The following is a 288358-nucleotide window of genomic DNA, read 5'->3' as shown; positions in this document are numbered from 1 at the left end:
TAGCTCAAATACACTTTACAGTAATTATTATGACCTTTAGACATTATTAGTGGTTTAACCTTCTCTTCAGTTTGACCTGCTGTAGTGCACTGACATTTTATCGGGGGCATATTTCTGAGTTACTGTTAGTGCTTCGTAATTTGTTACATGAATGTTTTCCTACGTGTTACATCACTGGTTCACATATCCACCTTCAAGTTGCTATTTTTTTATAAATCCTAGTGTAATTCATTGTACTTGATATTGTTATTACTAGACTGACATTTAATAGTTTCCTGTTTCCTCTTTCCCACTACTGTGTCAAACTGCCAACTTAGTTCTGGCAGACACTTAAGAGCAAGTGTCAAAATTTGCACTGGCAACCAAAGACGACTCTCTGACTGCACGAGTGTCCTACAATTTAAAGTTTGTTAATTAATAAGAAACAGACATTGTGCTCACTGTGTTGATGAGCTAATCAGCAGAGGACAACATTAGCTTTCATTGACATTTGGCTGTAAATGAAAGCGGACGTTATTGACCAGGACTTTGTTTTTGCACAGAGCCTGTTGTCTGAATCCTGCTGTTGTACATGTTTTTCATTTCATCTCCTCTCTAAGTGGAGACTATTTCATCACTTATTTAGCTTGTTTCGGGTGCAGCATCTGTCCATCTCATCATGTCTCTTTATCGCTCTCCCTGGATGTTCTGTACTTGCATGTTTTTGTGTGTGCACTGGAGCAGCCTTTAATCACTAAACTTTATCTTTCAGTTAGACTTCTATGTATTAATGTAATGGCTGTCTTCTTCTGGAGAAGGTATTGTTGCTCAGTGGCTGGTTTCTTTTTTGACTTTAAAGTTAAAACAAGACTTCACATCTGAATTTGGAAAGCGGAGTGAACTTGTGTGAAAACGAAAAAATCTTTAGCTCTTTCATGTAAAGCCTGTTGGAATCCTTTTTCTGCATAATTCTAGTATTTATCCTAGCAACAACAGAGTGGGTCAGGGGCACACAAAGAACTGAAAGGGCTAGTACAAACAGAAAACTTAATACTTCTTAATCAAGAAAAAGAATGCTGTCATTGCATTCAATGCTTCATCAGCCATAGCCAAAGGGTCGGTACCAACAACAGAATCGAAAATCTAGGTCAGTAACTGGATCTTGTGCATTAAATAAAGGCTCATACTCTTGAGGTTAAACATGCTAAAAAATTTTGGTCTCATTAAGGAGTATTGTTGGTTGAATGGGAAGCTGTAAGTAATGGTAAAAGAAGAGGCTGGTTTACCCAGTGTTACTGAAAAGTACTAAGAGTGCACTGCTGATGTTTCTGAGCCATGTACTGTAAAATGTACACTGTCCTTCATGAAATAATAATTGGAATCAGAAGCTTGCACAGACTCATTCAAAAGACTTCAAGGAAGTTCAGTTTGTGTTCTTTCTAAACGGGATCACATACTTATTACGTTCTAGGATATTTAGTATGTTTATAAATAGTGTGGTTATATTTTACAATACAGCTTCAAATGTTATGTCAATGTATATACACTGTACATACATACTGTACCTTGAATTACCGCAATGTTCAAAGGAATTATTGCTATTTTCTAATGACACAGCACCAACAATACAGATGTAATGCTCAAATAAACTAAATAAAATAATTCCCATTTTCAGCCATGTGGTTTAAAGTAGAAATCAAGGTGAACAATGCATTTATTACCCTAGACTTTGTTGAACCATGCCATTTTCAACATTTCAAGTGTATTAATGCTATATTGTATAATTCAAGCTTCCATCACTGTAAGTTGTAATTATACTGTACATATTTTCTACATAATTATGGAGATGCTGACATCTTATCAGACCCATTACAGTTTAAATTCTGAAAGCATTGTGGTTGTTTGCTTTTTTATATTAGAAAATGTGTTTTTTGTGTTTGCAAAATATATATATATATATATTTTAAGCAATCCATCAGTAAAAAAATGTGTTCTTAAGTGCACTTGACAAAACTCAAGGGTTATGTTCCTAAGGGTTATGTACAGTCAAGTGTGTTAATGCAATTTTTAAACTGAACTATTTATTAATAGTTAATACATCAAGTTGTGAAAAATAGCACACCCACTTACATGGATGTGAAAGTAAATGCCTCTTATTGGACGTCAATTACTGCTCTGCAACACTCTGCCTCTGCCCATTGCTTCAGGTCGAAATTATTCCCAAATTACAATAAATGAGAATTCTTTGTCACGGCGAGTGGGGTTCAGGATGTAGCGCAGTCATCCACCAATCCCGCAGTTGTTGGTTCGGCCCTCGGCTCCTCTGGTCACGTGTCAAGTGTCCTTGAGCAAGACACTGAACCCCAATTTAGTTGCTTCCGATGGGTGCTGGGCAGCTGTATAGCAGCTCCCCATGAGTGTGTGTGAGAGTGTGAATGGGTGAATGAGAAGAAATGTAAAGCGCTTAAACAAAAGTGGTTTCTGATTCTGCTGATCTCAGATAGTTAATTCCAGAGCTGTGGCTCTAACTGCAAATTTTAGATCACCTGTAGTTTTCAGTCACACCTTAGGAACAGATAAAAGACTTCTGCTAGAGAATCTTATATTAGGTGTAGTGTGAGACTAAAAGGTCAGAAACGCATTTAGCACAGGGACAGTCAACAGTAAGATCTTAAATTAAATTTTTAAAACATAGTGAAAGTGAGTGCAAAGAGCCCGGCACAGGTGTGTTGTGGTCACGTATCCTTCTCTCTAAATCTCTAAATGTTTTACATTCTGGAGCAGATTATTTGTGTTGTTGAAAGTTGAAACAATAGTCAAGGTGTGAGAAAATAAAACCATTTTCAGTTTAGAAAATTTTAGTTTAGTTTGTCTTTAATAGAAATACTAAAATGTTAGTATTTGTAAAGTTGCAAATTTAGATCACATTTAAAACGCACACTAAATGGAGATAGCAAAAAGCCATTTAAGATGTCCTGACTTCTTTCACCTTATCATTTTTTTTCTTTTTCACATATCACAACACCTGTATTATTGCTTACCTGATTCAGTTTTCTCTGCTGCATATAGATTTGTCAATGTGTCCACTAATTCGGAGGTTAAAATGCTCCTTTGACCTCTGTTCCCTGTTTGTACTTTCTTATTATGTGAGGGTCATAACTGCAATAGTTTTATGTCAGTTTTCTATAATTACTCTTTAGTGAATTTCTTACTTCCAGGAAATTAATTTCCTAAAGTCGGCTATTTTGACTGCACAAGCAGGGACACACAGACACGCACACACACACGCACATGCACACACCCAGACAAGCGCACACACACCATGCACACACAAAGACAGACACAGCCACCCAGGAAAATAAGCCTCTGGACTGCGCCGCAGAAGGAATTCCACTGTGTTTCTCTCCTCTCATCGGGCACAAGCGTTCCTTCCACCTGTCTCCTGTCACAACACTTATTTACCAGGGGAGAAATTGCACCTGAAAGATCTCCCAAAACAAATCCACAGAACAGTTAATAGGAAGCCGGGGCCAACAACAATGGTAGGGAAAAAATGAAATCCATCCAGAAAGAGAGGAATGAAGGTTTTATGAGAAGGAGAAAGCAGGAACAGATATGGCATAGTGAAACACAAAAACAGCTTAGGAAGCAGTGCAGCGGAGATGCTCCTGGACCCCTAGGGACAGGCAGACTCAGCACCATTCTAATTTTCATTTCGCGGTGTGCAACCCCAGATGATTAGGCCGTAATGATGGTTAGTCTAATTGGCCCTTTGTTTCTCCAGTTCCACATGATCACATGGGCTCCTTGGAACATTACCATACACACATAAAAGGACACTTTGCATGGAAACTCCTCATGCAATCGGTACTAGGCTCTTCCACCCCTGAGGTCAAGCAGTCATATTTATTGTGTGCATTTCTCTAGGGAAAACTCTAATTAAACAAAATGTCTATCTCTGATTGGAAAGCATGAAACTCTGCAGCTTTTGGGATCCACTGTTACAGCCACTGAGATGAGGCCAGGGTCATAAACCTTTTTTAAAAACTTTTAATGAGCAACAAATTACTTTGATGTGGTTATGATAATTGTAAGTGTTATTAGTAGGGTTTTTGTCAGTGAACCCTTTTAGGTTAGTTAAATAATGTCAAGGTTGCCTCTGTACTCACTCAAGCTAACATCTCCCTCCCCTTGACTGGTAAAATGTGTTTGATACATTTTAGCCCAGACTAATTTATGATGATAATTTAAGTTGTCAGAAGCATCCAACCAATTAATACTTGATTTTTTTAACCTTTAGTCTTATGAAATAATTGATTATTAAATCTCCAGGGCGCGCATGTTCACGTGTACCACTTTACTGTCTTCCTGGCAAATACTGAGAAGATGTGTTTTCAAACTTTGTCAGTGATGGTCAGTCGTTCAACCACTGGTCACGGCTACGTGTCGAAGTGTGCAAGACACTGACCCCAAGTTGCTCAGTTGGACACTTTGCATGGCAGCCACCGCCATTGGTGTGCAAATGGGAGAAAGTTAATTAACATTGTAAAATGCTTTGAATAAAAGCGCTATATAAGTGTCCATTTACCATTTATATACTGTATAAAATGTTCTCTTGCTGATGTTTGTGGGTCTCTTTCTTATTAAATACAATCTCTTTTTAGACTGATACTGTGGTGAACCAGTGCAGCACTCTCAACCAAACGCTAAAAGTCGTGGATAGATGTGCAGCTGCAAGCAAGCAGGAGGACTGGTTAAAGAGCTGTTCGCTGAGCAGAGTTAATCCCACACCTACAATCAGAAGGCCATGGTGTCATATGAAAGTATGCACTAAACTTTATGGATACTAGTTTCACCATGTGCACTCATGCAGTTGACGGACTCTTGGGAGCTTGTTATACCAACTGCTCTATAGAGAGTCATGCGCATATGTAGTGGCTGGCTGTGTGAGATATGAAGTAGATTTTTATGCAGCCCTCTGTTTTACTGCATTTGTTTTCCACCGGAAGAGGATACTGCATTGTGTTCAGGAGCAGCTGGTTTTTTTTTGTTTGTTTGTTTTGTTTTGTTTTTAAGGTTCACTGCTTTCCAGTGATGTACCCCAAAACACATCACCCATGAAAATGGCAGCTAGAGCTGGCATTACTAAAGGGTGCTGTGTGGGCTCTGGTGCCCACAGTCATCTCATGTTTTTGGAGGCCTTTATCATGCACAGGGGACAAAACCCAGCAGACTGATGGGAAACGAAGGGTATCATCAGAGGATGCATTTAATTTCCATAAAGATGACTTTGTTTTCTAATTAATCTCCTGGCTCCGTCTTCCCGCTTTGCTCCTGTCACTTCCTCAGAATGAAACATGGCCAGCAATTTGTTAAATCAATTATTCCGGGCAGGAAGCGAGGCTTTCGGCAAGCCCGTTGACACAAACACACATTTAGGCGCTCACACACAGAGGCACGCACACCACACAGATGAGGCAGCAAAGGACGGTGATTGCAGAGGTGCAGCCTGGCCTTCAGGTAAAAAGGTGGACAGTGATTTCAGAATTTGAAATGTGGGGAGTAGGCGAGAGAAACGGTTTGTCCTTGTTGACATGGCAGAAAGCTTTGTAAACTCTTGGCTGACGTGCATTCTCCTTGGCCTAATGCCCCGGACTCCTGCAGAAAAACAGGACCACCAAGCCCAGAGGGAAAAGATGCACAGAGACAAAGAGAGGCAGGAAGAGTGAGGGTGAAGTGACAGAGAGGGACACAAGCAGGGAAGGACAGCAGGCAACAGGAAAAAGATGGATGTCACAGGGGAGCAAAAATCAGAGCTAATAATAACACTAAAGGAAAGTCTTTTATTTCTCTTTTTCTATTTTTACCTTTACACTTATAAAATAAGTAACATCTTGTTGGGTATTTTATTTAAATGGGGATTTTGAATACACTTTCAAACCCGACACACACTGGAGCAAAAGATGAGGCTCCGGCTTGAAGCAAAAGCAACAAAGCACATTTTAGATTGAGTTTGATTGTCAGTGATCTACAGGTGCACAGAATAGACGCATATTTCATTTTGGAGCGAGGCGAGAGACAGCGGATTGGTTCCAAATGAAAAAGCTGACTTTCAAATAGTAAGACAAACAGAGCGAGGCCCCTGATGGTGGCGTCGGCTCTTTCTGGCCGCATTAGGGAAAAGAGGAATAGCATGGCAGGATGTGTTTAAATCAGAGCGCTTTATCTTGTAGTGGGACACATTTCATTAAGCCTAGCAGCTGGGGCCGTGGCTCCATGCGTCCACACATCTATCATACAAATCCATCAGGCCTGTCTCCTTCCTGCACTGACAGGATGTGTGTGATAGGAGCCTGTCCTCCTAATCAGAAGACTCACTGCCCGCACTTATTCATTTCCACTTCCATCTTCCCCTTTCTGTGTTAAGATTTCTTATTTGTGCTCGTCCTCTCTGTCTCTGTCTTTCTATGGTGGTCTCCATTTCTCTTTCATCCACCTTTATCTTCCATTTCTCTCTGCTTTTTTTTAGGTGGGGGCAGATGGTGCCCAGCACTGCTGTTTCCTCTCAATTTCATTTCATTCCCTTATGTGTTGCCTATCACTCTCTATCTGTGCTGAACTGTATAAGAGGTATTCAGATCTTTTACCGAAGGAGAAATAGACATCCCCCAATATACAGCCATACAATAAATAAAAGTAATACTTAGTTTGAATATAAAACCGAAAAATGTTAATCGCTGTAACTACTGGCCTCGAACGATCATGCAGTCACAGGCTGCTGGCCAGGGGCAAAAAAAATGAAGGGGCACCTGATATATTCAATAAACCCTGACCAGGGCAGAACCACCATGCATCCTTGGTGAAAAGCCAATAGGTAGGTTTCGGAAAAAGAAAAAAAAAAACCTCAATGATTCCAGTGGTTTTATAAGAACCGTCCACTCTGAAGGTATGTAGGTAAGCTCAGACAATGTGTTTAAGGTATAGTTATGTTTTGAGAATATGGGGCAGCTGACAAATGAGCAGTTTGATGACTTCAGACGGAAACTTATTATTTCCCAGGAAAACGTTTAACAGGCATACTTTATGTGTGAGACTGCATGTAACCATAGTAATGGTACACGACAAAGTTAGCTACAAATTGGCTTCAAAAAGCTTCAGAGATACAGTATAGCTGTGTGAGGGTTCATTAGAATGCACTCCCTCACCTTTGCTATACTTTGAGGGCACCTTAAAGGGCACTTCCTTATCTTTACTCTAATGTAAACGCACCTTAGTGGACACATTATTTCATTTGCTCTGCAGTAAGGGTACCTTAGAGAGCACTTTAATATGTTTGCTCTACTGTAAGGGCACCTATTAGGGCATTTTATCATGTTTGCACTAGTGTGAGGGAAACGTAGAGCCCACTTTTGCGGGTATGTTTGTCTATGTGGGGAGCTAGGTTTTTTTCGCATATCTTTGTTTTTCTTCAGTTGATATTTGATCTGAATATGTGTTGGTTAGAATGGATTGTCTGTACTGCAGTACCATGGAATTAATGAATTGGTTTTTTTTTTACGAATGTTTGCCACCCAGGGCATCATGCAAATCACAGGAAGGAAAACTATTAACACACCAATACAATAATGTAACATATTCTTTTTTAAAAGATGTGAATACCTCTCAAAGCTTAAAGCCAAAAAGGCATTGAAAGTGGACGGTTGATACCCAAACAGAGTCCAACAGGGCCTGTTGGTACCCTACGGTACGGGTCGATTTTGGATAGAAATTTCAAACCCATGATATTGGTGAGGTTTGTTCACATAGGTCATTGTGCTACAGTATTACAGCACAAATTGAACTGTGTAGTGCTCAGGACAGGTTAAACAGAAATGTGCAGCCAGATACTCTAATTCAAAGTGATGGAGTAATCTGCTGGCAAGCTAACATTAAAGTCTGTAGAGCATGACTCTGTGTTTGATTACATTGTTTAATGCGCTTTATTAGCAAGACATTCTCAACAGAGTTGGTAGAAGGCTTGTGCTGGGCAATAGACCCAAATAACTTTAAACTTTAAATTCTCTAGTTCCTCTCTGATCAACTTATTCAAGGCTGAAACAAGACTAGCAGCCTAGTTAGATTTGTGGTTTTGATAGTTAAGGTACTAAAAAACTAGCTGTTACAGTTAATGTTCGAAAAAATGGAGAGCTACATTTATAAACAAGAGACTCAAAAAAATGAATATGACAAGTGTACAGTGCACAACAGATCTGAGTTTGAGTCTAGAGTCACATGAGTAGTTTAGGCAACAAAAACACTTTGGTTAAGGTTAGAGCAAGATTGTAGTTTTTATTAAAGTAAATAAAAAGGTTATTACGCTTCAGTCACAAAAACTGGATGTAGTACTACAAGATCGGGTATTTTGGAAGAAAAAAAACTCATTTTTTCAATGTCATTGTATTTATAACTTCAACAATTATCAGCATGTTCATTAGGTTTCAATTACTTTTTCTACAAAAATGTATTTGATGCTGTAGTTGTAAAGAAATACACTTAGCAGACAAGGTCTGTTCTTAGAGGGAGCTCTTAAAGAGCATGAACGCAACAAGGGTTCTGCTGAGAGAACTAATCCCCCTTAATTAACATGTACATGAACATAAGTCCCAGTAAAATGAGTAGGCTTACGCACAAGGAGGATGTGTCAGGTTACAGTACATAGTCAGATAGTATTTTTACAGGCAATTACTGGTCAGCTGGTGGCTAAGCACCTGGTAATGCATGATGTGAGTAGCTGATGCTAATCAGGTAACGATTGTAAAATCACGTAATCAGGATAAGTTAAAGTTTTGTTCCATTGAAGTTGGAACAAAATCTACCTACTTTATACATTTTGTGTCGTATAATTTCTAAAGCATTTCCTTTTTTTAAGTAGAAGTGGCATAAAGAAAGATTGTTGTGCGGGGTAAAGTACATATATGTATGTATGCAATACATTTGTTGCCCATCCAGCCCAGCCTTCTCCCTGTGAATGCACTCTCCCTTTGCTTTCTCTCTCTGTCTCTCTCTCTGTTTCTCTCTCTCTGTGTCTCTCTCTCACTCTTTAAGTCTTTGCACCATCTGACCCCTCACTCCCTCCATTTCTGCCTAATCTGTCTGCAGCTCTCTAGTGTGCTCAGCAGCATGCAAACACAGGGCTGTAATTGGAATGGATAAAGCAGTCTAAAGGAGAAAAGCAGCCAATTAGGGGGCTCTGGTCAGGGAGCTCTGGGGTGAGGGGTCACAGCGCAGCTCGTTGTCCTGAACTTGCTCTTGTGGCAGTGTGCCAATCCATATGAGCATAAAAGCCTGGGACTTTGTGACTGTGACTCGGCAAATCAAAGGTTCATTCTTAGAAGATGAAACGTATCAAGCCCTTGACCTAAACTACTTATTAATGCCACTGTTAATTAACCACCAGGATCTCTCAAATCCAGTAATGAGACTGTTTGTCCAAAGGCTAAGATTTGTGGATAGGGTGCTTCAAGGTGTTTGTAACTGGCCACACTGGCTGCTAGTTCTACTTGTTTCTTATTATTGTCTTTTCAAACACTGGTGTGATAAACAGAGGTGACCTTCACTTAATATGTATCAGTCCTGAGAGAGAACTCCCTTAAGACCCTGATCTGTTTAACAGCTTAATAAAGCAGAGATCTAAGAGATATGGGATCAACTTTTTTTGGTAATTCCACATATGTAGAGGGGGGAAAAAAGATTTAGCTACACTGAAATGAGTTGAATCGATGCTTTTTTCAATTACAGAAAATTGCATTACAGAGAAAATAGATCTACGTTCAAAAGGTTAAGAACATACACTTCAAAAACCAAACAAAACAAAAAAACTGTACTAGTCTGGATAATGATGGAAGCCTCTCACTCGAACATTTTCTTCTGCTTTCTGAAAGGGACTTTTGATGGAGGCTCAAATCTGCTGTTTTTGTTCATAGGGTTTGATACATTTTCATGCAAGAAATTCTCCATTTAGATTAAGAAGATGTGATCAGTTTATCAAAAGGTATAAAATTGATCCGGATCCCATGGTGTAGATATTAACACCATGTGATCCACTGTGCAAGGCAGCAATGATCTCAGCAGCCTACAGCCCGGCTCCTGGAATGAAGAATGAACTTCATTTTTAGGGAGGTGAACATCCTTATTTCAGCAAACCTTGAGTTACTGCTGGCCTGCTGTTTTAAAATGTTATAATTAATTATGGAAATATAATATAGTGTAACATTTAACTGTCATGTTTCTAAAAATGTAACATGTTTTATTGGATATTACATGTTTATGGTTTAGCTTCAAAAACGAGAAAGTTAGGTTAAAGTACAGAAGCAACACTGACTAGTGTTCACCTGCTCTCAGCAACCGTTGACCAGATCTGCAGGGTGGCATTCTGTTCATTTTTCAAACAATTACTTCTGCTGCATCTTTGATGGCTTCTGTTGCTTACCATAAATAGTTTGCAGGAAAAGCTCTGCATGTGGGGCGATTTTCAATTCCAAGTGAAATGAGTTAATAGTTTTCAAATTCAAAGTTAAATTACTTGCATTTTGCTGAACACCAGGATAGTGTCCCTTTCACACAGGCACAGAGAAATGTTTTCTCCCAAATATATATACACCCTGACACACACATGTCAAGCATTTCATGTATTTCAAGCATTTCCTGTTGAAACCTTGTTATTTGTTAAACCTTGTAAAACTTGAAAATATTTATATAAATGAAAGTTTTTTTTGTATTAATAGCGGTCAATTTATTTCATGTGTACTTTTAATAAAAGAATATAGGAAGCACCATTTTGTGAAGTGAATATCTGCCACTGTAGCAAAATATCAGAAAGCAATGATACAAATATCACCTAAAAGATATGCAGTGTGATCATTTAATCTTATCTATGTCGAAAACAATTCAGGAAACATCAAACTCCCCCTCAGGGCATTTACATTCAAGAGCCAAGCTGTGTGCTGCCTAAACATAGTAAACTACTTTAGTTTTACAATTCTTAAGGAATCATGTAAAGCATTTTAATTTTCAGATTTGTAATTTCAAATGTAGATTTACTATCCATGCTAACATCTGACCTGAAGATCTATTCATCAACACAGTGTATCATCATTAACTCTAATTAAAATAGCTGCAGAACTCATCTCACATGTCCTGTCTCCAGCATCACTGTTATGCTTATGAGCAAACTCTAAACAATGTGCACAATATGTGCTCGCTTGCCTGCCTTTTAATACCCCACACTTTCCAATTAATCAAGCGTAGTGTGTTAATTAAATTTAATTACGGTAGATGTGTTAGAAATATGTGTCATTTACTATGTTTGAATGGGTGTTGTATTAATTTCATTAACTAAATACACACTTGTGAGAAATAACTGCAGGGTCTATACACAGCTGGGTTGGCCAACACAAATCTCACCTTGCTTGCATGGTTGCATTCATTCATTTTAGAGCCTGACTCTTTTTTGACTTTTCTGCCCTGCTACTCAGTTCACTTCTACCTCTGGGTCAGGGAGGTTAAAGTTGAACTTAGATTCTTACTGACTCCTTTTTTTCTCCAACGTGTAATCCCCCACCGTCTGTGGCCCGATTCCTTGTGAGTGGCAGATGTGAGGCTCATCTCAGACAGTCCCGACACGCTCTCTGACTCCATCTGCCTCCAAACATGTCAGCTTGGTGAGCCGCTGTATTGCTGTGGTTTTAGTGATCTTGAGCCAATCAGAGGATGAAACACAGTATCAGCATCACAAGGCTGAGGGGTAGCTGTGTGCCCCCTGCTGAGGACACAGAAATGATCAGTGTCAAAAAAGAATTGGTATTGATCTTGTGTGTATCGAAGGTGAACACTCATTTATAGAAAGAGGCATGAACGCTTTCACATTACTTTTATGTAGAAAAAAAATGCGCTATAAATTTGAAACAAATGCAAGTTAAAGTAAATATTTTGTGCACATGAGAAGTATTAACATGAATTACACAAACAGATCCAATAACAAATCACTATCCTGTTAGAAAAACTGGTATATTTATAAAACATCTAGCATACAGTCGGTTGCTTACGATATGATAACAATATCGCACATTCACCCAAAATTCTATAATACACAAATTATAGACCAAGAACAATGTGGGGACCTTAATGAAAAACATTGGTCATGTTTTGTTGCTTGTCAACCTGCATCCTGGTTTAGCTTGTTGGTCTGTGCCATAGACCCCCAATGTAGACTTTCCAAGTAAGACTGCACAGGAAACACATGTCACACATATCACAATGTCAAAGAAAGATTTCTACATTTGTTAGGTCAGTGTGAGACAATGTGTGACAGCAATATAACTGTGATCCTTAATGAGGAGTGGGGTAACAATCTGGGTCTCCAGAGCTCCAATTTAACCCTTATGGCTTCAGGTTTGACAGACCTGTTTTTAATGTTTACTAAAAAAAAGGGGCTAACTTTTTTTTGGGGGGGGGGGGGTGGGGGGGCTGAGACTCATGGTGCTTAGGTCATTTACTATTAAGAAGATGGTAAAAGAAATATCTTTATGCCATGCCAGTATTGGCATGTTGTTTCATGGATGGCCACAGTGCTATTTGGCACATCCTTTAACTATACTGCTGCCACGCTGCATCAGTCTATGGTGGTGCTGACTGTGGTGTCCACAGGTTATTGCCTTTAATTAGAAATAACAACCAAGTCAATATGTTTGACTGAGCACGTTTAAAAACAAGAGTCATAGGTGAACTGACAATTGTTATGTTTTTGTATTCAAATGAATTGATGGACTACATTTTCAATTTAGTCCATCAAATCTGTTTTTAATTATACTGTAAATACTCTTCACTTCAACTTAAAAATTACAGTTATTGGAATATACAGATTTGAATCTTATAACATTTGAGTGATTTTGCAAAGGAGTTTAGTTGTTTGTTGTAAGCTGTGTGTCTGTATAGTCATTTACCAAGATTGATTGTTTTAGGTCATACAATAATTCAGACAATAATTAAAAATGAAATGAAGGTGAAAGAAAAACTGTGGAGTGTGATCAAGTGTGATCAATTAAAATTGTAAAAGTACTCACATTACAATGTCCATCCATTATCAGTAGCTGCTAATCATAGGGTGAGAGGCGGGGTTTACCCCAGACAGGTGACACAGAGAGACACACATTCACATTAACACCTACAGGTAATTTTAGATTCACAGATTAACTTGCAGATTACATGCAGATTAAACATGCATGTTTTTGGACTGTGGAAGGAAAGTGGAGTACCCTGAGGAAACCCACGCAAGCACGGGGAGAACATGCAAGAAAGGACGCGGTCGGTCGGGTGGGGACGCCAACCCTCAACAATAAAGGTATCAGTGCAACATTACTTCAGAAGCAGCATGTGGGTGGTTTAATCTAGAATACCCAGGTAGAGAATAAGTGCTTCAAAATTGTCAATGTTGTGGTTGATAAGTGTACTTAATACTTTGAGTTGAAAAAAAAAAAACACCCACGTGAGGACTATTTTAATATTTCTTTTTTTCTGGCTCTCTCAAAGTTCATGTCTCACTCTCAGTGAATCATTATCTGCCTCCCTCCCTCTCACCCCAGTGTTATAAGACTACTGTGCCCCCAGAGATGCTTGAGTAAATGACCGTGGGAAATGGTTGTACTTCAGAACATAGTGATACTTATTGCACGTGGAGGGGGAAGCCTTTGCTGGCTAAATCCTCTCGTCCCCTGCCTGGTGTTTACCCCTGGCACTATATCGCTCCAGATCTGAAATCCTGACTATTCTCAAAACCCTATTACAGCAGCTAATCCCCAGCCGTGCACACTCTGCACTCCCCACTCTGGGAGGCATTATGGTTAGCCTGAGTATTTTTATTTCCACTGAAGCAATACAAATATTCCTTATGTTAAATTTTGTGAGCATAAATCTTTATTCTTCAGTCTTGATCTTACACATGGTTATAAACAATTGGTCTCAGTACAGACAAGCTAATTTGACTTGTTTACTGGCCTTTATCAAACAGTGTGACACTAGATTGGCCACCACCTGCTATAAGCCAGTGTGACAGTACAAGGAAAGTACAGAAAACAAACATTTTTAATGAAACATGGCCTTCTTGAGATATTAAATTCTATGCTGGTATTCTACAAAAAGGGAGGACCACAGTAAGGGAATAGGAGTGAGTGATGGTTGAAAGTACCCTTGGGACCAGCCCAACTCATTTGTGCCAGATGTAATTGGATCTCGCCTTGGTAAAAAAAAAAAAAAAAAAAAGGCTAATGAAAAATAAGAAATAAAGCATGCAAGGCAAGAAAGTGCCCATAAACTCAAAAAGCTGGACTGACTGAGGCTGAAAACAACTCTACAGATAAAAGGATGGATAGTGTATTTTCTTAAAATGCTACAGTGTTGTCAGAAACAATGCCAAAGCTGGAAAACAAATTTTCATTGTGGACAAGACAGGCCAAAAAAAAAAAAAAAGAAAAAGATCTGCTCTCAGTTTTAGTCTGTGGACTCTTTTATATGGCACAACAGGACAGTGTTTTGGGATTTAATAAAGCAAAATTGAAATAATGAAAGTGAACCAGAAATAGAGAAAAATGCTTTCAGAAAGCATTCAGAAATAGGCTGAAGGATACGAGGGAGTTTTGAGTTCAGACAGCAAAGTCAGACATAATTTCTACAATTAGAATATGCTCTATACTGGGTTTTATTCAGACATAAGAGGAAATCAAGATAAGTGGCCCACAAAAAAATTACTCATAAGGAGAGATTCTTGTTACATGCAGGAGCAGTTATATGGTCACAGGCATATGAATGTGTATGTGGGAAAGTAAATGTGCCTCCTGACATAGATATCTTTAGCCCAGTCTGACTAAGAGCTGGATTTTAGGCTTTCTCTGTGTGGTTGACCCCCAGGGAGAATGCTTGTGCATGGAGAAATAAAAGGAGAAATACAAACTTTTCAAAACATTCAACGACACTGTAGGATTCTTAAGGAGTCATTATTATTAATTTTTCTAAAATGAAATTACAAGAATTACAACTCTATTTTATACTTTTATATTTTTCTTAAACACTTCTTAAACACTCAAAACACAAAAATAGTATAAATATACTATATCTTGCTCTAAGGGACTCTGAGATAAATTTGCATTTTGCTTTATCTTCAAACCATGAAATTATTTTTTTTTAATTTAGTTTTAAAATATTAACTCAGTTTCAGTAAATTGGACTGAAACATTAAAGAAACTATTAGATTGATTGCACAGTTATCTGTGGTTCACAGAGGATGAACTTTAACAACTTTAGTCTAGCACAGCCCTGAGGTCTGTATTTTGGTGTTTTAGTAAAATGTTTAGAAAAGTATGTGAGCTAATACCAACAAATTTGCGGTTGATATTTACTGTGTGTAGTGCCAAAAGAGGACTGTTGCTTCTAAGATATACTGTTCTCTGCTCAGATTACGTCAAGTGTTTGCATTGCAATGCTAAAGAATGCACGGGCAAATCTGCACAATGTCTAAAATTATTTTCCCAAAAATCCAGCAATAACATGCGTTAAATAGTTTGCCTTTTCAAAGATTAATTGAGGAGAGTGTGCAGATTTTAGACAAATCCTGCCAAAAACATTCTACTTTGGAGCCTAGTTTAACTTAATAAAACACAGATCAAAACGTTAATAAACAAATACATATACTAAACATAAGATAATAACTGATGAACCAAACAAATACAATACCATATTGGTTTTTATTTGAGTTATGTTATTTAAATTTTTCATTTGCAGTGAATGCAGATCCTAAACTTAAAAAAAATAAAAAAGTAAACCAAAAAGTAAAATGTAGAAGTGCTTATACTGTGTACCACTAAACCATGTCAAGCCCTCGTGCAGACGCATATTGTTTTTGTTTTTTTTACCTTTTAGCTTCATATGGTGACCATCTTACAAAAAAAATAAAAAATCCAGTGAAGGAAATAGATTAGCAATTATTTGAGCTTTGTTTTTTGACTATTTCAGGAATGTAAGTCCAGTAGTTTCTCAGAACATGAAGGAAATAAAAGAAATACATAAAATACAAAATTATTATATAGAAAGTCACTTGAAATACAGTCAGACATGTATTAGGTATCATTATAAAAACAAAACACAACATGCTAGAAGTCTCCTAGAGCTAAACGGTTCATCAGCATCAGTTGGCTGATGATTATCTCATTACAACTACTGTACCTGAGCCACATTATTCCAGTTTTGTTTTGTTTTTTTTTAATTTACCATAGCAATATCATATATAGTTATGGATGTAGTGAGGGAGGACATGAAGTTAGTTGGTGTGAGTGAAGAGGATGCAGAGGATAGAGTTAGATGGAGGCACATGATTCGCTGTGGCGACCCCTGAAAGGGAGCAGCCGAAAGGAAAAGAAGAAGAATATCATATATAGTGGCTTGAAATGTGTAACATTTCTCTCATAGGGCAAAGGAACATAAAACTAAACACTGCCATTCAGGTCACATTCTGCAGCATAGCTCTCATCTGAGCAATGCAAAGCTCTCCAATTTTCTTGTGGAAGTTTGCACTTACAGAGGCTCAATAGTTCTATACATGCAAGCAAGCATCTACCTCTGATCTAATGCGCCAGACACAAATCTCTCACAAATTTGTCCTCCCTCTTTTTTCTACCACATTCCATTACTTTTGCCTGCTTACTTATTCAAGTACAGTACTATGATGAGTAAAAGAGTGGAGTGGTTAATGTTTTCACAGCAGCTCTTAAAAGAAATCGAATTTCATTGCAGCCAAATGAATGAAGGCACTAATATAGATTTCAGCTTTAATTACACATGTATTTGTGCACCTGCAAAATGGTCATGGTCACACAAACCAAATGAGGGATTTTGTCAACATACAAAGAATCAGTAGCAGATGCAGTAAGGCCTGCTGGCACACTGCTGATAGTGGATCATCTTGGACCCCCTCTAAAGCCTCCTTAGAGGGCCTTTAATGGAAGAACAGCTGTGCCGATGCTATTTCTCATTTAACTCACTTAGAGGCTCCCTTCTTATCACAGCCTCAGAACAAAAACACCAGGTCACCCTTCCAGCACATCCCCCTTTCTCTACAGCTCCCTAACGTGATTGTAAACTTTTAAAATTTAATTGTGGTTCTGGAGAATTGCTCTGTGAATTTGATCGAAGCCCCCGCTAGAAAGCAAATCTGCCAGTTTCCTTGGAGCAAAGCTCCCCCCGGCCAGCCCCTATCCCAGTACACAGGCAGGGAAGGACCACAGAAATCTCTGCACACATAATCGTGCACACACCCAAGAGGGCACTCTAATATAATTAGGTACAAACCAATTATTCAAGCAATCAGTCTCAGTTTGATGATGTGTCAACACTCCTTGTCAGTCCTATTTCCCAAACTGTTCTTGAGCTGCATCACTAATTTTGTATTCATACTCAGCATCCATAAAATCCAGCACTCTCTCCTCAATTTTAATCATTGTAGTCTCTGCAATCAAGAGCAAGGAAACTGTTGACAAGGGGTCAGAAGTCGAGTTATGAAATATTACAAAAGTGTGAATTTAAATGAGCCACTCTGCTAGTTATCCTCCCACACTAAATGCCTAAAATGGACTACTTAAATGCATACTGCTGCCTTATCACGGCGGGTGAGGAGGCAGAGCAATTTAAAAAGCAGGTTAGGAATTTTGGAGGCAGAAATAGACGATGGATAAGACCAGTAAAGGACAAAATAAACCTCATATACATTATTGCACCTGCTACAAAGCAAAATAAATTTCAAATTAGAAAAGGGAAAGTGGAACTACAAACTGAAATAGAAGAGAAGGCACACACTGAGCACACACACTATAATTTCATCATTTATTAACCTTAGTGTAGGATTATTTACCTATATTTCTTTTTTTAGCTGGTATCATTACTGTTAAGTTCTATATGATATAATTTTTTATTTGCAAAGGGCTTTCCTTAGTGTTTTAGCGCCTTTAGAATAAGCACTTATTAATAGAAACAAAAATCATTATAAAAATATGTTGCTGTCTTAATGACTTCTTAATCCATGGAGGGTTTAATACATAAACTTTAGCATAAACTTTAGTCATAGTTCCTTGTGTGACTTTATTGTTAATTTACTAAAATGTATAAGTTGCATTTATAAAGTTTTGAGAGCAAATTAATTGAAAACGTACACACAAACTATAATATTCAGGGTCCTCGAGATAAAGTTTAGACCTTCAAAAGTCTTTTGAAAAGTTTGCATCTTCAGAGAATTTTTCAGAGAAAAGCATTATGTATTATGTCAGTATGAGGTTTTTGAAATCTTATTGAATTGGAAAGTAATACTTTTTTTTCGTTGCTTTTTCTACAAGGATGTCAGAGGTCAGCTATAGAGCAGCAAAGCTGTCAGCAGATAAGGATTCAGTGTCTTGCTCAAGGACCCATCAGCAGGGATTTGAGCCATGGAAAGGAAGTGAGATGGGAAAATACATTTTGAGCGCAGACAGCATCCTAATGTTATTCTTCTGTTTGTTTTTTTACCTCCCAGCAAAGTTTGTCAGTTGGTTGTTTGGACCACCACTGTGGTTCAGACTGTATTATGAAAACACCTATTGGATGGATTGGACACATCAGTTTTTCCCAAAGGATGAATTAGATACAGCTCATGAGCATGTTTGTGTTTAAGCCATCAGTTTAATGAACTACAGGGTTACCAATGCATTTGGGGCAGACATTAACTGTGACTTACTAGTGAAGATGACCAAGGGCCAGCAGCAGGTCAAAAGTTTCACAAATTGAACACAAAACGTGGTCCAAATATTCATAGAATCCCACATAATGATTTTGAAGTACTTGTTGACTCTAGCATCACCAGATGGTCGAATATTTTTACCATTTGGTTCATGGTCAAAAGAACAAGTGAACTACTGAGATTCCCATCATCCCCAGCCACATGACTGTTCTGCGTATGGCTAATTGTGTTAGCATGTACCACAAAACAGTGGCACGGTAAAATTTCATTGTGAGTGTGTTAGCATGATGATGTTAGCAGGCTGACATGTAGCTCAAAGCACCTCTGTGTCTGTGCGGCCAACTTCAGGAACAGCACTGGGCTGTGAAGCAATTTTGGCATAGTGACCGAACTGAATGCAGCATCCACGGTAATCATGTGATGGTCACTGGCCAAAGTAATTTTCTATCAAAAACCAAACAGGTCATCAGAAAATAAACAGCTGTCAGCAGTGCCATCCAAGCTGCCCCTGTGCTGTTTGCAGTGGTGTTTATAACAAACAAACCAACAATGAATCCAGACCTTTTTGGCTTCTCATCTTCTTCCCCATAGAGAAGTAGGACTGTCTTCAAAACAAAAAAATAACTTTTATTATGAGAATGTGATTCATTTGATTCATTCATTTGAGTCCGGGACACTACTGCACATGAAGCATGAGCAACAGACAGGAAGACCGAGGACATTTTAATCTGCTATTTACAGTAGTTGGCTCTGTTTATACTTGGGCTGCGTATTTGCATTGTTTTAAATGTGAATCAAATGGTAAAATATTCCTGTGAATGTATAATCAGACTATTTGGCAGACTGCCATTCTTTGTCCATCAGTGGTGGGCTTGTGGTCTGCTCTGTCCATCATTAAAGCCACTTCTGATACCTCCTGAGGACTCATGAAGACACTTTACAAAGATTGCTGTTATTTGCATCTATTCGTCACTGCAATATGACCAAAACGTGTTACTGTGATCTGCTTTCTGTCAACAACCTCGTCTAATCTACTATAACTTAAACACCCGAGGATTACTTTTGCTTCCTACATTTCAAGTGAAACCCACTAATGATGATGTTTCCAAAATATTCCAGCAGACTATGTCAGCATCTCTTGACATGCTATCAAGCTAGGGTGTGATTAGCCCCAAAATAGGATGCTGTGGGACATTCTTTCAAAGCACCCTCCTTTTCCCAACATCACAGTAATTTGCAAGTTTTCCGAAACAAGACTCAGAAGGTAAACTCCTAAAATAAAGATGAGGAAAGGATCAGTAGACTGTAAAGATGAGTGACAAACAGGAGCTAAAGTTAGCCTGCTAGAGTTAGCTTACCAACTTTTTTTCAAATAAAAGACACAGCGATTTGACAAGCTCTACAGGAGCTAAGGCTGCTGGCTCCAGTTCGGTAGCAGCCATCTTAACTTTGACAACACAGCCACCTCCTGAATTCAACAACTGTCAGGTCGGGCTGCATGCAGTCGGTGCAGCTCCATTTATTTGTGCCTGCTTTGTTTGTGAACTGACGAGAGCAGACGATGACATATCTGTGCATGTCACTGTGGGACTGCTCTGGAGATCCAGTGCAACTACATGACATCAAAAAGTCTTTCTGAATCTTTACAGTTACTATTAGGAGCTCATTTGGGAGATGAACAAAAAGTGCCCTTTTACTAGGAAGAACCTCTTCAGTCCCCGAAGAAACTACGTGCTTTCCTTCTTCCTCTGCAGTATGTCTTGCATCTTTGTCTTCCTTATTAGAGTTTTAACTTGGGGCTAATCACCAGTTGAGATTCATCAAGGGGAGTAAAAAGTGACGAGTGACTGGTTGACACAACATGAAAGAATTTCTAAATCATGGCATAAATTGAACAGAAAATCCTCCCTCTTCATTTTGGACATGATCTATTAAATCCCCAGAAGAAGGAGTGTAGTATTTCCACTGCAGTCAGTGCTCATCAACAAATTACTGACAGAGACACCTTATTGACATGCCAAATCTGCAGAACAGGTGAAATGACAGGAGATGTCCAGCCATTTTCCAAATATGTTTCACAGCCCTGCTTTCATTTTGAATGGCATGAACCACACACACACGCACACACACACACACACACACACACACACACACACCCTTCAGACCATCTCATAACCCATGCCCCTCTTGCCATTTCTCATTCCATTAAACCCTGAATTATTCAAAGCAGATGAAATTGATTTCTTGATAGTTTAATCGCAAATCAAAACCGAACCTTGGGCCCAGTTCATTCCCCTGGGGCAATTTTTGACAATCAAATATTCATGGAGAAATGAAATGTTAGCAGATCATTTCTGCTTCTGGCTGATTAGGCAGACACAATGAAATTCAGATGGAGAAGAGAAGGAGGCATGGAATTAACTTGCACCAATATGCCACGGAAAAAATTGAAAGCAAGATAAGATTTTCAGATTTATTTCTATGATCCAGGAAAAGATCCTGTACTGAAAGCTTGTCTTTTCTTTTACATCAAGCCAATTTGCTGCATAAGGAACACAGGATTAAATGTTCTATATGTGCACCAAACATGCACTTTGACTGATAAAGACTCCTTAATCTTTTCTCCAGTGGTAGTTTGTGTAGTATGAAGGGGTATAAAGTATTTCCTGATAAACAGTCAATTTTCAGCATCCCTTGACAGTAACTAACCCTTACCCTTGATCAGGTTAACCTCAACCTGACCCTATCTCTAACCGCAGCTCCAAGATTTAACCACATGAAGGCAGGGCTTTATAGATTATTCAGTATAGTCTGTTGGGGATCTGGTTATGCTGTCCAAATGAAGATGAGATTCATCAGAAATAGGAAAATACTGCCTACGCTTTCAGTGGCCTAGGTGATATTACACTTTTTTGGGGGGGGGGTGTTCAAGACACACTAGCAGAACATACTTGAAACAATTATAGTTCTAATCAGTTTTTATATAAAAATATATTTACAAGTCCGGGAAATAGAAGCTTTTTTGTGAGTTAGGTACAAACATGGGGACCTCTATCCTGTTTTGTACATGAGCTGTTGGATTAAGTGGCGCCAAACTGGCTGTTAATCTCTGTTTTATGTGCTAAACTAAGATAATTTTCTAGCTCTGGCTTTATATTTACAATAGAAACACGAGTGTGGTGTCTGTTATCTAATTCTTAGCATGGAAGTGAGTATTCACAATTCTTCAAATGTCAAGGTACTTGTTTAAATGCTTTCTGAGTTTGTAAGATGTTGGTGTCAGATAACAACTCCATGGCAACTGAGTTAACTCCATGCCGTGATGAAGGCCATGAGATGTGGTTGAAATGTGTGACAGGGTCAGAAAGTTGGACCAAAAACTTGAGCATCACTTTGTTGAAAATTGAATCCTTTTCACTTACACAGATTTTAGAAGTTACAGAAATCTTATAAATCTTTGATTTCACTTCCTTGTCAAATGTGTGTCGTCGAAAGTCTGACACGGAGGTGGTTTCACTTTTACTTATCCTTTGATGGCAGTACGGGCAGACGTTCACAGTTAATTTGTTTGAACTGAGCGGATGTATTGGTTTGCACAACAAAGGTTTTTGCGGGGACGATAACAGTGTTATCTAATAAAAACAGTATAGCTTCAGGTCAGAAACCCTGTCCGCACTTCATAATTTTAAATGTGATTTATAGTATAGAGATTTCATGTGAATCAAAGACAGTGTGTTGTTCTTCTCCCTTTCTATAATAGCTACTATCAATGTTTCACACCGTAATAAAAACTATATTTTCTATGCTTCTGTGATATAGATTTATAGATGATTCATTGATTCAGATTTTTCTTTAAAATCTACAGCTGGAGCTGAATACAAACAGCAGCAACAATATATTTTCTGTTCTGACATAGTATCATTAAAGCATGTAAAAGCTATACTGTGGTGTCCCAGAACACAGTATCAACATTAGCACCGCTTTCTTTTTAAAAAAGGAAAAAAAAGCAATTCCATTTCATCTGCTTCACAAAATGACTTACCTGTTCAATACCAAACAAAGCGAGCCTGGATATGACTAGGATTCACTCCCTGAGATGTGATCCTGGATGATTAAAGTTCATCTGAGATCCCTGGGACTCCACACTAATTCTATGGTTTTGACGATTTTCTTTTGAGATGTAATGAGAAAATGAGAGAAAGTGATAGAGGTGATGAACGAAGGTACAAGAATGAAAGGGCGAACTGGAACTGCATCACAGAGAATGAGGAAGTGAGGAAGAATTTTTATTAAAGCTCTGCCTGCCTGCTTGCCTGCTTTCGTGGCTAATTCACTCACCATCTCTTTCAGCCTGAGTCTGACTGTATCTTTTCAAGTCTAAAGATGACTTACTCACAGTGACGTGGAGACTACTAACATCAGATATATTAGTTCAACAGATTGCATTACTGCTCAGAACATACTCAAACCCAGCTGCTTACATCTCTCTGCAGCAACCTTTTTAGTGTAACGTTACAAGACTCACAGTCTTGAGTTGGATATGGGAATATGTATTTTTACACACACACATACACAAACACGACGAATGATAAAACTAACCTCTTCAGAAATATTACAGTGTTTAATTAATGGCTTTCTCTTTCCTGTGGACTGAGACTTTGGTGATGTAAGGCCTTTCAATAATGCAGAACTCCACTGGATCGCTGCAAGACTCTGCCACGCAGTGCCTATGGGATCATGACATGCATTATGGGAAATAAGCTCCGAATTTGCCCTCTCCAAGGTCACCCCACTGCATAATGCAATTGCAAAATAGGTTGAAATGAGCAATAGCACTTGAGACTTATGAGTTCCTCCTGGTGCTCCTCAGGATGAGAATCCATTATGTACCTGCATCCATCGTTTATACTACGTGGGAACTTTCTTTCATATAATAAATACTGTATGTGCGTTTTCGCTTCTGCACTTGTGCACTGTGTAGCAGCAATTGAGTATGATACAAATGCACCTAGGACTGTGTGTTCTATAATGCCAAAGGCTATGTCTAATTCAGTAGCATGTGTGTAATGTGAGTACGGTAATTTTCTGTATGCATGATGTATTCATCTTTTAATTGTGCCTAATTAATATTTTCGATTACATATCCAGCACATAACCATGTTTCAATCAGAAAAAAAGAAAAGAAAAGCAGAGACTGTTTTTATATCTAACCTTGTTGCTAGTAATACAATCTAGTTTCTGAGAATGTAACTGTGTGTGTGTGTGTGTGTGTGTGTGTGTGTGTGTGTGTGTGTGTGTGTGTGTGTGCAGCCTATGAGCCAGAGAACTGCACAAAGCACAGTAAATGCCTGGCAGAGCCCATACTCCATGTGTTTAGGTTCTCAACAACATACATCATTTGCTGATATTCTGTCCAAGGTTACAGAAGTGCTTGCGTTAGTGCAAAGTATTTCATGAGGTTCTATCAGGCAGATTGAGCCAAAGCCAAAGCCACAAACACACCTGTGGGCTACAGGCCAGCGTGGTTGTGCTATCTATAATGGAAAAGACACTATGCAGCTTTTATTATGCTTATGTTTTGTGTAGAAACTTAATGAGACAGAATGAAAAGGAGACTTGTGTTATTGCAATGAATAATACTCTACTGCCATCAAGAGGTGCTGCGGTAGACTGCAAGCGGATGTTCAATGACCAGTTGTATTTCATCTACTATAACCATTATTAAAGATATTGTTTATTAAAATGATAGTTAAAATGATTTTCAGCTAATTGGATCTAACATAAAACATTTGATCAGTGAAGTTGCAATTAAATTAATGTATTAATGTAAAAATTGTATCTTTGGCAAAATGAAAAAAACAAAACATATGTACAAATCTACATACATCAAATCAGGACTTGTTGTGGACACTTTGATGTATTTTTTGTAAAAACTGGTTTGTCCTACCATATTCTTTAAATATCCTCCATCAGGATTCATTAGGATTTAAAAGTTAAAATCCATAAAGGTTAGTAACTTTCATGTGGATTCACCTGACTGGTCCATTTCCTCGCCAGCTGTGAAAGTACTTCTCACAGCTGTTAAACAAAATGCTCTTGCAGTCTTTAAATTAGAACACATCTGGTTTTGGAATATCACTGGCCTCTAAAGATGCACTCAGGTTCCCAAGATGAACAATTCTTTCAAGCTTTCAAGTTCAACTGATTGGTCTGTCTCCATTAGCTTTCAAGTTTTTAACCAATTGTGTTGAATTATTAAGGAAATAAAACTGATTTATGTTATTAGACAACTTTTTGAATCAGATCAACAAGTACCAAAACTATATGGATACAGAAACAGAATTTACAAAAAATTATTTTATATAATTTACAACATCAGCAGAATAAATCCACATATTATGGGTCTTAAAAATGTTGGAGTAGAGTTTCAATTTCAGCATCAATTCAAGGCCGAAGCAGAACTCATTTTTAATGATTACGTGCTGTATGACCAATAGGATTTTGCACCGTGGTCTCATAATCTAAAAAATTATAAAGGTGTTAGCTTTCTCAAGTATTAGTATTATTAATACTGTAGTTATTTTTCTATTACACATTATACGGACCGGTTGTGTATATATTTGGAGACAGACAAGTTTTAAAGGGATGACTGTCAGATGCTCATTGTCCATCTGCACAGTTTTATAGCATGCTTTAACTCCTCCATGCTTGAAAGATGAGATTCTAGCCTCAGATCATGAGCAGGTTTTACCCTTCTTTTATTTTTGTTCCTTCCAATGTTTTGGTACCAAGTTCATCTTGTTCTTACTTGTTGGTCAAGAATTCCTCTGACTTTTTACAGGTTTTGTATTGTTTTGTTTGGTTTTGTTTAATTCCCCAATGGTTTCCATTTTTGGATAAATCTCCCGTATTTACTCTGGTTCTCGTTTGTTTTTTTACCCTAATGATGGCTGGCGTTGAGAATTCTTTATATTTATTAAGAAGGTTCCAAAAGCAAATCCAGCACTTAAATAAATTCTAGACTTTTAATCTGTTTACTTGTAAAATGTATGAACTAAGCTGAGCTGCCAACTATCCAAATACATGCATGTGCCCTTTATTAATATGGAAAATGCATAGATGATAACAATGTATAAAATAATGTAATTTACCAATGCACCAAGGTTTTATTCTATATAAATATATTGAAGACCATATGAAAGGTTGTTTCCAAGGTACAACAGAGTTCAATGACATGTACATTGACATTGATGTTGCAAGTATCTTACATGTTAACATTGTAATTCTAACTGCAGTTTCTGTTTCTTCATAAGGCTCATATAAGATTTACATCATAGAAGTGTTTCTTATAATTTTTTAAATTGCTTTTTTAAAAGAATCCTCATAACCTTGGATGGAGACTATGTATCTGCTGTTTACGCACATCAATTATTTTAGCTCTTTCAAAAGTGACCGCATTCTGACTTGGGTTAAAAATGTTGAAATGAAAAACTCTGTACCACATAGGTGCTTGACACCTATTAATACATTAGTTATAGGCTACTGTTGCAGCAGGATCTGACTATGATTGTGCGCAGAGCATGAAAATAATACGAAAGCTAGATTATGGAAGACTAATGGCTTGACTCTCTACTTCTAGCTCCATCCCCAAATTCTAAAACAGCAAGTGTCCCAGTTGCTGCCTCACTCCACATTTACTGTTGTCACACCATTCAATCAGATGTTATCAGTTCTAATCAGCCCATAATAATGGGTTGGTAGATAACCTTTTACATTCTGGTGGTCTTAAATTAAAAAGAGGACATTTAGTGGCCTATTGTATTAGATAAGCAGAAGTTGGCATTGGCATATAAAAAAATATAGACAATCTGCTTAGGAAGGAGGACAGGGTGGATGTATGGGCGTCAAATCTTTTCTGACAGCAACTTGTTTCCAACACTTTTAACCTGACAATAAAAGCATGTTCTTCAGTACAAAAACACAATATTTCACTTAACCTATCCCAGATGTGTTGTGCTTAAACCTAACCAAGTACATTTTGTGTATGAAGCTAAGAATACTGTTCAATTCAATTCAACTTTATTTATATAGCGCCAATTCACAATAAAGTCATCTCAAGGCACTTTACAGAATAAAGTCAAGACTATAAAGATTTATAGAGAAAACCCAACAATTCCCCCTTGAGAAAGCCCTAGGCCACAGTGGAGAGGAAAAACTCCCTTTAACTGAAGAAATCTCCAGCAGAACCAGGCTCAGGGTGGACGGCCATCTGCCTTGACCGGTTGGGGTCAGTGGAAAGTGAAAAGAGAAAATAAAAAGAGCAACAAAAGCAACAACAAAACAGCAGGTTGGTAGGACCAGTAGCTGCACACTGGAAGACACACAGCTCCAAAGCCGGGGACACCTTCAGAAAGGGACAGAGAGAGGGGGACAGAGAAGGAGATAGACAACTATGGAAGAAAACACAGAGAGTTAATGTCATACAATGATGACAATTGGGGGATAAGAGGAGAGGAGAGAGGGACAAGAGGAGTAAAGGAGCTCAGTGCATTGGGGTGGGGTCCCTCAGCAGTCTAAGCCTATGGCAGCATAACTTTAACTAACTATAAGCTTTATCAAAGAGGAAGGTTTTGAGCCTAGACTTAAAAGTAGAGAGGGTGTCTGCATCCCGAATCTGAACTGGGATCTGGTTCCACAGGAGAGGAGCTTCATAGCTAAAGGCTCTACCTCCCATTCTACCTTTGGAAATTCTGGGAATCACAAGTAGGCCTGCATTCTGAGAGCGAAGTGGTCTGCTGGGATGATATGGTACTATGAGGTCTTCTATATATGATGAGTCCTGACCGTTCAGAGCTTTATATGTAAGAAGCAGGGTTTTAAATTTTATTCTAGATTTAATGGGAGCCAATGGAGAAAAGCTAGTGAAGGTGAAATATGATCTCTCTTACTAATTTCAGTCAGCACTCCTGCTGCAGCATTTTGGATTAATTGCAGGCTCGGTGTGAGTTACTGGGGCATCCTGAAAGTAGGGAATTACAGAAGTCCAACCTAGAAGTAACAAATGCATAGACTAGTTTTTCGGCATCACTTTGAGGCAGGATGCTTCTAATTTTGGCTATGCTAAATGGGTGAGGTCCCCCCTTAGTCTGCTCTGGCCCTTCCTAAGCTTTGCACTGCAACCTGTAAGAATAAATATGATTTTGTGCCCCACCATCCTTATAACGCTGGCTGCAAAAAATATATTTGATTACCAAATCTTGATTTTATGCATAAAAAAACGACTTAGCTATTAAGTGCAAATCTCACCAGTTAATCTAATCTTGGTTTTCCTGACCTAATTTAGCTACATATGATGTGCTGCCATTCACTGTTTCATGCTATCTAGCAGATATTTATGAACACCAATGTGTTTTACATTTTTATGACACAGAATCATATCATAAGATCTCAGATGTTAGATATACTAACCTCCAGGATTTCATTTCATGTCAGTATGATGTGATAATAAGCTTCCAAAGTTTAAGATTAAATATATTGCTTTTGCAAAACCTGCCTATTCGATTTTTTATTGGAACAAAATCAAAATTTAAAACTGTAAAAAAAAACTTGATGCGTTGTCAAAAAAAGCTGAAAAAAAGATGCTTCGGTCAAAACAAAACACAGAAACAAGAAAGGACATTTTATTGGACCAAATTCAAAAGTAATAACCTATAAAAATAATAACCAACAACTTATATAGATATATTATTATATCTCAAAAATATATAATACTACAATACACATGAAAGGTGTCATGCAGCCATCTGTATACATGTAAGTGTTATACATTTTCACACTTATTTATGATTAGGACGTGTGTGCATGCAGAAATACGCGATTTAGCTTGGTCTTGCTGACATTATTCAAGCAATATTCAAATGCCAGAACTCATCTAAAAGATTGAGTAGAGTGTTGTTTTTTTATTTTAATAGAACATTTAGCTTGCATTTTTATTATTTACTATAATAATAGAGAGAGAATAACAACCAGATAAATGCTTACAAATTTTAACATTTGTGTACTGTAGACATAAGAAACTAACATTTGCATGTATTTGTAGATTAGATATTTTTTCTTGGTATCCATGTATTAAACATATCAGTCATATTGATGATCAATTAAATGTCTTCACATCCTTGTATTACTCATTATTACACATTATTAGATGTCCCTGGAGTATGAACCATTTTGTTAAAAAAAATAGCAACCCAAAGGATCAGCTCAGATTGTTATGCAGAAGAAAAAGAGAGACAAAAATCAAAAAGAAAATTAAAGTATTCATTTAAATATAATACCTTTGCTGTTTGGGTAACACATAAATATGCTCTGACTTTAAACTTGTCATATTAAAAAGTCAAGGACTATTAAAAAGAAACTGAAGCTAAGAAACTGCGCCATATAGTGAAGAGGAGTCTTCCCTTCCTTTCACACAGGAGGGCGCTCCTCCCTTCTCCCTCCAGGCTGTACAGGGACTCAGCACAAATGATGATGGAGGTCCTGCAGGGAGCTACATGTAACTTCACTCAGCCGACAGTGGTAATGTGGTTACAGTGTGCAATATAGTGCTCTACCCCTGCAAGCTTACATCAGCCTCACTCATCATTCTTCTTAAGAGTGGAATCCTAATGATCCTGCCAGCAGAAAAACAGTTTTAGCTTTGAAGATGTTTTTTTTTCCCTTAAAGAAATGATGTGTTGGCTTTCAATCTTAAACGTAAGGCTTTAAAATCGGTTTAAGCACTTAACCGACAATGTTGTGTAGAATACTTTATTGCTTAGTACTGGGAACATATTATAAACTGCATAAGCGAGAAGTTAACAATGGCAATACACAACTGTATTGAGTAAAAAGCTAAAACAGATTTAACATATATTAAAACTTTTTTTTCCAGATTAAGCTTCCCATTACAAAATATAATTTACAGTAGCTTATGTTGTAGTACTAAGTAGTTCTAAGTAGTCAGCTTCACCTTTATGAACTGCTGTATTTGTTCCACACCAAGTCTCTGTAGTAGTAATAATCTTTGACTTTATTTTTAAAATAACTACTAGAAATGTTTCTTATTCCCATTTTTCACCTTAGAAACTTTGTGTACAGTACAAATGATTCACTGGTGTGTAGTTCTGAACATTTGCCTTTTGTCATTGCTACTAAATAAAGTTTACATTTCTGAAGAGAGGAAACGAAAGGAATGTTGTGAATGAATGCCAGCATGGTTAAAGTATGAAATTAAATTCTCCAAAATGAGATGTTTGAAGTTGTTCTGTCCTTTAATCAGCACACAAATAAAACTTAAACATTTTAGATTTCTGCAGATGGTCTTTAAGACAGATGTCGAACAAACCTGTACTAGGCTTTTCTTTATACAGTGAAATGTTTAACCTACTTTATATTTTAGTGGAGTACTTGAAATACTGTAAGTTTTAGAGTACTTGTTACTTAAAGTAAGTCCTTTTCATTACTTATGGTACTTTCATAATAGCTGCATAACACAAATCAGTTTGTGAACTGTTTCCATTCTTTCCTTGCTGCCCTTAAGTTGTCTTTCACACACCCATATCATTGAGGATGTTTTGACAACTTCAGGCATTATAATTATTCTGTTGCATAAGCAATTTTGTACATTCGTGTCAAGTCATGAAGAGAAAAGTGGGGCAATCCTTTGTCCTCAAACATTAGTTCCTCATACACTAATTAAGACAGAACTGATAAGCAGAAACAAATACCAGATGAAGAATGAAGACAGTAGAGTTGTGGGTGGTCACATGTACATTGTGTCACTACATGTACTGTCCTGTACGCATACTATGAAATTCTCTGAAGTCATATGCATGATGTGCGTAGTGAAGAAGACTGGGTGTTAAACTACCTATAACGTTTTATAATGTCGAATGTACTGATAACATAGTACTTGTGCATTAAAAATCCCCTGTCCTCTAATTACCAGTTTCTTCATCACCTACTTTCAAATGGACCCATGCAGGGACTTGTCTGTATTACCCCAGTTGTATCACTGTTGACTTCACAAACAGAGATTTTTGCATAATGTAATTTTTAAACATTATTTAGAGCATGCTAATAGGAGTCTAATTTGTTTTGTCACAGCCAACCTCAGGCAGCTCTCTGTTGTAATAGAACAAACAGCTCAGTTTAACATGTACTCCTAATGTGTTACAGAGGCATTAGTGCCAATTAGTGACAGGAGGCTTCTTTATGAGGGAGAGACATGTGCTGCTGCGAAATTACAAAGGTAAAGTTGATCCCACTTGTCAACAACACAACATGAATACATTTTCTCTCCAAATCCATGTGAGCTCATTGTAATGACTCTCGACGCAAGAAGAAACGGGAACACCGAGACAGGGTTGGAGAGACAGACAGATGCAGTAAACACTGAGAATAATGATGTATGCTTCATGACTCTGTGTGAGATCATTGAACATCTGCATGCAGCAGACACTAGGCAATTGATGTACATCGTGATGTTTGGCTAGGGGAAGTCATCATGGTTCAATTCATTTTCACATATGACATTATATAGCAGGAATCAGACAGTCAGACAAAGAAGCTGTAAACAACCACCTGTGGCTTGTAGCTCATGTAGTACTGATGAATCCTAAACAAATGACCGAAACTGCAAATTGTCATTTGCGAGCGACTGTATGTAGGAGATGGAGAAGAAAAACGAGAAGTCATTTATGATAGATTATGATTGATCTGATAGGTGGTTAGTGTTCCTAAATGAGAAATGCAAGAGTAAAGCAATAAAGTTTTTTTCAGGACATGCTACAGCCCATATTGATAAAATGCATTCATGTGCTTAAGTACTTCAGCAGTTCATCAAGGCTTGTACCTTAGAAACATAAGTCTCTCTCTGTTGATTTTTATTTTTATTTTTTATTTTTTTTATAAACTGAAAACCAAAACTATCTGTGTAATTTAGGGGTCTTTTTTCTGAATATGTCGTAAATCAATAATCAATATATATCTCCAGACAGCAACTAGACAGACAGTGGTAAAAAAGAACACTCAAAATTAGAGTTGAGGCACTTTCACACACAGCCACAACATTCCAACATGCTTAGGCAGTTGCATTGTTACTCACCTCGACATCATTAGGAGCTGGTTTAGCTTTATGATAGGGTTTGGCATGGTCTATCCTCAGAGATGCCAGACAGACTGAGACTATAAAGACTTATATTTACAGGTGTAGAAAGGATGTGTAAAGTCTTACTCATGGCTCAAATACATGACCTCAGTTCAGTGGTGAAAGTCTGCAAGAAGGAAAAGAGGAACAGTAAACTGGTGATGTGTAGAGATCATGAGTATGCAGCCTTTACTACTGTTATTACTGTGATTCCTGAGCTAATAAGCTATAAAAAGAGGCCGTTGTAGAGAACTGGCTCATAGATTATTCCAGTATCTGCCTGCAACTCCAACCTTCTTTATAGACATGTTATTTGATTTGTTCAAGTTTGATGTGAATTAACATGTTTGTGTTTCAAGTCCAATTCAGCCTTCAGCTGCCTTGGGCAGCATCATGGTAACTCCCACACTGGGCCCAGCCTGAACCTGTTTCCAGCAGGTTTGATTTTTCACGTGTGTTGCACGACCTGTCTATATTACAGCACGTTCACTATGCGAGTACAAGCAATAACTGTTAGCACTATTATAAGATGTTCATAACCTTAAAGATAAAATATATGTATATTAAGCTTCTAGAAAGTGATGTATAATTTTCTTAGATATTTACAAGATAATTACAAAGCAGTTGAGACTGTTCAACAGTCTCAACTGCTTAAAGTATTTTAGGAAATAAGCATATTGCATTTAGATTTCTTTCCAGAGGCTCAATAAAAAGACTGATATGACTTTTGTATATTTTTGTTAAATATCCCACTAACACCATTATTTCAGCTAAGCACATAGGAAACAGAAGAAATAAACTGTGGTTAAGCAGTAATAAAAACTCTAAAGCTATTTTGTATCTTGTTCTAGCCCAGTGTTGTGTTTTTAGGCCACACATTTTAGTCTGAATTACACTACATGTGATGCTTTAATTAGTGAGCTTTGTACTATAATTGAACGTAGCATTGCCAGCTGCTTCACCCAGTTTCAAGTCTGCAATGCTAAGCTAACTGGATTCTGTGGCAGATTTTTTTAATTTAGTGAACAAAGCTTGAAAAAAAAATATGGGACTGAATATATGTCAGTTATTTAAAGTAACACATAAAAAAAACATTAGAAAATTATAAACCAAATGTTTAACATATTTGAAGGTAAATATATTGTTTCAACTTAACTGTAAAAACATAATTACATAGATCAATTTCACACTGGTTTTAAGTTTTACTGTAAACGCAAGTCAGTGATAGAAAATTAGAAAGTCATGTCAATACTATGCCAAAACATACCACATGTAATATGGTGAATGACAGCATAAATGTAAAAATTTAAAAAGAAAATATTTACAACTTTTCCATTTGGATTTTTATTGGATATTGTGCTGACAGCCTCCCTTTGGTCAGCACTGAGAAAAGAGGAGGTTGATATTTTTTATTTTCCTAAATCTGTTAAAACATATATCCAGTTGTGTGCATATGCATCTGTATGTCTCACTTTTCTTTCTTTGCTCTTCTTACATAAACTTTAGGCCACACGCGATCAGTCTAAAGTGCAATAAACAACACATCCGGCATGTAAATTTCCATTATCTATAGTTGAGGAAAAGAAAATCACTTCCACAATACTTTTGAAAGTATTACCATTCACGAACAATCCTTTGGGGGCAGGACATAAACAAAGGAGCTTCACCTTATTGGCTAAACCCACTCCACATGCAAATACAGTGTAACAGAAGTGTCAGCCGCATTCCCAAACTCCACACATTAGCCCTGAAGTGAGCAAAGGTAGACTGGAATCACGACCATCTCTTTGTTTTTGCCTGATGTGATGAAACACATTGTATTTTACAATATGTAAGTATATTTAGCATTTTGTCATTGTACTGATGACATTGTTGTTTACAGTTTAAAGTCATGTAAACATTATAATTAACATTTATTATTATTGCTGTTGTTGAATATTGTTTAATTCACAGAGAACTTACAACTATATATATATATATATATATATATATATATATATATATATATATATATATATATATATATAATTATTATTATTATTTTTAATGTATTTACCCGTTTTGTTTGTTTTTGTTTGTTCAAAGATTATTTTGATTTGCTGCAAAATTCTGGGAAAGAAAAGAGATTTACAGAATAAAATCAACAACAACTGCAAGCTGAATAATGAGTTGTACAAGGTATGTCAACCTGTTCTCATGTTGGGTGGGCTAATGTGCTTCCCTTCAGTTGTGTCTGTGATGACCCTGCAGTCAGCAATGAATGTCAGGAATCACAAGAAACTTTGAATGAAGAAATATAAATGTCCAAGGTTTATCTTTTCTTACAGCAGTTGATCTTACTAACTTTATCATGTGTTGATCCTCAGAGTACTCCATGCCTTTGGTAGTCGCCCTCAGCCTGCTGTGATGCCAGTTGACCTCGCCATGTGTCTGAGTCTCAGCCAGCAGCAGCCTCTTTATCAACTGCTGTCTATGTCTCCGCTGAAACACACACCGTGTGACGGTCTGCTGGCTGACTGTCCCCCAAGGCTTAGCCCTCACTCTTCACGTCACTCCTCTTCTTCCTCTTCATCTTCATCGCTGCCTGCTTCCCCTTTGACCTCAGAGCCTCGAAGCTGCTTCCGCAGAGATAGTGTCGGTGTGAACAAGAAGCATGTGGTCTTTGCAGATGCCAAAGGACTGGCACTGACGGCTGTACGTTTTCTCATCCCTGAACACTCTTCCCCCTCTTATACGCGGGTTGCAGCGAAACTGCAACGCCAACAGTCGATGTCAAACAGACCGCACCGCTACAAGATGCGTCTGGGTTTCCCTCAGCCAACAATGGACATTAAAGCTTTCCTTGCACGGCTGCGAGAAACACATGTACAGCTTGAAAGCTGCAACATTACAGAACGCACCTTAAGTGGAAGAGTGTGTGTTTCCCACGTCAGCAGTGAAAAGACTGTGCATATAAAAGTGACATTTGACTCTTGGCGAAGCCATTATGACATTCCTTGCATGTTTCTGCTGCAGCAGCGCTGTGCAGGTTCTGATATGGAGGTTTTTTCCTTTGACATAAGCATGCCCCAGAATGTAAGTCCAAAGGAGCGAATTGCGTTTTGTGTGGTCGTCAGGCCAGGACTTGGCGCAACACCCCACTGGGACAACAACAGAGGACAGAATTATAGCGTTTGCATGGAAACGGATGGATCAAATGCCAGCCAAGCTGACATTAACCATTACCGTTACCCCACATTTTCCAAATATCAATCAGCATTTTGGCCTTCGCATGTGTCCCTCAGCATGCAGAACTCTGCTGATCTACAGTATCTTCAGAGGAGTTTATCCAGCAGAGTCAGGACAGAGTGGAAAAGTCTGTGTTCATCTAAGTAGTGAAATTAGCCCATACGTTCTTGGCATGGCTATGATGATAATGTGAACATATTAATTAACTACTATTTATGAGATACTTAGAACAAATGATAATGTATGAACCTTCTGAAATCTCAGTGTTAACAGCTCACAGCCCACTTGAGTGAAAGTACCCCGTGAAATGTGAAAAATGCACATTACTTTTGTCTTCTGATTAAATTATTTTTGTAAACAGAAGGAAAGCTTTTCTTTTTTGTTTCTTCCCTATGCAGAAATTGAACATTCAACACACTTACTTGGCATATTTATGCATTGTAGCATTACACGTAAACTCTGATTATCATATGGAGTCCTTAAAAAAAAGTGAACTTTTGTACTTGCAGTTACTTATTTTCAATAAGCAAAATGAAGGAGCAAATGAATGACCCTATGCTCGCGGCGAACGTTCACATGCACATCAATTCACGTGGCTCAGGTTCAGATTTCCTGTTTGTCTTTTCACATAGTCTATGTCACACATACCAGACATAATAAGTCAACAAACAAAAGATCTGAGCAAAGTAGAACACATAGTTTGTACAGGACAACCTGTTCTAGATACTCCACTGCCTTCTGTGAAAAGTTGAATGACACTCTGGGAATTGTTGCTTCTTGTACTTTACATGATTGGCATGATAAATATAAAGTAACCATGGCAGCAGCAGGGCCAGCAAGTACTTCACATAATGCGTGGGCTTGTGTTTACATGCAAGGGTGGAGTCATCATTAGACACTGTGGCAGCTACAAAGAGATAGTCTCTCTCTCTTCTCTTGTTCCACTCCTTCATTTAGTCATACTTTCAGTTAGACCTGTTCCTTTGTCCTCCTCAGTCTAGTTCACTCCCAGGTCCACCACCTTTGGGAATGGTGACAGCTGAGCGATATCAACTGAAATGTCACATGGGCAGTTGGCACATTACGCAAGCCTTTGTCAGCCCATAATCTAAAGAGTAATTAATACAGATCACAAGTTAAAGGGCCAGTTAAGTCAGTCTTGTTTAGTTGAGCCTTGTTTTCTAATGTTTAACTTATATACTGAACGATTAATTGAATGGCACCAAACAAGGTTTAAGGGTAGCAGCAGCAACATGAGACTATTTCCAATATTTTCATTATCACCACTGTATGCTTTTTCTTTTTTTTCCTCTTTTTTAAGGGATAGTGCTGCTGTGTCACAGAGCATTTATGTCATTCACAAATCAAAAACAGAAAGAAAAATTAGTGAGAGAATAGGGAGACATTATACAACTATAGAATGTTGAGTCTGGTGTAACAGAAAAATACAAAAATAAAGTCTGATTACTATAAATCAATCAGTGAACTTCATGCATTACATTCTGGTTCTACTGCAAAACAGATTTTTTGTATTTTGTCTCTGTCTTTGAAACAGCACTGACAAGTGATCATCTACAGAGGTGACTAATCAGATAAGGCTTATATTGTATGAGTTATTTTGAACCCCCAACTCTTTTGTCATTTAATGCAGAACTATAGGACTACTTCCATTCTGTAATGGGTTACTTTATGTTATTATTATATTGTATTATTATTTAACTCATCTTGCAGTGACAACACTGTTCCCCAGGTTGTGGCAACAGTGAGGACACATAGTTACATAGATGTGCACACATTTACACTAGGTGTTAAGTTAGAGAAAGGCTTTTATTAATATCTATACTTACTCATCACATTTGTGATATTCGCATTTTGTCTTCAGTTCAGAGTCAGTAGCAACAGCAAGTCGATGGCAAACAGCTACCTACAAGCTGCTGGTGTTTAATTTTGTTTTTTTTCTGGCAATATTCTTAAAAGCAACCAGCTCAAAGCACCACATCTGCAGCTGGCGATCAGGGAGTGTGTAACAACTGAAAAGAAGAAGAATTTATGTGCCAAACAACTAGATTTTACCAACTACAGTAGTTTTCCAACACTGTGTTTATAATTTTCTAATAGCAAAAAGTGGCTACTTGTAGCTGTTGGTAGTATCAATTTATAGTGACCCATCCCACGGCTGAATATATTGCATATTTGTTAGGCAAGAAGAACAAATCCAAAAAGTGTCAGATGCTAATAAATCTATGACAAACAATTGCCTCAAATTCATTTTCAGATCACAATAGTGAAGATAAAATATACTTGACCATGAACTGATGGCAAATAAATTGGAAGACACGAGGTAATGTGCACTACCTCTATATATATGTGCATTATATACCCAGTATTTCTGATCGTTCAGAAGTTGTAAACTAATGTAAAAAGATCGAAATATTAATAGTGTACATTGACTTGCACGCTAAAAGCATTGGGATGACACTAAGTTTGGTTCACATCTAAAAAGTGCCTTTCACAATTACTTACTGACAAATTCAATAAATTAAAAAGACAGTAAAACATTGGAAAATACATTTTAACTAATAAATAAAACAAGGAGCCTTTGACTGACTTTTATTTCTGAGCAAGTGCATTTATTATTTGATCAATGGCAAATATTGGATACTGTATATGAAACATTTACAGCAGATGACAGCAATGAAACATCAGATGGCATAATGTGTACAATTCTTCCTCCTACAAGCTAGAAAAAGAAAAAAGTTGGGGCACAATGCCCTCTACTGGTAATTTTGATTTAAGATCATCTTAAGATCATCTTGTATAACTGAATGAAAGGTATAGAAAATGTAGAATGGACAATGTTGAATGTCATTTTGCTGACTTATTATTTTTAAATGCACAAATCTCGATATTTTCTGTTAATTTAATATTCTATACAATTCTTTTTTTCAGTTTAATTATTATTTTGGGCCATTTTTGCCTTTCAATATTAAATAGATACAGTGAAGAGAGCAAACAGAAAACTTGAGCGGAGAAATGGGGCTTGAGCACAGAAGATGCCCCTAATCATCCCGATGTTTCAGGTTTATTTCTAATAATGGAAGGATCTTCAATAAACTAATAAAAACAGCATGCTGCTTTTGAAAACTACATGATCATGTGGCTTCTTAAACTCTGCATTTGATAAAGCTGGTTGCAGAGGTCTTTATTTGCAGCGGTCGCTTGGCAGGTGCTCATGATCAGGGTTCCAAGGTGATATGGCAAAACACTCAGCAGCCTTCCTGTCACACTCACAAATGAACATTTCACATTCGTTGTTTTTGTCTAAGGACAAGAAAGAGCAAATACATAATGAGTCAGCAAATACAGTTTCTAAGATGAATTTCACCCCTGCTTAATTTTCTTGTCATAATAATTAAAATGTACACTGGGAAAAGAGGCAAATGCATATCACTTTTATTTTTACTATGATTTTTTAAAGCAAATTAGCTAATTTATAGTATGAAATTAGGATGAAAATCCATCTGTTTTGTTGTACTCACTGCCACAAGTGATCTTTTTGTTTTCTTTGTCACAGCTGTAGTCATAGAACTCGGTGTAAGGGTTGTCAATGATGGGCCAGCACTTAGGATGCTGCATTGCATCATTGTAACACTGGTCATGCACTTGGCAGCACCTACAGGTTTAACAAGATATATTTTAAAACAGAATAAAGATTCCTCGTTTATGTATGTTACAATAAAGCACACTCTTAATCTATATTAGTTAGCTTTGCCAAAAACAAATGCATGGAAACCCATTGCCTTTAAATGATTTACACACCTGTCCAGATCATCCACGGGCGTGCCGGAGCCTCCCTTACCGCAGTAGCAGCCGTAGTCGGAATAGTCCAGAGTGGGCCAGCTATTAGGCAGCACGCACAGGATCATCTTTCTAAACTGTGTGAGTGCCCTGATGTTAAAGCCCTGTGCTGAAGAAACAAAAAGCAATCAAAATCAAAATGTGATGTGTGTGTCTGTTCATAACCACCACGAGTGCAGTTGTCTAATTGGACTCACCAACACAGAGGCCTGCAGCCAAGAGAAGCACAGCCTGCAAGGTATTCATCCTGTAAATTGGGGTATCAACCACCAAGTAGCCTCTACACCAAGACCAGGCTCTCTTTATACATCAGGCATGGAGGCTCTGGACCTGCCCTGCCAGCATATGTTTGTACACCCCATGATGCGCAAGCTCTGAGACTCAAACACAAACCAGCATGTGTAAAAGCAGATAAAAACTCTCACACTCTGTTTGATGTTACCGAGGCGTGTGTGTGTACATATGTGTGCGGAATATAGCTAGAGTCAAAAAAAGATGCGTAAGGCTCATACTGTAAGTTTGAAATATATCAAACCCAGCTATTTAAATTCTTTTCAATCCCATTGTTTAACTACATCATACACACTGTAAATGTCACTTGGTGTTTTATTTAGCACTTTGATCTTATTTGGGATGTTTAGCAAGTGAGAAGTGGCTCATCTGTCAGAGATCCTGTAATATGTTTTCATACCTATTTTAGTGTTGACATTTCAAAACAAGCACAGTTTGCATTTTTCCTTTGGCGTTTTTTTTCTCAAATCAGATGTCTGTTTTTTCTTTCAGTCACTCAAGAAAATTATCTTTTTTAATCTTATTTTCAGACTTTCAGGCTGGATCTATTTTAAGAAATGTTATCAAGTGAAAATCCTTCACAGCACTGGCAGCCAAATGTGCTTGATCCAAGCAAAAGAATATCTAAGAATGTGTTTACATTTCTTTCATGGACTGGTGGGTAAAGCCTTGAGCGAGATATGTGCTTCTATAATCTGTTTGGGCTCCTGTTCCTGTCCTTGAAAATAGATTTGTACACAATGCTAAAACTCACATTTTCTCACAAATCTATTGTCACCTTGACCACATCAGATAGGAAAGTTAGAAAAGATTACATACACGCATGCTTAGGTCATATGTTCTATACTAGTTCTATATAAGCTTAGGTTCAAAGATAGCAAAATAAACATAAACCTTCTGCCATATGTATAAGCACATGGAAAATCCCAGACTTGTAGATTGATGACAAGCACACAGATGTTGGGAGCAAAGTGCTCATACACACGTGAACAGTGTGTGGATCAGAGTATTTACTATTCTTCTGCATGTATCTGAATTCAACAGCAATTTTTGCTTTTATTTGGGTAAGGATTCCATTTTCTTAGAGATAAAAAATACAATATTGTAGCCAAAAACTCTTCCCAGCAAAATTGAAATACTTGATAGGTATTTAAAGCATTTTATAAACGTAATGCTTGCTTAGTGCGCTTGTGTATTATTTTTACATATTATGATTGTCACATTGATCACTTCATTAAAGCTTAATAAAAAAAATGTTTTCTTCCTATTCAAGCACTTGTATTAGCTTTTGATAATACAAGTATAAATAGATTGCTTGGAAATATGTTCCAGTGGTTTCTTAGGTCACATCGAGCCAGAACAAGCTACTGACTTTGACGAATTGACTCAGAACTGTCTGGCTGACAAAAATATTAAAACCTGCGCACATCCACACACACACACACACTCAGAAACACACGGCCACATTTGTACTACAAAATAAAATGTTAATAAAATACCAGTCAACATTTTTAATGACACTGCAATTAATTTAAACGTATACCATGTTCACAGCAATAAATCATTACTGAGTTCTTACTCAGACAACTGCAGAAGTAACAAAAACAAATGAGACAGTTGGAGGAAACTTTCACTATCTACTGGCCTATGATTACCATCGTGCTCTCGTATGTTTATTGTAATTACATTTACATAAAAATCTGACAAAGATACATTAATATAAAAAAAGGTGATTCAAGTCATAGTCATTCAACTTAACAAACATTCCAGTCCTTTGGACTTCATGAAATAGACTCAGACCATCGACAGTACAAACATCACTTATGGTACCAGTCTGACCCCACTCTGGTACCATCATCTTCAGGCCAGTTTTAGTTGCATGAATGAAAGTTTCTGTGCTAAACCCCCTGACTAGTCCAGTGGTGAACAACTATTTTGGAATGCATTTACATTGTGCGAAGAAAGAGAAATGATCACACATGTGCAATGTTGTCATTGTGACCACTAAACCTGCATAGATATTTAAATTGGTTAGCCTTGTATGTACATTTAATGTACACCTTCTACATAAAAATAAAATTTTCTAATATATTATCATCTTAAACTAATAATAATGTTAATTTTGGTATCAACTTATGTATGTTGTTGATAAAAAAAAGCCTGGCTAGAATTGTCTTGACCACAACACTGCACATGAACTTTTGATGAAAACACACATAACCCAAAATAGAAAACAATATATTACTAAATACTTCACAAATAATGCAGTCAAACTAAATAAATCGGTTTCAAGACAGACAAGGCAAAAGAAAACAGTGGAGAACTACAGCAGTGCATCTTTTTTTTTTAGAACTTCTTAGAATTCACATTCTTGTCTTTAACCAAGACCTAAACCTCATGTATCATCATGTATGTATGAGGGCTTTCTGTTAACTTTTCCCAGTGCTCCTTGTTACACTTTGGTCTGTCCTGATTAAAGACCTATCATAGTGTCCTATTGTACTATATGATAGTAGTATCTTATTATTACTCTATTCATACAAAGCCAAGACATTGTTGATGAAAACTACATAGGGCAGTCAGTGAGCATATAAAGGCAGATTATGTAGGATTGAGGTGAATGAGTGACACTTCTCATCTTAAAGACATGTACAATAACTGAATTAACAATGAGTGTACAAGACATTATCTCCTTTTTATGTCTTCTTTTCAGTGTATGTTTATAGTTATTTTTTGCCACTTCTACATGTACATCTTTCACAGCCATTATGTTAGGTACTAGATTATGCATATCAGGTATACTTTTGGATTTGGGGGCTCTACTCAATTATTTTTGGATGATTACTGTTACATATTTTCATAATAATGGCCTTTATGCTGTACAGGCCCTCCAGGAATTCTATTAAACCAAACTCAACCGGTCTTTGTGAATTCAATCACAATTTTGTTCAATCACTGCAACTTTTATGAGGATTTGACTCTATACAGTCCCTGTACTGTATGTTTGAACAGAACTGCAGATGAGGGCTAATAAAAAAAAGCTCTACAAAGGCAATAACAGGTCCATTTAGGACAAGATGAGAACTTTCAGATTTCTGGGATGTTGTGTATAATTTATAAGCAGCCTACATGCAAATGTTTGTGGCAGACGGCAGACAGTGGTTTATTTTGCGTTGTGTTTAAACCCCTGAAGATTAAATAAATGTTCTGATTGAATAAAAACCAATCTTTTTTAACTTCAATTCTATGCATGTGGTGGTATGTTCTTTACACTATGAGATTCCATATATTTTTTAATTACTATATATTAACTTGGTTACTGTAGTGTAACGTACTACAATATATGAATCATAATCATGTATCCTGTATCATTATATTGTCTTCCATTGCCAGACTCCTATCATAACAAAATCCTATTTTGCACTACATACAATATTGTGGAAAACAGTGAAAGTCAGTGACTGACAAGCTTGCAAAGCCTTCAAGTGACCCTAGGAAAAAAATGGCTTATTCAAACCACGAGTGTAATATGGAAATGGGTGGGTGCAACTGTATGATTTATGGGTGTGTATTAGTTTATGGAATGACAACATTTGCACATAGAACTGTCAGGAACCTTTTGAGAGGCTCAAGAGAAGTCTTAGGGATGCCTGGGAAAGATTTGGGAAAGTCTCGGGAGTCTATAGAACAATTTAATATAAACACCTAACAACGCAAGTTATATTACAACATCCTGACTTGAAGGAGTCATGTTATTGTTGATTACCTGGTAAAAATCCAAATTAACGGGTGGAGCTAATATTTTGTAAACTCATTGTACAAGACAAAATCCAGAAATTCATAAGACAGTCTTCAGTCAGATGGGCTTATATAGTAAAGTGGTGACATACTTCTTCTTATATCGATGAGTCGCACTGAGCACCATCACCCCATCCTGAGAGAAAAAGAAAAAAGATCTGGAAAAACATTACTGGAAAGAAAGAAAAATGCACTTCCAAAACAATAAAATTCATGCCTTCATTTTAGACACATGTAGGCCTTGTGTGCAGTGTTACCATATGCGGTAGTAAATCATAGAGGTTAGTAAGTGGGCCACCCACTAATCTGAGCAACCCACTCCGCTCACTAATCCCATCTGCAATCATGCAATATAATGTCTATCATCACTATATTCCTGCTCTTACTTTCATAGAGAGATACAGAGCTATCAAAGCTGAAAATCTACAATTACGGGAGATGTAGCCTTGGTGGATGGAGATGAGAAGCTCATGAACCTCTTAGCAAAAATTATTTTAATTCAAAGATTTTACAACATTTTCAACATACTATCTATATTCAGCCTTGCAAAAGTATTCATACCCCTTGAAATTTTCCACATTTTGCCCTGTATTTGGCTCCATCCATCTTCACATCAGCTGCTTCCATTGCTGAAGAAAAGCATCCCCACAACATGATGCTGCCACCACCATGTTTCACGGTGGGGATGTTGTGTTCAGGGTGATGTGCAATGTTAGGTTTCCTCCACATATAGCATTTTGCATTTAGGACAAAAGGTTCAATTTATGTCTCATCTGAAGCGTTTGCTGCTTCCCCATTTGCTGCATACCGCACATGGCTTGTTGGGACTTCTTATGGCTTTCTTTTTGCCACTTTTCCATAAGGTCCAGATTTGTGGAGTGCACAATTAATATTTGTCCTGTGGACAGATTCTCCCATCTGAGCTGTGTATCTCTGCAGCTCCTCCAGAGTTACCATGGGCCTCTTGGCTGCTTCTCTGATTAATGCTTTACTTGTGCGGCCTGTCAGTTTAGGTGGACGGCCAGGTCTTGGTAGGTTTGCAGTTGGGCCACACTCTTTCCATTCTGGATAATAGATTGTACAGTGCTCCGTGAGATGTTCAAAAATTTGATTTTGTATTATAACCTAATCCTGCTTTAAACATCCCCACAACTTTATCCCTGACCTGTCTGGTGTGTTCCTTGGACTTCATGATGCTGTTTGTTCACTAATGTTCTCTAACAAACCTCTGAGAGCTTCACAGAACAGCTGTATTTATACTGAGATTAAATTACACACTGGTGGACTCTATTACTCTATTTACTAATTAGGTGACTTCTGAAGAACATTGGTTCCACCGGGTTTTTCTTAGGGGTATCAGAGGAAAAGGGGCTGAATACAAATGCATGTCTCACTTTTCAGATATTTATTTGTAGAAAGCTTTGAAAACAATTTAGGATTTTCCTTTCACTTCACAATTACGTACCATTTTTTGTTGGTCTATCACATAAAATCCCAATAAAATACATTTGCATTTGTGGTTGTAACAACACAAAATGTGGAAAGGTTCTAGGGTTACGAATACTTTTGTAAGTCACTGTACATTTTACATTTTTTTATATTCATCTTTAAATCTCCAAGTATGCTATTAAGTTACATAGTTCTGCATATTTTCTTGTAGCATGAAAAAAAAAAACATTCATGAGCTCTGCTTATTAATGCGCACAGTGCCAACCAATTCCATCCCACAAAACAAAGGCTCATACACTCCTCCATGTCCAATAAGTGAACTTTTGTGGGTTTTGAACTTTCTAAAAAGCCTACACAACTATCGCATTTGTACTTCTCAAAAATGAACCCATCCAATAAACGTAATTTTTTATCCATAAAAAGTTGGATGACAGCGATTTGTTTAGTGAGCTTTCAGAGCACATGAAACAGCTAACAGTGTTCCAGCATGTCTTCAAAAGCTGATCCTGTCTATGAAAATTCAGCTATTTTTATGCATTTTACTTCTTTAGGTACGTTTGTTCTTTTTCACACGTACTGTAGCATTTAATCCACCTCCTGTTAACTCGTTCGATCACCGTTGCTATCAAAGGAGCAACACACACTAAAAGCAAAAATTACCCCTACAGTTGAAGCCAACTGGAAACAAGTCAACAGGCTGTCTGACAAGCTGCCAACTGATATGAAAAATGCTATGCTTGGTTCAAATGGGAATTCATGAGCAGGGCACACGTTTGCATTTATTTTTCCTCTGTTCTCCCCATTTAGTCTGACACTTGTGTCTGTATTTATATTTTGAAGTGAAAATCTTGTTTATCTTTTCTGTCACAGTGTTAAAAAAAGATCAATTATCTGCCATTCAACTTCTCTATTTAACAGCTTGCTATCATCTTTGGCATTTCAAAGATACAGTTTGGTGCAAACTCCGTCCATGTTTGCCTTCAGTAGTATTTCACATATTTCATTAAATATGCTAACAAACGACAAAGTTTTATCTTTTATATATTTCAGCAGTCAATATTAATTTACTTAGAACCTTACCTTAATGGAAAGAGCATAGAGGTGATTAAGCATCACATGATTGGGTTCTGGAAGTAATGCAGGGTCACACTGGATATAAAATGGGGGAATAAAACACATTGAGGCATGATTCACCATATAATTTTTTGGGCCTTTCGGCTTATAATATTAAGAGTATATCGTCTGTGAAGTAATTTTCATTCACATTTCCTGGTTCGGCTGTATTCTTGACTTCATTGGTTATGATTATAATTAGCTGCTTTTTCATTAAACCCTTGACATTAGTACACACCATTTCCAGAAAAGTTGGAATATTTTGTAAAATGTCAATGACGAGAATGCAATGGTTTGCAAAGCATTTAAAACCTACTTCTGATTGTATACGGTACAAAAAAAAAATATGCTGAAGCTGGGAAATCTGATTTTTGAGAAGTTATTGCTCACTTTAAACTTAATACAAGTACTAAACTTTAGCTACTTACAGAAATTCCAGTGTCTTTGTTGAGGATAACTTGTAGCAAGTGTGGTGGGAGTATGGGTGGAGATTTAAACTTCTCTTCCTGTTTTGGAACATATGCATCCTGATGATATGGTCCGGGAGGAGAGCTGGAGAGATCTAATGAAGCAAGAAGAGGCGAGTTCGTATGACTCAGACGGAACATACATTTCATACATTTCCACAGCCGTTTCGCATGTATACATCCTGGCCTCAGTTCACATAATAAAAGAAATCTTCCACTAAATATGAAGGTTTTCTTTTTTTATCCATTGGTTGATAGTAAGTGGGCAATGTGAGAATGAACATTAAAAAATAATAAATTAAGATTATACTATTTGCATTGTTTTTGCACTTTTCTATACCTGCGTCCTCAACTTATTATCAACATTAGTAATTCTTAACTGAGCAAACATGACGGGATTGTCAGCACTCACCTGACATGTCCGAGCATTTCGAATCCACCATTAGAGCATCAAATACCTCAAAGTCAGTTTTTTTCACCTGAATGACATTGTTGACTGTCCCAAGCTGGCTGGTTACCACCGGCTGTAAGGAAAAACAAAAGACAGCCAAAGTCACAACTGCAGCATTAATGAGCTAGAGGAAAAAGGTTAATAATAAATAAAACATGAAGGACATTCAACCCTGTCTGTCCAGTGTTTCCTTCACTGGACAATATTGCAAAGTCTACAGATTACTGATACTCACTTTCTGTTACGTTGCACACTACTGTTATACATGTTACATAGATCCAGTCACCATAGAGAAAATTGCCTGCTAGAATATGCCCAGATGTAGAAGGCCTCTACTTGTAATGTAGCAAAAAATCTGACCTTCAACTATTCCTCTCATTAGATGATGACTGTTGAAATCCTGTTTGACAAAAGTTCATATTAGAGTATGAGGATAATAACTGACCTCAGCTGGATCATGAGTCCACTGGCCATCTACATAAAACTTATATTGATGTTCCCCTTCAGGCAGATCGACAATGGCCACAAAGGTGTTCTGACTGGAAAAATGACGAGAATGCATTTGCCACATGAGTGAGTTGACACAGTAACTTCTCTTTTAATCTTTAAACTCATCAATGACATATAAATATATATAACATCAAATACCCTTTAAATGAAGCAGAGGAATTTTAAAATAATCTTTCAAGATACAGCCCTACCTTCTAATAAGGGGAATCTTGTTTGCCCAGTTGTTGAAGGATCCTGACAGGTAGACCTCCTTGCCATCTCCAGTCCAGCGAAAGACGGTCGGTCGTTCTAAAGTTGGGCGTTTGTCGTCTGCTTCTATGTCTTGCTGCCAAGCAAGGAATTCCTCTTTCTCTAAAGGAGCCTTAAAACCACACATTCATTAGCCATTTGTTCATTAAAATAACACTAAAAGTGGGATTTGAAAAAATCTATATTGAAGTGATCAAGTGATCATATTGGAAATAGATATTCTGTCTAAGAATGACTTACTTTCATATCTTCACCATGAAAAATATCTGCGTCCTCAGGGCTGTCCATCAAGATTTTTGGCCTCTCTCCCTCCTTTGTACCCCGGCTGTCCCTCCGCTGAGCCTTCTCCCCATGGCCCATTGCAGCCCTCTCACTGGTTGTATTCCCCATGGCCTTGTCTTCTTGTTGGAAATTGCAAAATCAATTTCAGTAGAGTATCAAAGCCAATCAGCAACTAAAAAACAATGGCACAAAATCTGACATTTTTCAAATAAGGCAATTTATTAACAGCTGCTACTGGGGTCCAGGCAATAAAACAAAAGTTTGTAGGATCTCACCACTCACCTAAGGCACTAAGTGTCATATATAATATGATTTTTAGAAAGCAGTGGCAAATAACAAGCAGCTGAGAGTCTGAATCATATGGACAGACTTAAAAATTACCCCATTTTGGGGGAAATAATGGATGTGTTACTACATTGTAGTCATTTGACTCCGAAGCTATCTGTTCTTAAAACAATCTGGCCGTACAAACAAAACTGTATGATCAATAGAGAATCCCTGCAGCTGGGAACAGAACATTACTGTTGAGTACAGACAGTACCAGGGTGTCTGTACTGTCTTGGTTTACCTACACTCATTTCTTTCATTGTATTATATGATACCTTACTCTCTCTCTTTAAGGGGCCAGTGTTTACATTGATGTTCCTCCACTATAAACATGTACTTAAAGTAACTAACATAACTTACGTTTCCCTAGCATGATCGTAACATAGAGCAGTTTAAGAAATCTCTTTCCAATACCAGCTTCATAAGTAAGCAATGGCAACATGACCTTGACAAAATAAAGGCAGACATGACATTTACAGTAATGGATTACCTATTTCAAACTGGTTCTCAGGGCACACTGACCTGTGTCCAATGAAGCAAAAGTCGACCTAATCTGAAAAACTACCAGTAGCAACATTTGAATATTCAGTCAAAGCTGAACCTATCACTGCTGACACCTGTCATTCATGGCGATCATTAATTCATACACTTTTCCATGCTGATCGCTGATCACAAAAACATTCAAGCCAGCAGGTTTTAAACCATCAATTTACACTCGGTTTCCGGTGTTTCAAAAGAGATGACAGATAGGGTTTGAATCGGGCAAGAATCTGACAATATAAATCATATTAATTGTTTACTCAAGATCGTACTTTAGAATAATGGGGTTATTTAGAATCGTTTTTTCCTGGGGTTTTCCAGATCACTGTTCCACTCTATGACAGTCTGTTTTATGTAGCTTAAATGCAGGTTACATTTATTGTAACGGTATTCATACATTTGTGAGAGAATAATACAAACCGTATAAGTTACAATATACATCAAATCTAGCATAACGGTGACATTACTGCCAATGCAGCCACGACTTATTGTCAACTTTAAAAAGCGCACAGTGTCGTTAACCACTAAAAATTGTGACCTCCGAAAAACGCAAACATTTACCTTATCATCTAATATAAAAGAAAATACACTCCAATAGACGGTAACGTTGGGGTCTATTAGCTAATGCTGCATGGTTTACTAAGGCTAACGGTCGCGTTTGATAGCAGCTAGCGCCAGTGTGCGGTGCAAGTTAGCCAGATAATGCTAGAGGTCGTTTTAGACCCCTACAATACTAGTTACCTGCTGCTACAAAAAAAAAAAAAAAAACTTGCCCTTTAAAGACGTCCACACTCCCAATGCATACAAACAGTGACTTAGCTTTTACCTGAGTAACGTTTCTTGTCCTAATTGGTGATGTTAGCTCTTCAAACTCATTTCTTCGCAGCAAAAACACAAATCATTTGATCACAACAAACAAACCCACCTCCTCTCTCGCGCATGCGCAGTACACCAAACAGAAAAAGCCCACAATACTTATCTCTTCCCCCCCGAATGAAATTGTTATTATATAAGCCGTTTATATCATCGGTAATTTTGTAGGGATTTATGACCATGGTTTGTTCTCTGTCTGTACATCGCTGATGAGATGCAATTTTATGTATTTAACACTAGATGGAAGCGTGTGTCAAGGAGGCCTACAGAGACAATGTGTTAGCAGCTTCCTTTGTAGGCTGCCTGCAGCAATGAGCCTACTGTTACAGTGTTAAGTCTGCTTTCATTCGGGAAAATAGTCAATGCCAATAATAGTCTGACTTTAGAGAAGTCAGGACATTACTGGACATAGTTTACTATTTGGATCTGTCATTCTTAGTGCCATTGATTGGTAATTTCTTCCATCTGCCTAAAAGTGCCTTCAGCTTAATTTAGGCTGCCTAACAGCTTTGTGCTGATTCCTGACATTTACCATGAGCTTTATCATCAATACATCACATGCAGTAACTGTGTGCCATTCATCCCAAAGGCCTTTCGGTGCCCTTTAAACTAAAGCGATCCAGCTGTACAATGCCTAATAAGGTCACCTTCAGTAGGTTAGCACTCAGTTTTTGGTGAGTTCTCTATCTGTAAAGGTGAGGTCATGCAGGAAACACAAAGGTGTGATTAATAACTTTAGTGATGTCCATACACGTGACCCACTCAGGTTCAGGAACATAGCCATTATGCAGTTACTCTGCTGCTGTCGTTTGGATTATTATAAAGCTGTACTTGTGCAATAAAGTTTGAACGTTAAACCAGCTAATATTGTATTTCTTTTTGGCTGTCAGAATCCCCTCCCCTGCTGCTCTGATGATCCCACCGTGGTGGGGCTAATGTTTCTTCTGTTCTTTCAACTCATGGGGAACTATGTGTTACAGCTCCTATTAGCTGTGTCATGTAGAGCTGCAGCTGAAGCAAAAACAAAAAAAAGCGTCTTTTTATCTGCATTGAGTCACCTCACCACCTCTCCCTAACTACACCAATTCTCTTTTCCTCAAACTAAGACACACATTTAATAGAACTAATGACGTTCACCCCCACACAGCACTCCAACATCCTCCAGACACAGGGGGCAATGAATGCTGGAGGCTTTGTCACATAATGAGAAGCTAAATAAAAAAGTGTCCAGCAGTGATGTGTGAACCTAAGGGAGGTTAGAATTTACTGGACCATTTTAAAACAAGTGAATTTATATTTCACCGGGCCCGATAATCTAGAATTTCACAGCAGACACAGCCCCAAATTATGGGCACGGCCACAGTTGATTGCAGTACGTAGATGTCAGCCCACACCGGGTGTTCTATTACAGAGATTACATTTTTCCCTTCACAGCCTTTATGACTTGTTATAACCAGCTTATATTGTTGATTCCTTTTTATCTGCGAAAATGTATTATCGGAAAATGTGGAAACAATGGGACTGTTGTTCCTGCTATTCACCAATTTATAAGCATGTCTTCGTAGAGATAGGGTAGTACTTGGATTTCATCAAATGAGCTTAAAAATACAGACACAAGGATGTTAGACAATTCCCCTGGAACCAGACAGCTGTAACTGGCTCATGTCAGCTCAGGAGACTGAGTGGGCTCAAAAGGAGAAGTTGGCCTGGCTGGTGAAGGTGGGATGTGATGTTTTTGTATACATGCGGAGGTGGGGCTAAAAATGGATTGGAGCAATGGAGTTGGATGGATGGCATGTTGCTAGTTTTGATGCATTGAAATAATGTGCTAAGTCTTTTTTTTTTTTTGCAATAACAGAACATAGCAAGAACAGATAAAACAAGATAATTTTATGACTTCAAGAATTGTCCTCAAGACGTTTTACAATACTTTCCATTATGACTGATTAAGGCTCTTACTTTCTTTCACCATCATGTTAAACTTATGTGATACTATCCCCCCTGCATGGACAGGTCACCAGTCTATCAGTGGGGTGACACAGACACAGACACAGACAACCATTTATGCTTCTTACTATTTTATTATTACTACATATTGTAACAAAAATTTATTCTTTACACAATTTACAGCCTGAGTGACCACATTAATGGAATACCAACATAAAACTAACTAAAGCCCAAACTCAACACCACAGAATGGCTCACAAACCTGCTGATGAGCTCCATGATGTGACTGACATTTTACTGGGGCTCGGTTCTGGCACCATCTCCCCCGGGCGATGACCATGCTGCCACTCCTGTTTACCGTTACTCTTCCCAGCAGCAAGCCAATCCATAGAAACATCAGCCAGCAGCTGTGCCTGAGACACTCTCTGTAGGATGAGCCAGATAACCTTTATTCTGAACTCCTCTGGATTACACATTTGGGAGGGTGATGACAAACTCACACTTGTTGTCTTAGTACTCTTACAGGCTCACATCTGTGCATGCAAAACCTGTATTGATGACATTTGTTTTCTTTGTCAAACATTGAATAAAAACAGGTTTTATTAATATACAAATTACAAAATAATAATAACACATTAGCCAATTTATCATTGGAAATTGCTCAGTGAACATTTAAATCATCTAGGCACTATAGCTTTTAACAATTATTACTTTAACTGGAGTCAGTATTTGTTGGGGACTGTTTCAGAGGTGGATTAATCCACATTTAGTGAAATTAGCCCTGCCCATGTTCACAAAAAGGAAGAAACCTCTGCTCATGTATGTGGTTAATGTCTCTGGCATAAAAATAAGCTTCGGCCGTATTTGTAAGGATCAAATGATTGCAGGTTTTGCTCTTTTAATGGTATATGTTGACCATACATAGACTATTGTCATACTTTAAAAGCTAGGACTTTATATAAATATGGCAAATACTGTACAGCAGGAATTACAACACTTGACAGCTTTTTTTCTGAAAGTTTACTTGCGGAACGTGTTATTGGTCAAGAGGCCTTACAAGGTTTGTTACGGTCTAGAAGAAGAGCAAATTACTTGGAACAACTTTGTTGAATGGACACTGTCCAGCTCAACACTTTGACTCATCTTCCTCTCTGCAGTTTAACGACATGTCTGGGCAAATGTCTGTTGCACAAAGTCAAATAATGGTCAGTTCCGGTGATATCACCTCATGCAATTCAGGCCAAGACCATTGGATTGGTGATGACTATGGTTAAATTTCAACCTTGTCACAACATAGTAAAGGTGGTTTATTTCTTGGAAGCGTTGGTTTCATGACAAAATTTATTTATGTGAAAAAATTATTTGTTCAGATGGAAACGTTTCCAGTGGAATTTTCTATCACACTCTTTGGGGTTTATATGAACATTACATATTATGCCATTAGAGTCTATATTCAAATATATTAATATGTTTTTCTACTTTTGCTATTAATTAAATTATGCCTAAACATTGTATTAAAAATAGAGGCAAACTGAATAAAATGTGCAAAGAAATTAATCCAAACGTTGCTGTTTCTATATCTAAAGACAGAGATGTGTTTACAATACAGATTAGTTTTATTTTCAACCTTATAACATTTGGGTGTAGCATTAATTTGGAAAAAAATTTAAAGCTGAAACACTTGGCTTGAAACAATCTTTACTACCCCAGTAATTTATGAGGCAGTTTGGGTGGGAAACCCTGGTCTAATTCAACTTTAACATTTGGCTCAGAATTAAATGTAGCAATTAGCCTGGTCAAGCACATCATCATTGAATCTGTTATGAAACAATTATGTAACATCCTCATCTAAATGATTTTGCTCCCACACATGCTCTCTCAGTCTTTCTGTCATTGTATCTCTTTTTCCTGTTTTGATTCTCTCAATTTTTTTCCTTCTTTTCACTGTTTTTCTCTCTTTCCCATTCTCACTGTTTGACCTTCAGTTTATTATTGGGAAAGATGCCACTGCTGAACCCCATTCTGTGCTGTCTTTTACTTACAAATAAAAAAAGCAACAAAGCTATAAACCCTGTGCTTTAGGGCAGCAGAGGCTTTATAGCTAGACTCTCTGACAACTACAAGTATGTTTTCCTTCTCCATTTTCATCAATTGTGCTTTTTAAAGCTTGACAGCCAAAGCAAATTGTTTCTGGCAAATCCTATATTGAGAAGGTAACCTATTGATGGTATGAGAGACAGTCCTTTTCATTCTAATTGTAGGTAGGTGAACAGTTCTTTGAGCGCCAGGGTTCTGTCCTCTCTCAATGTAAGGTTGAGCAGGCTCTCAGCAGCTCCCATCTGCAGTGCAGTTGCTACTTCTGAATGACAGCAGATTATGTGAGGTTTTCACGGGAAGGTAGTTTAATTTGTGCAGTTGATAAAGCAATATATCGTGTTGTTTGCTAGTGTGCAGAATTGTCCACTGCATCTGAAATTTACTCAATGGTAATCCTGATCTCCCAAAAAAATTATTTTAATTATAATTCATCTTGACAAGTTGGGGCAAATGCATTAAGCAAACTGGTTTGTTGGACATGCTAACTTAATCACTACAGCTGGCAAAAAGTTGGCTTATGACTAGTTAGCAAAATATTACACAATAACCAGTGATATCTTAACAGACAGAAACAGTTTTGGTTTTTTGCATAGCCTAGGTAAACTACAAAACTACGTTGATGTAATTATTTAAGTTTAGTTTTACATGCATTTGGCGTAATTAAAATGCATTTTTAATGGGCAACTATTATTATTATTCAAAAATAATGTGGTAGTATTTTAATAGTAAAAATAGTAAAAGAGGGGAAAGACACAAACTAAAGATTTTCAAAAAGGAGAGTAAATGCCATGCATTTATTTCACTGTGACATATTCCTCATATTTCCAACATTTATATCATAGTCATTCTTTATTCAATAAAGGGATCTGGCAAAGAACCTTTATTACATGGCATAAACACTACTTGAAGTTCTACTTGTTACAGTATGTTTCCAGTGGTTCGAGGGCCAGTTTGATGTGCATTTACATTCTTTTATAACTCGTAACGTTATAGAAGTCCCAACATCTTTTCCATAACAATTTTAAACTGTGATTCTGTATATTAACAAAAAATAAAGGTTTGCACCCAATCTACCATCGTCAATCAGTACTCATAACAGTGACGTTCTGAGTAATCCACCTCAATCTCATTCCCACAATACAAATGACACTAACACTAGAACAGGAGGGCCCACGTTTCCATCTTCCATCTACTGGTGCAACTCTGAGAGTACAACAGGAACAAAAAGTACTATATGACAGTATTTACATGTCACTTATTGGGTTAGCTTTCATTAACATTCACTTCACAGCCTTTTTCACCATTAGTACTTTAGAAACACATTGACTCTTGGATGAAAATGGGGGGAAAGGATATATCAGAGAATATAGGAATAAATACGGCATTTCTAATGCATAATAATAATTTATAGTGGTATGTGTAGCAGTTCTGATATACGTATGCAGATAGGCTTCATGGTTTATAGGTTCTGGTAATGGTAGCTGCAGAGTTCATTTCCTTTCAGGAATCTATCCATTTTTCAAACAGTAACAATAACAAATTTGCATGTAGTGTGATTAACAGTTTCAATGGCGATTAACACAATCCTGTTACAGTAGCATGGACTTAATACTAAGGCATGATAAAGCCCAAAGGAATGAATATTTAAATGAGTAGGCATAGAGTGTAATATTTGTCATTCAAACAGAGTGTGAGTCTCTCAGGTGCTTGTCTGACTGTGTGCATGATCTGTACACTCAAAAGTTTCAGAAATATCACTGACTGGCACACTAGTGGTGAGTGGGTGGTTATCTTCCTTGTCCTATGTCTCACACTTTTAGAAAGCGATCAGGTTTTGGGGTTTAGGCCATGTGACAGCTCCTGGAACTTGTGGTATTGTTGTGTCAATCAGCGTGTGTGTAGTCGGTGTTGTGGGGTTGAGGTGTTGCAGAGGAGGAGTGATGCGGTCGTTGCCTTGATCTTCTATCCTTCGGTGCTTCATCCACTTCGCTCAGTTGCTTTCTTCATGTCACTGTGTCATTACGTCTATCTCCTTTCATCTGTAGACTACAGGGTCCAGCTTCTACCTTTCTCTCCCCCTCTCTGCTAGGTGCAATGCAGTGTCCTGGACTATACAGGCAGCCGGATGTGCATGGCAGAACTATTAGGTCTTGCAGCCAAAATATTGATGGCACTCTCCCTTAAAAAGTCTGCCCAGGTTACTGGCCTGTTCAATAAAAACAACAATCATTGATTAGTCAGAAATTATTAAACAAGCACTGTCAAGTTCAAGCAGTTGTATACACCCTTCTGGGGCTATAAATCCTCACTAAAGTAAACCAGATGTATATTTATTTGGAGCAGGATGCACAGCATTTAAAATACACTGACACTATCCATTTTCTTGACACATAAAAAATAATTGTAATGTTATTTTTTTCTTTAGTGTCTTGCCCATGATAACCATAGTAAATATGTAAATGTGAAGGCCTGATCACATAGAGCGTGCACCACAAAACAGTACAATACACTAATCAAGTAGTTAAAAAATAATTTGACAGTATAATTATATTAAGTATCTGGCTTCTGTTGTAATTTCCCTCATGCTGCTTTGGAAAAAACTGTGTTTTTTTAGAGCTCTTTCTTGGCATGTTCTGCTAATTAGTATGCAGTGTGATACAACTATCCTGTCTAGCTTTCATCGTGATTCCTTATAGTTGCTGCCTGAAGTGCGTAGTGCCAGTTATTGCAAAAATCTTGTAATGTGTCCTGACAAAAAGTCTCAAAAGTCATGATATACCATGGAGAATTTGTCTTCATTATCTGCGAACAGTTAGAGAATAGGTTTAAAGTAATTTGGAGAGGCAGTGAAGTCTGAAGCAAGAAATGTTGTTGGGTTCTACATGCCATATGTGGGCTGGTCCAGGGGAAAAAGTCTGAGCTTATTCTAACAAAGTGAGCAAGTTTATGTAAATGTAATCACATAAGAGAGTCTGTGGACCTGTAATGCTTGTTAAAAGTAAAATCCTTCACTGAATTGGTATTATTCTGCAGTATTATATTTGTTTTTTTATTCCACGGTATCTGTCACACACCCCAACATCAGCTAAAAACATGAGAGGACAAACCTGCTGTCATCAGTCTTGCTTCTTTCACTGCCAGAACTAGCTGGACTGCTCTCACATATGGGGCCAACATGACTAATACTGTAGAAAAGGACAAATAATAGACCAGAGAGGAGAGTATGGGTTAGATAATAGAATAATTATTAGACATACTGACTAAAAAGGGAAAAGGAATATATATAATGTTATATTAATTCCATCCATTGGAACAATACAGCATCCACAATTAACCCAAACCAAATATATAGTATATTCTCCATCAAATATTCATTAATTTCTTTATTTTATGAATAATAAATGTGTAAAGTTTGACAAATATTCATAACAATTTATCAGAATTCTACAAATTCTTTGTTGCACCAACAGCGTAAAAGGGAAAGATAATCATCTCCCAGTCTCAAAACATAAAGATTAGATTATGTGATTAATCCGTTATCAAGATCAGCAAATGAAAATACAAAATCACAGAGTTACAGCAATGCAAATCATACTACACTCATTGCTTTTTCCACAGCTTTAAACTAAATATCATGATAGCATTTGCTCACTTTAAGTGAGCTCTGCTCTGCACGCTCAGCAGACTCTCTCCCAATATTCAAAAAACTGCTGAAAACGGAACTCTCCGCATCTTCCTATGCACTTAAATCTATATTAAAAAAACAAATTCTGCTCTTTCTCGCACTTGCATCTCGTGAACTGTGAACACTTTTCTGATGGGACTTTGCTTTGATGTTTTCTCCTTGACTTAGATCTTTGCTTGCCTTGTACCTCACTTGTAAGTCACTTTGGATAAAAGTGTCTGCTAAATGACTAAATGTAAATGTAAATGTAAGAAAATAGAGAGCGCGTAGGGAGGCCACAAAATAAGTCAAGAATGAACTCAACCCTTTTTCCAGTTCTAATGATAGTTTTGTTTAGTATGTTTTTCACGCCAAATCAAAAATATCATATAAGAATAGAGGTTTTTCACTAGAATCCAAACGGCTGTCTTCCACTCCAATGAGTGACAGACTTCTAATATCTGAGTGCCAGATAAAAACTGCTCAGTTTAACTTCCCTGAGTGATGGCTCCTGGAGAAACTCCTTTTTATTTTCTAGATTCTGAATGTCTAACATTTTTCTCACTCATTTGATATGCATTTGCTCCTTGATGAGCATGAATGAGGTTTTAGTACTGTGTGTGGACCTTGCTTTGTGTGTGCACTTACACCTCTTTGTCTGATAAATGAGGCTTTTAAAGAGAGCTGCCCTAAAGAGAACAACAGGCTTTATTTTAAGCACTACAATTAAGGGCCATCCTGAATCTTATCCATGCTTCGTTACAATATGAAGAGCTCACATTCAGCTCATTAAACTTCATTCAGTGACACGTGTCTTTGATTGCTAACTGTTCAGTTTAGATTTGGGAGGTTTCTCATTCTCTCCCTCTGTTTTCCTTTAGTGCAGGGCTTACATTATGAATTACATCTAAATCGAGGGGTTGTCTGAGAACACTTGGATTGCAAAGAGCTTGAGGGTTTTGAAGTGAGGTAGAGGAGACAAGCCATGCAGTGCTGAGTCACACTCACCCACAATTCATAGGAGAGCAGAGTCCCATGAGTCTGTGGGGGACGCTGCATGTTGAATAGGTGAGATGGATGGGATGATACAGCATAGGAAATTTGACAGCACAAGAGGTTATAAGCAGTAACAAGCACATGCACAAACAAGCATACATATACGTCAATCAGCCAGAGCATTAAATCCACCTGGTGATCGATGTACAGTTCACATATAGTAGCACAGTGGTGGAAAGACATTGAAATTCTCTTTCATTCTATTGTCTATTCTATTTTGTATGTAGTTCTATCTTACATTAAGAAATAATATGTTATAATAATATTTTTAGCCTCAGCATTTATTTGTGAGGTTGAACTTTGTCACATTGCAGGGGCTTGCATTATAATGTATAATATATCTAATATTAATTTGTCTCCCTTTGATTTAGTCTCAACAGAAACCTCAACATAGGTAGTATTTATTGTAGCAATTCATACTTCTTTGTGAGCAGTGGTAACACAGTAGATTTACTTAAGTTTAATACTATGCTTTTTACTCTACTGTGTTATTTGTTACTTTGCTGACAGATTTTCAAATAGTTAATATTTATAAAATATAATCTACAAATAAATTATGATGTATTTTTATGAATTTACATTTAGCAGCACATAACAATGTAAAAATTGCTCTAACTTTGTACTGATGTTTAGATATGAATTAATCAATTGTTAAAGTCTCAATATACTACATTATTCTAATTATTTATTATTCTTCTGGATGTTTTTACTTCTGGTACTATACTTTGTAACTTTTACCAGATGCAACATTTGTACATGTATTCTAGTATTTCTACAGAAGAGGCGCAGTACAAAACACATTATTAAACATATTACTTAGGAAGGAAGTGACAGGCTGGATTTGCATTTCAATTTTCTTTTGTTTTGTACTGATTCTTACAATGATGATTTGTTTATATTTAACTTAATAAAAGTAGAACACTTTATTTGAGTCTCCGCTATTTTGCCCTATCAGCTTTGCACTGGTGTCAGCATTCATTGTATTTGGCACAGAGAAACCAACGCTGTTATCTTAAATGAGGGCACACTGGCAAGTTCTCCATTTGGAAATTCTGTGTAAAAGACCAAATTAAACAAAAGTCACTGTGGAGATGGCAAGCAGATTCCCATAATGCTCCTAACTTTATGATGTTGCTTGACCTTAGTGAACTTTTTGTCAAGGCAGATCCCTGAAGGGCTGTAGTTGCGGTTTCCTGATTTGGCACACAGGCCAGAGATCTTGGTAAATAATAAATGCTCACACTAGTGCAAACATTATAAAGTAGAGTTGTCAAGATCTTGTTTTACTTTGTGAGCTTATGCCTGATATAATTTCTGTTGAAACTACAGTATACTACAGTTTTTATAACTTTTTTAGTATATATATTTTTTATAATGTCTACATTTCTAACATCTTTAGCAACGCACAATGCTATGCAAATGATCCTATCTGCATATAGTGCGAGAATGCTTACAATAACTTCAATTTTACTCCTCCATAGCTAAGGCTAACATACTCTGTTCTGCTTTGCATACAAAAATTAGAAGCAAAAAAACAAGAACATTTTGTGACAGTAACTGACAGCTGTAACAAGTGAGCCCTGCAACCCTGTGGGAATTTGAGTTCTTTTGTTTTTCAGCCAGATGTAGATATTTCACTTTTGTATGTTTTTGTATTGAATGTATGTTAACAAACATTGTATGGTTTATGTATATTTTGATGATGCACAGAACACATAATTCGGTTTATTAGAGACCAGGGACCACTGTTCATACAATATAGTCATATTGCTTTAGTAGAAGTCAGTTATGTATTATAGTTTAATAACATAAAATGCATCAGGTTGTACTTGCCCCACTCAGGAGCCACGAGTAATGAAATGAGGAGTTTGGTCTCTGTCATTGTTCAAAATGGAAAGCTTTGCAGAAATCGAATTGGTAGAGAAGCAGCTCTAAGAAATCATTTTTTACAATGTAATTCGAATTCATAAGCCTTGTGAGTGATGTGTTAGTGGAGTGCTGAAGTCTATGGGCTTTAGTAGCAAATAAATGATTAGTGTTTAATTATGAAATTATTATGAGCTCTAGCTTTAATTTCCTAAATCATCAATGCACACATCAACACAGAAATCACATGCAATAAGAGGCAGTAGGCTCTTAAGTCTTAAGGGAACACTTATTCACTGGAAGCTGGAGTTTAATGAATTGCAACTGTTGCCACATTGTAATGTCGCTTCATTGAGGTTGAAAGACTAGTGCTGCAGTATGTTAAACAAAGGCAGAAACACAGAACAATTAGTGTTAAAAAGACACATAAGTTACTCTTAACTTGGATTTTTTGCAGGTTGGACATAGAAGGAAAGTCTATTTAATGTTCCGTTGCAAAACACTGATGCTACAAACATTGTTAAGAAAAATGTCTCAACAGTTTTTACAATTTAGCATAAAAAGCATCCAAGTAAATCCTCGGCAAAGCAACGGCTATCAACATTCCTGCTATGGTTTACATCAACCAGAATAAGCATATCTAATAAGAAATGTAGATAGTCTTTATCTTACTCCCAGGCTTGTTTATCATTAGCCATGCAGGAAAAGTTTTGTTCTCATTATCCAGGTACAGATAACATACAGACTTGTACCTAAATGTGTCTAAAGTTCTGGCATAGGACTGACTTGATTTATCTGTTTTCCTTATGTGTGCTCACCTCACATTGCAGGACTGTGAGTCTTTGTTGAGCTTGTGGAACCAGGACTGCTGAGCCTGGCGGCATTCTGCTCTTGTGATCATGCCATCTTTATCCACGTTCAGACTGAGAAATACCAACCGTGCTTTGTCTCTTTCTTTGGCAGTCAACAGACGGACCAGTGAGTTCTAGAAAAAAAAAGCAAACCAGTGAATGAGATTGGGTGGCCTGGGTCTGCGACTTTAAATCACTTGTATTAATTCGTTTCCAATATTATGCCTTCAATTGCTGTAATTTTGGGGCCTGGCATTTGTTTGGCCTTAATCATTCTCAATCACATTATGACTCTCCAATATAATCTGAAAGCACTGCTTTGCCCCATACTTTCCCAGATTCTGCAAATTGCAAATTTTAATCTCCCAGACCAAAAACAAAACCCAGTATTTAAACTTCTGTGTGGTGATCAAGTATAAATTCAGCAAATGAAGGCAGGCCAAATATTTACTAGCTTTTGCACTTAAGTGATTCTATTAGAAAAAACTCAGCATAATGTATTATTTGACCTACATCCTCTACATGCTGATTAGAGAGTATTTTGGCAGGAGGACGTAGAGGAAGGCATGCCAGAGACTTGAACGGCCAAAAACATTTTTTATGTTACTGGCAGTGATTGTTGATAGTGAAGGTGTCATTAAGTAAGTTCAAGTAATTCTCAGACATAGTCTCCTGCCACAGTAGTTTGTCTAGAAATTACTACAAGAAAATATTCTCCTTAAATCTCCTGAATGATGAGACAAGATGAACCTTCCACATAACCAGCCTGTTCTCATTTCCAAGGCATTAAAGTGCCTCTTTGTCAAGACCTTCTCCATTATATGCCTGCGCTGAAGGTGCCTATTTGCGTCTGTAATTGACCCTCGGAGCTTTCAGTGTAGTTAATTAGGAACCCCAGCGTTTCAATATTTAAAGCCAAAATCGATGAGGTAAAATAAGAAGAGATAAAGTCTGATAGGGAGGAAGGAGGAGGTGGTGGATGGTACAACAAGACCCAGGACTTTTCCACAGTAGACCAGGGTTTGACTCCAAATTTTGTCCGCTTTATTGATAATTGTTTTACAACGTGGCACAATCCTGTGTGTGCCATTGTGACTGACTTGCCCTGACATTTTTGTGCCTAACACTAACCGTAGTTGTGTCTTAACATAACTTTACCAGGAAGTTGTTTCCCCTAAGATGAAAGAAGTTTTTCTGTGCATTTAAAGTCAATCCTGTTGCGTCAAAAGGTGACGCTCCTGGAGCATCCAAAACCAACGCCAAAGTGCCCGTGCAGCATCAATACTGGATGCAGTTGTTCCCACAGCGTCAAACAGTGGCGCTTCTGGAGTTTCCAATAGTGATGGTAGAAGGGTACCTTTGTACACCAAGGGACATACAAAGCAGTATAATTTGAGTCCTTAGAAAGTGTCGGTATCAGACGCTGTGGGAAGAGAACATGTTGCAATAACCCCATACCATGGCTCTTTAAAATTTAACCAAGTTTAACTTTTGTTTAACTTTTTTTATTTTTTATTTTTACCTCTATAACTACAGCATTGTTTGCATAATGCTTTAGGATGTAAATAGAAAGTAATCATTAGTGTAACTGAGTTCAGTCATGAGCTTCAAGCCAAGCTAATAAACTTGGAAGTGCATTGGCTGCTTTACGGTTAATTCATTTATTTATTTTTGCTTTTCTGGTACTTTACCTCAGTGCGAAACTTTCTCAATACTGCCAGAGACTCAAAGTAGAGGAAGTCTGACCATTCAATATGACCCTTCTTCTCAGGATCCAGTGCTGCAAACTGGGCCAGAACTTCTTCCTCTTGCTCATCACTTAGGTCCTTATCAAACTGCTGCTTAGATACAAAGTGGCGGTACTGCAGCAGCTCGTCTGACACCAAGCATGACTCTACGGCAACAAGAAAGAATTTATCACATGAGACTAATCAGTTGCCAAGCAGTATTCCAGATGTAATTAATTTACAGTGACTACAAAGGCAAGGCCACCTCTCCCTGACTTACCTTCCTCCAAGCAGCAAAATAATACCACATGTTTGCAAGTAGATAATAATAATAATATAATAAATTTGACTGCGCAATCAAATATTAAAGATAAATATTTCATTGGGTAACAAGTGTCCCACTGCAAAAAGTGGTTTAGAAATGACTGAGGCATGTTCAAGGCAACAACTCCCTCGATCTGCACCATGTCTACTGTCCAAGACACAGTGGTGCTATGACAATGCTAAAACATTAATGTTAACCCAGTATTAAAATTTACTGTGCTTACAACCTTTAAGGTATTTGGCCACAAACGAAATTACTGGACAAATTAAAGCATTAGAGAAAGGGGTTGTGAGATGATTTCAATCTGGCTCAGAGTGCTAGAAAGGCCAATTGTGTCACATTGTCAACAACCCCTAATGCCCATAATGTTTGTCACAACCACCTACCTCTCTTTAATAAAATGTAGTGCCTAAACTTGAGTCACCTGGGATGATCTTGCATTGCTTGAAGGTCTCCATAAGGCTGTACATCTCTTCCTCTGTAAGGAGTAGATTTAAATTGTCCTGCAGGAAAGGACGAGATAAGACAAGGCCACAGAGTTACACCTAATTAAAAAAGGAAAAGTCTGCACAGTTTCTTGTATGGTCAAGTGGTGCATTGCTTAATGGTTATATGTGAGTGTTCTAATTATTCTGACTTAGTCTTCAATGACCCTCCTGCAAATATCTTCAAGCATATTGTGCACTTATTGTATAAGCAAGTATTTTGAACAACTGTGATTCAAGTTTGAATGCAATACAAATGACATGTGGCTACTAAAAATATAAAAAAATATTGGGCACATAATCAGAAGTATTTAAAAAGAAACCCACATTGAAAATGAAGATGTGTTTAACACAAATACCCTCCCAGTTTGTTGTAGACATTAGTAAATCAACAAGCAGTGGGAGAACATTGTTGAGAAAATTGTATGAAAATATTAGTATATTATTTATAAGAAAAGTGCCAGAAAACTGTAAATGTCCCTTTGTTTATTTAATCGACACTTAAAAAAAAAATCAACATTAGTTTGTTTCCATAGTCCTTAATCATAGTTACTCTCTTTCAGGGTTTTATAAAAGAAATGCACATCCACCACCTTCAAAAACAAAGATAAAATTCCGATATGTCAAAGCCAACCAACAATTATTAGAATCACTATGAATTATAGAACAAAGAAGGTGTTTGTTTGGTGCTAAAATTCTTTCTTTAAAATTTCATTTTTAAAAGTTGCCCTTGCATGTTCATGTTAGTCTTACAGCTGTACATTCCTTAAATATTAATAGGAGGTAAGTGGAAAGTTATATTATCATTATAATATATAAAAAAATTATGCAATAGAAAAACTTAATTTCCTCTATGGTATAGCTATAATTTTAAGAAGCTAACTAAAACACTGCTCTCCACCTATTCTCATATTTTTTTTATGCAGCACAAACGAGTGGCTTTATTATGTTCCTGTCATCACCTGTCATCAAGATCACAGCATCTGCCAAAACCTGGCTGCCCCACCGTCTGCAGCATTTACTGATAAAGAATGTACAGTGTATGTGCAGTTAATGATTCCTCTACTTATTTGCTCTGCCAAGGATGCTGCACCTGCAGCCTGAGTCAGCTGCATGCATGTATTTATAAGCAACTAATCAGTTTAGGAATTTCGTTCATATGAAAACCCTTATTCTTTATTATTCTCAATTTAATGATCTTATACACTCATTTATTCAGGATTAACCTAAAAGTCTAGGATATCCTAAATTACACCCTAAACCAAAATAACACACTCATGTCCTCTGTGCGACACTCCTAAAATGTGTGTGGACTAAGTGGACACTGTGTCCTACTTAAAATGTCGATGTGTAACATTTAAAAGGAGTGGAAATAAAATCCAAACTGTCTAAGCTAGTTGAGAGCTATCATTATAAAGAGGGCCACCAGTGTCAATGAAACCCATTTCTGTCTAAAGGAAAAAAAAAACATTTTGAACCTTTTTATCTTCCACATGGATAAATAATTGTTCTTAAGGGCTATACTTCAGCTGCTACAGTTTTCTTTAACAATCACAAAACCTATTCAGACACCCAGGATGGATGTGTTTCCGTTCATTACATTCAGAATAACATATGTGACACAGAGCCATAGTAAGTAATTGTGTCGTGACATCTTTCTCTTATAATAAACTAGAGAACTACATGAGTAGTTCATCATTTGTCCGATTACTTACTATAAGCATGTTGCCTTCAATGACATATACAGTATTTTGTGGGAGGTATTGAAAATAATAAAATAATTAAAATAACTGTATCCATCCTTTTTTTGTTGTTGTTATACAGGTCACCGATGTATCTCAGAGACAGAGATGAAAATTGACAAAAACAAAAAACAAAACAAGAAAACAATAATAATCTTGTCATCGGGAAAAAAGTTACACTTACTAAAACCAACTGTCTGCAAAAAAACAAAATTGCCCATCTGCTGTGGGTGATACAGTTACATCAGTTTGGTGACATTTAATAACTAACTTTCTGTTCATTGTCGTTTAAAAGTTATTTAAGGCTTTATGCAAAACCCACTGACAGCATCTAGAGAATGTGACACAAATGGCCCCTAGGGAAGAAAGTATAATAATAACACGTTCTAATTTTACACTCGCAGCTCGCATAAATAGCCATTTCACACTGTCCTATTCAGGAAAAAAAAAACAGCTTTAAATATCTTGTGCTTAGGCTCAGTGCTGGTGCATGAATATAAAAACATCTTCTTACTGTTTTCAAAGCTGCACGAATCAGTAATTCTGTATTAACAATGAATCGTAACGCAACAGTTTTTTCTCTCACTTGTTTCTATATGTAGCAGAAATAGATTATATTGATGAAAATAAGCTCACTGTAAGTATGCTATAGCTTCCCCGTATTGCTTGCAGTTAAAAGAGACAGTACAAGTAAAATGTACTGTGTATGCTGGACTTATGTCTGTCGCTGCAGAAGCAGGTCTCACACTTATTCTAGATCTGTTACATCCACTCTGTAATGGTGACTCCTAAACTTTGATTTATGAGTGACTGGAATGATCAAGCCTTTAGATCAGAGCAAACATAAAAAAAAGTCAGGACTAGGGTCACTTGTGTTGATGAACCCTTCCTCTATCTGATTGGCTGCCATTGAGCCATACATACAGCAGTCTGTTTAAAGGCTGACTGTAAATCCACTTTTCAAGGAAACTCAGTCCATCTGCCAGCAGCAGCCCCCAGTGCTTGTGTGAAATTAAATGTCAGATGGAACAGAAGGGGAGGATTTGTAGCAGCTGACTGACATGTGCTAACAAAATAGCTGCTTCCTTTAGTTAAAAAGACACGAATTCACAAGTGAACTGTCTTCCTCTAGCTCCCCTTGCAGAACTTTCTCCTTCCATTTTCATTCATCACACAGTGAAGGAGCCAGCCAAAGAAAGAGGATCTTTTAGTCTCTTTGTCCCAATTGTGCGAAAACATCCCCCTGTAGGTGTAACTTTGGCACATAATAATGGTTCTCAGGGATGCTGAAAGACAGAGAAGCCCATACTTCACTCTGAAGGGTTCTCCAGCAAAAACACGCTTCATCTATTTACGTTAGAATTAAATTCGTTTGCATTATGCATCTCAAAGGGCGGTGATCACCAAAGAGTTATCAGATTGGGCAGAGGCCTGGAAAAGCTGGAAATTTATTTTATTGATTTAAAAACGACAAAAATACTCCCAGAATGCCTTGCTTTATATTTGACAATAAAAGCGTGAAGCATCACAGTTGTGTAGAACAATGGCTGCTGTCATACATCGAACATGCTTGATAACTAAACACTGAAGGCTGCCCTGTCAGTCTACTCATTGTCATTATCTCAGTTACATAATTATCCTACATTTATGGTCTTTAGAATATTGATGCTTTCAGCCTATGCTTGATACAGGACTGTCCAAAAAAGCCAGATAGTACACTATCTCAGTAAAGCCTTTCATCAAGACTTTCTTGATGAGAGTTTCTCTATATCTTGTAGTGTCCACTGACCTTTGTGAATATACTTACTTATATACGTATGTAACCTGTAAGATGACTCATTTGCTGTTTTTTTTTTTCAGAGAGTGTATGGTAGGTCAGTCGTGGTTGAGTTTTAGGTCATACTCACACTAGGGACGGCTGCCTTGTGCCATGCCCAAACACAACTCCCCCCACTTTCTGGTTCACCGAACAGTGCCCTTGCACAGAGGAGAGTGATCACACTAGTCAAAGTAATTGGACTTCAGGGCTCAACACGCTCAAGCACAGCATGGATAGTCTACTTTTAGTAACCAGACTTAATTCAATTTCAGTCAAAATCTCTGTGTTAAACCTCCAAGTAGAATGAAAAAACATTTCAACACTTAACACCTTCAAAGCTCTGATTTAGACCCTTTAGTATTGTGAGCAGTGATGCCGCTCATAAAGCAGGAGCTTTGAAGCTAACATTAACTCAAACAGCAACACTATAGCAAGTGACTTTTAGTACCAGCTGGCCAACAAGCTTTAAGAGTAATTATAACCCCACTTTGGTTTAACACAAACACCATTTTATATGTAAATTTATTTAGAAGTTGACTTTGATAATGGGCTGCTTCAACTACATGCAAATTTCTATGTGATTTAAATCTTACTCTTTTCATACAGAGAGATGATAAGCTTGTGGTAAAAGCATATTGTCATTAATACCATGAAGAGAACAAATACAGCCTTCTACTTTAATTTATAAAAAAAAGAGAGAATTTTAATTTAAAATGCAATACAATCAGACCCCATGTCAGTGTGGTTAATGTATGTGCAATTTATACTTCATTCATAAGTTCACCTTTTGAACCAGAACTGGCTATTGGAAGATGGACATTGCACTTAATATCTACTGACAGAGTCTTGTTCCTTTTCTCTGTTGTTTTTCTTGAAGAATATTAATTTTTCACATGACTGAATGTGTCTCTAACAGGATTTTATAGTGTGGCTGGGCTGTTAGCTCCCATGTGGGCAGCTCCCATCAGGCAGACAAGATTTTTTTAAGGCAACAAAAGATTTTAGAAAATGTCAATGGAGACATGACTATTTTGTTACTAGAGGAACAATTTGATCAAATGTTTCATAATTGTGTATTGTTTTTACAATTCAGATGGATGTACCAAAACATGAAACGATTGATGATTCAGTAATCCTCATTCTCTGTAGCACTGGAAAGTCCCAATATGCCACGATGCCAAATATTGTCATGGAAATACTTAGAAAGACAAATATCAAGATACATAAAAGCTCACTCTGGAAACAAAAGTGAGAAACAGCATAAAAAAAAGACAAAAACAGTCCAAAGTTTCATGATAAACCTCAGCCTAATGTTATAATTCTAATGCCGAAATCTACCTAGTGTATTTCCTGGTACCCATCTGTGTATTTGTATCTATGAAAACTGCATGTTTGTGGTCCATGCAGACTTACACAGTAGTAGCAGCTCCAGCCAGTAACAGTGTGGGCTGTATCTCGCATCTCTTGCAAGGCCTCAGCACGCAGATAACCCAGCTCCCTCAGACAACCATCGTGGAACACCCGAGTGCAGATCCTGCAGGGGTACAGGTCGTCGGCTGTCCACACCTCACACACATCACACATCTCATCATTTGGAGGCTGAGGCAAAAAGAAAACATGGAAGTCAGATAGCAGCAGTAACACACAGATTTTGATGCAAACTTGATAATGCACCTGGGTTAGGAAAAAGGTTACAAACACCCCTAAAAAAGTACCGTTCAATCTTATGTCCATCATTGTTTTAAATAACAGTCCAGAAGGAGAGATTATGCATCAGTTCATCAGTGGAAGCAGTGTGGTTTGATTGTGGGAGGTCCGTGTATTGTTTTGTAATAAATGTAAAACATTGTATGTTGATTGTTTGCTTATGTTCTCAGTTAGATAATTAAGACAGCACTACCTTGTGTAAACTGTCAGTCTTTGCCGAACTTCCGTGTAGAATATATATTTACAGCCAGGATGAACTCCCATCTCAAGCCAGAGAAAAGGATGCAGAATGCTTAAGTCAACCACACAGACCACACAGTTTGGATTCCTGCTATTTTAATCTTATATCTCTAGGTTATCGTATAGTTAGACACACCTTGTGACCTGATGATGCCATGTACAGCACTTCAGCAAGCTTCCTGAATAGATCTTTATCAAAGACCTGCTCAAAAATCATGACCTTCTCAAGATGCAACCAATTCTCTTTAAAATATAGCTGGCTGTAAGAAACAGCGTACTGATTTTAGCTACACTAGAGCAAAGAGAAAATTGTCCTAAAGATTGGTATAATGGAAAGGTTATATATTCAATTAAATCCAGGTAAAAATCTGGAAGCACATTTAATGTCTGAAGTCTTAGAAGTGTTGAAGAGTGAGCAACCTCATTTGTGCAGTCAACATTTTGGCCTGTAGCCATTTGGAAGCATAAATACTCACAAAGATTTGCCAATCTTGGATTCTGATACACCTGAAAAGGTTTTTATAGCAAACGAAAAGGTAAACAAATAAATGTTGCACACTGTTTATATATTTGTAAAATATGTTACAAAACCCATCTTCACATGGTGCCTCCAATGAAGTCAGACTTTCAGATATTTACACCTGGCTCACCCTTCAAACCATCCCAAGAGCTTGTTGACTAGTGAGCGTTTGAAGCATTCAAATTTATTGTAATTTGATAATGAGAATGCAAAGCATGATGGAGCATAAATGGAGAGCTGCATGGAGTGGACTGGACTGATTTCAAATCTCATGTGAGCACTAGCTTGAAGTGCATGTTGCTGCACTACAGAAAGAAGCAGGAAAGTGTAAGAATTTCAGCATCTTTTTTTTTTTTACAATGTGGCAGGAGTTTCACTTTCATTAGAGACACCTAAAGAGCTGACAGTAAACCACAATATCCACCATTAACACAGTGTTATCTAGATATAATTCCATACTACATTATTATTTCTCACATATTTCACTGATATATTACCCTGGCTGCATGTACGAATGAACAAAAAAAAAAAAAGTCCTAAAAGTGACACGAAATACATCATTGTGTATAATGACATAAATACAGTAGTTAAAGGAGGAAGTATAAAGATGGAAAACCAAAAAAATGTTCTCCTACACCAATTAAACCACTACACCCGGCATAAATCTACCAAACATCCCATAATTTTGCCGTTATTAAGACAATGGATTAATTAGTTTTAGACGGATATTCTTTTACTTTTATCTTCAGTCATTCCCTAACCGATAGCTATTATTGTTGGAAATCTGAAACTTTTATTTCTGTACCACTTGTTAGGACAGCACTGGTAGAACAGCAATGCAGTGTTTACTCTTACAAAATACAAAAACTGATGGTGTCAGTGCACCTGTGAACTTCATCGCCTGTTAGTCAGCTTCACCCTGGATATGGTCACCTTTCGGAGCCAGCCAAAGCAGCCCGCCCACAAGATGCTCGCTGTGAAGAGCCCTCGCTCACAAAGGCACCCAAAAGCTCACAGCTAAAGTGAAAATAAAAGGCCTTGCAGAAAACAGCTACAAACTCATGTTTTCTCACCTTCTAAAAGGTGTTTAGATAAAGCTTAAGAGTCCCTTTACAGCCTGGCCGAACATTACACTTCTTTATCGCAATGCCTAAATTGAGGGAGAAATAGAGACGATAATGCTGCTGTTGCCATGGAGATACTCTGACATCTTGCAGATATCTATTTAATCCTCAGACTTAGGGATTCATGGTGTGTTTTGTAAAACCAGAATGTGTTTCATATAATTCTTAATCAAATAGCACTGCTGTATTTAGAGCTGCCTATAATACCTGCTCTTTCTTTTCCAGCTCCACCTCTACATGTTGGTCATCATTGGCTTCCCTTTTGGGTCGTACAAATGCAGGTGGTGTAAGCTGATGGCTCTTGTCAAGGTCTTCAGGCTCCACTCCTTTCCCATCCCTTAACCTTGACCAGGCTTCCTTGTTGACATTGCACTCATCCCTAGTTGGAGCTACAGTCTGCTGTGAGGTCGACGGGCCTGCGCTGTCATCTGTTTCATCTTTGTGTGGCTCGTCTGTGTTCTTCTCATCAGGGACCACTGAAGTTTTGGCAGGCCCTTCGCCATCCTCCACTTCTGCCTCTGCCTTGTTGGCTGGAACAGGACGGTCCTTGATGCCTGCCTGGAAGGCAGAAACGACAGCGGTGCATTTTTGCACCTTCTCCACCTGCTGTTTCTTTGACATGAGCACTCCCATGGCTGCAGATAGATGTAGAGAGAAAGAACAAGATAATAGTTACCCAAGCAATGTTGTGTACAATTTACCTTAAATACGCGTAATATCCAATATTTAGACAAAGAAAAGATTATATTCCTAAGTACTGTATCATTTAGGTTGGTAGCCTTTATTTATTATTATTTATTTATTTATTATTATTTATTCTATTTTTTTTAATGCCAGGAAAAAAGAAAAAAAATGTATGCAAAATGGTTTTTGTTTTTTTTACTGTATTGGTGCAAAAGTTTGCATCCCCCTTAAAAAAATATTTAAAAATGAACTTAATTTTCGATTAAGAAATCTAAATGTGCATTATATGTTATGTTGATGAGAAATTCTGTTGTAAAAGAGAAGAATACACCAGTAAAACACAGAGATGAGATCATTGACCTGTGGATATTTACTTTTTTTCACATCCAATCTCACTGTTACTGAATGTTTTTACACTTCCTGCAGTCCCTGAACAGCTTGGTCTCTCCATGTCCCCTACATCTCTTTCTCTCAGCAGCAAAGTCCCTGGCCCCCACTCCTCGTTACTAATAAACCCTGCCCATCTGCTCCTGATCCCACATGTCTGCAGCTCATTGCTAGTGTTTCATAAAGCACCTCAGTCCACATGAAGATATAGATATTTACTCAGCGTAGTGACAAATATAAAAGTGTAAACTAAGAAAGTGTTGGTCCCACAACTCACAACAAACTTAAAAGAACTACAATGCATATAGTACTATAGTAGGTGAATGGATTTTCGGTCTTTGTGCTCACAGCAAGACGTTTATAAAGTGTTTCTTTCCATAATCAATACTTATTGTTGAACATTGCATAGAATTGCAAGAGATAGTTAGAAATATCAGGGAAAGTCAGTTTTGTCCATCATCATATTTTTCTGAAATGTCTTAAATTAGTCAACAATTCATGCTGGTGTACTTTTCAAGGGCCACTCTAATCAAACTTTGAGTCTTCCAAAACTAGCACCTGTTTCCTAATTAGTAATTTAGTTTTCATGATTATGCTAGGAGGCAACATTTTAGCGGAGGTTCACAAAATTCCCAAGGTAGTACAGTACCCTTCTGAGGCTATGTCCTTCTTGCTGAGTTCAGTCGGCCATGGCAATCTGACTTTTGGCTTTTCTTCAATTCCAACTGTTCCAACACCAAATAATAGGACTTGAGATAATATAAGATACCTAAAACCTGGGTTAATAATCCCACAAAAGAAAATTAACATTACTAAGTATTCATCTGAAAATATTGATTGGTAATAAAAGAAAGACTCAAAATTAGCATTTAGATGCAATGTGCCAAATTTATTTTGAGCCTTTTATGATGAATTTAATGCACATGAAAACTGTGCTGCTTAAATGTTCCAACATACGTGAGTTGTTTCTGTCCTGCTGGTATGTGTGATAACAACTCCAACTACTCCATTTGTAAGGAAAGAGATTGTATAATGCCTAAACACATTAAGTGAAACCTCACACTGTAAGATGTAATATACTTTGAAGAAAAGGTTTGGAAAAAATGTATGGAAACAGAATTAGTTTTCATTTATACTTAAATGAGATGCAACTTCGAATTCCATTATTGAAAAAAAAGGCACCGTTGTGGATCCAAGTTGATTATAAGGTACTTATGGGACATGTGTCTGTGCTCTGAAATGCAATCTCATCCATCCACACTCCAAATAAGTGCCAGTGTGAAATTCTATCACATTTATCTGAAGTGAAATGGGAGTCATTCCTTCTCTCTTCCCCTCAGACTCTAATAGCCTGGTGGGCCTTAGTTTCTTAGGTGGACTTGTGCTTTACAGATTGTAGATGAAATAACACTTATTTGTATTGCAGACATCAACACAGGTTGCCCTCACTTTACATTTAAATGATGCAAAATCAGATACAAATAGCATGCGATCAGAGTTGAAGCAAATGAAAATCAAAAGCTTCTTGAATATTTCTTCTAGTTTGGTTTAATATTGTGCTGACAAAAGAGAGGCAATATAATACGTTATTGATTGATTTGGTATATATGTCTCACTACAAAGAGGTCAAAGGTCAATGTAGTTTAACGCACAGACTAGTGGATTTATTGACTGTGCTATTGTTATAGCCATCTTTTGAGCACGTTGTATGTCCACACTGGAAAATTAACAAAATGAGGAATACTCCAAAATGTCAACAAGCATAGTAGAATCCATCAAGTGTGTCATCGAAGGGTTGTTTCGCACCACAATGTAAAACAGGAGTGGAAGAGTCAGACAAAATTAGCAGGTGATGGTGAAATGCCTTCACTTAAAGCTTCAATATTCAACTTTTAGTTATAAGCTACCACAGCATGAGACTAAAAATGAAGTTATGTAACACATCTCTACTTAAAAAACTGCAAAAACTTCCAATGCTGTTTAATGGTGGAAAAAAAATCAGAAACTTAAAAAAAACATCAAATGCTTGAAAAATCCACATTACAAGATCCAGTTACGCTAACTGCCAAGACTTGTGGAAACATTTGCACACGCAACTGTCTGCTTCAAGCATTTTATTTAAAAGGTCAGACTTCCAAGTAACAATGATCTCCTGCTGTTGTATGATGAATGCTGAGACATGCTGAAAAATGATTACAATACACATTATGTACTGTAGGTCTGTGGATTACTTGATAGATTGTTATCCTAACTGCGGGAAAGACAATCTCCTCAGTGGGTTGTGTTTTGATAAGCTTACAATGAGAGGTTGTGTTTTGCTATTTTCATGTCAGAGTGTTTTGGATGGTTGTCAGGTTAGAGAAAGAATAGAAAGGTGTTTTAACACAGGTGCTGCTTGAATATGTATCATATCAATATATCAGAATTAGGAGAGAAAGGTGTTGACATACAACAAAAGTCCCAGACTATATTGAATCCATGGACGTTGTGGTAATTGCACCATGTATCTGCTTTTCCGAATTTCCCACCCAGATTACATCATTTGAACTCCTAATGATAAAAAAAACTCCATCTGGAGGAGTTTTTCAGCTAGAAGCAGAGAAATATTTTAATATAGTGTAGTCAGAGGAAAGTTTAAAAGCATTATTGTACATTTAGTACTAAAGCCATACGAACCAAGTTAAAAATTGGTTAAGTCTCACTTTGACAAACAAACAAAGACACCAATAAAAGATTTAAAATAGCAGTAGTTTGCCACTTAGAACAAGGCTGCTGGCAAACAGCAAATATCGGATCACAATACATGACTGACATTATGACGGCATTAAGCTGGGGACTTAATTATCCACCAAAGTGACCTCTGCAATTCAGCTCAGAGCAGCACTGGCACTGACTTTGACAGCCTTTAGTTTCCTGAGATGCCTGCAACGACCAGCTTGTAAACCGGCACCTCTTTCACATCAAGCCAAGGGAAGAAAATCAAGCTTGAAAGCTGTTGCTTGCTTAATGGGAAGACTTGAAAAAACGGTATGTTAGGTTTGATATATTAGTTAAACACTGCCACCACAGCTGGATCCCCAGTTACTGTGCAGTGCAGATAACAGATCATGCAATTTCAACTAGATAATCAACAACAAACAAATTGTTCCTTAATGGCCAGCAAATGTAATTGTGGGGGGGCGAAAAGAAACAATAACAATAAACTAATTGCTGTTACAAGCTCCAAGGCCTTTGTGCTCTTCTTCAAATGAATACCACCAGTCAATAGCTCAAATATCAGTCCAACACTCTCAGTGGGGATCTCATTACGGCACTACAGGACAGTACACATATAATATACAGTGTTACACAAATGAGAACAAAGGTGCCTGAATTATTGATACATTCCACACCCCAAATCATATTTCACAATTATTCATAAGTAGATTCTAATGGAAATGTACACATATATATGTAATGAGAAATTACGTGCTGCCAAATGGGAAATGAAGACAGAATTTTAGAAAAGCTTTTACCTTTCAGCATTTGCATTCTTTCAACTATGCAGACACTACTGATGAGGAGAATATTTGAGCACACAGAAGACCTTGTCATTTCCAGGTTAACGTCTGAATTTTAAATTAGGGCCTTATGTTTTTTTTTCTGTTTCTCTCACCGTACAAGTTGATTCTGACACAAATGGGTCATTGCTGTGCTTTGATACCTCAGTTTATTACATAGCGCTGAGTAACCTGCCACTTGGGTTCCTCGCAAGTCTGAGATGCTGAACCTTTTGACAAGGAGCCCGTCAAACTGCTTTTTCTTTCCCGTCTGACAGCAATGGTTGTGTGGTTGAACACCTGTGTGCACTTTATGCTCACAAAAGAGATAAATGATAGGTGTGTTTTTCATCCGTGACAGCTTTCTATGCAATACCTACCAATGTAAGGACACACACCTTACATACCTATTTTGGCTCTATTATTCTCTCTGTTATAATAACATTGAACTCATCAATTTAATTGCCTAGATTCTGGAAAGCGGTGATAACACAGAAAATAAAAGAAAAATGAACCCAGAGGTTGGTCAAAGTTAATTTGCCGATTAAAAGCAAACGATAACTCTATAATCCAAACTATCTGTTGTGCACTTCTACCTAAAATTACAGACAGATAGTACTACTTTGTTTAGGCTTTCGTACTTTCTGTTTTTGTTGGATATGGACACACACATATGCTTGTATTGATACCACAATTGGCAACATGTACACTACACTGACATGTTCAGCACACATGCACTACAAAACATAATGGCTACTATGGACTGTAGCAACAGCAAGAAGAAGCTCCTTAGTTACATTTTACTAAAAGGTAGAAAATACCATCCTGGACACAAGAGCAGTGCCAGAGATGATGAAATAAACATTACGTTCATAAAAATAGTTTACTTATCTGGCACATGTCCCTCTGATGCACTGGTACTGGGAACAAGCCTTGCAAACACAGGTTTTTGGGCTGCATGGGGATGTCTATAGGGAGTAGAACTTACGTCACGAATACCATAGCAGACACATGGACACAGAAAGTATGAATTGGCCTTAAGGCTTTCAGAGGTGAGGATTATCTACTATGTAAATTTCAGTTACTTATAGTTGACAAACTGGTCCAGTAATGACATTAGTTCATCAGAGGGACACCATAACATCTCCTACTAAATTTGAATTTGTTGAAATGTTTGTTCTTAGTAAACTTATAAACGTTAGCCACAACAGTCAGAAATCAGCAGGATTTTCTCGAAGTTTGTCAGGTGTATGCAGCATGCTGCTACTGTGAGGACTTGGGACTTTTCAGTGCTGATAAATTTGGGCTAATATGAAACTATCATTTTTTATTGTAGCAAATGCCTCCAATCCAACAATTTCTGGCTTTTATTTTTCTTCCTACAAGTATGACCTAGTGTAAATATTTATTTTTATTTTAACTGTAAAGAATTGCAATTACTTTTTCAAACAATATAACATTTTTCAAATGCATTAAGCAGAACTGGCTAACAGAGTCAAAGATGATGCCCAGGCACTGAAAATTACGAAAATTACTCACCTGCTTCCTTTTTTCGCTGCTGGTAGTAGAAAAACTAAGGCAATGGAACTCGGCTTAGTAATTGTGCCACATTCCCATATCTCAGCAATGTTATCATAGGTGACAAAAACGGTGGCTAAAGCTCCATAAATAAAATGCTATTTGGAATTAATACGTTTTTTGTTAAAAAAAGTAGTACTGCTGAAACATAGCGGTCATCTAAATTTACCCTTCGTATTACATTTGACGGCAATGCAAACTAAGAACGACAGGATAAAACCCCCTCAGGCTCACCGTTCACTAGGCTCCTGAAGGAGCAGCTGCCTCTGCTGCTCTGCTCTCATTCCCAGACCCCTCTGAATGATTTAAATGCCCCTGGATAAAAAAAAAAAATATGGAGAAACAGAAGGAAAACAGGGCCACTCCTTGGGGCAGAACTGACTTTTGACTGAAGAAATGTTTTTTCTGTCAAGCTGCAATGCGATAGATCATTTCACAATTCACAGATTTTTATATTTTAGGTTATCAACCATGATTTAGGTTTTCCCATTTGATCCATATTCCACAGTAGAACGTGTATTTAGATGAGTATGCAAGAAGTAGAACTGTAAATGATGGACTTTGTTACAGCATTTTCAACCCTACTTTATATACATTTTTAAACAATTGTTTTAGCTTCAATATCCTGCGGTCTGCATTAAGACTCTTGATTCATGTCAGAAATTGTGTGTGACAAGCTATCACACGTTAAAGCTCTCAGGAGCATCTCGAAAAAATTAAATATTGATAACTTCAGAGGGACGTGGCACTGAAGTGCTCTTCAAATCCTTGTGATTTCTCCCTGCTCCTCTGAGTAATGCTTTTGTTGTTCATCCACATTTCACTCATCAGTTTTTTCTTACCAGAAGTCACGACAGGCAAAACACACTAACTTCATGACAATCATGGCTTCCAACACAGTGGATTGGCACTCCATCATCGCTATATTTAATAAAATCTAGAAGGCATTTATGGGACGGGGACAGATAGGTTGGTGGCACTTTTTTGTCACTTTGGATACGAGCTGAGCACATTATGCTTGAACAGGAAATTAATACTTACAGTATTAATACTTACTTTACAGTACTTTGAATTGTAATCCATCTTCTCCTACAAGCAGCAGTATACCTATTGTAGAGGCCAACAGAGACATCTTATAGGTCTGAATTAGTATTCAGTCCTGTGCTCTCCGTGTCGCCACAGGGAAGTTATTGAAAACTGCAGGAGCCCTTATGACAGCCATTTATCAGTCTAAGGAAATGGTCCACCACCTTTAAGACATATCAACTACAGTCCATTCTGGTGTGATTATTGGTACTTTTCTCTTTCTAGGTGCCACACTGAAGAGGATATTGCTTGAAAGTCACCATGAAAGACAAACATTTTTTGCTAAACCAACCTTTAGAGAGGGATCTCAGAATTTCAAATGGTCCCCAAAGACAACTTAATTCACTGCTTCATCACATAAAACAAAGAACATAAGGGGGAAAAAGGCCATTTAACTTAAAAAAATATTATTCTTATGACACAAAAAGCTTATTAAAATTATTTCTACCTGTGGTTTGTGACTTGTTTAAAGTTCAAGCAAATAATTTACTTCTTTTTCTGCATGAATTAAACATGTGACACCTCATATTTATCTTGGTCCAATTTCCTATTCTATTCGATTTTAAACTCTATTTTCAAGAGAAACTTTACACAGCATTGTCTTCAATAATCTAAACTGTATGTGGCTTTACTGCTGTGTTATGTGGGTTTGTGTTCCTCCGACTGTATGATTCCCTTTGGAAAAGCTGTGGGATGTCACTGGTATGTGCTGATTAGAATCCCAACCAGCCCTCTTTTTCATTCCTTCTTTCAAAGGAGGAGGAGGGAGGTTTTTGAATGGAATCACCACAAAGCATGCCTTTTCATGGGAATGAATCCCCCTTTAGCTGGAGAGTGCACCCACGAACCAGGGAAGCAAAGACCTGGAACAAATTACACTAACGAGTTCACCCAGATCGAGTGAGTGAAAGCATTAACAACCGTTTAAAAACGTACAGATGTACGTGCACTTGAGCACAGAGAGCTAAATAAATCAAATCTTAAAGCTTCAGAATGATTCTCTTGCTGCCTCTGGCGTGTGCTGATCAGATTCATCATTGTTTCTGGAACAAACACACTGTTATATGTGCTTGAAAAATCCTGGGAGACTTGATGTTTCATGAATTGCTCCCAGCCTGGAGCTTGTACCTGAGCACAACAACAACATTTGCCACAGACAGCATATTATGCTCAAGGCCCAACACATGCATATGGGGGATTTGAAATTCAGCTTGTGAACAGACCAAAAAAGTGTCTGAATGGAGGAGGAATTTAAATCTCAATACATCGTTGGACTGGAAACATCACGTTGGCATTCTGAAGCTGCCAGGCAGAGAGCCTGTGCCAGCTAAATGCTGTGAGAGTGTCTGGCAATAAGCACAGAGCAGGCAGCAGCGAAGCAGCTCAGGCTGCAGGGATCTGTTACAGGCAAAGGAGCGGAACTTACTCCAAGGTTAACACTGAAACTGGCTTGTATAGAGTAACATGGGCTAGAAGTCAACAACAACAAGGGTTGTAAACAAAGACTAATGGAGAGCCTAATGGACAGCAGCACTACCCTGCGGGACAGTGCTGGGAAAAGTGAGCAGCTGGAGACAGACTACAGTGTGTCTGCTGCAGAGACGAGCATCAATTCAGAATGATCCATCTGTGCTTTCAGTTGCAGCATCTCTCATTGACACATCTTATAGTGTCACAGAAAAACGGTTACCCTCCCAGTGACGTACATGCGCTATAGTGCAAGAAATCCCCGATTTTTGTCTTTTCGCTCCTTTTCCTGCTGTTTTCTCCTAAGGTATACAGTTAAAAAACAAGAGGGACACAAAACAGCCAAAGTGTTCAGGGACGGCAATGGGAACTCCTGTAGTTTGGACTACAGAGCCTATCCACACCCATGTGGATGGTGACCTAAATATGCTTCCCATCAAGCATTTCTAATTAAGCTTTCCAGCCAATCCACCTGGGCTTATACGAGGTCTGTCACTGCCCATGGTTTGCAACATCTACTGTACAAAATACTGAATGTAGACCTGCATATTGTCCCGCATGGCAGTTTCCAGTTTGTTATGTAACGCTGAAAAGAACAGAATAGGAGAGACAAGCAGCATAGAGCCTACATCCACTCACCTTAAAGGGTAAAAGCTGTTTAACACGACTTATTGTGCACTTTATCCTTTCTGTCTCAAACCCGGCCGTCCAGCATGGCAAGACTTTGCTCGAAATGAAGTGTGTGCGCCTTTACTCGCCCGTCGGAAGCACCGCAGAGAGATGAATGGCACAGTGGTTTGTTATCCCTTCCCCTCACAGTCCCAAGGAGAAAATTTACAATCGGAAGCAGCTTCTCTTTTTTTCAGCACGGACAGACTTCTCCGAGAGGCGCGGACAGCTCCAGTGCTGAAATCTTTTCTTTTTTTCTTTTTTTTTCTCTCTTGTCCTTCCACCCTCCTTTCTTCCTGAGCTACTCCCTCAGCATGTGAGGAGGCACGCAGCTCGCTGACATCTAAAGCAGGAGGAGACCTGGGTGCATACCCGCAGACACACGGCCACTAAAGTTAAATCGGGGATTTATGACCATCCTATTTGCATCCTCCTCCCCGTCCAGACAACCCCGTGAGTTAGTGCTTCGTGATCATTCAGGTTAATAACTTGCGAGCTTCTTAATCGTAAACCTGGAGCGTCTTGATTGGACCACCAGGACCCTGCGGCTCCCAAAATAATGACGTTAGAAATGCTGCTTCCTCAGCAGCCTGTTATCTCACATAGACATTTTAAACGTAATAGGGGCTCATTTGGAGAATGGGTGTGCAACTTGAAGCTCTGAATCACATTTTTTTTGTAGCTGGAGAGGAAGGGAGAGTTGGTGTATGTTTCACAGCTTGGGGCCAGAATTCAGCATATGTGTGATATGGGAGCATTTTGTGAATGCAGAGCTGCATCTGCACAGTACAGATTAAATACGGTCAAGGGCGGAAGAGCTGAGGGGAGACCAGCACAAATATAAGAATCTCTTCTAAAACATCCTAAATTTCCGTTTTGTGAACGTCTTTTTTTTCATTTGTGGGCTGATCCTCAATCACCAACAAAGCAACAGGAAATACCTTGTACCGTATAATAGCATCGCAAATTACCAATGAAGTTGTTTTTTGCTCAGGTCCTGCTGTCAATATTTATGCAAACGGTGGTTATTTCATTCCCAACAGACCAAATTTAGCTTTGAAACTGCCATCACTTCCACTCTACCGTGATAAACTACTGAATATCAGTGGGACATAATAAATAATGGGCCTCCCTAGATTTGGGCAGTTTATCCTATTATTCCTTGAAGATTCTTTCAAGCTCCATCAAACGTGATGGGAAGCATCCAGTGTCATCTTCCAGTCTCATATTTTGCAACTCACCTGATTATTACTATTATTACTATTATTATTATTTATTATAATTTGTGTAATGAAGTGTATTCTGTTAGTTTTTCCACTAACTGGTGACATGTTATGTCATTTAGTTTTGCATGATAAACTAGATTCAAAAGCTAATCAACTATCAAAAACTGCTGTTGTTGTGACCAAATTATATGATGATGATATTTTAGCATTATATAAGCTTTACACTTCCACAGTATATGCAAAACTGTCTATGCTCTGGTCTGTACAATACTCAATGTATAATACTTCTTCCCAGTAAACCTTTACAGTCAAATCATTATATGTCTTGCTATAAATATCTAAATTCTTAGTTTAGTTAAACAAAATGATAATAAATATTGCTTAAAATTAAACTTTTTTCAAAAAGTGATTTTCTACTCTATTAATCAAAACAAAATAGATTAAGCATATCCCAGTGATAAAATGTATCAGTAAATTAAATTAACATATGCTTAAAAAAACATGTATATGTCAGTTGGCTGTGCGAAAAGGCTGAGTCGGTATCATTACAGTAGTGTAAAAGGTCAGTTCTCCAGGCAGGATATATTCCTAATGTATGTACCATGTCAGACTATGTTGTCAGAGGGCCATCAATTATTAATAGACATGTACGTGCACAATAGCCCCTGGGTGTTGAGGTGCATGGCCCCTCTTCTCAGCGGGAGAGAAGCAGATGAAATGGTCATCTATGGCATGTCACTCTGGGTTACACGTTTATGGTTGCATTTGCACTAGAATCAAAAGTGCTGTGTAAACTGTAATTTTCTATATGAAGCGAGATGGCACAGGAAACCCTACGCTGGAGCATTTTAAAGCAATGACTACTGTAGCCTGGGAAAGCAAATATCAGTGGCATCAGTTCCTCTTTCATAGAGTGGACGGACCATATTAACAGTCCACTCACAGTCCAGTTGCATTCTTAAAAGCATTCCCATGTGTTTGGAGTTGGACTTTAGAGAACTGCAATCACTGCCTTTTCAGCTCTGAATTTCTTTTCCTGCGGTATGAGAACAATGAGCCTGATGGCACGTGATTGGCCAGTTCCAGTGAGCCGTAATTGTAGCTTTCTCTTTATGTTCCATCAGTTGCTCTGTTTCTAAGGTGAACGGGTTTGAGTGCAAGAGCCCCAATTAGAGAAATGCAGACTTGCTCAGTAGCTGTCATGTTATTATCTCCACACTAATTACACCATAGACCAATATGGTGGAAGCATTGGTGGAGATGGTGCCGGAAATAATTTAAAACATGGATGTAGCTTCAGTGAACTCCACATGGCATCTAAAAGTAATACTGCATGAAGTACCAAGGCCTTGATACATTATCAGAGCATTTAGAAAAGAGGGGGAAATGTTGCTAAAGAAAATAGATTTACTTGCACACTTCTAACAAATAATCACTGTCACAAAAAGAATAAATAATTCTGTGCATTAGAGCTCCATTGTCGACTGGAAACACTAGTCAATTACCATGGTGCTGTAGCATACAGCAGATATCTGCTGCAGACAGCTGTTTAAGCCAACATTTCAATTATTTTCCAACAAATGCATATGCGTGTCGTTAACAGCTGCAAAACTGCCATTGTTGTTTAAAAATGTACTTGTTTGCTTCCATTTGCAGGATTAAAAAAGTATATCTTGAGCTTAATCCCTCCAGCAAAAAAAAAAAAAATAGAATCAGATTCTTTTCAACCATAAAGAGAAGTTAGATTGCAGCAAAAAGAGAAGCAGCAGCTTTGGAGGCGCTCAGTGCCAGCAGGCAACTGCTTGGGGCCCCAATCAAGGAGGGGGCCCCCAAGGGCTGACAAAAGTTAAACCATGTCCAGCACTGACTGTGTGCAAAGTTTGCATCGACACTACTAGTCGCAGACCTCCCTAAGAGGACCCCGACTCTCACTCACATGTAGCAGGATTCAGTGTAAACAAACAGGTCTAATGAAACAAGGAAAAGCAGCTGGTGAAAATGAAGACGAGTTATCATTCTGACTTGGTTAAGAACAGGAGAAAACAGCAAGATAGTGGTAAGTGGAGCAGTGAGATATTAACAATTAAATATATTAAACTAAATGGCGTCAGCTGAATGCTGCTAGTGTAGCTGTATTTGTGGTGAGGAACTTCCTCTGGTATCACATTGTTTCTTTAGTTTACTTTGACATTTACCATGAGTTAACTTAGCTAACTAAGTTAGCAGAGCAGGCTAATGCATGACCAGAAGTCAACTTGTTAGCTTAGATAGCAGGCTGCAAATAATCAGCTAACTCACACAATACTGTTTCTGTACTAAGTGTTATAAATCACTACGGTGTGTTACTGTATGTTATTGTGCTTTGTGTAAAGTGGTGTGTATTTTGTTGTATTTTCCATATCTTAAGCATAGCGGCTTTATGATCCATACATTTTTGCCTAGGGGCCCAACTGACTCTAGGGTCACCACTGAATATATCAGTCAGTTTCTTTTCATATTCTGGTGAACAGCTGCGGTACCAACATTACTTTTTGATGCCACTGCTCATGTGTTAAATTAAATCTTGTAGGTGCGTACAACAGTCAACAATCCTAAGAAACACACAATAAGGTAAGGGAAAGGTAAAGAGCTTTATTTGTCATTATACATACAAGGTGTGCAACGGAATTGCGTCAAATGGTCAGATGAAGGGTCTGTTTTGAACCGCTGCGACTGAGCGCACCGCCGCTATGGACCATGTCGATCGGTGTCCTGTTAAACATGACTGGGAATGTGGTTTGCTGGGAATGTTGCAAAACAGCAACATTTTAACAAAACCTAACCTAATAGGTATATGCTACAACGTTATATTATAACTTTAGGGTAAATGTGACTCCTTAATTTTAACGAAGAACCTCAAAACAGTAAAGTGAGTTGTGTTGTTTTCTTCTAGTTTGTGATGTATATGTAAGATATGGTTGTGTTTTCAGAAATCTAATTTGCCAGAATTGATTAATTGACTTTAATGCAGCAGGAAGCTGAGGAGATTCTATCACTTTGATTGACATTCTTACTCGGAAATGAAATAGGTTGTAAATACAAATCCACAACGTCAAGGTTTTACCATTTGAATCATAAATGACTCTGCTGTAAAAATGTACTATACTGTACACATATGAGCATACTTCTTTTCCAGTTTTACTCACTGATTCAAACACAGGTTTCTCTCGCTATTTCCTCCAGTAGGTTTGCATAACCTGTTCTCACATTTCACTCCAAAGTCTCCTGTTTCATTCTCTTTTCTCATGAGAAATTCATGGGCTTTAACATACCTTACACACCATGCAGCTGTACAGTATTTCTCCACTGCATTATCAGTATGTGGCTGGATTCAGGAGGCTACCTTTGTTGTTCAGACTAATGGAAAACCTTCAGTTCTGCGTGACACTTGCTGATCCCGTCACCCCAATTATTATACAAGGTGATGTTTTTTTACAGTGTGTTGCTCAGAGCTAACATGTTGGATGATGTGCTTTGACATGAAATGGGTTTAATATGTTGTTCAAAGCTGAAGGAACAAACACTTTTTTTATTCCTTTTGGAAAGCCACCTAAAGAGAATAACGCAAGTACTCCACATCCTTTCCATGTGAGTCTGGGCACGTCCTCAAAGATTAAAAAAAGGACAAGAAATTGCATTATATTCCACTGCATGTGTTTGGAGAAATATATTGACACCATTAAGCTTATATAAGTGTTCTATTAGTCTTGCAAGTTATAGTGTTTTATCATATGAAACAGCTTTGAGAAGTCAATATACACTTGTACAAACCTATAACTTAATTGTCCATTGTTTATTAATGTTAAAAAAAGGAAAAAGGAATCACCTTGATTTAACTAAGCAAATAGGTAGGAGCCTTCCACTGGATAATTGCTGCAGTGATTCATATGTCTCAGCTGGCTACAAGTTATTGCAATAGCTTTTCATTTCGTAATCAACCATGTCAGCTGTAGAAAAGATGGAACTCTGTATCAGTTGTTTGCCTGCATCAAGCAAAGAAAACAACCAAGGTGATTGCTGAAGTACCTAAAAGGAACAATATACAATACCCGGAAGGATAGTGGTGAGCCATCATCTTTGAGGAAAAAATGTAGTCTGACTCTTCCATATTCAATACGAGATCTTGGTGAAAAACTATTGCAATTCTGAAAGAAAATAAATGTTGTGGCACTGCATAAGCTAATCCAAATGTCTGTCACAATCTAAGCTAAAAGTGGTCCTTTGAAATGGAGGAGTATATATTCAGGTCATTCAAATAGATGCATGTTTTAACTATTTGCTTTGTTTTGAAAATTTGCTTAAAAACTTCCAATCATACTTTAACACAAAGCAACAAGCCTGTTAAGTCTCAGCATGCTAAATTTACTATGTACCATGATGATGAAGATGATGATGTTGGTGTCTTTTTTCTTTTTTTCTTTTTACTAGTTATAGAAATATATATATATAGTAATATAGTAATAAAGTATATAGTATATAGTAATATAGTTTACTAGTGTATAGAAAACACAAAATAAAATGTATAGTGGATATTCTGCCATATTCCAGTATCCAAGGCCACTTAGTCTGTCAAGTATGTTAATTTCTACTTGTGTTCAACTGAATTGACAGTTTATGAATACCGATAACTTTTTTCACAAGCCCAGGTTGAATAAGGGTTTCATTGAAGATAGATTACAACATCATGCAGCAGATGATTCCCATTTATCCCTAACACCTTGAAAAGGAAAATTCGCCCTAGATTATGCAATAATGGAAAACATTAACAAAACCTTTGCATGGGCCACCTATAATAGACAATTCAAAGTATCTGAATACGTTAAACTCTGGGCTTATCTGCTCTAACATAAGCTGCAGTCTGTATTACGTCCATGGGGGAACATTATAAGACTGTAAAGTACCACTCGATATGTCCTTTGTACCAGCAGAAAACAAATTCATTACATTCGGGCACCTGTTTATGACTATATCCTATTTCTACATTGTGTTGTGTGTTGTCCTAGATACTGTCAGAGCGTTGCTTTATGTTAGCCATGTATTGCTTTTTATTGGATTTGGCAGCAGCTCTCTCCAAACTTACAAAATGAGATATTCCTCATGCAAAATGCCAGTTCCTTTGTACTTTGCAAATAATACCAATAAAGTATTGATCTTGCTTGTTTCTGCAGGACATGAATCATGAAAACTAAGTGTGAAAGTCTTTTTATCCAGTACTTTCTTGCCTTTCTCAACACACTAACAAACTCTGTACTGCAACGCAAGAACAACGCTGTGTCTTTAAGGGAGATTGGCCTTAGCAAACGGTCATTAATGTCATCCTTTCTACTTTCATTTTGTTTGATACAGCATTAGGTCATGACGTTTATTCATCCCTGAGTCTTGGAAAAAGTATTTTCAGCTCACATTACTAAACAAAAGGCAACAAACACACAAAATAAAAGAAGCAAAGGTCAAAAATGCCCCAAAATGTCCAAAAGCAGTAATAGCTGTGAATGCAAAACAGTTAAGGTTAAGTTGCTTTGCTTTGAGGAATGATAATCTTTTAATTCACAATGTCTACACATTTATGTAACATTTTATAAAAAGCTGCAGGGGTTTAGGATCAGCCAATGTGAAAGCGGCAGATGAACCTTTGTTTTGATGTTTGATTGTCCATTGTGATCAGAGTAACGTGAAGATGACTCAGCTTTGCATTGGAACACAATATAGATTAGAAAAGAGAGGTGTGACAGTTGGGGACTTCACCATCGATCGGAAATAATTGAACACTATTTTACTCTGTGTGTATAACTTTTATTATTAAATGTATAACAACGTCATGGATAATTTCTTTTTCATTGAGAAATTCAGGCTGTATACATATTGCTGTGGTCTCATTAAACTTTAAACAGTAACTATGTCCAAATTTCTTTTCTCTACCGTACATATACATATAGAGTTATTTTTCTGTCTAATGTCCACACAGATGAGTTTTTCAACAGAATTCATTCTGTGCTTTTCTTAGGGTCACAATTTACATTTTGCATTTGGAAATAATTTCTCCAGATCACTTTGTTAAATTGAAGAGAATCAACAACTGCTTTCTATCCTTTCAGTGTGCCTCTGTCTGAAGGACCCGTAACCTCACCACCACCACCTCTGTCGCCTCACACAGGACCATTGCTCTGCTTCCTGCATTACATTTTATTAAATACTTTGGTATGAATGGACAAGACAGAAACCTAGTGTCTTTATACCCTTTACAGGCTTGGTTGGGAAAATGTGTTCGTGCCAAACGTTGATGCCAGTACCAACACTGTTGCCAGGCAACTGATCAATCTCACAGCTGATTTAGATTCCCTCCAGCTCAGCCAATTTTCTGTACCAAAGTTTAGAGTGTAACTTTAGGATTTTGTAGAAACTGTACTATCAGACAACAACTAATTGCTTACAGCTATTAGAAGAATGCTACAATCATAGTGGCCAGTTAAAGTCAGACATTCACCTTGTATGGGTCAAATCTAAATGTTTAAAGATTGTTGTTTTCTAATTCTTTATGTTTAATTTACTAACTTCAGAATGTAACTGGAGTCTAATCAGGTCAGGCCAGGACACTACGTTATGAACACTATATCTCTTCTAGACTATTGCACCAGTAAATGCATTGAAGAAGCTGATGGCAAAACCCAGAAAGTTTATAATTATTCAAAGAAAACACTTTGCTTCAATCACTGTGGTAAAGTAGGGCTAAATGAATGCAATCTTTCTTTAGCTAAATGGCAAGTAAATAAAGCAGAAACACATGGAGCATTTATTTTAGCAGCTAAAGAGCCAAATATTTATAGCAGGAGTTGGTAGAAACAAAAAACAGAGCTACAAACACCGAAACAGTTTTCTCCCACATTAACAAGATACCACATTTATATCCTGCATTCAATTTACATCACCAGTCACAGCAGGGAAGTGACTTTGTTGACTGCGTTACAGTCTAAGATGAATAACGAAGATGTGGGGAAAGCGAAGTTAACTCTAACATGGTTTGTCATCCGCCAATGTTAGAAATGTTAGTATGTAATAATGAAGTAATCTGAATATTGCACATGCAAACCCCGGAGCAACATGTCCACATCTAAGCTACTGTGCCTATGACAGGCATGCTATCACAGCTTTCACTACTGTTGAAGCATGGAGCGACCATCTTGGATTTTAATGTCCTGGTAGATGGGGTTGGTGAGACATCCGAGTTCAGGTAGTATTCAGTTGAAGTTTTCAACTGCAAATGTTAAAATGTCAGTGTTATTGTGACTCCAATGCCATGCATTTAAATTAGATTAATAAGCAACCCATCCTGAACTGTTCCCTCATCACAAACTGAAAACATCTTTGAAAAACCAAGATCAGCCTAATGGGGATCTTACAACTTGTCCAGACAATGTATTGTGTTTGTTCGTTCTAATTTAAATATGAAAATTATGAGGCTTAACAAGTAATTGTAAATAAAAATTGAGTTTGTCCCCTTTAAGACTGTTCCTGCTGCCTGAAATGATAGGAAGAAGTGGTAATTGGATTTCCACCCTTGTGCTGAAATCCGATAGACCGCTGCCAAATGCTAATCTCTTATCTACCTGTCCATCACAACAGAACAGTATGACAAAGCAGAGATGAAAAATACTCACTAATCTGGGAACAGTGCTACTTCTGGCACACGGCTGCTCTTTGTCACAATGTGCAGCTCGTTCAGCGACTTACCTCCTGACTAAGCACAGTTGGTGTGATTTTATCCAGATGCTACCTGCCAACTGATGCTGCTGTAGCCTTCCCATTAAATCAAGACTTTATTAAAGGACTGTCCTTTCTCTTCCCGTCAAAAACGATCATAGGATTTGCTCTGACAGGCTGAGCATTGTTTACTTCATAGTTACCTACCTGCCACGTTACACAAGCTTAGCATTTACTAAATGGAATTTAAAATGTGCATACATGGTCCTTTTGTCAATCTCTGCAGCTGATTGATGATTTGGAGATGTTTCTTTTCCCCAGACATCTTAGTCTGGCTGTAGATTTAGTAACAAATCTGACAAAGCTCAATTATTCAGCATCACTCCACAGAGCTGTGGAGCTGAACGGTGGATTTGGTATAGAGGCATTATAGAGCACAAGCATCCATTAGGACCAAAAAATGGGAGGGCCAAACCCAATCTCTGACAGCTTGAGCTTCAAATTTAATTAAATGTGTCACAGGTTTCTGCCTATTTATGGCCTGGATGGAGTAATAGGGACAGGCTATAACTCCTATAAGACAATTTGCATCATTTATCTTCCACTGTGAAGTCAGAGCTGCATTTTTATAAAATGTGAGCACTCACAGTGGCTTTAACAAGAAACAAAGAATCAAAAACAAATTCAGGACAAATATTGATTGTCAGCAATTCCCAGTCATAATTTAGTTCTGTAAAAAAATACCACCTAATTTTGAAATTCAAATGAAGTCATATTACTTCAAACTATAAATCGAGTATTGAAGTATGTGAATTAAAACAACTAGAATCTACAAAGTCAAGTTGATAATCTCTGTGACGTCTTCAAATATACCGGAAAGCTGCTCAGACAGTAATAAATCTTTATGGATCCATATTAGATTTGTCTGAGCATTTGCACTGAAATGAACTTCATTTTCTGCCAACAAAAATCCATCAGTGTTGAAAAAGTACACATTAACCAGGCAGATTCAGGAGCAGAGGAAGCTTTTTTCTCTGAAAAATTGATCCATCGTAGGCTGAATAAATGATTGTAAATCATTCTTGTCTTATTTTTTTATTATGCAATGCAATAAGTAGAGTGATTTGATATAGAGTTTTTGATGAAATATGATGTGCTTTAGCTATTTTTGCTGCTTGCTGATTCACATCAAAGTTAAGTAGATGAAGGTTTCTTTCAGGTCTTCAAGTGTCACAAACACTGCATGTCTGCACAGAAGGCGTTCTCAGTCACCCATCTCACGTGTGCTTGAAGGAACAGAAAAGCTTCTATTTTAATCAGTCCAGCTGTCTGCACAGAACACACAATGGGTTGTGTTCTCTTGAATTATATGGCCACAACCTCACAGCATATTTTTAGCATTCGGGTTTGATATCTGGCATTTTAGGAGCATATCTACAGTAGTTACAATCGGCTTAGAGGCTTCTAAACTTTGGATGAAACACAACTTATTCTGTGCCTGACTGCATCCTGTGTTGTCACAGACAAAACATGTGCAAGCCACTCTGTACCTTCTGTGTCTACACGGTGTAACACCAAGTGATGAAAATCTGAGGCAGAATCTATGGACCTATTCATGACTAGATTCAAGAACACTATGTGCAATATCTATGCAGAGTCTGTGTTTGGTGGATAACCAGTTGCACATTAAGTATTCATCTCCCAGTTCATGTGCTTTACATATGTATCAAAGTTTCTTTGGTCAAGACACTAAACCCTAATTTGTCCCTGGTGTGTGCTCCTTTACGTAGTGTTGAAATAGGAAAAGGTCCTTCTCTACATATCCATCAGAAATAAATACTGTGGATATATGAAAAAAGGGCCAAGTGGCTCAGTGGTGGAGCATTGGGTTGGGATGCAGAAGGCTGCGCGTTTGAATCCCCAGCCACCAAGGGGACCACCTGGGTGCCTGTCCCGAGCCCGGATAAAATGATCAAACCCATGCCAAATCAACGTGCGGAACACATTCTGCTGTGGTGACCCCTGAAGGGAAAACATTGCGATGCAAAATTATAACAGTGGCTGAGAAACACTTACAACTGTGTTGGATAATTAGTCCATGGAAAATAAATTAATAAATAAATAAATACAGCAAAAGGTACATTATATCATGAACAGTAGTTCAGAGCAGAGCAATTAGCCACAACTTGAGTCTCTATGCTCCCCAGTTAGTCAAAGAGTGTATTTTCATTTTATCTTGCAATCTCAAAACTGCAGACACTAATTTGTTGTTACCTCTCTAGCATGACCAGCCTAAAAGGAAAGCTATTCAGAGCCTCACAGAAACAATCTTATTAACTGACACGGATGAAAATCCCTTTGCAATTAGCCACATTGGCATTTCAGGCAATTACCGGATACCTGTGTGATACACTTAGTGTCAGTCTCAGAAGCCAATATATGAAACAATTTGTGTTCAATATTCTCTGCTTTGCACAGGTCCTTATTTCCCCATATATTAGCATCAAAAAAGCTCCTGCGAAAAATGTGAATAGAAAAATTTGGCCAAAACATTGCTATAACTATTGTTATAACACAAACAGGCTCAGGCCCAAAAATCCACAAGTAGCCCAGTACACCCACAGTAATGTCTGAAAAATAATATAACAATTAAATAATACACTATATGGAAGTTATTTCTCCCCTCCTGTGGAGATACACATTATAGGCAGAAGTTTATCTACTCTACTGTCACACTGGACTTATGCGGTCAGTGGCTAACAAGGTAACCTGCTTCTGCTGCTGAGGGCTCTGAAAAGACCTGGCTGGGAGACATGAGACATGAAGTGACATAAAGGGAAACAACATCTGAGACCACCAGAGACAGGCAGAGTCCGGTCCTGCCTCCTATAGTCATTTCAACTAACAGAGCCTCCGGAAGTTTTCAGAGATGTTTCTTTCTTTGTCTTTATTTAGACAAACAATCAGCTCACTTCCCCACATGACATCCTCATCTTTTAATATATGGGGGTTAATTTCTGTGCACTCTGCTCTGAGGAAGACAATAATGATAGGAAAACCCATTAGCTGTGGATATAAGAACCATCTCCCTGCCTCCTTTGCAAACAGACAATCATCCAGAAATCTGCAGTAGATGTTTAGAGTAGAAATGACAGTCCATATTTCTATGGCAGCAGCCCAACAGAGCATTTTAGCACAATTAAGTATTTGATAGGACCCCTTCCTGTAATGGAAACCGTGTGTTTCAGATGCACCTGATGGGAGGAGAGCACAACAAAGACAGGATGTAGGCAACAGAAAACAAACAAATTAGCCACAAGCCATCCTGAGTCAACATACATTTCTGGAAGGTGCAGGTGGGTGGAGATTCAGCTCTCTGGTGGGTTCAAAGTAGTCGTTTTTTGCTGTTGTTGTTTTTAAAATCCCAAAAGGCAAAGACAGATATTCCATTGCAGGAAATGATCTCCACTTTTTAGGTGTGGAATCCATTGCCATTTATACGTATGTTAAATAGGCAGCTATCGATGCTAAAAAACAAAACAAAGACTACATGTAATTGGCGTGTGTATGGATGAAGGAGGGATCTGACAAACTGTTGAGAAAAAAATGATGAAAAACAGACAGCTGCAGGCAGCATCACAGTGATCTAATTACTTTCTTCCGCACATCCTCCACAATTACAGTACAGATGCTTTCCCAAATCACTGGGCATGTTAATAAATGAACAATAAATACAATCTAGTGCAACAACTCTATTACAGAGAAAACAAACAGAGTTGGCTGAGCAGACAGGGTAATTGAAACGTCACGTTAAGTTTTTCAGTTTGTATCACAATTTGTCAGGTATGTAGTTGTGAAGTTGCGGTGGCAGTGTTTCATGTTCCAACTAGGCAATGCTAGATGTTTGCAATTAATTTCCTACATAACAATACATAAAGAAAGAAAAAAGAAAAATAACAAGAAAGGAAAAAGAGCAAACTTATTTATCACAATATATGTAATTAAAAAAAGCCCACGATTTCATGGTGAAAGCCTAAGGAAAACATTGATGCTACAGATTTTTGACAAGGTGTGCATTTAACTTGGTTAATAAAGAAAGGGTTTCCCAGGAACATGGAGCATGTAATTGCAACATGATGAAATTGCTGAAATTCCATCAATTCATCAATTCATCAAACTGGGGGTTTGGTGGCCATGTGTTTGCCTAGTGTAAAACAACTGACTAAGGAGTCTGTTGTATGTAAAAGGTCAGTATACTGACTATATGATAGCATTTTGATTTTTGGTTACGTTTAGTAATTTGAGACACACTTTTAGTCAAAGTGACCTAAAAGTAAAGGACAAAGCAAGCACAAAAAATTAATTAACGTGAAGTACATCTGCACCAGAGTTCTAGAACTGCCCCTGCATAAAACGTGTTGGAAAAATCTAACATTTGACTTGGTGATGGCACTACAGTGCAAACGTTGGGTTGAAAGTTACTGGTGTACTCTATCAGGACTGTGTATCTGGCTTGATCAAATTTGATTGGACGGTGATCTGGTAAATTAAACAAACTTAATCAGAATCAGAATCAGATTTATTGGCCAAGTATGCTAACAAGGAATTTGCTTTAGTTGTTGGTTGTTCTCAATGACATGTTCAAGGAGTAACAATACAGACAATATGAAAATGACAGACAGCGTATGAATGGCCTACAGAAGGCAGACCCTGGTGCAGTGTGTGTGGCAGATCTCTGTTTGGATTGGTCAGAGTCAAAGATCAACGGCTTTTGGCCTGTCCCTTTAGGGGTCACTACAGTGGAACCTGTTCCGCACGTTGTTTTGGAATCAGTTTTTTCGCCAGATGCCCTTCCTGCCTCAACCAAAATGGAAGGGTGGGGCCGATTCACATTAGCAACAAGTGGTAGGAGGAAAGCAGTGAAGTGGTAGGGCTATGTAGCTCTTCACACCACCTTCATGCATTTTAGAAAACATAATGGGACAGTGTTACAAAAGTATCTTCATGTTTATACACTCAGCAGTTTTACCTCAGACTCCTCATTTGTCTCTGACCATATATGAAGCATTGGTCTATTTCATAGGGAGATATTTTAACCATAACCCTCTATAACTCTGTTTTAAGTGAAAGCTTGAAAATGAAAGACCACTGAAAAACAAAAGGAATATAAAATATGATCAGGCCTTGTAAGAGGTCTGGTCTCAAGTAGGAGAGTCCAACCATGAAGATGGCAACCTGTCAGTATGAACAAACACTTTGGCGCCACACTTTATCAACCATGATGCTCTTATGTACTTGAGCAAGAAAGGCCTACTTAGCTTGCATGTATAATTGATTGGGTCACTGTGTTAGATGAAAGACGGATGTGCTGTTGTGCACAATGGGAGGCGGGGGAAAAAAAAAAAACCTTTCCCTTTGGCCAGGCTCTAATGTGGGAGGAAATGGACTGCCACTTATCGCAGATGCACTGTTATGGATGTCTTGTTTCTTATGTGAGGCCGACCTGGCTGTTGCCAAGATGGATTCGTGATGATCAAAAAGGTTAAGAGAGGGGATTTATAAATAGGACTGCATATCAAGTCATATGCAGAAGATTTGAGCACTTATTTGATTAAGAAGCATGCCCACTGGCTAGGACATGCTCACTTTTTCTACAATGAATTTTTTTTTGATTACATGTTTTTCCCCCATTCTGAACCAGTCTGTCCTCAATCACTTTATTTTAAAACCTCAAATAAAGGCAAAAAAGGGGTTTAGAAGTTCTACATACTGTGTGTGAAATTTGTTGTTTCTGTGTAGTTTTCTTTATACTTTGGTAGAGAAATTGTTTTTATGACACATATCTACAATATAAATCAAGATACCATAATGAATAAATTAAAGAAATTTACTATAAGACTTCGTAGCAACATCACTTTTGTACCAAAATAAAAGCTAAAAGTTATTTTCTTTGCAGAGATATTTCCATCACTCACACTCATAATTGCCACAGTGCGTAGATTGATAATGACTATGGTGCTTACGACCTTGTTTCCATCTAAGTTCTGATCTCTTGGTCATATGAGAGCATTTTTGAGTTCAAAGCTTCTCCACCTTTTCTACTTTGTTCCTCAATGTTTTCAATAAAATGTTATTGAATTACCTTTATTGCTATTATATGTAATCTGTTATCATCTGTACCCACAATCCCAATCCAATTTGTCTATATATTTCTGCAAAATCAATTGTGGAGACTAGAGGTACAGCTTGTGTGCATCTATACATTTTTGATAAAAGTAGAAACATCAGTTACATATTTAACGCTCGAATCTATGAATATAAATGCAGCCCTTTAAGGCATCCCATCTACACTCATGAGCATCCAAGACCCTACCCCTTCAATCAAGTGGGCAAGGAGTCAGCAGGACAGAGAGAAAACACAGGTATAGGTGGAGCATGACCATTGTGCAAATGTACCAATTCAGTGCTTAGTGTGTGCAACTAGAGCCTGTGTCAGACATGAACTCTAGATAATGTCACGAGGATCAGGTCCTGACATTGTCAGGACTTTCCCTTTCAGACATATAACCAACATTGGGAGATAGTCGTTGCGAGACGCGTTCTCACTTGTGAAGAAATATTCCGTGTAATTGTTCAAGGGGTGGTGCTTGGGCACATCGAGCAGGGGGCAGGACATGACGCAAAAACAAACTTGCGGAAGTGACAGTGTTTTGCTTTGTAATCTGGTCGTATACCACAGAATCTCATGCTGTTCCTTGTATTTGTTTGACAATTTGCCCTTAACGACAGAAGTTCACAAATTTTGTTTTCCTTCCAGCTCGACATTGTTGTTCGGTTGAATGAATGAGGTGTTCCCCTTCGAGTGTTTCTACTTGCGGCAGTCGCAGGAAATGGATGTCAATAACACGCCCACTCACTTATGGTGAATTCTCTGGAGTATCACGTCCTCTATTCACAAATGAGCTCAGTTGGAGATAATCCAGACTTTTCAGTAGGGAGTTGGCTGGGTACAATCTGAGTAATGTCATGGCCAACAGGCTTCCAACAGACTATGCTATTGGGCAGATTGTCATGACATGTGGCAGACATAATTGAATTGATGAAATGTTGCAATTTATTTATTACCATTTATTTATTAACCAGGTTAAATGGACACCTTTTAAAAAAGCTGTAGCTTCAAGGTTTTCCTTAGGTTTGACCATGCAATCTTGGAATTTTCTAATTATATACTGTATATTGATTCTGATTCTGATTCTGATTCCAAATTCTACATTGCAAACCAGCCTGGTTTTGGTCAAAATGCTCAGAGCTTGGTTCATGAACAAGAACCGAACAGGTTCTCCTTTCAGAGAACCACTCACAGGGCAAGAAACCCCAACTGCTAGGGCCTTCCAGTCCCCCCCAGTGAGCCAATCCAGGTCTACTGATGAGCAGAGGACAGCATGTGTCTCCAGTGTGTTGAGGCACAATTAACACTCAACCTCCTTATTTGCAGTAGGCTGAGAGGAACCATATGGGTGACAACACACCACAGGAGAGAAATGACAGAAAAACAGGGACTAGGCTGTTTATGAATCTACTGTGGGGGGTGTTTGTGTGAGCAGCTACAGGCGGACTGGCAGATGCAGGTTGGAAAAAAACCTGAACACCAACTTAGCTGCTCCCGGTGAGTGCAGGCCAGCTGCATAGCAGTGTGTGAGTGTGTGCCTAATTGTGAATGAGAAACAGTTTAAAGCACTTTGGGTACCAATAAAGTAGAAAAGCACTATATAAGATTTTTTTTTATTAGGTATTTCTTTTATTTAAGTGTTTCAAACAGTTATTGTTATAATATACACAAAATGCAATATTACATCTCACAGACACACTCCACTTCACATGCACATTGAAACAAGATGTCGGCCAGTAAACAAGATTGTGTCAGCTGGTCTCTTCTCTTCACTGCACTGTGGCAAAACTTGCACCATTGGGGCAATTTTGTTTACAGTAATGATCTTCGGTTATTATTCACTGATTCTGACTGATAATCTTCAGGTAGCAAAGTTATGGCAAAATATTTGCAGAATGATATATTGAGACTGCAGTGTTCCAGTACTCTGACAGTAGATCCAGAACCAGCAGTTACGTTACCCTGGGGCAGACCATAGCCACCAAAATCCTATGAACCCCCGAAATCCTCCAAGGTTCTCCTCAATGTTATTTTCAAATAGTGATCAGACAGAGTGATATAGAGTAATATAATCATATTGTGTGTGTGTGTGTGTGTGTGTGTGTGTGTGTGTGTGTGTGTGTGTGTGTGTGTGTGTGTGTGTGTGTGTGTGTGTGTGTGTGTGTGTGTGTGTGTGTGTGTGGTTTGATGTTCATTTAACAATATAGGCAGTGTAACTGCAAAACCAGCTGAAGTTATAAAAAAGTATTTTGACCACAATCTTGTAATATTTCCAAGCATTGTTGGACTATTTCACTGAGCTCTCTGGGCTTTAGCTTTGCTGGCACTCAAGTGAACATAAGTCCTGAGAGTATTACTACACTTTTCTCAGTGTGACTACTGTACTGAAGAGAGCATCCAAACAAACAGATAGACAGACGTCTCCAAGGGAGTCTAGCTGCTTTTCGTGCCCATTCACAGTGTGGGAATTCTCAAAGCAAAACCCTGGGGCCCCCAATCAATGGGGATTCTGATTTGGTTCTTGTTTGTTGTCACCCACTTTTCTTCATACACAACATATAATTTTTTTTTTCTACTATCATTGGTGAAATACATACACAAATAAATCTTTTACATTGCTTTGTCTTTTGCACAAAAGCAGCAGAACGCTGACTGGAAAACATTCTGAAATGTTATGGCTTTATATCAGCTATTAACTGTCAAGTCCCAGAAAATGAACACAATAATATTCAGCTGGTGGATGGATACTGTCACTCTGAGTAAATGGAAACAAGACAGTTCACTAAAAATATAGTTAAAAAGAAAATTACTACTACATTCCTAAGTAGTGCTTGGGTGCATTTTGTGACCCCATTTACCTAATAATATCTGCCTTCGGTGACTTGATGGTAACAAGAAAGCGTTTAACTACAAAGTGTAAATGCACCCAAGACACATTCAGAATGAAGACTAGTCCAATCACCATATGTGGTCGGGCACATATTGGATTTTGTTAACAATAAAATTTGAAGTGGTTCTATAGCCCTGGTAGTGGAGGAACAGAGAGTTCAGAAAGTGAAAAGGAAAGTGTCTGTTTGGATATTTATTATAAAACAATATGAGAGGCTGTTTTAGCCAGTTACCCAGTTAGCCAGTTGATAAGTGTATGAACAAAGTGCCATGTATAAAATACATATTGCAGATGAGGTGTGATCCAAATTTAAGATCATGTTAGTTAAATAAATGTTATGAAAGTGTTGTGGCAGACAAATAAACTTAGCAATGATTCAATTACAAAACAATGCAGGAAATATTGTAAAAGATGTATAATTCTATAAGTTTACTAATTATATACAAATAGTTTAATGCAAAGTACTGTTTATTTGTGCATTAACAGTTCTGGTCCACCACATGCCCCCAGAAAAGCTTCAGTGCAGCTTGGCAACAATTCTACAAGTCTCTAAAACTCTAGTGAAGGGATTAATATATAATTCTTCTAATAGATATTTTACTTTAATATGGATTTTATTACACAGTTTAGTACACATTTAATTACACCTAAGCATATACATTGCTTTCAACAATATATTGTCTGATTATTGCTATAGTCCTAATCATTACTACTTTAATTTATATCAACATAGTAGCCCTTCCTGCCGCAACCCCTTCCATTTTTTGTCCGGGCTCGGAACCAAGGTTCCCACCAAGGTTTCCCTTCGGGGGATGGGAATCCCTTGGGGGTGGGATTCGAACCCTCTGCCTTCTGCACCCCAACCCAATGCTCTACCACTGAGAAACCAGGCCCCCCATTACTACAGCATTATTGTAGGCTGTCAGAAAAATCTGAAACATCTTTTTGATATCCATATTATAGGTATGTGTATAATTCCAGTATCTAAAATGTAACTTCAGAATGATCCCAGTGCACTAGAGTATTAAGCCTGCAATCTCATAAGTGCTAATACATCTCTTTATAGGTTTTTTCTGCTTTTATCTCAGTTTTTATTTGAAGTGTCTCATTCTTATTTCATGTTATTAGACCCTGTTCTATTTAGACCTCTTTCATGTATTTCGGTTAGTCTTTCTTGATAGAAATACATTTACTCATTAATCTCCTAATCATTAATTACATTCACTGTTCTGTAAGAGTTATTTTTGAAATACCACTGATGGAAAAAAGCAATAAAACAGCTTCTCAGGCTCAGGTTATTTTAACAGCTTGCAATTTTGTTGACATTTTCAACAGCACAGAAAAGTGACTGGAAAGTTCAACACTAAAAACACTGTCCTGTTCTGGGTGTGAATCATCTTCAGTCAGTCTCACAAACTGTATGATTCCTTCTCCCGAGTGAAAATAAGTGGCTGAGGTGAGAGCGTCTCGGTACCATGCTGTTTTTCTCACATGTCCTTCTGTGTTGTGTGTTGTCTGCCTACAGGTGTAGTGATAATAAGAATGTGATAGTCCCTGGTCATGTTGACCCCATTCACCAATGTATCTGTTTTTTTTTTTAACTAGAAATTTAATTACGAGGAATTAGATAAAAATAGGATTCTGATATTCAACTAGCACTTCAACCTTAAAAAGTGTGATGGATTCAGTAGTAGTTCTTAGAGATTAGCATTACTCTAAAAAAACACATGCTTCACTGATAGCAACATCTCAGCAGGACGAGGACAGTACACTTGGAAGATTGACAAAAGACAAATCAGCCTCTGGCAACAAAAGACATTTTTTCTTATAATTCAGTCCAATTGTGGTTTTGCTAATTATTCACATCAAAACATGGGACATACATTATATGCAGCGCTGCTCTCATCCCTGACGAGCATTATCATCGATTCAGAATCCTGCTTCAGTATGTCAGTGTTGATGTTATCCTCCCTGCATCTGCTGCCCAAACTAGTTAGCCACTAGAAGCCAAATCAGGGGATGTTACAGGAAGTGCTTCTAAACTCACATCAAAGTCTGGCTGCGAAGGTTGTCTGCTTTCCATGAAGCCTTCACTTTCATGGTTCAACAGCTTTTGAGAGAATACACTACAGCAGAAAAGCTGCTGTCAGCCCACATTGAATAAAGGCAAAAAAAACAAAAACACCTTCTGACATATCAATAGTTCTGCTCTGTTTACAGAATACCATAAAAATTGCTGTCAGCTCCAAAATAACATGATGTCTCATGATGCCATCTTTGTCCTTGTCTATGATGCGAAGGAGATTTCTCTGTCCCCGTGGTCAACCTTCAATTGTTTAATAAGATACTGCTTAACAAATCTAAAACAAATCTAAATTTCACTAGCATCTACCTTTTAACCTTTTAAAGGAAATGCTCCTCAGTCATTACAAATGATTCCAACAGTGACCCAAATGCAAGACGCACAAGTAACAAAACCTTGCAGTATACTACTCAAACCACTCCAGCACCATAAGAGACCTCCATGGTCTTATAATTGTTTTAGCACAAAATTGTTTGGAGCACACTAAACCTTTTTATTACCACTGCAAATGAATCACAGAAGTAAGCATTTTTGTGAATGATCCATCCATCATCAAAACTGCATATTCTGTAACCGGTCTTGGGGGTTCTGAAGAAAATGCCAGCATTGCTTTGCGTTTCTTACAGTCAGGACAAATGATATACAGTAGATCAACAGTGTTGGGGCTAATAAGTTATATAGTGCCATGTTACTGGAATCACATTACATTTGCCTGTATTTTACCTTTCAGTAACCACATTACAGTTACTAATTAGATAACTTGCTTTACTGGCAGTGCTGTGGCTGAGAGTATAAAAGCCCTGAGGACACAGCGCCGTGCTTTTCTCCGCCACACTTGAGCAACAGACCCCTGCCTGCGGCACTAGCGAGAATTACATCTTTACTTTAGATGAGGAAGATACAGCTTCCTTTAGATCTGAGATTGAAGTGATTGCGTATTTAAAGTCCTGATTAGGGAGAGTTTTAAAACCGTTTCCTCTCAATATAAACAATATCCATTTAGTTCAACACGTCCACTCAGTCTAGTTCACCAGTGGAGAGGCTCTTCCACCTGGACAGACCTGTGATGACTTTGAGGATTGGCAGGTTGTCAAAAGTCAAGCATTTCCCTATGTACTCTCTTGTGTTAGGAAGGCCTATAGCTCCTGTATATAGTTTTATGCATTATTTGCAACTGAATTTTTCAAGATCACCCTGTATATGTTTTTTTTAAATCTAATATAGAGCTTTGTGATTTCAATATAATCCGAATACATGATAGATTTTAGTGAAATTGTCTTTTAAAAGCCCACTAAAACTCATGAAGCCAGTCTAGTACAGCATTGACACAACTTAAAAGATTGTTGTCAAAGTGCCTGGTACTTAAAAACATAAAGACTTTTTTCCATGCATGACTTTGTGATATCTGATAACATCATTATGTGCCTGGCCATTTGAGAAGTTTTTTTATTCAACTAAAGTCCATTTCAGTCGATTGCTGATATGAACCTTTCTTAAATTTCAAACTCAAGCTCCTTCAGGAGAACATTCTCTACCAAAACACACCCATAAAAAGCATCCCCTCTCTTACGGTGGAGAGCAATTGTCCAGCACGCCTTGGATGGATGATACATTAGTGCACAGAGGTTGTAGATGGAGTTGGCTTCATCCATTAGCTTAATGTGCTCTTTTCCACTCAACAGCCAATCCCCTCTCTACCCATATAACTTCATTGTCATGTGCTCTTCTCTTTTCACATCTCTCTTGTGTTTGGGGAAATAAAAAGAAAACATCAAACTGTAGTGCAGTTACCTAAACACATTCCCTCATCCCCTTTCTCAATGCCTTGAGGTGATCAGAATATGACTGCATGACAGACTGAGACCATAAAGCCAGCAATTTGATTCCACCTTTAATCCATAAATAATGATTATCGTATAGAAGTATGCACGCCTATGTTCTCCTAGCTGCACAACACATTTACCTTTCCACACCAACTCTACTGTCCAGACATTTTGGTGCCAAGAAGAATATTATAGAAAAAAGCAAAGTTTGGTAATGGTTACTGCATATTTAATCCGATAGCAACACTGAATTTTATCAGGATGAAAGCAACAAATCCCAACATAAGTCAACAGCTTGTATTCAGTAATACACAGAAATCAGCCGGAATATAAATGTGCTGTAAGACTTTGCCAAACAGCAAAATAAATGTGAAAAAGCAAATGCAAAACATATTAAATGAGTTGAGAGCTGTTTTTCTTATTATAGTATGCCCGCATGGCACAGACTATGCTTGCCGGCATCTGCCATAGCTACAGCAGCACACGTCTTACAGCTGTCAGTGCAACTGCTCTGGGTTGTACAAATGTTAAGGTGATGATGAGCCTGGCAAGATTTAATGATGTAGGTGAGAATATCAGGGGTTATAAACCCAGAAGTGAAAACAGTCGAGAAAAAAAGGTTGAAGAAAAAAGCTTTGCTATCACTGTTTGAATAGGTGTATATTAGCTCTACACACTGTAACTGGAATTCTAGGACACAGTAATGCGTAAGTTATTCCAGTCTCTCATTTTTTTATGTGTGTTCATAGCGTTAAATCTAGTCATTTTAAGACAACCATCCACTACATCGATTGCTATTAGAAATTGAAACTTTGTTGTAAGCATTGAAAAATCTGCTCACACCAGACATGTAAGTGAGCAAGTGTTGATGGCCTCATAACCAGGTTTCATACATATCCAATTATATCTATCTTCTTGGAAAGTCACTTTTCTGTTTAAGTGTATTTCCAGCAAACCAGAGCTGCACAAAAAGAAATGTTGTTGCCACAAACTGTCATTTTTTTGCCAGTTTCAGCTTCCTCAGAGTTGTCTAGATGGCCAAAAAGCGGAATCTGAATATTTGAGAACCTCTTTAAATACCTACATTTTTCTTCTCTGGAGTTTGCTTGGCCAAAAGATCAAACACCACCTGTTTTAATATGTTTATTGAGCATGATATCAGAGAGCTCCCTCGACCCACTGATCCATCTGTATAATTAAATCAATGAAATTGTGTTGCTTTGGTCTGGAAAGGGGCTCAGTTAAACTGAAGTTTAACTGACCACAAAGATGTTATTGCCTTAAGTGCTCCAGGCAGCAGAGAAGCATATGGAGTGTGTTGGTGTTTGTGTGTCCGTGTGTCCGTGTGTGCGTGTGTGTGTGTGTGTGAGTCAGCACTGTAGGAAGCCCAGGATCTCACACGCGACCCACATAGAAAAAAAAAAAAAAAAACATGATTCCCCCAGAGAAGAAGTAGGAACAGCTGAGACTAATTCTTCAGACTACCTGGCAGCTGGGGAAAAAAGCGACATGTCAAATAACCCACGAGTTTTGCAGTGTAATTGCTTTCATTTGCAATTTATATTTGTGTGTGTGCATAGTGTGGGACTGTTGGTTTCACAGGTGTCGTAGTCAGTTGCAAAAAACAAGGCTGCTTTGCTTTCAGGGCACGTCTCTGCACTTTGTCAAGCTCAGGAGTTTCCTGCCTGCCAGCATGACAGGAAGACAGTGAAATCAAGCATATTCAGCAACAATATGTCAACAGAAGAACAGCAGCACAGGTACAATAAGCTATCCATACAGCAGTTTACAGAATGTGAGAATTATAATTGTCTCTTCAACATTGTCTCTTATTTGAGGCATTTTGATTTGAAATTTATCAATGCCAAAGGCACATGAAACAAACACATGGCAGAAGAAACTGATGCAAGCTGAACCACCATAACACAAGATCTCCAAAAACCACAAACACTATTCTGGTTGCTCATAGTTCTAAAGTTCAGTCCAAATGTTGGTTGTTGAATCTCTTCTAGCGTGACAGGAGTGGGAAATGATAGTATGGTGTATGTTTTGTATATTTAAACAATATACATTAAGTGCATGTTCTTACGATATGGTATTTTGTAATACTTGAAAGTTTAACATTTGTGATTATAAATAAGGTTTTTTTCAGTTTTGCCATAATAATAATAATAATAATAATAAATAAAATTACTAAAAAGCAAGTCAGTGGAAACTGTCAAGCCATTGTGTAACAACCAAATTCTCAGTCTGCATATGTTAGACAGTGACAGGAAACACCAGCCACTTTGGAAGCTGTAGAGCTTGTAAACAGCATGGACATACATTTTGTCCTAGAGTGCTACATACCTCTATCTCAGGCAGGAACATTTCAGCAGTGGGCAGTTCTTCAGTCAGTGAGGGACATTCAGTCTGATCGGTGCACTGAGAGGTCTGGGAAAAAAGTAAGGACAGGGGCCACTTATACCAAACCCGGTTAAGAAAAGGTTACAATCCATCAATGAGCCTTTATCAGTCAGACTTATACTCAGTAATCTAATATCATCCCTTTCAAGCAATCATGGACGTCATTACACATGTATTGCTATCTGTGATTCCACTGTCTGACTCATTTCATGCTGCACTGAGACACTGAGGTAATTCATGCAACCAGAATGTTACTGGAAGGAGCAAAGTTGTTACCCAGAGGCAGATCCAAGTATAATCACGACAATGTACAGTAATCTACAGTAATGACGGGAAGTTGGCTCATTTTCTTCTGTGTAAAATGGCTTGGCATTTGTTTTTTTGAAACAAATGGCTTGTTTTGAAACAAGCCATTTACTGAAAAATAGTGACATAACTGAAAAATAGTGATATTTTCAATAGAACGGAAAACTTGTGATGAGAAACATATTATATGATGTGAAAAATCCATCGAGAGTCTCGTAGCATTTTTACATTTTAACCTGAAGATTTAACTTTGGGACAACTTTGCAAGACGAGTCGTACCTTCACTTTTCATCTGCGTCATCATCAAGTCAAACAATTTACAGATGGTAAATATACAATATAATTATTATATTGGACATTTTGACTTGCTTTTGTTGCTTTTTATGTTTGAGTTGGCTTTGTCACAGTAAGGTGTTACTCATAGGTTTACCTTTCTGTCAAAGTGTCCCAGTTATCCATGGCAGTGTGACCCTGATGCATTTAAATAGAACTGAGTCATGATTAATTTTGTTATTTTCACCTAAATTTATTTAAGCATCTGTCATTCACTCCTTGCCCTAAACTGTATTTCCACCTGTCAGCATAACACAATTTCTTCAGCTAGCTGCACATCGGCCCCCAATTTCCTGATCAACTCCTTAATAGGCTATATCCTGCCAAAGCTCTGCAGTATTTTCTGTTGTGCCAGAGCAGCTGTATTCCAGCCTTGAAATCCTGTTACCCTGCCTCTGTTGTCTCTTGACCCTATCTGTTCATTTACTCCCTGATGCAGATATCTGCCTTGGTTTTTATTGGTATTTATTGATTTATCTATTTATATATATATGTTAGGGTTTTTTCCTTTCGGTTTATCCCGTGAGTTCAGGGTCGCCACAGCGAATCATTTGTCCACATGATTTGGCACAGTTTTCAGGCGGGATGCCCTTCCTGACGCCACCCTCCCCAAGTTCTACGGGGCTTGGGAACGGAGCTGCACGGCCACTCTACCAAATGCCGCCCCGGCCACTGCTGCATGTATGTTAGTGTGAGCTGTAAATGGCTGCTTATATAGTGCTTTTTATTCAAAGTTGTGCCTGTATGCCCACATGTTGCTGAGTTGTAGCCATGAGGCGACTGTAAAAACTGCTTGCTCATCTCAACTAAAAGCCACTTCAGCCTGTTTCAGACATGAACTCTAGAGAATGTCACGAGGATCCGGTCCTGACATTGTCAGGAGTTTGTCTTTCAGACATGTAGTCAACATCGGGAGAAAGTCCGTGCAAGATGCTTTCTCACTTGTGAGGAAAAAATCTGTTTGTTGGGCAAGGGGTGGCGATTGAGCACTTCGAGCAGGGGTAAGGAAATGAACCGAAAACAAAGCTGCAAAGCTGATTTGACTTTGCACTAGGGAGCTGCCTGGATAAAATCCAAGTAATGTCAGGGCCAACAGATTTGGGCATTTGTGTTCACACATACACCCGCCCCAAAGAAAGTCTGGAAAATGTCTGAATTCCAGTGCATGTCTGAAAGGGGCTTTAGATGCAAACCATTTGTGTTACTCAATGAATTTCTTTCTTTATGTCATATCTGTGGGTGGTACAGTGGTGGAGTGGTTAGCACTGCCATCTTGAAGCTAGAAGGTCCCTGTTCTGTGGACAAACAGAACCAGGGACCTTGCTCACCGACAACTTGAATAGGCCCACGACATTGAACAAGATAAGTGATTACAGATAATTTTGAAAAAAAAAAAAAAAGCCTACTTTTGAAGGAAATGCATGATTGGTATTTTTATATTTACATCAAGTATTCTTTCTCTAAAAAGATATTACTGTGATAACGCTTTGAGAATTCATCTAAAGGAACAGAAGAACAGAGAATGTATCTCTGCAAACTCACAACCAGCTTTTTCGCTTCATCTAATTTCAGCTAGACTTTAGAATTTTAGAAATGTCTGTATGCCCTGAAGGTAGAAAGCATGCAGCTCAAAACTTCCATCTTGTTAGAAGTCAGGGATATCCTAGTCAAATACTATTGTTTTTAGGTTGAAGCACTTTGATTCACCAACAAATGAGTTCAACCATAGTGAACACATTCCTCATAAGCAAATTAAAGTTTCAAATTCAAAATAATATCATAAACTTTGTTGCAATGCATTAAATAAAACAACATTTTCTGAATAGCTGTAGCTGACTTTCCCAACTCTATCTAATTTAACCTGATGCAGTAAACCCAGTCAGTGTATCCTGCAGGTACATTATACAGGAAGAATATGTTATGTTTGCTTAACCTGACTTCAAACCTCAGCAAACCTTTGAACTTTTATCCCCTGGAGGATCGATAGAAAATCCCGATGTCACTGTAATGCCAGCATCTGATGCATTTGGTTTTTCTTCCAATTCAGAGCCTCAACAGAGCAGGAAAATCATCTTGGCCGTTTATTTAGCAGCTGCTCTTAGTAAGACATTCTCAGCTCCGTGACCTTTAGAAACTAGGCCTCAGACTTGAGACAAGCTGAGATCTCCCACAAGCACAGAAACCTTTACCAGCTTTTGAAAGAAGAAAAGAAATCCTCTTTTATATTTACAAAAAAGAAAATGTCGGTTGACAGTGCCTATCTTATTATAGCCAATACTTATTTCACACTTCCAACCACCTACAGGCAATTTTTGCTCGAAGGACTGAAACATAACCACTCGCCCAGTCTTAAAGCTTTTGTCTGTTGCGTGTCTCTGTTCTTGCTATTCCTCCAGATTATGTCATCCTGTGGGAAAATCAGTACACTGAGTAGTCACTGTGAATATTAAAACACACTTTGAAACTATGGACACAAATACATAGAAATACCAAAACTTAACTGAGAAAAAAAAGGTGCATTTATGTTTGATTACATGCACAGAAGCCCGACTTTAATCCTCACAGTGGGAATGATGCCCCCTCGATGACTGAATGCCGAACTGAGATCCTCATATTGTGTGTTGTGGGGCGAAACAGCAAGGGTGTTAAACTCCTTCTGCCCACCTGTGTTTGCCATCTGTAACATGAAATTAACGCCTAAATAGCATCTTGATTCTAGTGTTATTCATCTTCCTTTGGCCTCACCCAGGATCACAGGACTCTAATAACAGCGTTAGTGTAATTTTTATTTCATATTTTTTATTATTGGCCACTTGGGGCGGCATAATTCATATAAACAATGTCCAGAAACCACAAAGGGCTAAAAGAGGAAAAACTGTCCTTCGGTCTGATGAGTCAGAATGTAAAATTAATTTTGGAAAATATGGACACAATGTTCCCAGTGCTAAATATTGGGCTAAAACCAGATTGTGTGCAGTACCTTTATACTGATATTCAGGTTTTCATATGCTGCCATCTAACACGTTTTGTAGAAAACATTTTTCTTATTTCAACAACACAAAACCAAACCACATTCTACCTGTATAGCAACAATATGATGTGTTGGACACGCTGTCTTTGTACAGTATACAGTTAGAATAACTTTCAAACGATTTGACACAATGTCCCGGCTTTTCTACAAATAGGGTTTATATTTACCTTCATATGCTTTAATATCTCAACACAGATAGATCTAAATAGCATAATTCACATTTTTTACCATAATGGTCCTCTGTTTTCCAAAGGAGCTGGACCAGGACTTATCCAGATTGTATATGTGAAAAAAGTGAGGCTTCCTGTTTAATAACATATAAAGACTTTTGTCCCCTTTAACGTTGGTTAGGTGTTTCAAACTTTGTTGGTGCATTTAAAAAAAGGAACTCGGATAACTTTGAGCATTCAAGCCACAAATTGTTTCCCTCTGTAGATGTACACGTATACCATATTCCAAAGCACTCCCTTGTTGGCTTTGATGCAACTCACTGAAGCAGATCTTTTACGGAAAGGTGCCACAGGACCAAAGCCAACTGAAGTGCTGTAGTGTGCAAACACATCGAGCCTTATAGCTCCCCTGTGCATGTCTTTCAATTGACCCACCAGACCCAGCCCATTGATCAGGTCCTGGCCTGCTGCAATGTATCCCTTCAAGCATAAAACTTTCACTTTAATCTTTTTTGAACACCAAGGACCAGTTTTGTCTTTGTCAACAACATTAACTCTCAACTGGAATATGTCCAGAGTTTGTTTCTTAACGTTCATTTGTGCATGTGCAACTTTCAAATTTGTCTTTCGATGGGAAGTGCTAGAACAATGATCATAACAATAACAGAGATGCTACTGTGTGCATTATTGTGTTCAGGAGGGGTTTCACAACCACAGAGGTACAAAGGTCAGGTTGTGTGTGTTTTAATCCTGCTGTTGCTGTAACATAATGGCAAATATTTATTTTGATAACATTAACTGTTCAGATTTGATTTTAATGGTGACAGTTAGAATCATATTAAAGGGGAGAACAGGGGACAGGCGTGTAGGTAGTTCTTAAGACTACCTACACGAGACTTAAGTCTAAATCAAAACTGGATTTTTTTTCTCCAGCCCATGACCTGCTGCCCTCGCTGTTTCAAGCCTTGCATCCGACCCCTTTAGGAGCAGCCAGCCTTTTATCTTTGCAGTGAACGTGATCTATTTATGATTACTTAGCACTTTAGGTCAACATTTTGTTTGTCACTGTATGGAAAATCACTACGGGAAGGCGTTGATAAGGTCCTACAGATCAAATCCATGTCAGAAGGTTGGCTCCCACAGTCGCTCATCTGACACTAAATCCATGGCCAATTATTACACGTGGGGACGCAATAACCACATGATGAATTAGGACAACACTATACATGTCCTGATCGATATTTCAGGGTCAGCCAGTGACCACAGCAGAGCTGTGCACATGCATCGTGCATGGTAACCTTGTCTTGCTTCAGGGGAATATCTGTGCACTGAAAATGAACTTCAATAAACCTTCTCTCTCCTCTGGGCAAAACCTTAACTGGTAACTTGGTTCTTAATGCTATGAGCTTGGGCCACAAACAAACTGAGCATTTAAAAGCAGACATCCTTTAAAAGGTGATTCATCACAGCAGAGTACAGTGCATTAAGTAGCTGCAGTCAGTCTTATCTAGAGCTGCAAACAGAATTGATGGTATTATTTCTTTTAATTTTATTTTAAATTCTGTTTTTGTTTTTATGTTGTTTTTTTTTAAAGGATCAATCCATCAAAGAAAGTGAGGCTACATACTTAACAATCTCAGACTGATCAACATCCCTCCCCACAAAGTGCAGGGTTGGAATCTTTATCAGTGTTGTACATGATTTACAACTATTCTCTTTCACATGGGACTCACTCTTTCAAAATTACTTTCATCTGCTGCCTATTTGTGTTTTTGCTCTCTGTTGGGTACAATTGTTAATAATTGAAAAAAAAAACATTTGGATCATGCATGTAGTGATCTTGGAATGGACAACAAATGAAGAATCACTGCTTATATACTGTAGAAAGAGTGCCTGCAGTAACAGAGCTTTGCACTGAGGTCAGGGTTTGCAGTAAATGCTATATAAGTACAAATTAAAAACACTTAACATATTTTGTGTTATGTAATTTCTGCAAATACCTGATCAGAATGTTGCTCTGTAAGTAGTAGGATGTGTATAATGTGAAGTCTAACCACAAATTTAATGAGACTTGAATATTATTGTATTGTTTATGACACACAGTACAGTTCATACAGCATTTCTCTCCTCATTAAAACCAAATCAAGCAGCCTAGTTAAAGCCATGTAAGTAAATATAAACAAATATCCTCATGAAGTCAAATAATATTTTTGATACCATATTGTCAGTATCTGTTCAGCTGCATTAAGGCCCTGCTAATGAGGTTCCCTGCATGCTGCACATTAAAAAGTGTGCAGAGGATGATACTGGAAATGTTTGCTTAGATGCACATTAAATTCATAAGTGCTCTGTTGTTGTTCTTGTTTATTGTTCTTCTGACAAAGCAAAAAAGAAATTGGCTGTCAGCAGAATTCTGGGATCTACAGCATGAAATCCCAATCACTGTTACATGTTTTGCTAACAAACATTGAAAGCTACAAGCAACAGAATAAAAGTACAGATACCTGTACCATCCCTTCCATTTTTTAATGATAGATTTAAGTGTGCTCTATTTGATACAGTGACTTGGACATTTTCTAGTCTCGCTGTTTGTCAGTTATCTTTTTACAGAGTTGGTTGGAGTCCTAATCTGTCTTCAGGGTGATGTTTTTAACCGAGATACTGATTCAGCAGAAATTTCACCTTTCACATACAGGTGTAATATTACTACTGTTCATTTAAACACATTCACTGCACACGGCGATCACCATTTAACTACTTCTATGACTTTTTAAACCAAGAAGTGACAAGGTGAGTACTTTTTAAAAAGATAAACTCATAAATTCCCATAATAATATTATTCTAGAATGGGATATTTAATTCTACCTTTAGTAGACAGGAGAACAACATTTTTAAGACAATGTTTGGCCAGTATTCTGCTCAGTATGATGAAATTTGTCTGACATGGTCTTTTACATCAGGTAACTAAAGGGCGTTTTTAGAGGCCGAAATTATGGACTTAAAGTTTGCTTACACAGTTAAAGTAACTGAGCCTTACTTAGTAGTAACAGCTGAAAATAAAAGGCACCTTTATGTGTTTTCTCCACATCAGACGAGCACCAAGGGATGGTAGAAATCAAGTCTAATGCTTTGTGGAAAGATCAAGACTTTCTCAATGAACTCCAGGTACTAATATCAGACAGCAGCCAGATGATTTTCCAACCCCATCTTACAAATCTATCTGACTATTAATCAGCGGAAGTGAGCTGTAAGGATTTCTTTCCAAGAGTGACAAGCAAGTAGAGAGGCGCTGATTGAAAGTAATTATGGTGTTTCACATCTTAAATTATAGGAGGACCAAAGTTTCAAACAGATACACTGATGTTTTGGAATGATACTGTATTGATGATTGTAGGGACATATTCACCTATAGTCACAGCACAACCCACACATCTTAGACCTCATTCACCAGCCAGTGTAACACTTGACCCCAGTTTATTTTCATTCAGTGGTAGGAGGTATGAGAAAGGTAACAGTAACAATAGGTAACAATATACAGTAATCAGCCATAACTTTAATACTACCTGATGGTTTTAATATAAATAAATTGGTGTATTTTTGTTCATGCACCGTAGCAGCAGAAAGAGCTGTTGTCTTTATTTGAGTCTAACGATTAAGTTACTGTGCCAGAGAATCTGGCCTGTGAATGCTGCCACTGATCACTTGTAGTTGATTCAGTCAAAAATGACTCACTGTCTCATTGTGGGCAGAGACTAGTATGGGAACATTCTTTTCTGTCCAGTGTCAATGATCAAGTCATATCATGTAGGTTTCACTTTAAGAACAGTTTGTAATAGAAACTGTCTTATACACTTTCCTGAAAAAGTATTGGAAAAGCGAGGCCCATTTCTTTATTTTTGCTGTAGACAGTGGAGGTAATGTCATGGCTTGGGCTTGCATGGCTTCTTCTGGAACAGGCTCATTAATCTTCATCGATGATGTCACACACGATGTCAGCAGCAAAATGAAGTCAGAAGTCTACAGAAACATTTTGTCAATTTAAAGAAAGATGCAACCACACATATTGGGAGCTCCTTCGTCATGCAGCAAGATAATGACCCAAAAAACACAAAGGAGTTCATCAGAGGCAAGAGGAGGACGAGAGCAAGCCCCCAAAACAAACAACTGAAAGACGCAGCAGTGAAAGCCTGGAAAAGCATCACAAAAAGTCAAAGGGTCATAGGCTTGATGCAGCTATTGTTACGATTTACAATTAAATATTAAGTCTTATTCACTTTAATCTATTTTAAGTCTATCTGTTCCAATACTTTCGCTGGTATCTTATAAGTTGTGTATCAGATCCAGATGTAAAGACCTGGAAATAAAAGCTGAAATGTTGATCTCAAATGTTTTCAGTCTGCAGCAAAAATAAGGGAATTGGCCTCACTGTTCCAATACTTTTAGATCGGAGTGTATGTGAAACTTGTGTGTAAACAAAAATGTGCAACTGAGACATTAATTCATCTGTTCATCAGATATGGTGGTCTACTAGACAACCCCTTGTCTTACCTTCAGTGAAACATTTTCCTTTGTGTATGAAATGATGACATTATGTCTTTAAGTGAATGCTTCTTTCAACAACTCACACAGTTATGGGAACTGAGAATGTGGGAAGTTTTTGTGAATAATGAATGAACCACCTTGAGTGATGGCCGGTAAAAACTTATGGCAGCATCCATCTCCTCCATTAAGTCACTGTAAAAATAACAATAAATAATCCTAAAGTTTAAACATGGGCAAAAGCTCATAAGTCACAGCAAGGAACACAATAAAGCCAATATCCACCTTAATACAGAATTAGTGCAGGGGGAAGACATGATGTAAAAATGGTTTTATTACATTTTTCACAATATGTAAAATCATTTTAATTATTCAGTTATTTATATATTAAACGTTTTAAAACTAAAATAATGTGCCCCGTCCACACACATCTATGCCAAACCATCACTTTGGCTGACATCCCTACAGCAACCACTCTAAACGACCAATTACTCCTTTAAATAGCCTGAGGACGCAGTACCATTGCACCATAGTTACTTCAACCTGAGCTCAACATCCCTTCAATATCAGACATTAGCTAAAGAAGTTTAGCTGTGGAACAGTAACAGAACTCCCATCAGACTCTGACTTTTAATTTCCTTCACGATCCAATGAAGTGACAGTGTTTCTGGAGGTCCTGGATTTCATGAGCTGGCCAAACTAATGACACACACAACACAAAAAGCCATTTGATAAAGCCAAGCACCTACTCCATGAAAAAGTTTGATAAGGCCTAATTAAGACAAATGTTTTATGTAGGATTAGAAAACGGATCATCTGTGATGTAATAAAATCTTAGTTATAAATAGGCATTAGAGAACCAAAACTCCCCAAAATAAAAGAGTAACAGATTAACCCAAAAGTGTGCAAAAAATTAATAACTGCACACTAACCAGACACACTATTTGTTTCACCTGGAAATTACAAAACATACAAAAACAAAAAATTTGAAAAGTTCCTCCAGCTGACACTTGAATACCAAGAACTTCTGTAATGCACCTGGACTAGACCTGCTTGCAGATGTTGTACGTTCATCCTGTAACTGGAAAGTCACAAATTCAGATTCTGTAGTAGGACAATAAACTTCTACCTACTTATCAAGTTTCCCCAGGCAGAAATGTTTCTATTCAATAGATATATTCAACATTAAACTATGTTGCACATTAGTGTAAAAAAAAACAACCTCATATTAAAGAGCAGATTGATTTACATCTTCAGCATGTCAGCCAGACGAGTCGTGACACACGTGTAGCTGGTGTAAACTGTATATACTTAGAGAAGCTTCTTAACTGCTGCACTGTTTGGCAAGAATGACTTTTTCATGAGGTTTCATCCGGCAAGTTAGAAAAGAGGCGTTTTGAAAAAACATTTACAAACTGCTCTTTTCTCTCAGACCAGGTAATACTTCAAATTCAAAGGCCTTTAACAGAACGTGTGTTTGTGTGTGAGGTTGCGTACACACTTTAACCTAAACACTGTATTAAAAAAACAAGTCCAGATGCTAAGAAATCAGTCTGACTTAAAGTAAGAGGCAGCATCACATTACATGGTCGTGGGAATCCTTAGGCCAAACACCAATGGTAATGATTCCTTATAAAAACTTCACAGTGACCACCATGTTCGTTTTGTCTGTGTCACAGTGAGCCCTGGTGGGCTTCTGTGGTAAAGCAGCAGCAGTAGTGCCACTGCTACCTGGATGCATCAGGGATGAGTCTCTTGAACCAGTGGCCCAAGGCAATTTCTACTCTTAACACTAAAGTCACCCCGATCAGCAGAAACACACTGGTCACCAGAAACCCTGAAGCTTCAAACATTAACCTGGAAGAAGAAAAAGACAAATGTTCAAACAACTTAAACATGTCATTTCTGACATTAGAAATCTGTATTTTTCTATAATTGAAATTATTTGATGAAATTGTTAAAAAAAAAAAAAAAAGGAGAGAGAGGAAAGTAAAGTAATCCTAGATGTAATTATTCCTATTATTCTGTATCCATTTCCTACAAAAGTCTTTAAGATCGTGTGAGCTGGAAAATCCATTCAAGCACTTACTTGGGAGCAAAAACCTTCCACACCATTAGGTGTCTCCTGAGGATAGCAGCTGCACAGGCTGAAGCAAAGACCTGCAGAGAGAGCAAAGATACGCAAGAGGAATGATGCGAAACATTATGAAAAAGTAGAACTCAGACAAAAAAAAAAAAAACCCAAACACAGCAAAAAACGAAACATCACACACCAAAAGGGGACTTAATCTGAGCTCCTACTGCTCAGATTACTCACTTTTTTTTCTTAAATCAGTGACCAGAAATTGAGGACCATTCTGGTGTGTGGTCATACCTGTGCTCCATGAATAAAGAGGTAACGTGCTGAGAGTTGTAGGAGCGCAGATGTGAACTGATTGGGGTTTTCTCTCAGTCTCATCTCCATCACAGCATCCTCACCCTCTTCCCCGAAAGCTCTCTCTCCCCTGCTCCCACGTACCTCACACACCAGAGGCCAGAAGAGCAGCAGTGGACAGCCCACTAAAGACGACACAAGATAATAAATAATACTTAATTACATTCATTTTTGTGTATTTTTGTTTACTTTTGTGTTTTGCTAATTGTTGTAGATTTAACAGCTAATTTTCCTGAAGAATAGTGTTTTTTTTTTTTAATTATTAAAAGTCACTAACAGCATTTGACATTGCTTTTCTGTTAACTACCTGCAAACAGGATGTGTGCGGCAAAGGTGTTGAGGGTAACCAGTGAGGCGGGCAGCATGGTGCCTGTGTGACCATCAGGAAATCCCACAAATGCAGCCCCCCATTGGATGGAGGGAAAGGTGGGAAGGTGGCCTGTGGCATGAAAGAACTGGGTGGTAGCCAGGGACCACAGCACTACTGGAGTCCAGGGCACATTATAACCACCTGAGGGGAACAATAACAACTATATTTATAGGATGTAGATCATGCAGTTTCTAATTTTTGTCATGACTGGAAAACAGGCAGAGAAAAACAGTGTGGTTCTAAACATTTTACCAGAAAATGTTCCATGCAGGCCACTGAGGGTAGTGGAGGAGGCGTGAATGTGCAACAGAGCTGCCATTTCTAGCAGCAGCAGGAGAAAAGACAGAGCCATCCCCTCTGGGTGCAGCAACAGAAGGCCAATTCCCAGCAGGCCACAGAACAGAAGCAGGGGGGCAGAGTAGACAGTTCCCAGTCCGTAGGCCTCCACAGCGGGCCTGCCCTCCACCTCGCTGCCCCTGGTTAGCTCTCCGTCATCCAGTGAGTGCCGTATGCGCTGGTAGATCTGGGGGATGAGGTGGTGCAGCTCAGCTTGCGGGCTGATGCTGGTGCTGGCTCTGTAGCGAGGCGGGGGGAGTGACGAACCTCTGGCTAACGGTCCGGCACGGGTCTTCAAAAACACAGTGAGGGGGTCTAGCCAGATTAGGAACAGCCCCAGTCCCAGGAGGCAGAAGGCAGCCCTGGGGAGAGCCAGCTGAGCCAGGCTGATGACCTCGGCCAGATTCCTGAAGCTGTCCTCTGGAGTGGCACTAACAGCCCAGTGGAGCCCCAGGCACACAGACAGCAGTGGCAGGATCCAGCGAGCCGTGAACACCGTCCCACCGGAAGAGTTGAGGTTACCATAGTGGCGGAGGCAGCATCTTAGCAGATGTGTCCATAAGCCCAGGGAGACAACAGAGAGGATATAGTGGAGGTTCTTCAACTGGGTATCCTGCAGGCGGGAAAGAGGAGACAGGAACGGGGACGGCTGGCATGAGCCCTGCTCTTCTCGACAGCCATGGAAAGAAAGCGAGAGGTAAAGACTCCCAATGAGGAGTCCCAAACAGCCCAGGAGGGTGCTGCTTTCTTTCCTTACGGTCGATGGAGATAGTGCTGAGGAAGGAAGCAACCCTGCACACTTTAGAGGGTCATGGCTGGGGGGTAAAAGCAGGCTGTCCCAGTTGAGATGAACGGGAATATAAAGAGCCAGAGAGAACACCAGGAAAGTCACTACCCGACCTTCAGCAATCACGTAGCTATCTGAGAGCAAGGAGGCACAGCGGAGGAGTGCTACCAGGAGGGGGGGGGCAAGGAGGCAACGGGGAGACAGCCAGCTAGCACATTTTGGAGCCTTAGAGCCATTCTTTGCTGTATCAGACACTCTGGATCGATGAGCCTTCCACAGGAAGAAGAGTTCAGAGGTGAAGGCAGCAACAACCAGGCACCACGCTACCTCTATGTAGCCCCGAGTAAGTAGTTGGAAAGAAGCCACACAAACTCCACCCACTAATGGCGTCACCAATGGGGCCTTCAGTCGGGGTCCATCCTCCCTGAGCAACATAAGTGACAGTTCAGAAAGAACAAAACATATCAGGCAAGCAAATGCCAGGATGGCTAAACCTGCTGCCATCTTAAGTGGGTTAAATTGAGCCCATGTGGCTCGGCAGGTGTCTCGAACAGAGGTGAGGTAAGTCTGCACGGAGGCAGCCAGCTCTGGCGAGGGCGATCGCCCCTCTCTAACTGATGTGAGGTACTCAGAAGAGAGCCTTGAGAATTCATCCTTCAGCTTAGAGACGCTCTCTGGCGGGATGTCTTTGGCCATGCTGGAATAAGTCTCCAGGAAACGGTTTACCTTTAGACACAGATTAGTGACATGAGGGGAAATTCAATACACACACACACACACACACACACACACACACACACACAAACACACACACCAATACTGAACATGCTCTAGGATATGAGAAGTCTGATGCTTGGTCTCTCTGGAGATGTTAAAAAAAACAATTGCACCTTTCTGCGCATGCTACCTGTTTTGCATTGATCCACAGTGCCTCCAGCTGGCTGAGACCTCCAACTGCACCTTCTATCTGCCCATGAGGTGGGAATAAAGGCAAGAGAACCTGCCCCACACTGCTGTATGGAATGGGAACCCCCAGCAACAGAGCAAGGGTGGGCACAAGGTCAGTCTGGGGCACTACATCAGGTTCACTCTACAAAAAGGACAAAATTATGTTTTTTGGTATTCCAGACATTATAGATTCCAAATAAATAGGAACTGGCACAAAAAAAACTAAATGTAAGATATAAGATCTAATAATCTCCTCTGTCTTATTGTCATGCTAATTTCTGTGCACTCTACAATTTAGTAAAATGTATTATGTAACGCTCCAGTGAAACTGCATTTATGGAAATCAAAGGTGGAGTTTTTCTACAGTAAGATCCACTTCTATTGCTGAAAAGGCAGGTACCGTCTGCTAGCATCAAATTAATGCATTAGATGAAAAGGCACAGTGGACCACGAACCAATACTGCTCGTCTGTTATTCGAAAGATAAACATGATGTAAATGGTTATTTCATTTTCTGAGTACTGAACTGAACAGACCTACGAGAGGTGAGCACATTTCTCTGGATTTTAAAATTGAAGTTTGTTGATACTTTCAGTGCATTTACACTTTACACAGCTCACTGGAATGTGCTCTTTAAAAGCAAATTTAAATTGAACCAATACATTTTAGATTACTTTCCATATTCTAAATATTGGTTTATTTTTTCTATTTATATGTTTTCATTTTTTCTCAGTAAATTCTAGCTTTTCTATAAGTGCACAACAACCTTTTTTAAAGTGCACAAAAGCTTCCTTAAGATAGATCGGTTTGCCCTACTCAGAACCTTGAGATCTCATCTTTATAAAGACCTGTGCCGGGGGTCCAGAAAACAAAGAAGAAGGACTGTAGAGGAAGAGAGAGGCATCGGTCTCCTTCTGACTTTCTCCACCGTGATCTCCAGTGTCTGTCATCCCATGATCTCCCATCACTACCAGGAGGGTGTCATTCTGCAGACGGTCAATCACAGACCTTGGGGGGAAGATGGAGTTGGAAATAAAAACAGGCTCCCTAACACACATTTTAAAAGGAGTCATGAATTCTCATCTTCAGACCAGCTGATTTTTTTGAGTTTTACTACCAACACTATATTACCACCTTAAACAATTGCCCATTCATGTTTCAAAATGTATTATTTTCTTCACATTCTCTCCATACTGAGTCAGCATCTTACAATATCAGTGATCTTAAGTGACTTTAAGATCTGTGGTACTACTGGTGAACGATGACAGCACATTCTGATGTCTGCAGTGGGAAGATGCTATAAAACAAGCTCACAGCAGTTGCACTGCTCTGTTCTCTGACCTGATGACTCCATCCATCTGCGTGAGCTTGTCAGCCATAGCCGGGTGGTCTGGACCAAACCTGTGACCACAGTGATCTACCCCAAGGAAATGGGCAACCAGGACATCCCAGTCATCACCCATCACTATCAAAACCAACAGAAAGGGACGGATGATGAGATAAGAAGCACTGAATACAAAAGATGCATGATCGCTGGTTCGTATACTAAAAAGGTAGCGCGATAAACTCACTCCTGTTTAAACTAGTGCAATCTTGTAAGCTCTTTATGGCCATTAGAAACAGAAGTGTGTAAATAACATTATAGTAAATAGATACACACTGGTGGTGTAGAGGTGCTGGAGGATCCCATTGTCCACGGTGTGCAGATCCTTCACATTGAAAGAAGGGAAGGGCAAAGAGCGGTGGAACTTCTTAGGAAAAAGACTCTCCCACGTGTCATCGCCCATGAATACCACCCGTTTACCTACAAAAGGAACAAAACCACGCAATGTCGTTACTCAGTTCCATTACATTCTCACTTGAGTTTTGTAAGTGGACGTTTAGACGATCTTAAAGTATGTAGGCATATAAAAATAACAACTTTCACTACAAATAACACAAAAGGAGAGATAAAAAGGGGGCTATGAACCTCATGAAAGAACATCAGTTGTCCCTGAGTTTCAAGACTTTGCCTAATTTCAAACTGTTTTCCCACTATGAATTATAAAGTTCAATGTCTCTTATTCAACGTTGGGTCCATCGTCATGACAGGCTGCCTCGTGAAAGTAAATCGACGGGGAATTCATCTTTTCTTACGCACATTTAAAACCCTGGGCTGCTGTGCTCTCACAGCTCCACTACAAGCCAAGGACTCAGCTGCAGCCGCTGTTTTTACTTTACTGTCTGAGTGTGGCTACTGTGGGAACCCTGTAACAGCAATAATAAATACATATATGTGCAACTACTCACCTACTTGTCCAAACTGGTGGATGAGATTGTCCTCCAAGATGGCACTAGACGCAAAGTTATTACCTACATCCACAAACGTGGGCAGGGATCCAGTGGTGAAACCCTTGATCCTCTGCATGGTGGTTGTAGGCGGGTCAGCACGGAAAGGGTACAAGCGGCTGTGAGACGGCCTGGATGAGACGGTCTCCTCCAGGACAGGCAGTTTGTTCTCATAAGGTTTGGGCGCCGTGTTTCTGGGATCAAATCTGGCGAAGTCGATCTTTAGGGCGTCGATTATTAGCAGGACGACCCTGCGGAAACGCGGCGGCACGCGGCAGAAGTCCGCAGGATCTTCCCCGGGCTGCAGCACGTCTCCGCAGGTGCTGGTTCTGTTCACCTCCAGCCTCACCAGCAGGAATCCACTCATGAACAGGTAGATGCCCACAAAGTACAGCGCGCACACCCAGAGGAGAAAAGACAGCACCGGGAGCCCCTTCATCCTAACACACACACACACACACACACACACACACACACACACACACACACACACACACACACACACACACACACACACAGGTGAGAGCAGCCAGTTACAGGTAAAACTACTCACACATGTTCCACGCAAAGGAGCAGTTGTCTGTAAGGGACGAGACACAAATGCTGGCAAGTTGAGAGAATTCTCCGTTTTCCAGCTGAATTAATTGGACGTGACGTTAAAAGGAAGTTTAACATTAAGTTTACGACGTTAGCCGTGGCTAGCTCGCCTTTCTCTTGTCACTGACCTTGTAAGAGTGTTTGTCCTCTCTCAGCCGGAGGACGGACGTGAACGTGTGTGTCCACAACACAGGTGTGTAGGTGTCTCAAGTGAACAGAGAACGCAGCACTGCCCTCACCTTCATTGGGACTCAGGTACAACGAGACCAGGTTGAAACCCGGCGGAAATGCGAGGCGGACGCGTTTCTTTGTAACACCAAAATAGGCAGGATTATTGCCCTGAACACAGGCTTCTAGGCAAACCTCAGTCTCAGCTTTCGGACAGAGTATCAGAAACACATTGAAGTAATAAGAATTTAACAAGGAAGAAATAATAATGAAGTAAACTTATTTCTCCCTATAATTGTCAGAACTGACCCGTAAACGGCAACGTATTGCTGCCACCATGATAATATTTTTTTTTTTTACCTCGCATCTCGTTATAACGACAAAACTTTCTCTTCAACTTTCTCGTAATTACGAGATCAGTATATCGCAATGCTTTAATGCTAAATCAATTCTAGGTAAAGTACGTCCCAGGACCATCATGGTAATGCCCATCTTCACTGTTCATATACTGATAAAACTTACTGAGCAGTTTAAACTACAATCGGCAAACTTTGGATTAGTAAATTTAACTCATAATTATTAATAATCCGTGTTGTTACATCATTGTTCTGACACTTACCTATGATGCTTCTCCCCATAGGGTCATAAAAATATTTATTATACCCACATTTCCTTAGTGCTTTATTTTATGGTTCTTTTGTTTAAAACAATGTCTATGCAGCAAACCATTAAAAATAATAAATATCTTGTAAGACAGAAATACAAATATGAAATGGGAACATATTGTTTTTTCCCTAACATGGGTCAAATTTTGAATTAACTAAACTTTGGGGAACTTTTCACAACTCCTAAGCATCCGGCCAGACATCACATGTAGCAACCTCAAGTTGCTGGTCCCAACAATGCTCCACACAGTTGAATCATCTCCGAATGCTGTAAACCTGAAATTATTAACCAAACATACAGAACCCGAAGTGTTTGGGGTCAGCTACTGAAAGTAGTTTTCAAAAAACACATTTATGTTTCTCTTAAATTTAGAGTTAGAGCAATCAAACTGAAATACTTACATTCAATTCCATTAAGGTTTACACATTTCTGAGAACAAGGTTAAAATAAAAACAAATCAAATACTACTTAAAATCCAGGGCTTCTTTTTGCATGTACCTGTCATAATGTGGACTAAACCCTTAAACCTGGCATCAGTTTTTACATGAGGTCACCTGCCAAGGTCAGTGAGTATGACTGGCTGGAAGATGTTTATTATTTGTTCAATCTGACAGTAACAAAGCATTAACACTCAGGGAAGATTACAAGTCCCCTTCTACAAATTTGCGATTTTCCCAAGGACTCCAGGAGGCAGGACATTGGAAGAATTTATACAGTTGGCAGTTTTCATCTCATTTTGTCAGTGGATGGTATGTGAGGCCTTCTGGTTTTGTGTCATTTACTGCTGCAGAGTTCATTCACTTGGTCCTCTACTATTGAGATGATGTCAACTCTTCGTTCTTCTCCTCCACTGCTTCTAATGCTGCTGCTGCTGGTGGTGGTTTCGGGCTTGTCTTCGTCAACTTGCTGTAAATCGTCATGGCCTGAGGAGCAAGCAAACGAGATGTCAATAATTATTGAACTTAAACAGAAGAAGTGCTACTCTATCAAGCTGTTTATGGATCAATCAACAAAAAGTATAATAAAAGTAAATATGAATACAAGTATTGACACATGAATACTAACTTGTGTGACCATTCCACTGATGTCGCCAGTATTAGAGGGCAGGAGGATGGTGTTGGACTCCTTGGCAAGTTTGGAGAAAGCAGACACGTACTGCTCAGCTACACCTAGTGAGGCTGCTGCATTTCCATTCTGCAAAAACCCCAAATAAACTGATCAGATTTACCAAAATAAAATCTCCCCCCTCTCTCATAAATAAGAAAAGCTGCTCAATTACCTGCTCAGTTAGAGCATCAGACAGCAGACGGATAGCCTTTGCTTTTGCCTCAGCTTTGGCTAAAACACCTTGGGCCTCACCTGGCGGGAACACAGTCAGTGACATTAACTGGAAGATATCAGCAATTCAGGATCATTTTAATCAGGGGCTGTCCCTTCATCTGTCGAATCAGATCTGAATGTTCAGCATAAACATTTCACTGTCATTCCTCATTGAGCACAGAGAACCTGGTAATCAGAAAATCCACCCACACGAGTTTCAGGGGGTTTTACCAAAGTAACAGTGAAAAACAACAGATTGAGTGGGACATATTTTCGAGCATTTAAAAATCAATACAAACAGATGTGTGTGATGATTGGAATTGTAATTATATAGTGTAGGGCTACTATATGTATTTGTCTAAGTAATGAGACAGGAAGCACACGTATATTTCTTTCTATACACAGTTAGAGAGAATAGATGGATGGATTTATGATTCCCCTTATTTATAATTCTTTATTTGAAGGATTGTTCTACCTGTGCATTTTTCTTGGCACCTATCTGATGTGATTTACCCAGTCGACTAACAGTGGACAGCCCTAATGTATAGCTGTATGATACGAAGTTAAAACTTAACTAATAGCAGCAGATATTGGAGAAAACAGGAACCAGCCTTCTGAGCATTAAAACCAGAGCAATAAAACAACTATGTTCAGTCTCTAAATGCACCTACCAGCTGCTTGATTGATCTGCTCTGCTTTTTCTCCCTCAGAGGCCAGGATCTGAGCTTGTTTACGACCCTCTGCGACATTGATGGCAGCTTCTCTCTGTCCCTCAGACTCCAGTACCGTGGCTCTCTTTTTACGCTCAGCCTCCACCTACGCAGAGTGAATTTAAGGTGTGTTGAAACTTTTTCTGGAATTGATTAGCTCAGAGTTGTAACAATAAAGAGTTGAATTATGAAGTAGCTGCATTAAAAAAAAAAATTAGATCTTCTGGGCCACCTGTACAAAAATAAAGTTTCTGCACATTTGTCTCTGAAAGCATATAATGAAGTTTAACCCCCTAGACTACACAACATAACACAGGACTCAAAAGTAATTAAAGATTTAGGAATTAAATTTAAATCCATGCATTAACTTCACCTGCATCTGCATGGATTCTTTGACACGTGGTGGAACGTGTATGTCTTTGATTTCGTAGCGGAGGCAACGGATTCCCCAGTCGTCTGAGGCTTGATTGATGGAGTGGACGATGTTGGAATTGAGGGACTCTCTTTCCTTGAAATATACAAAAAGAATGAAAATTAAACATCCTGGCATCACAGCACCTGCTAATACAATGATACAGGAATAGTGCCCTACCCTGAACACTTTGTCCAGTGTGAGTTTGCCAAGTTCTGAACGCATGGTGGTCTGTGCGAGCTGTGTGACGGCGTATTCTGGATCCTCGACACCATAACTGGCCTGGGAAGAAACAAAAGCGTTTAGGACAAAAACAACAGTGACCACATTATAACAAACCAGTTACCTTACCTTAAAAGGGTCTAGGATCCTTAAATAAAGCACCCCATCAATTTGTAGTGTGACATTATCTATAAAAATGACATTCAGTCACAGTTTTATTGCATTGTGTCACTCAAGCTGAACAGTAAATTTGTCAGTGCAAGTGATAATTGGCTGTATTTTCCCCAAGAGCTACAAAAATAAGGCACAGTGTTATTTACCTAGAGATACTGCAGACTGCTCTGGGACATCAATCACTATCTCTTTGAGACTTTGCACGTAGCGAACCCGGTCAAGTATGGGTATGAGGAAATTTAAACCCTAGAAGAAGTGAAGAGAGATAGTCAGTCTATGAATGGTAAAGTTTGTCACGCAAATATGAAAACTGAACATAAAACTGGATACTCTGTTCTTATTGTGTTTAGTTGAAGTCTTTGTGGTTATCTTATGTTCATATCTTGGAGTGTATTAAAACTAATACATGATACCGGCTCTAAGATCCGGTGGAAGCGGCCCATCCTCTCCACCACCCAGGCTTCCTGCTGAGGCACAAACAGGACCACAGTGTTCATGGGCAGGTTGGACGCCCATCGCTGTTGGGCTGGTGTTACCCACAACCGCGGCACGGTTCGCTGACTTTGCTACAGAGACACATTTTTAAAAGAAAAAATATTGTGAAACAGCTTAAGATTAATCCATTTGATATTTTGAAATCTAACATTAAAAGACGTTTTTCAAACCCAATGATTTTGCACACTTTTATTATTGATTACTTCATTAAGTACAGTTTGTTTATAAAATGTTTAGTAAGTTTATTTGTAAGACGAGGTCAAACCTGGTTGAACAATTTCCTTGTGTAAAAGGTAACACTCAAACATCATGATTTGAATTCTGATAAAGAAAACTAGCTACTTCTGATGATGAATCTGGAACCAGCACATATTGTGCATTTTTGGTTTATAAAGAATTTAATGTATTCTTGGTGCCTCAGTTCTCCATTCCGCTGTGGAAACCTTTTAACTAAAAACTCAAATCATGTAGGTAGGGCAAAAATGAAGAACAATTTACTAAAGGTTTTTCAAATTTAGGATGTGTCAAGATATGAAATACTAGAAAGTTATTCATGTTGACAATGGTCTAGTCTCCCATTACAAGGCAAGAAATGTAAAGAATTATGTTATGTACATGGTCGTCTCAAATTTTTTGCAAGTGAGAATTAAAAGAAAACCAGCACGTTAACAAGTCACAGCATAGGTAAAATAGAATAGAAGAATCAATAGAATCAATAGAAGGATGCTGAGGTTGGAGCTGCCAGGCAGGAGGTCCAGAGGAAAACAAAGAGGAGATTTATGGATGTAGTGAGAGAGGACATGAAGTTAGTTTGTTAGTTTGGTGAGAGAGAAGAGGATACAGAGGACAGGGTTAGATGGAGGCACATGATTCAATGTGGCGACTCCTGAAAGGGAACAGCCAAAAGGAAAATAAGAAAAAAGAAGCTGTCACTCTGTTTCACTGAACAGCTTACTAAAACCACAAAGAAGAAAAGACACTAATGACATCAGAATTTAAACAGATTTCCTATTTGAGCAGAGTATAAGTAGTCCATTTAAATGATGGATGGCTTTATGTGGAAGTCCTGTGGTTCTGTGCTGATAATAGCCCTATAGCCTGAATTTGCATATGTAAGTCATACTACAGCATCTTTTATTTACATACATTTGATCTAAAAAGCACTTTTAACCAAATGGTCTTTAACATAACATTCTCCGGATACAGCATCACTGAGACTAAACGTGCATAGTACCATGAAAAGGTCAGGAAAACCACAGCCAGGCTGTTCCTCACAGTCAGTACACTACTCCACCCCCATCTACCAAATGTAACATCGTTCAGTTAGTTTCACGGGAATCTGATACTAAACAGAACCGTGCGAAAGTTTGATAAATGACTTAGTAGTTATCTTCTCACCTCTAAAATAAATAAAACAAAATTCCTAAAATTAGTGGTACGAAAGAAGGTAAACAAAATAGTGCTGTAGTATGACAGCCTCTTTCTTTCCACCATGAATTTCAATAGGTCAGATAAAAATGAAACTGTCACAAATTACACATGATATAACGACATACATATTTACCTGCAGAAGTGCACCGCCGGCCCGACACAGCGTTCGTAACATCGTTTAAATTAGATACAGTGACTGTACATAGAATAATCAGCTTCTTAAAGGTGATGCTTCTTCTTTTTCTTCTTTGGGTTTATTGGCGTTTGGCAGACCAGCTTAAAAGGGCATTAAACGTGAATATTTCCAAACTCTGCGCCCATGTGAGTGACCCTTTGAGATCAGGAAGTTAAAATTACATCAGGGGTGCAACGCTAAAAGACTCCCCCCGGCACGAGCAACAGGAAATATATCCTTTAGGTTCCGCTAGTACAGCGGTATTACTACTCATACGTCAAAAATCATAATACCACCCAGATTAGGGATTAGAAGAATTTAATGTATGCAAAACTGTTACCTCGACTGAAGGTAGAAGTTAGTAGTAAGCAGGTTCCAAAATAACAATCTAAAAGTGCATTCTGACTAGTAAGAATGAACATGTGAGATATCTACAATTACATTTCTACTAGTAACGTAGTAGACGTAAATGACGTCATTGTCGTCATTACGCTGTTTTAGCGTTTATTGGAGAGACAAAATTCAAATTTTAGATACCTGAAATTTATTTATAACTGGTCAAAAATCTCATTTAAGATATCTGCGACTACATTTTAACTAGTGAGAATTTTAATTAAAGATATCTGTAATTACATTTTGAATAGGCAGAATGTTCCATTTACTTGAATTATTTTTTTTTTCTTTTGTCTTTTCGGCTAATCCCGTAAGTTCAGGGGCTCCACAGCGGATCATTGTCCACATGTTGACTTTGCACAGTTATTATGCCGGATGTCCTTCCTGACACAACCCTCCCCAATTTCTATTTCTGGGCTTGGACCGGCACTGCACAGCCTGGGATGGAAATGAGCTGTCAGGGGTTCAGTGTCTTGCACAGACGATTCCCCATAATGATAATGTGAAAGAAGTTTCTTGAACTCTTTGCAAATGTATTAAAAATAAAAAACAAAAAATCACATGTACATAAGTATTCACATAGTTTAAAGCTTAATACTTTGTTGAAGCACCTTTAGCACCAATTACAGCCTGAAGTATTTTTGAGTAAGATGCTACAAGCTTGGCATATCTATTTATGGGCAGTCTCCCATTCTTCTTTACAGTATGGCGCGCATCTGTGCACAGCCATTTTCAGATCTCTCCAGAGATGTTCAATTTAGTCGAAGTCTGAGCTCTGTCTGGGCCACTCAAGGAGATTCACAGAGTTGTCCTGTAGCCACTCCTTTGTTATCTTGGCTGTGTGCTTAGGTAGTTATCCTGTTAAAAGATGAACCATTTCCCCAGAGTGCTCTGAAACAGGTTCTGTACATTGCTGCTTTCATCTTTCCCTCGATCCTGACTAGTCTCCCAGTTCCTTCCACTGAAAGACATCCCCACAGCATGATTCTGTCCTCACCATCATGCTTTACTGTACGGACAGTATTGGCCAGATGATGAGTGGTGCCTGGTTTCCTCCAGATATGACACCTGGCATTCAGGCCAAAGAGATCTTAGTTTTATCAGTTCAGGGAATTTTGTTTCTCGTGGTCTCCTTGCAACCCATGAGGAAAAAGGATTACAACAACCTTTCTCAGGACCTGGCGCCTGGAGGCTCAGAGGCCATTGTCAGCAGGTGCAGCCTGCCTGAACAGAAGTGCCACTTATTTACACAGACTGTCGTGTCAACCCCGACAGACCGCATCCTCACATTGGAGTGTTTGGATTTGAATTAGATGCTCACAAAAGCAATTTTGATGTAATCTATGAAGAGATTTAAACCAAAACCTGCATCATACCATTCCCTGCTGCGGCCAGTTTGAATATGTGTACTGTGAGGTGGTGAAGGATCTAATCTGCCTGTCTTCTCTCCACTACTTCCTTCCTTATTTTCTATCAACAGATAGTTCATACTGTAGTTTCAGCTAAAAAGATTCACCCAGTCTTCAACTTCATTATGTGGTGTTGAATTCTAAGTCAAATAGCAACAAACAGTCAAAGCTGACAATTAATTAAGTAAAGCATGCTTTGTTTAATATCCCATTAAATACACAATTTCAATTTTTGGACATGTTTTTGCCTTTCAATATCCCATTGATTTACCTGTTCACAAGTGGATGCCAGTTATGTTCTAGACAAAATCTCAAAATTGAAATTTGAGTTTGAATATTTTTAAGGTTGCTTTGAAACTTCTATTTTTATTTATTTATGAATTTTATATCACTAATTGTCTCAGGACCAGACGTAATTAGACACTAAATACACAAGATGGTAGTATTGATTTAGTTTTTAGGTCTGGTGCAGCTACAGCTCCTTGAATAAAATCTCAACTCAATCTTAATTTAGTAACCTTATTATTGTTTGGGGGTGGCTTGGATAATGGCATGCCTGTTTAAAGATTACCTTTGAATACCTGTGTGGTTATGGAATAGATTTGTTCATCTGTGCTCAAAAACCCCACTATCACAAATGCCAAATGGTGAGGACCAAGTTAATAGTGGAGTAGGGATTGGTACAAAAATACATATGCATAATTTTTTGACAAATTTTTTATTATCAGGTAAAGGTGCACCTGTGGCTTAGGAGATAAATAGTAAATGGTCTGTACTTATATAGTGATTTTCTACTTATTGGCACTCAAAGCGCTTTACACTGCTTCTTATTCACCCATTCACACTCACAATCACACACACACACACACACACACACACTCACACACCGATGTGGGAGCTGCTCTACCTCCTGCACCACAGTCGTGAGTTACAGTGGGTTTTGCCACAGTACTACATTTAGTTTAAATGTGATAACAGGGTGATAAATCTGGTGAAAAAACCCTAAGCTGAGTATTTAAAAAAATGCCACACTAAAATCAATACACAAGCAATAATGCTGCACCATTGTTAATTTGTCAACAATAACATAACGTACTTACATGTTGTCCTAAACATCAAGCCTGGACATAAATGGGAAACTTAATATAAAATCACAAATAAAATTAATTTAACAAAAAGTATTAGGTATCCTGAAAATGTCATAACAACTCCACACTTCACTTTTTTAGTTTTCCGATTTTTGCTTAATTGAAAACACCAGATTATATTAAAATGTTTTTTTTTTTTTTACAATTCGTTTTACAAGCTTTCCTTTTTACAGAGTAAACTGCTTGCAGTCTATTTCAAATACAAAGAAAGATCGCTTCTATATGGAAAACATTACTTTATCACTATGAACTTCAGCTAATACCAGAATCAAGTTTATTATAAAGTATGAATTTGCTTTCACCGAAGAAAATGGCACATTTTAAAAACATATAGGACAACCTCGAGCTAAATAAACTGAATGATAAAATAACTGACATCGTACAAAAATTTATTGGAATAAGTACATTTTCAAAACAGATTTTACAAAACATACAGTAACAGTTAGTGTCATCAGACAATTTGTCTGTGTAGGATCAGCGTGCGTCACCTGTTCCTTTCTCTAACCTGTTCCTGTGAGCGATTGGTCAGAATTGTACGGATGGCTCCGCCTGACAGTGCCGTGCTGCGTTGTCATTGGACAGACCAGGCGCCAATAACAGGTGCCTCCACCACGCCTGTGCCCTCCCTCGATGCCCTCAGGTTTGTCGGTCAGTGTGAAGCCGAAACCCCGGGATGAGAGGTTTAACTGTGGCGTGGCCGTGGCGGGGGGCCGCTGCTCTCTGCCCGAGTTCGGATCCAGAAAACCACTTGTAAACACCGAGGAGGAATTTATCAACGATTCAGTAAAAGTCACTGCATGGACGGTCTAAAGTGAGGGAAAGAGTGCTGCTCTTAAAACTGTCACACTAACTGGGTTTTTCGCTGGAAGTGCTTTGCCATGTCGTTACTGTGTGTCCGAGGTGAGATTCGGCTTTCTTCTTACTTGTTTGGTCGCTTCTAAAAAAACGTAAACTCGTATTACTTTTACATGTAGAACTTGAGCTGAACAAATCGAATAACGTTAATTTCAATTAAATCTTATCTAACACTTTTTCTGCTTCGCAGAAGCTGTCTCTGCTCCGAGAGTAGTTATAACAGTTTGTTAGCTAGTACTGTTGTCCTGGGGTTCTTTTTCCTTACGTTTTTTTTAAACCGACTCATAGCTAAGGTAGTTTTCCTTAATAGGATATGACATGTTTCTATTCAATAAGAAAAGTGGACAACACACCATACAAGCTGGTGTAGCTGAACCACTAATCTGTGGTTTATGTTGGCTTTAGTCTATTAGACTTTGGCTCAAGTCGCACGGACAGAAAGACTGAGAAACCGCTTCTTCCCCAGGACTGTTAAAGCTCTGATGGAAGCAGGAGCTGTACTTTGTATCTCAAACTGCATTGTGCACAATGGACACTCCATCCTTTCTGTTCCAGAATTTTTTTTCCCTTTATTCTATTCCTTGTTCCTTTAACTACTTTCTTTATGTAATCTATCATCCTTAAAAGAATTACATATGCTGAAGTGAAAGGATTGCTTCAAAGAGAATGTTGTTGTACAGAGATGTGAAACTCAACTCAACTCAACTTTATTTAAAGAGCACTTTAACACAACCACACCTGACCGAAGTGCTGTACTTAGCCAGTCAAATATTAACACTAACACGTTAAAAACAAAACAAACACTTAAAAATAACAATAAATCAAACAAAAGAACAGGAACAGAGTCTCATGCTGGCTTGAAAGCAAGGAAATAAAATTAAAAATGCAACGCAGTAACAATAAAGAATTATATCTATCTCTTTATGATACCGAACAGCAGGAAAGCATAGTGTAAAAGTCGTGTTACTGGAACCTCTAGGGTGTTAAGTGATATAGTACATTTTTAGCATAGACTATCACCTCGATATTGGCTGTCCAATACAATTAGTTTTATTTATTATCTGGGTAACCTTTCTCTCCTGATTTAAAGTTAGTTACCAAAGTGCCAAAGAATGGATTATACCTTTTATTTGTCCCCAAATAGTGTATTAGGCTATGCAGTCATAAATGACAAGATCCCAATAATAAGGAACCAAATTTTCTAGCCCTATCTATCCTAAAATAGGTGTAATGTAGAGCATATTCATTTAATTCATACTGTATACACCATTAAACTTTGAAATAATAATGTAAAAGTAAAATTACACATAATTAAATTTGGGGACCACATGATAATCACTGTTCTATAATACACCTTATAGATCGTCCCACAACAAGGTCAAAGTCCCTTTTACACACATATTGTGTCCATGTAAAGGCTAAAAGCTAAGGTTGGGTTAACATGGAAACAAAGTTGGAGAAACCACGCTCGCTCTTGCAGACTTTACAGCAGCAAAGCACATTATGTAATATGTGTAGTCCTGCGACATCAAATACAGTGCCAAGAAATTTGATTCAGAGCTGCTAGTATGGGAAGAAAAAAGCAGACAAGGTTCTTAAACAGAGGTACAGGATTGTTTTCTTTTGAATGCACATATACACATTTTTAATGAGAGCTACCCCCCAAAAAGTGTGATCTTGGAAAGTGGCAAAGAAAAGTCAAAAGTGTGATACAGGGTGAGCCTACCTAAAATCATATCCATCCGGTTTCATTTTCTCTGATAAAACTGACCATAAAAATGTTGACTATAAAAATAAATAGATTAAATTAAAAACATTAATGTACACATACAAATTAAGGTTCACCCATGATTTACATACTGCTGAAAACGACTGCTATATTAACATCTGTCAAATTGGTGGCTGTCTAAAATTGATTGCATCCCTTACAGAAATGATGCATGAAATATCAGTGAGCATTTGGGTCAGAAAGTGAACTTTTCCAAGTTCAAAGTGGACAGTTTGAAACTGCAACTAAAACTCCAGTAAGGTTTGCAAATTTTTAGCCTAAATAGCCTGTTTTCACCTCTAATTAATCCTGATCCCATCACTTGTCATGCATCTTGATGATATTTCATGATGTGCAACATTTATCCTAAAAGTAGCATCGATAAGTCATGTTGTACGGAGAAGAAAATTATCCCACTAAGAAGAAAATCCCATTTTCTTCCATTGAGAACATGTATCAGTTCAGTCGATTTGTGATACTTGATTAAAAAGACAGTTTAGATATTAGGACTAATGTCGATTTATGTGTTTGCAAAGTCCCAATAAAACACCTTGAGCTTTTTTTGGGCAGCAAACTTGTATGAGCAATGTATGAGTTTGCAAATCCTGCCGCTGATTATTGCTAACCACCCCTTGACCATGCCTGTGTCTAAATTAAATTGCAAAGCTTGCCGGCTTATTTAGAGTCAGAGCCAATAGCTAATAGGTTTGTCAATAAAATGTATAAAAATGCTTTAAAACTAAAGATATCAATAGCCTAACAAGAAATACAGACATTAGTGCACCAATATTGGGGGGGGGGGGGGGGGGGGTCACAAAGATGAAAGTTAGTTCTTGCCATTAGCTGTGGACATATCGTCCGAATGGCAATGGCAATCAAGGGTTGCTTGGTTTACTTGAACAGGCCTTTTAATAATGAGCTTTTGCCCTGTCCATTTATTGATTAGCAGTATGGACAAGCTGGAAGAAGTGAAGCAGCCCATAGATAACAGGGAAAATAGTGCTTGGGGCAGGGGTGTTCTGATTAGCTGATGTTGTGACTCATCCCCTGACAGCACAGCTTGACAATGTTGCTTATTTATTGCTAGTCGAGAAGCTTTATCTCCATGGCAGTGTCTTTACACAACAGATAAGCGACTGTCCTTACAACTAGGCATGTTTGGTGGGGGGTGGAGGGGTGGGGAAAGGCTGTGGATCAGGATAGGGCTCGATGGACACATGGTTCACATGTACTCCATGATGGTGCAGTGGTGGAGGTGTATGGATTCATGCATGTGATCACTTAACAGTAAGACGATACCTTCAGAGACAAGTTGTTTTTATAGTATGAGGAGGAAGACAATAGCCAAATAGTCCTTTTTAGGTCCTTTTTTAGGTTTTAAGATGTCAAGTCCAAATATTTGAGGTGGAGGGATAGTCTGTCACAGATTACATTTCTATTTATGAGACATTTAATAAACCAATTGCTGACATCATTATCAGTCAAAAGCTACTCAACGGCATCAAAAGAAACCATTCTGTGCAGATGTATTGGCACCATGCTTGCTACAACTGGGTTTTACTGCCAGCTGTGCAGTGCAGCCACATGACATAAAAAGAAACGCACTCACAGAACAACTTTGCTTTATTTATCACAGTTGCATTAAAACCATGTAATTAGAGATTGATTGCTTGACTGACTTTAGCTGTGCAGCTAAATGACTAGGTGAGGAGGTATTACAGAGGCCCTGCAGGACTAAAAATGCTAGAACTGCAGGCGGAGCGAGTCAGTGTAGCGAGCGGCACAGTAGTGGAATTATGAGAGAAAGAGGCAGAGAGAGAGCACTTAGTGATTGTAGGAGTAATCCCCTCACCATCTGTTGCTCTCTCCCTTGCTCTCTCTCTATCTTTCTCTCTCTCTCTCCTTACACTGGCTCCACCTGATCACATCCAAAAGCCAGCACAAAATGGAAATACTCCATCACCTGCAGCAGTAGTAGTGTAGTTTCTGCTGTAAGTTAAGAAACAAGCTGCATGCATGTTCAGAAGAAAGTTATGAGAGGAAGGGGAAAAAAACAGTAGTTTAACAGGCTAGCTGTGTAACTTGCCAAATAATAACCTAAATCATCTTTAAAGCAATAGAATTTTAAAAACAGACATTGATAAGTATCAGTTCCTACTATAATGGTCTTCTGTTTTATTGCCCTTTTCTCTCTCTACCATAGCCCTAAATATTGTCATGCAAATTAAGACAAAAGGTCATTGTGACTGCACATTTGCCCCACTAATGGCCTCAATGGAAAATGGAAAACCTCTCCCTTTCCTTTTCACACCAAGACAGGAAATACTTCGGAAAAAGTGACGAATCTGTTCCCTTTTCCCACTGTTGTCTAAAGAGACAACAATGAAAAAAAAATCTTTCTAAGTTTATGTTGATGGCAAAATGTTTACACCCAGGAACCACTGTGTACTGCTTTCATTTGAACATATTAAAAAAATCTTTGAGACAGAAGGAACAAACATACTTTTTTTTCCTGTGTTGTTGTAATGGACACAGAGAAAATAAGACGAAGGGTCATTTGTGCCTCCATCATCTCAACCAACCCATCTGCCATCACAGGCGCCAGAGGTTTAGTAGGTTACATGCCTGAACACATAACCCCGCCAAAGCAATCACAATTAATCCCCTCCAAAGCGCTTCACAATCCCATAAACTTTATTGTATAGATGCATCAAGGGGCTAAAGATAATAAGTCTAAAAATAAAACTAAATACATGCATGTTTTCTAACCCCCTTAAATATTTTTTTAGGTTTTAGGCCATGGCTGCTGTTGACAAACATTTTACATTTGCTTAGTTATCTAATACCCATTTGCCCTGGTACACTTTTGCCATCGTTTTTTGAGTGTTTGTTCCCCAGCTGTTGTGTTTTTGTGGTACAGCTGTCCAGGCATATGCTTATTGATTATATTAATGTTGGTATTTTGTAAACAAATAGGATGTCTTCATCAGCTCTGATGTGGAGGTCAGTTTTTAAGTGTAATATGTTCCACTTTTATTATTTAAAGGTCTTACTCAATGTACAGTATATATCTGTATAATCACATATTGCATATTAACAGATTATTCTTCAATGTAAAACTGGAAAGGTAATAACAGTGTTTTCAGCATAATGGAATCACATATCACATTGTGTCAGGAGATTAAACAAAGATGAGTGGCACAAGTCATGGTTTGGCTACCTTCATATCAATCAATTTGTCGACCTTAAATAACATGATATATAGATATGTACATTTCTGCACATATCACTTGGAGACTTACATTTAGTCATTTAATAGATGCTTTTATTTAAAGTGACTTACAAGGCAAGCAAAAATCTAAGTCAAGGAGAAAACATCAAAGCAAAGTCCTATCAGAAAAGTGTTTACATTTCATGAGATGTTTTTTTTTTCTTACGTGTATTTGAATAGTTTTGGGCAGTTTTTTTAATATTGGTAGACCTTTCCACCATCGTGGGATCACTGTGCTGAAGAGTTTTGCTGCGACCACCAGACGTCGTTTATTGGCAGAGTGCTGCTAAAGAAACACTGCATCACATGTTAGTAGCTTCCAGATAAGGTGGCTTTGTTTTAGTTGACCTAACCATGGTTTTATTGTTTGCTTGTTTTACAGTAAAGAAAGCCAAGCTCCAAGGTCCTTCAGGTGAGTACTTTGTTTATGCACATAAAGCAAAAGTTACTATTGCATTCTGGTCAGGCATTGTCACATCATCTTGTGTTTTTTTTGGCTTCATTTTGTTTTGAGTAGGAATGTCCCGATACCACTTTTCCCAGAGTACAAATAAAAGTACTCACATTTGAGTGAGGTGCTAGACAGTCAACACTCTTCTGCCAAAAAAAAAAAAAAATATGTCGACGAAGCAACTTTCTCTGAAAAAACACAAAGAAAAATAAAAACCATGTACAAAGCACAGATGTAGGTTGAGATCCTAGATTGAGAAGCATGTACAACATGGGCTGTAGAGTCTACAGAGGAATAAGATAAAATAACTTAGTAAAATAAGGGAATGTCTGGCATTGCTCTAGTTACTATATATAACAGCCCCTAAAACAGCCCCAGCCCACAGACATGATTCCACCTCCACTTACCTGTGTGGCATTTGGCACAGTATCAGAAAAGTTTGTGGAATACAGGTACAGTAAGGCAGGTTTATGACATCCCTAGTGTTGATCTATAGCAGATTGAACCCAGAGAATATCCATCCATATGCAACATATAGCCAGTCACTTCCTAACTTAAAGGCTGTCATAATAATGAATGTACAGTAGTTGTTGAAGTATCCCACATGCACTCGTTTTTGCATGTAGGTCGAGTTATGGTAAGCCACAGAAAGCTAGAGTTGATTTCTCATTATGTAACCCTGTGTCCTTCCACACCAGGCCATGCACAGGTGAGCTTAGATCAGTGGCTACTAAGTCCAAATCCTCATTCCCTCCACCTAAGCAAATCCCTGTAGCATTCAGCCTCACGCCTACCTTTAAGCCCCATGATGTTTCTGGCAGGATCAGACAAAAGTATTGACAGAAAGTCACACTGGCTTCCGATCTGCTGCTGACCTTTTACTCCCATTTTTTTTCCCATGTAAATTTACTGTCCTGCATTTGCTCATTGTGAATTTCTTCTAGTTCTTCCTGCTTCGCCTATAATGATTCGTGAGTTGCCTGCATTGTCTCACTAGCAGCTCTGTTGAACTGAGATGTGACAATGTTGGCTTTCTCTGTCCGTCTGTGCCCGCCTCCCTCCACTGGGACACACTAAATGTGACACCTGTCCCAAAGCAAACATCAGAGATAATTCAGTTAAGCTTGTCGTCTCCCTGAGGTGAAATGTAAACATCCGTCACTTTTTGGCTACAGAACATAGGAGGATTTAACCTGTAAGGTAGAGTCTTGCAAAAGATTTAGAACACCAAAGTCTGTGTTGATACTGAAAGTGTGGTCTAGTATAATGTAGGTAATGCTTGCACTGTATTTAGCATGGTTTAGTATTGTAAACAAACATATTTACCTTCAGCATGTCAGCATTAATTTTAATTTTCAACTTAATGGGTGGGTAATACATATTTAAATTATATTAATGTGACACCTTTCTGTTGCCAAGTAATTCGTACTTGAAATTGTAGCCATCGTAGCACCCTCTTTATTCCAGTATTTCAAGGAAGCGTCAGCAAACAAAAATCTCCCCTTTCAAACAACTCACTTGGCCAAATCCGATAAGAACAGCTGAGGCGAAATCCCCTTAACAAGCACACCTTTGTGTAACAAACAAAACTGAAAATGAAAAAGATAGTGATATTGAAAAAGAGCCTGGTTATAATAATTATTATTATTCAGCTAACTAGGTCTGGACCTAAATATTTGGTGATTGTTCGTTGGGATGGGATTTGTTTTTCAGTTTTGGTATTCAGATATTGTTTTTTTTTTCCCTAATGTAAAATAATGTTAGATGTTTTTGACTTACACTCTGTACTGTCCCTGAATGCACCCTGAGCAAAGTGTCTGACAAAAGGCATCTGCTACTAGGAGCTACTTTCTTACATTTGGTGCTACCTTGTTAAATCCTTTACTTCTTTACTCCTTTCCTTTAATCCGTTACTTTCTAAATGTAAAACAGTCCCACCAATGCAAATGATTGGCCCACCTACAACAAGAAGAAAATAATTACCCACTAACCAGAATTTATTTTCAGACAAATATTCTGTCAGTTGTTTGATTAGCTTAGCAATGAGCATCTGTCACAATCCCAAGTCTTCGAATATTTGCTTACTAGCAGCACAGAAGCTCAGGACAGCCCTACAAGTGATATATTTTGCCCTTCATTTTTTAGTTAGTATTGTAGTATACTTAATCAAGTATTGCCTGTAAATTTTGAAATTCTGATTGTGTATATTTACACCTATATTCGATGTAAAGAGTGGAGTTGACAGATTACAAACATGCTAAAATAGGTCTAACACAACTCAGCTGTCATGTTGCAATATTTGATGACAAAGCATATTCTGCTGTGTAGGTTCATACTTTTCTTATCACTTGAAGTGATATTGAAATTTTATTCCTGTAATTGTTTTGGCTGTTATGTCAGTGCACTTCCCATCTGTGTGGGAATTCTCGGAAGTAGCAGGCCCTTTGTCTATTTATTTAGGATTAAGAATCAATTGCACAACAACACAAGGTTATTTATTATGCCTCCTGTTCTGTTGTAACCCTGAAAACATGTGACTTATTGGGAGAATCCTCATAGTTTACATAAGGCTGGTGTATGTTTGTATTGTGCTCTAACACACCTTGAGATGAATAGCGTTTAGAGCTTACTTTAGAGTCCTTGTCTCTGGATAATACTGTACATGTAGAAGTAAAGGTGAGTTTAGGAAGGCCTGTGGGCAGCTGTGTTACTTTCCACTGATTGCCACAAGAAACTGGGGGTTAAAAAGGATTGAGTGTTGCTGGATGTGTGTGTTTCTCTGTGTTCTGTCTCTACGGACTTCCTGAGATGTGTGATCTTCAAAATGTACTATGTTAAAATGGTCAACCAAGTCTAAAACTCAGAATACACTTCTCTTGAGGTGGTCCAGAATAGAGAAGTCATTCAATAGGTTTATGTCTTGTTGCATACAACATTAATGATATGTTTGAATTTGAAATGTCAAACTTCCATCTGCCTGAATTCTACTGGCTGATTTATCGTAAAAGTCATTGTCAATCAATAATAAATGTAGAAACTTGTCTGAGGGCTCAGGAGTGAGTGGGTGGTTCGTAGACATGACCAGTGAATTCTGTCTGTAAACATGGACAATAGGAAGTAGGCTTGGACAATGATACACAGACTCATATGCTTGATGTGTTCCAGTGATTATGTCACTGCACTTGTGTGGATGTGTCTAAAAGAGAAAGTATTTGCACATCACCAGGTCTCATGTTAGAACAGTCTCTTCATATATTGATGATGATTCTAGAAAACTGGAAATTTAACCCACCTTATGTTAGAGGTAGGTTTATCCGTGCTCTTAAATAGACTGGAATTATTCTCAACCACAACCCCACACCTACCATAGCATATAATTCACATAATTTTCTTACTCCTTAAACCATTCATTGACCTTTCGTGCCCTATAGATTGTCAACTTGGAAGAGACTGCTATCATTATGATAGAATATTGTGAAGGATACCTTGTCTGACCAAATCAGTTATTCCATACATCTTTGTAGAGCAGTGCATGAGGTCGTGGCCTCACTGAACTCTAAACTGTGAATTTGTCTTGGTAATGGGGAGTTTATGCACTACAACCCTACTATAATTTCCCTCCTTCTGTAGCTTAGTTGTTGACAGATTGTTCTTGCTGACAGTCTGATCCTGTCCTGCACTAACATTCTAGTTCACCAGAGGCAGGGTTGCTATTCTGTTTTCTTTACATACAGTATGGCACAAGCATCACTGGCAGACAATATGCTTTAAATCAATAATGATTTAATGGCCAATAAGGATCAAGATTTAAAATAATTCTATATGGATCCCTTAAAATGTTTTATTTCTGATATTTTGATTATGTCCAAGATAGACATTGATGAGTGGATAAATTGCATTAGGACGTCGTATTTAATATATTTTCTTTGGCTGACATTATATTAGAGGTAGAGCGGGCGTCCACCAATCCCACAGTTGTTTGTTTGATCCCCGGCTCATCCTTACATGTCGAAGTGTACTTTAGTGAGACACTGAACCCCAACTAGTTGCTCCCGTTGACTTTTGGCCAGCTCCCCGTTCTGTGTGTGAAACAATGAAATGAAACAATTTCTAGTATCTTCGATTGCTTTCACAATTGAAATTGGCATCAGACTCACAAATCCAATGTCGTCCAAACTGTACTCCACGCTATAGTGTTTTTTTATAGGCAGTTATGCTTCTTCTTTTTCAGAACTGCAGATTGATCATGTCAATATAGTGGACAGCATGTGCTGTAAAAGGACTACAGCCACTAAGTGGCTCTTATCTAATTTATACATCCTCCTACTTTATCGCATCTGTTCATGAGAACCAGCCCAAGTATTGCACAAAGCCTGGACTGTCTAATTAGGAAAAGGGTTGAGTATCCCTCAGGCTCTTTTGTATTAATGCCTGTTTTTTGTCAATATTTTCCTCTTGAGACACTAATTAGATCTGTGTCCTGTCACTCATGGCCATAATGGTAGACAGTGTCATGTTGGGGGACTGCTGGTTGATTTCAGCTCTTGATGTTGTGGTCTAATTTAATACTAATCCTTATGTTGTGTGTCAGTGGAATGCTGTAAGAATCCACCTATGTCAACTGTTTACTGTCTCGTTGTGTCAAGAGTTGCGTTTACTTTTCTTGCTGGTGTGTTAAAGCCTATGTGCAAAGTAAATGTTTCAATATGTTGCTAGGGTAACCCGCAAAATTGTGTTTAGTTTGGTCAGGTTATCGGTCCACAAAGGAACAGCTGATGCTTTGCTTTTCTTTCCCGAGGTGTGTGTGTCTGTGTGCATGTGCGCGTGTGTGTGTGCTACTGCACTTTGTGTCTGTGTGTGCATGTTGTAGCACAGTTGAAGTTTTGCACACTAACTGACTTTAATACCGACATATGTTGGGTATGGTGTATGTATGTATGTATGTGTGTGCGTGTGTGTATGTGTGTGTGTATGTGTATATATATATATATATATATATATATATATATATATATATATATATATATATATATATATATATATATATATATATATATATATATATATGTGTATATATATGTGTATATATATGTGTATATATATGTGTATATATATATGTGTATATATATATATATGTGTATATATATATATATATATATATATATATATATATATATATATATATATATATATATATATATATATATATATATATATATATATATATATATATATATATATATATATATATATATATATGTGTATATATATATATATATATGTATGTGTTTAGTATATTGATTTTGCAGCTGTTTATTTCAATACAGCACTCAGAACAATGGCATTTTAAATAATTTTTAATAATTTGATAATTTATTCATTCACATTCACATACATCACAATATAATGTTATATAATTTCTAATAGATTTTCCTCATATTGAATATACTGTCAGAATTGTTACCAAGCTGCTCCTTCTGCTTTTTTGGTTGTACTGAGTTAGGGGTGGTGGATTTATGCCTCTACAAGGGAGTGGACCACCAGTGGTGCAGGGTTGAGTGGTGTAAAACCATACGTCAGCAGGCACGTGTAAATGCTCCCTCGCCCTACGATGGGAAATGAAAAGTGGTAGTTGTGTCACGAGCTGCCTAATCCCCCTCCACCCCCTCACTCTTCATCCAACCCAGTGCTGACAGCTGTTGCAGACATTTGTTGTAACTCTATTGTCCAATACTCGCTGAGTGGAGGCTGGAGATCACTTGGGTGTGAAAGTTGTCTACTCAGACTGACTAACAAGCACTCGAGCTCCAGCTGTGATCATTTACTTCAGCACTGAACTGCTGTCATATTAAGGTTTTCTACACAATTTACTATGGATGCCCCTGAAAGGAAGATTAAATTTACCTTCACATCACCATTAACCCAACTGAATTTTAGTTTTAAACTTGATGGTATTAGGGCTGACACAGACCTTTTCTGTAACAGTACTAGGTCAAGAGTGCAGCATAAGCAGACCAGGTTCTCGTGTTGCATACTAGGCACATACATTTTAAGAACAGTAAGTAGCTATAGGTTCAAGAGAAACTGTTCTTTGAAGTACAGGGGAGACATGTCAGACAGTTGTATCCTGTTGGATTCTGTAGTTCCATCTAATGCATGGGGTTGGCTCTCATCTGAGATTAACAGACTCAGTTTGATGCCTTTGCGTGGTGTGGCCTGGCTTGGCTCAGCATACAGTAGTTGGGGGGAGGAGGAGACTTATGTGTTTTCACTCTCAATAGAGCACCTCCTGGTGCCATTTTCTCTAACAAAGAAAAAAATAAGACTAAACTGGTTCGTAATAAGTCTGAGCATCTGATCTCCTGCCTTTGTTTGTTTTTAGGAGTTGGATTTCACCTGAAAGGACTGTTATAGAAATTTTAGTACTGTTTTAATAATCTGTTTAACCACTGCCAATGTATTTGTGCCAATGAGGTAATAGTCATGCTAACAGCCCTCTACATTCTCTCAATGTATTGTTACCAACTACTGTAATTTTAAATATAATCTCCCTTTTCTTTGTTTCAGACAAGTTTAACACCTATGTGACGCTGAAGGTGCAGAATGTCAAAAGCACCACTATCACTGTGCGGGGGTATCAGCCCTGCTGGGAACAGGATTTCATGTTGTAAGTTATTAAATGCTGTATGGACACAGTAGGGTCATGCTTGAAGATTTATTGAACTAATTACATTTTAATAACTTTAATCACCAGCTACAATAAATACAAATTTAATAGCGAACAAAAGATAATGTCACAAGGACCCCAGAGTATGAAAAACAACATAAAAGAAACACGTCAATGCAAGCAATGTATACTGCAATATTAAACAAGCATTATTCTGCATACGTACTTTAGACTGTCTTCTGTACGTTTAATAAATGTAATTTGACAAATCTAAAAATGTTACAGAAAATCTGAATTCTACTTAATATTTAAAGCTACTGGAAACATTTCTGGTTTTCAAGTTGTTCACCTCATTCTAGGAAGCTATCTTAAACATCTGGTGATCATTTTCTCCTTTTCATTCATTCATTCATTTATTTAATTTCCTCATTTTACTTTGTGAAAGGTATCTATGGTGACAAGAGAGCGAGCATGTTGCTGCATGTGTGCCATTGTTTGTCTTTTTTTTTTGACCTCCCTCATTGCAACAGTGTTTGTTTTTCCAGTGTGTCCGTGATGATGATGATGTGCTGGTTAGGTTTAATTCTATGTAAACTTAATAATTCACCAGTCCTTCCAGCAAATGTCTGAGCCACCTTTTACAATAAGTAAGTAACATAGGTTAGGTTAAGTTACATATATGAAATTCAAAGTGATAATCTCTCCATTCAATTAAAATCTAATTTGAACATCAAGATCTAACATGCAGCTACTTTGCTGAATTCTTACATATTTTAACAAGAAATATAACAACAGATATACTAATATGATATACCGTCATTCACTGATGAGCCAAAACATAGTCACAGTGGATATCGAGGTCTCAAATAGATTAGACTGTAAGTTTATAGTCAGTTCTTGTCTTATATCAAGACTTCCTGAAATATTGCCCTGATGGGAAGGGGACAAACACAAGTAGTCATAGTAAAACTGACCTTTAAAAATATTCTCTCATTGTCTTTCCTGAGATTGCATTCACAAATATGAAACGGAAAGATGTGAGGTCATTATGAACTTTGACCTTCAGCAACAAAATTTTGATCAATTAAGTCGTCCTTGAGGTCAAGTGCACATTCACAATAATGGGACAGGAATACACAAAGTAACAGTGACCTAGGCCCTTTTTAAAAATATAATTTGTTCATCTTTAAGCTGACATTTGTGCCAATGTGTAGAAATCACATTGACAAGAATGACCCCTAAAATCTGATCTGTACAGCTTTGAGGCCAACTAGATGTTTGTGATGTGCCAATTTTAAACACTGCCACCTCACAGCTAGAACGTTTGAATTTTGGCCAACTGGCAGAGCCCAGCAGTACATGCACTTGTGGAGAGAGAAAAAAAACGGAGAAAAGTAAAAGTCACATAAAATAGTGAGATTTTGCATTCAACAACAGACACTCTGACCTAGGTCAGAGTGTCTGTTGTTGTTTTCGTGCACCTCAAACTTATTTTGAAAGCCTCGTGCACAGATTTGAACTATTTATAGAAAAAAAAAAAAACACTGCTTTCCAACGTGTATGTGTGTCACAGTTTTGGGGCAGCTGTGGCACAGGAGATAAAGTGGTTATCTCCCAAAACCTCCAGTTGCTGGTTTGATCCCCGGCTCCTCCTGGCAGTCGAAGTGTCTTGAGAAAGATGCTGAACCCCAACTTAGTTGCTCCTGGTGAGATAACCATCAGTGTGTTTAATTGTGAGTGTGAATGGGTAAATCAGAAGCAGTGTAAAGTGCTTTGAGTACCAGTAGGTAAAAAAGTCCAGACCATTTACCAGAGTAATAGCACAGGGGAGGGAAAGAAAAAAAGGGGAGACACGGAGTAGATTCACCAAAGGAACTGTCTGAATTTAACAAGGCTGCAGGAGAAATTGACTTATTTAGACTTTCAGAAGGTGCTAAAATCAAAAAGAACTTTGTAAAATTTTCTGTCAGCCTTTACGCAGCCTTTTTTCTTTTTAAATATCCAGATGGAGGAAGCTGATTTGGAACCTGGTTATAAATTTACATGCCAAGGAAATTGGTCTTGGGGAAATCAGGCAGACGATCATTCATGCTCGCATTCACACCTATAGGCACCAAGTAAACGTACATGCATGTCTTTGGACTGTGGAAAGCAACTGGAGTACCTAGGGGAAACCGATGCTAGCACAGGGAAAGCATGCAAACTACCCACAGAAAGACTGAAATTGTCTGTTGGATTTTAATCGGGGACATTCCAGCTGTGACCTGGCCGATTTAACCACTCCACCAATGTGCTGCCAAGGGATAGTTTACAAACACTATAATAACCCATGATATGATTCATTTAGTGAAATCCAAAACTGAAAATACACCATACATCAAATATGTTTCTTTTTTGTGTTAACTGTGTTCTCATGGAAATATGGGCTTACTTTCAGGTGGGCAATTTATTCCAGTCAGTTTGAGAACAAAATTGCATTTACAGCCTTATATTTTTTTATTTTACCACACAGTGGTAAAATAAAAATATACAAGATCACATAACAAAAACTAATGACATTTTAAACAAAAGAAGTATGTCAGTCAAAATTAGCAACAGTTTGATTTTAAATACTTAGCTAAATTGATTATTCTGTACCCTTTTGTGTGAGCAAATGATTTAGAGAGCCTTTATCTCTGCACCTGGCCACCCTGGGTACTTAGTGCCCTGCCCAGCACTTCTCTCAATTAGCTGTTCTCTTTGATTATCTTTTCTCTCATCTTCCTTTTGTTTGGGCTGTCGATAGTGGTAAACTGCCACAGATTAGAAAATGCAAATGCTCTTGCCACAAGGCTCCTTTCAGAATTAATATTGCATTTTTATTGCTGTTATCAGGCTGCTTTTGAACCCTTTCAATGACATGCTGAATGACAAAACAAGACTGAAATGGATTCTGTTTGCTAATACAAAGCAAAAAGAGGAAGTAGCCTTTGTTATCAGGCAGTGGGGGGGCTTGCCGGGCATTATGTAGAAATTTCTAGAACTAGTTGAACATGAATGGAATAACACTGGAAAGTGTTTTTTTCTGATTCTGATAAGCCTCTAATTGTAAAGCTAATGTTTCACTCTTTCATTGGCTGACATTTTCCACGCTGTTTATCAGAAAGGGTTTTTTATTATCAAGAGCTTGACATTGCTTGATACCTGATACTTTATTTGCCTTTTTTTCCTTCAGTGAAATCAACCGTCTGGACCTTGGCCTCATAGTTGAAGTGTGGAACAAAGGCCTCATCTGGGACACCATGGTCGGGACTGCCTGGATTCCTCTAAAGAGTATCCGACAATCAGAGGAGGTTCGAATATACTATACATCGACACAAAATACACACTGATTTAAAAAAAAAAGAAGAAAAGAAATAAAAACGAAATCCGAGAGCGTACCGATAAAATTATCAAAATGCTATCTGATATCCACCCAAGAAAATTGGTGCTTTTTGGCACTTTTGTATTGGGAAATGCATTGGAAAGTATTTCAACAATACAAATTTTTTAATTTAGCATTTTCGTTTACTTCCCCATATATTTACATACATTGAGGCTTGGTGTTTCTTATATTTTTAAATAGTACAAATACAAAAAAGTTACTTTAATAAAAATACCTAAAGTGTATTACAGTTGAAAATAATAGTGACAAATTATAGGAAGAATAGAAACAAACAATGTTCAGTTTTCATACCTAGTGAAATACACATTTAATTGCAGGAGGGTTCAGGTGAATGGATTTACCTGGATGCAGAAGTCCTGCGGAAGGCAGAAGAGATATGTGGCACCAAAAATTCAACACCTCATCAAGTCCTGCTGGATACCCACTTTGAGCTGCCTTTTGGTGAGACATTAGAATTGCTAATCCCCCTTTTTAAGTTCTTTTATATTTCCTCTTCATGTTGGAACTTGAAGAAAGTTGTACAAAAAATAAATATTGAAAACTACAGGTGATATAAGACATTTTGCAATCCTGTCATCTCAAGTACTTGCTCTGACTACATTGGCTGTGTAAGTGATGTAGAGAGTGCATTAGTGATTCTGGATAGCTCAGGTCAAATAAAACCTTGATCCACAAAGTCACACAAAGGTCACAAGTGTTTCCTGCAGAAATGTCAGCAAGCTATGCACGAAAAACCATCTAGCCTGGAGCACAGTAATAAACAGATAACCCCTGCCAACCTGGACTTCTGTGTTTTTATGCAAGCCTTGATTAGAAAATATGAAGACCATAAGAACAGCATAGTCTGTATGAGCAGGATATGAGATCACATTTGTCTTAAATTATAACATCCATAATAGTCTGTCATTGACAGTGGTGTTGACCAACTAATGGCTAGAAATGGGGAAGTCTTAGATATTTGTTTAAGATGTTTATGGTATTGTTTACTGTATTTTGTCCAGTAGGTATTCACCTGTTTCTATCCTGCATAAAAAATGGGCTCTTAACCATCAACGGCAATTCTTTCTTTATTAACTTTGGTTAAATAAATTTAATTTTGTCTTTGCCAGGTTGTTTGTACCATTATGGCTGCCATGTACACCCTTATTTAATATATATACTCAAGTTCTTGCAAATCTTGTTAATTTCATAGATAATTTATTTGAAAAATAAATTACAATAATTGTTTGATTTATTATACTATAATGAAAAATCCACAGTTAAGATTCAATTTAAAGAAAACAGCCTTGAACTTTCTCTTATTGGTAGTGTAACTCTTTCTTTACCTCCTCACTTCTACAGCAACTGTTTTTCAACTTACATTCTGTTGCCGGCTGATGCACTTCTGCCCTCCTCCATCTTTATGATGTCTCACAATCTGATTTCATCCTTGTTCATGTAACTATGTGGAACTGTAATCCACTGGCCTCAACCTAGGTCAAAGTTAAGAGCGCTGTAGTTTCACAGGTTGATTTTATAGTCATGGTCATGAAGTTGGTCTTAATTTAATATTATTGGTGTCCTTATGTTCCATTGGGGTTGTACTTTAAGACTTTTATTTTCAATATAGTTCACTTGTAATATCTAAACCTAAAAAATAGCTTTAAAGAATGCATTTTTTGCCAGATTGCACAGTTTTAAATAACTATCTGCTTCAGCAGCATTACATAGACTGGTGACTGTTGTTAATATAATGAAGAGGTCCAGTATTATATGATTATGGGAATTACGCCAAAACTCTTTTTCTCAACTCTAGGAACATTATATGTGGCCAATCACTGCTGCATTTGATTATTTTTATTTTATTTTTTAACCTAATTGATCTGCCTCTATGCTTTGTCCTGGAATTTACCAAATGAATATGATAAAAGGATTTACAAATAAAAATGTAATTAATTAATATTAACAAGAGTTCATTCATGCAATGGATTTTATCATTTTTTCCAAGTGGGTACTTAGACGACAGGGTAAATTTCCCCACTGCACTCTTGCCTCTGTGTCTTTGACCCCAGTTTTACCTACACTGTTTTATTTTACGCATATACAGCTCCAACCTGATCAAAAGGCATCAAAGTTAAAGCAGGGTGCCTGTCCACCGAGTGGGAGACTGGCTCTGTTTTAAGAGGAGACCTTTTGGTTTTGCAGGAGGCCATCATGACTCTGTGCCACCAGAGCCATTCATTAAAGCCGTGGGTCGGTGTGCCTTTGAAGCACCGTCCTTTGTGTTTGTGGCCCTTTTATGTGCATCTGTCTGCAGTACGGCACAAAGTGGCAGAGACAAACCGATTTTAGGCAGAACAGTAATCTAGTCGCAGGAAATGGAAGTTGGAGGCGTTGGGTTATATAGGAAAAAGTATCTGTCGCCAGCTATTTACGTGTTAAATAGTTGGAGTTTTGCTTTATATTTATGTGCCATGTTTTCTCTTTGTCTGCTAATATGTTACAGCTGTTATTTTTTGTATTTTTGTAGTTTCATTTATATGTTATTATGCACTTAAAACTATAATACAACTTAATTCCTCTTAAAATATTTCAGGTATTTTCCTGAAATACTGTAGCATCTTCTGTCACTGGACTGTTGTTGCTACAAGGAAAATTGATTCAGACATTTATTGTCCTTCCCCCTTAACACTTGCTACTGCAATCCTAACTATTGTCGCTTCTTTATTCCATGGTTCATGAAAAATTCAGTGGACATAAATGTATAATCATGACATCCTGGAATATGCTGTTTAAAATTTGATGTAGTAGGATGTAACTTCAAATTTTATGCTTTTTACTTTGGTTGTAGACATCCCTGAAGACGAGGCACAGTACTGGACAGGCAAGCTGGAACGTATCAATACCATGAGAATCGATGATGAGGTAAATTACAATTTTAAAAATGTAAAAGTGTTTAACTGCTTTGTTTTTTTTGTCCTTTCGGCTTATCCCGTGTGTTTGGGGTCACCACAGTGGACCATTGTCACAGTTTTTGGCACAGTTTTTATGCTGGATGTCCTTCCTGATGCAACCCTCCCGAGTTTCTACGGGGCTTGGACCGGCACTGCACAGCTGGGGAGGAGAATGGGCTTTTGTGGATTCAGTGTCTCGCTCAGAGACACTTTGACATATAGCCGGGAGTGTCTAATGCATCAGTGTATTGCCATTTTTTTAATACAAGTGCATTCATTCTTCCCATTATTTGATATCTAAAAGTAATGAACTAAATTCCTGTTCACTTCTTATGCTAATGACACAGGTGTTGTAATTAAGTTTAGTGTTGTTAATGCTGATGGGGTTGTGATTGTCAATTACTGTGATAATAATAACAGTATAGAGACTTGAAAAATGTAAGTATTAACTGCTGTTTTTCTCTTTTAGTACCATGTTCATGATGACCTTCAGAGTCGCTCCCTACCATTTGCAGCTTCCCAGTGTTGTGAGTGTCCACACTGCCCACACTGTCCTCTCGCCTCTAGATGGAGCCACTTATTCATCCTTTTAGCTCTCAGGCTTTGATTATTTTTTTTTCTTCATCTCACTTCCTTGTTCCTGCTATAATATCCAATCTAGCAACAGTTGAATGTTTTTAAGTAAAGATAAAAATGAAGGCTATACATTTAAAATGGTCTGGTGGTTTACCACAATATGTCCATGTTTTTTTTATCTGTTTTTAAAGTCTTGGCGCTTTCCAGCCATTTAACTATTTGCTATGATTTTATTGTATTGTTATATCGTTGGTGTATATATATATATTTATTTATTTTAGAGCCCTTCTTCTTTTGATAGTACCTCTCACTTGTAACATCTGCACTTTCATCAGGCAACTATTTCGGATGGGCTGACCCACTGAGTATGTAACAAACTCTTTAATGAAATTATTTCCCCAGCTAATTTTCCCTGCTCTCTGGCTTTCCTAATGCCCCATATTCCCCAATAATATTTAATCAGTCCAGTCCATCGCATTTTATTACCATTATTTCATTGTTTTCATTCATCCCTGTCTTTTACTTGGTTTCCCTGTTCCCATTATTCCTATTCTCTTTGCTGATATCATAATAATTACCAAAACCATATTATACTTTATTTATAAATGAGTGTTTTTTTTCCATATATTCCTTTGGCTTTAAATGGGTCCAAACAGAATTTAAGAGTTTATTTGAATTCATTAAAAATATATAGGACAAACATATGATATGATTAGTAATGGCTCTAGAAAAATTTAGAGGAAGCTTTCTTTACCAAAAAGGAAAATGTAGTTGCAAACTTAAACTGATAGGTGGAATCTTTGCATAGCTATAATTACAGATGTAGCAGCCTAAAACCCCGGCATGATTCAAGACAGAATTGGTTGAGTTGTATGTCATATTCTATCTACATTACAGATTGCAGACCAGCTCTGCAAACATGATGAAAGCAGAGCTGCCTTGTTAATGCCCCTAAGCAGTCTGTTATAATGCTGTATTGATATAATGCTCCACCAGGTGGAGTAGTGATTAGTGATTAGCTATTCCAGTTTCTCACGGAATTCTTTCAGCCCCAATTTAAATACACTTTTTATGAGCTACCTTTACCTTTTGATAAGACAAAGCTGTAATTTCTTAAAGAAACTTGTAATACAGATGCACATTTGATTTCCTGGAGTTTGTAATCACTGGTATGTTTTAACATGCCAGGAAGACTAATTGGTCTTATTAAAACCGTTGAATATGCTTTTTCTTTACAAGTTTAGAATTAAAAAAAAAAGTATAGAAACATGTAAAATAGATGAAGATGGCTTATTGTCTTCCTTTAAGCAAGATAACTTGCATGTGGAAGTGCTACAGTGCCTTGACCATGAGTTTGCTTATTTGTGTCTCTTTTAGCTTTAAACTTCTTTTTTTTTTCGTCATAGGCAGGGATGCAGTGTGCACTTTTATGTGGGATTTATTAGCAGATGTGTTTAAATGGTTGCTGCCATACAAAAGTTGCGTACTGTTGTTTTAAAAAATTTTAAATAAATAAGATAAGATAAATACATATTTATCTTATCTTTTTGCAGCCCTGGATGATCAAGACAGTGCTGTAGATGACCGGGACAGTGACTACCGCAGCGAGACGAGTAACAGTCTGCCTCCGCGTTACCACACAACAGCTCAGCCCAACTCTTCCATGCATCAGTACCCCATGGGCCCTCGACCACAGCATCATCCAGATTCCTGCACAGACTCTGTCCACAGTTTTGATCTGGACTACAGGGACCAGAGAGGAACCAGGTAGACAAGATATACACAGATACCCTTGATCAACACTTCTCTCACTCAGTCCCATTGCACATTTTCTAAAATTTTGTTCTCTGAATAATTGGTATTATCTCATAAATTTAGTTGTAAACCCTGAACAAATTATATTTCTTGGGAACTGTACTACAACCTTGCTCACATAAACTCACTCATACAATCCATCCCTCATACAGTCAGATTTACTATGCCAGAAGTAGTCATTTATATTTTTATGTTTTTGTTATGATAGTTTGTCTTTCTAACAATTCAGCTCAACAACAATTCTTTGTCCTTTTAAGTTTTTCTATTATTTAATTTTTACTTTTTTTTTACACTTGAATATATTATCAACCACATTAAAATGTGGTTTGTTTGTTTTTTTAAATGTCTGTATTGTTTTTCAGGTACTATTGCTTATGATGAAAGCATCTTCCAACCTTAACAGGGTTAATGAAAACTGCTAAAACATTTTCTCGCATTCTCTGTTGAAATTTTTTTTTTATAATTATCACAAGTGAAGTGCATGTTTGTGCCTTTGTGATGACTGCATGTAAAATTGCTTGTCTTAATTTCTCCACTTATCATACTACTTAACTTGTGTTTTTGTTTGCATTTTTCTTTCTTTGGTTCTTTTCTGTCCCTGTATCCTTCCCATTCCATTCCATCACATTAAATGTATTATTTTACCTAAATTAGATCATTAAACCAGAAAGGAAGGGTCAGAATTATACCTGTAGATTCTGGCATGGGTTTTGAAGATTGGGAACACAAATACAAAGGACGGAACAAACCTTGCCTGAGTGACTTTTTAGATAACTATGAAGATGATATAAGACCATACCCTAAGCCATCACACTCCTCCACCTGTCAGAGTACTCAGTGTAGAAGCTTTCTGCCTGCCACCTACCCAGAAGGATATGATACTATTGATCGGCGCCGAAAGAAAAAGACAAGGGACCCAGGAAGGCTACCTAGTACGCAGGTAAACAAAATAAGAGAAGAGGCTTTTCCCTCTGACCTCCATGATACGAGAGGGCACGTACTAAAAATGCAGGAAGAGGAGGCGAGTATGACATCATGCCTCAGGCCATACAAAAATGGGCTTCTCTACAAAACAAGGATGTGGGCTAAAAATGATCTGGACCACACTTTGGACAATTATGTGGCATACAAAAAGGAACAAGAGGCCAGAATGAGAGCCCAATTTGATTTTGATTTACAGAGTTTTGAGGATCTGCACTATTCTCTTGAAGCAGAGGAGGATCTTGACATTGATGACACTGCCCTTATAGCAGAAAACTGTCACCAAAAAAATGAAAGACATTACGAAGATAGATACTCTTTCTCCTATAAGAGTCACATTGAAAATTGTCAGAGTATTCGGGAAAAGAAGTGTCGAAAAGCTAAAATTGGTGGATGGGCTCCGGAGGCAATACTCTCTCCTGTAGAGGAACCAAGCAATGAATATGTTGATCCTATGGATGAGCTCCAGTGTCTAGTTGAAACAGTTTCTGAATACCTTGCTGAAAAAGAGGAGGAAATCAGCAAGTATGGTTCCCTTCCCAAATCAAGCAAATCCAGGCTCTTATCTCAGGGTAGCAATAGAACCGATTCTTTTGGAGAGGATCAGAATAGTTCAAACAATCCTACAGTAGAAACACAGTCAAATCCTTCTACAGCCCAGGGCGTCTCAGGAGTAAAACATGTAATGAGCTCATTATTTAGTTCTCTCACTGACAGAGTTGGAGGAGGCCCCAAGCAGCCTGGCCTGTCTGCGCAAGCACAACCTGCACAACCCTCACAACCTGGGTTAACATTTAGAAACACATTTCATTTAGAAACATTTATTCCTAAATCTAATAGTTCAGCTCCTGTAGCTGTTGTATCTCCAGTAGAAAGTTTTCCTGAAAAATCTTTCGGTTCTTTTCCTTCTCAGCAGCAAAGTGATGCTCAGCCACCTGTAAACAATCAAGAAACAAAATCCTATACAAGTACAAAAGAACAGTTTGTAGAAAAACATCAAACTGTTCTAGGAAACTCAGTCTTGGGGAAATTTAATCCCTTAAAATTCCTTTCAGGAGGAGAGTCCACATGTTCCCATGGCGATACACAATGGAATGAGAATTGTGTCCATCAAGGAAAACAGGCAACAGAAGGTGGCGGAAAATCTGAAAATTCAAGATGTTCATCACAAGAGAGTCACAGTAAAGATGAAAATGTGGATGGGACAAAAAAGCCAATAATTGACAGAGAAAATGATGTGGTTCCGAAGCCAGCAAGGCAGACTGATGAAACACAATCGGCAAGTGCTGGGTTCTTTAGCCCTTTAAAGAAGTCATTAAGTTCACTGATGACATCGGCTGTCCCTGTTCCTCCCCAGGGAGCTCCACCTGTAGCAGTTTATCCAGTGTTTAGATCCACAGAGGATCCCCAACTAAAGAAACCAGTGCAGGGCCCATCACTGAGTAGTAAGACTAAATGTTTCTCCTCTGAAAATGTCTCTACTCAGCAATGCCCCAAAACAGAGGGAGGCATGCTTTCTGAGTTTTTAAAGTTTACATCTAATGAAGATGTTAGTGCCTCCATGAACACACAGCAGCCTGTGCAGTCATATAATGATTCAACCGCCGCATCTACTTTAACACAGAATTTTTCTGTGGCCCAGGGAAACACAGAGAAAGGATGGTTTTCCAGCCTATTTAACCCTACCCCTGCCCCCAATGGCTTAAATCAGAATTTTACCAGTAGTCAACAAAATCAGAAAAGCAACATGCAATTTGGCTCACATCCTACATCAAAGAAACCAACTGCAGCCCCTGGGGGAATCCAGCATCAAACTCCCAATCAGCCGGAATCACAACGTTTTTTGACAGGTTTTATTAAAGGGAGTTCTGCTGAGGATATTTCTCACGTGGGTTCTAATCAGTCAAAAAAATTAGGGCTGATATCCGGGCTTCTTAAATTTGGCTCTACCAGTGACATACCTGGCACTTTTCCACAGCAGGCTTCTCATAGCAATCAGCCACCTAAGAACAGTAATCCCCCACTATTACCTCATCACCTTCCTTCACAACACAACGCTTCAGCTCCACAGATGGGGGGTATTCCTTCAGGCCTCTTGAAGTTTTCATCAGCAGAAAATATACCTCAAAATGTACATTCATCTCAACCAGAAGAGCAGAGAAAAATTACTGGATATTACTCTGGTCAGCAGCAGAAATCATATGCAACTCAACAAACACAACCTCAGCAAAAGGGGCTGTTGTCTGGCTTGCTAAAGTCTTCGTCATCTGAAAATATTCCAAGCAGCCAAACAGTTCAAAACCAACCAAGTTCTCAACATTTTCAAAAGGGTTTCAACAAACAGGATACACAGGGTCCCAACCAAAGGGCTCATCTTAGTAACAGAACATCAAGTCAGGAAGTGGTCCAACAGGACACTAGTAAACAAGGCTTTGTTCGACAACAAACAGTTCCACTCCAGCAACCATCATCCCAAAAAGCAGGTATTTTATCTGGTCTCTTTAAATTTGCTTCAGCAGACAACTTAGGCACACAACCGCAATCATCAGCTCAACAGCATGAAATTACCCCAAGTAAATCCAGCCAGACAAATCAACCACAAAATAGCACAACACAAAGATCAACTCAAGTCAGTGGTTTATTTTCTGGAATGTTCAAATCCTCCTTAGAAAATGTGCCTCAACAACAGTCCAAAATAAACCATGAGACCCAACAAAACAAATTGCCCACCTGGCAGACTGCTGAAAAACATGTGGAGGCAACAGGTCAATCCACAACATTCTCAGGTTTATTTAACAAGTTAAGAAACTCATCTGAAGACACTGGCAGAACTAATACATCAACGGCACAGTCTCTCTGTCAGAAAGACAATAATTATTCGATCCGAGAGAAGACATGTCTTCAAACCCAGTCATGCACTTATGTAACTGAGCTTTCCTCGCAAGAACATACAGAGAAAGAAAAGAAGATGCCACAAAGTACCCAGCAAAGGTTTTTATCTGGATCATTTAGCAAAATGGTAACTGAAGACTCTGGTGCTCACAAACCAGTTGAAGGTCAGTTTACAGAACAACAGACACCTTTAACTAAAACCTCAGAAATACATTCATTCATCTTGAAAAATACTACCCCAGATTCAGAAATGGCCAGTTGTCAAAGGTTTGTTCCAGACTGCCTCAATCCAGGACAAAGCAGACATGCTTTATTTGGTGCACCTGTCTCAATTAACACGGAGACTTTAGACTTAAGAACGCCAGCTACATTTGCAAGATCTCTTCAGAGTCAGACAACATATTCCAAAATTAGCACAGGCAATTTACCTCAATTGTATTCTGGCACACTTTCGTCAAATCATCCAATGGCCTATAGTACAGGAAATATTAATTCCCTTTTTCAAAGCCATACAACTTCTGGCATGGCTAAGCAGCCATATATTGGTGGAAGCACCCCCTCTCTGGGCAAAGATACAAGACCAAGTCTTTACCAATGTCAATTGTTCCCTTATAAAATAAGTCCCTCTTATGATGAAAACCAGTGGATCAATGAAAGTGCTCTGTGGCAGCAGTTCCAAAATGAGTTACTGACTCATCAGTTAGAAAGAGAAGATCAAGGCTACAGCCAGAGTTGTGAAGGTACTTCATTACATGCATCTGCTCTTTGCCATAGTTTCTCAAATATCAATGAACCATTTAATGCGCTTACACCACAGCAAGGTGTTATTGATTGCCAAGAGCAAATAGGGCCATATCAGTTTGAGACACCACACCAAATTCATGAACCATATCACAAGCCAAAATTATGGACCAGTTATGGAGACTTGGGAAGCACTGAATATTCACCTAATGAGGAGGGGGCATTGAATTTAACTGCTAAACAGAGTAATTCAAGGTTTGGGAAGTGGAACTCATTTAATGATGGTAGCACTTACAGCTTAAGTGGCGTTTCATATCATGAAGGCTTTTACGAGGAGACTGCACCAAGTTTATCCTATTCAGCTAACTGGGATTATGGAATGGATAATGCAGTCCAACACAATTTTCATACTGATGATATGATTCATCAGAGTCATTTTAATGTACGTAAAGCAATAGATTCAAACTGCCCTTTAAATGTCAACACTGAGACAGAAGACTGCTTGTACTTAGAAGAGATCGAATGGTATCAGCAGTGGCTCACACTTTTAGAGCAAGGAATGTGGTGGGCGGCAGATGATGGTGACTGTGGGTACTTTGTTTACACAGATCACGAGTACATATATGCCTTGCTTACAGATGCAGCAGGTGAATATGTTTATACATGTGTCCCTGAAAGTGAGTCTGGGGGAATTACACAGAAATTAGACACATTTCCCAGTGCATGGCTACACAATGAAATGGTTTTAGTCTGTGGCTTTAAAATCCCACTTTACAATGAGGATGAGCTTCTTTGGCTACCTGCTAAAGATCACAGTGATTCTCAGCTTCTAAGTGCCCCCCTGGACTTGTCTGCTGCCTATAGAAAAGGAAATCAGATAATGAATTTAAATCTTGAGCAGTTTTCTCAAATGTTTGAAAATTCATTCATTCAAGGCCATCAAGGTGTAGATTTCACATCCTACAGATTAAATAAAGTCAGGATGGAGCCAGTACAACTCATTTATGAATATGAAGACCAATGCAAAGATGTTATTGACCTCTCTTGTCATAATAAAGACCACATTGGCCCTCATTGGAACAATCAGGAAACTAAGACGTTTCTTGGTCAGAAGGTTGCTGTTTCCCTGAACTCTACGCCTACTGACAATTGCAGTCAACAGATACTTTACAACTGTTACCACCCTAGCCAACGAAGGCGCCCATCCACTGGAGTTACAGTGAAGCATGTAGATGATGTATCAGAGGAAGAATGGAGGCAGAGAGTCTCTCCAGTAGAAGAACACCCAAATCATCATGTCAAAACAATTTCTTCCCTCATATCCTCTTTTGTGGGGAAGACATCACAAGTAGAATTGAACAAAACTAGCAAAACCACCTCTGCTCAAGCTCCTGACAAACAATCTAAGAACATTCTTTCATCAGGCTTCCAAAGTTTGACGTCAAATATTATGAGAGAAGAGTCTAATGCTGGTATGACTCTGGCAGAAAGTGCTAAACAAATGCATAGGCCAGGTACCACACAGGGAAAAATTTCGCCCCCACTACCAACAGCTGTACCTCATCCCTCAACCCAATTACATACAACCTTGGAGAAACCTCGACTTTCACGTCAGACTACTATGGTACAAGAAGCGGCTCCTCCAACACAGCCCAATGATACAGTGCATTTATCAAAAGAATCTCTTATTAAACCTGTTCCATCTGGTCAGTGTGCTGCTGATAATTCAGTGAATATACCAGTGGATAAACAACCTGAACCACCACAGTCAAGCTTCATGAACTTTCTAAAAACTGCAGTAGGAATCGAGGAAACCAAGTCAGATCCCCAGAACACTTCTCAGAGAACTCTTAATCAGCAGAGCAAAAGTGGCAGCACTGCTTCTTTGGCAGGAAGCACTCCTGACAATAAAGAAGCTACAGTTTCAAATATATTTGGATCAATTAACAGCCTATTTAGTACTGAGCCTTCTCCACAACAAAAACAAAAACTCAAACCTAGTGTTACAGAGGGTTCACTGACATCAGCATCTAGACCTAAGGGTATACAGAGACAACAAACAATGGACCAAAGTGGTAACTCTCAGTTCGTGCACACCCAGACCCCTAACAAAAGTATATTTAAAGTGTTATCACCAGATATTTCCACTGGGTCTGAAACTATACCACCTACTAAACAGATAAAAGAGGAAACAAGAACTAAACCATCTGGTTCACTGTTTGGATTTTCAGTTGGAGAGATGCTCGCAGGATCAACAGCAGCAGCTCAATCTGGACCCACACTTCAAACACCAGCATCAACTACAGCTCCACAAGAAGAATCACTTGGTAAAAGTATATTGTCGATGTTTAGTGGGCCATATTCTCCACAGACTGCACCTAAAACAGGGCCATTGTCACATGCACAAACATCAAGTGCAGCTCCACAACCTCCTCAGCAAGAATCACTTGGCAAAAGTTTATTGTCAATGTTTGGAGGATCTACTCCTCCTCAGCCTTCTCCTCATTCGAGGCCTGCAACTGAGGCACCAAAACAGGGAAGTGTCCCTCCAAAAGAACCCTCATCTACAGGATTCCGTTCCATGTTTGGTGGTCCCACCCACCAACAGTCCCAAGCCAAAACAGGATCTCTTCTGGGAGGAATCCTGCCTGGTTCAGCAAGTTCGGCTGAAAGCCCAAAGAAAGGACTATTGTCAATGTTTAGTGATCCCAGTCCTCCACAGGTTCAGCCATCAACATCATCTCAGCAAACAGAAGCTCAGTCACAGACTCAACACAGAGAACATCAGACACAATCTAAACCACAAGAAGCACCACACGTACAAGGGCAGCCAGCTACCTCTGTTCTTGGTGGTATAATAGGTGGTCTGTCTGCATCTAGTGAAAGTTCAAGAAAATCTTTGTTCTCCATGTTTAATGGCCCCAGTACTCAGACACAAGGAGCTGGTGAGAGCACAAATGCATCTTCTAAACCGGAGACTGCAGCACCCATAGAACCTACAAAGAATAAAACCTCGGTTTTCAATGATGTTTTGTCACCTCCAACACAACCCACTAATTCATCATCTGTTATTGTTAGTGCTACCAAAGAGCCACCAGCTTCTAATTTAGATAAACATTTACAAATGTCATCTGTTTCTAGTAACAATGTCTCTCTGACAGCAAATACCAGTGAAGTATTAAGTGAACTCTCTGTAAACAAAGAAATCAATAACTCTTGTGAAGTGCATGCTGGACCTTCCACTGACATTACTATTAAATCCACTAATTCTCAAACGAAGAGTGCCACAAATAAAAGCACTGATATTGCATATATGGAGCCAAATTCAGAATGTGTCACTGTGCAAAAGGAAACCAGTGCTGAAAGTGCGTCTCAAGATCCTGCTTCACATAATAAACTGCCAACCTCTGGCCTTTTGTCTATGATCAGCGGATCATCCTCGCAAATGTCCTCTTCACAAGCTGGTTTCTTTTCAGATGAGCCAGGAAAAGGTTTTCTTTCATTATTTTCTGGACCAAGCACTGAACCTAATGCTAGCCAGACAGACCGTTCACATACAGGGTCTGCACCTGAATCATCAGGCCCCAAGGACCCACCAACTAAAGGTTTGTTTTCTGTGTTTGGAGGTTCTGCTTCCCTCCCCTCTTCACAACCCGGAAGCTCTCTGTTAGGGACAATGTTTGGAGGCTCTTCATCCCAAACATCAGCTTCTCAAACTGGATCATTGCTCGGGGGTTTATTTAGAGGGTCTGCCCCCCAGGCTGCTCCTCAGGTGAGTCCTACTAAGACTGGAGGCTCTGCTCCTCAAGCAGCAGGACCACAGGCAGGGATGTCCTTACTTGGAAGCTTATTTGGACCTGTTCCCCAAGCTACTGAACCTCAGGGTGGAGGCTCTCTTTTTGGTGGGATTTTTGGAGGATCAGTTGGTTCAACTACAGCACCTCAAAATAGTGGGTCATTTGGTGGAATTTTTGGTGGAACCACAACCCAAACTTCAACACCCCAAAACAGTAGCTCAACATTGGGAGGACTTTTGGGCGGTACATCTGTTACTACAGCTACTGTACAGACCAGTGAATCTGCTCTTGGTGGGATTTTACATGCAGCACCTCCTAATGAGATGTCTTCTAAAAGTTCACTTTTGATGTTTGGAGGAATAGTTCCACCTGCAAAACCCACTGCAACTGCTACACCAACAACTAATGATGAAAAGAAAACACTGATTACAGCTTTAACAGACACCACATCAGATGTCACTATTTTAACAAATCCCACTGATGACAGGAAAGCAGCTCCAGCTGTAGCTCATTCTGAATTGTCTGTAGTTCCTAATATTACTGAAGATAAAGAGCAGACTGAAACAGTACAGCAACATGCAACTGAATGTCTTGAGGCAAGCTTGACTAAAACTGATAGTGCTGTCATTGAAGACCTTAATTGCCAAAGCGATTTAGTTAAAGATGATCAATCAAAAGACTCTGAAATCTGTACACAATCACGACAACCTGAAAGACCAGAGCATGTGAGTCGTCAGTCAAGTCAAGATACAATACCACCTAAAGCCAAAGAAGAAATGCTAAATGTGGACCAGGCTCAACAGAAGACTTCAGATACTGTTACAGACTTGATGTCCTCCCTTTTCAAACCTGCAGTTGCTCACACTGAAAGTCCCCAGCAACAGCAGAAGAACTCACTTTTTGGACTGGGAGGAACAACATCCCAATCTGATAATGGTCAGACAGCCGGATCATTACTAGGCAGTATTTTTGGAGGGTCTAGCACACAGACACCCACTCCGCAGACAGGGGGATCATTTCTAGGAGGCTTATTCAAAGGGTCTTCTCCTCATTCTGGTACACAACCAACTGTCCCCATCACCGGGGGCTCAATATTAGGGGGTATGTTTGGAGGAGGATCCACTGTAAAGTCTGCAAATCCCCCGACTGGTGGATCATTTCTAAGTGGGATGTTTGGAGGATCTGCAGCAACAGCGCAGCCTGGGGGTTCTTTACTTGGAGGAATGTTTGGAGGAGCCCCTGCACAGACTGCAGGATCACAGACTGGACCGTCAGTACTTGGTGGCATAGGTGGATCTTTATTTGGGACTGTGGAGCAAGCAACTAAGCCATCTGAGCCACAGCCAACAACCAGTACTACGTCACAACCACAGATTAAGAATGAAAGTTTAGTATCAAAAGCAGCACCATCAAGTACTGAGAGTAGTACAAATAAAACTGAGGACTTGATGTTACAGGATAACAGTCAAATAGAATCTCACAATCTAACATGTAGTCCTGTCATTGCGTCTGATCCAGAACCCTCCACTGTCAAAAACAGTTCTATAATCCCTACGTGTGACCTCACAGATCAGGTAGATAACACTGGAAAAGGAAAACCAGCTGTTGAAGGAGAGGTGATACATGAGAAGCTTATGGTCATAAAGGAAGACCCGGAAAGTAAAGAAAGTGACAGAACAGCTCCACCTGATACCCAACAACCAGACTTTGATTTAGCTCCTCAAGATAATCAGGTGCCCAGTAACACAAAGACACCTCAAGCAAAGTCTCTGTTTGGGTTTTTATCAGCACAAAGTGAATCAGGAAAATCTCTTGGATCTCTTTTTTCACCAACAGTTTCATCAAGTGTTTCTTCAATTACTCAAACAGAAGCAGGGAGTGCTCTTTTTACAGGAATAAAAACATTTTCTGGAACCCTGTTTAAAGAGGATAAACCTATTGCCGGAAAACAAGACCCACCCACTACATTACTATTTGGCACAAAGATAGGTTTTCCTTGGCACACAGAACCATCCAGGCCACAAGCTGCCCCAGTTGTAACATCTCAACCCAAACCTAATAACATGCCAACACGTGATCAAACACATACAGTACAAATGGTTGAAACATCTGGGCCTCAAAAACCTGAATCGGTAGGTTCCACAGATTATATAGCAAATACCCAGATTTGCATCTCCACTCCTGAAGTAGATCCTTCAGCATCCCTGACCCCAAAGGAGATGGAAAGGCTTGTAGAAACATACCCCTCTGCAGGTCCTACCTCTGGAGTGCAGCTGGACAACCAGTTCAAGGATCTGTTGAATCCAAAAAGGCTAGTAAAGGCATAATAAATGGCATTCCCCCTCACTGTTTGTGACACCAATATGTCAATATATTCTCTGTCCAGCTCTGCAATCCACCTTCACTATTTTAGTTCAATATTTAGCTTCTGTGTGTGTGTGTGTGTGTGTGTGTGTGTGTGTGTGTATCCTGTGAAAATACATAAATGCATGTCATTTAAAAATCGAATTCCAAAACAAAATTTGCATATTTATATAAAAATGACTCACTTACAAATAATTAACTTTCGCCTAATTTTTGTTGCTTATAGCATCAGTAGGTCAAAAAAGAATTGCGCTGTTGCAGCAGAGCACATACAGTACATAACATGCTCAGCACAACACACTTCAACAGATGCAAGCTTTAGGCATTTCATCCTTACATGTGAAGACCTGGTTGTACTGTAACAATATACATTTCTGCAACAATATACATGTAAACTTTGTTTGCCCATGGAATTCTTTTTTGTATTGTATTATTTTTGCATTTTTATTTATTTTATAGGTTATATGTTTAAAACCCCTATCATTTACCCACCTTTTTGCCCCTAAAAGTGAAATCTGTTATTAAATGCCAAATTAAAGAAGGTAAAATGTTTCAACACACACTGCATATTTTATTGTCCACACCTTTCTGAACCTTTTAACTCCTTGTCTTTGTCTTGCATGCATAATAAAATATGCAGAGGTAACTCTGTAGAAATATACCCTTTTTGTAAGGGAAAGCAGGTACAGGGTAGATTACAGCATACCACAAAATTAAGCATACTACTATGTGTGCAATTTCTATTTAAAAGTCCTACTCTAATGTGGAAATAATATTTGCAGTGTATATAATTCACATGCTAACACACTGATAGTTTTTACATTTTCATCATTTTCCAACATGCAACAGCCTCCCTGCAAGGTTGGGTATCTTTAAGGCATGATGTGGTGTGTGCATATACTGTATCAATCTATCCTTTAGAGAGGATATTGATGAAGTAGACCTTTGCTCAACTGTAGATAGGTTTGGGGTTATTATTGATTGCTATTAATAGTATATATTTTAATGTATTCAGACTTTTTAAATTACTGTGCTACAATGTGTTTTTTGTAACAATCCCTACTTCTCTAACCTTAGCTTTAGGAAAACAGCAAACCACCAAATTATTTCAAAATAGATTTTCATCCACTTCTGATCATTTAGAAAGTGTTCTAACAATATGTTTCCTCATTCCTCTTTCACCATTATAGTCCAGTGGAAAGTAGTCGCTTTGGGTCATCAGGAAACCTGAGCCAAACCAGCTCTCAGCTTAGTGAGACTGGCCCAGAAAGCACTGGAGGGTCAGAACTAGAGGAGTCCTTCCACTCCTATCACAGTACTGGCTTACACCCCTCCACCACTGCACAGCCACGTACTAACGGACATCTTCCCACCAATGGACACACTATGGTCAGCGAACAGGACCTACACAAGCTCTCTGTGGAACTGGGACAAGACTTGAAAAAGGAAATGCTAGCAGAGAGAAGCTCCTCAAAACTTCAAAGGTAATAGTAATGTTAAGAAATATACACATTCTGTTTGTTGTAATGAAAATGCCTGGGGGTCTCCAGTTTCTTTCTGCCATTTTACTATAACCCAGGTTTCATGATGATGGGCCACCATTACCCTTCTCCCCATCCAGAGTTCGTTGGTTGAAGGCCATCAGTAAAGTCAGGGTTCAGCTCCGGGAGGTAAGCACTTTTTCTCCACGTAATAGTTAACCTTTCATGCCCTTTTTAGTCTGACTTTCTAACCTTCTTCCTCCATACCCTACTACACATTCACAAAGATTCTGTTTTTCACACAAAAACCTAAAAAGAATGTGTACTTCATTGAATGTGGTTGAGTTTCCCTACTCTGTTGTTGTAAGAAGATGCACTAAAACATAATAAAATCATATATAACTGCAGATTGTCTGAATTTATCAACAAAACTTGTGGTCCTCTGTGCCTGTATGTTAACACGCTTCAATTATTCAGACAGACGTATAGTTGACCCTGGGCAGAAACATTGGACCTATTAGGGGTTCTATGCTTCACAAAAGGCAAATCACAAATCATTTATAAATTAAGTGAGTGTATTTAATTTGATTTCACCCAGCATACATATCTTGCCAATACAGAATTTCCAGTGTTTTTCAGGCACGGTGGCAAGAGAATAATAAAGGTTTTGCACACACAAAAACAAGATATTTATTTCTCATACAGCACATTTGGTTACTAAATTCTATGTAAAGGTAAAGTAAAACAAGGTGAGTATTAATACGATTTATTTATTGCACACAAATAAATTCTCCTGTATGTCTTAGTGGGGGTCTCAATTAAAGCCCTCTGCGATGTTCCTCTTCTAAAAGGGCTTGCTGTTTATGCTTATGCCATATACGACTGAATATTCCTACCAATCAAGATTCTATAAGTTATGAAAGTCGGTGAACAAATGTGCTATTTTTATAAATATTTCTATTTGTTTGTTTTATTCAATTATAATAAAACACACACACATATCACACAGCTAAGTCTAAGTCAATCAAGTTCCATCTCCAAGTAATGGCTGGTTATAATTCATGTAAAAAGGAGAGTGGAGTGGATGTAGGACAGGTTGTGAAATTTGGGTAACCGATGGCTTCTTTTCTCTTTCTCTTTTGATGACATAAATATTTGTCAAGTTAATTACACCAAAGTTACGCTAAAGTTAATAATCAAGTTAGAGAGAAGGATGTAAGAGAGGATGAGGCTGTTTTATTTAAGCCTTTTTTCCTTCTCCATATAACTTTTAGACAAAGGTCTTCAATTTTGGAGTAGAAGGTGATGTCTATTACCTTCTAGAGCCCATACTATTTCTATTTCATAGTTAAGAGTATAGTCTTGGGCAATTATTTATGGCAGTGTATAAAAAAGTATGATGCACCAAAAAAATTTCATATTCATATTTCATATTTCCCCGGTCAAGACCAAGGTGAAAGCTGTCAAAGTGCCATTCATTAGTGGACATAGAGAAACAATTAGGACAAAAAGCAAAATATTACAAATACTTAATCAGAATCAGTTGCTAATTTGTACTTAAGTCCATTGAAATCCACTCACAATATACAAAAGGATGAGTTGTGGGGCACATTTACATTTTCCATGAGAAGTTTTGGCCATGGGATACATTGGTATATCCAGTGAAAATTGGAACCAACCATCAATCACATTTTCCATATTATTTTTAGCATTCATATCTGATATGAGCTGCATGATTTGAATTTCCTTTCTCATTTGACAATATAAAGGTTAAATGGAAACACAGTGAGTGCAATTTTTTGTTATGTTTATCTGGCATATTTTTATTTTTCCAAGGCATTTGTGTGAATGTGAATGATAGCCGCATCAACAGAGAAAAAAAAAAAAGAAATTAATCAACATTTTTTTGCAGCTTTATCTCAGATTTGCTTTGTGCTGGCATACTTATTCATGGGGATGGAGGTAGAGAGAGCAGATAAAGCATGCAAGAGGGTGGGAGGGAAGTAGGGATGAGCTTCTGTGTGATTGTGGTCTACCACTGTTGTGTTTGCCACTCTGGTGGTAGAAACTAGGGGTTCAGCACTTCTGCATCTCTATTAGCTATTGAAGGACGGCTGGTTTGATCAGGGTTTGGCAAGGCATTCAATTATTAACCTGGAGATAGGAAGAAAAATATGGAAGTTGCCATGACTCGTAGCCTACATGGACTGATCGACCTGGCAAGATGATATCTACAGGTTTTTCTTGATCAGTTTTTTTCTATACGGTATGTCTTTCAGTCTGTTTACTTAGTCTTAATCTTGTGTAGACACTGATTGATTAAGGAATAGTAATAGGTTTTTTACCACATACAAACAAGATATGCTGGGGCTATGTACGCAGATAATATTGTAATACTTTCACATAAATTGTTGAATGTCAGCTTGTTCGGTACTCAGTTCATATAAATTCTGATAGAAAATGTTATGCCTTTATGAGATGTCAACTTCCAAACTTGAAAAGCATGATGTCTTTTTTTTAATCTAGGTCACAGACTAATTAGTAAGGAGAAAAAAGAGAGCTTCAGGCTTCAAACTTTCATATTGCTGAACAATAACGGATAATTCACTAATTATTGGCTTCAACATACAGTGCATTATGGCTGCCTGTTCAAATGACATAAATAAAACAATGTCCCAAAGAAGTGTAGCTAATGTAGTGTAGTTTAACATATTTTGGTATGTAATATGTTATATGAAAAATGTATATAAGACAAATGATACTGTTCATATTCATTTTTATTTTATTAAATCATTAATATTTCAACATATTTGACATTATTATTGTACTGGGAAGCATACTGTAATGTCCCCCTATCTTATTTCAGATGACATGATATAATTCCTATTAAATGAATCAACTTACTTTCATGAGCTTAATTTCAAAATCAACAATTGATACATGGTTTGTTTAACAGAATTAGTAACAATTTGCTCTCTGAAATAAGTTTCTTAAAACTACAATATGCAACTCAAGGTAGCACTATCATAAACATGCTACGCCTATACCTGCTCTGCCTACTCCTCCCAGCACTTTAAATCATTTTGAAAATACAAACAAATGAGGATTCAAAACATGCTAATAATGCAAAAATAATGGATTTTCTGTCATTATTTGAAAGGTGAGCCTCTGTACTCCTGGCAGTGTTGTTCACTATGTCTAAGGCAGAGGAGGCTTTATTAGCACCTCTATAAATTAAGATTTTATAATAATTGCAATATGGAATCTATTAAAAACCTAAGACAACGTAATGTAATTATTATTAATAATTATTATGAACATATGTTCACATTGAAGAAGCAAGATAGGAATAGAATAGAATAGAATAGAATGTAGGAATAACTCATCTTACTGTGTCACATGTATTTAATTCTATTTTATTATATGTTTTTTGCAGTTTGAATGTCAAGCATCATTATTCTAACTTGTCTTTGTCTAAGCTTTAGGATCAATGCGCAGAAAGTGTCATTTGTACCATTACCATTAGAGTATTTTCCAAATTTTTGTAATTTAATTATTTAAAGAGCAAGTCTCACAAGACAAAGGTAATATCACTGAGCTCCATTTAATAGGTACTATCACTAAATGTAGGGAACGTATAAATAAATAAATAGTATTTACTTAACTTGTGCCGTTCTCTGTATTTTTAAACATAACTACTTAATTAGTTTACCCAATGGTTTACATGCTGAATTTTGATAAACATTTAGACTGTGTTTTCCTGGATTATGTAATTAGAGATTTGTGTTGCATTTATGGGGTATTCAATAATCCCTGTAGTACTCATTGTATATGCAATGGGTCAGTTTTCAAGCTGTGCAGCTGGTATGGGTGTGAAAGAGTGGCATGGCCTTAGAGGAAGAAGAATAAGAATTGACCTGTCATCTAATTACCGGCTGTCTTTCTGAACAATCCTAATTACAGAGATCTAAGCAGCTGTATGTTGCTCATTCCTCAGGATTCCACTTTTGACTGAGAGGAGGTCAGTTAAAGTAATACTGTCTTTCACACATTTGTACTGTGCAGAAGAGAGTAGTAGCCTCAAATGTAAGTGTAGGATTCCATGTTTTTTAGAATGTTTAAAACACATGACAAACATTCTAAACTATAAATCCAAATTCCTGGAAAAGGCAAAACTTAAGTTGAAGTCATCAGTTCACTTCAGAACAAGAAATAAATAAATCAAAATTCCTGGAAAAGGCAAAACTTAATTTGAAGTCATCAGTTCACTTCAGAACAAGAGAAGCTGTTTATAGTACATTAGCCCCTGTAGCACTAATTTTTAGAATAAACATGCACATTTAAAAATAGAAACCAGCTCTGAAATATAAACTGTATTTCTCTGAAAAACTGAAACTAAGAAACCCAGTCTGGAAGAAGAAATCACATCTAAAACTAACTTGAAAATCACAAACTATAATAAGACAGGCTGGCATATGACCATATACATCAGTTATAGGAGTTTTTAGATTTATGTTGACAAACTTTTGTGCTATTTTGTTATGCCATCGATAGTGTAGATAGTCATTTGAACTTTAAGATGGTGACTTAGGTTTACACCTTTCTAAGATATACTAAGGCAGTGATATGTCCATGTGTGAAAACTGCTGATCAAGAGCTACGCTTCTCAGGGATGTTCCCCGGAGGATACCTAAGTGGACAGGATGAACCCTACAAGTCAGAGCTACTTCCGCTCTCACCCAAAAGGAGAGAACTGCAGCAGAAAAGATTACAGAGCCCTAAAATGGTGCAAAGCATGCACATAACACTGCAGAAATGCCTGCAAAGCAAAGAGGATAGTCGCCTTGATTACCTTTCTTCAGTAGACAGCACTTGCAGCAAAGCAGGCTTTACCCCACTAGGGGAAAACAGTATTTTGGATTACCAGGATGAAAGTGTTCTGGAGGATTCTACACTCAGGCTCAATGAAAAGACTGCCAGTGAAGAAGAGGAAAAGAAGGCAGAGGTTGAAGGGGCAGATCAAGACTCTAGTAACATAGTGGAACATATCCTGAAAGAACTGAAAGGCATCAACAAGATCCAGGAGGAAATTTCTGACTTGAGGGAGTATCTAACATCTGTAAGAGGCTCAGTGGATGAAGTATCCTGTTGTGTTGATGCAGTGCTCAGTGAAATAGGTGAGCTGTACTCTGGGGCTTCAGCTGCACCTCATCCTAGTCCGGCTTCTCAAACACCCCGCATTAGGCAAGGGAGCCTTGGTAGACAGAATGCCATTGCATGTTATCATGGGAGAGACAACAGTTCACTGTTCAACTGTGAAGATTGTAGAAAAGATTTAGCATCTTTTCCATCTCAACGATCGCCCAAACAGTGGCACACCGATAGGGTCACTCTTCAATCAGACCACCAAACAAGCCAAGATCGTGATCATGACTATCAAAGCACCAGCTCTTTGTCATCTTGTTCCAACTGTCCAGGGGCAGCCTTTCTTTCTACTGACACAGAGTTTGACCAGTGGATTTCTGGTGTTGATATGCAGCATAGTATAAGTGGAGAAGGAGGTTGGAGCGAGGACGATGTCTATTCATGTGCAAACAGTACAGAAGCACTAGAGAGTTGTCTAGCTGTTTGGGATAAGTGCGCCACAGGAGAAACACAGAGCAGCACACCAGGTCATTCCTCACATGACAGCTCTGAGCATATCTCATTACTGTTTCGTCTTCATTGCAACTCTCCTTCTAGTACTTCAAGTATGGTAGATTGGGGGCCCCCCACACTCCAAACTGAGAAGAAAAATCTAGAATGTGACTGTGCTACAAACTGCCTTTACTCGCGTAGTTCAAGTTATCACACCATGGATGCTTGTGCAAATGAACTGGAAAGCGGGCCCTCCAGAAGCCTGAGTTGTTCCACTGTGTTGTTGACAGATTGTGATGATAGTTACCTGGAGCCACACTCATTGTGTGATGATTGTCCATCATCTGGTGAAACTCTTGATCTCGGATCTGCTGAGAGTTCGGACAAGGATTGGACGAATCCAAGCCTGTCTAGGGATGAAGCAGGACAATCTTCAAACGAGTCACAGGAGTCTCCTGACCAAAATTCTCAGGGCACACCCCAAACCCCCAGTGTAGGTTTTGATGTAACAACTTTTAGCAAGGCTGTACTCTCATTCAGGTCTGCTTTAAAAGGGGCTTTAAAAAAGTTGGAAGGATCCGACCCTGAAAGTGTAAAAGATGATAGTGGATCTGAGGGAAGCTTGTCCCCTTTAAGGCAATCCTGTGAACCCAAGGAAGAGCAAAACAATACTGAATATACAGATCGTGAAGTTAGTTTGACAGAGATTAATGCTCAATTTAACACTTCAAAGAAGGAGAGCAAGGCTTTATTCTACGTAGATTGTGATGAGACACCTGAGAACCTGTCATGCAGTCTTTATGCATCCCTCCATGAAGAAAAACTCTTTCCCTGCACCCTTACAAAGTATCACTCTGTAGAAATATCTAAGGACGAAGAAAAATGTCCAACTGATAAGGAAGTGTTGAACCAAGACCATTCTTCAGCAAAGAGTCCACTGGATTCAGGGCTGAGTACTGATGAAGTGCGGTTGAGTCCAATCAAGGAAACTCACAATCTTGATGAAGCTTGCCAAGGGAAGCCTATTGATGCCAGTCACAGAGAGCGTATTGCTAATTTCCAGCGCATTCTGAGAGAAAAGAGGCAAACCCATCATAGAATGTCCAAATCAGCTCAAGGGTCCCAGGGGTCCCATGGCTCTCAAGGGTCTCAGGGATCCCAGTCTCAAGATGAGTTCATGCCAGGTATTTTTAAGGATACTTTAATTTTAATCACCAGCAAAGTTAAATATTCATCTTAAATTCAGTTATATTCCATGTTAATGAACTTCAGTAGTATTAAGATTAAATGTATCTACCTCATCTGAGAACCCTTTTTTTTTTTGTCTTAAACTTGCTGTCTTTGAAATGTGCTCAAATTAGTTTTCAGTATTGCGTCTCCACCTGATTTTTAATTCTTATGTCATATTTTTTCTTGCAGAGTATGGGAGAGAAGATAATCAGGTTAATTGTACAACATAAGCTCCATGTTTAAGCTACATTTTTTTTTTGTTTGTTTGTTTGTTATTTCAGTGTCAGATTTATTTTAATATTTTTTTACTTTGTCAATTTGAATGCTTATAAAAGCATACTTCATAATGTAAAAACAGTACAGGTTATATGGTAGATTTGTAATTTTTATTAAAAACTTATACTTTGTCCCGTTACTAAAGTTATTCTGTATAATAAATGTATGATATAATGGAGTATGATTCCCCAGTTTGTTTCTAATGCTGGTGCAGATGCTCCAAGTTTCCCCCAGTATTTCAAACACTGTCAGAAATTCATACTACTCAATCACATTTTTAATGTTTTTGTGAAATCCTGGCCAATGTGCTCCTTAAATATTCATGCTTTTCTCTGACCTGTTTTACAACAGTCTAGAGAAAAAAGTTATTTTAATAGACCATACTTAATAGACCATAATTGCACCTTTTGAAATTAAATTTGTTTTAATATTTCTTTTTTTTTTTTTACTATGTTGTGTTGTAAAACATCATCAGTTTGAATTGACTTGGCATATTCTGTAACATCAGAGAGGTGAAACTCAACCAAATGTAATTTTTCATTATATCTCTCTTGTCATGATATATTGTCTGGCTAAATTGTCACATTTCAAATCCTTTAGGTTCGAGATGAAGACCCCAAAGCTAGACAGGCCTGGGTCAAACCAGGGTAAGTTAGTAACAACCTGCATGTGGTTTGCTGAACACTATTGTGAGAGTTATTTTTGTGACATTTCTATTAATAACTAGATCAGCAGCGGCTATTTTATTATTTGAATACTTGTTTGAATACAATAGTTTTTAGCATGACTGTAGTGAAAGTATACATGTTTTTCACTGCTTTGCTGTTGAATATTAGCCCTTTTTATTCACTTTCATACTATTTGTGTTGGTGCTTAGTGGCGGAGCTGGTCTCTATGGAATTGACAGCATGCCAGACCTGCGTAAAAAGAAACCTATTCCCTTGGTCAGCGATGTGGTCAGTACAAACCTGTCACTCCTTTCCTATAAATACAGTATGTCATCCATGTTTGTGGTGTTCTTTCTTTGTGATTTCATGTGTTTCTATTTGTGAGACCACCACAGACGGTACAGTTTGTATTTCACCTTTACACTGAAGTTGGGATGAGATTGTTTTAAACAAATAGAGACAAATATGAAGGCATCTAATTTCTCTCTCCCTCCTCTCTTAAACCTGAAACTATTTCCCACAACTCTCTTGAATGCATTCACTCTCCTTGGTCAGGCTATGGTAAGTTAATAGACCCAGTTGCCACCCCCCTTCCTACTAAAATACAAAATACCAAGTAGGATAAATGAAACAGTAGTTACCTCAGACATTTATCACTGTAGCATGTTGATGTATGATTACAGATCTTTTCTTTAACACAAGTTTAAAATTTTGCATGCATCCTCCTGGTCATGGGTAGCTTTTCTTCCTACTTGATATTATATCTTTATATAATTAAAACACATAATCAAGACACCCTTCACCTGCCTTTTGGTTTGAATGTTTGAATGTGCCACTCACAAGCACAGGTGTAGTATACACTACTAGCACAAACATTTGTGCCTGATAGTCTTATTTGTTTTTCAAATGGAATAACTTTCTCCTTTTCACTAGTTGTGTGTAACTAATAATACTTACATGGGTCTTCTGGTCATTTGGTTAGAATTCACCAATGGAAGAAACAAAACCCTACTCACAACCTTTATAACCACCATGGCAAAATTTTTACTGTACTGAACTTAGTCTTAATAATTTTTGGGGGGTTTGCTTTCTTGTGGGTTGTATATGTGTTTATTAAATATTAACTTAGCAAAATCTTTCCTTGTCACCGGTTGTTAAGGCCCTTGTCCAAGCTAGGAAGGCAGGAATTGCCTCTGCTATGGCTGCAAGGTCCTCAATCAAGGATGAGGAGCTGGTAAATATAACCTCCTAGCATTTCTCTGTGTGTGTGTGTGTGTGTGCATATAGCATTAAGAACTGTTCTCCCCTCCATAGAAACATCATGTGTACAAGAAGACTCTGCAGGCTCTCATCTACCCTATATCCTGCACTACGCCGCATAATTTTGAAGTCTGGACTGCAACTACCCCCACATATTGCTATGAGTGTGAAGGGCTGCTGTGGGGGATTGCCCGCCAAGGCATGCGCTGCTCCGAGTGTGGGGTCAAGTGCCACGAGAAGTGCCAAGAGCTACTGAATGCTGACTGTCTACAGCGTGAGTGCTGCCCAAATTGCATTTAAATAAAGCAGTTCTACAACGTTCTTTTTTTTTTTTCCAAAACAATTGTTTTACCCTATGCTGAAAACACCTATGCCCTGCGTTTCTACTGCTATCAGTTAAAATGTTTCTGTTGCTTTTTAATCTGTTTACATTTTTGTGAAATGATTAGGGGCTGCGGAGAAGAGCTGCAAACATGGAGCTGAAGACAGAACTCAGAATATCATTATGGCCATGAAGGACAGAATGAAGATCAGGGAAAGAAACAAACCAGAAATCTTTGAACTTATCAGGGAAGTGTTTATTGTCAGCAAAGCCATCCATGCACAGCAGATGAAGACAATCAAACAGAGTGTTCTGGATGGGACCTCTAAGTGGTCAGCCAAGATTACCATCACAGGTTTGACTCAGAAAAATGTTCATTTAAATTTTATTCATTCATATACAACTTTTTTTTACTTCTCAGTATTAAACTTAAAAGTATAACTTGTAATTATCATATATACTGATATTTCCTCCTTGATATCTCTTCTCCATCATTATTTTAGTCGTTTGTGCCCAAGGACTTCAGGCCAAGGACAAAACGGGATCCAGTGATCCGTATGTCACAGTTCAAGTAGGAAAGACCAAGAAGAGAACTAAGACTATTTATGGCAACCTCAATCCTGTCTGGGAGGAGAAGTTCCACTTGTAAGCTGCCCACATATCCTTGTTTTAAAATGTGCATGTGTAAAACGTAATACTTTTTCTTCTGCAAAATTCTTTTTAATAGCATGAGTGACTACATGTGGATCATGTACTGTGTAAAAGTGTGGACAGCATTCTTTTCAATACAACACCTCTTTATTTTCTATGACATTTTATCCTGGTATATATTATTCTTTAGTTTATCCAAATTTTGTTTGTTTTTTTTCCCTGTTTTTATTTAGTGAGTGCCACAATTCCTCAGACCGAATCAAAGTGCGCGTGTGGGACGAGGATGATGACATCAAGTCGAGGGTGAAGCAGCGTCTCAAGAGGGAATCTGATGATTTCCTGGGCCAGAGTATTATTGAAGTTCGAACACTGAGCGGAGAAATGGACGTCTGGTACAACCTTGGTCAGTATGCTGTGTTTTCCTTGTTAATGATAAGAAAAACACCTTTTTAGGAAGTCCAGTCAGTGGTTTGTGTGAACCACTGTCTCTTTTGCCGGGAGGGACATTTTTTACATAGGCAATGACCAAAACCAAAGCACACATTGACCTGCATGACAATACTGGCATCCTGTTGTGTTTGTGTTCATTTTGGGAAAAAACAAACAAAAATATATATTTTGTTTTTTGATTGCACTTTTGCTGATGTCTGAAGACGTTTTCCAGCTACAGCAGTCTTTTATGCAGTTTTTTTAGACCACTAATTATATGACATGAAAAAAGGAACTTCGCCTGTGTTTCATTTAAAAATGTACTGTCATGTGTGTCATTGCATTTTATGAAACGGCTTTTATTCAAACATTGCTTCACCATTGGTGCGTGACCCCCGAAGTTGATTGATAAATTTACCCACCCCATGCATCATTTCATACTGAGCTCTGTCCCTTGAACACACTATTCATTTTCACATCCATGTTCAATTTAAGCATTTATAAGCACAAATTGTTGTTTTTACTTGATTTGAGTGCTGAAATAGATCTTTGCTATGGTAATAATAAATCTCCCCCTGGAACTGCATGGTGCTGAATATAAATGTGCTTATAAATCTGTTGATGTTTCTTTTAAACTGGGAAATACAAAGTGCAAAATTTTATATTTCCCTTATAATCACATAAATAAAATAGTTTAAAATTAATTATAAATTACAAATTGAAGCTTAAATATTGATCAGTTATTTAATACACCTCATCCATTTCAACCATTTTCTCTTCTTTATTTCTGTCTTCTCCAAAACTCCCCCTGCCAGGCCTTCTTACCCCCCCATCTCCTCTTGATGTGTGATTATCAAATAGCAGCCATCCTGTCGGAAATCGACGGCTCTGCAGACATGTACAAATTACCCCTAATGATGTTCCTGTCAGGGCAAATAGCAGGGGTGGGCACCAAGTACTCCTCCTCCAGAGAAGCTCCAGCTCAAGTGTCTGCAGTGATCGGGCACAGATTCATACAGCCCACTGCTATTGTCTCTTTCACTATCAGACAGATAGTGGAACAGTGGAAACAGAAACCCCCACAATAGAACTGCTATGTTAATAGTCTGTAATTAGTGTTCTGTTCGCAGATCTGATTTCATATTCCGCAGACTGTAACAGATTTCAATTGGAGCTGTGACTCAAGAATGTGCAGATGTTTGAGTGTTTGTGTGACTGTGTAACAGTGTGATTGTTTTACAGAGAAGAGAACAGACAAGTCAGCAGTGTCAGGTGCCATTCGCCTCCAAATCAACGTGGAGATCAAGGGAGAGGAGAAAGTAGCTCCATATCATGTGCAGTACACTTGTTTGCACGAGGTATTTGATTCTACACAAACTGTTAGTTGTTTGTGTGTGTGTGTGTGTGTGTGTTCATAAATAAAACACACAATATATGGTGCAGTTTTAAGAGTGTGTCAGTTTTGAGAGTTTTAAGAATCTGTTAGTAAATTAACAGCTCCACATAACAGTTGTAATCTTAAGGATCTTTAGTCTATGACTGCATTTACATGCACTTAAGTAATACTCTCAAAAGGTAGTTGGGATGTGGTGTTTACATGTACTTAAGAAACCTGGTTACTAGAAATCCATGTATACATGCAGCAAATGTCTAACCTGATTTCTATAGTATCTCTGACTTCAGGTTTCTCTAATCCCCTACCCCGATTTCAGAAACCAGCTTTCCCATTTACATGAAAATCAACTGAAACCTGGTTACTGTACTTAAGTCCATGTAAACGCCCTGTAAATCTTTTGTTTTTTTAACGATAGAGCTAATTTTAAACATGTAGTTAGAGCATACACTGTGCTCATGAAATAGATCAGTAAGGTTAACGTTTTCTGTTCCTGTCCACTGAATATACAGCCTATTTAAGTCACATGAACCCATTGTTTCTGTTTGTTACAGAACCTCTTCCACCATTCAACCGATATGCTTGGCCAAGGTGTAGTAAAAATCCCAGAGGCTCGTGGAGATGATGCATGGAAAGTCTACTTTGATGATGTGGCACAGGAAATAGTCGATGAGTTTGCCATGCGCTATGGGATTGAGTCAATCTATCAGGCCATGATGTGAGTTTGCGTAATCATGGTGGACATAAATGCTTTCTTTATAGCTCTTAATCAACCTGTCCATGTGTTTGTTATCTCTTCATAATAACAGTGCCTCATCCTCCATCTCTGCCTTGTTCTCTCATACCAAAGACCCCCTCAGTGCTATTGTGGGTCCTTATTGGCATTTAACTAAACACATTTTGATTGTAAATGGATGGAAGTATCATGCTCAGCATAGATGCCGGTGAGCTTGGCTTATCATTCACAGAAACTGCACTCTAGCGGGCCATTCCTCAGCCTAAACATGCCAGCAAGCTAATGGGAAGATGAAATAGCTGTTCCTAAAAGGGAACCTTAGATGAAAACAAGACCCTTGAGAGTATAAAGGTTGACCACATATAGACTATTCACACTCTACACCCATGTTGCTTTACTCGAGCATATTCTCAGCGAACTCCATTAAGAATTTGAACAGGTACAAACGGGAGGAAGACATCTCCCTGGGTCTTTGTCAAGTTTTGTTTCTGCTTCTTATTTACAGCCACTTTGCCTGTCTATCATCAAAGTATATGTGCCCTGGGGTTCCTGCAGTGATGAGCACCCTGCTGGCTAATATCAATGCCTTCTACGCCCACACAACTGCCTCCACCAATGTGTCCGCCTCCGACCGCTTTGCTGCCTCCAATTTTGGGGTTTGTAATACTGTAACACACCCAGGCAATAAATGTGTCTGGTCTAATCTTTTTCTGTCTTTTTTTTGCATACATATGCATACGCAGCCTTTGACTTTCTTCTTGCATTTTTGTGTACACTTCTTCTTCCTCACATACATAGACACATATTCGTACTGTACGTATTTTCTCCTAATTTCTCATTGTCTCTTTTTCCTTTTTATACAGAAAGAGCGCTTTGTCAAGCTATTAGACCAGCTACACAACTCCTTGCGTATTGACCTCTCCACTTATAGGGTATGATTGTGATTGTACAGTATGACATTTAAACTGGACCAACAGTACAATTTTCAGTCTTTACCATGGAATGCAAAACATAACATCTTCTTACTTATACTGTTTGTAATAATTAGTTGCTGTCTTGCATTTATTTGTTAAACCTAATTGAACCTGTTCTGGCCTGTAGAACCACTTCCCTGCTAGCAATAAGGATCGTCTGCAGGATTTAAAATCTACTGTGGACCTTCTGACCAGCATAACCTTCTTTAGGATGAAGGTAGTTCAGCATCTCATATGTTGTAATGGTGTCAGATCTTTGGTAGTTTTTTATTTTTTTTTTTTATTTTTTTTTTTGTATTTTAGTCACTGAAAACAGGTTTTGATTTTTTTTCCAGCGGATAAAGGGTCAGTTATTGGTTTCCATATTTGTCTCTCCATCTGTTGTTTAGGTACAGGAATTACAGTCTCCGCCCAGAGCCAGCCAGGTTGTGAGGGACTGTGTTAAGGCATGTCTCAACTCAACATATGACTACATCTTTAATAACTGCCATGAGCTGTACAGCAGACAATATCCCTCTGTGGACACAGTGAGTTCCATAATATTTATCAAATCATAATACAATAGGTTAATGAGCAAGTCCCACTGGCTACATGTGTGACATCCACCATAAGAGACTTAAAATACATTACAATTTTGTGTTTTTTTTTTTTTTTTTCTGATCCAGAACAAGGATGAACTTCCTATCGAGGAGCAGGGTCCGAGTATCAAGAACTTGGACTTCTGGCCGAAACTCATCATGCTCATTGTGTCCATCATTGAAGAGGACAGAAACTCTTATACCCCTGTGCTCAACCAGTTAGTAAAACCCTGATATGTTTTCCTTCTTCCCTTGGTCAGAGAATTTTGTATAATTAATATAATACTCTTCTCTAAGGTTCCCTCAAGAACTGAATGTAGGAAAGGTGTCTGCAGAAGTTATGTGGACATTGTTTGCTCAGGACATGAAGTATGCTATGGAAGGTGAGTTTCTGTTTCTGCCAGTTGCCCTGTTCTTTATGCATTGATTGATTAATTCTATTACTTTGTGGGCGTCTTTATGAAAATCTGCATTTTAGAGACATTTTAGACACGAAATGTTTAGATCACTTACTTTATTGTAAGATATATTTATTTACCTTGTTAAGAGAGTTTGGTGAGAGAATAGATATCATCTCCATATTTGTCCTCTAATGCTGTATTAAGCTACAACCAGCAGTCATTCAGCTTAGTAGAGGGAAGCAGCCTAATTTGAGAATGTTTTTTTCTTTTATTGCTATTTATTTATTTATTCATTTTTATTTAATTAATTTCATTAATTGACTTTATTGTCTCCCTCTCTTTGACACTATCTCAGCAGAAACCTCAATGTTTTATTGTGTGTTTTATCTGCAGAGCACGAGAAGCACAGACTGTGTAAGAGCACTGACTACATGAACCTGCACTTTAAGGTCAAGTGGCTCTACAATGAATATGTTAAAGACCTGCCAAACTTTAGGGATGTCGTTCCTGACTACCCATCGTAAGTTCATGTGTGAAACTCTATGAGTATTTGATGAATTCATCATTAACCGATTGGTTAGAGATAATGTATATTCTCTGTATATTCTTTTTTTTGTAGATGGTTTCTACAGTTTGTGCTGCAATGGTTGGATGAAAATGAGGATGTATCTATGGAGTTTATGCACGGAGCTTTAGAAAGAGATAAAAAAGATGGAGTAAGAAAAAAATGTACCTTCTGTTTAAGTACATATATTAAGAATAGTGCTACTAACATTTATTTACCTATTTGTTGGTGTTCTACTCTTTGCCATTTCAGTTCCAACAGACATCAGAGCATGCTCTATTCTCCTGCTCTGTGGTTGACATTTTCACCCAGCTCAACCAGAGCTTTGAGATCATCAAGAAACTGGAATGTCCCGATCCTAGCGTCATGGCCCAGTACAGCCGCCGCTTCTCCAAGGTAACCCCCCTTCATTGGGTGATAAAACAAAAAACCTGCTCTAAATTGACCACATTAGCACTGACCTCTTATTTGTACTTTTTTTTGGGGGGGGGGTTTCTAGATAAAAACATGGTCAGGAATTAACTGCAATAAAGCATTACCTACAGTGACTGTTCTCCATTCTTAGATACCCCCACCTGCTGTTAAGGTGCACAGCTGTGGGGATGCAAACTGAAGAAATGGATCCATTGTTTGTTCCATCTGCAAGTGTTGCTGGCATTTGATCTTTTCATAATTCATTTATGAAGATTTATAAATACATATATCCAGCATTGTGCTTAAGTGGTATTTTAGCGCATAGTGCAGGGAATTTGATATTTTCCTCACTGAAAAGAAATTTTGAATAGCACACCCTTCCATTGGGAAAGAGGGACAGTTTTATGTTTTGGTATTTATTTTTCTGCGTGGCAGAAAATACTTTCAGGGACTTTGGAAATGCTTCAGATATTCAAGTGAAGCAGTTCTTATGGTGTCACAATTTTATTGGAAATAAGTAAATGGATTTGAATCTATATACTTTTTGTGTTTTTTGTTGTTGTTGTTTGTTTTTGTTCCATACTCACGTTTTTTGTTTCTTTTTCTTTTTTTATACAGACTATTGCCAAAGTCCTTCTGCAGTACAGTTCCATTCTGACCAAGGGTTTTCCTTCGTATATTGACAAGGACAATATTGTAAGTTGTTACCTTTGTTGTGTTTAAAATTCAAATATTTTCTCAACACTTGCACCCCATTACCCATCAAGGCACACACCATTATTACACAGCCAATTGTTGCTCAGTCTCTTAATGTTTCCAAAGGTAAATACATTTGTTGAATTTAATATCAGAATAAAATTTTTTTTGGCCTTCTATGCTAATACATATAAAGATTTTGCTTCAGTCAGTGGTTGCTCTAAAGGACATGTACAGACAACATGAAAATGACAAATTTAGAATATGTCAAAAACAATATTCAGTAGCCATCTTTCATATGACTGTGTCCTCTTATAGCCCTGCGTCCTAATGAATAATGTGCAGCAACTACGGATTCAGCTGGAGAAGATGTTTGAGTCAATGGGTGCCAAACAGGTAAGTCCAGAGCCAAAGGTGTGTTACCAAGATAAGTTTATTGTACTGTGGCATAATGTAGAAAGGGTGACCATATTTAGTCTGACACTTTTAATGTCTTAAGAGCTGATTCCCAATGAAAACCAGCAGTTGAATTTGTGTGACACTTGTGCATCAGATTGCAACAGAGGAAGCACAGGTATGTACAGTAGCTGTATTTTTGAGACCATGTGATGTAGATTACTGGTGTGGATTAGGACATTGTTTAGACTTCTCTAAGGTCATAGTGGCTAGTTTTTGTGCTCTGAATTTTTACACTCTGGTACAGTCAGGTTGTTTAGAAAGGTCCATACAGTTCAGGTGTGTGACAGATTAGAGAGAATACTAGTACAAAGACTTAATTTAGTCATGTCCTCTACGTCAGCATTTTACGTGTAGCTACAGTAAAGAAAAAAACCTCTCTCAGCATAAACCTTTCTTTGCTTTGAATCCCTAGCACATTTTTGCATTTAGTGCTCTCTCATATTATTTTAGACATAGAGTGTCATTTTATTAGTGTTTGTTGGTTGTAGGGCTTTAGCTGTTGGAAGCTGTAGCTAAAGTTTCAACCAGTTTGTCCACTTTATTATTAAAGCAAGACGAAGTTGTGGAAGAGGAAGAGGAGGAAGAAGCAGGAGAGGAGGTAGGTTTTTATCCAGGTCTGAGCAGGGTTAAAAAAGGCAGATGTGTTTCCATCTCAGAATACGTCTTTAATCATAGAGCAGCCAGTTGTATTAATTATTTTCCACATCCTCTTGCTTGGACAAAAGGGCACAGGTCACAGCAGGACTGAGGATGAGGAAGCAAAGGCTCCGGTGGGTACTCTGAATAGTGGCAGTGTAGATTCAATGTTTACTAGACTTTAAGTGATGTATGTGCCTTGGTTTTAAGCTATAATTTATATTGTGTTCATATTTTATTGTGTGCTATTCTATTAAATCATTAGCTGTCCATGAATAAAAGGCTGTTACATGTAAACAACTATGCAAACAGTTAAGTTCAGAAAAAGTTGAAATTTTTTTATTTTTTAATAATTTGTAAATAACCGGTACAAATTCACAGTTTTACTAGGTCTAGGTATTTTCAAAAAGTGCATTTAAATTAAAATTAAGCAATTTAACAATTAAGAGCAACTATATCTCACAGTCACACAAAATGAATTTCGTTGAGCTGGTTCTTGTTCGCAGTAGCTGTTTTCTTTTGTCCTACTTTATTGGACATATCTACTTCCTTATTTATTAATGTGGAATAACCAAATCAAAATGTAGTGATCTAGATAATAAATAGTATCTTAGTATATGTAACGCAAATCATCTGTACTGTTAGGTTAGGTCTAGTTTTGGCTAAGCCTAACTCTGGTTTTCTGAACAGCTAGCTTTCATGTGACATAAGTCTCTCTCCTTAGAAAGTTAAAAAAATATGACTCTTCAAATCCAATTAATCAGATGTAAACTCAATTTTGACAAAGATTGTAGTTGCTACTTTTTACCTGTGGATAGTATAAATAACAAAAATATAATCTTGGTGAGAGTGAAATCATGCTTTTCCTTTTTTCCAGTGCGACAGTACAAAGATAGTTTGGCAGGCAAGTTTAATGTATATGCTATTCATGTTCCTTGATACATGACTGCATATACTCACATATCCATCCAAACTACTCATAGAAATATAACTTTATATTACTTGCAGTGTATTCTTGCTAATAAAGTCACCTTGAAAGAAAGCTTTGTTGTAAATAGTTTGTTGGTAGCAATAAACTGACTTTTTTTTTTTCACTGCCACTCCTAGTTTGAGGACAGTGAGGAAGATGAAGTAGGGGAGAAAACTGAGGTTGAGGTTTGTTGCAGTTTGAAGTAGCTTTTACCTATCCCATCATGATTAGAGGTATTTCCCTGTGCATCCTGCTCCCAGTAATATCACACTGAAACACAGACCCACTGATGTAAAACACCCCATCGGTTCATGGTGGAGTTTATTGTGTGCAACCTTTATCGTCTTCATTCAGTTCTTTTTTCCTCGGTCTTTCTTCATGATTGGTCAATCATTTCATCATAAACTTTTTTTTCCTCCTAAATTATCTGTTGTATCGTTTCTTTAATTTGTGCTTTCTTTTTAACACTGGAAAACATTTGTTTTTCATGGAATTCAGTGTTTTTACAACAAAACAGAATTTTCATTTCAGTTTTTCATTTTAATTTCTCTTTTTTAAACCAACTATAAAAACAATCCAACCACAAAAAGATGGATACTGCAGTAAAAAAGGTAGGTTACATGCTGCCTGAGTGTGTTGTATAGTGCTCATTGATCCTCTGTAGTTTAATAGTATAGTAGTACAAAGTATGTATCATAAATGAAAATCAAACTTCAAATGGGAAATGACTTAATTTTATCCTCCGCCTTTCTGTGCTGTCCTAGCCTGAAAATGCGGTTGAAAGAATGAAGGTGAGTGTAGAGGCACAGACATATAAATATTAACCTTCTCTTTCCCACAGAAATACTCTCAAACAAGAAAAAACTCAATCATTATAAATAGAACACGCTTCATTTCTAGCTGCTGATTTTTAAGCCTGAAGCCTTCTCTTTGTGCTACGTAGCAGAAACTTCTCACTCTCTCCTCACTAATGGTGCCCTGACAGGCCATGACTCAAAAGCCCATTAGATCACTGACTTAATGAGCCACACCATGGCTTCATTTATATGGCTTGGCTCCCCTCAAGGCTGCACTTATGTAGATTATGTTATCGTATACCTGGATTAGGTATACCTGAGGATATTTGTGTATCGTTCCTATTTCTTCCCTTGCCCTGTGCTTGTGAGCCAAACTGCTTATAAGTCTCACATTTCCTGCAGTATTAAACTTTTTTTTTTGACCCACTGTGATCCTTTTGAAAGTTAGAGATGCCTGAAAAAACGGTATGTTTGCTTGGATATATGTGTTTTATATTAATTCTCTTTTATGGCATACAAAATGCATACAGAAGCATAGAATATCAACATTACTTTGCAGCCTGAAACAAACTTGAAATATAGTTTTTGCCTCTCATAATTTTGGTATAGAATAAATCACAAGATAATGTCTTGACTAATGTGCTTTTTTTTTTCTCAAAATTGTAAAATCCTACTACAATTTGTAGCTTTTTCCTTTTTCAGCCAAGTGCAGCTGTAAAAGTTTGCATAATTTTGAGTATTCTCATTTCTGTTTCCAAAAGTGCAATAAATGGCCATAAAATTGAAACTAAGTTCTTCTGGGGTTCTGTTTTTGTCTGCCTGTCTTTCTACAGATGGACACAGAGGCCAGTGACTTACTTAATGACCTACAGGTGAAGCTGAACAATGTGCTAGATGAGCTCAGCAATACATTTGGGAACAGGTACATATGCCACACAAACACATACACTTATTTTAGTAAATGTGCATGTATTTGTGTTAATTTGTTTTTCTCCAGTTTCCAGAGCCGTATCAATGATTGTATGAGGCAGATGGCATCTTTGCTGTACCAGATCAAAGGACCACTCAATGCCGACAACAAGAAACAAGTGGATGCCGACTCTGACAACATGTTACGGCCACTCATGGATTTCCTGGATGGAAAGTGAGTACGATAAATTTGTCTATTGCTGTACATTTCTTCTACATGTTCCATCTTTTTCTTATCGTCTAATCTGTAGCTTCAGTGGGTTCAAAAACTATTCAGATCACTTAACTCTTGCACGCTTTGTAATTAACTGAATTTTAATAAATCTACACTCAACCTATAACCTATATCGTGAAAGCCTTTTTTAGTTCTTTTTTTTTAAGTTAAAATCTAAAACCTGAAATTTATTGTTTAGAAAAGTATTCAGCCCCCTTAATTCAGTACTTTGTAGAAGCCCCTTAAGGCTGTTACACACTAACAAAAACCAAATGCTGTTTTGGCTCATGTGGTCTTTACTCTGGGCCGACAACTGGCACTGGAGCATACTGCAGAGATGACAGCAGGTATGCAATATGCACATTCTTGTGTTAGAGGAAGTACAGAGTGGAAGACCTCAACCATTGGTATAGAAACTGTAATCAAAGAAGAAATTGCTTACCATTTTTAGTCTACTGTCATTTGCTACAGACGGGTTTTAGCTTCTTTTTGTAATGATATGTCTGATAATGAGCTACAAGTTGTACTGGTTTTCTTAATATTGTAGTATTACTGAGTCATCACAGACAGGACTGGACTGACCCTGATTCAACATTCTGATAGTGGGTGCATCTAATGAGACTGTGTGTGACACATTGCAAAGACTAAAAAAAAAAAAAGATCCATTTCAAAACTACAACACAACAAAGTGTGCATAAACAAGTTACCATTGTATACACACTCACAATTAAACTGAACTTTGTAACCTGTTTTATGTGTTTACATGTTTTTGCAGGCTGACACTGTTTGCGACTGTATGTGAGAAGACTGTGTTAAAGCGTGTGCTCAAGGAGCTGTGGAGGATTGTAATGAGCAGCCTGGAGAAGACCATAGTCCTGCCGCAGGGCAGTGATACTTTAGTGAGTGTAATGGTTGTTTTCTTCAGCATTTGTTGATACTGATAATTTGTTGGAGCTTGAAATGATGAAAAGCAACAGGAAATAGCAGGGTTTTGTTGTTTGTTTTTTCAGGGATCACATATACTTTCAGCTGCAAAAGAACTGGGTCAGCTCTCCAAACTCAAGGTGTTATAAACCTTCATACTGTATATTTATTCAATGTTGATTTTCCTGGTGGGACTCAGTGCTAATTGAATGTGTTGTCTTTATGCATCTGATAATCTCTATTGTCATCATCTGGTTGTACAGGATCACATGGCAGGGGAGGCTAAAAGCCTGTCTCCCAGGCAGTGTGCTGTCATGGATGTGGCCCTGGACACTATCAAGGTCAGTTTATAGTGTTGGCTTTTGTTTCATTAGGATGCAGGATAGAGGGGTCAGATTAGATTAATCAGCTATTCATCCATTAATGATGTACCCTGAAACGGCATGTAAGTGGCCGATTCTAACTGGCCAGGCAAATATGTGCTGAGCGTAAAGTCAATGAAATGAGGGGTAAATTACATAAAGCAATTACCCCAAACAATCACCTGTATAATTCTAGGGGAAAAATGCCAAACCGTTTGTGTAGTTGTTAAACCCAGCTATTTTGACTTGAGTTTTAAATTAATCCCCCGTTGAATCAGTGGTATTCATGTCGTACAGATCATTTATATTCAGACCTTCCCTCTGTTTCCCTTCCAGCAATACTTTCATGCAGGAGGGAATGGCCTTAAGAAGGCGTTTCTGGAGAAGAGTCCTGAGCTTTCCTCTCTACGCCACGCGCTATCACTTTACACTCAGACAACAGACACACTTATCAAGACTTTTGTTGTCACCCAACATGCACAAGGTAGTTTTATGCAACTGTCTGTTGAGTGTATGAATAGGGTTTAACACTTTACACCACTAGAGGGCACCATCTGAACAATGTGTATTTTTTTTAGGTCCCTTTAACTGAATATCTTCACTTTTAGGTTATACCCTGCATTGTCTATATTTGAAATGTCCTTGATTCTGGAACTAGTTGACATGTTATTGCTGTCTTTTCTTTATCTCTTGTGCTGCCTCTGTGCCAGTGCACAATGGAAAGGGTATTAGGTTTACTCCTAATGAAAAAATTCAGCCCAGCAGGGGTAGGTTTCATTAAAATCCCCCAGCATGCCAGCATTCCTCTCCTTTCCTACACACTCACCCATTTGTACATTTTGTCATTCTATGCCACTAAGGTGGGAAGATCAACCCTTACCCAGCCTCACTACATCCATCCCCTATTCATAGTGACTCAACTTGGGAATTAAAGTTTGTTTTTGCCTTTACTGTACCAAATGAAAGCTTACTGATATATGGATTAAACTAGGTTCAGCAGTGGACAAGCCAATAGGTGAGGTGTCCATCCAGATTGAGCTGTACACCCATCCTGGAAGTGGAGAGAGAAAAGTTACTGTCAAAGGTCAGTTTTCTTAAAATTATATTTAAGATGTGACATTGTAAGCGATGTTCATGCTCATTGGGATACATCATCTGTCTTAATTGTCCGTGTTTACATATGTCTGTGTGTGTGTGTGTGTGTGTGCGTGTGTGCACGTGGACTTGCTTGTATTACTACAGTTGTGGGAGCCAGTGATTTAAAATGGCAGACGTCAGGCATGTTCCGACCCTTCGTGGAGATCACCATGATTGGTCCTCACCTTAGTGACAAGAAACGCAAATTCCAGACAAAATCCAAGAACAACAGCTGGTCTCCCAAATTCAATGAGACCTTCCACTTGTAAGTACAGTAACAGTTTTTCTAAGTGTTTATGATTAAATAAAATCCAATACAATTTTCAGGAGGAATTAAAATGGTTGCATACAAGCTTAAGGGACAGGAAGTTGTAGAATAATTTTTTTCCTTTCGGCTTATCCCGTGAGTTCAGGGTCGCCAGAGCGGATCATTGTCCGCATGTTGATTTGGCACAGTTTTTACGCTGGATGCCCTTCCTGACGCAACCCTCCCCAATTTCTACCGGGCTTGGACCGGCACTGCACAGCTGGGGAGGGGAATGGACTGTTAAGGGTTCAGTGTCTTGTTTAGAGACACTTCGACATATACAGTAGCCGGGACCGGGGCTCAACCCTGTGGTCCATGGATGGAAGTTGTAGATGATAGTCACCTATAACAGATGTTAATCCCACCAGAAGATGAACCTTACAGATGGTTGAGTAATAGGGTTGATTGGTCAGGGATAGGAAATGCCGACTTGCTGAAAAAATTGACCATCTTGTTGAGACTGATCTGTGTTTGTAGCCCGATGTCTGTCGAGATTTTTTAAACCATTTGTTTTTTTAAGTTGACAGATGATGACTTGAAAATCTGTTTCCTTTAACTTCAATAGTGTGTATTTTAAAGGAAACTTAGTGGCCCGTGCAGCATTTAGCCTGCTGTTTTACTATGTACTAGTCCAATAAGTGTGTGATAGTTCATAAGTTAATCTTTGTGTTCTCTGTCCACAGTGGTCTGGGTAACCTAGATGGCTTTGAGTGCTACGAGCTGCAAGTCTGTGTCAAAGACTACTGTTTCGGCCGTGCTGACCGAGTGGTGGGTTTGGCTGTGATACAATTGAGAGACATCATGGAGAAGGGCAACTGCGCCTGCTGGTGCCCACTGGGCCAACGCATTCACATGGATGACACCGGCCTCACCGCCATGCGCATCCTCTCCCAACGCTCCAGTGACGATGTGGCCAAGGAGTTTGTGAGGCTGAAATCAGAAACACGATCGGCGGAAGAGGGCAGATGAGGGCTGGAGATAGAGAGACAGAATCAGAACAAGTGAAAGATCTTAAAAGAAACTGTTAAGTAGACTTTCTTAGGCCTTTGATGTGTCTTTACCACTGTCGACTGTTTGGTGTTGCCTTACAAAGCTCACCATCACCCCGTGTCACATTTGCCCCTTGACGTATTTCAGACAAACACTCACTTCCTAAACAGTCACATTATTGACAAAGCTGCTGTACAGCACACATCTTCACAGATACTGACTCACCCAACCTTCACCCCCACCAGCTGTTTCACTAAGCAGTGAGCACTTAACGCCATCATCTAATCTGTTTTTGTACCCACTCTCCGCACGCCATAGCCTCAAGGGAACAGAGGAGGCCAGGCCTCACTGATGGGTCAAACAGGTTCCCTCACTTCCCCAGTGTTGTTGTGCAATAACCCCATGTCAGATGTCGCCATGTGTTTGATGCCTTACAAACTTTGAATGTGTGAGTAAATAAGTCTGAATGCCCCATTCTGTAGCTCTCCTGTGAAGTTTGGGTAAATGTGAAAATACCGTACAGTTTATGTGATAGTAGGTGTCACATGTTTGATGAACGGTAGCTATGAGAAAGTCCTAGTAAATTATTGAATAAAGCAGAAGAGAGAAGGTGATTATATTTTACAAGTCAATTATGTAGAGCTAATTCAAGAGAAGGTAAATTAGGTAACAACACTTAATCAGCCCATTCATTTAAAGGATTTTATCAGTTAAGTTTGTGCCTTGCCATGTAAGTTTCTATTTCTTGTTTTAATTTTTATTTATTTATCTTTTTCCCAGAAAAGTTTAGGTGGTTATTTAAACAAAAAATATGATTTAGATCAAAACTTAATGAAAGCTGAGTCCAGCAGGGTGGATGTTACTGGAGAGTCTTGTCTTGGACATATTTATTTGTAGGCTCCATTGACAAGTCTTATGTGGCCTGGTATAGCCAAGATGTTATGGGCATTTTAGGTATTTTTTTTTATACATATTTATCGTTGCCTGCTTTTTTAGAGCTTATGATTTAAAATGTTTACTGCATGGAAACAGATGTTTTTATCTTTGAGAATTTGCACAGTTTGAATGATTTGCTTATCTGTCATTATACACATAAACAACAGCTTCTTTACTAAATAAAGTTACAACCTAGTGTTTATTATGAAATAAAAAAGGAAGGATTGCAGCTTGTGTCCTTGACTTACAGGACAGATGACCTGTCTTTCAGAATAGTTCTTTTATTGTAAAGATGTATCACAGTTTTGTTTTTTGTCTTTTTTCTTTCTAAAAACAAAAAAAAGGACATTGAACACTCAGCTGCTGAACTGGTAAGTAATGTAGAATAATTTTTGGTTTACAGACATCTACCTGCTGTGTTTTCATGAGTGGCCTTAAACCAAAATGTGTATCTTTTTAAATCCCCCTTTTTTTAATTGTTTCCTTTTGTTCTCAGCAATGAGGACTGGCCACTTTTTTTGCCCGTAATGATGTCAAATAAGTTTCCCAAGTGATGCTCCTTATTTTATGTATGACGATGTTGCAAATGTAACAGTTTCTAGGATGGGTTCTTTGCAGTCTGTCTTATGTTTTGTAAATGTTTCCATGAATCCACCACATAGTTTAGAAAATGTGAATCACGTGTTGACATGTTTGACTGTTATGTTAGGTGTACTAGTGAATTTGCTTATAAATGATGGAGAAATATTAAAAAGTTAATGATGGACAGACATCGCTATGAGAACCTCAGTTTGGAAGACATTGTTAAACAAACCACTTTGTAGAAAGCTCTTTGTTACAGAACACTCTACCGTGTTAATAATGTATTTGTTCATTTTCATGAGGACAAATGTTTGATGGCCATTATGTAAGATATATGTTCCTTGTGCCAAGTTTCAAACGTTCACTTTTCATCCCTGTTTTTTTTATTTCAGACTTTTTTTAAATTTGGTAACCCTTGCACTAATCACCATGTCACTGCAATAGTTAACAATAGTTTATTTTATCAGTAATTGCATTTTGTGGTGTTTTGTTTGTATTGTCACTGAAACATTGTAGTCATGTAAACATCCAATTATTGAATTTTGTATAAAGTATTTGACACATCTATAAATGTGTTTACCTGTTTTTTTTACTGTAGATTGTTTTTATCAGGTTGTTGCAGTTGTGAAACATTTTAATGTATGTTTCACTCCTTTATACAAACCACAAGCTAGTTATTTTTTATTTCAAATGCATGAATTAAACAATATTAGGTTTTTCCCCAATTTGGTTCATACTGATGTTCACAATAGGTTAACAAATTATAATGTACAGTAAAAGCCAAATATTGTCTCATATTGTCTTGGGATAGACTTTATTACGTTGCACAGATAACAGATTTTTGCCCTGAACACTTTTTTTAGAAACCATCTCTTGGAGAGATCTAGAGCTCAATATGGACACGAGTGATGGTTACAGCCAGTCAAACCTGTTATAGTGGTCAAATTTACATCTGACTATTGTTTTAAGACTTGAAAAATTGCAAACATATCCTTTAAGAGTTCGACTACAATATCCTATTTAAAATGAACGAGGGGGCAAAACCTTTAGAACCACATACTGTAATGTGCTTCAGTAAGACCCACTATGATCAAATATTTTAGTCTCAGCTTTAAAAAAACTGGGAAATTTTTAGCCCTGTAAAAGTAAAATATCTCTCTCTCTATCTCTCTCTCTCTCTCTACACACACCAATAAGTGCTGACACAACACTGACAAAAGTTTTAAGATTGGCGAGCTGGAAATCAAATTAAGTTACTCTATTTGAATTTTTTTGGTTGTTGTTTTTGGGCCAAAGCCTCTGAAGTTACTTTCTGTATTCGTTTTTTGAAACTCAATTAGGAGAAAAAAAACAATGCCAAATGAACACTGACAGGAAACTATCCGGATGAGCCACCAAATTGCCAGAAATAGAAACAAAAATAGACAGTACATGACCAGAAATAGAGGGTGGGGGTCCATTTTCTCTTATTTCATCTGTTCCTGTATAAAAAATGATTTTCTACAAAAATGATGATATTGAAATTCCCCACCACCACAAAGCAGCCACAAAATGCAATATTTTGGTTGCATCCACTATGTAATTCAGCTTTCCTGTTGGATCTGCCTAAAGATAAAGTGCATCAAGTCTGTTAGAAAACCAACTCACACCTCTGCACACTGTATGTGTAACTCTGTGTCCTGTGTTAGCAGGTGGAGAGCACACAAGGCTGAACACACGCATAAACACAATAACTAATTTAGCAAGGGGTTCATGTTGAGGTCCCCTGGACAACACAATGTTCCTTTGTGTTTGTGCCCAGGTATTATATTCCATTTCTAAAAGCACCTGGACATCCACATCAACCGCAAAGTCAAAATATAAAGTCCTATTAATATCAACGCTGTCATCAGTTACTTGGCTTGCTTTGCTTCTAGGATACATGCAAATGATGACTTATTTAAAAGAGCTGAAAAAAGAGAGATTATAGTAAGTCCTTGGTTTGAGCATGCGCACCCATCACAGGGTGTGTTACATACCTGACCGCCCCAAACCAGAGTCTTTATGATGGCCCTGATTGGCTGGCGCCATTCACTTGCGCTGTTGTTTTACTGCCCCCTCTCACCATCCAGGTCCAAAGATCGCTGCACTGTTTGCTCAAGCCCTGAGCTGTTAGGTGCAGGGAGATCCCAGCTCTTCCTGAAAGAACTTGAAACCTCTACTGTGGGTGCCTCTCTCACCATAACAGCACTTCACCTGTGCTCCATCCTGCATGTCTTTCATTCAGCTGGAGGTCCCAGTCAACCCCCCTTACTCTACCTGGAATTAGGCCTTTGCCTGGACATCTAAACCCTGACGAAGGCCTGGGTTTCACTTTTAAGGCGGAAGCAAAAGGAAGATTGAAATTTCTTCCCTCTCTTTTTCCCCCCTTAACTTGTGTGTGTGCGTGTGTGTGACTTAAAGGACAAGAAACCACATTTTTGTTAAGGTATGTTGTCGACTTTCATTGGCTTTCAGACATTGGGAAATAATGTTCGATGTACCTTTGTGTGCTTTTGGACATAAACCACAACACTGCTCACAGTTTGAAACCTTGGAAATGTGAGAAACGTTTGAAATACATGTCTAAAACATCCAGGCCAAGGCACTACAGGTCTACGTTCATGATTATGTGAGTACTTGTAGAACATGCCCAACCAAGTCTTTTGGTTTTGAGCATACTTTGGTTTTCTGAACTGTACATCATTGCTAAGCAGTTTAGTGGGATGGTGAAAAATGGTTTTTGGTTAACATTAAAATAACTTTTTTATGTGGAGGACATGTGGAAAACAAGTGGAAAAGGATGAAATTTACATAAATATATATGCTATCTTTGTGATTCCGGTTATCTGCCATAGATTTTATGCTGGTACAAAGGATTAAGGAGTGGCTTTGTCTTTACAGCTCTGTGTCACAGATAAAATCTGAAAGATACTCTAAATGTTACCTGACATTAGACGAACTTTTTCCTTTGCAACCTCTTGATGTGTTCTCTCAATAAAATGTTATAGAAATACATAGCAACATGCTTTCAATTTTTTTTATGGAAGTAGTTCCTCGCTGTAGCTTTTCTTTGGATAGAAAAACATCACAAAGTACATTTTGTGTGGACTGTATGTGCTGTACTGTCATTTTGGTGTTTAGCTTGCTATTAGCTGTGAGAGTGAGAAATCACATGTTGTTCTCCAGGATCAGTTAGAAAGTTGTAAACAATTTGACTTTTCACTTTTTACACAAAAGCCATATAAATAAACTGGTTCCTGATTTCTTTTGCCACAATTCCCCTTTTCAGTTCCTACTGTATCTCAGTCCAGTCACTCACTACATGTCATTCTGTGATATGCACATGGTCTTTTTCTAGGTGTGAAACATGGAGACACAGAATTAAAAATGGAATCTGTAGTGTCAAACTTTGGCCAGTTGTGTGGAAAAGAAAAACAGCAAGGTGAGACCAGACGCATTACCTGGTACATCTGTCACAAAAGTTCATTTATGACTTGTTCTGTCCTTATATGATATTTTTTAACAGAGGAGGAGAGACACCTGCGAGCTAATGATAGACCTTTCAACCTATCCTACCACTATGCTGTGAGTGTTTAAATAAAACTTTGTTTTGAACTTATATCCAACTAACACCGGCAATGGGAAATGTGTGTAGCAAGTGGAGAATTTGTTTATTTTTTTTCAAATATATATCATGTATATCATCACAATAACAGCCATCTTTCACTGTTCTTTATTTCAGAACAATGCCATCAGGACCTCGAAATACAACATTTTTACCTTCCTGCCTCTTAACCTCTTTGAGCAGTTTAGGAGGCTCGCCAATGCTTACTTTCTTTTCCTGTTTATCCTTCAGGTAGACATTTTTGTTTTTTCTAATGCAGCTATTACACTGCACCATGTTAAGAGGGTTTATGCATGTCCTTGTTGTTGATTTTTTTTTCTTGAAGCTTAATGAACTGACTAGGTTTAAGGGGTCAAAGGTCAATGTCACTGTCATATCACGTTCTTTCTATTCTTGTAGATGCAAGAATCTTAATTTGAAAGTCCGTCCAACCACAACAATTATTTCCTTGAAACAAGTGACAGAAAAACATTGACCTTTGGTCTTTTTTAGTGCATCATTTAGTCGTACAGATGGTTGGTATTGAGGCATTTTAAATGGTATGCATGTTTCCTTTTGACAGCTAATTCCACAAATCTCCTCTCTCTCCTGGTTCACCACGGCTGTCCCTCTGATTCTGGTGCTGGCTATAACAGCAGTGAAGGATGCCAATGATGACATAGTAAGATGAAATTATCAGTCTGCAGAAGCAATGATGGAAATAAAGAAAAATCTGTTTTTGTAATAAGTAATAGAGAATCCTACTCAATTCCACAGAAAGTAGAGAATTAAATACAAACATGTAAACAAGAATTTTTTTCTCTTGTGTCAACTGATTAGAACAGACACAAAAGCGACAATCAAGTGAATAACCGCAAGGTGGACGTTCTCATCGATGGAGTGTGAGTCAATAAAAATACTGACTTTACATGGTTTATATTATAATGGTAAATTGAAAAAATAAAGAGCCACAGATGTTAACCAGCTTTGAGCTGTAAAAAAATTTATGTTTATTTTTCTGGCAGACTGAGAAGTGAAAAATGGATGAATGTTCAGGTTGGAGACATAATCAAACTGGAGAATAATCAGTTTGTGACAGTAAGTTTTTATTTGATCAGATTTTATTATTTTCTTACATAAAGGCATTTTATAGCACATCTTCTCTTTTCTCTCTCTGATCCTGCAAAAGCTACACTGAGTGCAAGACGGTTTCCACAAGTGAAAGTAAAGCTCATCTTATTTTCCGTACTCTCAGTTGTCTGTAGGTAATGTTGTAATCTCCTAGGCAGACCTTCTGTTGCTGTCCAGCAGTGAGCCTCTCAATCTGGTCTACATAGAAACGGCTGAATTGGATGGGTGAGTGTGCAGCGCTGTGTGTGTGTGTGTGTGTGTCGGGAGATATTTGCTATCATGCACAGGTGTCTCCCACTGTCTCGGGTTTCCCTTCAGTCTAATCCATAACATGTCCTCTTGGTCTTCCACAGTGAAACCAATCTGAAAGTGAAGCAGGCTCTGACTATAACTGGAGAGATGGGAGACAACATCGATGCATTGGCTGGGTTCACTGGTGAGAGACAATGAGAGAAGGCATTAATTAAACACCCAGGTTTTTCACTTGTAGCTTTTTACTATGTAGCACTCTAGGAAAAAAAACATCCTTTCAGTCGACATATTGGGAGTTTTTATAAACAAACAAACAATATCCCCAAAATAATTTACTTTCATAGATGATGCCGACATACCAAAACCAAAAGAAAGAGGAGAGAGTACTGTGGGTAGTAAAATATTGGTCAAGATACTGGGATTTCTTTGCTTGTTATCACCAGTTACTTTCTTTCAAACTGCAAAGTTTACAGATTGGTTTTGTTACTTCTTCTGTTTGTGCTCCTCTGGAGGTAGAAACAGTAAAAAAAAAAAAAAAAAAGAAAAGTATTAGCATAAGACTCACAATCCACCAGACTCTTCCCAGCCCCTCATGTAGCAAGTCCTGCAGATATAACTGAAGTTTTCTAAATGGATACAAGAGCGAGTTTCATTCAAAAACCTTCAGTCTACCTGTATCTCTGACCAGCTGCCAGACGCCTCTGACAACACATTAGGATACATGGATGTTTGGAAGAAAGTTGTAGAAAATTTGCATCCTTAAGTTTTACATAATGTTGGTAACTCATAAAATATACTAAACTCTCAATTTGGCATAAAACATTTTAGCAAACAAATTTAAGTATTAAAAGTAAAAGTACCAATTATGAAAGTGGAACCACTTAGATACATTTGTAGATGTAATTTTCATTAGCTGTGAAAGACAAGTTATCTGCAAATTCCTATGAACTAAAACAAAAAACAGGCCTGAAAAAAGGCCTGAAAAAAGTTTTCTTCTTTTCATAGTAGTCATATCTGGAACTTAAATATTTTGACACTGAAACATTTCATCTCATGGCACATTGCTGCATTGTCTTCTCCTTGACTCTAATTTTTTGCTTCGTACCTCATTTGTAAGTTGCTTTGGAAAAAAAGCATTATCCGAATGACTTAAGGTATTTGTAGATATATAAACCATTTGAATCTTATTACTAATTCATTAACATGCAAGTAAGGTGGCGATAATTTCACCAAGTGTATGTTCTATGAGTAATTTAAACTCAGTATTTTTTAGCATGTGATGTTTTAATCCTTAAACCAACAGTGAAAAATTGTTTAGAATATAGAGTAGCCTGCAATATTTCTCTCTGAAATATAGGGGAGTAGAAGTATTAAGTACTAAAACATAAGTATTAAGTTGTATTTAAGTAAAGTGAATAAATGTGCTTACTGAAAGAAACATACATATACTGGGTAACGTAGGAATAATCTCTGTGGAGACATGGCTTCAATTCTGTGTTGTATGTGTTCTGTTTAGAAAAGGAGAAAATTTGTATTTTCCTGTAAAGGTTAATAACACTGTAAGTGACAGTTCTGTTCTCGTCACCACCCTGAAATGTTACATACATTATAGCCTGTAAGTCCCCATATGTTCAGCCCAACCTTGTGAGCTGTTTCCCTGGATGTGATGCTGACACCTTCTCTCTGTCACTCAGGGGAAGTGAGATGTGAGCCTCCTAACAACCGTCTGGACAAGTACAAAGGGACGCTGACTCTGAATGGACAGACCTACGCCTTGGACAATGACAAGGTGCTGCTCAGAGGATGTACTCTGAGGAACACTGAGTGGTGCTTCGGTCTGGTCATCTTCGGGGGTAAACTCTCACTACAGGATCCGTTAGTAGAGCAGCTCAATTTGACATAAAAACCTTTGTCTCTTGGACACAAGCAGCTAATCACAACACAATAAGGCTGATAATTAAAGTAAAATAGGAATAGGAATGAAATCAGCAGGGGTATTTACAGTATTAATGTCATTACTAACTTATGAAGGTTTTGTTAGAACTTTTAGCAAATCAACAAATATATTTTACTTTGGATTTTTGAACGAGAAAATATATTCGACTGTAAACTCCTGAATCCACCAGTCTATTCACCTGAGTGGAGGAAAACGAAACCAAAAAAGTAAAGAAACAAATGAGACATTGTAAAAGCGGTTACAATATGGTTTGATAGCAAAATCTTTAAAAGGGAAAATTATTAACGTATCTGAACATTGAACCTTTCCAGGTCCTGACACCAAGCTGATGCAGAACAGTGGAAAGACAACATTCAAACGGACAAGCATTGATCACCTGATGAATGTCCTGGTGTTGTGTGTGAGTTTAGCATCCATGAACACTCACAAGTGTAGTCTCCTCTGTTTTAAAACATGCAAAATAATAAAACAAAAATCGAACAAATTACTATTGATTTTGCGTTAATTGTTACGCTCATCACCACAATGTGTGATGTCTTTAATTTACCAGATCTTTGGTTTCCTGGGGGCTATGTGCTCCATTCTGGCCATCGGCAATGCTATCTGGGAGGTGAGAGAGGGCTCGGTGTTCACAGCTTTTCTCCCTCGCGAGCAAGGAGTCAATGCTGCCCTCTCATCCTTCCTCTCCTTCTGGTCCTACGTCATCATCCTCAATACGGTGGTGCCCATTTCTCTTTATGTCAGGTGTGTTCATGCCCAGGAAGAAACCAAAGAAAAAAAAATTTTCTTGTCAAGAGTTCTCGTGTGTTGACATCTAACCCTCACGTGCTTTGATATAAGCGTGGAGATCATCCGCCTGGGGAACAGCTTCTACATAGACTGGGACAGGAAGATGTATTACCCCAAGAATGACACGCCTGCCCAGGCGAGGACCACCACCCTCAACGAGGAGCTCGGGCAGATCAAATACATCTTCAGTGACAAGACGGGCACCCTGACACAAAACATCATGACTTTCAACAAGTGCTCCATCAATGGGAAAGCATACGGTGAGCAGCTTTGCTTATGGAAAAACTGCAGAGCTGATAGGACACAGCAGCATGGACTGAATGATTCATTTGGGCTGTTTTTCTCTCTCACTCAGGGGAACTGTTGGACTTTTCTGGACAAAGGGTAGAAATAACAGATGTAAGCAGCCACTGATACATGATTGAATAGTTTTGTTTGTTTGCGTTAAGCACGTATTACTCAGGGTCTTTTTTTTTTCTTTTTCACTGCAGAAGACAGAGAGAGTAGACTTCTCCTGGAACCACATGGCTGATCCGAAGTTCATCTTTCACGACCACAGCCTGATGGAGACGGTTAGGGATGGGAACCCAGAGGCTCAGGCCTTCTTCCGCTTGTTGGCTCTGTGCCACACCGTCATGCCTGAGGAGAAAAAAGAGGGTGAGTGTCCTCTAAGGGACATCTCTTTTAGAGCATTGCAAGTAGCTGCAAGAGGATTAAAGAGAGTGGAGATTTAACAGCAAGCCTGGAATTTTACAAATTCCCATTCAGTTTACTTTAATATCCTTCCTTCCCCTATTAATTACTAAGCAACTCTAGGATGAGAATGAATGCAGAAAGTTTTGAAAATGTCTGACGTTTACCTCCTCTCTTGTCCTTTTTTCCTCACAGGGGAGCTGTATTATCAAGCTCAGTCCCCTGATGAAGGTGCTCTGGTGACAGCAGCAAGAAACTTTGGGTTTGCGTTCCGCTCACGGACCCCAGAGACCATCACGGTCATGGAAATGGGCAAGAGAGTCACCTATGAACTTCTGGCTGTACTTGACTTTAATAATGTGCGCAAGAGAATGTCAGTCATAGGTGAGAGAAAGTAGACACAAGACATTTTACATGTTGGAAGATTTTGGAATCATAAAATACATGATTATTTGTTTTTGATATTCACTGGATTGATTATTTGTTTCCACGACAACTAAGATTTGTGTCCAGCACTCTATATCAAGCTTCAGGACATTCACATTCATTGATTAATTCAAAATTATGCAATAAGTTATGACAGTGATCACAGAAATACCTCGATCACATTTATGTGAAGCTTTATGACTTTTTTGGTAATTGCACTTAATTTCTTCTGATTATCAGTGTGTAGCCCTGAAGGCAAGTTGACCCTATACTGCAAAGGAGCAGACACCATCATCTATGAAAGGCTTCACCCTTCCTGTAACAAGCTGATGGAAGTTACCACTGGACACCTCAATGTGAGTAATGTTTGCTTTTTACTCGTTTTTTGTTTTTTTTCAACATATTTAAGTAAGATCTAAATTGTCTGGGTTTGTGTTTGTAACCGCTTCAAAATGTCTAAAACTAGGAGTATGCAGGCGATGGCCTCCGGACACTGGTCCTGGCCTACAAGGACTTGGATAAGGGCTACATGGAAGAGTGGAAACAACGCCACCATGAGGCCAGCACTGTCATGGAAGGACGAGAGGAGAGGCTTGATGAACTTTATGAAGAGATAGAGAAAGACTTGGTGGTTAGTCTTTCTGAATACTTCAGTATATTGCCAAATAATCTGAGTCATAATGAGAATTTAGTATAATTGATACTGTATGTCTCGCGCCTGAAAATAATAATGATGAATCACTGGATAGGCCTTTGACACAAAAATTTATTTTCCATTTTTAAATTTAGCTGTTAGGTGCAACAGCAGTGGAGGACAAGTTGCAGGACGGTGTGCCGCAGACCATAGAGCAACTGGCTAAAGCTGATATGAAAATTTGGGTGTTGACTGGGGACAAGCAGGGTTAGTGTCACTTTGTGTTACTGACTATATTGTATATTCTGATCCAGATCATTCAATTAAAATGAAGGAAGTAATCTTTCAGTACAGAGTATGTTCTCTCTGTTAATCAAAGGGAAGTGAGCTTTATCAAGGGTTTGCTTGACACATCGTAAATGAACTGAGCAAGTGCATTTTTGAAATGTTTGACGAAAAATTTTAACCACTCTCATTGTGACAATTGGTGTTTTGAAATAGAGACGGCAGAAAATATTGGCTACTCGTGCAACATGCTGAGAGAGGAGATGAAAGATGTTTTCGTTGTGGCGGCTAATACAGCTGACGGGGTCAAAGAGGAGCTACAGTAAGGGATTCAGAAACAAATGAGTCTTACACATAGTGTTTGCTGATCAGAAGGTGTTTCAGTGTAGGCTACTGACATTTAGATGTGGTCATAGCCAAAGCCATCTTTACTATCCTGTATACTGTACATATGATGCTGCAAAAACTCCAGGCCAAATGTCAGGACCCATTTAAAAGGTAACAGAATTTCAGAGCTTTTATCATCACCTTACCAAACCATATCCTCCTGTCTTTAGGAATGCAAGAAGAAAAATGTGTCCTGAAGCAGCAGAGGAGCCATCTGTGAACAAAAGTCGTGCAGGCCTGTTTTGGCTTCAAATTACCGAGACTTTGCAGGATGAAAAGGTGGACGGAGAATATGGCCTAGTTATAAACGGACACAGTCTGGTACGGAGGCTTTTTCAGGCACATTACTACTTCGAGTAGCTCCTAAACAAATAATGCTGCTCCCTTTTGGTATCATATGTATTTGACCATGAAAAGATCCTGTTGGACGTCCTGTTTTAAATTTAAAAATCTTTATTCTTTATTTTCCTGGCGGTAATAATCCCTTCTTTCTTGTCCTCAGGCATTTGCACTGGAGGAGAACTTGCAGCTGGAGCTGCTGAGAACAGCCTGTATGTGTCAGACAGTGATTTGCTGCAGAGTCACCCCTCTGCAAAAGGCCCAAGTGGTTCAGCTAGTCAAGAAATATAAGCAGGCCGTCACTCTGGCCATTGGGGATGGGGCCAATGATGTCAGCATGATTAAAGGTACGTTCATTTAAGTGGGAAACTGTATTTTCACCTGGGAACTAGCTTCTGATACCTAATGTGTGAATTTGTCCTTCCTGTCTGTACTCCAGCGGCTCATATCGGTGTAGGTATCAGTGGTCAGGAGGGCATGCAGGCAGTTCTCTCAAGTGACTTCTCCTTTGCCCAGTTCCGTTACCTTCAGCGCCTCCTCCTGGTGCACGGCCGCTGGTCCTATCTACGCATGTGCAAGTTTCTGCGATATTTCTTTTACAAGAACTTCACCTTCACCTTTGTGCATTTTTGGTACGCGTTCTTCTGCGGCTTCTCTGCCCAGGTGATGGCCATGTACTGGAACTGCAGTACGCTACATCATTTTAGAATTATCATATTTGGAATCTTGTTAAGTAAATAAGAATACTATATGCTTCCAGTAGAAACATTTCCAAACTTCTAAATTAGACTTGTACTCATAAACCCACAGAACTTTATTAAGACATATACATGTGTAACGTTTTCATTGTTGCTGTTCTTCATAGACTGTGTATGATGAGTGGTTCATCACCATGTACAACCTGGTTTACACAGCTCTCCCTGTCCTTGGTATGAGTCTCTTTGATCAGGTATGCACCTAAAGACCCTGAACTATTAAGAAATTCAGTTCTGTATTAAATATTTATAATGGTAACATCATATAAATTACCATTAATTTCCCTTTTGACCTATTCTCCCATATACATCTTCTCTCTCTCTGTTTCTGCAGGATGTGAATGACCGTTGGAGTTTCCAGTATCCTCAGCTCTACGCTCCAGGCCAGCTCAACCTGTACTTTAATAAGAAAGCCTTTGTGCGCTGTATGATCCACAGCTGCTACAGCTCCCTCATTGTTCTCTTTATCCCCTGGGCCGCCATGCGTGACACAGTCCGAGATGATGGCAAAGACATCGCGGACTATCAGTCCTTTGCTTTACTGGCACAGACCTGTCTGCTAGTTGTGGTGAATATACAGGTGAGGAATGGAGTTTCAGTCACCAGAACCTTCACAGAACGTCAAGGTTGCAGGATTTTTGTGTGAATAACAGTTACTACTTCCAGTTTACGCGAAGGTATTTAATTCACTGGATTAGCCAAAGATGCGGGTATTTACAACCACATATTCATTCACAACACACATTGTGATTCAACCTTTTCACCTGATACATCTGACACAAAATGAAATATTTCAGTTGTGTCTGGACACCCATTACTGGACAGCAGTGAACCAGTTTTTTGTGTGGGGCAGCCTGGCCGCCTACTTTGCCATCACATTCACCATGTACAGCAATGGCATGTTCTTCATCTTCACTTCCTCCTTCCCCTTTGTCGGTGAGTAGATTTAGCTCATTTGTCAGAGCGGGGAGGGTCTTGATCTCCCCTGCTGTTCCATTTATTTCTTCAGGAAACTGCAGGATTTATTTAATTAACAATATTGTGGATATCACCTGTAAGTTCCCAATGTTTCTGACAAACAAGTTATCAATAATCCTGTTGCGCCCGAGGTTTTCCTTTATGTCTTCTCATCTTGAAATGTGTGCAGATTAACTAACAGTTACAAGCTATCTACAAAAAAACCACATGGCTGTTTATTAATAAATCCGTTTCCCTTGTCAACCTAACCTTGGTGATCCAGGGACAGCAAGGAACTCTCTCAACCAACCTAATGTGTGGTTGACCTTGTTCCTGACCACCCTTCTATGTATTGTGCCTGTGGTGGCTTTCCGCTTTATCCTTATTCAGCTTCGGCCCACCATCAATGACAAGGTGAGTAGAACCATCATGTCTTTTATATTATTGTCCTGTTTTATATTACTTCTGTAAATGATGTTACTATCACCATCTTAGATTATAAAGCTAAATTTATACTTAAGGCATATAAAGGTTACAACTTATAAGGCACTATTTCTGTCTGAAAATCTAATAGAGTTTGATCTTCCATCAGACTTTGTCAAGATAGTTTACTAAACCCAAACATGTAAATAATAAGTTGAAGTCAGGTTGATCAACAGCGTACATGAGACTTATCCTCAGGAGACCATGTATGGCTGTATAGAATGTACAGTACATCCAGTCTGGACAAAAGTGGTGGATCTACTAAATGACATTGTCATTCATAGACATGGCCACTAGCAAATCTGCTGACACTAAAAAATCTCCATTACAGACTTGTCCCTCTTCTTCTTCCAGGTGAGACACAAGCTACGAAAGGAAGCACTGCCAGCTCCCGCACCTCGCCGCCCACCTGCCAGACGTATCAGCACTCGTCGGTCAGGCTACGCCTTCTCCCACTCCCAGGGCTTCGGAAATCTGGTGACATCTCGTAGATTCCTCTTGAAACGACCCCTTAAGAGTCGATCTCTACTATTCACCCAAACAGATTCTCCTCTGGCACAGAATCAGCCCCAGCACTACCGTACCATCGCAGAAGAGCCAGAGGAGTCACAGAGCCCTTAGATAGCACCGCTGCACAGAGATGAGTACAGGGGAAAGTTTAATATCTGCATTGTTTCCAGGTCAAATTTTAACACTTAAAACTAATTTTGATTTTAATTAAGGGTTTTATCTAATGTATGAATGTTGTGAAAATGTACCGTGTTGCATTTTCCAGAGAATGCCAGATGGCTTGAAATTTTCAGACAGACATGGTTTTCAGTTCATTTTATTACTTTTATTACAAGTGTCTTGTGGGGAACCGCTTTTGAATAAGCTATCAGGTTATGTGGATTGGATTTTAATTTACAGTAGCTGTTCACTTATTTCCAATGTGAATTGATACTGTTGTGACGTAAACAGCAGTTAGGAACCTGTAAAGTAAAAATTCGGCAGAAAATGCTTATAGTAAAGTTTGGGAAACTCCCAGAACTTATATAGATATTATTAAAGGCAAAAATACAAATGTAAATGAGATTAACTTTTTGTTATGCGCACTAAAGTGTTTCCTAGATTGTAAAGTTTAACATTTTATATTTTGCCATTATCCAATCTCAGAAAAGTGGATTATAACACTGCCTGCAACATAAAGTTGCATTTTTTACATTTTAACATTAATGTTCTGAATTGAATTAATGTTAATGACTTTTGACTCTGCTGTTTACATAAATACTACCATTAGGATTTTTAGAGGTTAAGTGTCTTTAAAATACAGCCAGGGGTCAGTGTTGTCTTTGGGACCATTTTCAACTTTGCAACAGTAAAAGAAAGGTACAATGAGGGTTGTAGTAATGGTTCATGCTAGTGACAGCCTACACAACAAATCACACACAATTCTTGTTTCGGCTCCGCATGTTGACTGCCATCATGACAATTATGTTATCATGGATTTCTTAGCCTTACATCTGGTGAGATTTGTTTGTTGCTTCACTGGAAGCAACTGACAATCGACCACCGTCTACATGGGAGATCATTTGTAAATAAATATTCAATATTTTACTGGAGGATTTGATCATTTAATTTTTTTCAAACATCACATGTGACCAAAGGAGGGCTCTTAGTAACAATATCAAATAAAAGACAGCTGTGTTTTTATGCAACAAATAAAATATCTTTCAGTGTCTGTCTCACACTACATAAAGTTTCAGATCTTCAAACTAAATCAAACATAAAACAGAAGCAACCTTAACAAACAAAAGGAATTATAATTGGATTTATTGTATTAAAAGATAGATACTGTACCAACTACAAATACAGTACATCAGAAAACCTACAAACAACAAACAAACAAACTGAAACACATCAGTGTTAGAAGGGTTCCCTTCTCTAAAGTGACCAACCTTCAAAATTAGACTCAGAGTGCAGCAACAATTTGTCCAGCAAGCCACAAAAGATTCAGAGAAAACACAAATAAACTGAAATCAACTAAATCAAGACTTGTCGAGCTAAGTAAAACTCAAGAGAAGACATGGCATCTATTAGATCTTGAGACAAAAAAATTAAGGTGCACCCTAAGGTGCATACCTAAGCACCCTTTAGGAGAATCTTCTGTGGACTGATGAGTCTTTAGAAAACAAGGGTCCTGGTGCATCTGATATAAACCAAACATACAACACCAAAACACACACACACACACACACAAACAACTACAGTCAAGAATGGAGGGGGTAGCGTGAAGGTGTGGGGATTGTTTGCTGTGTCAAGGCAACAAGCTTTCTACCAGCAAATGCCGAAGGAGAAAATCAGCTCATCGGTCTGTCAGTATAAACTCCGAGTGGGTTATGCAGCAACATAAACTGGTTTCTAAATTAAGTTGGTGATTATTGCTTTATATATTGCTGATTTATGCAATGGGTAACATTTTTGTTTCAAAAAGTATAATTATCATTTAGAATTTAAAAAGGGAATATCATTTTTTTCCCAACAGCACTTTACAGAAACTCACCATTTTTGATTAAGCAAATTGCCATAGGTGCTGGTTTTTGGCACCAAAAAACTTTTTATTTCATTAGAGGATATAGAAAAGATTAATAATTTTTTTTCCAAAAACAAAACAGTCAATAGCTAGGTACAGTATACTGATTGCTAGAACTATCCATACAGCACAAACCTTTATACTTGACTCATGAGAGTTGTCAGAATCTGTCTGAGGGACAAAAAATACATGAAGTATATAATAAATATTTCATAAACTGATCTTTTTTAGGTAGCTTCAAATGTCTTCAGCAGGTGTTTGCATTATGTATGTGCACTTTCACCAACTCTCTTTTTTCTGAGGCACACACACACACACACACACACACACACACACACACTGCAGAGTCAGCCCACAACTGCAGTGTCCTCAGAGACAGTGAATAATGACATCACTGGTGGAGGGCTGTCCCAGGATGGCACAGATCCAGAGGAGCTTTCAGTTTGCTTTCTGGTCTTCTGGAAAACGGAAACAGGTTGGGTGCAGTATATTTCACTTGTTCAATTTGTACTTCGTAACTCAACATTTCTTTTACGGTAACTCAGACGATAAAGAAAAATCCCTAAATTAATCATAGGTTTGATGAAAAAAAATTGTAATTTAATTTAAATGGAAGTTTCTGAAAAATGACATACAAATGTTCCAGAAACTAGTTAAATCTATTTAATTTGAAGTCTTAGGTTTTGGGTTGAAATGTGCTTTTTTACATCCACAATGACAGATACAGTATCTACTTATTAAAAAAAAAACCTCATGTAGCTCATTTAGCTTTCTTCCTCTCCAGTTTAATCCTTGCTCATTGCTCCTGCCTTTATGGCCATAAAGCACAAGTCAGCAGCTTTGACAGTCTCCAGTGAAGGTCACAGCATGATCCAGCAGAGGCCTGACATGCTGTATAAATAGCTTGCATGTGTGACACACCCCTAACCACAACCATGGCAGAGTACACGGATACGCTCAGACTGGAAACAGTCCGGAACAGAGAGAAGTTCACGCACAGCACTCAAAGTTATAGGGAGCAAGACACTCCATGCAAACAGTCCTATAATCCTCCCAGGTCAAAGTTCAAGTGGACACTGGCAGCTTGGTTTGACAGCTTGGGATCTGTAAAAGGAGACAACAGACTGAACTTCAAGAGAAAGTCAATTCCACACTTGGCAGGTCGACTTGGAATTAGAATCGCTCTGAGTTTCAGTCTACCAGCAGCAGTCAATATAATGAGTTGAGATTTGATGCCATATGTATTTTTATGGAAATTCATTGTCCCAGAGGATGGGTCAGAATAATATACTTCCTGGCTATGTCCAAAATCAGTCCTTGAGAATAGCCAATAGCATAGAGATGATATATTTATAATGTCTGCAATCTGAGTTTACGTGTTCACTATAAGTGTTCAAATTATTTCTGCTAACTTGCTATGCTATTTTTTAATGACTCTAGACCCAAAATCAATTCAAATCAAATCTGAAAAGGGGAGAGAGATGACTAATTAACACCAGGGTACAATACGTTACTGTAGTCAAGTCTGAAACTGATAAAAGTTTGAATTGTTATTTGATGTGGAGTCAGGGACCGAGACCTAAGTTACCAAACAGCAAACACTCTGTGTTTGTTTTCATTAAGATGTAAAAAGTTAAGGGCCAGTCTGTCTCTGAACAGAGAACAAAACCTTGGGCGACACCACAGGAGAGGGTGATTGAAGAGGCGAAACTGGAACTAATATTAACAGCACAACTTCTGTTAGTGGTACTTTGAATTTCCACACATTTCTCTAAATGAGACAAGAGGATTTCATGATCCATTGTATCAAAGGCAGCATTGAAATCTAAAAGCACCAACAGAACCAAATTCCTGGCATCCTCGGCGTTTGGTGAATGGCAATGGACTCCCGTATTGGCCAACAGAATGTAATTATCAATTTTTACTAATGCCAACTTGCAGTAATGGAAAAGGATAAATTGGGGTTGATCACAAAGTGTTTGACACTTAAATCTGTATGCTCCCATCTGAATAGAGTATTTAGCATGTTATTTATGGGGTTATGGATGAGGTGCTTATGTCTTTAAACTGTGGCAGGAAACTGGAGTACCACACAAGCACAGGGAGAACATATAAACTCCACAATGAAAGGCCACAGACAGCCAGGGATGCAAACCTGCAACCTTCTAGCTGTGAGGTAGCAGAGTGTAAAACTGTATTTCCTCTGATGCTTAAACATAAAGCACCTAAACTGAGTGAAATAGTGAATTTGGTAAATAAGTGTTTGTACGTTACTGTACTATAGGTTCCCTTGCAGGTACTATGGAATACTATGCAGGTATCTTGTGGGCAGATCCCAAAAAAAATAGTACATCACTGATTTACAGAGGCGTTATACAAATGAGAGATTCATAGAATTGGGTCAAATTAAACTTGTAGACAGTTCCCTGAGCACATAAGCTACCACACATGAGACGCAGCAACTAGATAACCAAGGTGTTAATGTGAGGGCTTTGTTCACCTAGCTCTGTATCTGAAGGTCCCGAGAAATGAGTGTTTCCAGATTAAACCAATGACTTAGTGCTAAGACATTGGCCTCAACAGGGATCACACGTTCGTCCAACAGAGGGTTAAGTGTTTAGATGTTTGACAAATGTGAGTATGAGAGAGAGAGAGAGCTAAAGAGAGAGATACGGAAGCAGTGTTATGTATAAATAGAACGTAAGTGGTGTCAGTTAGAAGTCTTGTGTCTAAATAAAGGTTTACCTTCAACCTTAGAAGGTGCACACACTCCATGCTGCTGCTTGAGCAGTGAGGGAGTAGGTTGGTGGACAGCATGTAAAAAAACAACACTCATAACCCAGGAGATAACAGCAGATCTAGATAACATTGAGTTTAGGTAAATTTGGCTCTGCACAGGGGCAGATGGGCAAAAGTTCCCTGAACTTGTGTTTTGAAATGGAAGAGATACCAGAAATCACGTGACCCACAGCTGCACAGTCCTATTGACCCCATTTGAAGAAAGTTCAAATGAGTCCACAGGGTCTTGTTTATTTAGGAGGTAAATGTGATTGACAAATGATATTTAAACATTCAGGGTTTGATTCCCAAAGCTACAATAACAATTAGTAAAGTTGGGTAGAGGAGTTTTTCCTTCTGATTTCAGAGTCACTTAGACACATTAGGACAAAACTCATAATGCATGTTCTTCTTCTCTTTCAGCAATATGTCCTATCATTTTTTTTTTTGAATCTTGGTTACACTGCAGTGCATGGTAATAATTTACAGGCAAAAAGATGCATTTGTGGAATCATTGGTGCTAGTGTGAAATTTACTGTCTGCTGAGATCGTAGACCAACTATGATTAGCTCTTATTTGCAGCCTGAAGTCACCTTCAGCATGAAAGCTTGGCGTGATAATGCACCTCTGAGCCAGCTGGACTCGAAACAAGATCACAGTCTTGGCTTTTAATTAAAAGGGCACATTTAGGTGTCAATTCAAAGACTTTTCAGTGCATTACATCACTAGACCTTTGATGAAGTCTCTTTGTTTGTTCCAACAGCAGTAAATGATTCACATATTGTAAATTTAGACAGCAAACTGCACCATTGGTTCTGGTGCAGGGTTGAAAAACATGAAGCATTGTCGCCCTTCAAAAAGGGTCTTTTAGGGTATGTCTCTACCCGGTTTGCACATCTAAAGAGTGAAAATTCTGTCCATTCCATTCTTCTTGGCAAAATAGTTTCACGGTGGGGATGGTGCGTTCAGGGTGATGTGCAAAGTTAGGTTTCCTCCACATATAGCATTTTGCATTTAGGCCACAAAGTTAAATTTAGGCCTCATCTGAACAGAGCACACTTCTTCCACGTTTGCTGCATCCCGCACATGGCTTGTGGGGACTTCTTATGGCTTTCTTTTTGCCACTTTTCCATAAGGTCCAGATTTGTGGAGTGCACGATTAATAGTTGTCCTGTGGACAGATTCTCCCACCTGAGCTGTGTATCTCTGCAGCTCCTCCAGAGTTAGCATGGGCTTCTTGGCTGCTTCTCTGATTAATACTTTACTTGTCTGGCCTGTCAGTTTAGGTGGACGGCCAGGTCTACGTAGGTTTGCAGTTGGGCCACACTTTTGCATTCTGGATGATAGATTGTACAGTGCTCCGTGAGATGTTCCAAAATTTGATATTTTTTTTAACCTAATCCTGCTTTAAACTTCCCCACATCTTTATCCCTGACCTGTCTGGTTTGTTCACTAATGGTTTCTAACAAACCTCTAAGAGCTTCACAGAACTGTAAGAGCTGTATTTATACTGAGATCAAATTACACACAGGTGGACAGGTGGATTACTCTATATTTACTTATTCTGTGATTTCTGAAGACAATTGGTTCCACTTGGTTTTTCTTAGTGGTATCAGAATAAAAGGGGCTGAATACAAATGCATGTCACACTTCAGATATTTGTGAAGAATTTTGAAAAGCATTTATCATTTGCCTTTCACTGCACAATTATGTGCCACTTTGTGTTAGTCTCTCACATAAAATCCCAATAAAATAAATATATGTGGTTATAACATGACAAAATGTTCAGGGGGTATTAAAACTTTTTCAAGTTACTGTATAACTTCAGTATGGCTAAAAACTGTTCAGTGTTTCCTCATTCACAAACACAATGTGAATCTTGTATCGCATTGATTGACAAAATTGAGATAAGGGAAAAAAAAACAAAACAACTTATCAGTATTTGAGTTTGATGCATTAGTTATCCATTACTGTACTTAATGAGCTAAACATTTTCCTCCTTCCCTTAACACAAAGCATTCAATTGCCAATTGTATTTTAACAACAAAATCTCCGACCTATGACCAAGTTGTAAGCTTTATTTAGTAACCAACTCCACCTTTATAACATTCAAAGTTAACATCTTCACAATACTGCTAATTAAAATTGTCTGATATTATTAGCTATACACATCCACTATATTCTACATTGATTAATAAGCTAAACTTCTGACAGCACAACTTATTTAATTAAATACATTTTTAATTTTCTTAACAGTTGTTAGACAAATGATTGCCAGATAAGACACACCTTTGATGCATTTTAGTACAATAATAGAAAACTCATGTTTAAAAGGCACATTCATAATGTACAAACATCATTGGGACATTCTTGCATGCTTGAGTCCCATAAGGTTAAAAGCAGCATCAGTAGTTACAACAATATCACAGTTTAGTGGTAAAACCATTAGAATACCCGATACAACACCAGTCGTACACTTTACAGAACAATTATTGCTTTGATTATTGCTGTTGTAAAAGTGAACTATGTGCATTCTTTTACTCAGATTTTTGCGGGGTATTAAAGCAGCATATGGACAGTATAATAAAGTTTTTATTTCTATAAATTAAACTCATCATCCTCTTTTAAAGAGGTGCAACTTGCATAATCAAAGATATTGCCTCAGATAAATAGATGATGTTTAATGTAATGCTTCTTTCTTTTAAAGATTCACTTGGAGAACTATCCTCCGAGTCATCGCAGTAACCCTGGGAATTCACAAGCCAATAGACATTTAGGTATCTAGGTTAATACTAGTTAAAAGTATGTTTAAAGTTAAAACTAATGCTGTAATGTTTGAACAGAACTTGCTTTATGTGTGAACATAGCAGGATTGTGACAATTGTTGACATTATTGATTAATCTGTCAATTATTATGTGCAGAGAAAACCAAAAATCCTATTCAGAGGCTAGAAACAGTTTTTGGTAGTTTCAACTAAATATAGCATCAAACTAGGCAATACAAAAAAAAACTATTTACTAGAATTTAATGATGCAGTTTTATCATTTTTAGATCATCTAATTTAACACACAAATGAGTCTTACGCTTTAATGTTTAATCTAGTGTATCAAGATGAGTCTTTCTGGTCCTGTATCCAGTATCAAAAGCTTATTATACAGGTCACCACCAATCTAATTCTCACCTCTGCAGGTTTCTCTTCTCAAACTCCTACAAGAATCCCCACCATTTGTGTACAATCAGGTCATCGCCGTTGCCAGTATCAAGCAGGCGATTGCCACACTCCTCCCAACGACACACCTGGCCCTTGTCCAAAACCACAAACTTCCACTCCACATGGCTCTCTGCAGGCAGGCTGATCACAGTGGCCCAATGTCCATCCTTGGCTCTCTCTAGGGGGATGAACTCCTTCCAGTTCCCCAGCTCCTGCAGGTTCCCTGTGACAGCCACCATCTGGTGTGGCGAATGAGTGAGATAGTGGATGCGGAAGGTCACACTGACGTTCTGGGGCATGGGCTGCACTGCCAAAACCTTTTTGCTATTTTCTGTGTTGTCGTCAACAAGATGGTTGGTTTGTTTGACTTCAGTGGACAGTGTGGTTTCTGCATCTATAAAAGTAGCATCTGCGAGAGAAGAACTATGTTGGCGTTGTTCAGAGTGAGGCTGCCCAGTTTGTCTGCTGTTTTGAGCATATGATGGGACAGAAACAGGGATCCAGGGATGGACTTGGTAGTTACTGTCCATAATCCACTCATTATTATCCATAGTCGCCTCCATAATACTGATTTCAGTCTTTTCAGAGTCATCATTCTCCTTCTCTGCCTCTGCTTCCACTTTCTTTTCAGCAGTTGCACCGTTCTTGCTCTCTTTGACCTCTACGTCACTTCTAATGACAGTCTTCTCTTTCAGTTCATTGGTGAAACTCATAACACTTTCTGCAATCTTTGCCATAAACTGGTCAAACGCAATATGGTAGCTTTCCTCAAGCTCATGGCCAAACATGTCCTCATTGGCTGCAGAGTCTATGAGCTCACTATGGGGCGTCTGGGAGAGACGTGACGGGTGAGGCCCAATCGCCAAACCTTCAGTGCCGACAGATAAAGCTACATCATCAGCAAAGAGGCAGCTTTGAGTTTCTGTTGTTTCTTCAGGCTGTGTCTCATAATCCATTACAGGAAATGCCATCTTGTTACCAGGTATGTTAAACTCATTACAACTGTATTGCAAATCAGGGCTGACAGTCATGCTTGAAATCCCGCTCTCCTTTCCACCACCAGGAGATGACCTGCTGTCCTTGTCACTGCCCTTCAGCTCACTTTGCTCAAAAGACAAGTTAACTTCACACAAGTGAGAACGAACGTTTGCAGTTAAGACAGGAGCCGCACTAATGGTTACTTCAGAAAAAGTGTCATTATTTTGTATTTGGTCACTTTGTTGGTCTTGGAAAGAAAACGGCATGTCAGGATGAGATATTTTCTTAGGCATTATGGTCGGAGTAATGGCAGGCTTATCACATTCAGCTGCATCAGTAGAATGAACCCCTTTCTCAACCAACGCTTTTTCCATGTGTTCACTTTGCTGATTTTGGCAGATGGATGGACGGATGAGGAAAGAGTCTTCAGTCATCACAGAAGCAGTTACATTTTCATCTGCCTTAGGAGCAGCAGTGATACTGGTCATTTCATTGTCAGGGACACTTGACTTGTCAAATGTTTCATTACTCACCTTTTTGTCAGTTTGTTGGACTTGTGTGCGTTGGCGTTTACTGTCAATACTTTTTTCGGGCAATACGACTGTTGGGCCAGTATCAGTCTTTTCATGCTGAATCTCTTTTTTGACAGAGACCAAGTCCAAATGAAGAATATTAAGATCTATGTCTTTAGCCAATGGTGGGTTGATTTCCTCTTCTTCCACCGTACTCTGTGGATGCTTAATGTCCAGGAGATTAACAACGCCTGAGATTTGAGCCTTTGCTTCTACTTCTTGCTTTACAAATGGCGGTGGGTTGTTGTCAAATTTGGCCCGTGCACATTTGTGGTATTTATCTAAAATCTCTGATGTCACTTTGACAGCTAGACAACAATCATCATCCCCATCAATATTCTCATCTGATGTTGAGGTCACATTGTCCACATCTTTATTTTTCTCTTCTTCCGGACAGAATTGATAATTGCCAGAACTATCACTGTAATTGATGCTGTCTGGATGATTTTGTTCCTCAAACTTTTTATCTTTGCCATAACAGATGAAAGAGGCCGCTACATCTCCAGAATGATTAACGGGCTTTGCTAAGTTAGATTCCACAATGTTCATCAGATTGTTTGAACCACACTGAAGGTTTTCCTCCTCTGAAACATCTTGGTCTCTGGTCACGCTCTCATTTTCCTGGTTATCTGTTTTAAACACCTGAAAAAGTTATTTAAAAAACGAACAAACAAACAAAAAAAAAGTTACTCTAGGCCAACTTTCCCTTTCTGTCAAACACTAGACAAAATATGCAAAAATATTATTAAGTACACGAGAGTACTGTATAAGACAAATTATCTGTGGCAAGTCTCAGAGAGAATTAGGTCCATAAGAAATTAGCACATCCCCAATGGCTTGGTGCTCCAGTCAGCTCTGTCCAAATATGAATCCAGCCCCTGGTTAGCTTAGCATAAAGGTTGGGGGAAAAAAAAAAATGCAATGGGGAAAAATGTGTCTCTTAAATGGCTTTTCACTCTAACTAACCAGGTGTAGCTTACTCTTAACCTCACACCTGAACAAAGGTCACGGCTTCTATCATTTATTAGTTCGGGGTGCTTAAAAAGAACCATCAATAAAATAGAGCTTTCCAATCAAAATTTAAATAGCGTCTTCTATGGAGGCAATTAGCAGAATCCTTCACTTCCATTTCAGCCACAGTGTACAAAACATTCTGCAGGCTGCTTTTAGCCTCCTCTGCATAGATCTCTGCTATCACGTAAGAATCCAGCATAGCTGCTGTTACCTGTGTGTCATCTGAGGTGGCATGCATGCAGTCTGGCACTTGGGTGTCAATCTTAGAAGGAGAACAAGCTGGGGGTGTGTTTTCATCAGCAGCAACACGTCGCAGCCTGATTTTAGGATGACTCAGAATTACATCATCTGCCTCTTTGGTATCTGTCGAACCTTCATCACTCACATCTGTAAAAACAGACAAAAAAAAAAAGCAAAACATAATAGTTCAACAGTATGTTTGTAGCCGCCATCGGAGTGTATGTGCGTGTGAAACAAGATTGTAAAGACTTATTTTATTTCAGATTATATTTAGAATTTCTAGTTTCTACACAAGAGACAGATAAAAAAAAAAAAAAAGGAAGCTATTTTCTAATATCTTTTTACCTTCATACATTTATAAGAAGGTGTAAATTGCATTACAGGAAAATTACCATATGCATTCAGCAATGATTTATTGACTGTACATTTAAGTAATTACGTTCTCCTGACCCAAATCCCCCCCCCCTGAGCTCCCTTATTATCACTTTAACTCAGTGCATCTGTAAATTGAGATGATACAAATGTTAACCCACAACTTGTAGGGACTTAAATGCATCTCCTATGTTTCCAATTTTTATTGGAGCAAGTTAAAACTAGCCCCATATAACGTTATGCTTTCAATGTTTTCATTACTATAAAGAACACATTTTATATACTTAGAGTATTGAAAGCATTGAAATGTTTAACCTTATAAATTTAAAACCATGCCAGAAATTGTATGAGCTCATTAAAGGATACGATGCATTTGTTAAATGTCCGGCGATTAGATAAATGTTGTGTATCGAAAGTAGATTTGCAATTGAAATGAAGAAGAAGTAAAGTGAAAAGGAGAGTACAAGCAGCTCAGCTTTGCACTGATGTTATTTCATCAATGCCAACATTTGCAGTAGGCTAATTTCATAATCCATGAGAATATCCTTTGTTGTGGATTAAGGTCATCTTTTATCAAAAGGCCGCTGTTACTTGTGGTAGCGATGATCTATTTATATATCTTGATGCATCACTGTAACCAGGCTGGATCATTTCTATCACTGATATGATCTGCAGTAGCCTGCTGTGTTCATTTATGGTGACCTCGCTGTATTGTAGCCTCCCTGCAGATGATTCTCGTGCACGTCTTAAACCAAATCAGCCTTGATGACCTACGAATTCCAACACCTGTAACATGCCGTGGCCTACCCACCATGATAACGCTATTTGTGGACCTTTTTTACCTGTTGATTCCACAGAGCTGAGCGATTCCTCCGTGATCGGCTCATGTCCCGGAGGCGTCGCGGATGCGTCTCTCTCCGCTCCCCAGCTCTTGCTGTCGCTCTCCGCGGCTGCGGCCTTTCTCCGCTTCCCCCTCACGGTCCGGTAGATGATAAAAGCCGCCAGCACCGATACCACTGCCACAACAGTCAGAGCGACGGCGGGACCGTGACGCCCGATCATGCAGAAGAGCGAGGCCAGATCCATGCGCCTCTCTAGAGCCACCGTGTTGCTGTTCTTCAGGGACATTGTAGTCGACTGCACACAAATAACACGCTCTACTGTACCGTCTTTACTTACGTGCGCACGAAGGCCTGACGGAGCTGCTGTGGACTATGCTGCTGCACGCTTCCTCCTCCACGTTGTGTGAACCCTTGTTGCTGTAGAGCGTCTAAGTGCTGCAGGTGCCAGACGCTCATTGGTTGAGAGGATCACGGGGACTCAGCGTTCATTCATTAAAAAGGGAAGGGAACTTATTAATGCAGCTTCTTTATTAAAAAGGGAAGGGAACTTATTAATGCAGCTTCTTTAGCATTATGAATGAGGTTAGGTCATCATGCGCCCCAGTCGTGGACGCAGGCAGGGGAAAATATCGAAAGGGCACCGGATACATTCACTGGTACAAGGCATCCTAGAGCAGTCGATTGGTACATCTCTAGTAGATTGGGTTTGTGAAGTCCTCGGCAAAATGTAAAGAAGCTCATTAATGTCAAATTAAAGTTTACTTTATACACATCATTCGATGTTTATTAAAATAAACATCACATCTAATGAAAAAGAGTCAAATAACAAACAGCACAACAATGAATGCATACATCATGAAATAATTATAATAACTGCTGTTAATAAATATAAATAATAATATGTCATATTGAAAACCAAACTATCAAATAATAAATATATTTATCTAACAATAAAAGCCAAAGACTTGTATAAAATTGCACATTACATGAACTAAAAATATAATCAAATCATGAAAAGAGAACTTGATTGATAAAAAGACAATCATTCAAAAAAAGTATCTTCACACAAATTAAATGCAGATTTAATTGTTGACCCTGTGCTGAAGGCAGGTTAGCTAATTAGCTGATACCATTGTCCTGCCTGTTTATCTAAGGTTACGTTAGCGTAGGAGGGCAATGTTATCATGAGTCTTTGACAGCACTTGATAAGAATTAATTTAGTTTTGCCAAAGAAGTTCCACCTCATTACGACTTCAGATGATGCTTTATGATGGATGTGTGGGAAACAGGGCTCACAAGCACATCCCTCAAGTGAGGTGTCCTGTCCAGCTTTTCGGGTACTCATTTAGATATTGTCATGAGGTACAAGCTCTGAGAACCCATGAAGATCAGATCTACATTATTACAGTATGTCTCCTTTAAAGGACACCTTCACTGATTTCAAATTTGCTTCTTTTGGTTCTAGTTTGGGTTGTACATGTAAATAAATGCCATTAACCTTGGCTTTGATGTCCCTACATTAAAATATCTCTCTACGACTAGCTGAAAAATGCCTCCAGATGACATCACATGGAGGAACCTTCAGATCAGATTATATCATCTCATCGCCTTTACTATGGAGTTTGTAATTATGGCCAACCTGCATTTCCAGAGCTCATCCAGAAGACATCGTCTGAACTCCTAATGATGAAAAACTCCTCCGGGTGATGTCATCTGGAGGAGTTTCCCTGCTAGAAGCAGAGAAATATTTTGATATAGGGAATTCAGAGGGAAGTTTAAAAGCATTAATGTACATTTATACCCTAAACTAAAGCCATAGAAAGCAAGTTGAAAATTAGTGAAGCCGCCCATTAAGGACAAGTGTTGTCTGCTTGCCATTTTACCAGCATATATGATATAGACATAAAATTGAGCCTGTTGATAGATTTGCAAAGGGCTTTGGTATCATTGTGTCCATGTTCACGATGTCAAAAGAAGGTATGTGAGAAGAAATTATATTACCAATAAAATTTTGAATTCAAAATATTGTCACATTTAGACTTTCAATGGAGATCAGGAGAGCAATTATTTCCTTGTTTCTTTATTAAGTAAAACAAATCCTAATATCAACTTAGTTTATAGCTTATAAATAAATAAACGTGATTATGCCAGTACCATTAATAATAATGACTTCAGCTTTTGATTGTTACATTTCTTAATGATTCACCTTTACAACAAGCGCTCATTGCTTACACTACTCTGCCCTATTTTTCTTGACACTTGTCAGTAACAACTCTGAAGGTGGAAAGGTTGTTCAGGCTCTTGTTGTTTTTTTCTGAGCAAGCCACTTACCTTGTATTTTTAAAAGGGATGGACAGGACCTTAAGTCTATTAAATGTTGCAACTGAGAAATTTCATTGCTTAATAAAAAATAGTTTTACATTGAGAATTGTTAATCCAAAGGTGGTGGACACACATTTTTCACAGTGTTAACCTTTGCTCCATTCTTACTATTTAAAGATGTAACTTCTCTGAGATACTGCTCTTTATACCCAGTCAAGATGCTGACTTGTTGACACTTAACCCTTCTAGTTGTAAAATGTTCAACTGTGTGTTTATTTTCACAATTACATAACTTTTCCACTTTGAGATGTGTTGATGGCATCAAATTAAAAATGAATAATGTGTTTTTCATTTTGAATTTGTGTTTCAAGTGTTTCAAACCATTCTATTCTCTTTTTATTTACATTTTATACAATGTCCCAACTTATGTCGAAATTGAGTTTGCATATTTAAAAAATATGGTGCAGAGCTGCACAACTACAAGAATTTCTTTGAGTTTAAAAAAATGACAATAGAAATGAAAGATTCAAATTATTTGAATCCGGGTGCCTCAATTAAATGTTAAATTATATGTTTGTGTGTTTTACTGAATTTAGAGATGGACACAACTTAAAATAGCAATGTAAGGACTTTGTAGAGTGCATCATTTCACTGCATGATGTAAAGACTTTCTGGTGGACGGAAGCAGCAGAGACACAGACGAACACCAACACTGACCTCTGGTGGTTTTTATAGGTGCTCAGCTTGTGACTGTAAATGTTGAGTGTGATGCAGAAGGCACCGGAGTCCTCCATCCATCCACTTACAGTACATACAGTAGAAGTAAGTTTGTTGAGTGAGTATCCTCATTCAATGGTTATTCATCCTCATGGTTTCATTTGGCCCCATTGGAAAAAACATGAACTGTTTAACGGATGCTGTTTTTTTTTTCTCAAAGAAATGAGAGTCCGTACAATCCTTACAGAGAGCCAATATCCGAGAGGAAGACACACACCTTTCCAATAAAAAAAAAAAATCAAAGTATTAAAAAAAAGTTTTGCAGCTTTCCTTTTTCAGCTTAGCAACATGCTAAATGTGGGAGCTCTCCACGGTTTTCTTTTTGCTGATACAACTGAAATGTTGGCGTGTCTGAGAGAGTTGCTGTAATGTGTAAAGAAAAACAGATTTTGTCAAGATATCAAACAAAATCCAATTTTTTAAAATTAAAAGTTATAGTATAAATGAGCACCCGTTTAAAAATATATATAAATTTACATTTTAATATTTAGCTTGAACATCATGAACGTGTCAGTTAGTCAGTGAACGTGAAGTCGTGGTGATGACGTGCAGACATAAAGAACCGTTCTTCACTTGATTGCTGACAAGAGCTGAACTCTTGAGAAGTGAGCTTCTTCAACGCAGAGCTCAAACTTTGCACTGTGGACATCTTCAGAAAACATCTGTGAAGTGTCATAAATGCGCCGTTTACGACGAGAGAAGCATCTTGTGACTTTTGCCATCGGCTCTTTGTCGGATAAAAGCTATGGTAAAATCCAGTAGAGCACATTTAAGGATCACAGTAAAATCAATTAACAACATTTCTTTGTAAAACTATTGCAGACAAAGACATTTCTTGAGTTTAAACCTGATAATTGGAAGATAATTGATCATAAATGTAATTTTTGAGACTCACATCAATTTTAAGTCTGTAAGAATTTGTAGATGAAAGTACAAGACAAAGATGGCGACTGGGCCATTTTTAGAAAATGCTAAAATGAAGGTATAGGTGCCATGGAGACGACGTGTGACGTCTGCGTGTTCAATTTACAGAGAGGGAGTAAAATCAAATCAATTTAGAAATATAACCTAAAAGCTTAATTTATAAACTAAATTAAATTCAAATATTAATACGTTTCATCATTTATACACGTTAATTAATGAAATGTGGAAAAATGCTACCAGGAATAGAAAATCCATAGTGGGAGATGAGATTGTGTATGCATTGGTTCATCTTGTATTTTTTTTAATTTCTTAGGTGTAAAGAGTAAAGGCTGGTTTGTTTCTGTACCTTTAACAGACTATTTGTTTACTAATCTCTGCACTACTAAATCTCTGCACAGCACCTGAAGTACACTAGAAATAAACATTTGGGCTTTAAGTTACTTGAGTTTTTGCTGCACAAATCATATTGGAAACAAGTCCTAACACTTTACTGTAACAGAAGTAGCCAGCAGTCTGAGGAATATTTTAAAAGTGTTTTATTCTCATCATTGTCAGCAAGTGCGACACTCTGTGTGTCGCTGCTATTAGTATTTAGTTACATTTCATTGTCCTGTTTTCACTTTTCACTTAGCTGCTTTTCTGACACCAGGACTTATGCTTCAGATGGTTCTCATCAACTTGAGGAACCGTCCACTGAACAAGACTAACATCCACTCCATTTCTGAGTCAGTCTTGAGCCTTTATCACAATCTCACCACAGGCTCTGAGGAAATCCCTCTCATTCAGTGTGAGAAAATCTTCCTGTCAGCCCTGATTGCCACACCTTTTCCTGACATCGAGGAGATGGAGAACTCCACACCATCTGCTAATGCACTCATGCCAGCAGGCATGATGGTGCCCACTCCAGGTTTCAGAAGTTCTATTCGGAACATTTTATTTCCAGTTCATCCTGAGAAGACAGACCTGGCAGTGCTGAGGGCTGACCGGAGGAATTGCATCCGCATAATGGAGCTTGAAGGCACCTCTGTGACTAGAGTCATCTCCCCTGTGTACCGCACAGACAGCAGAGAAATGTCCAACCGATGGAGAGTTAGTGACTACAATGCAGAGGGACGCATACTGATGTCGATCCTCTGTCAGTTCACCGACAAGACTGTGCGGTCTGCTAAGACTCTGAGAGGGGGAAAGAGGAAGGATCCAGAGGAAGACGGCCGCAGCAGCAGCAGCCCTGCTCCAGCCAGAAAGTGCCTGAGACTGTGATGAGACAGGACTACAGGACACTGGTTCTCAGCCACAACCAGGACATTCAGGCTCTCCTGCATGACCCTCGGGCCTCTGGTAGCATCTTGCACCAGGGCCCATACAAACATGCTACTCCCTACCAGGAATATGGTTGACTGAGGGGATGTTATTGTAAATATGTATAAACTTTGTCCATCGTAGTCACGGGTTCAATGTTTTAGTTCATTATCTAAGGTTAGGTTAGAGGGGCGACTGTAGCCCAGTTGGTAAAGGCAGTTGTCAACGGACCACAGGATCAGTGATTCGATCCCCGGCCTGGCTGTATGTCAAAGTGTCTCTGGGCAAGACACTGAACCCCTAACAGCCCATTCCCCAGCTTTTCAGTGCCGGTCCAAGCCCAGTAGATATTGAGGAGGGTTGCATCAGGAAGGGCATCTGGTGTAAAAAAAAACTGTGCCAAATCAACATGCGGACAATGATCCGCTGTGGCGACCATGAACTCATGGGATAAGCTGAAAGGACAAAAAAAAAAATCTAAGGTTAGGTTAGTGTAGGAGTGCGATGTTATCATGGTCTTTGCCAGCACTTGATAAGAATGAATTTAGTTTTGCCAAAGAAGTTCCACCTCACTACGACTTCAGATGATGGTTTATGATGAATGTGTGGGAAACAGGGCTCACAAGCATCATCTTGCATGTTTCTTGAACTGGCCTAATATATGTAATAAAAACTATGAGAGAACCACTAGGAACTAACTGTATTTTTTTTTATACAGGATGAGTTGGAAATCTTAAATTCCTCCATCAAACTATGTTCTAGGACAGATACTAGTCCCCTCTGCAGCCTTGGACATCCAGAGCAGTTGAAAGGGATTTCGCTAAATTAGGTTGAATGTGTTTTCTAGAGCTAAAAATGCATCCACCTTCATTTTATGGGTCCGACAATTTTGCAAGTTCCATAAGCTTCACGCTCATATTTAAGTGAGAAATGAAAAGACCTGTCACATCAGCTGCAGGGACAGAGTCCGAGCCAACAACACTGCTGACAGGAAAAGACAGAACCGACAAGAGAGACCAGTAACGTTACCTGCAGTTCTCTCCAGAGTCACCAGACCAGCATATGGGTGACTCTGAAACATCAACAATTAACAGACTGGTAAGTTATTAATTAAATAGCAATATTTATATTAGATCAGAATCAGCCAAAATCCTTCAATGTTGCCAATAATCACTAGAGTGATTCAATGTTTGCTCCACAGTAAACAGTCACAGCTCTAACTGGGATAGGATATCAACTGGGTTTGGACAAAATTATGCAACACCGGAAAACACACTCAAGGACATACAGCCTGTTCAACTACTGTTCAGCAGCTCTTCAGTCATTTATTGATCTGTGGAGACATAAAAAGAGCTCAGAGACTTTGGAACATGCAGACTGACTGACATCAGGACTGACATCATCGTTTCTTTTACTTCGGATAAGCTCTAAAAATGGTCAGTTTGAAATTTTATCTATAAGGCTGTCGGAATATATAACAATAGTTTTATGATAGTTATGTGTAAGCACTGCTGTTTTAGTGAAACGTACATTTTCAAATATTTTCAATTCACTTGTCACAGAGTAGCACTTTTAACCATGACCTGACGAATAACCAACCAAACTTGCTGTAACTGACTGGTTGGGAGTAGAAAGTCTTTAAACTCTGGAGATTTGTTGAGTTGTTTCAGATATTCCAACACGTCTTCTGTTCCAGCTGGTAGCAACCCTCCTCCTCCTCCTCGTGGCTCCATTGTTGACTTGCTGTTTGCCCCTCGTCCTCCCTCTGGATTGCACCGAGCTCTACAATCAGGACAACAGCCGACCCAGTGGAGTGTACACTATCTTTCCCATCGGAGCCACTTCTGCCATCCAGGTAAACATCACCAGTATGAGACACAGGCTGCCGACAAAGATCTAGACTGTTTGAGACAGATCGTCTTTGATATAAACACAAAATTCTATGTGATTCTTCTGATAGAACACATACAAATCCGTCTCCTGGCAGCAGCAGCAGCAGTAGTCATCATATCTCATTTAACTAAAAACAAAGCATATTGATTAATGTGTGTTTATGTGTAGGTGCACTGTGACATGAATTCATTAGGAGGACAGTGGACTGTGAGTACACTTCCTGTTGGACTATGAAAATAAATCACACAACATCCTTTTCTAAAAACAGGACCACTAAGACTATTTAGTGACTTAATTCCCTAACGAAAATTATACTCCCCAGGTTTTCCAAAGGAGGATTGATGGCTCAGTGAACTTTTACAGACCCTGGGATCAGTACAAGATGGGCTTTGGTAACGCTGCTGGAGAGTACTGGCTCGGTGAGGAATAAAACCAAAGTAACAGCGTTTATATAGTAGATGTTACTGTACAGAGATGAGTGTTATACCCCATCTTAAGGTTTAGGGTAACACTTATGTGAGTATGTGTTTATGTCCAGGTCTTGAGAATCTCTTCTACATGACTCTGAGGAAAAAGTACGAGCTCCTGGTCGACATGGAGGACTTCGATGGAAACAAAGCATTTGCTCGTTACTCCTCGTTCTCCATCGACTCCGAGTTTGAAGGATACAGACTGAATGTTTCTGAATTCACTAATGGAGGGGCAGGTGAGCAAATACATATGAACAGAAAGAAAATCCTGCCACAGGTAGGTTGGTTTAACTATCTGGCTGCAGTTTCAGTTTCATTGTGTAATCTCAGACAAACTGGGGGGGCCACAACATCTGGTGCAGCAGACCTTGTTGTTCTTGTCACTAAAGACCATTCTTTATGACTCTGGCTGTATGTTTGAACTTATTTAGGCTAAGCGCGTATCTGCTGTCGACTTAGTTAAAGGTCTGAATACTGCTAATCAAATTTAATGAAAAACCTGTGACTACAACTACTTTTTTCAGTTTTGAGATTTCCTTTTTTAGATACTGTATGTCTAATGCAACATGGCTCCATAAGAAACGTCCCGATCAATTGAAAACCAGACTTTATAAAGAGAAGCAAACCAATGCAGGAAGCAAAAAAACCTACTGCAGTTCTATGTTAAAAAAGGATGCTACACAAAAATTAGACAGAAAAGTGCTATTGAGTTGACACAGGGATTATCTGTGGAAATTGATGTTTCGTGAGCGATCAAACTGTCCAAAGTACAGTCTGCAACATTACGCTCTAGTGATTATTGGCAACACATTCTTTGTTCTGTATAAGCCAAAATAAATGAGTTTGGATCAGCTGGACTCTGGTATGTGAGTGTGGACCTGGCCAGAACTGCATGGTCTCCACTGTGAAACATGGAGGGGGGATGTACTGCCTCCATTAGTAAGGAAGGGGAAATTATTTATATCAAAGCATTGTGGATGCAAGTTTATTAATAGTGTTTTAATTTTTGTTGAAATTGCAAAACAAAATGTCTAAATTTAATTATACGGTATGTTATTTACCAGGGTGATAGTTAAATGCGGTGTTGTATTAGACTGCGTCATATTCAGTGTTGTCCTCCCGGTTCACATACGTGAGAATTCAGACGTGTATATTTAATGGTCCGCTGGAAAAAAAAATCCACCTGAAAACCAATCTTTGTTGTAACACCGCATGTGATATACGTGTGTGTTCCTGCAGGCGACGCACTGACTTATCACAATGGACAGAAGTTCTCCACCTTCGACAAAGACCAGGACTCTTATCCCAACAACTGTGCTAAGTCATTCATGGGGGCGTTCTGGTACAACAGCTGTCACTTTGCAAACCCCAACGGTGCTTATCGGTGGGGCGCTGACAGCACTCTCTATGCTGTTGGAGTGGAGTGGTACCAATGGAAGGGTCATCATGGCTACTCTCTGAAGGCCATCAGTATGAAGATCCGTCCTGTGCAGTAAATCTCCAGCAGAGTGTTGATCTCTCTTTTTGTATCCATCTGTACTGTAAATTCTCATTATCTTTACATATGACAGCTCTTCATCCTGATAGATTATGTATATTAGTTTTCAACAATATTTTCTACAGCCATTATACTGTATTGCAACTTAGATGTTTTATCAGTGAAACATTCTAACTAACTTGGCAGCAAATTAATATTTAATTTCCTAATTCTCTCTATATTGAATTTGTGTAGGGATGGAAAATATTTATTTATTTGAACATTCTGGTGTGTACGTTTTAAATTTTTAAACTAATTCGACAATTTCTACCTTTATTTTTCTGAACTTGTAAACAAGAGTTGTCTTTTAACTTAAAACAAGTTAAATACATTTCTGAGAGTTCACTTAACCTATTCATGAAAACAATATATTTTGACTTATTGGTTTTTTGCTCACTCTAGTATGTGTTCTTGGTTGTTTGGACAACAGAAGTCTCCAGCACAGATGAACAAGCTAATCCGATTTTACACTGCAGACACTAAACGTGATCAAAGACCATTCATTGTTGATGTTTTTGTCTGTGTAGGGATTTTTGAAACTATGATAAATGAAAAAAAAAATGACCAAAGTTGTCATATACGCAGCATCTGCCTTTAGGAAATGGTATGTCGAGTGGTAGAAAACCCCCAAATTTCACTGGAACAGAATTGGTGTCCAATGAGTCGCTTTTTGCCCTCAGCATAACTGCCACAGATTCTGAGTAAAAACGGTTGGTTGCTTGGAGGACTTTCGTGGAAACAAAATGTACACTCGCTAACTCCTGTTTCTTCACCCACTCAGAGTTTGATGGGTCAGATGGCATTTAACTGGACTGAATAACAGATGGGGTGGTGAGTGTTTACTCTGTAGAGGACAAACACACTCTGACACAAGCTTTTACAGCAAACGGCAACCCCTCTGCATTTTCTTCAGAAATGCCATTGCCTTGTTCCAAAGGGAAATTCCAGTGTTGCAACAGCAATTTTGTAAAGCACACAAAAAGCTTGCTAAGAAGAATAATACTGTATAGTTTGCAGCTAAAGAGACCCAGTAAAGTCCAAATCCTAATTTATGGGTAGATAAAATAATGTGTGGACAGGTTGTAGGCCATGGCAGAGATTACTATACTTTATGGGGCAGCTGTAGCTCAGTTGGTACAGCACTTGTCTACTAACCACAGGGTTTGACTCTCGGACCTCCTGGCTACAAGTGTCCCTGGCAAAAACACTGAACTCCAGAGTTGTCCCTAGTGTCTGCTATGTACTGTACTTGTAAGTGCCTTTGGATTAAAGAATCTGCAAAGTGAAGCTACTGGTAAACCTACACATACAAAATAGGGCAAAATGGGTTATTTACAGGATAAAAAAGGAACTAGACTTTAAACTTTGAAATAGAACAAATTAATAAATAACTATATCACCAAAATAATAACCGAATCCTAGAGAAGGGGTCTGAACAAGGAGCAGGGGGCATCAAGGCCAATTCATTGGATTTTGCTGAACTCTGAAGACGGATTAACAGGGGTTAAATTGAAAGTTGTGGTGAGCAGTGGGTAAATAAATGGTAAATAGTCTTCACCTTCACAGCCCCTTTCTACCTTGTCCGTACCTAAACTTCTTAACACTGCTTGTCATTCACACACACACACACACACACACACACACACACACAAACACACACACACACACACGCGCACACTTGTACAATACATTTGAATAGAAATGAGGCAAGACCTGTATTTTTCCTACTTTAACAAGCCAAGGTGTCTGATGTGAAAAATATTTATACTTATTCCTTCAATCAAATGCTTTGCAAAAATGAGACAAAAGGAAATGCTAGCAGTTAAACATATCTCACTTCAGTGAAATATGTTTGCAATAATGTAATAGAATCCAGCTTTAATTTAGTCTTTAAAAATATATTTTTTAACATGTTTGTGTTGAAAACATTTTGAAAAAGAAAAGTAAAGATTCCTTTGATTTATTCAAAGTTATGGGAAAGTTGTTAAAGGGAAAGGTGTTCAACAAGATGATGATCAAGTTGAATTACAATAAATAAAGTTTTACAGATCACAGATTAGAGTCAAGGGGTTTTCAAAATCTGTCCTTAGACCTCATCACATGAAGACATGGAAAGAGGACAGACTACACAAACACACAGCATAATGACAATCATATGAATTACAGTATTATGACATTAATTCATGTAAATATGAAAATACACCTAGATGTATGTTTGATCTTCATCCTACTACTTAAAATCTTTACATGAAATTTCAATACACACTAGTGATTCATTAATGTCAGAACTCCAGATTACCACTTTACCCTAGTTGGAAACGTGGTAATGAGGACTCTGGATCTCCTTCAGGTAAAATATAAAAGCTGGGAAAGTTCCACTGCTGAGACACAGAAGAGAACAGACACTTGGACATGGACATGGACAAACATCAACACAAGATCCTGGAGGAGACGGAGCCTTTCCAAGCCAGTTTGGCCCTGCAGATGGTAGGAGGCTGAGGGAGAGCACTTTGGCCTGACCCTGGACACTTGAGGCTTTTCCCCAGAGGAGCTGTCTGTCAGACAGGTGGGCAGGAAGCTGAGAGTCAGTGGGAAGACAGAGAAGAAGCAGGAGGACGGGAAAGGCTCCTACTCTTACAGTCCGCAGGAGTTCAGACAGGAGTTTGATCTGCCTGAAGGACTGAACCCTGAAGCCGTCACCTGCTGCATGGATCCAGACAAGAAGCTCCACATCCAGGCGACCGAAGCTCCTCGTGTTGAAAACACAGCAGATTGTGTGTTCACACACAGAAGGCAGCAGCACAGACTGTCAAATGTCAACTGTCAACTGTCTGTGCATATCACATTTAAAATAATTTAAAATCTGTCAATTGAAAATAGAATTAAGGACACTGAGCATGCAATAGCTAATGAAGATGTCACTAGATGTAAAATTCAGGCCAACACAGCTGTGATGAATGACTGTCTTTACCACTAGCAGCTTCTATAGAGTGGTGGGTTGTCTGTATTCTAAATCTGTTTTTAATTATATTTTCTGTATTAGAGAAATCAAGATATGTGCTGATTTTTATGATATGGAGAAAGCACATATCTGGAATTTTCTAATTTTTTCTAATTTCAACCTTTAGTGTCATTGAGCACATATACATATTGCACATACATGTTACAATGAAATTCTTTCTCTGCATTTAACCCATCCCCTGGGGGGAGCAGTGGACAGCTACAGGTGGGGCCGGGGAGCTAGCACTGAGTGTCTCAATCAGAGACACACCTGGGATTTGATCCTGCTTCCTGCATCCCATCCTGCTGCTCTACCCATTGAGCTAACAGGCCGCAAACTCAAATTCCCGTGCCGGGAGTCAAACCCGGGTGAAAACCAGGAATACTAACCATGTGGGAAACACACTCTTTCTTATACTTGTACGGCCTTATGACATCACACAAAACACTTTTCTTTTTTAGACTTTTTTAAAGACTCAAATAAAATAATCTGAAAAGTAAAAATATTGCTTTAGAGTAGGATATTAGAATGGACACCCAAACACTTTCATCACAAAGTCAGAAAAACATGAAAAACAATACTAACTTATACAAACTCAAGCAGCATAAATAAGCGTGCCCACCCATTCTTTTTCTTTTTTTTTGTCCCTCTGATGTTTATGAGTTAATGCCAGCTTTTTCCCAGGTTGCATGGTCTCTCCCTGGCTCCTGTCTGGCTGTCAGACCTTTTCATTCCCAAGAATAGATGGATTGTCTCACAAACGTGGCAGCTCAGGGGTGGAGGAGGAGAGAAATATTTCTTTAGGGACATACATTGCTTTGTTTTATTTCTATTTATAGAGCTGCTCTTTGTTTTTCATGGCAAGGTTGACAGAATGCTTATTCACTGGATCCTTAAATATCAGGGTGTGCACCTCAGTTCTCCAATTCATTCTCCTATCTCTTCATGCTTTGGCTTTGAATTCTTGCTTTCACGTCCTCTGCTATCACCTCTCTTCTTGTCAACGTTACTTACTCATGCTAGTTCCTCTCCTCTCCATCCAATTTTAACTTCCTCAGAAACAGTTAAGTTGGGTGCTGCCATGACATCTCCTTTACTCAGTATCCTTTGCTTTCATCTCTAGCAAGATGTGGAGTTTTAGTTTGACGCCAGCAACACATGGGAGCATTTACTGACTCTTTTATGTCCTCTTTCCTCAAGGAGCATTTCCCTCCCATCCCCCCACTGTTTTATCATCCTTCTCCTTCTTTGCTAAAATCCCACTCTTGACTCTTTGTCTTGGCTTCCCTCCCTTCATCACATTCACTCCCTCCGCATTTTCCCCCTCCTTCCATCCTTCCACCCATTTCCCCGTAGTCTCAGACACTTTAATTGACTCTTAATCAACAGGGTGTGTTTGAAGCAGTCAGCTTTTACTGCCATTACAAAAGCACATGAATCAGTCTTGTGTGTGTTTGTGTGTGTGTATGTGTGTGGCTGTCTATGTCTGTTTACTAAGTGATTGCAGAAAACATTGTATGCCTTACCGAATATGATGCTTAGGAATTACACATTTCGCTAAATCTTAGTAAAGTTGTGTTTTTCATCAAATGTTGGACTGTACCTAAGTGTAGTGCAAGCATGCAGGAAATTACACACTCATGCATACAAACTTAGTACATTCTTAGTTCAGCATTATCTTGTATATATGGTCCTCAACATTTGGCACACACATCAAAAACAAACATTATTAATTTTACACATGAAGTTCATTCACAGGAAAGCTCATAGGAACCTAACTGCAAACACTTAGCAACATCAATAAACAACAATGATTTTGTTATTAAATGTCACTTGCCATTCAGTCAAAAGTCATTTACTGTTCCCTTAAAAAAACTATCTAGCTCAGTTGGACGTGATTCTGTGATATAGATTTTTAAAATAAGAAACCCAGATAAAGTTGCTGTGATGTCATCAAGGTAGACTTGTCTAGAATTCACATCTATGACTAAACCTGTACAGCAAACTGCCGGTGTGGTAATAAATCAGCGTTTAGCAAGCAAGCAGTGTCTTAGGATGCTCAAGTTGCATTATGGGAAATGTAGGATTCAGTCTTTTTGGAGGTTGGCCAATGATAGCAGCTAAAGGTCAGAATATAACCGACTTTGCTTCATAAATGCAAAAGATATTTTAAATAATCAATTTTTGTGACACATTTCACATTATACGAGTGCAATATGAAATCACTTATTATTTTAGAATATATGATAATAATTAGCTGCAATACTAAACAAATTATTTGATGGACATTTTGATTTGATTATTTCCACTGGAAGAGGCAGTGTGCTCTAGATGACATATACATGATATTTATTTAACCTGAATCAAACGAAAGCTGCCATACATCTCTTCACCAATAAATTATTTTGCCTTGTCAATTGGTGTGTCAGAATTTTGTTGCTTTATTTAAGAGATTTGTTACAGTTATCTGCCATTTTATTTAATGTGTCCAACACAGAATGTTTCAAACATTTACATTTACTGTAATATACCAGATAAAAAAATGTGATACCACTCTGTGAGGCCTGTGCGATTATTAATTCCATCTTGCACGAGCTATATAAAGCTCACCTTTACCTCTGACCTTGTATGAACATATTGCTCATGAGGAGAACTCCATGGGAGGTGTCTAAATGATGTGGGTGTTCCCCATCATTCAGTGACCTTTTGCAGTTTTACATTACAGCAGGTACATGTCAGATTTCCCTCTGTTACTTATTGTGGGAACGTGTTTCGTGCACCAAAAGGTCAAATATTTTTAAAACTATGCTCACAAAGAACAGCTTCTGTCGCATGCGCACGCACACGCACGCACTCGCACACGTTTCCTGTGCGATTCTGAGGGTCTCTGGTATTTGAACAGATGTGGGCAGACTGAGCGTGCCTAGATCCCCTCCTGACCTGAATGTGCACTTCCTGCTCCGAAAGCTAACACCCAGGGAGAGAACAATCGTAGTCTGTACCCCTTAATACATGCACACACACACAGTAAAAGTCACATATAAGGTCAGCATGCAAATAAACACACGTAAAGTTACTTGCTCCTAAACAGACACACTTACTTAACTGTGTGTGCTGATCTTAGATAACGTGGAAGTGAACCAGAGTTGCCATCACATGTTGCAGTATATGTATGTATTTCCAGAGCCTGTTGTGTGTCAAACTGGAAGACAAATACAATTTGAATATCTGTATCTTGACAGTGTATTCTTCATTTTTTGCATTTGTGTCAAATCAACTGACATGTCAAAGCGATCCAGTTTTGAGCAGAGAAATATTGAGTATTTTATCTGCATGAATGTAATAAATTTAGTCATCCACACTTTCCAGAGTGTCTTTAGAAAAGAGTGAGACATCAAGAAAACAAAAGCTGAGACGGTGAAATTATGTTAAAGCGTGTGGAGATGGACCACAGAAAAAGGGAAAACATAAAAACAGTAGAGAATAAATTTGGCAAACTACACAGAAAAACAAAAGAAAGTGTGCAGACAAATGTGTTATAAATTAAGACAAAATTTAATGAGAGAGTGGCAGAGCAAGGAAAATTATGTATAAAAAAAGAAAATTAGGGGACAAATTAAGGACGAAAAACTACCAGGAACAGCAAAAGCCACGGATAAGGAATGAAACAGACAAAACCATGGAGCAGGAGGGGAAAAAAACAGACAAAGAGGTCATGGACTGGGAGCTGATCTTGTGCCAGTAAAGCAGAATGGAAAAGTAGCCACAGGAGGAGGGAGAGATTAGCAACACGGAGACACTCAAAATGAAAGTCCTCTTGTTTCTATCCAACCAAAATAGTCATGTGAATTCATTGTTGAAAGGTTGGAAAGTCAACAAAGGAAAACTACAACACACAAATATACAAAATGAAGAATTGTAACACTGAAATTCAAGAGAAATTGGAAATTGATTGGCTGAGGTCTTGGCACAGGATACATATAAAATGTTACCACAAACAGCTTCCCGGAGCCCATTTTCCTTATGCTTGTGCTGTAACAGAGGGGTGAACTTTGTGTCTGAAAGCTGTAGCAAGGTCATAGAAAGATTTACATTCACAGTTCTGATGAGCAAATGTCTTTTCCAATTTGAGTTTCAATATGTGAAAGTGAAAATATTTCAATCAGATATGAAGTAAGTAGCTCCATGGACTGATTTCCTGAACATCACTGGTATTTTACACGTAAAAGCTAAACTGTCCCATTGTACAGACAGAAACACAGATGTGTTCATCTTCCTGCCATCTAGCATTTTCTCTTCTAGGGCTCCTGACGATGTAGAATCACAAAAAACTATACTTCTTTCTTCTTGTCAGTGCTAAGGATACAGCCATACTGTCTGAATAAATGTTACAGAAATTGTGGCTGCACATACCCAACCTGAGGCTTAGAGCCACTGTTCAGTACTTCTGAATGGGCGACTGAGTAAACTTGGAGGTTTCTGGCTGAAGACTGATTAAAACTTATAGGGCAAGTTAACGCATCCGACATGATTGAAAAAAGCTGCACCATGGGCTACTGTGAATATGAGTATATTGCATTTTTCTACTTCGCTTTCACCTCATAAGCAGCTGTGGAAAAAATGTCACCACTTTTCCACCTCGCCTCAGGAGGCAGGATACCTGGTTGAGTGAGACTGCCTTCCTGGCTGAGAACATGCACAAAGTATTCAGACAGTGGCTCCAGTCCCGTTACTTCTGGAGTAGCACTAATAAGGTTTTATACATGTCTGTGAATTAACGCACGTTCTCATTCCCGAGCTTACAGTTTAGTTAGAAAGAAGCCCAGGCTCTTTAATATTTGACGCCAAATTCGATGATGTAATATAAGAACAGAAAAAGTCTCATAAGGAGGAAGATGGTGGTGGTGGATGGTGCGGCCAGACACAACCAGACACAGCACCTTTCCCCCAGACTGGGGTTTGATTCTAGTTTGAGAGGTTCTTCGTTTTATTGATGATTGTCTCACAACATGGTGGACATGGGTACTATATTAAGGAAACACACGTGTGCTGTCGTCACTTTTTGGTGCATTTTGTTTTTATGTAGTTTGTGTTCTAACTTAACCCTACCCTGAAGTTTTTGTGCCTAACCCAAAAGCAGGGCATATGAAGTTGTTCCTGTCATGTGAAAAGTCAACGCTTCTGCAGCATCGAATACCGACCCCAAAGTGAACCTGCAGTTTCACTACCGGACGCAGTTGTTCCCAGGGTGTCAGATAATGGCGCTCCTGGAGAGAGTAACGCCAAAGCGTACCTTTGGCATCAATATGATATGCCAAAGGACGTACAAAGAAATACAATTTGGTGCCTTGGGAGATTCAATATCTGACGCTGAGGAATGAGAACGTGTTGGTGAATTCTAGACACCACATCCATCTCTGCATTGACACTTCAGTGGTTCTCATAAAAGGTTTTCATTTGTAATATTAATTTGGTTATTGAGTCTAATACCAAAATATAGTAGGCAAACACACTGGCTTTTCAGTTGCCCTGAAGGTCACCCCACCATGCTGTATGTGAGTGTTGGGGAAATCTGTTTTCAATTCTGCCCAGAAATCTTCAGGAAATCTTGAAGATTATTTCTCTTCACGATTTGGTTATTTTGTGTCCCTTTGAACTCTGTGCCACATCCATGGGAGCTTTTTTCCATCACAATACTGCTTAATCCTACAGTGTATTTTTTAAATCATTATAGCAGAACAAGCTTAATGGTTTTCTATGATACTTTTACAGTGACTCATGTTGTTTTCTGTATTTGTAGAGTCATATAATAATACATTTGGCTCCTGTGGATTTGAGAGTAATTGAGACTAATAAAACCATGTCTGAGGTATTCTACATATGCCCCAGCAATACCAAAACATGTGCAGTGTTTTTATGTTTATACTGAAATACTGACTCAATATGATTCAATTTAGACTAAACAAAGTCAGGCAGTTATATTGAAACAGTTTTGTTCTGTTGAGTCAAAAATGATAGAAGCTATTTTATGAGCTGTTTTGCACTATGCTGTTTTATGAGAATAAGTAAAGTGTGTGGTAAGTTGTAGAACAGGAGTCAACCTATGTTATATGAAAAAAGGAAGACACATAAACATTTTGTATTTTGTTGAGCTTGCTAAATTCCAGTATAGCAAACCCAGAAAGCTTTACAGGCCGTTATTACCGGACAGTACAAGGATGAGCTCCCCATGTTAACATACGTCTGCTTAGTAATGTGTCCTCTACAAGCCATTAGAGCCATCAGGACCATTTTGGAATAAATATTAAATGCATATAAATTATTTCAACCCCTTCACCACACAGTGAAAAGGATCAAAATTAGCCTAATAAAAGAACAGAGCTATAAAATTATAGTGACATTTTTCTGCTGTGTCTCTGATGGATTTCGATGCCAATCTTTCTTCAACAACTACTGTAGTAAAGTCTGAAAACCCACCACATAACTGCAGTATACAGCAGAGTTGACACAGACAGCTATGCTAATGATGTTAACAGAATGACTGCAAGAGAAAACGTGATTCACACAGACAATGCCTGTGTGTATGTGTATGTGTGTGTGCACGTGAAACAGTAAAAGGCAGATCATCATGACATCACTGTTTCCACAGGAAATCATGTTTCCAAAACTCTGCTTTTCCACTATGCAGCCTACCTCATACACAACAGCTTCTCTCAGATTCCCTGCGTCTCCCTTTCCAACACTCGATACTTAAAAAGCGGTAGCGGCAAACTAAATCAGGTTAATTATGTCTCCCACTGTCGAATTTCCCGGCAGCAGAAAAGGTGAAGTCATATCAGGAAAGTGAAAAAGGAGGCACAAAGAAGGAAGAGAGACAGACAACTAAAGATTTAGCCAGACATCGTCGCCGTAAATCGCTAAAAATTACCTTTAGGTTTCTTTCCATTCACCAAATTTCAGTTTAAATTATCAACATTTGAAATGACAAAGTTTTCTTGGTCGACTGAAGTGGAACAGAGAAAAATATGGCAAAGTACAATGGAAACAAGCTCCTCATGTAAAACATGAATCATGTTAAGTGTTTTAAACTGTCAATGAAGAGACAAAAATTAGCAGCAGACCAAAAGAGATTAGTGTGTGGCAAAGGAACTTTTGTTTTCAAAAAAACAAATTTCAAAACCTAATATGCTGCATTTGTGCCATTTACAATCAAAAAAGACTTCAAATGATTTGCAAATCATTTCATTCTTTTTTATTTACATTTTAAACATTGTCCCAACTTACATTTCCATTTCAATGTACCTTCTTTTTCCGTATTGGTTTAATAGTAACATCACCAGATGTTTGTCTCAACAAATTGCACAATGGTAGCAAATGGAAATGTGAATTGACTGTCATTTTCTTATAGAATTTGCATGTTTGGATAAAAAGTAGACTCCACAAAACACATTCCTGTACACAGGCCTCATCTCCTTCTGAGCTGCTTTATTACACACACACACACACACACACACACACACACACACACACACACACACACACACACACACACACACACACACACACTTCATGACATGCATACACACACTACAGCCACAATCAAACACACAATCTGTCTATGATGAGAGAAGGTACTGTGCAAACATTCACATCCAATCATTTGCAGATGAAAGTCCCAGGTTTCTGTATGTAAAGTTGATATGTGAAATCAAAGCAGAGTTTAGCCAGACCAGCAATCACTGCAGTCTCTAATAGGTAGGTAGTGTATGATGGCAGTGCTTGGGTAATATCTAGTTACTTTGTCATCCTGCAGATTCAAACAGAGAGAGTGCTTTCTCTAAGAAAGAAGGGCTGTAAGTGAGAGAGGGCAGGTGGTGGTGGAAAACGAAGGGAGAGAAAAGAAAGCACAGAAAACTATGGTTGATCTATGTCGAGCTGATTATCTCTTCCCTCATCCTCTGCCATTCATGTCTTGGAAGTCAATGAATGTCTACCCCCCATGGAAAACACTTGAATCTTTGAGCAAGTAAGGCTCGAAAAAACAATATATTTTTTGTGTACTTTGCATTCAAAAGCATGCAAAGTACACACAAAGTCAGATAATCTTCTACAGTAGCACAGGCAATAAACAGGGTTGTGAAATGTGCACTGTACCTGTAACGAGACGATCCTGATCACGACATCCTGTTGGCTCAGTTGCAGGTTAGCCTATCTACCCAGAAAGCCATGTGCAGAAGGTTGTGTAAGCCACATTTCAAGCATTTTCATGACAATGATAAGTACACAGTGGTCTCTCGTGCCGAGAAGTCATTGACAGGCTACATGCAATGTAGGATCAGCCCTTCGTGGTAATGCAGCAAAGCACCAGAAGAAGAATGGCCTGTGTAGTCTGTGCCCACAATGGCGATAGTTTCTGAATACAAACACAAAAACAAACCGATCAGAAACTGTTAACCAATTTGATATCCTGTAAATATCTTTATTTTTGCACTAGAAATGTTTTTCACATATGAAACACAGACATGGAGAGAAAGAGGGAAGCTAAGAGACAGGGAGTAAAATAACAGCGAAAGATGACTTTGCCAGAAAGGAACACAGCGTATTTTTTCCCTGACCTCAGATTGAACCACTGATAAAATGGATGAAGGCCCGAGTGCCAAAACACCGCACGACGTCGACTTCACTTCTGGATCAAAACAATGATTTAAGAAATGTAATGTGATCTTTAAGGATCGGATGGTATAACTCCAAATAACAGTGCTTCCATCACAAGACAGAGCAGACACCCTGTTTGTTTCTGGGGTTTTTTGGAGTTTGTCTACTTGGCTTTGCAAAAGAAATTGTGAAGAAAATGTGACAGCAGGAATACATTTGATTACCAAATGGGCTTTTTATTTTCAGTGCACTGGCCTGGTTATAATGAGATGGAAAAGCGTCTTATTCTCTCTTCCTCCCTGATCAGTACTTCTGTGTTTGCGTTGGCAAAGATACATATTCTTGTAGGATCTATCAGCTTGACTCAGCTTTCTGCCTGCGTGCAAGTCTGTGAATACACATGTGTGGCTCTATCCAGTTTCTCTGTTAATCTTTATCACACTGCTTTCATTTTTACTTACGTTTTCCTCATTTTTACAACCCCTGGTCCATTTTAACTATGCGTCCATGCTGGCAAGAGCTGCATTCGGCGGCATTATCTTTTCAGAACATCTGTCTCACGCTTCCGAATGCGATATCTCAGGAAAGCCTTGAATTAACTTCTTCGCATTTGCCACAAAGCTCCACAAGGACTCAATGATGAAGATTTTGGGGGTCAAAGGTCAAAGGCCAAGGTAACTGTAACCACAACACTGTCCATTGTTGTGAACACAATATCACAGTAATAATTCAAGAAAATGTATTTTATTTTGGCACAAATGTTCACTTGGACACAAGGATAAACCAACTTTGGGTGTCAAAGGTCAAGATTACTGTGACCTCAACATTCTTCAATTTGCCACAAACCTTCACATAGGCTCATGCATGAGTTTATTAGAATATGAATGCCCTTTGTTTGTGTCCTTTGTCATCCGTGTATGATTTTTATGTTCACATATCATTTCACTACCAATGGCAGTCACTCACTTTGAGAAAATATTCCAGTACTAACGTTCAAAGTACCAGTAGTTTCCTGCAGTATATTTTTACAGGGCATGCTGGGTATTCCATAATAAATGCAATAATGTAGTCTTTGTAAATATTTCAGTAATTTTATGCATGGGCCATGTTATATGAATTAGTTAAAATAAATATGTTCCACAGGGCCGCTTACACATTTAACTGATTGATAGACAGCTCGATAAACTTTACACAAGCTCTAACCAATGTGTCTTGTCAGCACACTCACATACAGATAGAAAATCCAAATAAACAATCCTGCATGCAGAAAGTAACATAGGGCCCTAAATAAGGACGTCTTCTCAAACTAATCACACACATACACAATTTATTATGGTAGCCATCAAAATGGTTTGGGTCAAACAGACATTTAGAAACTGAGCTCTACAGACCTAAAAACACTTCTAATGTAATAAAAGTTGTAATAGTTTTTGTGACACCTGCTGTGACTCAGTTTGTGGGCTGACTGACTTTTTGTTGTCCTCCAGCACGGCCTTATGCTGCTCACTCCAACATGTTGCTCAAACAAAGCCGGATATTACTGGAACCACATTGTTGTACACAATGCATCACAACTTTGCTTGAGTGTGAATCATGTTTTATATGCTGTTTGCCCTCCAGTGTATGTTTAATTAACAAACATCGTGAAATCTTTACACCTCTTTGCCCCCAACCAGCTCCTTTCTCACTACCTCTGGTGTTGTTTTATGGGAATGTCAACTAACAGCCTGCGCCCCATTATACACAACAGCATAACGGTGTGTTGGTTCACTATCGTGCCTTTAATGGACTGAGTAAAGAGGCTTTAGATTCATTTCAAGATAAAATAGTAAAAAGGCATGGTGTCACAGCAGAGGAACGTGGTGGGTCATGTGCTAGTTTAACACGATTCAGTTCCACTTGTGTGTGAGTGTTGCATAATTTTACACAATGGTATTTCTGACATGCTTTACAAGCCTCTAACGTATAGTGACAGCTCCTACTTGCCAGATCTTAGGTCTGTATCTGCACTTGAAATATTCTGGGCAAAAATTAGCCTCAATTGTTGAATAGTTAAAAATTAAAATTTCCTTATTGGAAGAGGAACGGTCAGTCTTGGTGGCCAAGAACTAAGGTCCAGCTGCTTCTCCAGACTCTGAATGTGCAGCAGGTAAGATCATTGATGCATGTTATAGATGCGTTAGAGAACACACTGACAGATAAGAAGCTCCATTGACCTTGTGACACACAAAACACTGAGACATATGCTCTCTCTATTTCCTTTAGCAACCATTCCTTTCTTTCTGCATCATACAAAAACACACAAACACACACACACACAAACACACACACACAAACACTTCATGACATGCATACACACACTACAGAATAAGTGACATTTTCACCCCTGCTTTGACGGTGGGTGATCTGCCACAGTGACTGACCTCTCCACTGAAGTTGGGTGCTAAATGTCACGACTTTGATGTCTATGCACAACAGCCCCTGTGTGTGCGTGTGTGTGTGTGTGTTTGCTCTTACACATTCTTTACATGCCACAAGGAACATCACACATACATACCCCCCCTCCAGCCCCCAGTACAGCATTCGTCGCACTCATGTTACCGTTGCTACTGAGGATGGATATTCAATAAGCTGCATGTTCTACATGTTTTTTTTCTCCTTAAACGTTGAAAATTTTGTCTCATTTGCTTATTTAGATTCTGTTTTACTGTGTCATATCTTGTAATGCTCGAATGACCCCCACGTTTTAAAAAAAATATTTTTAAATTCTCATCTCACATATCTTTAACCTCAGGTATATAACACTTTAACCTCAGTGTTTAAAATTCCAAACCTATTCTCTTATGTGTCACACAGCATGTCATTTCATCTCTCATGCAATTTCTATTTTTATAGATCTTGCACTATATTTTCAATGTACTCTGTAATCAGATTTTTTATCTAATCTTATTTAATTTATTGTATTTCTTATCACACAACCACATTATGCAATACTTTGTACCTGATTTTATCTATTATCTGATCTGTATGTCATCTCATATTTCTTAATAATTCTCTCACCTGGATACCATCTCATCTCTCATATAATCTCCATGTTATGTCACATCATGTCATGTTCCAATTTTATTTTATTATAACTTTCTTTGTCCTTATCTCGTGAGTTCAGGGTCGCCAAAGTGGATCATAACTGATATACAATAATATACAGTAGTTTAATTACATTCATAACCATGTAATTTATATCGCACTATGTATGAATGGTAAATAGTCTGCACTTATATAGCGACTTTCTAATAGCTTTACACTGCTTCTCATTCACCCATTCGCACTCACACACACACACACACACACACACACACACACACACACACACACACACACAACAAATTAGTAACATTATTAACCACTTTGACAGGTAGGTAATCTCTTGATCATCTTTTCCAATGATTGACTTTCATCAGAGCTCATATTTCACAACTCGATTCTTAGTGCTTACATAATTTTTTTCATGGAGTGTACAAAACTATCACCCTAAAAAAGACCACAAGAATGCTAACTTTTAGCATAAGGCATACATTTTTAAGGATTTGCATTTGCTGGAGTCGACGCAGATATGGAATGTCTGAGAATCTGGGGTGAATGACACACAAGACCGAACTAAAAAGACTAAAAACAGCTGAAATGTGACTTTGTTGTAATAAACAAGGGGTTCTTTTACCTCTAAGGGCAGGGACCATTTCCTTTTCCCCCCTCTCCCTTTTCCTCCGTCCCTCCATTTCTCTTTTTTAAGGTCTTTATATGGTTCCTCTCTTTTCTCCCATGCCCTCTTTTGCTGTCTGTCAGATCTCTCACTTGCTGACTTGGGATTCTGGCATAGGAACTGAGAGTGTGTGTTTAATCCATCCTTCGTGTGCACGTGTGTGTGTGTGTGTGTGTGAGTGTGTGTGTGTTAGCCAGAGGGACTGTGGTCGGAGTGACTTCAAAGCTGAAACCAGAGTCTCTCCACAGTCTGCAGCTTCCCCATAAATCACACTAACCATACTGCAGAGGAAATATATACACACACACACATACACACACACACACACACATATACATATGTGCACACAGCCACAACACAGAGGAAGAGAGAAAGATAGGATAGTGAAACCCTAATGAAAAAGACTGCAAGAAATATCAAAAAAGAATAAAAAAATATAGACAGATACAAAGGAGGAATAAAGAAAGACTGATCTGAAGTCAGATCTGAATCTGACCATACAAGTAAACTAGAATAAAAGACAGAGGAGATGTTGGCAGATGGAATTGAAAGATTTGAATAACAGCAGAAAAAAGGCAAGTCTTTCATTCAATTTGCCATAGAATAAACAGGGTGTTCCCAGCCAAGCCCTAAGTGAATTTATTTTTGAAACAAGCATCTCTCTGCTGTTATACTGCATATGATATTGAATCTAATTATTTCCCTTGTGTACAGTAACAAAAAACTGAATGTCCATATCTTCTGTACTGATACAGAAGGGGGAACGTAGGATTTTGTTTTGTTTTTTGATTAATTTTTATTTTCTGTGAATGGTGATTTATCTACACGTTATCTACATGTTGTGCTCCGCTGTAGGATTTGGTTCATACTCATATGTGTGGTATTCATATATTATGCATGGAGACAGCACAGAATAAAAAAAACTACAAAAAGTAACTCAGCTAAAACTGATGGAATTATGCTAATTGGTTGAGATGAGGTGTTTTTTTTTTAAAGTGAAACTTTTTCACAGCTTCCTCTTCTTTCTTCCCTTTGTCTTACAACTTTCCTTTGTTTTGTCTGGTAAAATTTAGCGTCGCCAGTTGGTCTTTAGTTGTACAGCCTTTGACCCTTACAAGATAACCTCAGTGACCTTTGCCTGGACCAACATACCGTGATCCAGCGACTTTAGCCTCACTGACACACCTCATATCTAATTTCTTTCAAGGTTAAACCCTATTAACAGTATCTTTCTCTTGGCTGTTTTCCAGTGCTGCCTCTTTGGTTTTTATTAACTAAATAACATTTGCTGGTTTTCTTACTCCATAATAACACCAACATTAGAAAGTGTCAATACCCCAGCAAGTGCTTCTGAGGGAACCTGGTGCATATCGTAGCTGTCCAATAAAAACAAAAGGGATTTTGCAAGAAAATGGAAATGTAACCAAATAATCTGAAAACCTGTACACATTTGTTTCTGACCTTAGGGCTCGATGAACTAAAGCTGTTTATTTTGGAGCAGCATACAGTGCATACAGTATTTGACAATGTGTGTATTTCTACACATTAGACAGCTAACTTACTATGCTGACTTTGAGATTTGGGTTAATAGTTTGTCCATTCCTAAAATTACTATGAACAACCAGACCCGGGATTGTGTTTTCCAGCTGTGGCTGTTATAGACCGGTAGGTTTTAGAGCTGATTGTGTCTAACGTGGAGTTTTAAGGGCTAACTTTCTTCTTACAGCGCCTGAGAACCACAGCAGTCAGCACAGCGACACAATGGGTGGTAGATCCACATCCTCCTTTCAGCCATTAATACAAATAGCTCTTTATCCAAAAAAGTGTGTGTGTGTTTGTGAGGAAGCATATGAGTGAGTGTCTAAAGACAGACCTGTTCCTTATATGATTATGTTTCTTATATGTTTCTTATATATGATACATCTGTATGTATTTCATACCATGTTAACTAACATAACATCTGTGTTTGAATTAACTATAAGAAATATTTCATTCTAAATTGCTATAATATATATTATATTTTTATATGAGCACTAAGTCAGCTATGTTATGTGAAAAGGGTCGCTTGCAGTTATGAATTCTCAAATTATTTTCACTTGTTTCTGCTTTTCCTCTACAGAGAATTTTGGTGTCTTTTAGCTTACTCTGTTGTTTATTGGGATAATACTTCCCTGTTTTGGTTGACCGTGAACCAATTCTTTTAGCAACAAAACCAAATTTTTAAAACTAAGACGTCAGAAATACAAAGCGAGCAACCAGGTACTATTGGGTCAAGGTACAGGTGGTAGTAACTACACGTACATCTGTGTAAAATAGTGCCCTCCTGTAGCCAGCGTTGATTGGGCCCATCAACAAAAATGAACATGTCTACACGAGATTCAATCCCGCGTATTGACCGTGCGGCAGCATCAAATGGCGGAAACGATCATAATGGGAAAATTCTGCGGAAAAACGTACCTGTCCACAACAACCCACTTTGCATGTGTTCCAATTACATGATCTTAACAGTAATTACTCAACATTAATTGCCAAAATCTCAAAAAATGGATGCATAGGTCTACATAAGATAAAACGTGATGTCTATGATATTAGTAGACATCTGCCAAATCAAATTGAAATGTGTGGAACATTAACTGCAGTATGGAGAAGAATAGAATCATACGTACAGGACACAGACGATGGCAAATTGAGATGGAAAGAGGAACAACAACAAAAAAAAAAACAACTTGAAGTTGAAAAGTAAGAAAGAGAAAAGAGAGATACTGTGTGAGGGTTACCACAACCATGCCACTGAGTGGTGTGTTTACATACTAAAACACCACTAGGCTTTTAACCACAGACATGGCACTGCTCAGTGTGTGTGTGTGTGTCTGTGTGTGTGTGTGTACAGCTGTGCACATGTGTATTATCTGTCACTGACCGCGTGCATGCCTGTGGGTAGACATTCTGTATGTTTTAACATGAAACCTGTGATTTTTCCATGGAATCTTAATTGTAATTAAATTGACAACTATTTTAGTTTTACTGACAGGTGAAAATCAAACCTAATCCCTAATATGTCTATGCCAGTAGTTCTTGTGTTACATTATTAATCCCCTTACTGTTTTCAAGTCAACATCTGGTGTCTGCAGTACACATCGCATGTAACCCGGTCAGTCTAAAAGGAAAGCAATGGGCCATGAACGCAGTCACGGACATGTGACAGTTTTAGAGAGGGATGACAGAAAATTAAACACAGTGTGAGGTTAATATTAGTCCTGGGTTGCAAACTAAATCAAGGTTTATTCATAGTTTCATTGCACTATGGAAGTCTTTATTATTTATCTTTATCTTATATTTTATTTTTTTCATATAGAAATTCCAGTTTCATTCATTTTTTAAATTCAGTAATTCTGATTGAATACTGATCAGTGTTTTTTCCACTGTAGAAAAAGGCAGGTTTGGAGGACCACTGAATTTCACTTGCACTTGCACACAAAAAAAAACAAAACATAAATGCATATTTTAGGTTTATAGTTTTTAGTCTGGGGCTCTAATGAAATACCTTTGGAAAATTTTACATTTTAAAAATGTTTATTTTTCTGGCAATGTGCCTTTATGCATTAGTTCTTCAGCTCTTTATGAAGTACTTTGTATTAGATTCTGTCTGGGCTTTCAATCTCTGCTCTGTTTGTCCCAATTGTAAAAGACTGCTGTTGGCCGAGCAAAGTGCTGAGTCATCAATGTTAAACAGGAGCAGGTGAGCATGACTGCAGACCCAAATCATGAAACAAATTCTACTTTATAATGGAGATGGTCATTGTACATGATGTGCCTAATAAATCCTTTTTTGCTCTGTGTGCGGTATCAGTTGGGATTTGTTTTTTGGATTTGGATTTGTTCCAGTCACAAAGGAAAATTGTAAAGATGCAAGGATGTTAAGATGTGACACATCAACTCACATCAGCTGGGTGCTTGTCTTTGACATTGATGGCACAGTGTTTTAATTTAATCTATGGGGTGGAGGACAAAATGAGTGAACGCTCAGAGGGAGACAGGAAGGAAGGATACCTAAAGAGTGAGGTGCCAGTGAGGGAAAAAGAGACAAGGATGCATAAAGGAATCGAAGAGCATGGTAGGCAATCGGTGGGGGGGAGAAGGAGAGAAAAGTGGAGGATGGACACATGGGAAGGTGGTGGTGTGTGAATGGGGGGTGTATTTCAGCTGCTTTCTGAGCAAAGCAGTTTAAGGTAATTGATTCCTCATGTGAACCTGTGCTTAGTTCTTCAAATAAAAGGCCTTTCTGTCAGCTGTAATGGGTTTTCCATGCTGCACCAGTCTGACGGGGACTATGTTAGCATCCTAGCATAGCTCATGATCTGCTTTGAATTAGTGGGTCTGCAATAGTCCAAATGTAATCTACCAAATGCGATGCTCTGATTAAGATCGTAGGTCAGGGACTATTTAAAAAAAGGGTTTCTGTGACAAAACAGTCTCATCTATTAGAGGCTAAATAATGAACCTGGTGTACAATCACAGTCAGTAAGCTATACAACCATGTGTAGTACAGTATACACATCCTGTTCAGAATTGCACTTTCTATATAAACCTTCTTTTTTTCATTTTTCAGTTGTGGAAAAACCAAACTTTGTGGTGATGCAGGGCCAAAGAAGGGAGAAACAACAAATCTTTTAAGTACACCGGACCTCAATGACTTAACAGATGCAATAACCAGCAGTTGTGACATAATGTGTGTGTGTGTGTGTGTGTATGCGTGTGTGTGTGTATGCGTGTGTGTGTGTGTGTGTGTAGTGCCTATTTGCTTGATTGCCTCTTCTTGCGTGAGGGACTATTTGACGCTTACCTGGTTGCATGACTGCCTTCAAGTAGATGTATTTGTATGTGTGTGTGCAGTCACATGTGATAGATTTAAACTTAAATGCTTTCAGGTGAGGAGCTAAATGCCATGTTACATCTGTCAATTAAATACACTGTGAGGCAGCGATGTACAGCCAGCAGATGGTAAACTAGGTTAATGCAAAGACTGGAAACAGGTTAGCTGGGCTCTGTCCAAAGGTAGAAAAAAAACAGCCTGCAATGACTCTAAAGCTCACTAATTATTAAGTTATATCTTGTTTACTCAATCTGTACAAAAAACACAAATAAAAAGATATTGCTGTTTTCCCGCGCGTCCTGTAGTCGCCACCGGTTACCTAGCAACTGCTCAGAGAAAAGAAGTCTGGCACATAACCCCATGTAAAATTATGACTTCATTATATGCTAAGATTTGTCAGTGAAGCAAAATAAGGCGTAACATGCTAATTAGCAAGTTCTACAGGAACTGCTGAAATAACTTAATGTTAAACCTGGCTGCTAGTTGCAGCCTTAATCTGCAAACCCATGGCTGGAAGATAAAGCTATTGCAGAAGTACCTTAAAGTGCATTGCCACTGATAGCTGCCAGATGCTGGCTCCATCCTGGCTGACTAATTTGGCAGCTGATTACATCTCCTCTGCACAGGTGGCTTTTTTATTGCTTTAGCCATTAGATGAAGTTCGCATTGTTATTAACTATGTTTACATTTAGCCAGTGTTCACTCAGGTTGCAGGGAAGAAGCAACTCCCAAACTCCTTATTTACCACGCCTGATGGTAATCTGAGTGTAAGCTGCCGTACTGGGATCCAAGACATTGTCCATCAGTACATCTATGTAATCAGTATACAGTCTGTGCTCTTTTAGATTACAAGATGCTAATTTCCTTTTATATCCTACTTGACAGTGCGATTAAACAAACTTTTATACTCTGTATCACAAAGAGAACAACTGAGACAAACCACGTCACCACAACTAATCTGTCATCCCTGTCTTATAGCTCTTTTCTACTCTGTCAATGAGTGAAGGAGAGATGCTGAGTTTGAATCATGCATGCTTTATTATACACAAGGTCATCACATGGGCCTGGTTTGTGTGATTTAGACAGACAGCAATGGTGCCAATGAAATATGTTTGTCACAGCATCCGAATAGGAAAGGACCGAGAAAAAACAATTGGGAGGGGGGGTACATCTGTACTTTATCTATTTTCACTTTTTCATTACCTATGGAACAAAGTCTCCTCTACAGACAGGAAGTTCTGTCTGTCAACACTTGTAAATTATCCATTTTGTTGCTTGGCACACAAATAATGAGAAACAATAAAGTGCTCCACAAACTGTACCTTGCTCAGTGACCTTGCATTTCTTGAAATCTTCAACTATAGAAGTGCTGATAATGGTATAATATTTTTTTTTTCTACTCTTTCATCAGAGGTGGAGAAGCACGGATTAGAACTGATTAGAAGTGACTGATATTCATGTAAAAACTGAAATTTTCTTTAAAAGACCTAAAACTGCCTGAGCACTTGTATCTATATCAGGGTAAGACCATAATCATTTCTTTTCACACTCTTATAGCAGTCGTGTTTACTTTGTGATGTCATTCATCTCCCTGCCCCCAGGCTGTTTATGTAGCCTTTCTCTCTTCCCCCTTCAGCTTTTCTCCTTCATTTCCTCTATTTCACCCAACCTAACCCCTAGCTCTCTTTCACTCTCTGGCTCTACTACTGAAATATAACTCTTCTTTGAAATCCCTTAGCCCCCCTCTCCTTCTCTCTGCTGTCATGTGCCCGGACACCTTAACTCTTTAGGTCTGTCTAATTAAAGTTTCTCTTTCTCCAATTTTGACTTTGTAACTTGCCTTTCAGTTCTTAATAACGGTATTACAATGATATGTCAGAAATATAAGTCAGTTTGGGTGGCACTGATGTTAGATATCTGTTTTTGACAAACGACAAGATATGTGGTTAAACATTTTAATGTATTCCTGTAAAATAGACTCTGAAAAGACTTACTCAATCATGCAGTAATCCAGATCCAACCTTATACATGCCAGAGAAGTGAAGGATCTGCATGCAAGGATCCTGCTGACAACGTTCCCAGCTGTTACATCCAGCACACAAACACGAGCCGTGAGACTAGCTACAAAAACAAAGTTTCAGTGTCAAGCAGAAGTTTTTATGCCTCCTATCAGCACTCACTACAATTAGTGCTTTATTTTCTTCTATTTGACATTTTTAAGTGAATAAAATTAAATTAATTTTATCTTGCATAAAGTTAGATGGAGAATATAGTCTATACTAAGTCCAAAGGGTTTAGGATCATCACAAATAAAAATAAGCACAAATCTGCCCACAGCCCTAAGCCTGAATCTCCCCTTTATAAAGGAGGTGGGATTCTCCTTTTGCTAACTTGTAGACGTTTGCCTTCCACTGTGGGACACCACGGTTTAAATTTGGTCTGTTAGGGGAGCTTCTATCACAGCAAGAGCACAAACGTTGCATTGCAGTCAAGACGCTAAGCAAACAGATTTCCCCATCGCTGGGTTCTGTGTGGTTCCACTCATTCCTCTCCATCCACACACACGCAGCACAAGACAACTTTCTATTTCAGATATTCATGAGATTTTCTGTTTTTCTCTTTTTTTTTCTCTCTCCACATCTCTACTTTAAGAAGACCATAAGGATATGTGGGAGCCATTATCGCCGAAAATCAATGTGGTGCAGAGAAACTTGATACAAATATTGAGATCAAACTTAATTTTGTGGTTGGTATGGAGCTGTGAGAAGTTTATAGTTTAAGTTTAAGTTTATAGATTTTCTTTAATGATGAGATCAGACTACATGACAATTGTCTTGTGAGATGGTCTCTGTGTCAGATTAGGTGATCATGGTGCTGTGGAATACACTTCACATTGGACCAACATTGATTGGATTCACCCAGTCTTTTGAAACTCTTCTCAAAAAAGAAAAAAGGAAAAGAAAGTGTAGATGATTTGTCCAAATGAAACAACCGATGCCTACTTTTTATTTTAAGATGATGGTGTTTAATGGTCATATTTTTAATCAAATTTACAGTTAAACAGGTTTTCAGCTCACCTTATAAATATGAACTAGAGGTAAAAAGAAGTTTTACCTGCTTCAGCTATTATCAGTGGAGATGGTGGATGTACTGTAGGGGGACATTTTGATTGGTTGGCTGGCAGGACTAACCCTCCGTCTGACCATCGGAGGCAATATTGTTGTACCATGTATGTATAATGACAAATAAAGCACTTTACCTTTTCTTGGCTGGTATTTAATTCAAAATCCTTTATCTATTTGGTAGAGGGAGACAAGTAGAACAAGGACAGAAGGAAGGCTTGATTAAGTCAGACATCCAGGGATTTTGTCATAGCTAGTTAAAACAGGCTGTATTGATTGTACATTTTCAAACGCACATAGCCATTTTTTTTTAGCTTTAACAAATCATTTTCGTTTATTACCAGCAACTAGTTCAAGTGTTAGCTTGCTAGAGATCACTGACACCTAACTCATCCCTCCCCGGGAGTTTTTCCAGCACCCTCTTTTTCGCTTTTGGAGGACTGCATTTTAAGTTGGAATAAGTGCACAGTTGCTGCCTATATGGCTACATAGCTGTCATCTAACTGATCACTGTCATTTACATTCAAATGTAACGTCAAAAAAATTATTCTTTACAAAATAGGCTACTTAAAGTGTAAACAATATCAAGTAGAACAAACACAGTAGGAAACACAATTACATCTGATACTGTTAATAAATGATCATCAGCGGTTTAGTAGAATGATTTACATGTACTGTATTTACTGTAACAAAAAACATGAAGCAACGCTGATCCAGAGAAAACAACGGAGTAAATTTTCATGTACTTTTCCATTTAATACTTATATATAGTTGTATAAAGATATATGAAGTCTCTCCACCCCCTGCACTACACAAAATTTACTTACAGAATTGCTGTTGCTGGAGCTGAGATGTTGCCTTTTGGCTTTAATTTTTGAGGATAATAATAACTTCGCTGAATCTAACTCGTTAGTTGAAGACAGTGTTATTTGAGAAGAAGTTTTTTTGAAGTATGTTGCCCTGATATGACATGAACGACACTTCTCCTCAAACAATTTGTATTTTTTTGGAATCCAGATGAATGGGATGTGTGTGTCCTGCAGACTGAATATATATTTCACAAATCACATGGGCTACACACCTACATCTGACTTAAACCATCTCTGCCTTACTCTCCCAAATTCTTTTGATCAGGCTTTGTTTATAATGTGAAAAGTATATTGTTATAAGATATGATGTGGTCGAGCACAAACACTGCACTGAATAATTGGCCTTTCTCATTTAACATGAATGTTTCTCAAAAAGTGCTTAAATCGTCTTATAAAGGAAATAGTTATGTTTGATGAGATGTATGATGCAAAATATATGACATAATGTTGGATCTATTGGGAAGGAATTAAGGGAAAATCACACACTCAACATGGAATTATATTAATGACTATACATACTATATAAATAAAATATAAACACAAACATATGTATTACAAATAAGTAAACAGATATTGCATGGATAGAATTTTTAAGAGCAAATTTAGCATATTATTGGTTCTATAGAATTCTGTAATGATACGAAGTTTACATTATCACTACCCAGAAATAGGGTCAGTCAGCATTAGAGCACAAAGTATCTTAGTAAATATTTTTTGGATAGATTTGAAACCAATTGGACCTTCAAATGACGTTGTCTTAAACCTTCACGACAGCCATCATGTCTTCTGAGTTCTCAGGACGGCCGACAATGATATCCTGTGGAAAAGACCGTGGTAAGTGTACTGTATAATCATCTGAACTCAGATTTATGTGTCTTTTTTAAATCCTGAAAACATCTTTGTAAACAAATGACATTATTTAGGTTGTATTTCATTGTAGAAAAAGTCAAAACTTTTTGGAAGTAGCGTTTGTATGAAGGTGTAACAATAAACTTAAAAAATACTTTAAGAGGATGTGAAACACATTTTAAGCTAAAGAGGAAAAGCAAAAACGCTAGCATGACAGAAATATCCAGCAATGAAAGCAGAGCAAGTAAACTTATCCACTCTACTGACCCCTGCAACAACATGAGTAAGAGGAAGAGGAAGGGCAGTGATGATGGACAGATGCATAGTAGAAGGATGAAGTGTATTAGCTTCACTTACCCCAGTGAGATGTCACAGGTGGATATCATAATTGAAAGAAGAAAAAGAAAAGCCTACTATTCAAGTAGAAAAAAGAAAAATAGTATCTTCACTGAACAAATTCATGATGAAGGTTTTATGTTGCAATGAGTGGTGAGACAACCTGCTGTCAAACTGTTGAAATTAAAACTAGAAACTGCAAAATTTCTTAATTTATTTTCTTGATACATACAGTACAGAACAACATGAACGTTATAATCAAGTTACCATATATATATATATATATATATATATATATATATATATATATATATATATATATATATATATATATATATATATATATATATTTGTTTTCGATAAGTACGTAATAGCTGCAGGTCTATCAGGGTCAGTTGAACCGTGCACAGCAGTTTCCTTGCTGGACTGGACCACCAGTTAGTACTAGTATTGGAAAAAACAGTCCTCTCTATGGACCTGTCCAAGTAGCTTGAAGCCCACAGATGATAAGGCAAGAAATCATCACAGTTATGGTCTAGGCAGACTACAGAGTGGTACAGCCAAGTTCCTCCATATGTTTTGTTGAAATAGACAGTTCAACACCACCAAGGACGTCTTTCACCGGGACATTAATTCAGAAAATATAGTTGGTTTGAGTCTGAAGAGCCAAGAGTCTGTATCATAGACTTCAGTTTCGGCAACTTTTCAAAGCAGAAACCTTGTTATTCTGTCTCTGAATAAATTACCTGTTCACACAAAGCTCCTCATGCTTTTTCTTTCTTTTCACCACCTTCTCATTAGGGCTAGGTACCCCTGCCTACTTACCTCTGGAGTGGTTTGAAAATGGGACATACTGGGCCTGTCCCACCACTGTTTGGCAACTGGGCACATTGTTCTACTCCCTATTGAAAGTTCACTCACTCAGGTCATAGCCATTGTACAACCACAGGCTTCATCAGTGGCCAGGTCCATATTAGTCCTGTGTTGTCAGACACTAACACACTTGCTTCAGGAAGCAAATTTATTCCTCACATTTTACTTCATGGTTCATTGTAGCTGCCTCCTAAAATTTTGAGCTCCTCTTTCTCTCTTGCTATTCAGACTGCAAGCTTTTGCTGAATCGGTCTCTGAGGAGCTACAGCTGTGCCCCTACCTAAGACAAACCAACCTTCCACCTGTTCAGCCTTCCTCCCTAAAGGGGCCTTCAGGTAGGTTCCTTCCAATAGCACCAGCTTTCTCAGCCTGAACAGAAAACACAATCTATTACGGCTCGGTAAGTATCTATTTTACTATTATCCTGTTAATTGTATCAATGAATGTTGTAATGTGTGGTTTTCTGGAAAATCAGTCATCTGTGCCTCTTTTCTGTTTAGTCTGCAACATTTTGCTGCTCTCATTACTCATCCAAGTAGCTTGTTGAGGAAGCAACTTGGATTAGTAATGTTTTTTCAACTCTTTTTCACTTTCTGCTAAGGTAAACTGAATCCCACCCCACCAGTGTCTGCTGTGTGTCCTACTGGATCCACTCAGAGCCTTTTCAGTTGGACTGTATGCAGTTTCAATGTTGGACCTTAACCCACCGCTGGATCCTGTGGAACCCAGGACATTTTATATATATACACATATATACACACACACACACACACACACACACACACACACACACACACACACACGTATATATATATATATATATATATATATATATATATATATATATATATATATATATATATATATATATATATATATATATATATATATATATATATATACATATATATATATATTACAGACTATATATATATATATATATATATATATATATATATATATATATATATATATATATATGTGTGTGTGTTACAGACAATAAAACTTATACCTACAAATATAAATTAAAACAGAACTTCAACAAAGATGCAACAATAACAGCCCAGTCACCTAAAAGCTTTTCTGAAGAAAAGTGTCTTCAGTTGCTTTTTAAAAGAATCAGCAGAATCAGCCACACGCAGAGTCAGGGGCAGTGTGTTCCACAGTCTTGGAGCCACAGACTGAAAAGAAAGATCCCCCCGAGTTTTAAAATGGGTTTTAGGGACCACGAGCAGATTTTGACCTAATAACCTCAATGCTCTCGAGGAGCCATAAGGGGTCAACAGGTCAGAAATGTACTCAGGAGCGTTGCCATGAAGGGCTCTATAAGTGAGCACCAACATTTTAAAATCAATTCTAAATTTGATTGGTAACCAGTGACGAGAATATAAAACCGGTGTGATGTGGAATATTCTACTGGTTCCAGTTAAAAGCCTCGCTGCTGAGTTCTGAACAATCTGTACACTCTCTTTGAAATGCCTCCTCTAAGATTTCTTCCCAACTTCCTCACAAGCTGAGGATTTTGTTTTTTTCTCATCATCTTTTTCATGGTGCCTAAACCACAGTACATCTATTTCTGACATAATTAATAAAAAGCAAAGTACCTTTCTTGGGGATATGTATTCTTTCATGACCATTGTTGAGCTTACATACCCCCGGCAAGGTAAAAGACGTGATCAGGAAATGTCAAACCATAAGATGTTGTAAATACTATCTGTGTAGGTAGAAGAAAAGTAACCCACTGCATATATGCAAAGCTCAACATTGGATCAATCCCCTTAACTGCAGTATTCCTTAGATCAATTCTGGACCTGAACCTTCATCACATGAACAGTTGGGCCAAGCTGCTGCTGGGCAGTATAGGCAAAAACTACAGAGGGCGCAGTGGGAAATAAAAACATAGTGGCATGTCCAGATCGGGCAGGCAGGGGCACTCAACACATTTTCAGTTAGTTAGTTAACGTGTTTCCTTTTATTCAGACCAAATCAGGGACTCTCTCTCTGTCATACACACACACACAAACACACACACATAGCTCCAAAACCATATATAATATTAGGCCACTGAATATGTGGATTGACTAAGCCTGTCTCCTAAAACAGATTTTTTATAAAACTAAAATGCAACCATTAACAAACCACTGCATTGCACTTTTTGTTAATGAGGATAAACATTGTCAATGTAATGGCAAGTTGCAAATATGCTGATGTTGAATTTATCAGTATTTCCTTTCTGCCCAAATATCAGATTTTTCAGTGGAACATACATTTTTGTGACCACAGCCCTGTTTAACTTTTTTATGGTATGTTTTTTTGTTTTATTGATCAAATCACTACACAAATGCTTAAAAAAGCTTCGCTTCTACTCATGTTTAGTCAGTTATAGAACCTGGATTAGATTGTTTTCCCTCCATTCATCCACACTGAGCTTTTTGATATTGAGCATTTACCTTAGTTGTACTAAAGTTCCTTGTCTGTAGTGATTCTTTGGTGGATTGTCACATCTTCATTATTCTCTTATCATCCAATGTGGTATGAACCCATTTGTATTCTGATTTTGAAGATGTACTAAGAGAGAAAACTTTCCTGAATGTGTCTCATGGCCAGACATTATTCCTGCCTGATTGCCTTAATTGCTTTTGTTAATAAGCTGAGCCTTTTTTAGTTTAATCTGTCTTCACTTGGGTGCAGCCAAAAAAGATTTTTGTGACAAATGTTTGATGACCGATGGCAACAGGGAAATTGCAATTGTGATATTGTGTTGATGTATGTCAGCCAGGTACCTCACCTTTTCAACATAAGTGAAGTGCCATTGACGTTATGTTCTAGTCCTATTGGTTACATACATACCATCCAATGCCCCCAAGGAATGTAAGATATTTGAATGTGAAGTTAAAAGCAAGTATATTTATGGCTTATACACTATTGTTAAAGCATAGATACTTTCATTAATTATTTATATCTTAAAGAATGGATTTCCCCGTATTAATCGTATTAACTGGGCAGTTTGCAGAATTACAACCAGAACCAAAGTAGTTTGCTTCAGCTAATCTTTGCCTTTTCAAATAAAGGGATGCAAACTTTTGTACACAACTGTATGTTGCCCCCAGGGTATCATGGCTTTGACACTCCACACATTTCAATCCACACCCGGGCTGGTTGGTTTACTACACACACTTCGCTAAGTGTTCACAGATGGTCTAAGTTGGCAGACATAACTTTTCTTACCAAATACCTACTCTTAACCTAAGAAATTCATACGAGAAGGTTTGAACTTTGCTTGGACGCCGGCAGCGGCAGACAGGAGGAAATATTTCCAAAAGGCTATATGATGTGGAAGGTTAATTGGTAAGGAAGACAATATGTCTTTGAGTCACCCAGTGTCAGCCTCATATTCTCTTTTTCTCTTTCTGTTTGCTTCACTCCACCCCTCTGCCTTCCTGTTTCTCTCTTAACAACTTACTGAAAAAAATGTGTTTCCAATTAGGTGCTGAGGGAAAAAGAACAACTCTCAACTGCGAACACTACAAGAGCTGTCTTAGGTAGCACAACATTTACCTCTGAAAATATAGAAGACTTTCATATTTTACTGGGCTGAAAGGGAAAGTATTAGTTGGTTTAATTAAATGCACTTGCTGCCAAAGAAGTTTCATCTGTCTGGTGTTTTCAAATCCTACAGCAGCTCTTTGCAAAGATTGTGTATTTGCAGTGAAATTCTGCAAAAAAAAAAAAAAAATCCTGAAAGTTTCAATGCTCTCTTTATGTGGTCATTTTTTTGTAGTGTGAGTGACGTCACGTGCAGTGTAGATGTGCGTGTGTGTGTGAGAGACCGAGAGAGAGAGAAAGAGAGCGGCCGTCGTTCAGTCAGAGGGAGAGAGACAGAGCTTAGTGGAGCAGCCGCGCCAGCGCAGAGAGGCACCGGGACACAGCAGAGAGCATCAACACTTCTTCATCTGACAAATACAAATAAAGGCATTTATACGAAAACCGACGTACTGGTGGAGAAACAATCGGAGGAGATACTGCTTTTGTGTACGGACATAAAATGAAAGGGTTACCTGGTTGTATATTGGATTTGGAATCTTTTTTTGCACTGCTGCGACTTTGACATACGGGTTGCGCAGGCAGAGCCCAGGAGATCTCTGCTGGAGGAATTTCAGGCAGCCCGAATAAAACTTGAGTTGGACACCAGGAACCAGTGAGGGAGTACACTAAACTATCTACTGCTCTCTCTGGAAAAAAACAGCGCTGTAAGTTTTAATTTTTCCTTCTTTGTAATTCTTCTTATTGAATGAAACCCTATAAATCCTCATTTGATCCACAGGCAAAAAAAAAAACAAAAAAAAACAAAACTTTTTTTCCTTTGGCACATTCTCTTATGCATGCAAAGTAGTGGGCATCTTTACATAATCAAAGTATACCTGCCACGTAGACGTGGCAATAAATATAAGCGGTTGAGATAAAGGCTTTGATAGCATTAGCAGATGTCCGAATCCACTGTGCGCACCGTTATTTCGATGGGAGACGCTCGGGTGTGCGCCCATAGAGAAGAGGAACGCGGCTGGTATGAAGGAGTTGTTGCGCCAGAGCTGGCTCTCTATCAAAGTCTAAGATTGGAACAATATTTGTGGAGAGGCGTGAGACGGAGGGGGAAAAAAAGCAGGCGTTGGGTATTTGAGTAAAAGTTTGACATCTGTCTTGATTTGCCACGCTGATCAACATTCAGAGAATGCGTTTGGAATTTTCTTTTAGCATTCTTCACCCAACCCTCCCCAACCCCACCCGACCCCATCTCATCCAGCATCATTAATGCAAGACCAACCACTTGTCTTGTCAGTTTCAGTAGTCTCTGAAACATGATGAGCAGGTCAGAGACACATTGACAGTCCAGACATTCCAAGTGGCATCCTATCCAGTATGTGCCTTAATGCTGTTTACTACCAGCAAAGACCCTCTATGCTGGAATTCGTGAAGCTGTGGGAAAAGATGTGGCACTGACCACCACAACAAGGTCAGAAATTTTAGTGTGATCATCAGAAAGACTGGCAATATTAACCTAAATCTCTGATTTCACAACAGAAATATCGAAATAAGTGTCTCCAGAAAAGTGTCTTGCAAATTTTTTGTTGCTAATCCATCAGATTTATTGATTGTGCTTTGCTTTCTGATCTCCTTAACCCTTTTCATTTTACCTCATTAATACTGATCTGGCACTCAAATGGCAACCATTTATGAGTGTGGGTGTATGTGTGTGTGTTTATTTGTGTATTCGCAAGAGACAGTGAAAACACTATTTGCCCCCCACCCAGAGCCACTAACCTCAGGGGGTCTTTGATGCTTTAGTGGAGTGTGAGGAGCCTTCACACTTCTATTAGGTCAGAGGTTTTCAAGTTGTTTGAATAATGAGATCCACATTCTCAAGAGAATGTTTTGTTGCAAATATGACCACTTCATTTTTCAAAACAAGTGGCATTCGACTGTTCATTTAAAATTTTAGGTACAGCTATCAAATCTTTAAGTGTTATTATTGATTCATACACATTATCCAAGATTGCACAGCAGCGTGGCTTACTATGTCATAAATGGAGATGAGATGGACATGATAAGAAGTGACAATGAGGCGTAGAGACAGACGACAGAGACAAGATTGATAGGCGAGGCTTTCTTGTGGCTGCCTCCGCAGTTGCAGCTTTAAAGTGGTAAAGTTTGAGCTTAAGTTAGATTGAATGATCTGTAATTCACTTAAGGAACACTATGATGTTGTTTTCCAAAACATGTCACTATTGATTTTTTTATTTACCAATCTTCCGAGCTCTCATGTACCTTTAGATTTGTTTAGGTTTGACATTTCAGTGGATATTCATACTGTGTCCTGAGAGACATGACCCACTAGGTCACCAGCCAAAAACATACTCATCTGAAAGCTCTTCCACACCTTGTAAGAGTTGTAGGAGATGCTGAAAGGTGAAACTAAAATTGAAGCGATACATTGATGCTTTTGACTTGTGACCTTCTTGTTCAAACTAAACAAACCTCCCACTGCAAAGACGTATCATCTCCCCTGAAAATGACTGGTTTATGTTTCCCTACATGAGCTCTGACATCCTCTAAAAGAAAAGGTCCTTGAAACATCTGTGTTGTGATTACTGAAAGCATGATTTCTCCTCCCCCTCGTCTAAGAACCTACATTCCACCAATTCTTACTCCCAACATCCAGATTGCTTCCACATTCATGCAGGTAACAGAGGCACATTTTTTTCAAAGCAATGTGGACAGGGAAATGATTCAAAGCAGAGTTCTGAAAGAGTATTAAAGATATAACAAATACATAGCTGTACCATCACTGCCACCATGTTTGAAGTATCTTCGGCATTGATTTAGATGATGGGTACGCTGTGGTTTTTGAGAGATGGATTTGGTCAGCAGCAATACTCAGGTAGGCTGCAGCAAATAAAGATGCTACCTGGTCCAAAGTGTGCCAAGAAAAATTGCCCACACACCATTACACCAACAGTCTGAAGGGTGAAACAAGGCAGGATGGATCTATGTTTTCATGTTGTTTACGTCAAATCCTGACCCTCTTATCCAAATGTTGCAGCAGAAATCGGGACTTTTTTGATCTTCTGTTGTCCAGTTTTACTGAGCCTTTGTTAATTACATCTTCAGATTTCCGTTCTTAGCTGACAGGGGTGGCACCCGGTCAAGAATTGATCTGCTTATCAACTCAAATCAATCAGGCCATTCTCCAGACACAGTATATGCTGACCTCTAGCATCAACAAGGCATTTTCACTCGGATAACTTTAAACCCTTTCAGTGTCACCACCCAGCTCACCTTTATAGCAGCTGTTTTGCTGTAGTAAAAATTCGGATTTTTGGCTGTTTGGCTGTTTATTGTCATTCACCACATTGATTAGTTTAGGTAACATCGATTATATAGCTCTTGAGGTTACAGAGTGTGAAAGTTCAGGTATAAAAAAAAATTTCAGATATCATTTCTAGACACCCTAAGGGGTGGCTGTAGCTCAGTTGGTAAGGCAGTCGTCCACGGACCACAGGGTGAGTGGTTTGATCCCCGGTCCCGGCTATATGTGTCTCTATGCAGGACACTGAACCCCTAACAGCCCATTCCCCTCCCCAGCTGTGCAGTGCCGGTCCAAGCCGGCAGAAATTGGGGAGGTTTGCGTCAGGAAGGGCATCCGGCATAAAAACTGTGCCAAATCAACATGCGGACAATGATCAGCTGTGGAGACCTTGAACTCACGGGATAAGCCGAAAGGGAAAAATAAAAACAAAAAAAAAATTCTAGACACCATAATAGTCATATTTAGGTGATTTGCATAAATCAGACAATTAAATATATATCTATGATTCATCAGAAATAAGGGTAAGCCACTCAGTTGAGCTGCCAATGTAAGGAGGCAGTTTAAACAGCCTCGCACAAGGTTAATTTCTCATTTTAAGTTGTACTGACACTGTCTTGAATGTAGCCGTCACCCCAATTACACAGCAACACACAATGGTCTGTCACTTGTGTGCCAGCTGCAACCACAACCATCAACTGTATGCCTATCTTTAAAAAGCCCTGAATGTTGCACTAAGACTTGATGACACCTGGCAACATGTTCAGTGATATCACATAGCCTTGGGTTGTCAGAAACATCTACTGTGAGCCTGCCCTCGATTTTTTTTTTATACAGAAAGTCCACACACGCACTCTTTATACTGCACAGAAGACAGGGAGAAGTGAAATAAAGTTTCTAACCACTTACGGCTAGACTCAAGGCAGACAATATGAAAACATTTCCAGACCAAATAAGTAGATTGCAAATATTTCAGACCCAAATGAAGCTTTTAGCACACTTTTAAGGAGGAAGACAAATTTCAAGCCGTTCATCTTGTCATCACACTAAAGGTAAAATTATGCTTTTCTGTGAGTACATATAAATTCAATGTGGACCTATGTAGAGAACGGTGTTATGGGTAACCATAAGTCATTTCTTCATTAGATATCATCCTTTTCCTTCATCAGTTTAGGGTTTTATTTATATTCGGTTAAACTTTGGTTTGTGGTTTTCTAAATGCAGCACTTGTTGACATGTATGTCTAAAAAAAATAAATATGTGAGCATCTCCTAACATAACCTGCATATGTTCTCTCCTCCATTGTTGACTATGCTGTGCAGCAGCCACTTGCACCTTTATTTAAAAGTTTTGACAGGGTGTAAAACAAACATGGTTGTGGTTTAAGATCGCGTGCTTCTGCAAGTTTCATACAGTGACAATTTGATCGTGACTAAAACTACCTCAAGTTATTCAGTGTCAAATACAACATGTCCATAAGTGACTATAGCAACATGTGTGTGGTGAGGAGCTGGAGGGAAAACTAGGAGCCTCCCTGGGGCCAATGTGACATGCAGCTCCAGAGTAGGCAGAAGTAATAAGACTGGTTGGACTATGTCATCCAAATCTAACTGTAATCCACTGATATGTTGTATAGAATGTATACTACACCCAGTCTTAACAGTTTGTGGTGTTATGTTGTAGGATTTTATTAGTGCTCATAGCAACACTCACAATAAAGCACATCACTTTGTGTCCTACTGGCAGGCACTTGGTTAATTGATGGTTTTGACAGACATGCTCTACACTTATCCATTCTAGCATTAATGTTTTACACACAGTAGGTTCTATGTGTTTTGCTGATTGTTAAGGAGATGTGCTTTTTCAACCCCCAACCCAGCAAAGTGCATTGTACTTATATATAAAAAAAAGCTGTGGTTTGGACAGGAAGCTGTGATGGTGACACTGTTGTCCACACTGTTGTGGGTTTGTGACATAGAAATGCTACAGTTCATTAAAATTGTCATTATAATTGACATTTTTTCCACATTATCTTTCAATGCGGTTATTATATGTTGGTAGACAACTCGGTTTGAAGATAAAGGTTTTGGGAGTCACTGTAAGAACTGTTTATCATATGTTCCAGTGGTTCTGTAACGTTTTGGCTCATAACATCCCCTGTCACAGGATACATCTGGTGTTTTAATAATTTCCCTTTTCATTTTGCTTCACTTCATTACTCCTTAGAGAATGCGCCCAGCGTTTGCTCTGTAAGCTAAAAAACAACTAGTAGTTAGCTGATTATTAAAGCTACAAAATGCGCTGACAGTTGAATGAAAGGTCATGTTATCGTTGAAACCCCTGCTGGAACCACGCCTCTCCCCAGAGTTATAAAAACAAATACTGAGAAAGAAATAAAACTGTGACAGAAAGAGAGAAAACAGGCAGGCGCATATCATATTTTACACACGGATTTGAAGCAATACATCAGTTCTTAACCTCTCAGTATACCTGTATAGCGCCGTTTGCTCCACAGGCTCATGCCCAATGTACTGATTAAAAATACTGTCAGTAAATAAACCATAGTTTAAAACAGATAATCTTTACTATAAAATGTAGGCAACACATGCAGTATCTGTGACAGCATGCATTGGCATTTTCTAAAGATGTAAAAAGGAGACTCTATTGTCCTGTAGTTGACCATTAAATTGTTTCTGAGAATCAGATAAAGAAATGTAAACACCACACAACAATGGAACTTAGACAGTGGGATATTGGTCAGAGTAAACAACAGTTTGGATCAGCTGATGGTCGCACCGCAACTTTGGCATGAGATATCAATGAATCACGTGCAGCCAGAGCAGCAGCAGTTTGAAACTCTGAAGTCAGTCATACAAAAGACAGAAAGAGGAACAGTAGTCTGCAAGAAAGAGGAAATTATTTTATAAACCAGCAAAGGTTAGGGATATCCCAAAATAATTATTTTCAAAAATATCACGTACAGTACAGTGTTTTATTTATTTACAAACTAGGAACTGAGCTAGTGGCTCCTATGAGTTGTTAAAACTCAAAGTATGATCAGTACATTTGCACTTCTTAGGATAGAAATGGATTCATATTTATGTAAAATGACAGTTCAGTTTCAGGCCATTTATAAAAACACAAAAGGTCAGCGCTTTCTAGACATACGTGTGTGAATGAGCTTATATACAGTTGCCTATATCAGATGAGCTATTTGATACTGACAACTGTATGTGATACAGAAAGTTTCATTTCATGTTGTGCTGTTAAATGGACATGTTGCACATTACTGTAAAGTGGAAAAACATGTTCTATTCTGCTGAAGTTGGAAAATCCATTGAAGATTATTCAGCTTCATTTAAGGGTGAAAGTTCTGCATACGTGAGTAAATCTCTAATGTGAGTGATATCTGGTAGTTTATTCATGAATAGTTCTCTGATTATTTACTTACAGTTCGGCTCAGCTACTGATTGCAGCAGATGTGACATGGTAACTGGAGCAAAGGAACTAACTACAAGGTAGTGGTGGCTGCAACAAGGTAGAAGTGAAAGGTTCTGTGTGCAGCTGTGGAGGTACACGGTTTCTTACCGAGTCCTGTGGGTTCAGCCATACTTTGAGAAACGGGTTCTGTGGGTTAGCTATACCTTCACAAACGGGTTCTGCGGATTCAGCCATACTTTGAGAGGCTCGTATCTACGAAACAGTTTGTGAGCGTGTTTGTGAGATAACTGTTCTTAAACTTGTATGTACAATTGGTTCGTCCTCAGCTTAGTTGAGAAGCAAATACAATAAATGTTCAATGTTCGTCATACAGTGAGCTCCGGAGTGAAGTACTTGTTGGACCATCAGATTCGAGTAAGATCGCCTCTACAAATGCATTAATATGGTCATAACTTTAATGTTGCAGCCTGTAATGATGCAGCTGATTTTAATGATGATCATATGTTTTGAATCCACAATTACTTTAACCTCAACGTCAGTGGTTTTCTTGCGTGAACCTAACCACAGGACTCTGAAATCGATCTCAGGTATTTAGCTTCCTTGCAACTCACTTTACGTTACTAAAAGTACCATTTTTGTCATTCACAAAATACGTTGCATCAATGCATAATGAAAAAGTTATTATGTTAGCTACAAAAGTGTAATCGTGTTTGCAGTTTAGTTGTATGAACACAAGCATCTGGTGTTCTTGACCATGCTTTTATTTCTCAACACTAGTGTGAAACTTCATTCAGACCCTAATAGAAATGGACAATATGACATTATGACTGTTTAGTGGCTGTATATTTTTTATTTTTTGTATTAAGTTTCTCAACTTTGATCTGACTAAATGCAGTCAAACGCATGCACACAAAACTAAAACTCGGGCAAAGGTTCAACCTTTGCATGACAACAAGGTGAAGCATACAGACAATAAGCGTGAATGGTTTCGGGGAAGTCACTAAATGTGCTTGAATGGCCCTTCTAAAGCCTGGACTTAAACCCTAGAAAATATTTGTGAACCTGGTGAGGCAGTTCACAGAGCTTTCAGTCTGATGTAGCCTGAGGATCCACTGGGGAGACTGGGATAAACTGGCCAAAAGTACAAAGCTTGTAAAGAGGTTCTTAAGCTCGGAATCTGCAATTGCTGCCAAAGGTCCTTCTACAAAGAACTGAATGGAAGCTCTGAATACTCATGTAAATGAGATATTTAGAGTCAATCTAGTTAATTCACAAAACAATTAAATGTGCAATTAGAATGCATTCCAAAGCCAGAATACAGCATTTATTTGATTTGCTTTTCATTTACATGTTTTGTAAAGCACTTTGTAATGACTGTAAGTGATCCATAAATATAGACTGTTTGCATTCAGCCTCTTCATTAAGTAAAACATGCTCAGTTTGGACTGATGTCAGGTCCTTGGATTGGCCTGTCAAGAAGGTTCCACTGCCTGGCCATTAAAGCTCGTTGCTTGTCTGCTCTGTGTTTTAAACATCTTATCCTGCTGCATTGTTCTACAAGTGGGAAGTGGACGACTATGAAAAGAATGGGGTCAACAAGTACACTGGTCAAGACACTTAACCTTTAAAGTGAAAGCCAGCACATTAACCTGATAGTTATTGGTTCAGATGTAACGTGCTGAAAAACAATAGAGGAAGGTTCACTTTCCAAAAACAAATGTTGATATTCAGGGATTTTATGAATGACACATTTAGTGATTTCTTTATGATGGAGGCAGTAACACACATATGCAAACCTTGCATTAAGTGAGCACTTGCACAGCATTTGTGATTTTGACAAGTGACCGTCCAGTCTATTTATTGATTGATGAATTTAAAGAACGCTTTTAGGTTAAACCATGAAGTCTCTGCAGACCGCACTGACGCAATGCAATATTGCATCTAAAATATATGGTGATGTAATCAGTGGAACATGTGTCCAATGAGTGAGTTTATTAGAGGCTGACTGACCACACCCAACAATAAGCTACAGCAAAACTTGACACATGTGGTAGAAGCTGTTTATCTGGATTCAGCTGTTCAATAGTTATAGGGTGGTTGCCACTACAAAAGTTGAAATACTGTTTCTGTGTTCTCTAGATTTATCTCTTTCAGGGTCGCAGTGGGGCTGGGGAAGCTTGTCTTTAAAAAACGAAAACAAAAAAAAACAAAACTTTTGAACAACATCCATTTTTGAAACAGGTATTGTTCGATTATTGTTCTCCGGTTCCTTTATTTTAGGCTTTTCTCTTTCTTTTATCACAATAAAGTAGTATTTGTGTGTATCTGAGTGCAAGTTCATGTGCAAATGTGTCTAAAGGTTGCACTTATGTATAACCTATTGGCTCTCAAAGCGCTTTACACTGCTTCTCATTCACCCATTTGCACTCGCAATCACACATACACTCAGACGCCGATGGGGGGAGCTGGCCAACGCTCACCAGGAGCAACTAAGTTGGAGAAGCTGGGGATCAAACCAACAACTGTGGGATTGGTGGACGACCACTCTACCTCCTGCGCCACAGTCGCCCTTGACTAATTTTAACACTGCAAATATAAATGCTTGTATACCTTACTCTATCTCTCTCTCTCTCTCTCTCTCTCTTTATCTCTCTTTCTCTCTTTCTCTCTCTCTCTCTCTCTCTTTCTATATATACATATATACATATATACATATATATGCATATATATACATATATATATTTTACACACTTTATTATTGATTCAGCCCAACATCACACTGACAGTGCCAACCACTTACAATGACTTGTTCCCATCACAGGAGATATGCCTCATATACCATGATTTCACTGATCATTGGCTGTGTTACATGTGACCAAAGTGCCCGTAAAGCAAAAGATGCAAATAAAACTGGGAAGCAAATTTCAGCTGTAAAAAAATGCAGAAATGCCACAAAGTTAAAGTGTGAAGTGGTGTACATGTACATGTAGCTTATGCTGGTCTAAAATACATTTCTGAAGCCTTTCTGAGAATTAATTTCAGGGTTGCATGTTTCCCTAGTTTCTGCCATTAAGCCTAAAACCTGCTTTACCCAAACATGTGCAACAAATCATAGCAGAGAGAACTTAACAGACACAAGCTTATTAGAGGACATTTGAAAAATGAAAGGGTGTCTTATGTGCTGCTCCACAAATAATAACCCCCAAGTCTGATCTTGGTTGTCAGTAAGTTTTCACTGGATGAATTCATAGGCAAATTAAAAGGCTTTTAGAGGTTATTTATGATTCTGGCTGTTATATTGAAATAAAACATTACTTTCAGTGGCTTTGGACAAACCAGAAGCCAATGTTAAAGTCATTCTCTATGGAGTTGTGTTTAGAACTAACATTTTGTCTTTTTTTCCTCTGGGAATAAAACATTGGTCAGAATTTGGCCAAAAGTAAATACTCCACACGTGCTTCTGTCTGTCCAACTGAATGAAGGAATGAAGTTATGAGTCAATGTAACATACAAATTGAATCATGGTAATCACAGCTATGCTAGTTAACTGAAAAAAGCTAAAACAAAAAATATTAATCCATCCATCCATTATCTGTAACCGCTTATGCTGTTTAGAGGGGGCTGGAGCCTATCCCAGCTGTCATAAGGCGAGAGGCAGGGTACACCCTGGTCACCAGTCCACGTCAGGGCCAAGACAGAGAGACACACACAGACAGACAACCCTTCACACTCACATTCACACCTACGAGCAATTTAGAGTCACTACTTAACCTGTGTTACATGTGTTTGGCCTGTGGCACGAAACTCACAAAGCGAGAACATGCATTCTCCACACAGAAAGGCCACAGCCATTGGATATGAACCGGTGGACCTTCTAGCTGTGAGACGGCAGCACCACTTAACCACCGTGCTGCCCCGCATGGCTATAATCATCAATGTTAAAAATACAAAAAGCCTAAGGGCTTGTTTCCATTGTGGTTCTCCACATGTAACAAAGAACCAAAAAGAAAGAACAACACAAGACTTACTGTACATACCAGCAATACCAACCATCTTAACATGGCCAGGTACCAAGCCATATATACCTGATGTGTAATTTAAATGCGGTTTTAAAATACTGTACTTTCAACAGCAGGAGAACATTCTATTGTATTCTATTATAGTCTATTGTAGTTAAATATGGCCAAGTTTAAAAGACTAATTACATTCTACTCCATGCTTAGTCATCACACTTAAGGATTAAACATGTGTCACTTTGAGGCTTTCTGTGCTGAGATGGCTGTAGTTAAGTGGTTGGAGGAGGATCATCCACTGATGAGCCATGAATCAGCCCCTTCGCGGCTGCAGTCACACATGACTCAACACCAGCCCTCAATCCAACCCTTGTCCTGAGCCCTTCCAGTATGCAGCAACTGTTTGAGAATATTTGCAAGTGTGAGGGTGTGTGTGCATGTGTGTGGGGTGTGTGCAGTCACCCATGATGTTAAAAAGAAAGCTAGAGAGTGAAAGCCTATGTGTGTAAGAGTGTTGTATGCATGTGTGTATTCTGGGTTGTAGTTGAAGTCCTGGTTCTCTGCTTTCTGGGGTGGGAGCACGGAAACAATGGGTACATTGTGCGGAGAGTTGGCAAAGAGGAGAGGAGGAGGAGGGGGAGGAGGGGGAGGTGGAGAGGAGACGACATAAGAGGAAAGCTATGGAACAGGAAAATGACAGAAGATGAGTAGAAGGGGAAGAAGAGAGGGAGGGGGGAGGAGGAGAAAAAAGGAGAAGTTAGAGAAATTTAGATGTGAGGTGATGTAGAACAACAAAGAAATAACAACCAAGAAATTTGGTGAGTGGAGTCACAAGAGAGAAAGAGCAAAATGTAGAATAGGGCACTTTGGGAAAAGGTTACGAGAAGAGGAAAACCGAAAACAGTGAGGTAGAAAAAACGGGACAAGAAAGCTCAGGAGAAAAAAGAGAATGTAGTTGAGAGGGCGAAAAGTAAAGGGGGAAAAGGTGGTCTAGTTTGGAGCAATAGGAAAAAAAAAACAACTTGTGATGCCAGAAGGAGGAGAAGAGAAAAAAACTGGACGGCAAAAGAGGAGAAGAGTCAGGAAAATACGACACGTGAAAGCAGATTATATGAATAAAGGAGGAGAAATGGAAGAAGTATGGAAAGTTATAGGTTAACTCCTTTTCACGTGTCACATATCAGACACACACAAAGCCAAAGCAGGTCACTGACAAATGCAAATCTGTGTGTCAGGGCCATGTTCCATATTGATATATCTGTATACAGAGTCCACCTCCTATCAAATCTAGCCTCACATATTTATCACAGTTCTGCATCTCCACCTCAAAACACCTGGACATTTATCAGTCAATTAGTGGTTCATAAAACCTTGGGATAATGGTTGAAAATACGTACTAAACATAGCAGCGCTGCAGATGAGGAACCATAGTGACAAATATGTTTGAAGAAGTAAACAAGGGACTCTGACACATCTTTACCGTCAAAGTGAAGACAAGTTTCACATATAAACACTATCTTTCACTCTCAGATGTTTCCTGTATCACTCAAAATTCTGCACAGCTGAACTCTATGGTTTATCTGATTGATTTATTTTTAATCCTTATCCTAAAATAGTTCCACACCACCAAATAGCATGACGATACACCAGCTGTTGCACAATGAGATCATCATTCAGTGTAATTCATGCACATACCTGTAATCAATCAACCTTTGGTGAAAACAAACAATCCCATCGAAGCTACAAAACACAGAGCCAAGAATTTACTCTGGGATGCTGATGAACAGCAGAGGCTATTTCTTGGATGATAAAACATTAACATTTGTTCGACTAAACTTTAACATCCAATGAGATCAATGAGTCCATGTGGGGTGTAATCTACATCAGTGTGAACTCTTTTATCAGAGAATGGCCAGACACCAGTCAAATACACTAACACTGTTCACTAAAACAGACTAAACCTTCTCTTAGTGTAGAAATAACATGTCAAACATAAAATTCAGTGGTGTTCCACTTAAAGCTCTCTTCACCTCTCACCAATGTATTAACAACAGCAACCATTTGGCAGGATGATGAATTTCCTAGAGACAGAACTGGCTTTGTTGAATTTACAACTTTGGTTGTAGCATTGATTTGACTGGACCTATGGTAGGCTGTCCCACCACCGTCCAAAACATGCACTTATATGTGTCTGAGTGTGAAAACTTGTCTCTGTGTGTCTTTATATATCAGCCCTGAGATAAACTTGAAAGCCTGACCAGGGTTTACCCCACTTTTTCCCAGCTTAGCCTTAAAAAAGATGAGCAGTTTAGATAATTTTTTGATTTTTTTGATTTTATGAGGCTCAGATTAAGGCTTAATTCAACATTCAGTTTGTGTTGCCTATGTTGAGGGCAGTGGGTAGTCGCAAGAAATATTGCTAACTAGAAAACCAAATGTTTAGTAGTGACCTGTTTAAAGGACACAGGGGTACACATGGGGCGACTGTTTCGCAGGAGGTAGAGCATTTGTCCACCAATCCCAGGGTTGTTGGTTCAATCCCTGGCTCCTCACATGTTGAGCAAGACACTAAACTCCAGCTTAGTTGCTACTGGTGACTGTTGGCCAGCTGTATAGCATCAATGTGTGAAGGGGTCAATGAGAAGCAGTGTAAAGCACATTGGGTACCAATAGGTAGAAAAGTCCTATATAAGTGCAGACCATTTCCATTGATCTTAGACCCTTATCTTTTGTTCATGCCACCCAAAAGCCCTGTTACACTTCATCGTAAGGTTATGGGGCACATGTTGTCATGGTTGCAGTAAAAACGATATGTTTATGGTAAGGTAATGACTACGGTCAATCTTCCTCAGTAAGTAAGATTATATCTATGTCCCATCAGTCCACCCTGTCAGACTGTTTTGCTCTGTTGCTCCTGCTAGAATTAAACAGACTTTGTGTAATTTTTGGGCACTTGCTGAACAGAAACTGTTACTTCTTTACAGACAGTGTTACATGTCGTTATCTATCACTCTGTTACATGATGACGTGATTGGTTTCATTTTTAAACAGCTTCAAGAAGGGTTCAGACTTTATCTTGTTGAGCCGTAACCAGCTTTTAATATCCGAGGAGTGGTTGAAATATCTCCTGAACGGTGTGTCATTTAATGGTGTAAACAGTACATTTGAGTTTATATGTTTGTTCATTTTGAAACAATCGCATAAATTATCTTTAACTGTTACAGTGAGAGAGAAACTACATGAATCTACGAGTGTGTGTTAATTAGTTGCATGTAATGAATATGCTGGTCATGCTTGAGTTATGACCTCATTTGTATGAATTCAAGGGTGGTCTTTTCACACTCTGTCAGACACACACACACACACACACACACACACACACACACACACACACAAACAAAACAAAACACACTTTCTTCTCGCTCTCTCTTGCACAGCTAGATTTTATCACACTTTACTAACAAGCATAAGGACGGCACAGCAAGCATTTTGTTCTCTATCTTTAACACCAGGGGTTCAACACATTGTACACACACACACTCTTTTTACCCTCTCACTCTCTTTCTCTCTCTTAAACACACACACGCATGCACGCACACACACACACAGACACACACAGACACACACTGACACACACCCTGAGATACTTCAACAACTTAGTCATTGAAACTTTCTTTTTTATAGTGCATTCATACACACCCAGGTGCCGGAACATAGAAAGTGAAAAATCCCCTCTTTCTCTGTACTCCTTTTTGCTCAATGTTACTCTTACAAGACTTTCACAAGACAGCATACAAGCATGCATACACGCGGACACACACAATGAAAGGATCTCGTTCTGCAGGCTCCAAGACTCTGATAAAAGTGTTGGGAATGTGAACTGAGAGGCCACTGACACTTCCTTCACTTTCTAGTACTGACAACTTGCCTCAGGCATCTTACGTCCTGGTGACTGCTCCCCTTTGAGCGTGTAATAGCCATAAACTTCAGATGACAAGCAGAAGAGATTGACTTTCCTCTGCTGTGGAAGTTAGTGGTAGATAGTGAGTCTGACTCCCAGTTCATTTATCCTGCATTTAGTTTTGCTGCTGCCACTCAGCTTCTCCTTGGCTTAGTTACTCCTCTAATGGTTTAGTTACTGCTTTGTCTGGATATAAGTAGCAATTAAAAAAACCCAAATGACATGGTTTCATAATGTCCTTTCTAAAGTCATTTAGAAAATCACTATAGACGCCAAAAGAAAGGGACAGAAAGAATACAAAAACCTTTATAAACAGAAAAAGGCTTCTGTCTGTCTGCATTTTGTAGATTTTGTTACCCACAACTCTTCCATTAGATTTATGATGGAACCTATTAAAAGCCGGTACAAAAAGGAGGGATAATTACCTTTGCTTGTAGTTAAACTTGAAAATTTGTGAATCTCTGCTTTAAAGGGGGCTTATTGTTTTGAGGGGTTTCCCCCTCCCCAGCGATGCAGTGCCGGTCCAAGCCCGGTAGAAATTGCGGAGGGTTGCGTCAGGAAGGGCATCCGGCGTAAAAACTGTGCCAAATCAACATGCGGAAAATGATCCGCTGTGGCGACCCCGAACTCACGGGATAAGCCGAAAGGAGAGTAGATTGTTTTGAGGGGTTTAGAGTTACATTAGTTTTAACAAAGTCATTGGTCATCATTTACATGTAAAACACATTTATGCTGCACCTAAAAAAACATGCCGCCCTATTATAAAAATTACTGACCAGTGTGTATATTTGTCATTTCTTTGCCAAAATCAGCATGCAGAAATTAAACAGATACATCCGGCCTGTCTGGAGTAGTACAGTATTACTAATAATTAAATACAGCTAATAGAATCACTCCGATTTCAGTGAAAAGACAATAACATGTTACTCCAAGCAAATATGGCTGCAGATAGAGATCCCTATCAGCCTGCCTCAGGAAATTGGAGATATGATAGTCCAGAAAAGCATTTATTTAATTAATTTGCACTTCCTTTATAAAGTAATTGGTGCACTGCCATTCTTAACACACACCCATTTTGGCTAAGGAATGATGTAGTGCACTGCCAACTTTATGGGCTGGCCGTCAGCATAGCTGTTAGGCAGCATTTGGATTAAAAAAATAGTTTAAATTTAGCATTCATATCATAAGGTTCAATGGAACAAAAGCACAGTTGTGATTTAAATTATACGGTAAAGCTACTGGCTGAATTCTTCCAAAACAGTATTTTACCAGTGAGATTAACTACAGTTGAGGTGTTGAAAAATATTATTAACCAACTTCAGCTTTCACAGCTTTCAACAGCACTTCATTTTCCCAGGAGAATCTCTAATATTTTTAGAAATTAAAGTTTTCCAGCATTTACATTTTTTCCACGAAGAAATAAATAAAGTCTTGTTTGCAGTTCGGTTTTGCACAGTGTGCAGAGATAAAAAAGAGGCTTTAAATGATTGGAGCTATCATATTAGAATAAAGGTGTTCCACAAAAACACTGGACTTTGACCCGGAGCTTCTAATACTTGTTCATTCCTTCCACTCTTGTTTCTTCAGCTGTTTCCTCTCTTTCTCTCTCCCCCTCTCCCCTTGTTTCGGGCCCTGAGGTCACTTATCTGGGGCGCAAAGCAAGACTTGCCAGCACCTGTGCGGGAATAGCGTTTATTAGACACGCACACACACTTCTGAGAAAAATGTTTCAGTTAACTCATCAATATTACGTTGCTGTGTTGCTTCTTAGTCTAGTTTTCTTTGTTTCCGCCGTTGCATTTTGTGAAAATGAAAGCAGGGATGCTCAGAAGCATGCAGATGCACAAACATGCACATCATCACAAGTTTTCTTTCTAACAATTGTGTTTAGACCTTTTTCTCAGCTAAGGATGGCTGCTTTCTCTATGTGAAACAATGGACACACACAAACACACACACATGCACGCACACACACAAACACACACACACACATACACACAAACAAACAATTGACCAAGGTTGCAGTTGAGTCTAAATCCAAAGAGGATTTTTGTTTGGAGGTGGCTTAAGTCCACATGTCCACTGATTGTGGAATATATGTATTTTCTTGAAAAAAGATTAACTTGTTGTTGAATAAGACAAATTTAAACAAATCATCCATTCTGTTTAGTGTAGAGATCTTTTGTTTGGATACCCTAAACCCATACAAGTGCACATTGCAAGCATTACTTTAAAAACATTTATGCTTTAAATGACTGTTTAAGTGCACTTTTGGCATATAATAGCTATTTGATTATGTCATCACATCCTTGCAATAAAGAAGAACAAATCATGTTAATGCTTCATTTTTCACTTTTTCATTAGTTATCTTAGAAAAACAGACTCATGCAGTAGGCCCAGACTCTCACACAAACACCGTAAAGATTACCATCACTGGCATCTGTACAATTTCTAAGAAATTCCCAGAGAATCGCAGTAACCGGGAGTCCATCTGTTCAGGATTCAGGTTTCATTTACACAGTAATACAATCAGAACCATCTAATCAATCCACTGAAGATCTGATCTACTGAAGAAATCTAGTGTTTATGTGTTATCTTCACTGTGTTGGTATATTTCCGAGGTTGTGTGCATTGCATGAATACGTCCATCACACAACTTTATCTAATGTTGTTTATTTTCATCTTTCAGAAAGCACCACTATCACCATGGATGAGGAACAGTGCTACTACAATGAGACCATCGCCTTCTTCTACAACCGCAGTGGCAAGTACCTTGCTACTGACTGGAACACTGTCAGCAGACTGGTAATGGGCCTGGGCATCACCGTGTGCATCTTCATCATGCTTGCTAACCTTCTGGTGATGGTCGCCATCTACGTCAACAGGCGATTCCACTTCCCCATCTACTACCTGATGGCCAACCTGGCAGCTGCTGATTTCTTTGCTGGACTGGCCTACTTCTACTTGATGTTCAACACAGGACCAAACACGAGGCGTCTGACTGTTTCAACGTGGCTTCTGCGCCAAGGCCTGATTGATACCAGCCTGACGGCATCGGTGGCCAATCTGCTTGCCATCGCCATTGAGCGCCACATCACTGTGTTCCGCATGCAACTACATACACGAATGAGCAACCGACGTGTGGTGGTTGTTATTGTTATAATCTGGACCATGTCCATCGTTATGGGGGCCATCCCCAGTGTGGGCTGGAACTGTATTTGTAGTATTAAGTCTTGTTCCAACATGGCGCCGCTTTACAGCAACTCCTACCTGGTCTTCTGGGCAGTGTTTAACCTGGTGACTTTTGTCGTCATGGTTACCCTGTATGCACACATCTTCGTCTATGTTCGGCAGAGGACCATGAGGATGTCACGCCACAGCTCTGGACCACGACGCAATCGAGATACCATGATGTCTTTGTTGAAAACCGTGGTGATTGTGTTAGGTAAGGAAAAAAAGAATAAATTAACAAAAAGTGCTGGAAATGCAAATGTACCTCTCATCTGTTACATCTGCTCTCAGCAGTTTTTTCCAGTAATCTTGTGGCTAAGCTTCCCTCCTTGCTTAGACACAGGAAACCCATCTATCTGTGTAACACTGAGTGTGATATCTGAAGTCATCAGCAGAAACAGAACAATGAATCTGTTGATGGGTCTCTGAGTCCAACCATTGTGCCTGACTAGCACGACCGAAAGCCTCACATACATCACCTCTAACTGTACGTTACAGGGTTGTTCAGTGCAACGTGAATATATATTTTTGTACTGTATTTGTTAAAATTTAGACACTCTTGCATTTAAATTATGTTTAAATTTGCTCATACCAAATAGGTGAACAGTATACGAGTATAGAAGATACAGTTTTGCTCTGCTGTATTAGTGGAAAATAGCGGTTCTGCTATTTTGATAGATATGGTTTGTTAGATTTACAGTAATACAGCAATAACTGTAATAACTGTAAACGTCTAACCTGATTCAGCCTCTCACTGGGTGGAGTGCATTATTGTTATTAGTGCTGGTTTCATTATAACAGTCAGCTGAAAGTTATTTTTTCCTTTTAAGCAAAATGATGTTGAAAGCTAAAAGATGTATGGTACTGCAAAGTTTGAAATAAGTGATTTGGTGGAAAACAATTTAAAGACCATTTACTGCAGGAAAGGGTTATGGAAAAGTGACAGAAGAACTTGCAAATTGTCTTTATGACAACTCTTTTCAAGCACTTACTAGCATCTCATATCATTTATCATGTGGGAAATATTATGAAACTTTATTCTTTCCTAAGAATTTTTAATTATTCCTTAATACAGTATTGTTTCTCCTTCCTTTAATGAAACAGCATCTGCTTTATCTTCACACTGAGCTCTGAATGCCATTTGACAGTTTTATGTCCAAGCATTCAACAGGAGATGTGTCTCCCACTTTGCAAGTCTCCAGGCCTCTTCAGTGGTATGTAATAATAGAGGCATTTTTTAACATGTATTGACTTAAACACAGTAGCACAGTAGCAGAGGAACTGCTGTGTGCAGAGTAAGTTGGAGTGTGAATTGTGGGAAAAGGATTTGTTAGTGCCTGGAAGCAGCACGTGTTGGTCCTAGACAAAACATACCAAAGGATTCCCTGTGATCTGTCTTCTATGTGTTGAGTTGTCTCATACTGTTGTCTCCTGTTGTCTTTACTCCACACTTCAGTCAAAGCAGTAGATGACAGAATGTATGTATAAAAGTGGAGAAGATACATGCTGCTTATGCTTTGTGTGTAACCTGTCTCATTGTTCAGCCTTGTTTACAGACTTTGGAATAATTCATATGAAGAAATGTTGGTTGTGACAGTAAAGGTTTCTTTTTTATTTCAGTACAGCCACATGACCTGCGAAAGTCTTAGCTTCACCATATTTTCCAATGTTTCATAGCGTAACTCAACTTTGAAAGCCAGATTCTGTGATTGCTGCTCCTAATTCTTTATACTGTACCTCAACAGACAAAAGTCATCCAGTAACCATTGCTACTATGCTGAAGTGACATCATCCCAAAACAGCAGAGGATGTCTTAGAAATAAAACCAAATAAATTTCAACTCATCTTAGAAGTTTCTCAATATCAGGTTCTGCCAGGAAAAAGCCTGGGGCCAACGACATGAGATTCTACATTTGTAAACAGTTTACAAAGGCTTCAGCAACAGGGTTTAATTGAGTACATTCATCCAATGAAAGTCCGACATTTTTTCTTTCTTCTGCGTAAGATCATTTTGAAGCACCACCGACAGATTGGAGGTTATTGTCCATTGTAGTTAGACTTGCATTACAATCAGTTTATTCACATCTCTCTTTCATTTAGAAAAAAAAAATCTGTCTTTGTCTGTTCTTGTGTTACTCTGCCGATATGTCTAAGAAGAGAGGTTATAAGGCTTTTAGTTTCAGTGGGACTGAAGTTGCTGTTGAGGTTTGGGTTTTGATTATGTTCATCTTCTTAGAAGGAAGGTTAAGAGGAGTTCAGTCTTTACTACTTGACCATAAAATAAACCCCGAGCAATTCCCCTGTCCGGCTTTTCCCATCTGCTGACCAGATGATAATCACCACTCCCCTGCTTCCTGCCTGCTGTGTTCTCCACTTGTCCCACTCAGGACGCTGTAAAACCAGCTATGGGTGATTTCTTCTTCGAAGGACAGGATGAGATGGAAAATCAGATGGTTACACACACTTGCGCACATAAGCAAGTGCAGGGACGTACATAAATAGTCGTTCTCACAAGCACAAGAACCCTGAGGCTTGCTGAAGAACAGTGGGAGACAAGGTTGGATTGACTTATATAAACTAAGACTGATGATGTCAAATAATAGGAGAAACGAAACCAGAAACTGGTTTATTTATTAAGCCAGAGACAATAGAAAAAGGGGCATGCACATATTTGGAAATAGCATTTAAACACGCAAACAAAAACATATTGACCTATAATGGTGCTCTGAAGCAAAGTTCAGAGTATGTTGTTGGTCTTCATATCTCTGCTAATAGTTTTAAGGTACCTCACTGATCTACAGCTAGTGGTCGTGTATCAAGAAACACAACTATGAGCCACCAAAGGCAGAGCAGAAAAAGATGTAAGGACGTAAATAATGTGTGTTTCAGAATTCTCAAAATCTTGGTTACAATAAATACTTTAATTAAAAGGAAGTGCATTCAAGTGTGTTCTGGTTTTGTAGGCCTCAAGCGCATTCATAATGCATTTGGATGAGCAACACTGAATGTATACAGAAAGAGAATGCTACCAACCTTAAAAGAAAAGTTCACAAAAAACAACAAAAGTTTCAGGTTTTTTCTCAGCTTGTTAGTTTTGCAAAAGCACCGCAGGTGAAGAATACATAGTACTTGTAAATTGGTCAGGACAATATATTTGTCAGTATCAATTCATGAAATCAGTATCATTTTATACTGTAAGTTGATGGATGAGTTATAAGGAATTGCAGTACAAAAAATGCCAAATAGGGTAGGGACATAATTTTGGAACAGTGTGTCCATTACATAGCTTGTCCACCAGGGAGGAAGGACAAGTTTATATTCCAGCTCTAAGATGTCCCATGCCGTATGTATTTTGGTCATAATTCGCATAAACAAAATTAAGGAACGGAGTTCTATTTTTGAATATTTTTAAGTTCAAATCATTGATATACTCCAGATCAAACCAGATACCTCTGACCTCCAAAAACCACAAATGCTTTCCTAAACTTTCCGATGGGAAGCAGATACTAATGTCTCTCATTAAGTACTTACGGATGAGACACCAAGTCACAGCAAGCTAGTTAGAATATGTATACTCAGGTTAAAATGTTGTTGTTGCACATTGTTTCTAACTTAAAGTAAATACTGCTACATGTACGGTCCTGTACTGTCCTGTCCTGTACTGTCCTGTCCTGTACTGTCCTGTACTGTCCTGTCCTGTACTGTCCTGTCCTGTACTGTACTGTACTGTACTGTACTGTACTGTACTGTACTGTACTGTACTGTACTGTACTGTAATGTATTGTATGCTTTGTAGCAAGTTAGACAGCAGCCATATGCGTGGAGATGAAACTGAAAAAAAAAAATTCTCTTCATCACTCTTCAATGGGTCAACAGATCTGATAAATTAACCGTGACCCTTGTTGAGTGTGTGTGCGTCAGATGTTGGCTCATGTAAGGGTCTTCTGTGAATGAATTGGTTATGTTAAAGCGTGTGTTGTTGTGTGCAGTTGCATTGTCAGACAGTATGGAGCGCCAAGACATACCATCACCCAAACACATGCACACAGATGTCATAGCAATTACTGTATTCACACTTGTGTCAAAATCACAATGGATAAGAAATACATTTTAACCCAAACATATTTTGCATATAATCTTTCAAAGTAAATGAAGGAAGGGTAACACACTCAAATACAGTACATACAGTGTCCCCAAATACACCCATACTTTCTCACTTTACTGCTACAGTACAGGTGTGTCCTCGGGCTGACAGGGAGTAGAAACAATGAGAGCTAGCTATGAGCCAAACCCCCTGTCTGCTGTCAGTGCGGAACCGTTATACGTATGCAGTTCACAATGTCACCTGTTTTCTGTATGTGTGTTAAGGAAGGAAAGCAAATTCTGGTTCACAGTGCAGCTTTTCTAATCACTCAACAGCAACATCTGTCTCTGTGAATCCTATTTCAACAGCATCAGTTGTTCATTTCTGGAACACGCCTCAGTCTCCTTAAAGATGCCATTGTATTATTGAATCCATGGTGTGAACGTAAATCATATTTTACTTCCTCTGCTGATTATCTGGCCACAGTACAGCAAAGACAAAGAGGTCGATCTGGGGCTAAAAGTAAAATGCTATTTCGAAAGTTGTTTGTTGTAGGAAACCTTTATTTCTTTTCAAGAGAAACGGACAAATTACATGTATGTACATTGACTCATCAATATGAGGGTTTCAGTCACTTACTAATAAAAAAAAAATCATTTGGTAGAAATATAATTTGTTAGTTTTTGCGGAATCTTTCCAAATCTCAATTTGGCCTTGTGATAGGGAAAGGTACCGTTTTCTATGTGGGAGAGAAAGAAAGAAAAGGTTTTTATTGCCATTTCAAAGAACTCACTGTACTTCCAGTCAAAAGCACAGTCCTCTAACTATTAGATCACTGTGGCTCCACCATCAGACTACATTACTGTGTGCACCACAAACGTCTTTGTCAATAACTGTAAACACTCAGCTACTGAATGAGAACTTTTATCTAATATTGTGTGTGTGTGTGTGTGTGTGTACATGTGTTGTTTGTGGGAAAGAAAGCCAGAAACCCAGAAAGCTACTGATGTGCTTCAGAATTACTGTACATAATGGTTTCTGTGTGCTGGATCATTTTAGTGGGATCTTGGTCAGGACCACAGGTAATGGTTTGGTTAGGGAAATAATAAGGAAGGAAAAGGAGAGACAGAAAAGGGAGAATTGAGAAACAGCCATAGGAGAGAAAGACAGGTTACAGAAAGGAATGTGTAGGTATGGTGTGAGAAACCAATAGAAGTCAAATGAGTCTGAGAGAGAGAAAAACAGAAAGACAACATTAATTAAGACAAGACAGTGTTGAAGTAAGACATAAAGAAATTGAAGAGAAGGGGCAAAGGGACAGGAAAACAGCAAAAAATGAGAAGAGACCATAAAGGAAAGTAATGGGGAAAAGTGAGACAAAAAGACAAATAAGAGTAATTACGTTGGGACATTTTAATTGCCTGGGAGAATTGCACATTAGTGGACATTAGAAGACATGTCAGAAATCACCACAAGGAACCCCAATCCAAGATAGCAATCAAAGTGCATGTTACTACATGAGCACAGGTTAGAGACTCTCAGATGCTGCAGTCATGCAATGTCAGCAGAATGGGAGGAAATGGAAAAACATAATTCCAGCTTTGCAGTGAGTGTGACACATTACAGGTAGTTGGTCCAAGTAACCTTGAAGCACAACTTTTTTGTGTTACATACTAGTAGGAATTTGTTACCTAGTGAAACTGTCAGGCCATTTATGAGAGTGTAATAAATAAAGGCTTTATTGAACACCCCAAAGTATAGACAAATCATTCAACGACTGAGGACAAAACTAACTTGAATTAAAGACAAAACTATGAGACAAGCAAACACAATGGTGCAGAGCCAGAGTTAGATTCACAGCTAGGAGAATGTGAGAAACTAAAGAAGAATCACCGCGAGTGAGCCAGAGAAACTAACATGAGCAAGGCAAGGGAAACTAGACTGAGCACGAACAAAGCAACAACCTAAGGAAAACTAAACAGGGACCAAGCAGAAGAAATTAGATGAACTAAATATGTGTCCAACATAAGGACATAATCAGTGCAGAGTGGAAGATGAACCAAGAAAGCACCTATAGGGAAAAGGACTAGAAATGTGGATTGCTGTGATTCTTCGAAGGATAACAGCAACAAGGATCTGGCAGAGAAAGAAGCTGGCTGGGGATTTAAACAGACCGGGGCACAAGGGACTACAATTAGAACTAATGAGGTGTGTAAAGTTGCTGGAATGCACAATGGGAACAGGAAGTGGGGAAGAGTCGCTACAAAAGTAAAAGTCCAAGAAATGAAGTGAAGACAAGAGCAAATGGAGTATGGATGCATGGATATCATCACAGTTAACCTGTTTTTACAGGAACAATATGTCAAGATTTCAGAAGTGTTGCATTGGTTTTAGAGCCACTACAAACTTTATTCATATGGTGGCAGCATTAAGTAAAATGTGATTTTTATTCCAAGAGTGTTTCGACTTTTTTTGTGTGGACAAACCGGAGTTACGTGGTAAAACTGATCAGGGAGTCCATTGTGTAAAACAATCCGTAAAGTGGAAGTCAATGTCATGGAAAGTTTAGTTACATGCTGTAGAAGGCTGCACCTAATTGACTAGCAGGGTAATGTTAGTGCGCAGAAGATCATGGTGTTAAGCTGTGTACTCTCTGGAAATCCCACGTTGAGTTAGTGTAGCTGATTTTGTATGTTAAGTGTCTTGTAAAGTCAGTGTACATTTTTAGGTTATTTTGTGGGTCTGCGGATGTTGTGTGTGCGTTTGTACTCATTAGATTTGTTTTATCATTATAGCACCACTGGCCCATTATTGTAATCATATTTTTGTTGTTGAATTTTGTTCTTTTTTATTTATTATGTTAAAAGTTCAAGAACCAGTTACTTTGCCCCACGTTTCAACTAATGATCCTGGGCTACAACAATATTTCCAGTTTTTGGCCATCTTCTAAATGAATTATATTATCTACTGTACATGACTTAGAACTCGAGTGTCACTTTAAACAACATTTATGTCCACCACATGGAGGACATGCAAACTCCACACAGAGGACCAGAGCTGGCTGGAGATTCAGACCAAGGAGCTTATAGCTGTGACATGGCAACGTCCATAACTTCCCTACCGCTTTGCCTTTCACTAATCACTAAATCACTAGTCACTAAAAAAAAAAAAAAAAAAAAAAATTATATAATGCAAGTTTATAACTTTAAATGTGAGTTTGGCAATATTTAAATGAATAACATGATCTTGAATACCTCTCTTGAGCATGTTTCAATTATCTGCATGTTGTTTTTCAAAGCATTGCTGAATGAATACAAACTCATGTAGGCAAAAAAAGAATAAAACAATAAAAAAAAAACAAATGAAAAACCACTAGCGTGATCCTTTTGGCCACTTAAACTCATATTTATTTAATCCTGTAGAACATGGCATATGACTGAGGGAATAAGCTGCCATTGGAAAATAACAGAAAATGTGTCAGTTACAGTGAAAAGTAGTGTCATAAACATCTTAATGATAATAAATGGAAAAACATCCCATTGCAGCCATTAGAGCTTTCCCAACAGATGTAAAGTTAGTTTAGGAAAAAGATCCCCACTTCCTAATCTGCATTGAGAGCTTCACAGACAGTAATGATTGTGATATTCACTGATTCAATGGGCAGTTATCGTGAGTGCTTTCTCAACACCAGCCAAATATTTAAATGCTCCTCCATCTGTCTTTGTGTTCTGTATAACTATGTAAGTGAGTGTTTGCGTGTGTTTGTGTCTGCACATGTAAGTGTTTATCTGCGTGTGTGTGTCTATGTGGGACTGAGGGGTTCATTGCCATAGTCTGGTCTCCATTATTTCCTTATTTTTGTTCCCAAAGCCCTCTGTTCCCTCTCTTATGAAGCACATTTCCTCCAGGAAAAGGGGAGTTGGATCAAAGCTGAGAATGATAATAAAAATGTGGTGAGTCATAATATTTAGATACGGAATCAAAAGAAAAAACAAAATCATAATTTCGAAATAGTAATCGAAGGGGATGAAACACAAAGTCATATTGACTTGTATTTGAATTAGTTTGATGGTTATGGATGATCAAGCTCATTTGACTCCAGTCGTTCCCCCTTTCGCTGATCCAAAGTTACTTTTATATAGTAAAGTTTTATTAAATGAATATATGACAAATTTAAATACAATAATGTATTTATTCCAATACATTATCATTGTATTGTAATGCGAATGTATAATAAAGAAATAATGCACTAAATTATTGAGAACTGCGGAAAAAAGTTAACCTGCTGTTGTGCAGTGGTGTAATGCATGAATGGGTTACTGAAGGGGTCCATGTGGCCCAGGCCCAGGTGCATGAGAGTTGAAGAGGTCTTTCCTGTGTGACAGAGTTTAATTAAAAGATACAAAATGACTGCAATGAGTTGCACAATAACCAATACAAGGTCCAGCATAAGGAACCACACCTAAATCAAAAATCTAATTTGCCAAAATCAGTGTCTGAGCTCAGAGCCCCTCTGGTTTCTCTAAATTAATTTCACAATCAGACACTGACATTTTCACATTCCTTTTCAACAGAATGCTGTTGTGTAAAGTCTGGCTGTCAAGAAGAACAGCACAGCAACACCGACAACACCGAGTTCATCAAAGAAATTATTTGATTTTTGTATTATTGTATTATAGAAAATGTAAAGTAACATCACTTATTTAACTGTTGGGGAATGGGGGCGCTGTCTCGTGATGTATGCACTCAGCATGTTTTTCACTGTTTACCTGCATAGCTTTTGTTTTGTTCAGCTAACACGTTTTTTAAATCAATAAAAAATTTTGGGCATGAGGCAAAAATAAGGTGGCGCTCCACTGACCTACTACAGCTGCAGCACTGCGTACTATGGTGACAATTTTCAAAGTCAAAACACAAATTACGTATAACTCACCAGCATAAACACAGGGTAAATATACGGATGAGAATAAAAATTCAATACTGCTTGAATTCAACTTTACTTTTTTTATAAGAATCCTTTAAAATACACTAAAGATGATCCTCAGGATGGGCTCAGGACATCTCAAGTTTTATTCAATTGCTGGTAGCTCAGAGAATCTCATCATTGTCTTAGTAAATGTTTACACTGTCTTCTAATTTTGATGTTCATACGTTTGATTCCAAAAGTAATAATGTTATGTTGTATCTCACGATCACGTCAGAGTGATAAATATAACAGTTTTAATTATCTCTATTATTGTCTTATATATAGTCTTAAAATTATGATTTACCATAAGCAATGTCAGTACTTTATATTTAATAACAAATTAACTTCCATTCTTGTAATATAAATCGTAATCCTTAAAGGACTAAACAGGTCGAAGTGAGGATTTGATGGAATACAGTACCATCCTCTCACTCTCTTTTAAAAGCTCTTCTTCACGAATCAATTATCCACTAGACTTTCAGCAGCATAGATGTCAACTTGGTCCCATCCCCGTGTAGAATGCCACAGTGTATCATGTAGAACGCTGCTGCCATTCGTAGGACACCGCAACACCACTACATGTCTCGGGCTTCTAACTCTAAGCGTGGTAGTGGTAGTTTTTCCATACATTTCATTTTTTTTTCAGGCCCATACCAGAGCTGTGTAAGTTTACTTTCCCCTATTTCCATTTTTCTCTACTCTTTTCCTTCCTTTTCTATTTCCAAGCAGTGACAAGGCAAAATGTTTAACTTTTTTTCTCTGTAACCAAAATTCGGGTGTGTCTTCTGAGAAACTGTCACAGTTGTTATGTGGTTCTATATAACTGTAGTGAACTTTGCACATTTGAGGGGAAATGTAAAAAGGTAACTTTGAGATAAAGAGTGTTTCACATTAAACTACAGTATACACCCCTGGATTTAGAGAGGAAATGAAAGAAGCTGAGCGTGAAAGTTCTCATGTCACAGCTTTACATAAAGACTGTTTTCTTCCTCATTCTGAGGGAAAATTACTCCTTTTACAATCCATTCAAGCAGCAGGAGAGCTCACTATTTCATAAAAAGAAAGAAAAACACATAGAAATTCGGGGATTTTATTGTGTTTTTGTAGTTTCTTATAATTGTTATTCTAATACAGGGATTAGAGTCCATTCCTTGACTATATTATGTTTCCATCAGTGCTAACACCACATGAGCCCACGTTGCTGAAAGCAGGAAACATGGTCAAATAATAGAGTCATAAAGTTGGCCTGAAGTACTTTTCTTGTTTTTTGACTCGCACTCTACATGTTTTCAAGGTATTTTTTATTTTTTTTTATGAAGAATCCGGATCAGAGTGAAATGTTTCACTGGCAGACAAATACTTCAGATAGTTTCTCTGGAGGGCTGTGAACCATTTGAGAAATTTATCTAACTCTGGAGAGTCTGCCTGCATAGCTGGGAAGTGAGGTCAAGCCTTTGCTGCAGCTGCCGCCTGCAAAACACAAGAGATAACAGGCCTGCCTGTCAATAGCATCACTCTCTCTATCTCTCCTCTCCGTTGGCCTTAAGCATGTAATGTCCTACAGTTGTCCTATAGTTCCGACAAAAAGGACCTAATAACTACATTTACAAGACTTGACACACTTGAGTAATGGGGCCGTGATCCCTCTTCACTGTGCTAGCACTGTAATGATGATGCATTGTACTTGCTCAAAGGAGGTTAAAAGGATACAGATATAATGGAACAGGACATATGAGGTTAAAAAAGGGAGGCAGAGCTCATCTGTTTCTCTAGATATTTCACATTAAGAGCAAGCTAATAGAGGAAGTGATCTGTGATTGGTAGGCTGATTTTTAAGAAATCAGGAATCCAATCCACTATCCAACAATAAGGAAATAGTGGTGACCCTAAAATCATGGCCATCCAGTATTGGTTGCTAGCTAAATGTTACCAAATTTTGATAAAAAAAGAGTAACAGTGATTGAATGTAACAGTTTTGGAAGGAACTGTCTGTCTGTGTGTCTCTCTGTGGTGGCCCTGATACGGCCGACCTGTTCAGGGTGTACCCTTCCTGCCCACTGACAGCCAGGATAAGTTCCTGAGACCCTGAACAGGATAAGCAGTAAAAGATAGTGGATGAATAAATATCATATCACTGTTTTTATAACTGTGTTTGAGTTCATGATTTGACTTAAAGCCTTTTAGTTTTTCCCTTAATGGGCTCCTATAATAATCTAATGCACCCACAATACCATTTAAAACTAATACATGGTATTTTCTAATGAGGTATTTTGTACCTACAATATGTCATTCCAGAGCTTCACATGTGGTTATAGAGTAATATGTTTTTTGTTTTTTTGTTTTTTGTTCTGCAGATGGATGATGCTGTGGTTATTGAGTGATGTGGTTTTAAAACAGACCAAAAATCTATTCCCTGAGTGGTGGCGTTAAACCATACAACTTCAGTCTAAGCTGATTTTCTTTTATCATTTTAAACCGTTTCAGCATTTTTGCTTTTGTGTGGTTGAGTGGAGGGGGAGGTCAGACAATTATCTGCCTGATTCAAACCCAAAATGTCACAGTGACAAATTAGGCCAACATTAAAACTTTACAAACTGGAATCGGAAATGACAGGATGCATTTTAATGGGGTACTGAAAAGAAATGTAACCACCTTGATAAAGTTTGATTTTCATGTCACCAGTAACGAAGTTTAAGTCCAAGTGTGAATGCTAAAGTTAACTAGGTGAAATTTAGGAGAATATGTGGTTGCATTGCGGTGCAAAACATTTTTTCACCCATTAGTAACAGCAAATACTGTATGTGTGCAAAGAAAAAGAAAAAAGTCATCACTAAGAAAAAATATTTGTATTCTGTCTCTGTATGTTTCTCAAAACCTGGACCTTTGGCCTTTGGTTCATGTCATTCATACCAAACTACATCATATTAATTTCTCTTGGATTGTAATACACATTGTATTTATGTATTTAATCTACAGTTGCATGAGTCTGCAGTCTATCTAACTGTCCGTAACTCTTTCTTTACTCTACTGCTCCTTCAGGTGCCTTTATTGTCTGTTGGACCCCTGGCCTGGTCATCCTCCTCCTTGATGTTTTCTGTTCCAGCTGCAACGTGCTGACATACGAAAAGTTTTTCTTACTCCTCGCCGAGTTCAACTCGGCCATGAATCCCATCATCTACTCCTACCGTGACAAAGAGATGAGCGCGACCTTCAGACAGATCCTATGCTGCCAGCGGCAGGAGAGCATCAACGGGACAGCAGCGGAGGGATCTGACAGGTCGGCGTCATCTATTAACCACACAGTGTTGGGCAGCGGTATACACCACCATCACCACCACCACAACGAACACTCAGTAGTATAAAGAACAGCCAGATATCGTGGAGATTAATCCAAATGCTTGAAAGGGGTTAATCTTATTTGAAGATACCGACTGACAAAGGGTAAATGGAAGTTTGGAGACTGTGAACATGATAAAAGGACAGTAATGGGATCTATGTGAGATTAAAGATGCAGTAGATGGAGTAGAGGTGATGATGAGCTGGATGAGCTCACAGTGAAGGTGAAGCCTGTCACTGTGTGGAGAAAACAAACTGAAGGAGTCTGATCTTAAAGGACCTTGATAGGCTGTTAGTATTTTTGTTTAGTTGTTTATTGTAAATTTGTGCTAAATGTGTTCTAACGGGCAAGAAATGAATTATTTAAAAGATATCTGTGAAAATAAGGTAATGCCAGTATAACCCAACCTCTCTTTCTGATTTTATATCGTATTGTCAAAGGGTTTCCAGTTTTTACCCTTCTAGATCCCCATCATCACTTGACAATATGGACACGTTACTATACACTACCAACAGATTTTCCTCTCTGCATTTATTTCAGGACAAACACAAAACAACACTTTGGGTCTGAAGACATATTTGCACTATTCTACAGAAAGTTTGTTTTTCTTTTGAGAGAAAAAACTTCAGATCTGTAGAAATTAAAACAAGACATCAATATTGTGCTCATGACTGAACACCACCTATCTCTAGCTGCTTTAAATTTAAAGGATAACTTTGGTCATTTTCTAAATTATCGTATTGTCCACATTCATCATACAGAGGCTAAAGTCAACATTGAAACTTTTCGACTCATATTTTTGGTTAGTTTTCATCCCGCAGACAAGTGAGCGAATCCAGGCTGCCAGCTGACAACGAACTAAATGTGAATAGAGAAGATTCAATGTTGACTTTAGCATCTGTATGGTGACTGTGGACAATTAATTTTAAAAATGACCAAATTATGCTTTGGCCAATTGGCCTGCTTGAAATGTTTAGCAACTTATGAAAAATAATGCAGTAATAGATTAAGCCCTGCAGTGAAGTAACCAGAGCCACTATCTGTTTCTGCAGCACATTTATCATTCATCTTTCACTGAGCGGTGATGCTCTATAACCTGTAAGTAATTAAGGACATGCTAATCTTACCAAAACAAGGAGAAGAATGTTCGCAGCTTCAGAGATGGCCCTGTGCCACAGCGTTACGTTGAGACAGGCTGGAGGTCATATCTGGTGAACATTAACACAGACGTCAGATCATGAAATGTGCTTAGCTGTAGGCCTTTAGCAGTTATATCAAATGTGTCTTTAGCCACGAGGCTGACTAAGAAGGGAGGGGGGCTGCGAATGTGAAATAACAATCTGTGTTTATGGTGTTTATGTTAAAATGCGCCCTTGTCACTCTGATACTGAAAATGACTGTAAATTGTGTAGAATTTACAGAAACATAGAAATAATATATCTTCCTTACACTGAAAGAGGTGACACTATGGGTCACTACATCTTTTTAGCATAAACATGAAATTACAGTGGATCTTTTTAGGGTCTGCATGAAGCTGTAGCTTACAAACTCCAAATGATGCAGTAGCTCATAGAAATACTTTTGACAGTAAATAATGACATGTTATATTTATTACCAAGTGAAGTGAAGACCCCAAAGAATCTTGAAGAGAAATCGTTGCCACTATATGGATTTAAAACAAGCGATTGAAATGAGGAAGAATATCATGTTTTGAACATTAATTACAAATCAAAATGATGAGAGCAGCTCTGTGAGGCTTTGGGCTAAATGTTAACTGGCTGACGTGAATATTAAAAAGGTGATTTTATGATTATTAGACTAGAGACTACAGACATATTTGGTCATAAAATAAAAAGTTTTAACACACAGTGATGGTAAATGAAACATTATGGAGCTAGTTCAGTGATTACAATTCATCCTAAGGTGAACATTATTGTGATTTTTTTTAAGATTGTGTTAGTTTCTGTGGCTTTCAGCTTTGCCTGCTAAATTTTCTTTTACTGTAGCTCAGCCTCGAAAGAGTCTTTCCGTTCAGATGATATCATCTGAAGCAATTAGCAGCCAGATGACATCATCCAACTTGTAAAACTCAGATATAACAATCTAAAGTTTAATAATATTCATTGGCGTGTACCCATAGGAATCCAATAGAAAATGGGTTGGGTTGCCATTTAAACTCTGTTTGTTTTGTCCTTTCGCCTTATGTCATTTAAACTTTAATGTGGCTTTAAACTTGAGTCATTTATGGCAGTATTTGGAAAACAATACGTCGTGTGATAGATTGTTTTTCCTTCAGGAATACTGAACTAGAGCACCAATCTCCAACATGTGTGTTTTGCCTGAAAAGCACTGTAAGTAACCTGAATGCTTTTGTTGTTACAGCATTACTAGTTATGAAGTAATACAGACGCCTTTCGAGAACATATAACGCTTTATCTAGATAGATGGGGTTATGATACCGTAATGTTTACCATAACGACTGTATGGAATGTGTACCATAAAACAACATTAAGTAGTTTTGGATTCTTATTTAACAGTCTACTGACAACAGTGACATAAAAAAAGTTTACTTACAACAACACAAGTCTTTAAAGAGATTTTTAATGAATCAGTGATGGTGTTCTATTTTCTCCACAAGTGCGCTCTGTGATGTCTGCAGTGCCAGCTGAAAGTCAGCATGGTGAACCTATGACATATACAGTTAAAAATGTCCAGCTGAACTTGTCGTGACTTGAATCAAAACACTTCTTGGCCAAAAACACATTGACAAAGCTTCCAACAGCTGACAGCGAAATAAGAATCACAGCTTAAAGTACTGTCAAATGTTTTCATGGAAGGAAGATGTTTGTCAGAGCTTTAAGCTGCAGAGCTATCGTGTAATCAGCTAGTTTTCTGAACTGCCCAAACATCAGTCCCAAGGCAACTAATTTCATCACAAGTTTTCATCGGTTTCTTATATTTTCCTTCTGCATTTTTCCAGCTTTAACGTTGTAAGAGGCTTCTTAAGAGTGGTGGCAGCAGGAGTGCCATTCTTTCTTTGTTCAAATATTTTCGATGTACGTCTCTGGACTAAACCCTCCATATCTGACAGTCACTGTAACCATCTTTTATTTATATTTCTTTTTTTTTCTTTTAAGTTTTGATTCAGGTTCTATAGTACACCAACTAAACATCCTCTCTTTGTACATTGTTGTTTACTTGTCAGTCACTCTTTGTATACCATTGTAAGTATATGTGTACAGTATGGATGTATGTAAAATATATTATTCAAAGTTAATCACCAAAGGGAAAGTGTTAATGTGTTTTTGAATTCAGCTGTTTTATATGTACTGTAGGTTTGTGTTCATGGTTTTGACGTCATCAGCTCTTTGAATTTTGTTTTTGACACTATTACAGTTTTTAACTTGCTGGTGACCCAGAACTACAAAAATATGTGTGCAGTGCCTTTCAGTTCTTGTTACAGAGTAACTCAACACCAGACTTAAAAGCAGTGATTTATCGTCCTCTGGTTAAAAGTAGTTTTCGCCTCTGACAACAGCCAGCGGTGATTTCATAGTGTCCTGGAGTACACAAGTACATCACCACAGCAATTTTATTGTAGCAGAAATTAGATAAACCCACCTGAAGGTCAGGAGAGTTATGTTTATAAGGCCATATTGAACTTACACAGAAACAATGCTTTTCTGACCAAGGTCTTGTTCACAGTTGTTAAATGTTTCCATTGCAGACAGACAACTGTACAGCAGCCTCCAAAGGTGTCGCAGAAATAAGAACAAACAGATTAAAAAGCTGGTTGAAACGAGTCTTGTGGCCGTGTGTCATGTAGAGCTAAATCTAGGTCAGTGCTGTTGGTTACATGCAACAAAAAGTTTGCTTAAGCGCTGTATAGCAGAGTGATCCAGTAATCATTACACAGATTTTAACTGGAGATTATAATTTCTCCATTACAGTGATAAGCAAAAACGAGATTTTTAGTTTGTGTTAAGATACTTTAAGCTTGTGTGTCGCTAACACAGGTGCCTTAAACTAAAGTAGTCAGTGTGCTGTTATATTTTGTAGCTTGATTCAATTTAATTTTTGAATAAAACAAAAATGTCAAACCATCAATGTGGAGACAGTATGGACATTTGTAAGATTTGTATTTTCTTTTTAATGACACAAGTCAAAACAAGGTGGCATTATTTTCAGTACAGAGATAAGATAAGACCTTGTTGATCCTCGTAGGAAGATTTGCAATGACATGCAGCCAACTGTAGGGAATCTAATAAGTTTTTCTAAGGTTTTCTCCCACACTGACACCTGATTACATGCAGCTGGTGTGTATTTCACTTTAGTCAAATCACATCATGTTATACCAAACATAACTATTGATCCCAAATAGTATACTGTCCCTTCAGTTATAATAGAACGAATGTCCAATAATAATTCTAGCTATAGGTCTGAAACATTTCGTTTTTCCAAAGTGAAACATGACTTTAAATGGCTTTATATCAAATTCCAGATTTAAAATATCATGTACCAGTAAAAAATACTTGTGTTGAAGGCGTTAATGTGGCTTCTATATCTATATAACAGGGGCCAATATAAATGAATGTCCAGTCAGAGTCATAGTCTTATATCCCAGCAACAATAAATACATAAGAAAAGTCTGAATTGTTGTGCTTTTTGTTGTTGTTTGTTTATTTGCCACATGAACCCTGGCTTTGCTAACATTACTGCAGTTAAAAGAAAGTTTCAAAAATAACCTAATTGATCCTGACAGTATTTAGGATTTCTACTTTACAGTTTGGTGCAAAAGTTTGCATCCCCTTATTTAGAAGTTGCAAAAGGAGTACAAGAAATAATTTGTTTGCACCGATACTAATATAATATTAA

At 38.4% G+C, this 288358-nt stretch overlaps 11 protein-coding genes and 1 long non-coding RNA gene across 27 annotated transcripts; 5 read left to right on the top strand and 7 right to left on the bottom strand.

Annotated features, from left to right (window-relative positions):
- Window positions 1–29002: 29002 nt before the first annotated feature.
- LOC137103791 (uncharacterized) lies at window positions 29003–32447 on the bottom strand. Its single transcript, XR_010911599.1, has 2 exons — window positions 31914–32447; window positions 29003–29439 (listed from the first exon to the last, which is right to left on the bottom strand). It is a non-coding gene; the product is annotated as an uncharacterized lncRNA (long non-coding RNA).
- A 1199-nt stretch (window positions 32448–33646) lies between these two features.
- Window positions 33647–35543, top strand: ppp1r3c2a (protein phosphatase 1 regulatory subunit 3C2, duplicate a). The gene is made up of 3 exons (XM_067484303.1): window positions 33647–33786; window positions 34041–34133; window positions 34322–35543. Exons 2-3 carry the CDS (start codon window positions 34120–34122, stop codon window positions 35328–35330), a joined length of 1023 nt encoding a protein of 340 aa, XP_067340404.1. The 5' UTR covers window positions 33647–33786; window positions 34041–34119; the 3' UTR covers window positions 35331–35543.
- Window positions 35544–37787: 2244 nt separating this feature from the next.
- On the bottom strand, window positions 37788–39398 carry LOC137103713 (phospholipase A2-like). Its single transcript, XM_067484308.1, has 4 exons — window positions 39239–39398; window positions 39003–39150; window positions 38723–38856; window positions 37788–38504 (listed from the first exon to the last, which is right to left on the bottom strand). The coding sequence occupies exons 1-4, from the start codon at window positions 39285–39287 to the stop codon at window positions 38386–38388; spliced, it is 450 nt and encodes a 149-aa protein (XP_067340409.1). The 5' UTR covers window positions 39288–39398; the 3' UTR covers window positions 37788–38385.
- A 1430-nt stretch (window positions 39399–40828) lies between these two features.
- On the bottom strand, window positions 40829–49502 carry prkab1a (protein kinase, AMP-activated, beta 1 non-catalytic subunit, a). 4 transcript variants are annotated; one of them, XM_067484305.1, is made up of 8 exons: window positions 49345–49502; window positions 47610–47770; window positions 47312–47481; window positions 47056–47149; window positions 46572–46683; window positions 46121–46254; window positions 45660–45728; window positions 40829–43266 (listed from the first exon to the last, which is right to left on the bottom strand). In XM_067484305.1, the coding sequence occupies exons 2-8, from the start codon at window positions 47757–47759 to the stop codon at window positions 43189–43191; spliced, it is 807 nt and encodes a 268-aa protein (XP_067340406.1). In that variant the 5' UTR covers window positions 47760–47770; window positions 49345–49502; the 3' UTR covers window positions 40829–43188. The 4 variants fall into 4 exon arrangements, with proteins under 4 accessions (XP_067340406.1, XP_067340407.1, XP_067340408.1 ...); XM_067484306.1 differs by having other exon boundaries at window positions 47610–47767; window positions 49345–49486; XM_067484307.1 differs by having other exon boundaries at window positions 40829–43288; window positions 47610–47823; window positions 49345–49472.
- Window positions 49503–54210: 4708 nt separating this feature from the next.
- Window positions 54211–80546, bottom strand: phf24 (PHD finger protein 24). Of its 3 annotated transcripts, XM_067484732.1 has the most exons (10): window positions 79942–80546; window positions 76059–76139; window positions 70769–71196; window positions 68384–68569; window positions 63349–63427; window positions 62564–62766; window positions 60840–61006; window positions 58108–58152; window positions 56543–56620; window positions 54211–55641 (listed from the first exon to the last, which is right to left on the bottom strand). In XM_067484732.1, the coding sequence occupies exons 2-10, from the start codon at window positions 76129–76131 to the stop codon at window positions 55545–55547; spliced, it is 1356 nt and encodes a 451-aa protein (XP_067340833.1). In that variant the 5' UTR covers window positions 76132–76139; window positions 79942–80546; the 3' UTR covers window positions 54211–55544. The 3 variants fall into 3 exon arrangements, with proteins under 3 accessions (XP_067340833.1, XP_067340835.1, XP_067340834.1); XM_067484734.1 differs by lacking the exon at window positions 76059–76139 and having other exon boundaries at window positions 79942–80541; XM_067484733.1 differs by lacking the exons at window positions 58108–58152; window positions 76059–76139; window positions 79942–80546.
- Window positions 80547–113000: 32454 nt separating this feature from the next.
- pigo (phosphatidylinositol glycan anchor biosynthesis, class O) lies at window positions 113001–120780 on the bottom strand. Its single transcript, XM_067484316.1, has 11 exons — window positions 120612–120780; window positions 119848–120326; window positions 119219–119362; window positions 118900–119023; window positions 118407–118566; window positions 117519–117701; window positions 115741–117337; window positions 115426–115629; window positions 115059–115243; window positions 114774–114844; window positions 113001–114541 (listed from the first exon to the last, which is right to left on the bottom strand). The coding sequence occupies exons 2-11, from the start codon at window positions 120323–120325 to the stop codon at window positions 114412–114414; spliced, it is 3276 nt and encodes a 1091-aa protein (XP_067340417.1). The 5' UTR covers window position 120326; window positions 120612–120780; the 3' UTR covers window positions 113001–114411.
- Window positions 120781–121315: 535 nt separating this feature from the next.
- Window positions 121316–126443, bottom strand: stoml2 (stomatin (EPB72)-like 2). The gene is made up of 10 exons (XM_067484317.1): window positions 126215–126443; window positions 124569–124721; window positions 124302–124401; window positions 124111–124169; window positions 123940–124041; window positions 123721–123855; window positions 123309–123453; window positions 122597–122676; window positions 122383–122511; window positions 121316–122240 (listed from the first exon to the last, which is right to left on the bottom strand). The coding sequence occupies exons 1-10, from the start codon at window positions 126254–126256 to the stop codon at window positions 122130–122132; spliced, it is 1056 nt and encodes a 351-aa protein (XP_067340418.1). The 5' UTR covers window positions 126257–126443; the 3' UTR covers window positions 121316–122129.
- A 3407-nt stretch (window positions 126444–129850) lies between these two features.
- LOC137103755 (protein unc-13 homolog B-like) lies at window positions 129851–189319 on the top strand. 10 transcript variants are annotated; one of them, XM_067484383.1, is made up of 42 exons: window positions 129851–130106; window positions 135483–135512; window positions 142119–142218; window positions 145433–145550; window positions 145960–146083; window positions 148473–148546; window positions 149045–149102; window positions 150705–150918; window positions 162932–163225; window positions 163363–163411; window positions 170966–171012; window positions 171243–171321; window positions 172193–172267; window positions 172348–172567; window positions 172743–172970; window positions 173119–173260; window positions 173500–173669; window positions 174938–175053; window positions 175643–175806; window positions 176330–176480; window positions 176688–176756; window positions 176926–177015; window positions 177188–177325; window positions 177464–177594; window positions 177674–177759; window positions 178171–178297; window positions 178397–178493; window positions 178595–178738; window positions 179375–179452; window positions 179771–179848; window positions 182108–182128; window positions 182282–182308; window positions 183148–183236; window positions 183312–183458; window positions 184273–184396; window positions 184508–184561; window positions 184685–184762; window positions 185120–185267; window positions 185494–185550; window positions 185775–185867; window positions 186026–186185; window positions 186911–189317. In XM_067484383.1, exons 1-42 carry the CDS (start codon window positions 130085–130087, stop codon window positions 187194–187196), a joined length of 4797 nt encoding a protein of 1598 aa, XP_067340484.1. In that variant the 5' UTR covers window positions 129851–130084; the 3' UTR covers window positions 187197–189317. The 10 variants fall into 10 exon arrangements, 7 of the variants coding, with proteins under 7 accessions (XP_067340484.1, XP_067340483.1, XP_067340485.1 ...); XM_067484382.1 differs by having other exon boundaries at window positions 163321–163411; XM_067484384.1 differs by lacking the exons at window positions 182108–182128; window positions 182282–182308 and having other exon boundaries at window positions 163321–163411.
- A 1522-nt stretch (window positions 189320–190841) lies between these two features.
- On the top strand, window positions 190842–203161 carry atp8b5b (ATPase phospholipid transporting 8B5b). Of its 2 annotated transcripts, none has more exons than XM_067484233.1 (28): window positions 190842–191202; window positions 192115–192198; window positions 192283–192341; window positions 192499–192612; window positions 192944–193042; window positions 193201–193262; window positions 193386–193458; window positions 193646–193716; window positions 193845–193927; window positions 195438–195596; window positions 196012–196100; window positions 196251–196444; window positions 196541–196749; window positions 196845–196888; window positions 196981–197146; window positions 197378–197566; window positions 197849–197964; window positions 198075–198239; window positions 198398–198509; window positions 198744–198849; window positions 199085–199235; window positions 199417–199600; window positions 199693–199916; window positions 200119–200202; window positions 200343–200588; window positions 200806–200944; window positions 201249–201379; window positions 201803–203161. In XM_067484233.1, the coding sequence occupies exons 2-28, from the start codon at window positions 192144–192146 to the stop codon at window positions 202067–202069; spliced, it is 3591 nt and encodes a 1196-aa protein (XP_067340334.1). In that variant the 5' UTR covers window positions 190842–191202; window positions 192115–192143; the 3' UTR covers window positions 202070–203161. The 2 variants fall into 2 exon arrangements, with proteins under 2 accessions (XP_067340334.1, XP_067340335.1); XM_067484234.1 differs by lacking the exon at window positions 190842–191202 and adding an exon at window positions 191209–191385.
- Window positions 203162–206994: 3833 nt separating this feature from the next.
- stbd1 (starch binding domain 1) lies at window positions 206995–214543 on the bottom strand. The gene is made up of 3 exons (XM_067484235.1): window positions 214029–214543; window positions 212786–212961; window positions 206995–212202 (listed from the first exon to the last, which is right to left on the bottom strand). Exons 1-3 carry the CDS (start codon window positions 214312–214314, stop codon window positions 210007–210009), a joined length of 2658 nt encoding a protein of 885 aa, XP_067340336.1. The 5' UTR covers window positions 214315–214543; the 3' UTR covers window positions 206995–210006.
- Window positions 214544–220636: 6093 nt separating this feature from the next.
- On the top strand, window positions 220637–223646 carry LOC137104077 (microfibril-associated glycoprotein 4-like). The gene is made up of 6 exons (XM_067484908.1): window positions 220637–220786; window positions 221047–221205; window positions 221412–221450; window positions 221566–221662; window positions 221782–221949; window positions 222953–223646. Exons 1-6 carry the CDS (start codon window positions 220784–220786, stop codon window positions 223207–223209), a joined length of 723 nt encoding a protein of 240 aa, XP_067341009.1. The 5' UTR covers window positions 220637–220783; the 3' UTR covers window positions 223210–223646.
- A 29769-nt stretch (window positions 223647–253415) lies between these two features.
- Window positions 253416–288136, top strand: lpar1 (lysophosphatidic acid receptor 1). Its single transcript, XM_067483776.1, has 3 exons — window positions 253416–253838; window positions 270555–271310; window positions 283186–288136. Exons 2-3 carry the CDS (start codon window positions 270572–270574, stop codon window positions 283506–283508), a joined length of 1062 nt encoding a protein of 353 aa, XP_067339877.1. The 5' UTR covers window positions 253416–253838; window positions 270555–270571; the 3' UTR covers window positions 283509–288136.
- The last annotated feature ends 222 nt before the right edge of the window (window positions 288137–288358 follow it).

This window comes from Channa argus, chromosome 18 (genome assembly GCF_033026475.1).
Source record: "Channa argus isolate prfri chromosome 18, Channa argus male v1.0, whole genome shotgun sequence".
NCBI classification, from domain to species: Eukaryota; Metazoa; Chordata; class Actinopteri; order Anabantiformes; family Channidae; genus Channa; species Channa argus.
The sequence above is the reverse complement of the archived record's forward strand: the minus strand, read 5'-3'. Positions and strand labels throughout refer to the sequence as shown.

Bases quoted from the DNA above. Each gene is read 5' to 3' on its own strand.
- lpar1 (XM_067483776.1), top strand. From the start codon at position 270,572: ATGGATGAGGAACAGTGCTACTACAATGAGACCATCGCCTTCTTCTAC. The intron at 271,311-283,185 runs GTAAGGAAAAAA...CTGCTCCTTCAG, and splicing joins AACCGTGGTGATTGTGTTAG to GTGCCTTTATTGTCTGTTGG.
- stbd1 (XM_067484235.1), bottom strand. From the start codon at position 214,314: ATGTCCCTGAAGAACAGCAACACGGTGGCTCTAGAGAGGCGCATGGAT. The intron at 212,962-214,028 runs GTAAAAAAGGTC...CTGTTTTTACAG, and splicing joins CAGCTCTGTGGAATCAACAG to ATGTGAGTGATGAAGGTTCG. The intron at 212,203-212,785 runs GTAACAGCAGCT...TAACTTTTTCAG, and splicing joins CCACCTCAGATGACACACAG to GTGTTTAAAACAGATAACCA.
- LOC137103713 (XM_067484308.1), bottom strand. From the start codon at position 39,287: ATGAATACCTTGCAGGCTGTGCTTCTCTTGGCTGCAGGCCTCTGTGTT. The intron at 39,151-39,238 runs GTGAGTCCAATT...TTGTTTCTTCAG, and splicing joins GGCTGCAGGCCTCTGTGTTG to CACAGGGCTTTAACATCAGG. The intron at 38,505-38,722 runs GTGAGTACAACA...TCTTGTCCTTAG, and splicing joins CAAAAAGATCACTTGTGGCA to ACAAAAACAACGAATGTGAA.
- prkab1a (XM_067484305.1), bottom strand. From the start codon at position 47,759: ATGGGGAATACAACCAGTGAGAGGGCTGCAATGGGCCATGGGGAGAAG. The intron at 47,150-47,311 runs GTAGGGCTGTAT...TCATTTTTCCAG, and splicing joins AAGATTCCCCTTATTAGAAG to TCAGAACACCTTTGTGGCCA. The intron at 43,267-45,659 runs GTAAGGTTCTAA...TTTTTCTCTCAG, and splicing joins TCTATGCTCTTTCCATTAAG to GATGGGGTGATGGTGCTCAG.
- LOC137103755 (XM_067484378.1), top strand. From the start codon at position 167,895: ATGTTCCCCGGAGGATACCTAAGTGGACAGGATGAACCCTACAAGTCA. The intron at 176,757-176,925 runs GTATGATTGTGA...TCTGGCCTGTAG, and splicing joins TTGACCTCTCCACTTATAGG to AACCACTTCCCTGCTAGCAA. The intron at 178,494-178,594 runs GTAAGAAAAAAA...TTGCCATTTCAG, and splicing joins AAAGAGATAAAAAAGATGGA to TTCCAACAGACATCAGAGCA.
- LOC137104077 (XM_067484908.1), top strand. The intron at 221,206-221,411 runs GTAAACATCACC...GTTTATGTGTAG, and splicing joins GAGCCACTTCTGCCATCCAG to GTGCACTGTGACATGAATTC. The intron at 221,451-221,565 runs GTGAGTACACTT...TATACTCCCCAG, and splicing joins CATTAGGAGGACAGTGGACT to GTTTTCCAAAGGAGGATTGA.
- stoml2 (XM_067484317.1), bottom strand. From the start codon at position 126,256: ATGTTACGAACGCTGTGTCGGGCCGGCGGTGCACTTCTGCAG. The intron at 124,402-124,568 runs GTATCATGTATT...CACTTCTTCTAG, and splicing joins TCCACCGGATCTTAGAGCCG to GGTTTAAATTTCCTCATACC. The intron at 122,241-122,382 runs GTTAGTATTCAT...CTTGCTCCTCAG, and splicing joins TCAGTGGAATGGTCACACAA to GCCATGACGATTTACAGCAA.
- phf24 (XM_067484732.1), bottom strand. From the start codon at position 76,131: ATGCAGCCCAAAAACCTGTGTTTGCAAGGCTTGTTCCCAGTACCAGTG. The intron at 71,197-76,058 runs GTAAACTATTTT...ATCTATCTGCAG, and splicing joins GAGGGACATGTGCCAGATAA to CCATGGGAGTGCTCATGTCA. The intron at 62,767-63,348 runs GTGACTCAAGTT...TTGTTGCCGTAG, and splicing joins GCAATGCAAGATCATCCCAG to AGTCATGCTTGGTGTCAGAC.
- pigo (XM_067484316.1), bottom strand. From the start codon at position 120,325: ATGAAGGGGCTCCCGGTGCTGTCTTTTCTCCTCTGGGTGTGCGCGCTG. The intron at 119,363-119,847 runs GTGAGTAGTTGC...TTCCTTTTGTAG, and splicing joins CCACCAGTTTGGACAAGTAG to GTAAACGGGTGGTATTCATG. The intron at 119,024-119,218 runs GTGTGTATCTAT...TGGTTTTGATAG, and splicing joins CCAGCACCTCTACACCACCA to TGATGGGTGATGACTGGGAT.
- atp8b5b (XM_067484233.1), top strand. From the start codon at position 192,144: ATGGAATCTGTAGTGTCAAACTTTGGCCAGTTGTGTGGAAAAGAAAAA. The intron at 197,147-197,377 runs GTGAGTGTCCTC...TTTTCCTCACAG, and splicing joins GCCTGAGGAGAAAAAAGAGG to GGGAGCTGTATTATCAAGCT. The intron at 199,236-199,416 runs GTACGGAGGCTT...TCTTGTCCTCAG, and splicing joins TTATAAACGGACACAGTCTG to GCATTTGCACTGGAGGAGAA.